Source organism: Ictidomys tridecemlineatus, chromosome 8, assembly GCF_052094955.1.
Source record: "Ictidomys tridecemlineatus isolate mIctTri1 chromosome 8, mIctTri1.hap1, whole genome shotgun sequence".
Classification (NCBI taxonomy): domain Eukaryota; kingdom Metazoa; phylum Chordata; class Mammalia; order Rodentia; family Sciuridae; genus Ictidomys; species Ictidomys tridecemlineatus.
The window spans coordinates 58,663,677-58,952,034 of NC_135484.1; positions in this window are offsets into that span (position 1 = coordinate 58,663,677).

Genomic DNA, 288,358 nt, shown 5'->3' on the forward strand with positions numbered 1-288,358 from the left:
CTCAGCAACTTAGTGAGGTGCTAAGCAATGCAGTGAGACCCTGTGTTTAAATAAAATACAAAAAAGGGCTTGGGATGTGGCTCAGTGGGTCAGTGCTCCTGAGTTCAATCCCTGATACTAAAATAAATAAATAATAAATCAAAAAGACAACTCATGTGTGAGACAAAGTAAGAAGATTTAGATTGGTTTATAGCCTCAACCTAATCAGTGAATTAATCCCTAATGGGATTAACTGAACGGTAACTGGAGGCAGGTGGGGTGTGGCCAGAGGAAGTGATTCACTGGGGGCATGGCTATGGGGTATATATTTTGTATTTGGAACATGGAGTCTCTCTCTCTGCTTAATGATCAACATGTGAACTGCTTCCCTCTGCCCCCCTCTCCCGCTGTGATATTCAGCCTTACCTGGAGCCCTGAGAAATTGAGCTGGCCACCTATGGACTAAGACTTCCAAAACCTTAAGCCCCAAATAAACCTTTCCTCCTTTAGAGTTGTTCTGGTTGGGTCCTTTTAGTCACAACAGTGAAGAAAGCTAACTAAAACAGAAATTGGTACTGAGAAGTGGGGTCGTTCCTGTGACTAACCTGACCATGTGGTTTAGAAGCTTTTTGAGGTTTTGGGAATTAGTGGGAGAAATTTTGAGATGCTTAGCAGTGCAAGCTGGAAATGCTTTAGGTTGTTGTAAGTAGAGTTTAAAGGCTGATTCTGGTGGGAGCTCAGAAAACCTGAATGCCAATAGGATTGTGGATGGTGAAAATGGGGCTCAAGAGGGTTTAGTAAAAAAGGAGGACACTATTGGTATTTGGATTAAAGGCCATTTGTGCTGTGTTCTGGCTGAGAAGTTGTCTGCATTTTGCCCATGTCCTAAGACTTTCTGTGAGGCTGATTTTTAAAAGCAATGGATTCCTTAATCTGGTAGAAGAAATTTCTAGGCAGCATAGCATTCAGGCAGTGACATGGATATTGCTGGCAGCTTCTAGCCAAGTAATTGTGATAATAAGGAGTAGATAGCAGAGAAGAAAGATTTGGGAAACATGGGCTTAAAAGGCCTGAATAGAACTTGTGCAGGGGCTGTACTTGCCCAGCACATGTAAGGCCCTAGGTTCCATCCTCAACATCACATAAAAATAAATAAATAAAATAAAAGTATTGTGTCCATCTACAACTAAAAGATATTTAAAACAAAACTTGGGCTAAGGAAGTTGCAGTTAAAACATTACCATCATGAAAGGAATGCTAAAGGTTTTGTCTAGAGACAATAAGAGAAATGGCTTGAGAGCATCTCAGAAGCTGACAAGACCACACCCTTCTCAAGCTCAAGGGAATAAAAGTGAAAATTCTCTTTGAGAAGAAACCAGTGGGGCACCCTTCTTGCACAAGGGGGCCTAAGAAGTTTTCACCATGCTCAGCCACCCAGACACTCAGAGGCTGCTGCAGCAAGCATCCCTGGAGGCTCTGCTATGACTCATGATGGCAACAGACCTTTGAGTGAACCAAGATGCTGGAGTTAGGGTTCATGGAAGCTTTGACCAAGATTTCCAAGGAAGGCTTTGGCAGCCAGGCAATCCAGGTTGGAAAGCAAAGTGAGGAGATTTGAGGAGGAAGCCAAAGCTGTTGTGGAGACCCTCGAGATTAAGAAGTGCCATAATGTTGGATGTCATCCTAGGAAAGCTGCAGGAAAGGAGCAGAGACAAGCCAACAAAAAGGCTACTTGGGCTGCAACCCACAAAGCCACAGAGGTGGAGCTACAAATGCCATTTAGAGAGAACATCATGATGCCATATACCCCAGATGACAGATATGGAGCTATAGGACTTATTTGCCCAGCTAGATTTCCATCTTGCTTTGGTCCCATCCCTTATTTCTATGACCCTAATTTTGTGAATGGAAATATTTACTCTGTACCATCATATATTGGATTCTTATACATTGCTTTTAATTTTACAGGAGTTCATAATGCAAAATTGTCTGAAGCCTCAGAGAAGACTTTGGACTTGAACTTTGGGCAATCTTGGAATTCTTTAGACTATAAAGATTCTTGAGGATGGACTAAATGTATTTTAGTCAGATGAGTGTGAGATATTTGGAGGCCAGGGATGGAATGTTATAGTTTGGATGTGAGGTTTCCACCAAAAGCTCACATGTGAGACAATGCAAGAAGCTTTGAAGGAGAAATGATCCAGTTACAAACTTAACCTAATCATCGAAGTTTTTAACATGTTCCTGATGGGATTAACCTAGTGTACCTGGAGGCAGGTAGGGTGTGGCCAGAGAAAATAGTTCATTTGGGGATGTGGCTATGGGGTATATATTTTGTATTTGGAGCATTTAGTCTCTCTCTCTATGTTCCATGATCAACATATGAGCTGTTTCCCTCTGTCACAATCTTCTGCCATAATGTTCTGCCTCATCTCAACCCCCTCCCCCAGAAATGGAGCTGGCTTTCTATGGACTAAGACCTCTAAAACTGTGAGCCCCAAATAAACCTTTCCTCCTTTACAGTTGTGCTGCTTTGGTCCTTTAGTCACAACAGCCTAAAAACTGCTAAAATGCTTGTTAAGTGTTTCAGTCTCTGGCAACCTCTGTTTTTCATCAATATTGCCCATTACTTTCTGTATTTGATTTTTAATTAGCAGTTTAATATGACATAATATATTGATTTCTCAACTATTTCTTGGCATCTATACATAAACTTTAATTTTTTTACATTTGACTTAGAACTTCACAAAAATGACAAGTGCAGAAATTTAAGATAAATATCCTGTAAGATATAAATGAAGCAGGAAATTTTGAAAATTATAAAATTGTTAGATAAAACTATACTCAATACATGCAAGATATCAGAAAGCATACTAGTTCTCCTCCATACACAGCTTGAAATTCAGAATACCTCTCACCTATAAGCAAAATTATTTCCTGCTACTTTCAGGTTTTGAATCTTTGTTTTCTTAAAATTAACAACCAGAAGAGAAGAAAGGATGATTAAAAAAAAGCAAACAAGAAAAATTTCAATTCAAGAAATATAACATGGAGATGTGAAATTTTGTCACTGAAATATTAAATCTAAAAATACAATGGGATGATACACAGATACATTGGTGGGCATGAATGAACTAAGGTTAACTCAACGTTTAGGACCTTAGACTCAAGTTTTCTCTGGGGGAGAAAAAAGAAAAACTTTAAAGTCAAGGAATGGTAATTCCTTACCAAAAACTCAATTCTCGCATAAAATGATAATGAGTACCAGTCATGAAATACAATATAGAAGCATCTCAACCACCTTAGCTGGTGCTGGAATATTAGAAAGTATGGAGTAAATATGTTCAATATATAAATAAATGAAAATTTATAGTAATAATTAGTGAACAAGAGACTATACGGGTGAAAAAAGATTTAAGTAAAAAAGAAAAATAATATTGAGAACTTATTAGAAATTTAGTATGCTGGATAAACTAATTAAATATAAAAGCGGATTAATAAATTGTAGACATACAGAACTTAAAGTAAAAAAGATAGAACCCATGAAAAATAAGAACATGAAATTAGAATGGTCAGTATATCTTTAATCAGAGTTTTAGAAGGAGAGAATCATGTAAAAGTGAAAACTACATATATAGATATATACATAAATACACACAAGTTGGGTTTATCACAAAATGAAAAATTATTAGAAAACCTTTAAGGTGTTTCTTCATAGTAATAGATTAAAGTAGGAAAAAAAAGAAACTCCACATGATTATTACAGAGAGGCAGGTAAGGTATTCTAATAGCTTTAAGAGTACATAAAAGTAACAAAAAAATGTAACTTAACTGTGGGTAAAGTAGACAGGGGCTGCTACTATAGTCATCTGACATCTAGAGGCTGAAGCTGCTGGCTTTGGCTTGGCTATTCAAAAATACTGAGATGAGATCCTGGCAATTCCCTGTAACCTTTCTGGGAGTCGAGAGAAGCTAAGAAGGTGCCACACCCTTTATTTTGGATGACTGCAAACTCATTTTTTTTTGTATAAAGATAGAATGATAAAGAGTAGAAGTCTAAAATTTTAAATCAAATTTGGACTCTGATGATCACACATGGCTAGACATTATTATTAATTATTATTATTATTATTATTATTACTACTACTACTATTACTATTATGCTGAGGATTGGTCTCAGGGCCTCCCATATGCTGGGCAAGCATTCTATCACTGAGCTACATCTCTACTCTGATGACTAGACCTTTTTAATTGTTAATTGAGACTGGATTATGACTTAAAGTTCTCAGAGTACCCTTTAAATCATGGGCTCCATTTGCATTTTTCATTTTTTGTTTATGGAAGTAGTAGAACCACATAAAAGATTTAAAGCAACATTAAAAGGCAAAAGTGAAATAGTTTTATGTTTACTACTTGTAGTTGTTCGTGTACTAACATAATGGTTATGCGATAGAATAGTGAAAGTCAGTGAATTACAATTATGTTTGTCTACATAAATGGACCTCATGAACATGAAAATATCAAGTGAAAAAGTAGGAAGAATTTGAATAGCAAGATGGCATTACTAAGATGTTTAAATTATCCGAAACCATAATATATTTTGCTTTGGTGTATTTTATATAGATAGATGATAGATAGATAGATAGATAGATAGATAGATAGATAGATAGATAGATAATAACAATAAAGAGGAAGCATAAATATTAAATTTTGAGTAAAATTTTTGTAGGATTGTGGGGACATATCAGGCAAATGAACATGAGGGCTTTTACATATGACATAATCCTTTGTTCTTTAAACTAAGGAGTGGGTACATGGGTACTAATAATTTTATTTTTACCTTTTGAAATATTTTGTAAGTTTTCTATAGGAGCAGGAAATAAGTTTCCAGATCGAAAAAAACTGAGCTGTTACTTCATTTTTAATAAATTGAGGAAAGATTTACATTAAGGAAGTAAATTAATAAGAGCTGAAAAATCAAACAATTGGGAAAACAGGTTAATTTGAGTCCCAGGGTGAATAAAACATCGTTCAAGACAGGAAATGCAATTCTGCAGCACATCATAGCTCATCTGTATTGTGTAAACAGTAATAATAGTAATAAAATAAATGCTGAATATTGATTTAACCAAAGTTAGAATGTAATTACATTTGAAAGATGGATGGAGAAGTGGGTGAGAGCTAAGTGTGGGAGGACTGCAACTTCAATAAGAGGAGGTCAAAGAAAATGCAGAAAATGCAAAATCATGACACAGCAATGTAACCATCTTCCTTTAAAATTATGGGGCAAAGATACAAATATATGACTAACTAGCTAAGAGAGGAAAACTTTTCTTGATATGGAATAGGATGCAGAGAAAAGAAGAAAGGTGTTAGTTTTTGTTGGAGACTTTAGGATAGTTTGACATCTTAAGTTACATATGCATGTAACTAAAAACATTACAAAATATTAAATACATGCAAATTTCATAATTTGCTTAAATTTTAAAAACTTCCCTATTTCTCAACTCCATATTATGTAACTATTCAAGAGTCCACTCAAATGGTGCTTTAGACATAGAACATTGGCTTCTGCATTTCTGCCTTATGAATAATTACTGATGCTATTCCCCAGATCAAGAATCAGAATAACATTACAAAATATACCTAGGTTTAGAACCAGTAGGTTTGATTCCATCATCACTGATGCTACATTGTATCATGCTGCCTCAATTCAAGGAGAATATTAAAGCCACAGAGGCAATCTCCAGGAAAATGTATCCACTCAGGACATTGACTGCTAGTTTTGCGAAATACTGATTAAAATGACTGCAGACTCTTTCTGTTAGTGATGGCTTCTGATTGCAGAGACTTGCCAACAGCTGTACCCATGAGCTTGAGACCTAGTGGCCAGCTCCACAGGAGCTCTGAACCCACTGATGAGTCCTCTCCTCTAAACTCAGCACTTCCTTCATTTTCCTACCTCATCATCTAGAAGTTGCTGGAATGTGGATATAACATCCAACTGTTAATATACACTACATGAATCATTTGCTGAAAATTATTTGGTATCCTAGGGCCGTAGGGCTCCACTTTCATAACACATTTGAAGGAAAAAAAGAAAAAAAGTAAAAAAAGATTCTTTTGTATTTTAACACTTGCAGGTCAAATTTTACAACATTTAATCTTAATTGAAGAACACTAGATGCCTGAAAATGAAAAAGGAAGCCTAAGAAATTAAATAAGGAGAGGTCAACAAAGCATTAATCTTTAAGACTGGACCAATTCTACAAGGTAAGTGAGTAGAGTAGGCAGGCTTTTACAATTCACACAAGCCTTTTTTATGTGTTATTCAGGGTTTCTGAGGGTAGCAAAAACACTAGATCTTCCTTTCCTCCAAAGTGGAAAAGGAAATGTATTGTACCCACTGGCCACTGGTGGGGCATGGTGAGGAAAGAGAAAGGGATGGGGTCACAGACACCACAGAACAATATCTGCTAGAGAGAACCAGGCAATGGCTTAATTTCAGAAATCAAATGATCCTCTGTGTAAAAGAGTTGATGAGGGGTGGGGTTGTGGCTCAGTGGTAGAGTGCTTGCCTACCATGTGTGAGGCTCTGGGTTCGATCCTCAGCACCACATATACATAAATAATGTCCATTGACAACTAAAACAAAACTTTTTTAAAAAAGTGGATGACTCTCTACCTTGTTTATGTTCATATCATGTCTTTGTACATGTGCATGAGATGAAGCATTACTAATCTACAGGTGTGTTAAGATAAAAACTAAATGATACTAATAGGTAGCAGACTACTTTCATTCCATTTTTTTTTAAAGTCTAAGATAGTAATGCCATGAAATTTGGCATATCTCAGTACTAGTTTCAATGCATCAGAGGTCTAAACTTTACCATATTCTATTAGGGAAATGGATACTTGAAACTGAAGTATCTCTCTGGAAGGCAAGTCTATATTCAGTCAGCTTGCAGAGAAGAGTCATCACAACATACACTGCATTGTTCACTGTAGTTTATATGCCCCTTTGGTAAGCATTAAGCTAGAGCTACTATCACTTCTTTATGATTAAGTTCAAATTTTCCATGATGATAAGTGTTGCACTAGACTGGTATTTAATATTTAATAATCAGATTCAAGAACAGTACATTTGCTTAATGGTAATGATACATAAATTTAAACAGTTTGCTTAAAAATACATTCAAACTCTAACAAAATGCAAATGACAAATATTCATGCTTAAAAATTAGTAGTGTTCTATATTTATACAAAATTATGACATTATCCAAGGAAAAAGCTACCTGTAGTAACAGAATAACTTCTTCTGATTAATACCTCATAGGTACTTTCCAATTTTAATCTTCAGTTTAGCAAATTGTGGTATAACCTAGGTGCCAAGAAGCTTCCCAAATCTCCACTCAACTCTTTCACCTTAAGACTGGAATATTTTACACCAAACTATAACATCTGAATTAAATTATTTTATAGATTTGCCATTTTCTGTGCATCACATGGTATAAGCCCATACAAATATCTCCATTTTTTATATTCCTAGTAGGTAGAAATAACTTTCATTTAATGAACTGTTTTAATTTTATAGGGTTCTAAAATACACAACTTATAGTGAGATCCTACGTGGATCCCTTACTGAAAACAGTTTTTATGAATCTTTTATGTGAATACAATTCCCATGAATAGCTTAGTCCTATGATCTTTGAACATGATAAAATATACCCATATCTTTTAAAAAATAAATTATATTGCATATAATTAAGGTATGCAACATGATGTTATGGGATGCATATAGATAGTAAAAAGGTTACTATTGTGAAATAAACTCATACATTTCTCATGTCATAGTTACACAATTTTCTGCTTTTATATTAGGAGATTCTAATTTTCTTGGAAGCCCCAGGAACATAGGCATGCATGGGCACCCCCAAGCACACACATAGAAGAAACAGTGCTGCACAATTTAGTTAAACATTGGCAGCTCTCTGTAACATCATACTCTGGGGAAGGCAACCATAGGTACATTCCTTCACTCATTTTTTTCAGAAACTACTACTAGGTGACATACCATGTAAATATTTTTTAAAAAATCATAGGATGCTTTAATTAAGTACAAGGCCTCCAACGAATGGACAATTTAGCATATTTAGTCTACCAGGGATCCCCTAATTTCTCATGAAAAAGATGTGCATTTTTCCTCAAGGGAAGGTGAAAAAGAGAATAGCTGGCACACTCCATTGGCATGCTATATATTTGAATGGCTTCAGAGAGTTCCTATGGAAGTTCATGTCCTGGAGATGTTTCTGGTGGGGGTTTTTAATCAAGGTTCTCTTTAGAGAGAAGTTCAGGTTATTGCTGCTGCCCAGCAACCAACTACAGTCATGTATCAATGATGGAGTTACATTCTGGGAAATTCACTGTTAGGTGATTTCTTCATTTCACGAACACTATTTCTCAGACAAAAATGGCTACAACATTACTAAGCAATATAGTTTTATGGGAGTACTATCATATATGAGGTCCATTATTGACCAAAATTTTGTCATACTGTGCATGACTATAATCTTAACTGCAATGGAAGTGGACTGTTTTATAGTATTGAAAAATCATTTACATTTATATTTTTTTGTATTTTATAAAAATTCTTCATCTACAGTACTTGAGACTATAGCAGTCTTCCTTCAGTGCTATTTATTTTCATTTCCTTTCTCACCCATTTAATAATGTATCTTTAGCACACAGAGGCCATGTTTTGCCTATACAGGCAGCTCAGGCATGTTGTGTACTGCTTAACCCTTGCTTTATGTTACCTTGTTATTTCCATATATACTGGATCCTATTTGGTCACATGATCTTGACTTATAGCCAGGTATGACTTTTGATAACTATAAGGTTATTCAAAGCCTTGCCCCATATATATATATATCAGAGTTCCAAAGTGCCTTTATATAAAAGAGCACTATTGTAGTCCTATACCAAAAAATTTCTTTTGCCCAACAGAAGTGAGGGTAGTGAAAGCAGTATCCTCTTGCTAGGCAGCTGCTGCCAACCTTTCCCTAGAGCATTATGGATGGAACATTATAATGGCTCTCTTCTTCTTGATCATAGGCTTTAAGGTCTGCTTTTCCTGAAATAGAGCTAAATTGGCCAAGCTGGCCCTCTAAAGTAAGGTAAGTTCTTTACTTGGCAGTGTGCCTCAAACCCAGGAGAGCAACCCGAGTGATGTCTAGATAGGTCATTAGCCAAGCTGTTTCACCAAAATGCATTTTGGAAAGAGGCTCAGACATGTATGCTCTGTAGAGCAATTCTGCTTTTATTAAGGTAAAGATTTTATTTAAAACAGTTTAATTACAAATGAGCTACAGAAACTATTCAAAGTTAGTCAACTTTTGGGATTACCCCAAAAAGTATAAATGAAATACAAATGATAAAAATGATTTGCAACAGAGAAATAACAAAGGATACCAACTGAAGGAAATTATTACTTTTATGAGGCAATAATAATGTGAAATAATATATTACCTTTCACTTTAGATTCTGAGAACAAGGTAAAAACATGAGAATTCTTTTTTTTTTAAAGAGAGAGTGAGAGAGGAGAGAGAGATAGAGAGAGAGAATTTTTAATATTTATTTTTTAGTTCTCGGCGGACACAACATCTTTGTTGGTATGTGGTGCTGAGGATCGAACCCGGGCCGCACGCATGCCAGGCGAGCGCGCTACCGCTTGAGCCACATCCCCAGCCCAAAACATGAGAATTCATTGATGGGGCACTATTCTTTTGTAAATGTAGCTTCTCACATAAGGATGCAGTATAATAAAACTGTCCCCTCAAGTTAATATTCTTTAAACACTTCCTTCTTAACTTGAGGATTTGCCAAATATTTGACTTTTTCCTAGTTACTTTTTCCTAAGCACAACATTTGGTATTTTTTAGGAGGGTTTTTGCTTCTTTGAGGAGTTTCTAGATGTGGTATTATACATTCCAGATTACCACTACATGCTTTAAGGTATGTGCAGAGCTCAATTTTACTGATTTCTCAGGGACTTTTGCATCTTAGGAGTAGATGGCTGAATTACTTGGAATTCTAATCACACCTTTAGGTTGTGCCTATGTCCTTTAAGGGAGAATTGAGCTCCAATTTTGGAGGAAATAAATTACCTTTAAAATTTTACATAAGTTTATTTTACTTATGACAGTATCTCTCAGGAGAATCTCACTAAATGTGATAAATGAACTTCAAGCCTACTAGAAATCACATGTAGACAAACTTTCCACTCTGGCAACACTAATGAGTATCAAAACAATCTTCAACTCTCCTGATATTTGAGCTCTCTTTCTTACCAAATTATGACATTTGATTTGCAATGTATAGATGACAAAATGCAAATAAACAATCAGATTTTTATCAGATGTGGATCTTAATAAATTTAATTTTGAAGATAAATTAAATTTCAAATTGAGTGTGACAAAACATACTATCCTAAATTCTACGTATATGTTCTGACTACAGTAGGAAAGGGGCATTCACTCCCTAGTCTTTCTAGAATCAAAGAACTCCTGGGATAAGGTAGGATTCTTCAATTTGATCTCTGCTGCCACAAAGTGAATTTATTATGTTTCATACAAAGGAATATCTGTCTTACTGCAAGGATTAGCAAGTAGGAGATTCTCAACTGTACTTCAATGTTAATCCATTTGAGGGCTTCTGGTTATTATTTTTTATTTGTCCCCATCTTAAAGCAGGCTTAAGTCATTTTAAGGCAAGTCATGCATAAGTCATTTTTATCACTTTTATAATATGTACTACCGTATATCATCATGCCTAGTTGCCCTTTTAAGGTAGAAATAAGCCTAAAATACAATTCAGTTAAGAAAGGATAGTATTTCCAACACATGTGCTGAATCAATTGAATATTCATATGCAAAACAATGAGCTTCTATCACATCTTTTGCCATATATAATGATTTATTTTAAATGAATCATAGACCTAACTGTGTCACCTAAAATTGTCTATAGATGAGAAAACCTTTGTGTACTGGGATTAGAAGAGTATTTTTTTTATAAGCAACCCTGAAGCATAATGCATCAAAGAAAACTTTGGAATTGGTTTTCAGCAAAATTAAAAATTTCTGCTCTTCAAGACATTGGTAAGAGAAGACAGGCTACATTTGCTAATCACATATTTGACAAAAAATGTATATAGAAACACAGAGAACAGTGAACCAAATAAATTTCTGAAAAATATCTTACAGACACTTAAAAAAGTAGATGGAAATTGGCAAATAAACTCATGATATTATTTGTTTTTGTAGAACTGCAAGTTAAACGTATGATAAAAATGCAAGTTAGAACAATAAAATATTTTAAAAGACCAAACCATACCAATTATTGGTTCAGATGCAAAACAACTGGAATTCTTATACTTTTATGTTTGTAACGTGGTATCAACATTTAGGGAAACAGGAAATTTTTTTATAAAAAAAATTAAACATATTCCTACAAAAATGAATCAGCTGTTGCATTCTTTCTCCCATGAGAAATGAAGCTGTAAGTTGTACAAAGACTTGTGTAGTAATGTTTATACAGGCTTTACATGTGGTAGACAAAAACTGAAAGCAAGTCAGATAAATCCAGGTAGATGGGTAAACACATTGTGGCATATCCATACAGTAGAATACTATTCAGCAATACAAAGAGATCATTAACACACCCAACAGGATGCATGAATCTCAGTGTAATTTTGCTTAGTTAAAGAAGAAGAAATATCTTTCTAGAAAACATAGAAAACCTCTAATTTTGGAAGAAATATTACTGGTTGCCTAGGTATACAGGTGTGAGGTGTTTGTGTGTGTGTGTGTGTGTGTGTGTGTGTGTGTGTGTGTGTTTGTGAAATAGCCTTTTCAAAGAACATAAGAAATCTTGGAGGGCCGGTAATAAACATGTTCCTGTTCTTAATTGTGGTGAGGGTTTCATGGTAAAAACATTTGTCAAAACTTATAGAATTAGATGGTTGAAATATGTGCTATTCATTCTATGTCAAATATTCTATGACATTCTATGTCAAAATTATATCAGCTTGCTTATCTGGTGTTATGGGCCACTAGGCTCTTTCAATGGCCTTCTACTTGGGTAAACATCCCTTAGCTTATTTCTGATACAATTAGAGAATATTAATGGTTTAATGAAAACTAAGTATCTTGGGGCAAAGACTGAGGCTGGGGTAATCTAGCACTTTCTTTATTCCTGACACTTAAGGTCTACCAAATTTTACTGAAGTCACTACCTGACTATTACAGATAAGCTCAGCATTTACCACAATCTTTCTTCCTTTAAAATTTGTTCTTCCATACTATCCCCCCTCCCCTCCCCTCCCCTCCCATCTTCCCTCTCTACCTCCTCTGCTGTTGTTCAATTCTCTCCCCTTTTTTCCCCCCACCCCCTTGCCCCTCATAACCTCTTATAATTTTGTGTATCACTGAAGGTCTCCTACCATTTCCATATGTTTTCCCTTCTCTCTTCCTTTCTCTCCCCCCATTCGTCTTAGTTTACTGTTAGTCTTTTCCTCATGCTCTTCCTTCCTGTTCTATTCTTAGTCTGTATTATGTATTTGGGGAGTTCAAAACCCAATTGAGTCGAATGTATGAAAGATGATATGTCTTGAGCTCTGTAATGTTTTGAACAATCAATAAAAAAAAAAAGAAATTAAAAAAAAATTTGTTCTTCCTCTTGTTTTTCTTGAACACCTTTCTTAATTCTTTCCTGAACACATTTTCTACATCCTTTTACTACCTGGACCTGAAGATATTATCACCTACTTATTGTTTTTATCACTAAGAACCTTACTTTTTCAGCTATAATTATAGAAGTAGCTTTGCATATTTTTCTTTTTTGTTGAACAAACAGCACATTATTTTTGCAGAAAAATTGGAAATACAACGGAGATTATGGAACATAATTTATATTTCATAATTCTATATCCAATTCCTTGAATTTTTCCACTCTTATTGCTGAGTTGTATTAGGGATAGATAATGTATTCTGTGAAGTAGAATTCCTAGAAGTAAAATTCCAATATACTACAACCTATCTCAAATCAAAGTAGCTGTTTATAGATTTTGATGCATTTTGTTCAAAGTCACTGGCCACATTCTTTATGTGTACTCTTAGGACATTTACAAAAATTGACCATGTACCAGGCATGCCTGTAATCCCAACAACTAGGGAGGCAGAGACAGGAGGATCATAAGTTCAAAGCCAGCTTCAGCAATAGCAAAGAGGTGCTAAGCAACTCAGCAAGATCTTGTCTCTAAATAAAATATATAAAAGGGCTGGGGGTGACTCAATGGCCAAGTGCCCCTGGGTTCAATTCCCAGTATCCCCTTTCCAAAAAGAAAAACAACAACAACAACAAAAAAACTGTCATATATTTGGTTTAATATAGATGCAATGTCAGACTATAATGTGATAAATTTAGAGATCAGTTTTAGAAGAAGAAGAATCAAACATGTTCTAAATAATATATTCATCAAATAAACCATAAAGAAGCATATTTAGGATTTAATGAATAGAGGTTTAGATAGAAAATTTAAGGTATGCTTCTAAAGTAATGAGGTGAAAATGTGCTGTTTTAAAACATTTTATAATGAAAGAAAAAAGGATGAAAGTTCATGAGTCAAGCATTCCCCATGCAAACATAGAAAAAGAGACAGGATGTGTCAAAGCAGAAAGAAAAGGTAATAACTCTAAAATATTTGTATATATCGAAGAAATTCATATTAATTGTATTGGTTAACCTGTGTTTAAAAAAGAAGAAAATACATTTGGTAAGTTGTGCATCATACATCGATTATATTGATGAGATCCTCTTTCTTAAGATTTATGTACTTTTATTATTTTATGCTTTTTATATGTCAATGAAAATTTAAAATGTTACATAAAAATATTCCTAAAAAATTTATTACTCATTTACTTTCAGCAAATATTTGAATTTCAGGATGTCATCTGTCCAGGTTAGTGTCCTAGATATTTTGTCCTTTGTTACAATTGTTTTTCACATGGCATTGAAAAATTCTGTTCTTTAGCATTAAATATAGGCTACTATGAGAGGGATTGCTATAATTTTAAAAAATAAGTATTTAATATATCCAGATCAAGGTCTTATAACTGGCTTTATTTGCACTTTTAATCTGTTTTTATTTTTATTATATCTGCTCCAGATCACTTTGGTTAACTATGAAAAAATAATGAAATGTGCTTTTTAAAGAGACTAATTTGTAATACCTACAAAGACAAATCAAATACAATTAAGTTCATATAAATGACACTAAATTATTATAATAAATGGTTCCATGAAATTTATTTTACTATACATTTTGAACAATGTGTCACAAGCTATTCTTTGCTTCTTTTCTTTTTTGGGCCTTAATTTTCAGTTAGTCATTGGCTTACATCTTATCTCCCACCATAATGGCAGAAATTAATGGGATAAAGTGCTCTATTCAAAGACAAATTATCATTTCACTGATCTACTTCAGCAAGTGCAAATTCCCTCAGCACCCATTAAAAAGGTTTAGAACAGTAGAAAAGTGCTAGTTAACTTAAATTGTTTCTTCTTTCTTAGGCTATAAAACATTCATTTACTTCATCTGTTAAACCCTTTTGTAAATACAGTAATTTTGAAGTCTTTTGGTATTGTGAGATACATATTTTGGCATTGTAGCTATTCTGGATTTCTTCCATGGTACTTTAATTTTGTGGCTCAGTGAGCAAAACTAAGAGTTCTCCAGGAGGATTTGTACTTAAAACAGTCAGGGGTGTGCTGCCTGATGAGACAGTCAATCTTTTCCCTTGACGAGGGTGTCCAGTCAGAAAAGACAGTTTGTTTTTGCGTCGAGAAAAGGTTTTAAAGAAAATTACCACCCAAACAGTAAAAAGCAACTTGGGTTTCTGCAATGCCATACAGCATCACAATCTAATGATAAACAGTTTTAGAAGCCATTGACTGTGATGATATAAATAGATATTTATGTTTTCTATGATTAACCTCTCCAATTCAAACAGAGTGTTATGGAATTCCATGCTAGAGTATAAGTTAATAATGAAACATTTTATATTCTGAAAATTTCAAAGTACATTAATGAAGTAAATCTTAATTTTCATGTGCAGATAAGAAGCTGAAGTCTTAAGAAACGTAGCTAATATCCGCAGAGCCATATAAATGGTAAGGGGTATACTTTGGGTTAAAACCCATACCTATAAGATCCACAAACCTTACCAAAACAACAACAACAAATATAAATGGACAACATTTATAATTAAATTAATCAGAAATATTTGTTAGGTGATTACTCTTGTGGGGGTAGCATTTTGACACTGAAGTAAATCAACAGTAAACTGGCTGTGATGGTGGCTTACACCTCTGGCCACGGTGAATTCAGCTACCCATTACAATTTCTTCATTTTGCTCTTACTGTTGCTGTAAACTATTTGTCTCAGATATTCTGTGAGTTATGCTCAGGCTACCTCTTCATATAGGAACTTTTCATGAAGCACAAGATGTAAATTTTTTTAAATAAAAAATGAAATTGTATTAAGAAATAAAGTTATATTATTGAAACAAAAAAAGACACCTACAGCAGAATACAGGTAGCATAAGTAACATAATAATTTTGACTTTTAGGATTTTTAAATATCTGCATATATATTTTCATTTATTGAATTGATTATTTTAATATTTCCTTTATATTTTCGAGCTATTGCCTATAATTTTAGGTACTATGGCTACTGATCATTAGCACTTAGAGTTTGATTTTTATTAGACTCTGCTTCTTTCAGCTTGTAATCAACTGCCCATTTTGGAGGGATCAGTCTCTAGATAGCCAGGTAAAGCGGAGCATTGTCCCAGCACTGACTAACAGGTCTGGAAAAACGCAGCTAATTCCATTCCCAGTGTTCTAGTTTACAGTGTCATCTATCCTTCACAGTTTCTGGTCAATTGACTCTGCTAGCTTTTATTTCTCCCAGTTTCTTATAAAACTGATTTTTCTTTCTTTCCTTGAGTACTTGAAGCATACCCACCCGCATCTCTGGCACACTTGAGTTCTAATTGTGTCTCTCCCAGTTCCTATCAGTTTATTTCAATTGGGTGACTTCTCAAAGCTTTTACCTGACTTTAACGATCTTCCTATCCTAAATATCAGGGTAATCCTCTGCTGGATATTGCTGCCACCAAGAAGAAAAGAATGTGCCACCCAATATACTGTCCCCTTTATCCACTGGCAAAAACCTAACCTGTTTCCACGTCAGTCTTTTCCATTGAATTTGACCAAGACAGTTATAGCTTTTCTGAGGGATTACATTATTCTATCAATTAAAAAGCTAATTTGTAGATCTTTTAATTATTTCAAGAAAATAGCTAAAATTTTACAAAACTAATTTACTCACAGCTGAAAAGAGAGTAGGACTTTGTGATTCATCCGATTTACTTAATTATCCCCCACATCTCCTGATTGTCCATGAGAAAATTTAAAAAAAAAATGTTTAGTAAAGTTTAAAAGTAAAGAGGAGACAATTTTCTGTTTATCTGCCAATTAGAGAACATTCTAATTTGAGGAATATGTCTTAATTATCTAATTAGCAGGTCCTATCCTAAAAAGACTTAGGTATAGAACAAATGGAAATGCTTAACTGAGCAGAAATATAGAGAAGCAGATTGAAAAGTCCCTTAACGTTTCTGAGTATCTGTTTCTTCATCTATAAAAAAAAAATGGCTTGGACAAAATCATCTGTGAAAAATAAAGTTATTTCCATGAAAATAACTTAAAATCTGAAATGTAGGCTCTCTGAGGCAGGTCATTGTAAGACTTTATATTTATTGGAGACATTGTAGGAGAAAGTGCTTATAGAGATTAATATAAATTAACTGGAAAAATGGATATCTACATGTCTTTGACTTTCTCTGTGACTATTATCTATCTCTATACTATATCTGCATCTCTACTTCTATTGAGCAGCAGGTCTTATGCTTATTTAGTGTTCATTTGTTGGAAAATATTTACATCTACTCTGAAGGATACTAAATATATAAGTAATCCCTCTTGTAATATATTTATTTATATGTGGTAATGAGAGGTATAGATTATTCACTTTTAATCCTGTAGTGCTGTCTGAGTAGTTGGGTTGCAAAAGGGATAAATGGTATCAGTGTGTTCATCATGAAATAATATCATTTTCTGGCTAAAAAGAAGATGCTGCTAATATCAGAATGTGGCAGAGTTTTCACAAGTAGAATAGATGAGAAGACATTCCAGAGGGAAATGAATGCTAGAGAAAAGACCCAGAGGCTAAAATGCAAAGGATAAATCCAAAGGAGGGTAAATAATTCAATTTAGCTGCAGTAAAAAATTAATAGCAGAATATGAACCTGAATGTCATATCATATTAAAGGAATGATGAATTTTAGTTTAATTTGGCTACCACTGGGAAGCAATTGGAAGACTGTAATGAAGAGATTATATAATTAACAAAAAAGATAGCAATGGAGATGGGTTGGAAGAGAGGCTGATTAGAGGAGTGCAAAAAAAAAACTGTTTAGATTTTTTTTTTTTCTTAGTGAGTCAAAAGTCAGACTGTTTCTGAAAAGAGAAAGGGGAAATCATTTAGACCAAGTAACTAATTGTATAATAGTGGGCAGGGAAAATAGTATGCTTCTTAAATGACTATTAATAGCACACCTCTGAATGAAATTGCCAGGATGCAATTGTGCAGCAGCAACAACAGATTGTTGAACACGGGAGATTATATTAAAGAGATATTGGCTACAAATAATGTATTTGCAAACAGATTGATATTGAAGAGGTTATTCTTTCTGTTTTTAGTTTATAATTCTATGAACCATAAAAATAAATTCATGTTTAAAAGAGGGAAAACTCAGGTAGGTCACATGACTCAATTCAATCACATAGCTACTCAGGGCAGTCAAAACACACATCCTGTATTAAGTTTGAAGTACAGATTGTATGGACTTCTTTCTTGATGCTTTTGGGAGAAAGATATTGAGAGAATAATACTTTAAGGATTCTGTTGGTTGATATGTGTGTCTTATAATAAAAAAAAGAGAACATAATACTAAGCTAAAAAAGTTTTATTTGCTGATGGATGGCCTATGGTTTGGGAAGAGAGCAATAAGAAATGGCACAGCAGAATGCTGGATAAAGGAGGATATCAGGAAGATGAAGATCTTTCTTTTAGAGACATGTATAAGATAATATTTTCAGAGATATGTCAGGAAGCAGGCAGAATTCTAAAAACAAACAACAACAAAAGGGTCACATAAGTCAAGGGATTTTTTTTGACAAATCCAAAATTCAAATTAGCCTAAGAAAGTAGGGGCATCCTTATTCCTTTGAAAGAGGACAGAAGTGAGGGGGATGAATTTATTGCTATATGAGCTAAGAAAACAAGGGTGCTTTGGCGATAAATGGAGAATGTAGGGATTTTATGAAATAATGAGTAGGATATATGCATTTTTAAGAAGAAAAAAAAAGCCCCAGAAGATTAGATGAGAATTAATAGCATGACTACATAATGATACCAAGCATTGAGTTTCATGATTTTCTAAAATAATAATTAAAATCCAAGAGGCTACCTTTACTCAAAGAATATTCCATATTAAAAAAAAAAAAAGCAATGCTGCCAGATGCAGTGGGCACATGCTTGTAATCCCAGGGCTGAGTAGGCTAAGACTGGAGGATTACAAGTTCAAAACCAGTTTCAGCTACAGAGCAAGACCCTGAGTATATTAGCGAGACTCTGTCTCAAAATGAACAAATAAAAAGGATTGGGAACTAATCTGACATGATGAAGATTTGGGCCTACTTTTTCATCTATTAGGTATAGAATCTCTGGACTAATTCCTAGGTTCTTGATCCACTTTGAGTTGAGTTTTGTGCATAGCGAGAGATAGGAGTTTACTTTCATTTTGCTGCATATGGATTTCCAGTTTTCCCAGCACCATTTGCTGAAGATAGTCATCTTTTCTCCAATATATGTTTTTAGAGTATTTGTCTAGTATGAGGTAACTGTATTTATATAGGATTGTCTCTGTGTCTTCTATTGTATACCATTGGTCTATCAGTCTATTTTGGTGCCAATATCATGTTCTAGTTGTTACTATGGTTTTATAGTATGGTTTAAGGTCTGGTATTGTGATGCCTCCTGTTTCACTCTTCTTGCTAAGAATTGCTTTGGCAATTCTGGATCTCTAATTTTTCAAAATGAATTTCATGATTGCTTTTACTATTTCTATAAGGAATGACATTGGGATTTTAATTGGAATTGCATTGAATCTGCATAGTGCTTTGGGTAGTATGGCCATTATGACAATATTGATTTTGCCTATACAAGAACATGGGAGATCTTTCCATCTTCTAAAATCTTCTTTGGCTTCTTTCCTTAGAGCTCTGGAATTTTTATTATATAGATCTTTCACCTCTTTTATTAAGTTGATTCTAAAGTATCTTATTTTTTTGAGGTTATTGTGAATGGGGTAGTTCCAACTTCATTAACAAGACCCTAAAGCACAAGAAATAAAATCAAGGATCAATAAATGAGTGGGATTCAAACTAAAAACTTCTTTTCAGCAAAAGAAATAATCAACGAGGTGAATAGAGTGCCTAAAGAATGGGAGCAAATTTTTGCCACACATGCGTCAGATAGAGCATTAATCTTCAGGATACATAAAGAACTCGTAAAACTTAACATCAAGAAACCAAACAGCCCAATCAATAAATGGGCTAAGGAGCTGAACAGACATGTCTCAGAAGATTATATGCAATCAATCAACAAACATGAAAAAAAGATCAACATCTCTAGTAATTAGAGAAAAGCAAATCAAGATTTTATCTTACACCAGTCATAATGGCAGTTATTAATAATACATGCATCAATAAATGTTGAGGATGTGGGGGAAAGGGTACACTTATACATTGCTGGTGGGAATGCAAATTGGTGCAACTAATCTGGAAAGAATTATGGATATTTCTTAGAAAACTTGGAATGGAATCACCATTTGACTTAGCTATTCCATTCCTTGTTCTATACACAAAGGACTTAAAAACAGCATACTATAGTAATGCAGCTAGTTCAATTGCAGCACAATTCACAATTGCTAACTGTGGAAGCAACCTTCAATAAATGAATGGATAAAGAAATTGTGGTACATTACTCAGCATTAAAGGAGAATAAAATTATGGCATTTGCAGGTAAATAGATGGAGTTGGAGAAAATCATGCTAAGCACAGTGAACCAATCCCAAAAAAACAGATGCTGAATGTTCTGACAGTGGATGCTAACCCACTGGGGGGTTATGGGGAGAATGGAGAAAATTTGAGCAAAGGGGAGGGAGGAAAGGGGAGTAGGGTTGTGGGGCATGGGAGTAGAAAAGATAGTGGAATGAACGAACATCTTTACCCTATGTACATGATTGACTGCACATGTGGTGAGACCCTACATTGTGTACAACCAGAGAAATGAAAAGTTGTGCTCCATTTGTGTACAATAAATCAAAATGTATTCTGCTATCATGGTATAACTAATTATAACAAATTTAAAAAAAAATTGAAAAGTGGCACTTTGGGAGTCAGCCCACCTCAAGGAAAAAAAAAAAAAGACTGGCGATATTGGTTAAGTGGTAAAGCACCCCTGGATTCAATCCTAGGGAAGGGACAGGGGAGAAAGAAAAGAAAAGAAAAGCAATTCTAAGTTACCTGTAAGTGAAAACTGTATTCAGGTTAAAATTAGTGTCACTTTGCAAAACATAACACATTATTTTCTTAGACACAATAAAAACTCATTTTTCTCTGCTCCTTCCATCAGAACTTTTATAGCTTGACTGAACCCTCAGGTGTTTCCTGTATAGTAGTGTTTTCCAAATTGCCAAGCTGACCTCCCTCAATATTTCATGCACATCTTTACTTCTCTTAGTTAATGATATAAAACAATAGAATGAAAATGATCCACTTATACCTAAAATAAACTATGCCTTTCATGAAATGTGGGCTTTATTCCCCATGAGATGGTAATTATGTATACAACACTGCACAAGAACAAAGAAATGTAAGTTTTACCAAATTGTGAATCACAAAGGAAAAATCACATTATGTTACAGTGGACAAGAAAGGATAGGAGATGAATAGAATTTTGAATCATCTTTAGGGTTTAGAAAGAGAAAACACATAGAATAAAGAATTGTGAGCAAAGTATAAATGGGATGGTTATGTTTCTAATCAATAAATAAACTAATTTGAATGAAAAGTTTTTAAAGTTTTTATAAAATGAATATTTCTGAAAAAATAGGTAGGCATTAGTTTGTATGAGATGAATTTATTTCTAAAGTGAAAACAATAAATCTTAAGCAATGTTTGATGTATTTGTATTAGGGTGTTTAAAAGATTATTACAGGCCCCTTTGGTGGCACACACCTGTAATCTCACAAGTTTGGGAGGTTGAAGTAGGACAATCTCAGGTTCAAAGCTAGCCTCAGCAACTTAGCAAGACCCTGTCTTTAAAAAAATGAAATGAAATAAAAATTAAACAAATAAATAATAAAATTGGGCACCTCAGTTAAGCACCCTTGAGTTTAATCTCTGGGCAGAGAGAAATAAGGGAAGGAAGGAAGGAAGGAAGAGAAAGAAAAAAATGAAAGAGGTAAGGAAGGAAAATACAGGCTGGGAAGAAAATAGTAAAGAGAATTGATGGAGGACATAATGATTCCGATACACATTAAATATCATGGCATGATCAAATAGAACTGAAAGAAAAATAAGATTTAAGAAAGGAAATAATAGTCTACCCACAAACAAAATAATAGATAACATCATGGGGATAATAAAAACAATTTGTATATCTGAATAAATATTCTGATATAAATAGAGTGTAAGGGAAGTTGGTGGAAATGAAGTTGGAAAAGGTAGCCAGATCCAACATGAAATTCATTTTCTTCTTTTAGATTTATGTCTTAATGGATACAAAAAATGATACATAGTAATGGAGTATTATGATATTTTGATACATGCATACATTTTATAATGTTTAAATGAGATTAAGTCTGTTTCCTCATGTATCATTTATTTATAGTAAAACATTCAAAATATTTTCTTATAGCTTTTTGAGATGTACAGCACATTAGTGCTATCTACAGGTACCCTACTGTGCCCATAATAACTTATTGCTCATATCTAACTATAACTTATTCCCCATGAATCAACCTTTTCTCATCCCTTTTCCTCTTCCATACTCTTCCCAGACTTGGTAAATACAGTTCTACTTCAATTTCTATGAGGTTATAAACATTTTTAAATTCCACATATGAGTGAGACCACGTGGCTTTTATATCACATGTCCAGCATTCCCAGGTTTACCATGTGGGGGGCGGGGGCATCCCCAGCCACAGCTTTCACAGCTATGCTGATTCCTACTGTCAACAGAATCTATAGGGTCTTTTATTTGGGTCATGGATTTTGAGACAAAACAAAACAAAACACTGAGGGTGATTGGGAGTTGTTCCTGGTGAGACTTCTTCTTGGCCTTGAGTTCATCTCTATGGGCTTCTGCCCCTGCTATATAGTCCTGGCCGGGCGGCCAAGTGCCTTTACAGGCTCCTGCCCCGATGATGCTTACCCAGTGTTGGTGATGACCCCCTGAGTGTAACTGCCTTCTCGACTAGGTGATACTAGAGATTGGGGGATGCCCCACCTCTAAACTCACCTACTCCATCTTACCATGGGTGGCTCCTTATCCAATCCCTCCCATAGTCCCCTAGGCTGCCTCCTGGCTAACCTAAGGTCTCTCTCACCCAAGACCTAAACCCTCAAAACTTATCCATTTGTACAATCAGATCTGGCCTCAATATCTTTTGGATAACAACTCTGAGTGGCTGGTTAACAGCACTCTAGATCCCAATATCATCAGGGATCTTTTCAATTATTGTGAGTGTTCGGAAAAATGGAAAGAGATATCATACGTTCAGGCCTTGTCCTCTCTACATTCTAAGAGCTCTCTCTGCAACTCTTGCTCTTCTGCACAAGTCCTCTTACCTCTCACTGCCCCTATGCCTGCTTCCAAAGAGACAGAAGATCCTACCCAGGACTTGTCCTCCTTTGATTCAGCAGATGAGCCCCTTGCCATACCACAATTCTATTTGTGATGAAGCCACAACAACAACTGTCCCCTTGGCCCCTCCTCCCTTCTCTCTTCCTGCCACACACTCACAGGCTGTGGCTATCCAATCCACATCTCTGTATCCTCTGTGCAAGGTAGCTGGGGGAGATGGTGTAATCCGAGATCATGTGTCTTTCTCTTTGTCAGATCTTTCGAAGATAGAAAAGCCGCTTGGGTCCTATACTTCAAATCCCACCACATAATCAAAGAGTTTCAATATCTGACCCAATCATATGATTTGACCTTCTACTATGTCCATATGATCTTGTCTAATACCCTCTTGCCAAGTAGCACAGGTGAGTTTGGGAGAAAGCTAAAAATTATGCTGATGAGGTACATCGGACTTCCCTTGCCCATCTGATTGTTACTGAAGCAATCCCTAATTGGGATGCCAATTGGGATTATAATTCACCTGGAAGAGTAAGTAGTAGAAACCAATTCATTACTTGCATCATGGCAGGATTTAGAAAGGGAGCCCATAAAGCTATCAATTATGAAAAGCTCCAGGAAGTTATCCAAGATAAAAATGAAAACCCTTGAGCATTTTTAGATCACCTGACTAAGGCTTTATCAAAAAATCCTAATCTGGACCCTGAGACTTCAGATGGGAGACAACTAGTAATCACAACTTTCTCCCAGAGTTTCTCTGATATTAGGCCAAACTAAGGCACCTCAAGAGGGGACCCCTAATTCTCCAAGCTGAGGTTCTGGGAGTAGACTGTAAGGTATATATTGGGAGGGACAAGAAGACCTGGAAGCAGAAATATCAGATTCTTGCTCAAGCCATCTGTCTAGCCTCAGCATCTGTCTCTGGTTCCACTGGCCTGTGGAAGGGTCCTTGGGACTACCAGGACTCTGTTTTAAATGTGATCAGAGGGGTCACTGGACTCATTCATGCCCCAAGTCTTGCAAGCCTCTGGGCCCTTGTCCTAAATGCCTTCAGGAAGGACACTGGGCCATTGACTGTCTCTGACCCATAGTGGTCCCTGACCATCCAACCTTTCTAGTACCCCTTTCAAACTCTTAGGACTGACTGCAGAAGACTGATGAGACCCAGGTCCCTATCACTTGACCACTAGTATCACTCTGTGGAAACCCAGGCTAACTGTATATTTCAGGTAGGCCTGTCTCCTTCCTCCTAGACACCATACTACATACTCAGTCTGGGAGTTCTGGGGGCCAACTACTCATTTTATGACCTCTATTGTCAGGGTAGAGGGTAAACCTTACCAACCCTTACAGACACCTAGCCTTGTTTACAATTTTGGCTCTTTAATTTTTACCCACTCCTTTTCGGTCATTCTACAGTGCCCTGTTCCCCTTATGGGAAGGTAAATCCTCACAAAATTCGGAGCCATGCTTTTCTTCTCCCCTCATATATGCTTCTGTCCAGACTCGCCTGCTGCTCCCCTGATACTCACCCTTACCTTAGGACCATCTTCTATTTCATCTCCCAGTGCCTTCCCATTACCCACTTCTGAGGTGGACCCTACTGTCCGGGATGTTTCAAGTTCTCCTGTTACCTCACACCAGGAGCCCATTCACATCCGTCTCAAAACCCCCCTCCATTTTCTGGCCCAATCACAATACCTGCTCTCTTGACAAAAACTCTTAGGCTTACAGTCTATCTTTCAAGACCTCTTGCAAAAGGGATTCCTTAGACCTACTCATTTCCCTTATAACACCCCTGTCTTGGCAGTAAGAAAACCTAATGGTTCCTATTGCTTGGTCCAAGACCTCCGTTCCATCAACTCTGTATTTGTTCTAATCCATCCCATGGTAACCAATCCTTATACCCTTCTCTCCACCATTCCTCTGGGACCTCTTACTTCTCAGTACTAGACCTGAAAGATGGCTTCTTCTCTATTCTCTATTCTGATTCTCAAGACATTTTTACCTTTACATGGACAGACCCTGAGTCATATAACTCCGCTCAGCTGACATGGACAGTTCTTCTCCAAGGGTTCTGAGACAGCCCTCATATCTTTGGACAGGCCTTGGCTAAGAACCTAACACTCATACATCCCACTCAGTCTATGGTGCTACAGTATGTTGATGACCTCCTTCTTTGCAGTCCCTCCTTTGAAATTAGTCATCAGGACACCTGTAAACTTCTTAACTTCATTTCTGCCCTTGGTGATAGGATTTCTCCAGCCCAGGTACAGCTTTCCTTGGCAATGGTAACATAGCTAGGCTTCCTCCTGACCCCTACACACAAAGCCATTATGGTTGATAGAAAAGGCCTTATCTCTAATATACAAATGCCCTCCACTAAGGAATAAATTCTCTCCTTTCCAGGTATGGCAGGATTCCTCAGAGCTTGTATCTGATACTTTTTAACACCCACCCCCAACAGGCCCCTGTACTCCTCTCAACTCTCTGCAAAATGGATTGGACCCTACTGGGTCTTTCTTACCCTCGGCAGCCTACCTTGAGGGCATTACATATTGGGTTTGTAACTCCCATTTAAAACAGTTTTCTCCTCCCTTTTATACAGTGACACCCACAGGCCCTCTAATGCTGTGTTTATCCAAGGCCAGAACCTCCAATCTTCCTTTCGTCTCTGAAAACCACAAGAACACTGCAAAACCATGAGTACCATCCTTCTCTTTTTTCATTTTTGCCCTCCTTCCTCATTCTGACAAACCACACAATCCCAGCTTAATTATTTTTTTAATATTTATTTTTTAGTTGTAGTTGGACACAACACCTTTATTTTATTTATTTATTTATCTTTTTATGTGGTGCTGAGAATTGAACCCAGGGCCTTCCACGTGCTAGGAGAACACTCTACCACTGAGCTACTAACCAAGCCTCGTCAGCTTGATTCTTTAGCTGCTGTGGTTCTGTAGAATTGAAGGAGCCTTGATCTTCTTATGGCCAAAAAAAGGTGGACTTTGTATGTACAGGAGGAATGCTATTTTAATGTCAATCAATCTGGTATAGTAAAGGACAGATAAAACAACTCCAACTGGTCTTTGAAAGTTGGAAACAACAGCTCTATTCTGCTGAAGGATGGCAACTATGTAACCCCATTCTCCAGTCAGAACTGACAAATAAAGGCCATCTCTCTATAGAGGAGAGAGGCAAAACAGGTTTGGATTCTGAATTTTATGGGGGCAGGCTCAGGGATCTGAGCCAGGTAGGTTGTAATGCAGGTGGTTAGGAGTTGCTTGGTATGAGAGAGCGGTGAGACTTTCTTAGAAATGCCCTTGGGCCGGAAAGTGAAACTTTTTCCTTAAAATAGTGGCTGTCACTGAAGATGGCCATCCAGATGCTAAGCAAGGACCTGATAGCCTGAAAATATTCAATGGGTCGATAAAAGCCAAATTAAAGACATGGTATCTCTGCCTCCATTTGATTTCCATCATCTTTCCTTAGGATCACCTTGCATATCAGGAACAAGCTGTGATCCAATAAACATCTTGTGATGAGTTGAATCTCTCTGCCAGGCAAGAGGAACTTTCTTATCCGGGATTAGGCCTGCCTGATTAATCCTGAGATAATGATGAACAGACCACACCAAATAAAAGCGTCCATCTATGCAAACCCCTGAACTCTTGTCCTCATCCCCCTTTTTAAAAAACCTTAAAGTCATTGTCAGCTCCTCAAAGAAAGGGCTAAGGACCTGGGACTTCCTATCTTTCTGTGTATCAATACCAATTAAAGTTATTTGATGCTTTTCACCATTACATTTTCTGTTTGATTTTTGCAGTAAGTGGCCAAACCTAATTTATTGGATCCCAAGAATCTGGCCTCTGGATTAGGCCTCTGTAACAATCTTGACTGAATTTCCTTTGGATATAGAGTTAAGAGTGGGATTGCTGGAATTTAAGGAAATTGTATTTTTAGGTTTGAACAAATTCAAGATTATTTTCCATAACAGTCATATTAATTTATATTCCCACAGTACGCAAGGTTTTCTTTTCTTTACACCTTTGCCAAGACTTCTTTAGTCTTTTTAATAATAGATATTCTTTCTGGGGTGAGGTGATGTAATGGGAACTTTGATTTGCATTTTGCCTGAAATGAGGATTCTTAAGTTGTTTTAAGCAGAATAATCAGAAGGTTAAAAATAATTGTTGCTTGTTTGAATGCTCTTAGGGAGTGACAAGAAAAATTTGGGTTTTGTTTGCATTAAAAATCCAGAGAAAAAGCCAGTAGAGCAGATAAACTAAAGCCACAAGGCTCAATCAATATTCTAGAGGATGAAGACAAGAGTATAGGAAGATAAAACATCTGGCAAAGGAAAATAAGAGATTGATGTATAACTTATATTTTTCAGAGATAGAAATCTAGATCCAGAGTTTGGCCATCTGAATAATTAGAGAAATGAAAAGAACTGAAAACCCTACATTCAGAAGATGTTAAGTGATTATGAAACCAGGCAATGAATCAGTATAGCTATTTTTTGTTACCCACCATTATGGCAGCTGAGTAAAAATGGATGTGAACAAAACTTTTAAAAACTGGTGGCATATTTGAGTGGATTTCATAGACCAGAGGCAGATTAATTATTAAAGGGAGTTTTTGGAATGATGGGCTGAAAACTGGAAACAATTATTTAGAAATGTTGGACCTGAAAAAATGGGGTATTGAGAAAACTAGGATCTTCCCAAATAGAAGGATATGAAGAAGGTAACATTATCAGAAATATGCTGGGAAAAGAATAGAGAATTCCAGCAGATGATTATATACACAGAGGAGTTTTCTGACCACACAAAATGAGAAAAGATTGAAAGCTGGGAATCCTTTACCCATTTAAGAACAGCATATTCAAACATTTTGGTAACAACAACACCAACAACAAAAAAATGTGAAGCTTGTGGATTCTCTCTTATCATGCAACTCAGGTAACACCAAACACTACAAAGAATTAATTATTGGGAGCTCTGCAGAGGGAGAGCTAGACTGATTTGGATATTATAGGAAAAGTTAGGCAAGCAGAAGGTGTAAGGATAATTACAAATTTAAATATAGAAGGTTTAATAAGATTTTCTTCTCCTACTTTATTTGAGGGCATTTACTTTAAAACACTTGTAAGTAGTTTATCTTCTCTTTGAAAATGCATGCACATCCTTTTGAAGAGTACAGGAGACTTTTGTCAGCTTCATGACCTGGTAATGTCTTTCTCCTGCACCTGGGAGCTATCTGTTTGAAATGTAAACATCATGGAAATAGCCCTGCTATCTCTCACTTTCTCTGGGTGACTTGCTCCAAGTTGCTCCAAGACTTATTCTTCCCTCTGGATAAACCCAATTAGCCAACACAGATGGTCACTCCCTCAACCAGGTAAGGTCAGATAAACTATGTTTGACAATGTTGCAATCAGGTCTTCTTACTTAAGGACGAGTTATTATTTATTTCAAGATCTTGTATGTGCTGGGTCGTATCTGCTTGGTTACATAAAAGGACAGAATTTCTTTCTGTCTTTACAATCTTTTAGTGAATTGCCTGTGAGGCACATCACATTTTGGTTTAATGCTTATTCAATAATAAAAAGTGTTTTCTCTCTTCACTGTCTTTGTGGAGAGGATTTCTGAGTTAGAAAAAGATTTTTGTTTTAATTATATTTTTCCAATAAAGTTGGGAAAGGGATTGTGTATCTAAGGGACTTTAATATAACTAATGAAAGTCAAATTTCTAATTATAATTTTGGGCCAAGTGTAGGAATCCGGCAAAATTGTCATCTTGGTTTCTTGTCAGCAGTCAGTGATCATGACCCCTGGAGCTTGAGTAAAGCATTAAGTATGGGTGGCTGAAGGAGATGATTCCAAAGTTCATTTTATCCTGGAGAGTCCATCAGGAAAGCCTGATTGAATTCCTTATCCCATTCATTCAACACATTATATACAAAATATTCATAGTTACTTTTGTTGTAATAATATTACCTGGTATACTAACATTTTAGGTGTAATTTATACCAAGGATCTTACTGCTGATATTTTCTGGGTGTTCCAGTAATAAAAAATAGTAGGTACACATTTCAATTTTTATATTTTGTGTATTGATTAAAATCTCTTCCAAATATTCCTCATTCTCACTGACTGTTTGGTCTCTCCTTACAGTTTTTCACCTTTTAGTGTGTGTGTGTGTGGGGGGAATATTTCTTCAAGTCTTTTCATTTCCCACTAATTTGTTGGCTACCAAAAGAGTGATCACATATTTTTTTATATACATAATTCCTTGGAAATTCACACTAGTGATTTTTTTTTTCATTCTGATTAGGGTTTTAGTTTTATTTCTATCATGGTAGTCTCTTTGCCATCATTTACTTTTCTTCAGAGTCTGGCAATGTGCATATTGAGTTTTGATTTGTGTGTGTGTGTGTGTGTGTGTGTGTGTGTGTGTGTGTGCTGGGATTGAACCCAGGGCCTTTTACATGAATGGCAAGCACTCTACCAACTCAGCTATATCCCCAGCCCCTGTGCATGTCAAATTTGAGGCAAATACTTTCTCAGTCTCCAATAAAATACATACAATTTATTAGCTCTTTGCCTTTTGTCCAGAAGCATAGTTTATTTTTATCCTCCATCCTGAATTCTGGTAGTCTGCTCTACAATTCCTGACCAGCTAGGTACTCCAGAAAGCCTGCTTGTTAAAATGAAGATTTCCAACTCTCAGCATCATCTTGCCCAGATAAACCACTATGTAATCTTCATTTGTTATTGGGCTGACTGCAGTAAACAAAGAACCCCTGCTGCACTAGCAACTTTTAAAAATCATCTTAATTGACTCCTTTTGATACTGTACAGCAGCTACATTTCCCAAACTGCTGGAGATACTATAATTACAATGAAAGTAGGATAGCAAACATTGGCCACCAGCACAATGAACACAGTGAATGAAATGTGGGAGGGGCCTTGAATAGCTTTTAGGTTAAGATCTCTTCTCTTAAAGATTTCTTATTCCATTTTCAACCTCGGGTTTAAGAAGGCAAAGAAACAATGGCCTCTTAGTGATTTTAAGATGACCTTTTCTCTCTTCAGTGTGAGAACAGAAAAATTCAGTTCCCTGGAGCTAGAATCAAAGAAACCTGTGGGGGAAAAAAAGCGGTAAAGCCCCCAGGCAGATCAGGCTTTGGACCATTATTTCCAGAAAGAATATAAACAGAAGCCCAGAAATAACATAAAGTCCGATTTCATGAACTATTCATCGCATCTGATTTAATGGGATCATTATAATTAGCATTTGGCATGTGTTAATAACATCTAACACATATAGATGCTTTTAAAAAAATGTTGAGTGAATAATGGTCTATGATTGAGGCTTTGTTAATATTAACTCTTTATCAAGAAAAGCTGGGAAAACACATGGCATTTTTTTATATTAGCAACATGGAAAATGCATGTTTGTAATTCAGGTAGAATTTTACATAGAAGCTCTAATGATTTCTCATGGAAAGCGAATGTTACAAGGAATGCATTTCCAGCATTAGTGTAACAGCGGTCCACTTTATGCTTTGAATATAGCCCTTGCTGCTCTGCCACTATAACTGATGTTTAAAATGGACATGTTTCTTTCTTTTCCTCTCTCCATGCTCCTCTGTAATCTCTTCCTCTCCTTAATCTCAGGGGAAACAGGATTACCTTTCTTCTCCATTTTAGGGAGATTTATATGTCCTTCAGAATACACCCACCGTAGGAATGAAGTAATCCAGACTTGGGGTTGCTACTGGAAGATCTCAGAAATGACTGTCTCCCAAATTAACAGGTGAATTACAACTCCAACAGAGATCGCATGGAATATAGCCTTTGAATCCCCTCTTTAAATGCTCCCTGTTCCTGCTGATGGGCAGAGTTACAGCCCCTAGGACAGGAGTCCCCTGTGTTTCTCCTATGCTAGCAAAGTGATAAGCCTTCTTTTCTTTTTTTCTCAAAACTGTATCCTTGTTATTGGATTTGCACTGGGGACAAGTGAAGCCAAAGACAGGCAGGCAGTATAGATAGATAACCAAAAGAAATGGAGGCCAATTTGGGTCTGGGAAGTTGGAGACTTTCCCTGAGGAATTGAAAAGTTAATGCCTTCAAAGCCCTACCTCCACCCTTATCAAGATAACCTGCCCCTGCTTTAACACTGTTGCTAAGGTAACCTGAACCAGGGATCCTCCTTTCCTACAGGAGTTATAAAAGTTGTTAATTAATGCCCCCTGGGGGCCCCCTTCCTGTGGGGATCACACCACCTTGGCCCCTCCAGCCCTTTTGGCCAAGCACCAAAAGGTGCTTCTCACCTTTTGGCCAGGAGCATCTCCTGGGCCTAGTCACATACACAGGAAGGAGAGAAATAAGGGGAAAGAGAGCAGAACAAAGCGAATCTAGGATGTTTAACAGGCAAAATGCTCTCACTTCTTGGGATACCAGGATACCAGCTACAGCCTCTGTCAGCCTCCTGGCCCCGGAGAAGTCTATATTACCCCTTTTTAAAATAAATCCTGCTTTATATGCTTGATTTGGCATGCTTCACAAGGACTGAACGTTTGGTAACATAAACATCAAATGGCAGCATATGGTCATTAATGAGAAGAAAAGAACAGACACTGGGATACTTTTCCTGATTTATAAAACAAGCAAAATCTTACACTTCTCAGAATTCATTACATCATGGAAACATTTACAGTCTAAAAAGTGGTGGGATAGTATTTTCCTTTGGTGCACAAGAAATTATATTCTGCAGAAAGATTAGAGAGAGGCCATGCTTTTGCCCTACTCTTACCTGTGACTCTCCCTGAAGGTGTGTTCTCTGCACTTTCTTGTAAAGAAATGGGGCATAGTGTTTCCTTTAGGATGGAATCTAAGATTTCTAGATGAGCAATTCTGTTCTTATGTCCCAACTTCCTCAAATTCTTGAAACCTCTGATCTGGAGTCCTATTAATTATAAAATTGTGATTTGTTACTGACATCAAAGAGAACTGCCTTTGCAGGAAGGCTCAGATTGAGAAGGATCAACCAACCAACAATACCAAGAGGAGGTCTGGATGGCAGTTTTTGGACATAGTGTGTATTGTCATATGTGGGCTTTAACATGACAATATAGAATAATGAAATCTATGTAACTGGAAAGGAGTTGATTTAAACATTGTGTTCTACTTCCCTGCCCAGATTATAAAATATGTCATATTTGTTTTTTAATGCTTCAGTTAAATGCTCTAGACCTCTCTATTACCTCTGGTGAGAATACCCCCTCGTCTTTCCTCTTATTATTCCTCTTGTTATTGAAAGCTTAATCCTTGTCCCTAATGCCAATCCAATAATGAGGACACTGTTTTGAGAAAAAGGAAAAGGAAGTTTTATTGCTTTGCTAGCAAAGGGAAGCACAGAGGACTCCTGTCCCAGGGGCTGTGATTCTGCCCCTCAGCAGTAACAGGGGGCATTTAAAGAGGGGATTCAAAGTCTATATTCCACCTGTTCTTTGTCCTTTACTTCTAATTCACTTGTTAATTTGGGAAAAAATTATTTGTAAAATTTTCTGATACCAAAGTCTGAATTACTTTGTTCATGTGGTGGGTGTGAGCTCAAGGACAGATAAATCTGACTAGGATGCAGAAGAAAGGTAATCAGCTTTCCTTAGATTAGGTACTGGGAGAGATTAGGGAAGAGAAGGGAGAGAGGAAGAGAAACGTGTTCTTTTAAAAATAACTCCCTGGCTGAGCAGCAAGGTCTATATTCAAAGCATAAAATGGGCCAAACTGTTACACTCTTAGGATAACCTCAGGTTTTCCACTGTTTTTACAATTATCTTTTGGATGTATTATTCATACTTTTATGCTCTTGCTTTCCAATACTTCCAGTCCCCTGTTTTAATAGCTTCTTTCAGAGAATAAAAAAAAAAATGCATTACCATTTCCATGTTGGAATGAACCAGCTTATTTTCCCCATTTCTTCTTTTCTGTCAAAGTTTTCTGTATGTTTCTTGCTGTTATATTTTCCAACTCTCACTTTTTCCTAAGCAGCAATGAAGATGCACATACTCTTCAAAAATAACCCAGTTCCACAGTAAAACTAATCCCATGATTAATAAGCCATTGACATCCTGCCCACCTGCAATGCTTGTACTAATACAGACCTAGTGATCTGTGCATCTGTTGAGTATGACAGTTATGATCATTATTATTTATAATCTCTTGATTTCTTTCTATTGCCTCCAATATTTTTATTAATATTTATTCCCTTGATTGCTTTATAGGTAAGTAAATGGGGGGAAGAAATATTGAAATTTGTTCAGTGGTACTCAGTACTAGGCAAGTATGATAATCACTGATGAAGAACTTTGAGCAGTACATGAGTTCTGTTTTAATAGGGAGAGGCAACTAATTGCATTTTAAAAAAATGCTTCAGGTGGCTCAGGTGTAGTTATAAAACCTTACATTTGGGAACCTCTGTCAACACACAATTGGTTGTAACCATGGAGACTATGTTATCCATATTTGTTTTTCTATTTCAGTTTAGTAATTACTCTTACAATTAAAAATTAGCTTCCCATCATGAAGAATGGTGTTATTTTCAGAAATGTTAAAAAGAGAACATATACATTTTTTGTTTCTTAAGGCATTTTCTTTCATGTAAGGAAAATTAGTGAATTGGTGTCTCTGTCGTTATGCTCTAGTTTTTAAATTTTTGAATTGTTTCTTTTATGACTGGGTTTCTTTTTATTTTTCAATTTCATTTTAATTTGGATTTTGAAAAATGTTTCAACTGTTGATTTACCAAAAATATTCAGTTTTTGATGAGTCATTTATCATATTAATCCAGATTCTATCCATTACTGAATTATCTTGCTGCATTTACTTCAGAGGAATCAATCGATGTTATCAAGATTCACGCTCATTCACATCCAAGTGGTCATGCACATCAGTCATACAGTGAGGAGGTTAATTATATTTAAGATTTTTAGTTAATATTTACTAATACTAAAAATTAATATAATTGAAATCTAATTTTTACGTAATCTATTTCTTTTTTAGAGCCTATGAATAGGACTGTTTGTAAAAATATCAATCTATTTTAACATATGTTTCTTTGAACTAGAAATAACTATATGGAGTCTATGAAGAAACAGAAATGCATTTTCTCTTTTTATAGGTTTAATTATTTTTTACTTTGGTTGATAAGAAAATTTTTAGATGTGATTACTCATTTTTTTTCTCTGTTTTCTTTAGCATTAAGTCAATTCCCAGGAAGTAACACAAAACATCCTTGTGTTTGTGTGAGCCATTTTATTACCTGGGTAAGACATTATTAAAAAATGGACAAGTTAGAAGAACATTTTTCTTAAAAGCTGAATATAAATGCTCCACAGAGATTAAATGTCCAAAAATATAGAGATCAGTATAAATAGAATTGGATAAAAAACTTGATGTTTAAAAATCTATATGAAAAAATCATATTTCATAAGAAAATATACTGAACTGTATACTTCAGAGTGAATATTAAATTCAATCAATGACTTAAGAAAGTGTTTATTTTGTGATTTTAAACTGGATTATATTATCCCCAGGCAAATCAGCATGTCTATTTAATGCCATTAGTATGTTGTAGCCACAAGTTAAATAGAAGCCTAGCCCATTAGCAGGGCATGAACAGTTCTGATTGAATAGTGCTGGTCTTGATGAATGCCTTGAAGATATTAACCAAGTAGACAAGGTTGTAGAGTGAATTTTGCAAAATTTGTTTTTTCTTTTTGTTTTCTAAAAGATAGTAGAAGAGATGATTCATATTTTTGGTAAACTTCTAAACACATCACCTCATTAATTTATCATAAAAGTGAATTTTTTTTTGGTGTGTGGGATTATAATTTAAGGTTGCTGAATAATACTTCAACAGATATTATTGTCAGGAAGTGAGAATCAAGCCAAAATATGTGTGTGTGTGTGTGTGTGTGTGTGTGTGTGTTTGTGTGTATACACATGCATGTGTGCATGTATGTGTGCAATCATGTGTGTTTATAAAGTACTTGACAAAGGTTCTGATCAAATGTTTAATTAACAGGAACTAGTGAGAACAACTATTATTACCGGGTGCTACCCAGTAGCAAATGTCCTTAATGTTTTGGAGAAAGGTAAGTAATGAGCAAAAAGAGAAATGCTATACTAATAGTGATACTGGTGTTGAGAATTAGGTTTGAGTCCCATTCCTGCCATGTTGAAGATTCAACACTATAGAAACACCAAGGCAAGAGCAAAATGTTTACTTTAAAGTATAGAACACAGAGAGAGGGACAGAGGCTCCTCTGCAGGAGAGGGCCCAAGTTAAGTGCCCCAGGGAGTGGGGGTGTCCTGCCCCTTTTATAGATTTCAAATCTCCTTGTTCTCATCCCCCCTTTTCCCCTTATCTTGCCTACCTTGTTAATGGATGGGAAGGGAGACTTCAAGGGCACAAGAAGAAAGGAAGAGACCAGGGAGCATTCATTAACAACTCCCAGGCAAGTAACCTTGGCAACAGGTTAGTGGAGAGGGAAGTACTCTGGAGGTATTAGCATTTTATTTCCTTTGAGTCACCCCATCTTACTGACCTAATCATTCATTAACTACTGACTATCCTCCCCCCAACCCCCACCTTAGGAGCCAGTATCTTCACACCTAGGAAAGGCCTCAAGCCTAAGAGTTCCTGCATGCTGTGGAATTACCATATTTCAGTTTGTTTTCTATCTTTGCATAACAAACATTTTTATTTGTTGTATAGTTCACAGACAATTGACTGAGCTTGGTGGATTTTTCCACACTGACCTAACTCTTCTTATTTACTCTCATTTAATCATTTATAATTATAAAAGGTAACTTGAGGGGAACAGCATGAAATCATAGGGAGGATATGTATTCTTGAAGTCACATTGAGCTCTGATGTCTACCACATCCATCTACATTTTAGAGCTGCCTGCCCAGGAAACCTGGTTGGGTTTGTTATCTCTTCCCCTAAGACTTAGGACCAACCAGAAAGTATTACTCTTTGTAAGGTCCTTGTTTAGCATCTGGATGGAGATCTTAAGTGACAGCTTCCATTTTAAGAAAAATTTCGCTTTCCAGTCCAAAGGCATTTCTGAGAAAGGCTCACCACTCCCTCATACCAACCCAACCCCTAACCACTGCATTAGGACCCTCCTAGCTCTAATCCCTGAGCCTGCCCCATAAAAGTCCTGAACCCCAAGCCTGTTTGCCTCTCTCTGTCTATGGAGAGATGGGCCTTTATTTGTCAGCTCTGACAAATAAACTCTCCTGTGTATCTCTACTTGGTCTCTGTCTTCATTTGTCGCTCACCTGTCTCTTGGTTTCTCGCTTTCCTTTCACTCTTGAGTTTACCCTCTTCTAGTTTAATTGTGTATCCATCCTGCTTTGTTAAGTTTAGTTCCATATCATTCATGCTCTTTGTCTGGACTGAATATTGTGCAACTGATAAGTTAGTTGATTACATATCTATAACCAATGGGTTTATCATTTGTATTTGTTTTATCCTAGGGGAGAAGAAAAACATGCATAATCCTCTGCTGGAGCTCTGGCACTTTCTATAGCATTTGGCACACCAGATTAGCTTCATGAGGTTAGGGTGTGGTAAATAAATCTGTTAACTCTACAGACTGAAATGTGATTGCCAGGGTTTCAATCTGGGTGCTCCTTTTTTGTGTACTTTGGAGAAATTGCATTCCTAAGCCTCATTTTTTCTCATCTGTAGAGTAATATTGCTAACAGCATCTACTTCATAGGATTATTTATGAAGAATTTTGTAAACTTCCTGATGTAGAAAAAAGTACTCAATATGTTTTAGTTACTAATATCATTTAAAGTGAATTATTTTGTAAGTGGTGAATCTTATTCATTATATGTTGATTTTCCCCTCATTTATTTTAGTTCTCAATGAATGATTTTAATCTCAAATTTTCTGGATATTTTTCTCTCTTTCCATACTCCTGCTACTACAAAGAACTACTTATAGGAATCAAATTGTAAATCAACTAACTTGTTTGGAGATATTAGTTAAAATGAATTGGTTGTAAATCTTAAACAAAAGCTACCTGAAATCAAGAGGGGTTTGTAGTATGTGGCAAAATGCTGATATATAATTCATCTTAACAAATACCAATTAAGAACTAACTAGATGCTCACCAGTGTGGTAGAAAAAGAAGGAAATAATTACATTTATTGATTGCCTACTCTAAAACCCCTCTGTGGACACAACATACATCATCTTATTTAAATGTGCACAATTATGCAGTGAAGTAGGTGTTCTTCTTGTGACAGTCTGAAGTTAATGCATTCTTTTGCACTGAACCTCATAGCTAGGCACCGTGGAGAAGATTTAATTAATGAAAGGAGGGCTTTAAACAAGCCTGTCTAATATACAAAGAATGACAGCATTACGTATGTGGCTTCAAACATTTGATTCTAACACTGGGACTCTCAAGTATAATGAAATCTAATATATAAATTGACCTGTGAATACTCCTCTGGTTGAAGTAGAGGTAGTGACTTCAAAACCATGTCTTCCTTCCTTCCTTCCTTCCTTCCTTCCTTCCTTCCTTCCTTCCTTCTTCCTTTCTTTCTTTTTTTCTTTCTTTCTTTCTTTCTTTCTCTCCCCACTTCCCTAGAGAACAAACCCTTATTCCTTTTAACACTAACTCATAGAAATTCAGAGACAAGTTTGTATATACTACTTTCCAACTTACAGATAGAGTAACTGGAGCTTAAGAGATGCTAAAAAGTGGTCATCTCACTTCCTGGTTAATCATAGTTTTCTAGATTTATGGTCAAGCAATTTTAATTCTATTCTATGTCTAAGGCTTGTTTCATAGTGGAAAGTAATTGCATTGGCCAAAGTTTCTTAAATAAGATAGGTATAAAATTTATATATCAAAGACTTATTTAGAGATTTTAAATTAATGAATCTTGCAAACTATTATATTTCTTGGAGAGAGGGCAGGATTTCCATGGCCTGTACAACCTCAACGAGATGAAAGAATTAGGCCCTAGAAGGAGACTTATCACACTGACAGATTCCTTAGGAAGTACTGGACCAAGGTGTTGGCTGCCTGGTAAAGCTTTTGGGTACTGAGCAAATAAGTTGATATGTTGAGTATAATAGGAGCTGGCTTTCTCAGGAATTTCCATATAGGTAGAGGAAAGGAAAGGATAGAATAAGTATTTAAAAATTGGAGGTAGAAGTATGAACCCATATTATACACACACACACCATACACAAATCTATAATACATATTTGGTATTATATTATTGATGTGCTTCTTTATATATGTGGATGGGTATAAATTTGATTCTGTGTCTGGTGGAAGACTTACAAACAATAGATTGAACAATAATAAAAACATCCCTAGGAAAGACAGTGGAATAAATCTGACTTAATGTTCCCATGTACATATATGAAAACAGCACAATGAATTCTACCATCATACACATCAATCAGAACAAGATTCTAACTAGAATAAGATGTATTCCATGTTTCTATAATTATATCAGAATGGATTCAGATGTCATGTATAACTAAAAAACCTAATAAAAAAACAAACAAACAAACAAACAAATAAATAATGTGCTTGACACATAGCACTCAATTCTAAGTACAGGTTATCTACTAATAGGAAATGTAGCTTTGAAGAAATGACTAATTTCTGGCCTGGTGCACACAGGATTCTGAAAAATTCTTGTCAGACCAAAAATTTGGGAAGTTCTCAGAAAATGATGAGGGCATGTCAAAACACCACAGGATTAATGTTCCTACTAGTCATCTTTGGGAATTTTTTATATAAATGATTAGAATTTATTGTATACAATAGGAAGAACTGAGTATAAACTGATGTGAGTCAATATATAAATAGGAAAGAAAGGAAAGTCCTACCTTCAAGTATTAACGAATAAATACAGAAAAGTTGTTAAAGTAATAAAATCACCATTTGACAATTATAGTGAGAATTGTTTGAGGCACAAATAATTTATTAATACTATCCGTTAAAAGAATTCTATGAGAAGCCGGGTGTGGTGGTACAGGACTGGAATGCCAAACAACTCGGGATGCTGAGGAAAGAGCATCACAAGTTTGAGGGTAGCCACCTTGGCAATTTAGTAAGACCTTGTTTTAAAATAAAACAATAAAAAGGAAAGGGAATGTAGCTCTGTGGTAGAGTGGTACCTGGGTTTAATTCCCAGTACAAAAAAAAAAAAAAAAAAAAAGAAGAAGAAGAAATCAATAAAAAGAGAATATATAGTCTCAAAGTAACTCCATTAAATATTTACAAATGTTATCTCTTATCCATTAGTAGATAATAAGAAAAAACTTATAAGTGGAAATAACTATGAATTAATATTATAGTGGAGACTCATGAGAGATACCATCCTAACCCAGTGACAAAAGTTAGCCTTGCTAGCAGTGAGACAATAAGCACCTTGTGTCTGCAGATATTGAGGCCAGAGGTGGAGGCAAAAGAACAGGCAGCATAGGTAATGGATGATTGGGTTGGACTGGGAAAATGGGGGCTGGTCAGAAAAGAAAGGAAATGAAATGTTAATACCTTTAGGACACTTTTTCCCCTCTCTCTTGACCTGTTTCCAAGATTCCTTGCCTCCAGGGAATTGTTTCTCTCTGAGAGCAGCTGTAAATGAATGCCCTCTGGATTGCTCCCTTCCTGCTGGGACCTCTGAGTGGTTTCCTGCTCACCCTTGGATCACTCCACCTTTTGGGCCAACTTTTATAGGCAGCATAAGAGGTGAAGGGGGCATGAATCTGAAATGTACAAAAGAGGCAGGACACCCGAACTCTCTCGGGCACCAACTTACAACTTGCTCCCCCCCATTCTGCCTCTGTGAAGGAGTTGGTCTCTCTCTGCTCTTTCTTTTAAACTTTTTGCTCATACCTTGGCATTTCTTGGGTGTTCAATCTTCAGCATCAGGGAAACAGGACTCTAGGCCCTGATTCTCATCACTGTTATCAATGTGATGCTGTGAAAGGACAAAGCACCCTTCAATCTAGAATGGTTTCCTCCCAGTTCTATCAGATAATCACTCATCTATTTCCAAGGCCCACTTCTACAAAAACTTCTTGTCAAGCATACTCTAGAGATTTACCTCTTCTGTGTTTCTAAAATCCTTGCTTATAAATAATAATTTAAAAAATTATCACAATATTTTGCATTTTTCCTTTCTGATTGCTTGCATTCCAACAATAATCCAAGTTGTTAAGCGCAGAGTCCATGAGTTCACCTTCGTATCTTACATAGCAACTAATACCCTTTAGATTGAAAGGATAAACCTCATCGAGCTACTTTAATTTGACTAGAATTTACTGAATCATGGTAGTAACTTGCTTTCTGTGAAGGTCACTATTGCTGTTAAGCTCCAAAGAAAAGACACTTAAAAAATATACCAGAATATGTAGGGCCTAGATGATGTGAGGATGAAAGTGTTCTACATGCTAATTTGGGTGGTGTTGCTTCCTAATACAAATATTACTCACTAGATATTCTGTGGCTAGCACTAAATTTATGTGAATGCCCCAAATTAGAAGTGCATAATAAGTAGTAAATGTTTGGTAAAAATATGTTAAATAGATGACTCAATTAAGGGCAGCTCATGGAAGTGCATAATAATGAACAATGCACACACACAAACACACACACACACACATCCTCAATGCTCTGAAATTGTTCCTATTAATAGACTTAACATGCTTTGCTTCATAGATTGGTGAGAAAGTAGCTATATTAATTAGTCCTCCAGGGTGAAGATAAGAAACCTGGACTAAAGAAATTATTTTCCCCTTTATTTTAGTTGATGATTTTCAGAATTACAAATAGCAATATGGGGAAAAATGTTCTTATAACTTAACCTGTGATAAGTAAACAGTTTATTTTTATTTCTCTATATACATGGGAAATATTTTAGTTTTTGGAAAGATTGAAATTTAAGGTTGAAGTGTTCTATTCTTTTATTCATACATTTCCCTAAATAGCTTAGAAGTGAAACATCAAGTCAACTCCATTAATTTCATATTTTCCCACAATTTGCCTCTTTGTTTTCATAAAGAAAGAATGAAGTTCAATTGCATTTTAACCTCATTTTTGCCTATAACTGAAATTTTCTATTTATTCAGATTTTTCTGTTGTGTAAATAAAACTTAAGTGTGTGATTTTGAAGCTGTGTTGGAAAAGAATGCATTTCTGTTGTGATATATTGTTGAGGAAAAAAAAGAAAAATTCATAGGTCATTGTGCACAGCACAATAGTAAACCATTTGATTTACTGCATAACTTTCTGGATTATTTTACACAGTGGAAAATATAGTGTGGTGTCTGTTTAGCTCTCTTGATTATTTCATGCAATAAAAGGGATATTTTTCTTCTGATACAAAACTGACAAGCTATGGGTAAAAGCCCAACAAGCAAAATAAGGTGCTATTTCTATTTACTCTGAAGAGGACAATATTGAAAAATACTTTGTTTTTGTAGTAGAGGTGCTGTGACAGCCTAGATTGTAGTGACTACTTACAATATCTTTTTTGGTGTTCAATAAAAGAAGAAACGAAGAAATAAAATGGTCATTTTCCTGGAGTTCTGTCTAAGCTTTCATTCCCCTGGCTAATATAAAGCTTGTTTGTGGGAACAATCTTTGATTGGAATGAGATGCTTGTTGCAGTCATAGAAATAAGGATGGCCTAAAAAGTTGTTACTTCACCATTTCTTCCATAGCATGTGCCTGTTTGCCCTTTGTTAAAACTTTGAAGAGATTTTCTTCTGGCAATCTATGCTATTATTCTGTTGAAAGTTTTAAAAAATATCATAGTAGGGTCAGCATGCACCAGACTTTACACCTAGAGTTCTTGTATCTTGTACAATTTTTACAGTTATGAAAAAAAACCTGTCAATGTGGAATATCAGGATGACTTGATAATCATAACTCAGAGATGGGATGCTGGCTACCCCATATGCAGTTCTATGGCATATCTGGGAATTTGTCCCACAACTTAGTCTTCTGTGGTTGAAAATTTCATCATCCATTTGTGGCAGCTCCTTCAACTTTTCAATTCTATCTTTTCTCCTCACCTCTTTCATGAGTTGCCATCCTGTTTGCAAAACCTTCAATATATTCCTCTTTCATCAGACAAAAGATGAATGACTATCCCTTCTGTCATATGGCCCTTTGTGTCTCATGACCCTTATGACTTAGTTTCTGTCTTCGTTTTTAACCCTCACCTTTTATCACAGGATGCTTAAAGTCAAGCCATAGCAAGCTGCTCAGAATTTCCAGGAGAGTTCTTTAATTTTTTTTTTCAGTACTTCTAATCCTTTTTACATACAAGTTTCTCTTGAAGAATTATCTTTCCTTAACATTACACATTTGGAAAATTACTGTTCATCCTTGAACACATAGTTGAGATGTCACCTTCCTTTTCCTACCTGAAACTTATTTCTCATGTATATATTTATTACTGTTATTATTAAATTATTTTGTGTACTCATATTTCTCCTTTTTTGTAGTTCCTGAGATCAGGGATATGTCTTATATATTTTTGCATTCTAGGCACAGTACCTAAATGTTGTTCCTGGCACATACTAGATGCTTCATAAATGCAAGTGGATTGAACGATACAGAGCATTTCAGAATGTGGCCATGTCTATCTTGGATGCCAGGCTATACTAAGGATATATTTATATGATTTAACTTTCTCTTATTTTCAATTTTTAAATGATTGGCCATTTCATTTATTTTCTTCTAAATTACATTAACTACATTACTTGTACAATAATGGTTCCCTAATAAGAAACTCAAATATTTTATCATGTGCTCAGCTGAAACAAATCCGAACACCAGGAAGTAATTTTAGAGGAGTCCTTGCTACTACAATGGCTGACCTAATGTCTATTTGCAACCCACTGTAAATACTGGATATTAAATCATTAACAAATAAAAGATATGAGCTGCTAAGTATGCTGTCTTATAAAGGAAATATTAGAGTATTCATTTTCCACATATTATTTTCAGCATTAATTAATATAACTTGAAAGTGTCTATTCTTCTTCCACAAATTAGTACAAAATACACTTTTCATTGGCAAAATGTGAACAGAACAGTGAGACAAGTAGTTAGAGAATACAGAATAGAGAGAAAAAGAACGCCATAGGCCACCAGAATATAAGGAGAAGCAATTTCCTGGTAAAAGGTAACCATCAGCTTCTAGAATTTGGCAGATTATAAAAGGCTGCTTCTCTTATTTGGAATTGACTAAACATATTTAAAGTAGACTTCATTCAGAATTATGAGTCAAAACTTAATATTTCCTCCAATAATAACAAGTACCTTTTTAAGTAATCAATATTCTATACTAGAAAAATTTAGCATACAGCATATAGCTAAAGATTATTGGAACAAACAAAAGGATAAAAAGCAAGGATCACAGATAATACATTTGGTTCAATTATTTTACCAATTATAAATTTGAAATTTATATCATAGTGACCCAGGTACAGAATTCATAGCCAGCAAAATAGTTGTATTCCAATGCTAACTATATTTAATGAGTTTAAGATACTCTCAGTTTATGTGTTTGTTTTCCTGATAAAAGATTTCCTTGGTTAACTCTTGTTAATTATATTCTACCAAGTTTTGTAGTTAGTTTACATACTCTCTATAAAAGGTAAAGAACAACTATATGGAAATGGAAAATAAAAGCAGATGGACCATCAAATTAATAGTGCAACAGACAAGCCCAAACATTCGATTTGAGAGTTTAGGTATAGAGGAAAGCATATTGACATGCTTCAGAAAGTATCATTGCAGATATCATGTGATTTTTTACTAATATGCATCCTACTAAACCTATTATGCTAGCAAAGGGTTAATGAGGTTCAGTAAACAGAACTTAAATAGGAAATTCAAAACATGATTTGGTGATATTTGTAAACAATGTGATAAAAGTAAAAGTATATTTTGTACTTGAATGGACAAACCACAGGTGTCTTTCAAAGGCAGCATTCTCTCTCTCTCTCTCTTTTTTTTTTTTCTTTTTTGGTGGTGTTGGGTATTGAACTCAGTGCCTTGTGCATGTGAGGCAGGCACTCTACCAACTAAGCTATATTCCTAGCCTCCAAAATGGCATTCTAAAAGCATATTTTGTAGAACTTTGATTCTGTGCTTAAAAAAAAAACAAAACTGATGTTCAAATATTTGGAAAATGATGCTGACATTGTCTGCGAATTGTTCTAATTTTGCTTGTGGAATCTAAGAAAATAAGCCTAATTTTTTATTCAGAAAGTCACTTCACATCTCACTTCAGTAAGGATGACTATTACCACAAAGAATAAAGATGATAAATGCTGACAAGAATGTGGAGAAAAGGCAACCCTTGCATACTGTTGGTGGCAATGTAAATTAGTACAGCCATTATGGAAAATATTATAGAGGATCCTAAAAAATTAAAACTAGAACTCCCACATGATCTATTCATCCCATCCCTGGATATATATGAAAAGGAAATAAAATCAATATATGGGAGAGACACCTGTATTCTCATAATCACAATTGCCAAGAAATTGGAGCAACCAAAGTGTCAATCAGCTGATGAATGGATAAAGAAAATACAATGCAATACTTTTCAGTCTTTTAAAAATATGAGATCCTGCATTTGTAAAAGCATGGATGGAACTTGAGATCATCACATTAAGTGATATAAATCAGATACAGAAAGACAAGTACTGCATGAACTCACTCATGTGGAATTTAAAAGTGGATCTAGGGGCTGTGGGTTGTAGTTCAGTGGTAGAGTGCTTGCCTCCATGTGTGAGGGACTGGATTCGATCCTCAGCAGTACAATTAATAAATAAATAATAAATAAACAAACAAGCAAATAAATAGATAAATAAATAAATAAAACAAAGGTATTGTGTCAATCTTCAACTGAAAGTTTTTTTAAAAAGTTGATCTAAAATAGAGAGTAGAATAGTGGTTATCAGAGTTTGGGGAGAGTAGAAGGAAGAGTAAATGGGAGAGGCTGATTAATAGGTACTAAGTTATAGTTAGGAACAAGTAGTTCTGGTGTATTATTGCATAGTAGGGTACTTATAGGTATTGAAACTGTACTGCATATTTCAGAAAAACATAAGAGAGAATTCTGAATGCTTTCACCATAAAGAAATGATAAATGGAGATAAATACGCTTACTTTGTTCAAACAATATACTACGTATACATGTATAGAAATATCATGTAGTACCTCATGAATAAAAAAAATTATCATGTATCAGTTAAAAAATAAATTTAAGTTTCAAAAATCACTCCACAGGGAGAATCATTGTTTTATTCCAAGTCTTCTATTTTTCAAAAAAAGAGATCTACTTTCTTGAATTCTCTTGTAATGTGGTATAAGAACTTTTAATTTTAACAAACCGTTCTGAAAATTTCCCCTAATCATCTTCTCTCTTAAGTATGGTGATTACTTACAGTGGTCTTAATTATCAATTTTTTTGTTAATAACTTCAATGTAAAATTTTAAAAAATAATTCCCACTTTTCAGAATTTTAACAATGTAAATTTATTTCAAGAAAAAAATGGAGCATTGGACAAGCTCTAATTTAACATCTCTGTCTTATGCCCTGATTCACTTCTGCTGTTGTCCTAGCCTTTGCATTGCTTTGGTTGTTTTACACTCTAAGCACAGAGGTTCACTTGGAGAAGCATTTGGATGAAACGTAGCAAGAAATAAGTTGTAATATATTGAGCAGCCCAATCCCAGGATACCCATATAAAACTCTGCAGTATAACCTTTGGAAAACTCTGATGAACTTGAGCATTGACCAGAAACATCAAAGAAGGAGGTTATACATTCAGAACCCAAAAGACAGAACCATCTTCCATTGTGAAACAATGGCCTTTATTCATTGGTGTCTATGTTATGGCAAATTCTTGAGTTTGATGAGGTGAGACTCTTTAATTTAATTCTGAGTACAGCACATTGGATCCTAATGAGCTGGATTTTCCCTATTGCCTAATTCACTTTGTCTATAGTTAGGTGCTTAGGAGGGCTACTAGAAATCCATTAGATTGAGAGAACTAAAAAACAGGTCCCATGTGACCTAAAAGGGATAATATACCTCACTTGTGGAGTTATAACTAAGTTCCTGGCTTAATGAAAAAGGGGATCAAGAAGCAATAGGTATTCATTTATTATTTAGTTTTTAGAAACTTAACATTGTTTTTAAAAAAAGCTGGAACATAATATCCACATGAATGATAGTTCTGTCTATTTGTTTATCATTGTACCAAATAAATAACTTTACGTGGATTTTAATAATACTTGGAAGTTAGTTTTGGAGTGGCCTAATTTAAAATATAAGCTGTATGCCACAGTCAATATTTACATGGGTCTCGTAGAACAGCACACTTTGCATAGCCCATGGCATATGATAAGCTTTTGGCTTCCACCCAGTAAGTGCTAACAATTCCCTCATTTCTTTCATAGTCATTGTTACAACATACCTATGAGTGAATGTATTCCTGGATCTTTACATTATAAACCATGCATTCTCACCTCTTGCACAGATTTTTCTTTTTCTTTCTTTCTCTCTTGTTTTATACTTTTCTATTTGGGTTAATATGTGAATAAAGCCTTAATCAAATTTCCTAAAATAATTGCAACTTTTATTTGTTTTCTGAGCAAGGGGTGGTCCAAGAGAAGGGTTAGTTTGAAAGGAAGTGGAAGGAACAATATTCTTTTAAATCTTACTGCTTGGTATTCTAGCATCCTCATAAACAAACATGCATGTGTTAAATACTTGTCAGAAACAAATATTCTGATTTTGATTTGTTTCTTCTTGTCATGTGAAAAAAGAAATCTATTGCTCAGATCTACAGTATGTTGCATAATTTTCACTTACATGTATTAACTTCCATCCCATAGTGAGTTCACAGCTCAGAGGCATGAAGCAACATGAATGTTGTTGATGAAAAAGTTATTTATAAGATTTATTAACATCTTTGGGATAGAATGTTACACCTATACTACTAAACTTTTACAGGTTCTCTCTTCCAGGGCATGAACTATACTTTCTTATGCTGTGTTAGAACATAAAAAAATAAATAAAAACTAGTAGGTTTTCTAACCTGGTTCTGTTAGCCTCTTTTATATTTCATAAATGTGCACTGTTACCTTTTCTGTCTCATCTTTCTTCTGTCACAATTTTACCAATACTCACATTGTTTATAAGACCTGATTTTGTAATTTATGAATGATAATAGAATCTGATTATCAAAAGTCACGCAAACACCCCTTTTCTATTCTTTTCTCTCCCGGCCCTTTTCTATCATTCTTGGAAATAAAACTAAGCCACTAATCATGTGCCTTAGTTGACTGGTATTTTTCTTGTTATAGAAATAATTTTTCAAAATAATTTTAAAAATATTTTAAAATGTCAATAATTTTCTCAGTTTCTAGAAGTTTGTCAGCAGAAAATCTACTGCCACTATTTCTAAAGATATCAAAGGATAACTGCTCAATATCATAAAATTGATTATGAGATGATAAAGTCCTTAGAACATAACTAAAGAGCAATTGAGAAAAAAGAAACTGATGGAATGAAAATTACATGCAAGAACCAGTTGCAATTAAGAGATACTTAAAAAACAGCCTATTAGGTGAGTGATCTTTCCATCTGAAAGTAGAAATTAAAGCATTTATGAACTTTCTCATCATCTAAAGTAGAAAGGCCATTATAGCAATGGGAAAGGAACACATTTATGGAAGCGATTAGAGATCAGATATATAGAAGACAGAATGATTAGGTTAATTGCATTGATAATGTCAAGTAGCTGGCCCAGAGAATTTTAACCCTATAATAAATACTTCCTCTGATTGCAGTATATTCATAAATAAATTTGATAAATACATTCATGTTTTATTTAGTTTATATTCTTCCTCTTTTTATTTCTTTCATAGTAAGCCCTTTTGTATTACTTTACTCTTTGGGCACATGATATTTTATTTCTGCAATTTGTTTTGTGGTATTATTTTCAGGCATATGTACAAGAAAACAACATACTAAACTTGGAATGTAAGAGCTATTCTTATCCATCTGTTTGCTTTAAAGTTGTAGAGTTTTAAGATAGTGCGACTAATTTCTTACATTTTGAAAATGAAATCTTCTAATTATACTACTAGTTACGTTAGTATGATGCATATGTTTGTATGGTGTATTACCAAGGTTTTCAAATTCATTGTCTCACTTGATCTTCACAAGATCCCTTTAGGTAAGCAAAACAGGTGTTGTTATCATTGTTTGACACAAAAATAAATTATAAAGAGAGAAAGTGTTTTGCCTGAGAATTCATAACAAATCACCCATTGGCAGGGATGTAATTAGAATCTATATCTTCTCTGTTTATTCATTATTCATAAAATACCATTGTTCTCTCATATTTTTTTCATCCTTTCTTCTTAGTTTCATACATTCATATTATTCAATATAGCTTAGAGAATCCTGAACACATGAACACATTCTATTATCAAAGCTTCATAATAAATTTTTGCATTATTTCTTATGAAATTTGTTTCCTGAAAATATTCCAGAACCTTAGTATTTATGTGTTAGGGGCATGGTGCTATGTTTAGTTTTATCAACTTATCTTTATACTGTGTGAACTTCAAAAGAGCAGGGCCTCTGAGGTTTTTAGTACCATGTATCTCATGCTGTTATTTTTGACCTTCAACCCATGGAGATATATCTTCTCGTATATATTTTATTTTATATTTATTTTATTTTGAACTCTTATGAAATGCCTGAAGAACATACAATAAAGAATCCATAGGATATGAGGAATAAAACCCAAGTCCAAACAGGCAATTCCATTTCTGTGAACAAAAAAATAATAATACCAACAGGGACACTTAGCAATTGCTCTGAGTACAGCACTATTCTAAGTACTCTGTGTTGGAGACTGCACAGCTGATGTGGAGTGAAACAGAGTGGGTGGGGAGAGAGAGGGGAGAGGGAGAGAAAGAGAAAGGGAGGGAAAGAAAGGTGTAAAATAAGGAAGGAGAGGGAGAAAGAGAAAAGAAAATGATGTTATCTATATGAGCTCACCAAGTGTCAATTTACATTGTGCCAGCTTACCATGTTTGAAGATTTACATGCATTATCTCATATTATTGTCACAATAATCCTGTCAGGTAAGATGTGTTGATGACAGTGATCTCATTTTAGACAAGAGGAAATAGGCATAGAATGAAGTAATTTTGGTCTAGGATACACCATCACAAATGCTCCCGATGGAATTCCTAACCATAAACCCTAATCAAGAAAGGGAAGAGTAACTATTTATTTAATTGTGATGTCTCTGCATTGCAAAAGTTTCTGTATTAGAAAATAGAAAACCAAACAATTAGTTAGGAACCAGGTTTTTCACCCTAGCACTAATAAAACATTTATTAAGAGGGTCCTTAGATGAAACAAGTAGGCAAGGTTCTCAGTAATAATTTGAAGAGAAAGAATATTTTCAGGACAGTTTATTAAAGTCATTTAAAAAATCTGAGGTCAAAATCAAATAAGTTAAAAAATTATAAGTTTCTCTGCCATTAATCAGAAACCATACATGTAAAAACAAAACAAAAACCACTTTGCTTCTCATGCCCCTAATTTTAGCTATTGATTTAGAAACCAAAGCAAAATATTTGTTGGAGGAAGTTTTGAGATGAACCAGAAACACTCTTGATTTCCATTATTTTGGATGCTTTATAGAGACTGCAGTTAAATTTGACTCATGACATTGATTCTTAATAAATTTGGAAAGCTTTAGGAAGAAGTTAGGGCCACTGTACAGCGCATGCCAACACATTTCACCTCTAACTCTATGCTTGTCTGTCTTCTGTGGATAATTTTTCCACCACAATAAAATGGCATGCTGAGTACTCATGTGTTGGAAAGTCACAAGACACAGATAACGAGGCAATTTAACCTTCCCCTCAACTTGACCAGACATTAGACAGTTTTTTTTTTCTTTTTCCTAATTCAAGACCTTTGAACTCCCTTTTGTACAGGTTAAATTTATAAAACCGATGATTACAAATTATTTGCTCCTTTGAGTTATAAATCTTCCATATCCCAACACTATCTTTCTCAAGGTCCTGTGAACCATCTCCATGATATTTCATCATGAAGAAAGATAGCACCCTTACTTTGCAATGTCTGTGGGGGTCTAAGAATATAAGTTTCATAAGCTCCAAGTAGCAAACATGGATGACCTAATCACCAAAATTGCCCCTGAAGTTCCTAAAACTTTTCCAATAGCTCATCCCAGCACTTAAAATCTGCCTTTTGTTCTAAGGAGTTGAATTCAATCTCTCTTTCCAATCACAATAGACCTGAATAAAGTTTTCCTTACCTGCTTAGCTTCATTCAGTGCAATTATCCTTTAGGCAACTCAGTTCCATTTGGAATGCACCAATCCCTTTTCTTCACCTTCTAGGAGAAATTATAAGGGTTGTACCTCAGACAAAGAATAAATCTAAGACTTGGTGAAAACTGCCCTTATTTCTACAGAAAACTCTATAAGTGAAGTTGGACTTCAAGAAATTTCACAAGTATTTTCATATTTTTTCACATTTTTTTTGTACCCTAGAAGAAAACACACTTTTTATTAATTACGTTTTTCTTTCCCTTCTAACATTATATTACGTCCATTTTATTCTGTGCCATGCTTTGTTTCCAAGAGCAACTTATGGTACTATCAGAAAATGTCAATCTTACATGAGAGAAGTTTTATTATATGCTTTATTGTAATCAGGTAAGAAGCAATAGAAAAATATACTAGGGATTTTAAAAAAAAATTTTATCTTCAAGACTCCTATGCTAAATAGAAAGCCATAATAATTAGTTACTAGGAATATCATTATAATGCATAACCTTCTCTCCTTAATTGATGGCAAATATTGTTTCATCCCTATATCTTCTACAACTTCTACTACTATAATACTTTTCTACTGACCAATTTTCCATGTCCATTTGTAAAAATGCAAATATTCAAATGTTTAAATATCCCTAGACTTGAAAAACTACAAATGTCTTTCTGAGGTAGAACACATTAGGCATAGACAGAAAAATACTGAATAAGTGAAATATTTCTAGGTAATTTTCTAAAGTAAGACAAAAATCATAAGTTAACAAACTATATTCACACAGCTAAGTAACATTTGGATAAAAATCCAGTGATGGCAGGTGGTTTCTGCCTTGGTCCCTACTTCCAAAGATTTATCCTTATGTTTACTCCCTCTGGAGCTCATCCTCTGGCTGGAGCCCAACTTCTTTATCAGCTGCAGCCTCGACTATGCCTGAGCTGCCTGGGGTTCCATAATGATGATATCACCCACTTCCTGAGCTGTGGGGATCAGAGTTGACCTACTCTACTTTCACAGAGTTTTTAAAGAAAACTTCCATTATTCTGTTATAATAGGAGCAATATTGGTAAGAGTATCACACAGAGGGAAGCAAGACGGCATTTGAGCAGGAATATCAACAAAGGGAAAATGTGGAGGATGGATTATTAAGGGATAAAATAAAAGGAAATATTCTATACCACCTTCCCAGCATCTCCTTGCGGTCTAGTATGACAAATTTTCTATCACTTCTGGCTACACAGAATTCTACCATAAAGATGTTCTATCATTTACCTAATTACTTTATCACTGTTGAATTTTTAGAATTTTGCAATGACTTGTTTATAAACACAACATGAATAGGGTCATTGAAATAAATAATAAGCTTTTCTTTATTTTTCTTATTACCTTACAATAAATAAAATAGAATAAATAATTCTGACTTCCTTACATCCTTACCAAAATTTTGACTATCCTCTCCTATTGATGTATTAAAATAAACCAGGTAAAATTCTGGAAAATCAAATTATATTTGACCATAAAATTTTCAGTTTTAGCCAGACATGGTGGTACACACCTGTTATCCCAGCCACTTGGGAGATTGAGGAAAGAAGATAACAAGTTTGAGGCCAGCCTCAGCAATTTATCGAAGCCCTAGGCAACGTAGTGAGACTCTGTCTAAAAATACAAAGTAAAAAGGGCGGGGAATGTAGTGCAATGGTTAAGCACTCCTTACTTTAATCTCCTGGGTTTGATTAAAAAAAATAAAACCCCCATATATTGTTTTTTTAAATTTATTTTATCCAAGTGGTTTATAATTTCATTATTTATTTGTGAAATCACTTTAGAAAGTCCATCTTCACACCAAATTAATATTTGTACTTTAAAAAAATAATTTATTATCTATGTTTGTAAGTGTAATTCTTTAAATTTTTCTTAATTGATTTAAATATTTCATCACAAATATTTAAAATATTTTATATTAGTAAAGCTTATTTATTTTATATGCCTTTGTTCATTATTTAATTTATACTTTTAATTTTTTTATTTTTCAAATTGGGAAATGATAACTAAATGTATTTATGGGGTTTGAGGTGATATTGTGATACATATATACATTCTATAATGATTAAATTAGTCTAGTTAACATATCCATCATCTTACACGCTTTTATTTCTTTGTAGTGAGAGCATTTAAAATCTATACTCTTAGCAAATTGAATCATATAATACATTGCTGTTAACTCTAATTGGTCAGGAATATAAAGGTCTGATAACTGCTTCTGAATTTTTCTCTTTTAACAATGATATTCATATAACTAGATTTATATTTGTTTTTTTAACAATGCAATTCACCTGGCAAATACATTGAAAAGTTTCTAGTTGATATTTGGCTTATGAGATTAGTAAACCAATTTGTTGATGATATTTCAGTGGTAGGTGTCTAATTATATATAATTTTATTTGTCAAAATATATTTAAATCAATTAAAATATAATACCTTTAAACTCTTGGCAGACTGTTGTGGGGAAAATCATTAGGCTAGAAACATGTCTCTATATTTGGTGGCTATAAAGAGCAAAATTGGTCAGGAAGAACAAATAATGTCATAATCGGAGAAAAAAATGCATGTTTAGAATTTTTTAAGTGCTGAGATACAAACACAGGAGACTCATTGTAATTTGGCAGAGCAATCTATCTTCTGACTTTTTTCTAAATAATTTAAGACCTTTATTTCAGTTTTTTTCCCTACATTTTTAAAAATTGGTGCATTATGGTTATAAATGATAATGGGATTTGTCATTATATATTTGTTTATGCACACAATATAAAAATATAATTTGACCAGTATCATTCCCTTCCCCTCCTTCCCACCCTTTAGTCTCTTTTCTATACTAATCTTCGGAGGCAAGGCAAAACATCATGGCAGAAGAGTGTGGCAGAGGGAACCAGCTTACATGATGATCAGAAAGCAGAGAGAGAGAGAGTCTCCACTTGCCAGATACAAATATATACCCCAAAGCCATGTCCCCTATTTCCACCTCCTCCAGCCAGACTCTACCACATTCAGTTAATCCCCATCAGGGAATTAATTCACTGATTAGGTTAAGACTCACAACCCAATCATTTCTCCTCTGAATCTTCTTGCATTGTCACTTGAGATTTTGGGGGACACCTCAGCATAACAACCATTAACATTCTGAGTTTGACTTACTTGCTTAATGGGATGGTATCAGTTCCATCCATTTCCCTACAAATGCCATAATTTTATTTTTCCTTATGGCCAAATAAGACTCCATTGTGTGTGTGTGTGTGTATTTCCTTTATTGTGTTGAAAATAAACAAGTGGGGGAGTGAACTACTCAGCCTCATGAATGATTTGTTGAAGTTAAGATAGGACAAGAACAATTTTACCTTTTATCAAGTGAATTAGAAATCAATACATGTGTTGCTGAAACTAAAACTGGCCACCTATATAAAGTCATATTGTTAAGTAACTTAATTATCTAGTTTATTCATGTAAATCTTTATTGGACTGAACTGAAGAATTCAGATCACGGGTTTTTTTTTTTTTCACCTTGACACCTCCATTTTACTTTGCACAATTTGAAAATTAATTACTGCATTTGCCTCTATATTGAAAAAAGTTAACACTAGAATTTCATTGTAACTATCTTTCAGAGAAGAGAAAGTAATTGCAACATATTGATTCAGTATATATTTATTGCCTATGCTGCTTGCTTTTCAAGTAGTGTGATTAGAATTATAAATGACCATCTCAAGCATTTTAATATCTGTCAAGAAAGCATTGATGAAAGTTGTAATAATATTTTGAACTTCAGAAAAAACTTGCATTAATGAAGAGTCCATTTGGACATTATTGTTTGTTAGATTAGTTAACGTGATGGATTTATTCTCAGTGGGAATCAAATGTACAACATATACTTATATGACGCTAATAAACTATTAATTAAATAGAAAAATAAAAATGATTCTATCTACCTTGAGAGTAAGAGAAATTTTTCCTATTGAGTTTTAAATAGAAAGGTATTCCACTAACATCCTTCTGGACAAATAAATGTTGTATTGCAGGAGCTGAAACTGGTTCCCATAAAAATGCATTAAAATTTCAGTGCCTGCTTGGGACATGTTTGAATCTGCCCTGCAATATTCCAGGAGGTCATAAAAAGAAGCTTTTTGAAATATGATATAGAAGAAAACATATAATCAAAAATAAGCTCAGGGCATTGGTCATTGAAATAAAGATAAGTAAGGAAGAGAATCAAAATTGAAAATTATCTTTTGACATTCTCTGGGAGGAATTTGGTTATATCATATTTATGTCAAAATACATGGTTAATTTTAAGAGAATTTTCAAGGGGCAGAGAAAAGTGATAGCATCTGAATTTCTAGTAAGCACTCTATGGTAAATAGTTTTAGTTCATTTTTGTGCACCTAATATTTGTACAAAGGTTTTTAAGAGATTCTGGGGGGGGAGGCCAAATATGTCTTTTTTTTTTTTTAATTGACAAGAACATTGTAATATGTCAAGTGCCCCTTGTGGAATGCTTTTCTTTTAAGTGAAATTTGAACATTTTTTAATATTTGGATTTTTAAATAAGCCTAAAGACTAAACTAGATAATATCAGCAGAATTAAATTTAATAAAACACATAGAAAATTTGTGACTTTATATTTGAACTTTGACATTTTACTTTCATTTCCTATTATTTCACTTAACTTCATTTACTCCAAGTATGACCATGACCAAAAGAGTACCTGGGAAAACAATTAACATATGAACAAGGACATGAGTGCTACTAACTTTATATTAGTGTTTTATTTTATTAAATTCACATAATTTGTAAAATGAGTGCTACTAACTTTATATTAGTGTTTTATTTTATTAAATTCACCTAATATTTGTACAAAGGTTTTTAAGAGATTCTGGGGGGGGAGGCCAAATATGTCTTTTTTTTTTTTTAATTGACAAGAACATTGTAATATGTCAAGTGCCCCTTGTGGAATGCTTTTCTTTTAAGTGAAATTTGAACATTTTTTAATATTTGGATTTTTAAATAAGCCTAAAGACTAAACTAGATAATATCAGCAGAATTAAATTTAATAAAACACATAGAAAATTTGTGACTTTATATTTGAACTTTGACATTTTACTTTCATTTCCTATTATTTCACTTAACTTCATTTACTCCAAGTATGACCATGACCAAAAGAGTACCTGGGAAAACAATTAACATATGAACAAGGACATGAGTGCTACTAACTTTATATTAGTGTTTTATTTTATTAAATTCACATAATTTGTAAAATGGTATTCTCAGAATTGTTTTTTTTGCAATATTCATTATGAATTTGTAAGTAGTCTTACTATCAAAACATTGCTAGTAATTGAGGTGACTCTTGTGCTCCATATAGCTTCTCAGATTGTGAGGTATAGTGAAGCAGTAAATATTTGCCTCATCAAAATCATTTAAAGCACAAATTTGACAAATATCATTTTTAGGTATTATGAAAAAAAGTATTTCTGTCTGCTTCATCCTCTTATTCAGACTTGCTTTTTCCTTCTCTCACTGCATTTATTTAGTATATAAGTTGGATGAAGAGTAGTCTATTTTCAATAATGCCTTTGTTGAATTTTTAGCTTTAGGAGGACCCTATTGAAAAATCTCTTAGGATTATTGTATTTGTTGACATTAAAGGTGGTTTGTACCAAATGATGAAAAGCAAAGACTTTCTTTTTAGAGATAAACCTGATAGCTCCATAACTTTCCATTTAAATCAATTAGCTCAGGAGATATGTGTGTGTGTGTGTGTGTGTGTGTGTGTGTGTGTGTGTGTGTGTGTATTACTTGAACCCAGTGGAGTTTTGTCATTGTGCTATGTCCTCAACTTTTTCATTTAGATTTCTTTAACCTATTAAGATAGGCTCTTGCTAAGTTGTTGAGACTGGCCTCAAACTTGAGATCCTTCTTCCTCATACTCTCCAGTAGCTAGGATAACAGACATGTACCCCTGCAACTCAGGAAGTTTTAAATACAGATGAACATTGGGTGAGAAGTAAAACTCACTACCCCCTCATATAGACACAAAATCCTCAAACTGTAAATCTTTTCCTGTTCACTTGATAACTCTCCCAATGCATGCACAAGTGTAAACTGAACAAAGGAGACGTTTAAAATACCAAAAAATTAATTTTATCTGACGTTAGCATTGCATAAATTATTGAATATTATGTTGTCCAGATTCTTCAGTGTGACTGATTGAAGAATCAAATAGATGTTAAGAATATTAAAAGTGTGTGTTCTTAGGTCTGAGCTCAGATCTGCTGATCAAAATATACATGTTTGAGACTTAAGCGGGGCCAGTGTAGTACGTCTGTAATCCTAGTGGCTCTGGAGGCTGAGTTAGGAAGATCATGAGTTCAAAGCCAGCCTCAACAATGGCAAGGTGCTAAGCAACTCAGTGAGACCCTGCCTCTAAATAAAAAACAAATAGAGCTGGGGATGTGTTTCAGAGGTTGAGTGCCCCTGAGTTTAATCCCCAATACCCCTCACCAAACCACCCCTCCCCCCAAAAAATTAAACTTGTGCTTCATAATACACTTCCCTGGCCACTAATGGGATTAGCAAGGTGAGGGAATCAATCCCACAGCAAAGCTATAAATAAGTCCTGCTGATTTACATAGATTGGATTGATTAGCTTGGACCTAAGGGACTTAGCCAACATAGGAGCAACTCTAAAGGAAAGCTATTCTATGAATGGGACTAGAAATCCAGGTTGGACTTCAATAGGTAGACCCAAGGACTATAATGACTACTAGGACTGACTGAACATCTAGAGGGTGCTAACAATTGTGCAGAGCAGAGGCAAACTTTACCTAAATGTCACCAAAATATGGAAATAAGTACGATTATTGTCCACATTGATGAATAGAGGATCAGTTACTCGGTCTAGGTCACAAAGCTTATTGTTGGAGGCATCATTAAACCCTAATCTTGGCTTGTTTAATTGAGGAATAAATTTGTTTGCTAATGGTAACTTCAGACTTTAGGAGCAAGGTTTCATTACCTTATTTTATTTCTTATACACCCAGGGGAAGGAAAAAGAACAAATAGTCCAATCCTGGCTACTAGAAGTGACAAAACAAACTTTAAACCTCTCATTCTCTACCCTGCTTTTTTATTTTTACATTTATCAGTTTATTATAAATAGTATTAACAAAAGATACAGATGACCATCTAGAAGAGATGTATAGGGCAAGGTATGGGGAAAAGGGTACAGCGCTTTCTTGCCTTCTCTGGGTATTTTACCTTCCTAGTACTTTCAGGTGTTTGGCAACACAGAAGCTCCCTTTTGCCCTCTCAATTGTCCTTTCCTTTATTCTTGTCCCCTTTGAGTTATTTTACTGTGCTGACTTCTCTTTTATTTGAAGCAGCACATGATTGATAAACAAAGTGCCTGATGGCCTTGCTTTGCCAGCAGTCCTCCTGCATTGTCCCAAGATGGCTCTATAGAGCAGGCAAAACCAGGGCAGATCCACACTGGAGGGCAGGCAGAAGAGAATTACTTATGGTTTCTGCTAATCCAATGGTCTTCTTGTGGAGTAGGTACACCTTTCTCACCCAAAAACTTTCATGGTGAAGGACACAGATGCATTTAAGAATGGCCATTTCCAGATCTCCAACTTCTTCATGTTTTCTTTCCCAACATAGTGCCTAAGGCAGAAGGAGGGCCTCATGCTGTTGTCCTTTTTTTCCCATTTTGCAAAAGAATGTCATACCTCTCTCCCATCCTGAAATATTCTGGATGGTGAGTAAAGAAAAAAATTTAAATACCAGTACCAGAGAAACTTCCCTTATAAAAGTATCAAAAAAAATGCTGTTGATCCCTTCCTTAAGGCATACATTTTCTAATAATACTTGACTTCTTAGACTTAGTATTATTGTATCAAACATGCAATATATTTATGTTGTTTTGAGTAATTGTGAGGAACTGTAGAATAGTGGAGCAGTGTAGTTTGCCAAGGTGGCCTGCCTCGGTTTGAATCCTGGTTTGGTTATTAAATTCAAACTATGCTGAAGTCTCTTCAACTATGTCAGAAAAAATTAGTATTGACTTCTAAGGGTTTTTGTGAGGGTAAATGAGTCAATATTTATGAAGTCCTTAGAACAGAGTGTGGCATTAGTAAGTGCTATATAGTGCTAGCTATTATTTTATTATATCATCACCATTATAAATTGTTGCAATAACTCAAAGCACAAGAAAATTGTTTAGAGCCTCTTAAGGTTATATGTTCTCACATATATATGAAAATCAATAAATACATCAATGAATAAGTGTAAATTTGGTCAAAATTCTTTGAGAGTAGCAGAATATTAGTCTAGTTGCAATAAGAAACAGGAGCAATACATTATTTCTTTTAAAATAAGTTGTTCATTCATTTTAAAAATGAATGATTATATTTACAAATAATTCATTGTATTATTTATGAATTATGTTAAGTTTTATATAGACAATATCAGTATTTAAACATAGTAGAAACTACATGAGTCAAACAATGAAAACAAATTCAATGTTAACTTAAAAGGGTAAGAAGGAGAGGTTGTACATGTGTTTCATACTTCTTTAATAGGGTTTTGTGGGCTGAATTGTGTTTCTCCAAAATCCATGCATTGAAGTCCTAATTGTGAGGGGCCCTAATTAAAAATGATTGTATCCTTATAAAAAGAGGAAATTTGGACACAGACACATGCAGAGGGAAAATGATGAGACAATTCTGATAAAGGACAGCCTTCTGCAAGCCAACGAGAGAGACATGGACTAGCTCTTCCTGACATAGTCCACAGAAGGACCCACCCCTGTCAATACCTTGTTCTCAGGCTTCCAGCCTCTAGAACTGTAAGAGAAAGAGATTCTATTATTTAAGACATCCAATCTGTCATATTTTGTTGGGGAAGTCCCAGAAAATTAATACATGGCTTCTAAAGCAAGAACATTTAAGACCATATCTATAAACAAGGCAGAAAGGGTTTTTGTGACTCATGGACAAACCACAGAGCAGCGGCTTGCAGGGGTTTAGAGGAAATCTGTGGAAATGGAAAGGAAACACTTGGCTTTGAATGTCTCCTCTATACACATTCTGGGTTTGTCTGAGACTGCAGCAGCCCTAAATCTAAAGCCCTTTATCTTTTTTTTTTTAATTTTTATAATTGGTTGTTCAAAACATTACATAGTTCCTGACATATCATATTTCACATATTTGATTAAAGTGGGTTATGAACTCCCATTTAAAGCCCTTTATCTTAACTAAAAGAGGGGAAAAATCCTGCTTAGTCTGAAAGGTTTTACTTTCATATTTAAGTCTAAAAATGGAGTAAGAAAACAATAAATTAATAGCTCAAGATAATAATTTATAAAATAATAAATGATATCTATTTAAAAACAAGACATCAGCCCAGATTAGCTACTTTATTAAAGCTAGTAAGACTATAGAGGTTTTCATATAAACAACTCTTTTTTTAAAATTTATGATAATTTCTTAGAATTAGATTTTCTTCTTTGGAAAGAGATTTTCTTTTTCAATAATAAGGCTTGATTAGTGTGCTTGTGGTGGGGGGAGAGTGAGGAGAATTTTTTCTTGAGGAAAGAACCCTAATTTAATGTTGTTTTCTGATTCCTTTGTTCATTTATTTTGATGTTCAAAACTAATTTCTTCCTCAACAGGCAATCTTCAGTTGGAAATATCCCTGTTGACCTCTGTCTTTGGTTTCGTGTTAAAATGTTTGTGTGCCATTTTTTTTAAGTTCACAAGTCTAATTTTCTCCCCAGAGGGTGTTCACAGTTTCTTCAAAGACTTTAGTGTTTATCTGTTGTTTGAGATTTTCTTTAGTGGCTCACACATTTTGCCTTGAAGGTCTCCCCTGGTCAGCTCAGAGAGGAAAAGGAGCCCCAGAATAAGGTTGTTTAGAACTGACTTTGTTAATTAGGGAGGTTAGAACACAGCACATTTCACTTTGCTGTTTTTGCTTCTGATAGTTTACCCAATATCTAAATTGGAAGCAGCAGGTGTCTGATCTGAAAACAAATATTCTTCCTCTTTTTGATCATAACCTTTTTAAGTTAGAGATGATAGCGTTAAAAATACAATTTATTTTTGAAAGCAGATTCTAAAATGTTATTGGCTAATAGGACTCTGCTGAATGAGATCACAGAAGCCCAGACGCTCATTAATAAGAGGCTTAATTTTAATATGTAATCCTGGAGTAGTTTTGGCTAATTCCCATATAGCTCAGACTCTAATATTCTTTCAATTGTGTGAATGATTAAAAATATCAGTTCATATGTAAGAGATAAATCTACTTCATGTAGTTTGATGTGCTTTTGTTTTGCCTCACCAGATTCTTGCAAGTGGGAGAAACTGGCACAGCCCAAGATACAGTGGGTGAGGGTTGAGGGTCCTCACTTCTGGTTGATAAGTAGTGTATATTTTGCATTTTTTCATTTCATATTGGTAATTAGTGTGTGCTCTGTTTTTTCCTGCTTAGCCTGTCTAGATACTTCTCTTATTAATCATTAAAACAAAAAACAAACAAACCAACCAAACAAACAAACAAAATAAACCTCAGTAGCAAACAACAAGCTTAGAATTTTGTTGATTTTCTCTAATGTTTTCCTACTTCACATTTTATTGATTTAAGCACTAATTTGTAAGATACCCTATTTTTGTTTCCTTTAAGCTTAAATTGCTTTTCTTGATTTAATAAACTAAGGTGAAACTTAGGTCTTTGATTTTGGATCTTCATTCTTTTCCAACATATGCATTTATTGCTATGGATTTCCATTTAAGCATTACATAAAAGAGAGCCATTTCAAAAATTATAAAAAGATGTATGTTCATTTTCTTTCATTTCAAAAATCATTTCCTCAAAAACTTTTCTTTGCCCATATATATAGAGGTATATTGTTTTGTTTCTAAATATTTTTTAGTAATTTTTCTGTTCATTTCTAGTTTAATTTATTTCAAGTTTAATTCCACATGGTCTCAGAAGATACTTTGTTTCATTATTATTCTTTGATATTTTATAAGGTCTGACTTGTGATCAGAATATGGGACATGAGGGGTAAAACGACTAAGATATGTGCATATGCTGATATTGTTGGAAGAAGTAGTCTATAGATGCCAATCAGACTAAGCTGATTGACAGTGTTCTTTTGAGGAATTGTATCCTTATTGATTTTCTGCCAGCTTAATCTACCATTTACTAAAGTCATCAATATAATACTATATTTGTATATTTCTCTTTTCTGTTCTATCATGTATTTGAATGTTCTGCTTTTAGGTGCATATAGTTTTTAAGGTTTATATTAGTTTATTATTGTTATACATAATAGTGGGGTTTATTTTGACATAGAAAATACTTTGCATAATTTCAGTTCCCAGTACTTCTTTCCCACTCCTCTTCCCTCCTCCTTCTATCAGTTTCCCTTCCTTTACTCACTGGTCTTCCTGCTATTTATTAATTGTTTTTTAATTGATTCTTTACAGATACACATGAAGATAAAATTCACTGTGATACACACATACATACACACACACACACATCATAATTTTGCAAACTTCTTCCCTTTTCCTGTCCCTCTCCTTCCTTCTCTATTCATTTCCTCAACTCCATTGATCTCCCTTATGAGTTTGTGACATTTCCCTTTCCTTTTTTTCCTCTTATTTTTCTCTAGATTCTGCATATGGGTAAAAACGTGAGACCATTGACTTTCTGAGTCTAGCTTATTTCACTTAAAAGGATGTTCTTTTAGTTCTTCTCATTTGCCAGAAAATGCCATCATTTCATCCTTCTTGATGGCTGAGTAAAACTCTATTGTTTATTCATGCAGCATTTTCTTTATCCATCATCTGTTGATGGGACCTGGGCTGGTTCTATAACTTTGTTATTTTGAATTACACTACTATAAATTTTGATATGCCATTATTATTGTAGTATGCTGATTTTAGTTCTTTGGGAGAAAAATTGATGAATGAGATTGCTGGGTATTATGGTGGCTTTATTCCCAGTTTGTTTTCGAGGAATCTCCATACTGTTTTCCAAAGTGGTTGTACTACTTTGCAGTCATACCAGTAATGTAGCGTATACCTTTCCTTTCCCCCACCATATCCTTGCCAGCATTTACTTTTATTTGTATTCTTAATGATTGCCTTTCTAAATGGGGTGAGATAAAATTTCAATGTAGTTTTTTTTTTTTTCATACCAGGAATTGAACTCAGAGGCACACAACCACTGAGACAACATCCCCAGCCCCATTTTGTATTTTATTTAGGGACAGGGTTTCACTGCATTAATTAGTGCCTCACCTTTGCTGAGGTTGGCTTTGAACTTATGATCCTCCTGTCTCAGCCTTCCTAGTTGCTGGAATTATAGGTGTGCACCACTGTGCCTGGCTTAATGTAGTTTTGATTTGCATTTCCCTGATTGCTAGGGATGTTGACATTTTTGCATATACTTGTTGTCCATTTGATTTTCTTCTTTTGAGAAATGTCTTTTTATTTCATTTGCCAATTTATTGATTGGGCTATTACTTTTTTAGAGTTAAAGTTTTTGAGGTCTTTATATATTTTGAATGTCAATCTCCTATTGAAGAATTAACTGGCAAAGATTTTTCTGTCATTCTATAGACTCTCTCTTAATGCTCTTAATTGTTTCCTTTGCTGAGTAGAAGCTTCTTAATATGTTGCCATTTCACTTATTGATTCTTGGTTTTATTTCTTAAACCTTTGAAGTCTTATTAATGAAGGTGCTGGTTGCCATTGTGTTGGAGTGCAGAGCCTATGTTTCCTTCTAGTAGTTGCAAAGATTCTGTTATAATCCTTAGGTCTTTGATTTGCTTCAGTTGACTTTTGTGCAGAATGAAAGTTAGGAATATAATTTAATTATTCTGCAAATGGATATCCAGTTTTCCCAGTATCATTTGTTTAAAAGGCTGTCTTTTCTCTAACATTCATTTTTGGTGCCTTTGTAAAGTGTCAAATGACTGTATCTCTGTAGATTTGTCTCAATGTCTTCTTTTCTATTCCATTGTTCTTCATTTCTTATTTTGATACCAATACTGTGCTGTTTTTGTTACTGTATCTCTGTAGCAGGGACCAGGTATTATGAGATCAGGTATTATTATGTCTCTAGTATACTCTTCTTGCTCAGGATTGCTTAGGTTATTCTAAGTCTTTTCTTTTCCAAATGAATTAGGACTGTTTTTTTTTATTATCATGAAGAATGTCATTGATATTTTGATGGAGACTGAATTTGATCTATATAATGTTTTTGGTAGTGTAATCATTTTGAAAATATGAATTCTGCCTATCCAAGAACACAAAAGATGTTTCCATCTTTAAAGATCTTCTTCAATTTTTTTTCAGTGTTTTATAGTTCCATTATAGAGGTCTTTCACCTCTTTGGTTAGATTTATCCCCAAGTTTTTATTTTATTTTATTTTTTTTAAGTTCTAGGATAGTTTTCCTGTTTTCGTTATCAGCAGATTCATCATTGGAGTATAGAAAAGCTATTGATTTTCATACATCTCATATCCTGCTACTTTGTTGAATTTATCAGCTTTAGAAATCTTCTGGAAGAGGTTTTTGTTCTTCTAGATATAGGCTCATGTTATCTATAAACAGAAATAATTTGACTTCTTTTCCTATTTTATTCCTTTCATTTACTTCTCTGGTTTGATTGCTCTCACTAGGGTTTCAATAGTAGCAGTGAGAATGGAAACCCTTGTTTTATTACTGATTTTATAGGAAATGCTTTAAGTTTTTCTCCATTCAGTATGATGTTGCCTTGGAGACTTGCCATACATAACCTTTATAATTTTGAGGTAAATTCTTCTATTCCTAGTTTCTCCATGTTTTTAATATGAATGGGTACCAGGTTTGTTGAATTCTTTCTCTTCATCTATTGAGATGATCATGTGATTTTTGTCCTTAATTCTATTCATGTGGTGAATTACACTTATTGATTTGCCTATGTTGAATCAACCTTGCATTCCTGGGATGAAATCCAGTTGATTATGTACTATCTTCTTAATATGTTTTGAATGTGGGTTGCTAATATTTTATTAAGGATTTCTCTATCTGCATCCATCAGGGATATATGTCTGAAAATTTCTTTCCTTGATGTGTCTTTGTCTAGTTTTGGTATCAGGGTGACTTGGACCTCATAGAGCGAATTTAAGAATGTACCCACCTTTCTGTTTCATGAGACAATTTGAGGAGGATTGATACTGATTCTCCTTTAAAGATCTGGTGGAACTTGTCTGAGAATTCATCTGTTCCTGGGCTTTTCTTTGTTTGAAGGCTTTTAATTACTTCTCCAATTTTATTCCTTAATATTGTTTTGTTTAGGTTTTATACATCCTCATGGTTCAATTTGGGTGTTCATTTGTATCTAGAAATTTGTCAAGATCTAGATTTTACAGATTATTGGAGTATAAATTTTCAAAACAATGTCTAATGATCTATAGTTCAGTAGTGTCAGTCCTCATATCACCTTTTAATCTTTTATTAGGTTGATTTGGGTGTTCTCTCTCTTGGTTAGTTTAGTTAATGGTTTATCATTTTTATTCATCTTTTCAAATAATTTATTTCTGAATAGGTCCTTTGGAGTGTTTTATTTATCCTCCATTTCTTATTTAGGAGGCTATAGATTCTTAGAAAAGAATCTATAGCCTCCTAAATAAGAAATTTAGGAGGCTATCATTATGCTAGGCCCAGATATATTCCTCATAATTTTTCTCATATTGAAGTCTTTATTTAAAGTTTATATAGCCTTTCTCTCTTTCTCTCTCTCTCTCTTTCTTTCTTTCTTTTTGATGAATATTAGCATGGTATATCTTCCTCCCTCCTTTATTTTAATTTATTTGAGACTTTTTGTTTAAAGTAGTTTACTTGTAATCAATATAAAATTGAGTCCTTTTTTGTTTTAACTCTGAAACTCTGTCTTTTAATTATAAATTTAAACATTTCATTTATATATTTAAACTATTTGAATTTAAATGATTGTTGATATATTTGGGTTGATATTCAACATACTTGTAATTGTTTTCTATTTCCTGTCAGTGCTCCTTTGGGTTGAGTTTGCTATATCTATGTGTTCTATGACTTCATGTACTTCCAGTGTTCTTGTTTTTATGTCCTGCTTTTTCTGAAACAATTGTGTTTTACACCTGTCTCAAATTTAACCCATTATTAATACTTTGGAGCCCTGTTGGTATCCTGGTGAAGTATGGCAGGGTAGAAACATTCTATAATCTACAAATTAAATTTTCTGATTTAATTTATTATTTTATATGTTCCTATATTATCTCCTTTTTTCTTTTTTTTAAATTGATTTTTTAAAAAATAAATGATAGCAGAATGCAGTACAATTCTTGTTACACATTTACAGCACAACTTTTCATATCTCTGGTTGTATATAAACTATGTTTACATTTGTTTTTTAGGGACTGGCTAGCTTCACTTAGCAAAATCTGCTCTAGTGCCATCCATTTCCCTGCAAATTCCATGATTTTGTTATTTTTTAGTGCAGAGTAATACTCCATTGTGTATAAATGACACATTTTTTAATCCATTCATCTATTGAAGGGCATCTAGTTTGGTTCAACAGTCTAGCTATTGTGAATTGTGCTGCTATGAACATCTTTGTAGCAGTATCCCTATAGTACGCTCTTTTAAGGTCTTTAGGGAATAGTCCAAAAAGGGGAATAACTGGGTCAAATGGTGGTTCCATTCCCAGCTTTCCAAGGAATCTCCATACTGCTTTCCAAATTGGCCGCACCAATTTGCAATAGGGAGGAAGAGCATGAGAAGAAGATCACCATTAAACAGGGACTAGAGCAGGGAGGGAAGGAGAGAGAGAAGGGAAATTTCATGGTAAAGGAAGGAGACCCTCATTTTATACAAAATTACATATAAGAGGAAGTGAGGGGAACGGGAAAAAAAACAAGAGAGAAATGAATTACAGTAGATGGGGTAGAGGGAGAAGATGGGAGGGGAAGGGAGGGGAGGAAAGGGAGGATAGTAGAGGATAGGAAGGGTAGCAGAATACAACAGACACTAGTATGGCAGTATGTTAAAAAGTGGATGTGTAACCGATGTTAATCTGCAATATGTATACGGGGTAAAAATGGGAGTTCATAATCTGCTTGAATCAAATGTATGAAATATATGTCAAGAACTTTGCAATGTTTTGAACAACTAATAATAATAATAATAAAAAACTATGTTGACACCAATTCGTGTCTTCATACATGTACTTTGGATAATGATGTCCATCACTTTCCACCATCCTTACTAATCCCCTACCCCTTCCCTTTCCCTCTCACCCCTCTGCCCCATATAGAATTCATCTATTCCTCCCATGCTCCCCCTCCCTACCCCACTATAAGTCAGCCTCCTTATATCAGAAAAATATTCGGCATTTTTTTGGGGGGGGATTGGCTAACTTCACTTAGCATTATCTTCTCCAATGCTATATATTTACCTGCAAATGCCATGATTTTATTCTCTTTTATTGCTGAGTAAAATTCCATTGTGTATATATGCCACATTTTTTAATATATTCATCCACTGAAGGGCATTCTAGGTTGGCTCCACAGTTTAGCTTTTGTGAATTATGCTGCTATAAACATTGATGTGGCTGTGTCCCTGTAGTATGCTGTTTTTAAGTCCTTTGGGTATAGTGCGAGGAGAGGGATAGCTGGGTCAAATGTGGTTCCATTCCCAGATTTGCAAGGAATCTCCATACTGCTTTCCATATTGGCCTCACCAATTTGTAGTTATACCACCAATGTATAAGTGTACCTTTTCCCTACATCCTTGCCAACACTTATTGTTATTTGTCTTCATAATAGTTTCCATTCTGACTGGAGTGAGATGATATCTTAGAGTAGTTTTGATTTGCATTTCTCTAATTGCTAGAGATGATGAACATTTTTTCATATATTTGTTGATTGATTGTGTATCCTCTTCTGAGAAGTGTCCCTTCAGGCCCTTGGTCCATTTGTTGATTGGGTTATTCATTGGGTTCTTAGCTTTTTGAATTCTGTTTATACCACAGAGATTAATGCTCTATCTGATGTGTGTGGTATAAAGATTTGCTCCCATGATGTAGGCTCTCTGTTCACCTCACAGATTGTTTCTTTTGCTGAGAAGAAACTTTTTAGTTTAATTCTATCCCATTTATTGATTCTTGGTTTTAATTCTTGTGCTATAGGAGTCTTATTAAGGAAGTTGGGGCCTAATCCCACATGATGAAGATTAGGGCCTACTTTTTCTTCTATTAGATGCAGAGTCTCTGTTTTAACTCCTAGGTCCTTGATCCGCTTTGAGATGAGTTTTGTGCATGGTGAGAGATAGAGGTTTAATCTTATTTTGTTGCATATGGATTTCCAGTTTTCCCAGCATCATTTGTTGAAAACGCTATCTTTTCTCCAATGCATGTTTTTGGCACTTTTGTCTAATATAAGATAATTGTAATTTTGTGGGTTAGTCTCTATGTCCTCTATTCTGTAGATGACATAGAGACTCTATTGGTCTACTATCTGTTTTGGTGCCAATAATTATCTACTTTTTTGAAGTAGCAATTAATAAAATGTTTTGGTTGTTTCCTTGAGTTTTTAATATAAAAATTTAACTATTCCAAGTTCATCTTTAAATCAAACTATTATGCTTTTTATACCCTCCATGTACCTTACAATATGTCCCTCCCATCCCTTGTGATACAGCCTTCATTCATTTCATGTATCCAAATATAATGTATTATTAATTTTATTATTTGAAATAAGCTTATCTTTGGGGTTAAATTAAGAATAAGAAAAAGAAATGTTTTTCTTTAATTTATTTCTTCTCTGACAGTCTTCCTTTATTATGCAGTTACAGGTTTCTGACCTTTATAATTTTATTTCTGTCTGAAAAAAAATTCCAACATTTCTTACAGGGCTAGTATGCTAATAGTATTTGCTGTATTCATTTTCAAGACAAAATCTTCAATTTACCTTTACTTGAAAAGCATAATTTCATTGGATGTATCTTATCATATTTTCACTTTCTTTGCTTTTGAATATTTAAATATTTTACTACCAGCTTATTATGGTATACTATTGATAATGAGAAGTCCACTGTAATTTTTATTTTTTTTCTTCTATTGACAAGAGGTTTTCTTCTTCAGACTTCTTTGAAGATTTTCTCCTTACTTTGCTTTTGTGGAGTTTGAGGTTGACATTCTTAGGTGTATTTTTTGGAATTCTGTTTGCAGTTCTCTGAACTTCATGGGTTTGTGGTTTGGTTTTTTGTTATTAATTTTTGGAGTGTTAGCTGATACTATTGCAAATATTTTTTCTGTGTCATTTTCTTTTTCTTTCTTTTTTTAAATTTGTTTTTCCAATTAATTATATGTCACATCTTTGAAATTTCCTTGCAGATACTGTGTTTAATTTTATTCTTTCTCTTTGTATTTCAATTTGGAAAGATCTAATAATTCCTCCTCAAGCTCCCTGCTTCTTTCTTGGTTTTGTCTAGTCTTCTAATGAGCTTGTCAAAGGCATTCTTCCTTCATGATGCAGAGTTTTTGATTTGTAGCACTTGCTTTTGATTCATTCTTAGAACTTCCATCTCTTTGCTAATATTAGTCATCCGTCACTACAAGTTTTCAATTAAAGCCATTAAAACATTTATCATGTTAATTTAAAATTCCCTCCATGTTAATTATAAAATCTGTATCATATCTGAGCCTGATTCTGATGCTCGCTTTGTCTCTTCAGACTGTTTTTCTTGCCTTTGGTATATCTCGTAAATTTTGTTGTTGGTGGTGGTGCTGTTGTGGAAAGATGGACATGTACTCTCAATTGGTATTATTCATTACAGATGAGAAGTTCTTGTGGGGATTTACATATATCAGAATAGAAGTTTGGGTTCGTTTGCTATAATTATAGGTCCTATGACCTCATGTACTTCTAATGTCTTTGATTTTTGTGTCCTATCTTCATCTTAGTCTTCCATAAATTCTTTTGCTAAATCAGTTGTATTTTAAACCTGTTTCAATGTAATGAACTATCAATATATTGGAGTCCTGTAGTGGTGGTGGTGAACTGTGGCAGCATAGCAGTGTTTTATAATCTTACAATTAAATCTTAATCTTTAAGTTGGCCTGTGTCTCTGAACCATACTGTAACTTTTTTTTTTTTTTTTTGTATAGGTTCTCTGATTACTACTGGATATAGGTGAAATAGAAAAGCTCAAAAGGACTGGTTTGGGAGGAATTCCCTTTCTCCAAGTTTAATAAGTCTTTGAAAAATTCTTTTCTCTGGTGAGTAGATGTTTTCTATAGAGAAAATTCTGGTAATCTTCACAAGGACTACTCTTCTAGTTCTCCTGCTAAATCCATTCATTGTTTTTTTTTTTTTTTTCCTAGGATTATATTGTGCCAATCTGGTGAGATTTCTGGAAAGTCTATGAAAATGCCAGCCCTCACTGAAAACTATGTCCCCTAGATGTTTCTTATTCTCATTCTGCTTTAATTCAGCCCTCGGCCATTCATCAAAGTTATTACCACGTAAACTTTTCTACAATTCTGTGGCTCAAGTGGACTCTGACATGACTAAGCACATCTCTCTTATTGTTTTCTAGATTTGCCTGTCTTTTCAGGAAAACTCAGTATTTTTGGCAAGCACACGAGATTTCATTTTCATTTTTCTCAGTGTATTTTTGAAGCAATGAAATTGATGACTTTCTTTCAAGATTTCTGTTTTTCTTTTCAGTCTTTTTGTAAACAAAGTTTACTACTATAGTCTTTGCCATCCTGTGTGGCATGTAAATCTATTTAGTGTTTATTGTCCTATAACTTATAGATGGGAGTTGGTTATAAGGTAAGAATGAGATAAGCTGGTTCTATAAGTCATTCAGAATATTAATTTTCATATTACTTGAGATTGGTGAGAATTTTATTATGATAAATTTCAAATAACATTTTAAAGCATGTTTAGACATTTTTATTTATATTACAAGATTTTAATATTTTCCATAAAATAGCCAACATTTCTCTAATAATTTACTGTGCAGCTTGCTCTATGCATGAGGTTTACCTTGACAATTTAATTCACTTTTTATAAAATTCCCTGCGAGATAGGTATTTTTATCATACTGTATTTACCATAAAAAGCATTCAGGAAAATTCTGTAACATATTGAAGGTTACAAAGCTAATAAATAGCAGGATTTGAATTTAGCCAGTATGATTTCAGTCTTCATTCTTAATGTCTACATGACATCAGCTCCAAGAAAAGCCTTTAGAATTAGCCATGTGAATTACTGTGATGGCGAAACACGGTATAAATGTTTGTTTACTTGCTGTGATCATAGGGGAACCGAAAGTTGCTTGTGGTACTTAATGTAACACCTACCCCTTAAAAAAGATGGATATTTCTTACACTAAAACTATGACATTTTGGCTAATTTAAATAGTAGGTTAGTTCTATTTAGTCTATTGTGTAATATTTTTTCAAAATTTCCTATAGTCATTGTGGAGCATGTTTAATTTATTAGTAGTGCAGTACATTACAAAAATAGTTGGTTGTTTCCTGTCTATATCCCCACACCTTTTGAATTATGGTCTTGCAGCTCTCCTTATTAAAAAATATATATTTACTATATATAAAAATACATATATTTTATATATATGTATATATATATATATATATATATATATATATATATATATATATATATTCTTTACTCTTTGAATTAGTTCAAGCTTATGACTTGGTTTGCCTAAGTATATATAATATATGTGGTATTATGCCAATTTCAAGCTTAGATCTGAAGAAAACTTGCAAGTTTTTGTTTTCTTCTTATGAACTTCTTGAGTCACTATATGAAAAACTACCTTTTTGGATGATGTGCTACATCTAGTCCAGGTAACCTTGGCTCAATGGATAATTAATTTTAATATGTGAGATATGCCAGTCTCAGCTAACTTGCTGATGACTTCAGAAACATGAATAAGTCTAGCCCAACTCAGCCAAGCCTGGCTCAGATGAGAAGGTCCATGTGGTTGACTTACAACCTTTGTGACAATAATAAGTGAGTATAGTTTTAAACTTTTAAAGTTGAAGTGATTTGGTATGTAGAAAATTCTCCTGTGTAAATTATATACTAGATGAAACATATTGCAGGTATGCTATATTATGTAGAATTTTTATTTTTTGATGAAAAGAAAATAAAGCTCTTTAAAAAAATGTGCTGGTGTTTTAATCAAAGGTTTTGTACATGCTAAGTACACACTTTACCACTGAATTATACACTTAGCCCCAAATAAAGGTATTTTAAAATGGAATATTTCGAAATTCTATGCATTCATTCAGCTTCTCCATAAAAATGTGGAATTCATAATAATAAGAGAAGTTTCACTAGTAATTAGAATGATAGTAATACATTTATACCACTTGCTACATGTTATAAGATTCACACTTATTATAGCTTTTTGACTCTTAACTGATGAGGTAGTAATATTATTTATTTTCCCCATTTATCTGTGTTCTCATCCACAAATAGTTTAAGAATTTAGACCTATCATCTCCCATTACAGTCCTACTATAGAGTTTGTAAGCAGTTCCTAAGGTGTATTTGATGTTATAACCTCTAAGAAACTGTCACAAGATACTGCATATTGTATAATATAGTTCATGCAAGCATTTCTTTGTAGTTTAAGACATTGTCTTTTTACTATTCCAATCTTCATGACTTTATTTTTCTTGGTGTTTTTTTTTTTGTACTATGGATTTAACCCAGGTGTGCTTAAGAAATGAGCCACATCCCCAACCCTGTTTTGTATTTATTTTGAGACAGGGTCTGGTTATTATATATTAGCTACAAGATAAATACCTCACCAAGATCATTATCTATATCAGTTGCAACTGAATATTTGGGATTTTTTTGAGAATAAGTGTTTTTTGAGAATATAGTGGAAGTTATGAATTATCCTACCCCCCCCCAAAAAATGTACAAACACACCAAATGTTCATTCAGCTTAGCAATTCATGGACCTCCCTCTTGAAGTCCATTTTCAGATCTCAAAATAAGAATTCCTATTTTAGATAAATATAAACCTTTATCATTATGTAGAACTAAAACAATTACAGAGTTTTAAAGCTATATAAAGAGAAGACATCATTTGTACACCATTATCATCTTCCATTACTGTCCCACTGTAGAATTTTTAATCTATTCCTAAGGTGAATTCTGATGTTATGGCCTGCAGGAAACTGTCACAAGATACTGGATGTTGTATAATGTAGTTTGTGTAAGAATTTTTTCCACATCATCAAGCATGGAATAGATTTAATAAAAAAGGGAAATCATTTTCAACCTCCATGTGAGGCACAAGTTATGCTTTTCTTAAACCAATACTATATGTGTATCTTATGAAATAAGTAATTTTACAGTTGTTTGTGATTTCCTTTCTACTTTTCCAACCATAGTTCTGGGGGCATTTTGCCATACACTGTTATGTATGTACTTCTACTTTACTTTAGTGTTTGACCACTGCAGTGATTTGGATTTGGATGTCTTCTAAGGTCTATGTGTTGGGAATTTGGTTCCAAGGATGGCAATATTGAAAGATAGTGTGGACCTTTAAGAGGTGGGGTCAAATGTGTAGTGTTTAAGTGATTAGAGATGTTCCCTTGAAAGGGAAGGGAAGTATTTTCTCATGTAAACTTGGTTTGTTCTCATGAGAAGATTATTATAAAAAGGGAAAATGTAGTCTCACCCAGATCTCTATGCTTTCTGGTTTGAGATGTGTTCACTTGCCCCTACATACACTCCTGCCATGAGGGGATGCTAACTTCTACTGTAATCATAGGCCAGTACAACAAGGCTGTCTCATATTGGTTTGAAATCCAAGACTATGGCTAAATAAACCTTTGTTTTTCATAAATACCCTGCCTCTGGTATTTTATGATAGTAATGAAAAGTTAGCTAATAAAATACCATTTTCATTTTAGTTAAATTTATTTGCTTTCTTCTCTCTTCACACCCTTTTTATTCTGTATAAAGCTTCAAATCCTTTGTGGAATAAGGTGGGATTTAAACTTACAAGTTTAAAAACAAATTAATATCTCTTTTAAAATATTCAAATCATCAATGTCTTCTTGTATTTCTAGAGAATATGAATTTCACAGAGGAATTGGCAACCTTTTCCAGGTTTTAAGTTTCTGAAAAATAAGCATCTTCATGCTGTGATTTTACAGTTAGATTGACATTTATTTGTGCAATATTGTTTTGGAATAATACAACATTTCTATTATATAATTTGGGTTTGATTTACTCCCCACTGTAATACTGGCCTGTTCTTGATAAGTTGCCAAATCTCTGTAGCTGTTTTGTGCTATGTCTGAAGGTGGAGTAATATAATTTGCTAACTCTGTGCCTTTTATATAAAAGTTTTATGATTCTTGAAGCAAAATCCTTTACTTCTAAAGGAATAACATGGGCTGTTGTGGCACTTCATGTTTCTATGAGTGTCCCCAGAGTGACAGGCATAAACATCCTGAGAAGGTACCAAGAGAAAGATAAGGTGTTCATTGTTCAATCAATGGACATGTTGTGCTTGTGACATTTTATAATCAGAATGCCTTAAAGTTACTGAGGAACAACTATGGGCTGTCAAGGGAGGCATGGTGATAGAGAAAACTTTTGTACCTTTAGGTTTGCTCTGTGAAGTGTTTTGAGATTGCTCTTAATCTTGGCCAGCTGTCTCCTGAATCTTCGTTGTTTATTTTCTGGAGGAGAAAATATTCAGTTCAACATCCCCAAAGGCACAAAGCTTCAAAGAACAGATGACTGTTGTTAACTCACTGACATTCAGAAGGAATTTGAGGCATGAAAAAAAAAAGAAGAAGAGATAAAGAAAAAAGAAATAAAGAAAAACAATGAAAGAAAAAAACAGAATATTTGAGAAATGAAAGTCTCTCTTATGCACTTCAATATTGCAATGTAACTGTTGGCAATATAGGAAAAATGGAGAATCTTTAGGATCAATGGATCAATACAAGGGATAAAGCACATGCATATGATCCAAAGATATACAAGAATAAAACTTTATGTTATGAAAGAGAAGGGAGAAAATTGGATATTTAGAATTTATTTTCCTTTTATAAATGATAAAATTAAGGCAAATTAGTTTTCTTAAACTCAGAATCAAATACTGAAAGGGCAAAAAATAGAACCTGTTTCTTGATGCCTAAATAAGTGCCCCCCTTTTTTATTTATATTTAATTCATTTACAAAAGTACTGTCATTATATTCCAAGACTTTTGATCTGACCTTGTTGAATATTCCAAAATCCTCTTCAAATCTTAGATTCTATGAAAATTCAATTTTACTAATGATGATGCCTTTTGTGATAGATGCTGGTTAGAAAAGAAATGTTACAGATTTCTTTTATAGTGCAAACCAGTTTTTTGTACCCTTGTTTTAATTAGCTAATTTATTGTGTCCTATATTCAGATTTAATTCATCAGTCATCAACACTACCAGAAAAATTTTATAGAGAATATTGTATTTTGCAATGTAGAGTTTTGTACATCTTGAACTGTCATAATTGTATTTTGAATGAGTGGACAGTTGAATGAAGAAAATGAGGGTAAAATTAGAAATTAGTTTTACTGGTTATTTTATATATATGATAATTGTTTAAATCTGAATTATAAATTAATTTAAAAATGTTACAAGGGATAATATTTGGATCACTTGATGGTTTTTATGTTTTACAGAAGCCTTATATAATTTTGGATAATGTTCATATCTGCAAGCAGAAATTATTTTCAAGTTACTTAGGACTTTAGAGAATGAACTTTTTGATGCAATTAATATACTGTCAAACTGTACATCTTTAGCTTTTGTTGTCTAGTGTTATAAATATACAACTTTATTCTGTATCTAAACATGTTATTTATCATAGTACTTAAGTTTTGGTTTTAGAAAATGCAAAATTATGAAAAGTGATTTTTCTTCTAGCTTAATTACTTTAGCAAGGGACCAATATTTTTCTTCTACTTAGTTTCTGATGTTTTCCTGAGTGTGGTCAGAAGGCAAAAAGTTTGGTGTTAAATATTTTATACTATCAACTTCATCTGTATTTATCCAAATTTAAACATTTTTCTCATGTTTAATAATATATCCTGGTAGTCTCTTGGTATTTTCTGATAATTTTCTGTGTGACATTATACTAATTGTGTTAGTTTTATATTTAGAAATCGTAAAGTAACTCCAAATTTTATTTTAAATTTTCACTAGTTGAGGTTTTATATTCAGTAGAAAATGTTTTACTACTGTAATAGCATCAAAAATTAGAGTGCTTTGAAAAAAATATGTTTATTTGTCTCTCAAATTATAAGCTGAAGATAAATAGTTCAACATGATATGATAAGCCCATGGTGCTAAAGACCTAAGATTTTATAAAAATGGTTGCTCTAACATGATCAATGTGATATTCACATCTAAACTAGTTAGTAGAGCAAAGAAAGAAAATGAAGAGCATTCCCCTTCTTCTTAAAAGGCTCACCTAAAATATCACGTATACAACATATTCTAAAATACCATTGACCCCACCTTGACTTCATGGCTGCTATTTTATGCAAAGTATGTTGGTAAGTTAATCTTTAGTCAAGTATCTGTATGTCACACCATCATAAGCACAAACATGTCAGCAAGAATCAAAAGATACTTAAGGAAATTTAGCACTCTATGTTCAGGGATTAGATTCTTTGCTATTCTTTTATTTTGTTCTTATTTTGCATTTGTTTTTTCTTTTTTTATTTAGATTTTTGAATACTTTCTATTGATCTTTAAGTTTATTGATTCTGACTTCCCTTGTGTCCTGTATTCCAATAAAGCCTTCATTTCTGATATCATAATTTTTAATTCTAGGTTTTCCATTTGGTTGCTTTTATGGCTTCCATCTCTCTGCTGAATTCTATGGTGATTTTTCAAATATGTGTTCTTTATTTCCACTGGCTTATTTAGTATATTAATGACAGCCAATTTAAGGTCTGCTCTTTCTAATGTTTAAATCATCTTGGTATCTGGTTCTATTGTCTATTACATTCCTTGACAAAGCAAAGGCTTGTTTTATTACCCTGCTGTGGTGTGGGTGGGTGTGTGTGTGTGTGTGTGTGTGTGTGTGTGTGTGTGTGTGTGCGTTATAAATTTTTATTGAATTCCAGCTTTATAGAAAAGAGAATAATAAAGGCTGAGATAAATTGTGCTCATTCCTAAGAAAGATGCATGCCTCTGGGGATGCATGTTACCCTGGGAAGCTGAGTCAAACTAAAGAATAGTGGAGCTGGGTTTGGTTTTATGGTGGATGCAGTTATCTTTAGTGAATTACAGGTTTCCCATTCCCCCACAGTGAGATGCTGCTACATTTTTTGCTCAGCGTAAGCCTACAGTGTTTGTGTGAACTTATTCTTGTTCCACATTCAGCTTTCAGCAGACCTCACATACTTGCACACAGAGGGCATCTTCATGCTGTTGTCTATCTTCCAGCACCATCTTGCTATTGCTTATATGAGACATATGGTAGGAACAAGAGGTGTCTCTAAGTTAGTATGTTCCAGCTACCATCTTAGAGAAGTCCTCTCTATGTGGATCATAATCATGGCTCTTTCTCAGCAGGCCTGCTCTCTTTTATGACAGTTAAACTGTATTTGTGAGATTTCTGATTTGGAGTTTCCTTCCCTTCCATCAACAGAAGCCAACCTCACTTACAGGGGCAAATTTGCCTCTATACTTCCACCAGGAGCAGGGTGCCCTTGCCTGGGGCTGGTAGGTCTACCCTGATCCGGCAGGAGACTCCTGTTACTTATTTTTAGAAGCAAAGCTTACAGTAAGAAAGGGGCAGTTTATTGCCCCTTCCTGAGAATCAGTTTCCACTTCTATCATTTATCTTTGCCTAGGAGTAGAAGCACGGGATTTTTGCCTGTCACCCAGTAGCTTATAGCTTTTGGTTCATAAAACAAAAAGTTCAATAAGTGACAGGGATTCATGCCTGAGTACTGCAAGTGGGGCACTCTCAGATTTCCTTCCCTCACCTCAATTTTTCTCACGAGCACACTGTGGACTCTCAAAATAAAGAATTATAGAATGATTACTGTCCCTTGTGCTTGAAGTTGCCCACTATTCTAAATTTTCACCCTAGCCCACTTTGGGTCTTCAAGAATGTGTTAATCTCTCAGCTGTTTTCTTTATTTTCTGAGCTGACCGCTTCTTATTGTTGTGTTCTATGAAGTTAAAATAGTTCACGTATCTCTTCTTTCCTTAGCTTTTGGAATTTATTTCACCCATCACCTCAGTTCTTCTTAAGAGGCTCACCTAAAATATCACATATACAACATATTCTAAAATACCATTGCCCCCACCTTGGCTTCATGGCTGTTATTTTATACAAAGTATGTTGATAATTTAATCTTTAGTGGAGTATCTGTGTGTCTCACCATTATAGGCACAAACATGTCAGAAAGAACCAAAAGATACTTCAGGAAATTTAGCACTCTATGTTCAGGGATTAGAATCTTTGAAATGTTAGGGTTTTGTAATTTTTTTCTGGCTTCTCTTTCTTTTTGATTAGTGAGGAAGTGATGCTCCTTTGTGGATTTATACATCCTATGTTGAATCAGAATCTATTCTGGGTTTTTAGTAGCTCATGGAGAATATTACCTACTAAATATTTCTTGACATTCAAAGACTCAAAATTTACAGTATCACATATAATAACCTATTACAAAAAATATTTAATTGAAATCTTAGTATTAAATTGTCTAACTTGTAAAGAGAACTCCGTCTATTATTACCAAGTGTGCAAACTGGCTGAATCCCTCAACATGTGCACTTGAAATCAATATTTACTGCTCTGTTTTTCATATATACAATTTATAGATAGGTTTCTGAGGATGTAAATTGTATGTAATAATGACATGAATAAATTTAGGTATTTGAAAAGATTATGAGTACTATTATCAACACATATCAAGGTTCTCTTCTGTTCTATTTAGGATATATAGGAGACTAAGGATACACCCTGATATCTTCTGAAAATATAAGTGCCAAATTTGAGAAGATAGATATATTTGGGCAAATTCATATTTATTTTTCATGATGTTTGGGGTGACAGCCATTTATTTTGTTTATATCCTGCATAAGTTAACTTGAGAACTATTTTACCTAATAGAATTATTTTTATCATTAGAAGAGAATTGTTTTGTGTAGAATGCTAAATATGAGTGTTGTATGGGGGTGAGTGCATAGCCTTGTTAAATGACTTCCTCAAATATTCATCTTTATTGAAATATCAGAAAAAATAATCCTAAAAGCAGAAGTACTTCCTGACTGGATTGCACTGTGTCACTCCTTGGGAGACCCTACTGAGTAGATCTAATGACTTCAATACCTTGAAATCATTTATAAATTATGTTTTGTTATTTGCAAGATGGGGTTATACTGGCACATGATTACATATGAGCATTGTATTCTTTTCTTCTCTTTTTATGCGTTTTATTCTTGCCCTATAGACATATTACAAATGGGCAATAATCATTCATGTATTGTTTTTCTTTTATATGCCTTGCAGCTTAGGGCATTGAAAGTTATCAACATGTAACTTGTTGTCTAGCTGAAATAACCATCTGAAAAGAGAGGATTTATTTTATCCCATCATACATGATTCAAACTTGCACTCCAAAAAATAATAGATTAATCTATGTCATCGACAATCACATGAATAATATATCATTGTAATAGTAAATATTAAATCTATAAAGGAAAAAGACTTACTGTGCCATAACAATGGCATTGCATAATCATTATTGAGTTTTAGACTAGGATTAATGTTTAAAAACAGGCCTTAGCTTAAGCTATTAACATCTTACAAGATTAATGCCAGCTTTTTCTTCCCCGCTATCCATTTTTAAAATTACTAAAATACATACTTTATTGGGAGCTTAATAAATATATTTAGTTGTAGTTTAATAAATAAATTACAGAAGAGATAAAATCAAGTTAATGATGTGTGCCCTGTAGAAATAGCCTTCTTATCCAACTATAAGAACTATATCTTCTCTACAAGGAACTATTCTTCATAAACTGTAAGAACTACCCATTTGACACACTCTATTGATTGTAATTAAAACATGAACTTCTACTTTGCTGTGCTGTTGTTTAATAGATTTTGATTAGTTTTCCTATTTGTTCCCTGGTGGTTTTTCTATTGTTATTAAGCCTCAATTCAAACCCCAATACTGGTTATTATTACTTGTAACAATGTTAAGAGTGAGATTGGTCATTTGTAATTTTTTTCATATGCAAATTTTAAAAATCTGTCAATATAATGATGTCTAAAGACGAAGATATATTTGAAAAAAAAATAACTGCTCAACTCCTCTAGTCATTTTGTATTCACTGTCATAATGTTAATCATGATAGTCTCATGTGATGTTATTTGAATGTAATTTCATTGTAAGATCACACAAAATCCTCTATTACTTGTCTAGATTTAGTCAAGTATTTCTGTCTCAGCATTTCTATATGGCAAGATTCCAGTTCCTCCGAAACTTGTTAGAGGGATATTTAAAAAGTGGAAACCAGTGTGTAGGGAGGAGCAAATTTATCCATCAGGCACTTTAGTCTAGATGCCCAGAATCTGGTTTAGGTTCAGTGGTTTGATTTTGAAATAGATTCCCTCCAGCTTTCCAAATTTTCTTCTCTATAACTGGGATAAGGTCAATTAGACCCAGAGAGGAAATGTCCACACTTAATGTGAAAATGTAAATGACTGCCTTGCTGTTCTTGTGAAAAGGCCAGAAATTGCATGTGTTAGTATTATCTTACACTGTAGAAAAAGCCAATTTGATAATTGTGAACTGTTTACTGCAGCTGTGAATGCCCCCTTTCAAACCAATAGAAAACAACAGGAGGCCCAACTGTGAACATTCTTTTGAAAATTCTATTTACAAAGTGTGTCCATTAACAAACTACTGTATGGCTTCTGTGGGAATTAAAGTCAGATCTGGTAAAGGCACAGTGCTACTCAATGGGGCTTGCTGTATTCAACTCCCAGCAAAACAGATCTGGTAGATTTTCTTAGAAGTTTTATAAAATTATTTTATTAATATACATAAACAGCTTAAAGTGCACAATCATCAAAAGTCCAAATGGGATTTATAATACATTTTTAAATGATACTGTGCTTTAAGGAAATACCTATGATTTGTTCAAATTTTTCATAGACCTGCTCCAAATCATTTGAAACATTATTTATTATCTTGGAGTAGTTAATTGTATTTGTGTGTGCGTGTGTGTTTATCCCCACCCACCTACTTCCAAAATTATAAGATTTATGAGGGCAGAAAAATTCTTTTCTTTTTCTTATCATTTTTCTTACTACTTTGTGAGCTTTCTGATCTCATATAGACATGTATGTGATATTTACTGTTACTAGACATGAAAAAAAACTTGGAAAGATATATTTGAAAAAACTTAACATTTAAAATAAAATGTTTATTTCTCCTTTAGACAGAAATTCCACTTATTTTTATAAATTTTAGACTATTTATATCTTCTTCACTTTAAATAAAATTTATGATTAAAATATGTACAATTCCACTATAATATTTACCCAAAATGTTTAGTTTTTAAAAAGTCTTATTCTCTTTAAAGAAAAGATCAACATTATCAGGCATGGAAACACAAAAAGGCTTTTAGCTCATCATAATGATACCAGTAAAGCTACAACTAAATAATCTTATGGGTGTTTTTGTGGACACTTAGTAATGAAGTTCAAATTTTCTCTCTTTATAGTCTGTTTTATTTCAGTAAGCCTGAAAATATACCTGAAAATATATTTAATGGTTCAATAAAATTTCTTTTACCAGTTTGGGATATGGATCCTATTTCTCAGTCTAAAACTTTCTATCAATATCCATAATTGTCCAAGTCCTATAAATTATCATCAGATTGTATGCACTATAGTAAGTGAAGGAAATTGCTAAGCAAATAAGAGAAGCATATACATCTTCAGGAAGGTGACAGGCAAATATTCCCATTCAAAGAAACAGAAGCTACTTAAATCTAGATATGAACTGTGGTGATTGTTTTGAATTTACTTCATGTCTCTCCCTCTGGCAGACTAAATATGCACAAATAATCAAAACACCACCACCATATTACAAGTCTCTCTGAAGATAAAAAAATATTAAAAAATTAATCCTTTTTAACAATAGAAAATATATATTGATTTTTTTTAATACAGCAGACTAATACTAGTTTTCTGGATATTGTCATTTAATGACTGCTGACAATGTGTTGTTATTTCCTTGGGAAAATATAAGCCTTGGTAGGGCCAGTCTGCACTGAGTAAAGGCTGCCTTCAGGAAGATGAGACTGAGATTGAAGTCAGTTTTATGTTAGATACTTACAACTGCTGAAGTTTTCATCATTTAATTCCTGGAGAAGAATTCTTTAGTTACAGAAAAAATTCGTCTAAATATTTATCAAGGAGGACCTATTGTCTTGCAGTGTTACACAGAACAGGTCCTTTAAGAAGGGGGTTCTGAGAAATTTAATTCATTTCATATAAACCCAGATGGAAAAGAGCTTTATTTAAGAAAATCCTCTAACGGTTCACCTGAATATGGACAACAGAATGTCTGTCCTCTCAAGATATCTCTATAAGTCAGAACTTTTATTAAACAAAGAAACCATTGGTTGAAAGTCACTGAACTTAAACTTTGAAGTAAGAACAATAATAATTGTCTGACGTTAACTTGATGGTCAACCCCTGTCATGTATAAGAATCTCTAATCTTCTTTCTGAAGTCACTTATGTTAAAAGTTCACCAAAACTTTCACTTAGTAGGACTAACTGGTAAGTAGCTCAGTTACAGATTGGAATTCCTGTGACTACTTAATCTCAGTTTTTGTTCCATATTGACTTTCCACAGCCATCATGTGTTTTAGTGATTATTTCCCTAATCAGTAGTTGGAGAAAGTGCTCAGTGTTTTTAGCTGAAAGTTTCTAAATTTACTTTCAGGATTGAGTATCTAATCTTGCTTTCTTTCACGATATGCTTCAAAATAAGAATATCTTTCTCTCTAATGTTCACCATAGACATTCTCTTACTTTGTTCAGCATACTATCTTTTTTGGTGGTCAAGGAAGAAATATTAAATAAAAGAAAATCTTTAAAAGGTAAGAGTGCTATTTGGTTGGATTCTATTATGTCACTTCCTGTTCAATACCATTAAACAGCCCCAGTGACTGATACCTCTGAGTGCTTATTTTAAAATTACGTTTCATTCTTTGCAAGCTGTGGCTACACTGGCATAAAATTTCATGTAAGTGTTGCATTGTTTCTGTTTCTTCTTTTTGTATGTATCACTCTTTCTTATTCTCATCCTACAGATTACAGGTGGGTGATAATTGTCCATGTATTGTTTTTCTTTTAGATATTCTGCAGGTTAGGGTATTTCGAGCTATCATAATGTGCCTTATTGTTTAGCTGAAATAACTATGGGTCTATTTGAAAAGAGAGGTTCTATTTTATCCAAGGAAATTGCTAATGGAAAAAGCAAATGGTGAATTGTGTGGAAAATGTCCTATCAACCTGCATAATTCATTTATGTAATGATGGCAGATTTGTCTCTTGAGGTACCTTCTGCTTCTATCATTCTATAATTATGTATATTCAAATTGAAACGCTGCAATAATGATTGCTTTGAGCACTCTGAGATATTTCAGTCTTAATGGCAGGGCACCTACCTCTCCAACTGCATTTCAGGCTAATCTTTCCCTAGATCAGAGATTAGAAATTTTTTCTGCAAATGTGCAGATAGCAAATATTTTCGACTTTACGAGTAACATAGTCTCTTGCAACTCATCTACTGAAATTTTTTTAATAGTGTGTGATATTTATTAAAAAAAGAAATGGACTTTTGTCTAAGTAGAGTTGAAGAGTTGAGCAGAGGGCATTAGTTGTTTTGTTGAGTAACAGGCATGCAACTGAAAAAATGGTGCAAGTTCAGAACTGATCTGGAATTCCAAAGTGAAATGACTTGATTTAGCTTCTAGGCAGCATTGGGATACCATCTGAAAGGAGCATAGAAGGTTTCTGGTATTAGGGAGGGAATGGGCCCCATTGAAAGTAGAAGGCAGTGCCTGCAAGAAGATGGCAAGCTGTCCAGGGGCTGTGGCCAGTACACATACCTCCTAGGTGAGTCCAGATGGATAAAAGTGTCTGTACCTTCATGGAATGTGCTGGACAGTGACAACTCAGGTCTTGTACAGATAGGTCTAGGCCTGGCAGTGTTTTCTACAAGTCTTTTGATTCTGCTGTTGTAGCATGAAAACGCAATAGATAGTAACAAACAAACCATTGGGGCTATGTTCTAATGAGACTATTTATAAAAGAATAGATGAGATTTGACCTGAGGGTCTCTCTCTCTCTCTCTCTCTCTCTCTCTCTCTCTCTCTCTCTCTCTCTCTCTCTCTCTTTCTCTCTCTCTCTCTCTCTCTCACTGGGGATTGAACCTAGGAACACTCAACCTCTGAGTCACATCCCCAGCCCTTTTTGTATTTTCTTTAGAGACAGGGTCTCATTGAGTTGTTTAGGGCTTTGCTAAGTTGCTGAGGCTGGCTTTGAACTCTCATCCTTCTGCCTCAGCCCCCCGAGCTGCTAGGATTACATTACAGGTGTGCACCACTGTACCTGGCTAACACTTAGAATATTCTTGCACTTGCTTTTGTTTTACTGACTTATTTTCTTCTTTTTGATTTCAGATTAACTGAAGCCAGACTTAGACTGTGACCATACATTCTAGTTTGTCTAGAACAGTCTCTATTTACAACTCTTATCTGACCTGACTATTGATGTATCACATGCCACTTTCATGTGTGTAATATTCAATATAACTCAACCTACTCTGAGGACACTATCAAATTTCCTATAATTTACATTAGAAACATGAAGATCTTCTTTTGTGTATTAATATTATTTGCCACACACTTGCCTGGTAGAATGTGAACTATGTGGGGTCAGGGTAAGTCTATTGTGTTCAGGGTGAATTTCTATTCTAAGCACACTCAAACATGTTGAATGAGTAGATGAACTTTTCTTAAAACAATTTCTCATTTGGACCTGGTAAAAATCATTATTAAAATGTATTATTTCCCATGAGAAAAAGCATTTTCCTTATATTGATTGCTTACTGTTACCTACTTTCATTCATCCTCAGTTAAAGGTGGATTGAAGGTTTCAGAACTGATTGGTCTTTGAATTTTTGTTTAAAGGCCCCTCTTCCTCCTTCAGTGACTTTCTGAGCAAAGATGATATGCATGCCACTGTGCTAAGAACTCATTGGACCATCAGAAGATGGAAATGTTTGAATAAATCCAGTTTAATCTCAGCCAGTTTCTTTTCTCCAAGAAAATAGGACCTATGGTTAGTTAAGAATCCTTTTAAAATCCTGAATATTTGTACCACAGCTTTCTTCTGGGATTTGCTACTTCTGCAGTGATAATTTTTGTCTTATTATAAAGAGAAATGATTTTTTGCTGTTTCCAGAAAGGTTGATGAAAATCCCATCTGCTCAGTCTTATTAAAGGAATGTAGTCAGGCTCACTGTGAATAAGGGAGTTTTGTATAACTATGCAAAATCCAAACAAGAAAATAAAGTTTTTATACAGTCTCAAATATGGGAATACATTTGTGTTTGTAGCTGAAAATGCATTAATGTATGTATTCTTGCTAATTAAAATGAATTTTTATTAGATTGCTGCCTATGAAAAGCTGCAAAAAAAGAAATAACAGTTTCTGTGGGTTTTTTTGCTGGGGATATAAGCAATGTGAAACAAAATTTAGTAGCAATCAGAGCTTTTATTTACTTTTAAATATGTGAATATATTAATATTTAATCTCAGCATCCTCATTTTACTTTTTGAATATGTTAATTTCTGCTTAAAAATCTTTATTTCCAAAAAGGAAATATTGCTTCCAACTTGGAAGTTAATCAAGTTGTTATGCTCTTTTTTGTAAAAAAAATTTTACTTTAAAATAATTATTGATTGTATAAAGCTTTAATAATATCTGATTAAACAATTGGAAAGATATGGTCATTTTGGTAATTCAGTAATGATTCAATATTGAATATTAAAAAGATTATTTTGATCATGTATAAAATTTAATATAAAATAGTATTTTTATTAATGATACTAAAATAGTATTAGTATTATTTATAATAATATTATATATTATATTATCATTTATAATATAATAATTTAATGTAGTAAATATATTAATAAAACAATAATGGATAATTTATAGTAACATTTATTATAATATAATACAGTAATAGTATTTTAATAGTTTTGTTGATACTAAAAATAGTATTAAGTAACAAAGTACAACTAACAACAACAAAAAGAAATTAAATGGTGTTATAGCTAAGTAATGCCACTCCCTATTTCATATGTTAAAGTTTTAATTCCCCTTCTCAGAATGTGACGACTGTATTTAGAGATAGGCTGTTCAGAAGTGAGTTAATATTAGGTTATTAGGATGGACCCTACCCCACTATGACGGGTGTCCTTATAAGAAGAGCAAATTTGGACACAGACACATACAGAGGGAAGACCCTGTGAGAACACAGGGAAAAGATTATGATCTATAAGGCAAGGAGAGGCCTCAGAAGAAACTAACTCTGCTGACACCCTAAGTTTGGACTTCGCTTCTACAAGTATGACAAAATGCATTTGCATTATTTAAGCTACAGAGTCTGTGGTACTTTGTTAATGTAACCCAAGAAGATCAATGGGAATGGGAAAAAAATATACTGCATCTCTTTGGGACACCATGGTCTCTGGCTTCTGTATCAGACTTGCATCTGTTTAAAGAAGCAGCCAGTTCTTGGGTCTTTCTCCTGGTTATTATAGAATAGCTTCTTCTTTTTTTAAAACACATTTATTGATTTTATTTTTTAAATCCATGACAGTGGAATGCATTGCAATTCTTATTACACATATATATCACAATTTTTCCTATCTGTTTATAAATAAAGTATTAACTCTTTATTTTATTTATTTATTTTTTATGTGCTGCTGAGGATGGAACCCAGTGCCTCACGCATGCTAGGTGAGCCCTCTACCTCTTGAGCCACAACCCCAGCCCCAGTATTAACTCTTAAGATAAACTGAAGAATTAAAACTGCTGTAAAATGTGAGTTGATTGCCATTTCTGTCTTGAGTGAATTTTTTTTCCCTAAGAAAGGATTATAATTTTTTAAATAATAGATTTAGTTGGTGTAGTGTATTTTTGGTTATCAAAAATACTCATATAGCTTTGGGTTTTTGAACTGGCATATATTCATGATGTTTGGAAAAGCATGATACGCACTATGATCTCAATCCCATATAACGGAACATTGTGTATGTATAGGCATGACCTGGACGGACATGTGCAACTAAGCTGCTTGAGACTATATGACTTTGTTCTTTGATTGTGTCTTTATTTTTCCTGTAATGCACATGTTAACTTTTAAAAATAAGCTATTTTGAAAACTTGGAAAAAATATGAGTTGAAATATAAAAATTTAGCATCATGTTCTGGTCTATTTCTAGTATTTAAATATTCAAATAAGTAGTAATTTTTGGTTATATTACAATTTACAAAAATGCTTTCATGTCTATTATCACTTTATTTTCATAAATGTCGTATTTGATAGAATAGGCAAATTTTATTTTCTAATTTTATAGGTGATAAACTTAGACTCCTCAGTTGAATAAGTTTTATATTAGCTCAAAGTCAGTGCACAGAACTCCATTATCAATCAAAATCTTTTGATTTTAAATTTTGTTATTTTTCTTGAATACTACATTGCCTAATCTTTTATCTAAAAATCTTTAGGTCCTTAATAATAGCTCTTACTGTTGTTCAAACTGCTAATGGCATTAAACGCAACATAAAATGGAAGAGAATAGATCAAAGTATATCTTAACAACTAAGAGTAAATAGTGTTTCTTAACATTTTGTTTCTGTTTTATGAGGGCCAATTGTGTGTCTGTGAATGTGAACTTGACTGTAAAGTAAAATGTATTTCTTCCTGTAGATTATAGGAAGAAAATATTTTAAACCATTACCATCATATATTTTCCTGAAAGCTCATTTTATAAAAGTTTCTTTCTAATGCCTTGGATCTTTGTGCATATTTTTCTTTACCTTGATCTGCTTTAATTAGAAGGTAAAGTCTTTGAGAGCAAAGATTACTTCTTTAATATTCTTTCCTCATAGAATCATTGCCCTTGGAATTCATGAAACCACCCTGAAACACTTGGAAAATGACATCCTGTAACAGGTCACTTTGGCATATGATTTATTTTAAGCTAAAGGCACTTCAAAAATAGCAGTTACAAGATCACTCTGACCTTCCTGTTGTTTCTTACAAGGAAGAGATGAAATTCCTATGTGGAAGATGCCTTTCCTTTACTAGAAGGTAAACAATAACATCATCAAAGTTAGGAAGTTGAAACAGAGAATATTCTGTACAGAACTTGTTAAAATAACTCCAATATTCTAGCCTCCTCACATCACTTAGTTACTTTTTGACATCTCACTATCCAAATCAGTGTATAATATTTAAGTCTGTGTCTTTGGCTCTTTTTTTCCAACAACAAAAAAGCTGACAAAAGTAGTTCTGAGCTGGGCAAAGTGGCACATGCTCATAATCCCAGTGGCTCAGGGGGTTGAGGCAAGAGGATTTTAAGTCCAAAGTCAGCGTCAGCAACTTAGCAAGGGCCTGAGAACCTGAGAAAGACCTTGTCTCAAAATAAATAATTAAGCAAGCAAGCAAACAAACAAACAAATTAGTAAGTGCTGGGATGTGGCTCAGTTGTTAAACACACTTGAGTTCAATCAATCCTGGTACTAATAAAATGAAACAGCTCTGGAGGCTGGAAGTTTGAGACCCAGGTATTTATGGGTTTGGTTATTTAGGGGGAATCTCAGTCCTTCACTTGCAAAACACATCTTCTCCCTTGTCTTCCAGTTGTCTTTCCTTTTATATTCTTCTTATAAGGATGAAAGTCATGTTGAATTTAAATCTATGCCAATCGCACATTATAAATTAAAACTGTTCACATTAAGAGATACTGTCACATTTTTAAGTACTGGGCATTAGAGCTCCCACATATGAATTTTGGAGGGAACATAATTCAGCTCTTAATAGATCCTGATAGTATAATAAAGCTTAGCTCCTCCAAAGAATAGACTTCAAGCAAAATTAAATTTATTTTAATTTTCAACTCACTTTAATAACATTTATATATTAATAAATATAGATACATATATGCAAATGTTCCTTAACTTAAAATGGACCAGATAAACCCAACATAAGTAAAAATATTTCAAGTAAATGTACATTTAATATTTATCAAACATCACACTTAAGCAGCACAGTTCACTGCAGAGTATTAGTTGCTAACCCTTCGGAATGTGTGGCTGACTGGGAGCGGTGGCTCACTGCTACTACACAGCATTAAAAAGAGTAATGCATCATATATCATTATCCCAGGACAAGATAAAAATTAAAAATTCAAACTATGGTTTCTACTGAATGTGTAAAGTTGGTAAAGTAGTCATAAGATAGGGACCGTTATTACACATTTCAAAACACAATCCTCTTTTACACTGCAGTAGTTAATTTATTTGTCAACTTGATCAGACCATGATATCTAAATGTTTGTAAACAATATCCTAGATACTTCTATGAATGCAACTTTTTTGATGAGATTAGGACTTGAATCATTTATAATGTTGGTGGGACACACCCAGTGGGTTGATGTCCTTAGTACAAAAGACTTAACCTTTCAGTGAAGAGGAAATGTTGCCAAACTACTGCTCTCAGACTCAGACTCTAACTCTTCTCTGGGTTTCCAATGTGATGGCTTACCCTGTAGATTTTGAATTTATATATCCACAATTAAATGAGACACTTCTTTAAAATATGTGTGTGTATGTTTGAGCATGTGTGTTTGCATGAAGTCATGTGTTGCTTAATGATGGTGATGTTTTCTGAGAAATACCTTGTTAGAAGATTTCATGTTGTGCAAACATCATAGTATATACACACAACAAAATCCTACATGGAGTAGGCCAATCTTTTGACACAGCCTCTTGATGCAATCAAGAGATATGATAAACACAAGATATCTGAGGCTGCTGCTAGCATAACACAGAGTACACTCAAATAGTGATTAAATATAGTATAGTAAATACACAATGCAGTAATGTAGTCATGTTTATAAAATCAAGTATATTATGTACTGTATATAATTGTATGTGCTATAATTTTACATGACTGGCAGTGTTGTATGTACCCTGACCACATACACACACTCACATACTCATACACCTCTTAGTCCATTCAGGACTCAGGCTTAATTCTAAGAACAAAAACCTCTATCCAGACAAATTAAGAATATTTACAATTAGGAAAATGCCCAACTGAAATGATTGACTTCAGATTATGATCCAAATATCAATGAAGCATAATTGTGCTAAAGTTGGGAGAGGGAGCTTTACCAATCAATACCTGTCAGTGGAAAGAGCTGGAACAAATATTTCATTATTTGAGTATTAAAGAATTAAACTGCATTACAAAAAGAATTAAAAGCATTACAAAAAGACAGACTTTAAAAACAACATACAAATACATACCTGGGTGGGTCCTAAATAATCTTGAGGTCAAAAGGATCAATTATTTGCATTTATTTGAAAATGTTAGAAAAACTAAACTGCAAAGAACCATTCAAATATAATTCCAAATTCTTAAAGACATTGTTGCCCCCTTATATTTGTTCTTACTTTCTTTTGTAATTTCTTTTGTAAGTGTATGAAAAAGGAGTCAGCATTTTTTCTTCTATAAAATATCTCCTAGTAAATACCTTAAGCTTTGCAGACTTTTTTAGTATCTGTTGCAAGTACTCAACTCTGCCTTTGTTTTGCAAAAATAGCCAAAGACAACGCAGGAATGAAAAGCATGGCTGTGTTACAAAAAAATATTATTTATTGAAACAGGAAGTAGGCCAAATTTAGCCCACTGGCCATGCTTTATCAATTCCAGGTGCTTAAGAAATTAAAGTGGTGTTCAAGCTGTAATGCTTGCCTGCTTTTTGTTTCTTTTACAAAAAGTTTTCTTCTATAGTTTAGGATGTAGTTTCATTTTTCCTATTCATAAATTATATAACCTTAAAACTCTCAAAGCCTCTTACTTTTTCTTTAGTTATAGAAATTGTCTCTGAAAGTGACACTGTAGTTCAATGATAAGTGAAACATAAGATGCATATCATGAAAGATAGCTTTCTTCTGAAATCGAGAGTCAGGTTTCTAGGTCACAAGGAAAACAGTTAAAATATTTTGGTTTTAAACCCAAGGATATGTTTTTTTCTTTAAAGCCTACTCTTGTAAATTTTAAGGTTTATCTGAAAATTTCTAGAAATATCAACATGGATGTGAAGTTTACTTAGTATTACATAAAGAAAGTGTCTCTACATCTTTTAATTATCACTCACTCATTTCTCTTGTCAAAATTCTTGAATCAATTTTTTAAATGCATGATGCATCACTTGAAATTTACACTTTAAAAAATATATAAGGACCTTTATGCTTTGTTTTCAGCAGGTGTCAATTTTCCCATCTTCTGTTTTCTATTACAGGGGATTATCAACTAGGAAGAGGCAGGTTAAAATGATGTCTTCTTTAGTCTGATGTTATCTCCTTTACCTTGACCATTAAAAACCTCCAAGGTTGTTATTACATTTTTCTTAGTAATCATTTAAATGGGCTTTCCAGTTGCTTGTTAGTCTTCAAAATTAATACATGATATGAATTCTCCCCATAGTAGCTTACATACAAAAGATCCCCCTAGTTACACTTGGAAGATTTAGAAGACAAGACTTCCTTCTTTTGTACATGTGGAATTAACTAGTGGGAGTTGAAGGGTTTGCTAGATACAAAGAACATGATAATCATGGTTAATGTAATTTTCCACTTCAAAACACAAAGGGTGTATAACTATGAAGGTGCATCTGTTTTAGTAAATAGGAAAACCTGACTTTATATATGTATCTATATACATTCTCACATAAATACCAAATACAAAACCATAACTAAGTGGTTTTATATTACAAATAATACTTTTCACATTTCTAGCTTAAATAAAAATGTAAGAGGACAGGCTATTCAAACATTTGGGATTGTCATACATGTTCTTTATCATGTAATAAACAATACATGTGCATGTATATATTTACATTCCAGTTTGTACAACTTGTGACAATACTAATAATAACTTTGTATATAGGCATTTATCTTTAGTTATTAAAATTAGGTTTGTAAAAATAGAATGAACTTGATGTGAAAATTTCTCCTGGTTACATAATAAGTAATTTACATATTGTGAATTAGTGTATACAAGGAACTAAATTAAGGTTTTAGATTAAACCTAACAATTATGCATTGGCAACATTTTATTTAATTATCATATATCCATATATGCATGCTTATGTGCAAAATTAGTTTGGGTATTTTTTATTGTATTAAAAATAGGATCACACTTTTCTATTCAACTAAACCATTTCATCAATTGTAAAGTAACACTGTTTTTACTTTTTCTTGAAAATCTATAAAATAAATTTCTTTTTGTTATCCTGAATTTCTAAGAAAATTATTTGAATAACTCCCTTATCCTTTACATTAACTTAGCTGTGAAGGATTTGCTCCCATGAAATATTTCCAGGAAATTATGAATTGCAGGTCTATATAGGACTATCTTGTGCAGTTAGCATTCACTAGGGATTTGGACCAGGGTAATGTCTTACTAATGACTTAATTCTTCCTGGGAAAAATGTGTCCAAAAATTACTTAATAGTGTAAAATCAAATATCTCATAATCCTTCAGATATTCCTGAATTAAGGACTATGTATTATTAAATATATCAATAAATTCCTCTCTCTACTCATCTTTTCTTTCTGCCTTAAATTGTTAACATTGATCCTTTGTATGACCCATGCTAGGAAAAATTTTTCAATTTAGTTCCTATAAGTAAACCAATAGCTTTGGGTTACAAAAAATTTTGACTTTGTAGGCATTTTAAAATCAACTGCAGATGTAGTAAGGACCTTGGATAATGGGGAGAAGCCATAGGAAATGAAGTACAGAAGTTCATACTCATTTTTCTCTGGTTTGGTTGTTTGCAATCTCTTAGCCAGGGAAAGTCAGAATCCTTGATCTAATACTGCAGGCCCATAAATGTGATTCTGGATATATAAGAAAAATGTGAAAATTTGAATATAAGTATTTTCCTGTGGCATTTATTAGAGCACAACATGAGTTACGAACATGGAATAGTAAGAGCACACATTTTAGAGTTCAGATCTTGATAAGGCATACCACTGAACAATCTTTGTAATAAAGCATTATAATTCCTGTTGCTCATTAAGACAAAAAAGTATACATTTATCCACATATTAAGTGGAGATATATATATATATATATTATATATATATATATATAATATATATATATATATATCCACTTATTAAGTTTTTGCCCTGGTCAATATAAACAATATTAGATCATAGGAATATTAAGTGGACAGACTTTAAAGTCACTTACATGATCCTTACCTCCTCATTTAATCCCCTCCCCTTATGAATGGATAAGAACTGTGACTTGCTTCTACCCAAAAAATAACGACAATAGTGATGAGATGTCACCACTTTGATTCCATTATAGACTAAAGGACTCCATATTGTTAGTAAACTGGACTTGCTCTAAAGACTTTTTTGTTTTGCTGATTTTAAAGAAGTGAGTTTCCTGTTAGCTGGCTCATATGGCAAGAACCTGTGAGCAGTCTCTTAGAGTTGAGGGCAGTCTCTAGCCAACAGCCAGCAAGCAACTGTGGCCCCCAATATTATAGTCACAAGGAAATAAATTCTGACAACTCTGTGAGTAATCTTAAAAAAGGATCTTCCCTAGGTGAGCCTCCAGATAAGAACTCAGCCTGGCAGTCACATTAATTGAAGCTTTACAGAGAACCCAATTGAACTATTCCTGTATTAGGGAGAAAATAAATATGTTTTGTTTTAAGTTACTAAATTTGTGGTATTTTTATGCAGAATAAAAAACTAAAATAATGTATTAGATAATTTTCAGGTTTTTAATTTTTTTTTTCTCTACCCAAGGTAGTAGCCAGAGTTCTACTTCAATCCAGACTTTAGAGATTTAGGACCAGTCAATTGCATTGATGAAACAAAAAAATGATGATAAAAATACCCAGAAGAAGTATTTTCTCCCACCCTTGAAAGGGAGTGAAACATACACTCATACTATCTTTCTCCCAAATACTTCCTTTGTCCTTACTCTCCTTTTCTAGAAATGAAATGCTAGAAACTTTGAGAAAGGGGAAGGGTGAATAAAATGTTCTATAGATGCATTTGACTCCAGGTCTCCTTTGACTTTATTATACATTTTGAGAATGAGTTTGAATTGATCTTTGACTATGTTACTGCTTCATTTACTTTCTGCAATATCCTGAACATAAGCAAGTCTGAGCAGATGCCTAGGTAAGAAAGCCCAAGTATGTGCAAATATATATAATCTTTTGATTTCACTTGAATATGTAGTAAAAACAAAATTTAATCCCAGTCTCATCTCAGATAACTAACAACAGCAACTAACAAAAGATTTCCTTACTTTGTTCAAGAAAAGCAGATTTCAGCAGCTGTTCTAAATTGGAAAACAAGAAAAAATAATTCTAGCCTATAGAACTAGGCTGAACTCTAAGCATTTCCGTATATGATAGTGGAACTTGCTAAAACATTTTTGAGGAAAAGTTTTAATGTTTTTGACTAGCATAGTGTCTTCAATGATTTCATGGCATTTGATTGACTATATTTTGCTACTATTTTATTTTTCTAAATCAACTCTATCAAAAATAAGTCATAAATAATAAGATGCACCCATATTCAGAGTGCAATTCTATTATTTTGTCAAATGTATATAGCTGTGTATTCATTTCACAATGAAAATATAGAATATTTCATCATCTCCAACAGTTTCCTCATGGTTCTTTGCAAATCTATCTAATGCCAGCCAAATTCAAATTTACCTATTTCCTGTGACTATAGATTAACTTTTCCTTTTTTAAAAAAAATAGAAATAAAATCATAATATTACATGGTCTTTTGTATCTGGTTTCTTTTGCTTTGAAATGTTTTAAGATTTATTTATGTTACTTCATTATTTTTACTATTAAAAGCAGCAACATAGTCAAAGATCTGGAAACCTGCCTCTTGATTTCAGAAGAAAGCTATCTTTCATGATATGCATCTCATGTTTCACTTATCATTGAACGACAGTGTCACTTTCAGAGGCAATTTCTATAACTAAAGAAAAAGGAAGAGATTTTGACAATTTTAAGGTTATATAATTTATGAAGAGGGAAAATGAAACTACATTCTACTTCCTTCTAAACTATAGATTCCCTTATTTCATTCTAAACTATATACGAAAACATTTTGTAATTATTTTTTACTATTTTTTGTATTAAAATAGTAATTTGCATTGTTCATTACTATTTAGTTATTTAATTGTGAAGGAATTTTGCTGTTTCCAGTTTTTATGCAGACAGGTTTTCATTCTATTCAGGAGATATATATATATATATATATATATATATATATATATATATATATATATATATGGAAATTCAGGGTTAAAGCCATGTTTATTTATGTCAGAAATTGACAAACTATTTTGTAAAATGTATCATTTTACAGCTCACCTGTAGTGTGAGAGTGGTCTAGTTGTTCTACATCTTTGCAACACTTGGTATTAGTCAGCCTTTAATTGTAACAATATCAGTGCCTATGTAGAGCATCTTATTGTAGTTTTTATTTGCATTCCAATGAAAATTGGTGGTCCTGAGCATTTCTCTATGTTCTTATTGTCCATTGATGTATTGTGAAGTGTAGCTTAAAGTATTTTTTCCATTTTAAGTTCTTTGTTTTCTTAAGATTTTTTTGTATAGTTTGTGAAGCAGTTGAGAATATTTTCTTAGTAATGTCTTCTGAAGAGAAAAAGTTCTTATTTTTGATGAATTGTCATTTACCAGTTTTCTTTAATATAGCTAATTCTTTTGTATCCCATCTAAGAGTATCTTTGAGTGTTCTAAAGTTATGAAGATTTTCTTATTTCCTTCTAGAAAATTTTATTCACCTTTTGTTCTCTGGTCCTTTTTAGTAATATAAATATTGAAAAACCTACAATAAACATTTATCATGATTCTTTGCAGCCAAATAATGGTGATTTAATGATAAACATAAATTATGGATAAATCCAGTCTTTCCTAGTCTAACTTATAATTGAATGTTATTGCAAAAAATTCTTAAATTTCACATTTGTTTTAAAATGGTGATTTCTATTGTAATTCATACTGTAACCATAGTCAAGTAATTTGAATCATAGAAGTTCATAGAAAAATAATCCTCAAGTACAGCTACATAATAATTAGATTTATTATTGGTGAATAAAACTAAGTTTGGTGAGAATCCTTTACCTAACTATATCTTAAAGTTCTGGAATCTCCTTAATGCCATACATATTGTACAACATTATAAAATCTATATTTTTTTAGAAAAGATCACAAATGTAAATTATAATACAATTATTTAGAAAATTATTTAGAAAATTAAAATTTTCTAAGCATTAATTAACCAATAATTATTGTATTATCACTTGTTTACAATTTTCATCCATTTTTTAGACATAAAGAGGTGAGTAGACATTTACAAAGCAAAAGATATAGTTCATTTCCAATCTTTCTGGAAATGTAGAATATATACGGTGCCAGTGATTAAAGAGTCATCTCGAAATTTTTGCCCAAGAAGTAAGCAGAGGTCTTGGAAATGATAATGATTTAATAAATACAATTTAAAATTCTTGCTAGTGTTTATATGGCATTTAATAGATGTTTTTTCATCTGATCCTGGAAATAGCACTGTGACATCAGTGCTCAATACATATTTATTAAATGAGGTAATTCTATAGAACAAATATAAGGCAACATTATTTAAGTGGCTCATATTTTCATCCTGGTATTTAATGATAGAATACAAATCAAAAAGCAGGTCTCTAGAGAATGACATTTAGGTTGAATAACTTGCATAATACATATCCCTAATTAAATCTATCAATAATTTCACTGGCCTGTTTAAATAAAGTCATACTTTAAAAACACATAATAATTAAATTTCACTGCTTCATTATTTACAATTAGATTTTACTTTTTGCCTTTGTGGGAATGACTTAGATCTTTAAATTATCATCACAGATTTAATTGATATATATTTACAATAATGTCCAGAAGTAAATAAAAATAGCAATTCTCAAAATAACCTCTTATTTTTCAGGTTTCCATTTGCCCTTATGTAAAAGCATGGGATCATAATGTTTATATTTGAGGAATATAAAATTATTAAACTTGGTTACATACAGCCGCTTTGTGAGTAGCACTAGCCCCTGGGTCTCATAACCTCTTGATCATCATTTGGATTTTATTCCACAGAATCCAGAAACTATTCATTTAGTCTCAGGGTGCTCTTATTAGGAAGGTAAATCTATAAATATTATTTTTCCCATATTACCCATGAAAAAGAAGTTGAGCAAAATGATATGACTTATTCAAAGGCATAGAACTCAGTCTGTATGAGAATTCATATGCAGAAGCCTTTATTTATTCCCTAGCTCATCCCTATCTCTTCTCTCATTCTCCGTGGTCAAATAAAATTACCATAGTATTAATAGCAGGTTTTCGATATATGTGGCAGGTCATATTTTTGTTAAATGAACACTTTTCACTCTAGTTAGATTTTATACTCCAGATCCTTCTTGTTCTTTTCCAAGGATGAGGACAAGCTAGAAATTTATGCACTGTCTTATTCACTAGTGTGTCCACAGCATCAAAATAAAACCGAGTGTACAGTAAACATCAAGTAAATATTTATTAAATAAATGAATTGTTTATCAAATATATACAAATTTATCCCTTTTCCCCTTCTATCAGTCTGAACAGCTCCCTTCTTCTAGCAGGGTTTGCTGGTTTACTTCTCTGTGATCATATACTTCTCTCCACTTCCATCAGAACCTTTTTCTCTCTAAAGATGTTGGAATGGGACTGGTGGCACAGCTAGATGTCAAAGAAAGGATTCTTCACACTAAACATAGAATTTAAATCAATTAATGATTTTACCACATTTGTAGGCTAGTTTTGTAATTAAAAGTGAATTCTTGCAACTCAGTAGGGGCTTAACAAAATTTAATACACTCTGATTCTTCCTACCTATATAATCAATGTTATGTACGTGTAACCTTTATGTATGTGAACATACTCCTTAAATATAATCCACAGGTTTTAATTTTAAAAACATCCTTCTAAATTTTAAATTTTCTTTAAAATTATATACATTTAAAATTGGAAGAAAATTTTCTTCTAAATTTAATTATATATATTATATATATGTATATATATATAATAGTTTAAGTTAAAGAGAAATATTGTTTCTGTATGTTAATAGCAAACAAATGATTAAAAGACAAAATCAAAAGCAACTTGGGAAATACACACTTAGGCCATTTCTTTTTCTCTTTTTAATACTGTGGTGTGTGAGTCAAAGGGTATAATATCTTGGAAAATATTCCTACTTCTAAATTCATCCCAATTTTAGTAAACGTGGGTATAAATAGATTTTTAGTCATCAGGATATTGAGTAAATGCATGCACGCACGCACACACACACACACACACACACACACAGACACACCAGCATTGGGAGGACTGACATCACAAAAGCTTTTATAATATTTTGTAACATTAAACTCTCATTTCCCCTTGAATTTCCTTGAGATGATGTCAATAATACTTAGAGCAATACTAGAAAAGAGAACTATGTTCTGCAAGCATCTGTCAAACATAATGTTGTGAAGACAAAATAGAAAATACAAGACCACAGGTTATATTCATTTATTTCTGCGCATAAATTCATTCATGAACTAGCTGAAAGACTAAATATCTACCAACACTGGGTTCAAGAATTAGTTTTCCTGCCCAAACATGATAATTCAGCTTATAAAATTCATGACATGTCATGAATATCATATGGTATCTCATCCACAGCTGAAAAGTGTCAGGACAGGGGAGTAGACAGGTCAAAGAAAGTGTCTGGAGATATGGGATATATAGGATTTATTGGGACAAGCTCCCAGGAGATCAGTGACTGTTCCAAGAAGATGGCAATGGTGACAGGCTGACAGCACCTCCATCCTTCATGGTGCTTTGTCACGCACTGCCTCCTTTCTCTCACATTGTTTGGTCCAGTGATGGCCAGCTGGACCAGTGACATGAATCCTTTCTACAGGGTTCTCAGTTCTGCAGCCATCTGCACTCATATAGGGGTTTTAAATGTTAGGCTGAAGAGACAGTGACATCATCAGCATAACTTGTTTAGTTTGCTTATACCATCAGCATTCCAAAGGGCAACTACACTGGCATACTTACAAAAAAAGTTGGTTTCTACAGATAACACCAACTTATTCTAGTTCCCAGGGTTCATAAATGAGCCAGAGTTTTCTGAGATGATGTGTGTCTGGACTTTTGGGCCCAGGCCTGCTCTCATTATTCCTTTAAGTTGGCAAGGATTTGGGAACAAAAAGGTGGCATATGGCACATGGTATTTTACTCTTTTCCTCTCAGGGGCTACAGTGTCACCAGAACTCAAGTTTGTAGATAGAAAAATTGAGAAGGAACTCAAAGACGTGTCTGGACCTTAATTTTTTTTCTCTTCCAACTTTCTTGTTCATATCTGTGTATTGTTACAGATGCATGCATTTTGTAATGGCCATACTTTCACTGACAAGAAAATAAACCTTCTAGCTCCACTAATTTTGGAGGTTGCACAGCTGAGCACCATATTATTAGCCTCCCACTAGTTTTGCTGTAGATGGCACCCCTGACTGAAGCCACCAAACAGCTTAAAACTATTCTCCTGTGAAGAACTGCATGTCACCGAGTTGCCTGGTGATAGCTGCTTACTGCAGTCTCCCCCTGTTCTCCAGGGGATAGTTACCTTGCTCCATCCTCCCTGCTTCCCAATGACAGATGCTTGTATATCCTAATGATTAACTGCAGCATTAACTATTCCTGGGAAAAGGAGTCAAAAAGACATGGAATATAAAACTTTTGAATCTGTAATGTTTCTTTAGATTAAAGAACCTGAAACATTTGATGACCTACAGATGACAGCAGCCCTTGTATCATGAAAGCAGAATCCCTGAAATTTGTAACCACCCTGGTGTCTGCTTATCTGCTATGTCTGCTTGCACTCCCTGGGCAAGCCTTGTGCCTGACACCCATATGGAACCTGAGTTTGGCTGGTGATAGCCTCCATATTCTCTGGTTTGCTAGCTTTTCAAATCATTTTCCTTGTCCCAACAAGTTGTCATCAAATTGTTGGCCTTCTCAAGTGGCAATCAACATAAATGGATTTATGGTTCCAGTAGCATGCTGAAAATACTTAAAAGGGAATAAATCAAAACCAGTATTAAATCAAACCCATAATGTAAAGAAACCAGGAAAATACAGGACTTCCTCAAAGAGAGATTGGAAAAACAGTTTCTAACAAAATGCCACCATTTATTAGTACCCTGAAATGTGAATAATAATATTCTAGTTTTCCCAGCTAGATTTTTATATTCTCCACTCCTGAGATTCTAGGATAAAAGCCCTTTATTTCCCAATATTCTAGAGATACAATACATGTAATATGTTGTCATATATATTTTGTTTCTTTAATGCTAAGTAGAATTTCTCAAGATTATATTTTTCAATCATTTTCTAAAGTTCATAACTTTTATGCGTGTTACATTTGTAATTTTCAACCTTATTAAATAATTTATTACTTCTAGTGGTAGGTTTGTATAGTCTTTTTTTAATGAATAAACGTGTTATCTAAAAATTGAGATAGTTTAACTTATTCCTCTCTTTTTTCTTTCCTTTCCCTTTTCTATATCCTTCCTCAATGCTCCCCCCTCACCCCCCCCCCCGCTCCTTTCTCTTTCCCCTTTATTGTATTCATTAGAGATACTTGTACAACATTGACCTACCTTGTTTCTGATTTTAGGAGATCTTTATTTCACCATTACATATGATGTTAGTTCTAAGATTTTTATAGATGTACTTTATCAGATTAAGAAAAAAATTTCTTTTACTACATGATTTTCTGAGAGGTTTTAATTGTGAATAAATTTTGAGTTGAAATTAAAATTCCTATTTTAATATGTTTTAATTTTGAGCAGGTGTTCAATTGAAAAGCTTTTCTGTATCTTCTGAAATGGCTTATTTTATTCTATTAATATGGTGTGTTAGGTAGAATTCTAATATGGCTCCCAAATTTCCTATTCTCTGGTCTGTACAACACCTTCTACCACTTATGCAATTAAACACTAATGTGGGTGTTGCTTTGAAGCATTTCTGCAGATGTAATTATGGTCCCAAATCAACTGACCTTAAAATGGAGATTATCTGTGTGAGCTTTGCCTAACCAAATAAGCCCTTCAAATCTGGGTCCGGAGGTTAGACACAGAGAAGCTAGAGCAATTTAAATTGTGAGCAGGATTTGATACCAAAAGCATTCCCAATCCTGGTGTCGAAGAAGGTGGAGATCACTTAGTAAGGCAGCTGGGAAGCCTCTAGCTATGGAGACAAGTAAGCAGAGAAGACCTCTGTCCCACACTGTAAGGAACTGTTTTATCTGCAACCTTAATCTTAAAAGACCACCTGTGGTCCCTTGCCCCAAACCTCCAGATAGCTCAATCTGGCATAAAACTTGGTTTCAGACTTCAAGGCCCTGAACAGAAAACCCAGATAAGCCATGTCTAGATCCCTGACATACAAAGCTCAGAACTAATAAGTGGGTAGCTTTAAGCTGCTAAGTTTGTTGTGGTTGTTTATAGAGCAATACAAAACTAGTACATGTGACAAACTGCACTGATTGATTTTTCTGAAGTTGAATCAATCTTTCACTCCCAGAATAAACCTTACTTAGTCATGATTTATTACCTTTTTTATGTGTTGTTGGTTGTGATTTGTTAAAATTTTGTAAGGTTTTTGTGGTCATATTTACAAGGACTATTAGCCTGCAGTTATTTTTCTTGTAATGAGTTGTTTGAATTTGACCTAAAAGATAATACTGGCTTTACAATAAATTGGAGAGTATTCCCCCTTTTCTGCTTTCTGAAGAAATTTTGTAGGTATCATGTTCTTTCTTTGTTAATAAAATTCACCAGTGAGTATATGTGTGGCAGAAATTTTCTAGTAGGCATGTTTGAATGAGAAATTTAGTGTTTTAAATAGACATTCTATTATTTAGGTTTTTGTTTTGTTTTATTTTATCTTGAACCGAGTTTTATAAATTACATATTCAATATTTTTCCACTTCATTTAAAATATCAAACTTCTTGGCATAAAATTATACATAATATTATCTTATATCATTTTTAATATCTTTAGGATTTGATATTGAGAAGAACTGTCTCTCTCTCAATTTTTATCTTGATTAGGAGTTAAAGAGCTTTGCATATATTTTCGGGGCTCCATCTCTCTCTACTGTTGCTTTCCTATTTTTTTGACTTTTGCTTTTATGTTTCTTATTTCCTCCTTCATTCCTCATCCTTTCACCTCTCCCTCCTCATTATTGTTATTAATAATATATAATTTTTACTAGTATGTATGTATGTGTGATATATATAAGTATAAATATTTGCTATTCTTTTACTATTTTGTTTTGATAGGGCACTTTAGATCATTAATTATAAGAATGATAGTTATAATGTTGTCTTTGAGAACTAATTCATCTTAAAATTTTTAAAATGTTTTATTTTCATTATTTTTTAGTTCTAAATAATTCTCAATTTTTCTTATAAACTATTTGTTGACTTCTTGATAGTAGAGAGTGTGTTTTAAATTTTCTAATAGTGGGTTACATAGTTATCTTATTATTATTGATTTTTAATTTAATTCTTTTCTGGTCAAAAGAATTTCAATCCATTAAAATATATTGACTTATTTAATGCTTTCTGCTTAAATGTAGTTTTCTTTGTCTAATTAGCATGCTTATGATAGTTAGCTTATCATTTTTCTCTGAATATTTTAATATCTACAGTTATTTTGAGATTCCCTCTGTTAATTTTATTTCTCTTAAAAATGAGTTAATATTCCTGGGTATTGAGAAATTTTGGATTTTCTCTTGCACATTATACACTTTTTTTTTTGGTAGAGAGTTTATATTGTGTTATTGTTCCCCAAGGGTTTTTTGTTTTGTTTTGTTTTGTTTCGTTTTGTTTTGTTTTGTTTTTGGTTTAGTAGGTAATTGTTGTTTAGACAAATTTTAAGTTCTTTCTCAGTTCAGGAAGCATCATGGTTGTCTTATCACTGCAGGTCACATGATTTCTGACCTCTGAATGTGTAGTTCAGAAATCAGATAGGCCAAAGGTCAACTACATACAGAATTCAGTGTTGCTCTCCTGGGGTCCCACTTTTCTGAGGCAGCTCTCCAACCCTCTTCCACTCTCTTACAGTCCTTTTTGCTTCAGGCTTCCTCCCCAAGTCCAGTGACCTAGAAAGATGGCTGACTGTTGAGCTCCTAGACATTCCACACTCCCCTGAACCTTTTTCTGCCTTCAGAACAAAGATACAAAGTGGAAAAATTATGCTTTGCTGGTTGCTTCTTCCAAGTTTTGACTTCTTCGAAAATCAGCCTGGTTTGTTTACAATATTAGTAGCTGTTAATATTAAGAATACACGATAATTTGTATGTGACAGAAAATAATTATGCTGATTTTTTAAAGAATATTTATGGTTATAGTATTTAAATTAGTACATGAAGTAACAAACAGAACAGTAATATCTACCTTGTTTGTTATAATGCATAAATAACAAAATTTTTATAATGCATAAATAATATGAAATTAATCTTAGTGGAATGTTGAAAGTAAAGTAGATATTCAACACATTTTAAGGCCTTAATTTTGACCACAAGTTGATGCCAGTATAGCTATTGTTGGTTCATCTTCATGTCCTAAGCTCAAGGAAGATAATGCTGGATTGACTGACATTGCAATATTAAAGGGTGACTAGATATTAGGGAAGATCTATTTGAATTTTGAAAGTGTTCACATTTTCTGGAATAATGGGCTCCTGGAGAGAGATTGGGATTAAAACTGTTCCACTAAAGAGTCTCAGTAGTTCTTCAGTTAACTATCAGAATATTCTTTGAACATCACTAGAATTCTGAGTGCAGATAAAGCAAGCCTATTCTTTGATTTTCTTCTCCTATTTCTAGTGTCTAACCTTCACTTTCGGCTTTAATTAATAAACATCATACACTTGGTTGAATTGTTTGCATGCCCAAAACTTTCATGATATTTTTCATTTGTTTTGCTCTTGGTCAGTAAAGGAAGATTGTTTTGATTACCTAACAAGGGAGCATTTAAAAATTTCTATATTTCTGATCCACTTAGAACTTGACAAGTGAATAATCTGGGTTGTATGTGTGCCTATGTGTATGTGCTTTCATGCTAGCTAGCCAACTGATACCTTTGTAAAGGATATTTGGACCTGAACATTCTAAGTCCTTGAATTTAGCTCTGAGTCTCAATCTCTAAAGGCAATATCTAATTGACTTGGGTTAATGAGAAATAAGATTACAACATTCCCTGTTATTCTAAAGAATATTTGTTATAAAGTTTTGCATAAATCAATATAGTTCAGACCTAATGCTTTATAATCAAAGCAGAACTATAAGTGGTAAAGATTATAGAAATACCTTTGTTTCATAAAGCCTGAAATGGTCTTGGGACACGAAACAGATTTGCTTCAGCAGAGTTCAGAAGCTGGCCAGGAAACGTAAATTGCTAAGAGGTTGTAAAAAGCACATTGGAGTTGGGCCAGATATTACCCCCTGAATTAAAAGAGTAATTTAAAAATCAGGACACTACTTTATTTTTTAACCAATAGCCAACACAGGGATTTCAGAAAGGGAGAAATATATTTTGATTAATTTTACCCTTTCCAGAGGGAACCTGGCAGCTTTGTCCTTCACCAGCTGGAGTTTATGTAAGGCCTTATGGAGCAAGTCAGCCAACAGGGAGTTACAATAATCTAATCTTCATGGCCTGGATACTGCCTTGTGTGAGCAGCTTGCATAAGTAAAGCACTTTTCAGTATCCCACCAGGGGACCGAGAACACAAAGGTATTGCAGTGGTTTCCCTTGTGTGGCCAGACTTCCCACAGAAAGCAAAGCTCCTCATTTTCTCCAATCTGCCAGATTCCTTGAATATTCTGGGTAGGGGAAAAGCAAGGGAAGCTATTATGATTAATGAAATCTCTTTAATTATACAATAAACAGTCATGACCTTCTAAATTTAGGAACATAAAGGTTAACATGAGGTTAGCAATTTTCTAGTGAGTGTGATTCTTCCTGATCTGCACACTTTTTAATAAAACATTGATAGCTAGGTTCATGCTGGGTGCAGCATTTGGGATTTTGCCTTAATTGTGTGAAGTTTTGTTCATCTACCTCCATTATCATCTTTAGTTCCTTATATGGCTAAGAATAATTTAATTATTGATTATGTCTAGTTTCCTCTGAGAATAACACATACATATATTGGTTCTTTCTTCTGTACTAGTGTTTAAAGTGTGCCAGTGCTAAGTTTACCCCTTTTGGCCATTTCTAGAAAACAACCCATTACCATGCATATTATCAAAACAAGGTGTTGATGAAATTGAAAAATATTTTTGTTGCAAGGTACACTATGCAGCAAAAAAATATATGTCCATTTTACTTCAGTACATGGCACACATCATTTGTTTCCTTGAAGAAATAAAATGACTTAGTCCTTGAGATATTCCATACCAAAATGCAGTTAGGCCAAAGGCATCTTGAAGTAAAATACTTTTATTTTTGCCCTTTTCTAGAAGAAGTTCTCATTTGCCTTCCCCCAATTTATTTTATTCCTAATTTAAATTTTATTCTAATTTTTATGTTTAATCTGTAATAAATGTGGGTAATGTTCACTTTAAGATATTTATACTCTATTATTTCAATTAGTCATTTGTGTTTGTCATGGAGACTTTTTCCTCATGAAAAGAAAAAAAAAAAAACGTTATGGTCCTGGGTTCGTATTTTACATATCACTCTCTTATACAGCAATCTAAGATGTATTTGGGTTGAACCAATTAGAAATTGTTCTGTAGTTATATTTTGCTACCTGCATACACATAGAATAAAACAGGGATGTTAAATGATGTAATTCAAATTTGAGACAACCTTTTTCTTTCGTAAAGCCTTCCATCCCTGTGACCTCAACTTCTTTGGTTATCTTTGACTCTGAAAAACACTTGTTTAACAAATGATTGATTTATGCCCCTTCTTTAGTGTTGTGGAGTGAGAAGTTTTTAAAATAAAGTGAAGGCAGAGGACCCAGGAAGACTGAAATTTTGCCTTCTGCAAGAGCATCTCCTATTCAAACTGGGAACAAGAGAAATTCATTAATAACTGGGATTATGGCTCCAAACTCCTACACAAGGCTCTGATAAGTGAGACAGACCACAAGCAAAGCTTATTTTGGTTAAGCTATATGGCTAAGTGCTTCAGATCTGAATTTCAGAACTTGCCAATGATAATGAAATAAAAACCAATCAGCCAATAAAAATAAAACATCTACATAAGAGAAATTGTACAACAAATTGCTCTAGCATCTCCTGACAACTTTATGCCTTTACAACTTTCCATCTTGATTCCATTCCTAGCTAAGACCCTCTCCACTCGTCTTCTACTTCTTGTTCCCATGGGCCATACTCCAGCTTCTCCCACCAATAGAAATACTTCTCCACCAAAGCACAGCTTTCATATAATTACTCTCTGAAGACGACCTCCTCCAGTCTTCACTGTTTCCGTCAGTTCCACTGTGTGCACTTGACTTTTTGCTGGTCAGACTCTCCAGTTCCTCAAATATTATGTTTCCCCCCAATGTTAAGTGTCTCCTCTCTTCTTTTTTTTTATAACTCACATACAATTCTACCATCTATCATCCCAATGACCCTTGTCAATTGTCTTAGTCTTCTTCAAACCTTCCTAAATATGATGATGTGACTTTCTTATTTGAAACAATTTTATGGTGTCCTCTTGCCTTTGAAGAGAAGTCCAACACCCCCACAAGTTCAAAAGTCTCTCTGATTCAACCCTCTCTACCTTCCACCCTTTTCTTGTTATTCCCTTGTTACACATAGTCTTCTAGCCAAAATGATATATTTTTATTTGTGCCTTGTCCTGTCTCACTGCCTAGATTGTAAAAGTTTTTTCTCTGCCAATATCATTGTTTCTTTCTGTCTCCCTTTCATTTAGCTAATTCCCACAGGGAGCATGTTTAGCTGTAGGAAGTAATTCTACCTCTCCAGTTCAGGTGAGGTGCTTTCCTTCAGCACCCATTCTTTAACATACATGTGTGTAGTGGAACTGCATCATAACAGACTCTCCAAATGACTGACTCACTCAACTACAGCTAGTGCTATGTTCTTTGAGACAAGCATAATGACCTTAATGAGCTGGGTCTGGTGGCCATGACTGTTATCCCAGAGACTCAAGAGGGTAAGGAAAGAGGACCACATGTTCAAGGTCAGCCTCAGCAATTTAGCAAGAATCTGTCTCAAAATAAAAAGGACTGGGAATGTAGCTCACTGGTAAGTCACCCCTGGGTTCAATCCCCAGTATTGCAAAAGAAAAAAAAAAAAGTAGAATTGATCATATGAATGAATTCAAAGTTCCAAAGATTATGTAATTGCCCAACATCGTGCATGGTTTCCAGTTACAAGGAACCTAGATATGAACTTAGGTTAAGTAATTTTAAAGTCTTTTTGCACTTAACAAACAGCCACAGTGACTTGTGATGGTACTTCGGCATTATGTCAATATTATGTGTACACTCTTATAGGATCTTAACTCTCATGTAGATAATTTTTGAGGGTATTCTCAACTCAGAATCACACTTGTCTTTGTCCCTTAGATGTTCCTATATTTACAGGTACCTAAATATCCTTTAACTTCATGTTCATAAGGAAAATATGTCCTTTTATTCCCATTTCTGACCTCAAGGATTTTCTAAAATCAAAAATTCTATATACAACCATTGCAGTGACAAACACTCATGGGTTGCCCATTCTTCCTAGGAAACTTGCCCATTTATTTTTCTACAAAACTGATAGCCTCTGAATTATGATCTAAAATGTTCTGATTTAAAAAGGACTTTGATGTGTTTATTCAGTTACTGTTGAAACAATTATAAGAAAAACACTGTTATACCTAAGTTATAAGTGATGTCCGCTGACAAGTTAAAAAAAAACAACTAAATAAGACATTATTATAACTAATTTTTTTGAATCCCAACTTTGGTTGTATATAGAATTTTTAATTTTAGAAAATTCTGAGATACATTGAGAAAATATATGGCTTTTTTCATAGAAATTTCAAAATAATGTTTTAGTGACCTGTGATGAATAAGTAATATATGCCTATTAAATTGCTTAGTAAAAAAGTCAAGCCTTTTTTCTTCTTCTTTTTCTTGCATTATTTCTTGAGATTCAAGTGTTCCAGGTAAAATAACTTCAACTTGTAAAATCTTCTACTTCTATTAGATAGTTGATATTTGCCCTACATATCACATACACATGATCACCAACTTCTGCATATAAATCTAGTTGTGGAGTGAATTGCTTAGGGCTTAGGTTAGATAGGTGTTTCTACAGTTGGTGCAAATCACTGGTGACCATCATTTTAAAAAATCTCCAGCATGTTATCAAGGATTATATAAGAACAACTATTGCTTTTCCTACTTTGTATCTATGCCTACTTGATACTTGAGAATGTACATCATTTCTCTATCTGTATGTGGATTTCTAGGTACATTTAAAAATATCATCCTGCTAAGAGTGGCAAATCTGCAAATATCACGCCTTCCTATGGGGAAATGTGGCCTGTTTTGTTCTGATGATAGCTGTGTGTGTATTTTTAAGTTCTCCTTCTCTATATTCCAATGTTTTTTTGGTCAGTGAATTTTGAAATTAAGTCACCATTTGAGCTTTCAAAATATTTCTTGATTTCATTTTTTTTTTTACCTTTTACCCTGAAACTTAGGTAAAACTCATCTACACAATAGTCTTTTAAATAAATTTCCTTGCTTTGAGCAGCGCACATATATAATCACATTTCACACTCTTCTGGCAGTTTTTCTTCCAAAACATAGGCGAATGGTCTTATTTTTCTCTTCAAATCTTTAAAGTCTTCTTGCCTTAAGGATGCTGAACCTCTATTTTGCCAGGAGACTTAACAAGTTGGCCTTGGTCCAACTCCTTAGCCTTAAGTGCAGCCAGGATTTTCTTAATGAGCATGCACTATCCATGATTTGTAACTGTATTCACACAATTACCTGCACTTTAAGCCCCAATACAAATCTAACCTCCTCTGTGATATCTTCCTCAATCTCCTGAGGTAGAATTTAGTGTTCCTTCTTCTGCTTTGTGGTAGCACCTTGTTAAAAGTTTATTTATAATATCCATCCCATTATAATATTCTTTGCTAGTTTGCCTATTTGTATCTACTTGTCCTCACAACAAGATTCCAATTTCCTTGAGCACATTGACTTTATGAAGTTCCTGGTAGTCTTCCCATTTTCTAGTGCAAGGCCCATTTTTTATATAGAAAGTAATTATTAAAAGCTAGCTGAATTGAACAGTATAAAACATGGTGTATTTTCCCTGCATTTTTCATTATGTTTAAAAGTATTACAATAGGAAAAATAAATCCTTTAAGACATGAAAACATTATTATAGCCTCTGCTTCCTATTAACAAGGAAAAAACCATACATTAAGAGCAATAAAGGGACAGTAATAGAAAGAGGCATCATAATCACATAATGGTACCATGTGACTAACGCACTGTGCTTAGAGAGGCTGGGAAGCCGGAGAAAGAGAAAGCATTTGAATGAGCAATCTCCTTGTTCAAAGTAAACTGTAGAGCTGTTTCATGGAAATCAAGAGTCTGGATGCATGGGATCTCATTAAACATCTTAGAAAAAGTTCTGGAATATCTTTCCATCTATCACCTTACACCCATCTTTATATGTCTACTTTATTCTTCTTTTGTGTTAAGGATCAGTATTTATGTGTTGTAATATGGTGACTGACAACTCCTATCAAAGATAATAACCAGATTAAGACTGAAATCACATCTAAATTTCAAACTTTTATGGGATGCCAACTTGGTTCAGCTGGAACAACATGCCAAACCCTGGCCTGATTATGTCCAGGAGTCTTATTCAACAATGGCTGCTCCTTCTCTAATATGTAGGATTGCCAGAAAAGAGGGGCTGTTGTGTGAGTACAAGTAGCTTTTGAGGGTATTGTCAAAGGATTAAAATAAAGTATTTTTTTTTTAAAGAAAAACAGTTAACTCTCATGACTATCTTTAGTGATAGGGACATAAGCAAAATACAATACTAACATTTAATGAGACCAATGGGACTAATTGCTAAGTAGGTTTAAAAATGTATAGATTCCTCCAATCTTTTGTATCCATTAAGAATCATTAGGATTCTTCTACTACTTCCTCTTCCATTTCTATGAAGGAATCTTCACTCATCTCCGTAGGAGAGGAGGAAATGTCATTGGAGAGATAATCTGACATCTTCACTCACTTTTCTCCTTCTCTACTGTAGGGCAAAGAAGAAACTTGCTTATTTGACTGATATTTGGGGGAAGGGACTGCTTTCCCTTTTAATAAATGTCCTGCTCTTGTTTTATTGGCTCCAGGGAGTGAGCCAGGAATGATCCAGGGCCATATGGATGCAGAGTTGTGCATGGTTGTTATTATTTCTGTTCTTGGGGTTCTACATACATGAGAATGGGGTTTGTGAAGAGGAGTGTGTATGTTAGAAATCCTATTTTTCCTGTAAGCCCATCTGGTGTGTGCTGTTCCAACTTTGTCATGTCAGTTTTAACATTTTCCCCCCTGTTAATCTTAGATGATATCTGAATAGAGGTCTGATTTATCCCAATCTATAAACCCTAAAACAATATGAATGAGCTAGATAATCTTTTGAAAAAGACCCAAATGTTTATTTGGGGTCTTTTAAACTAACAAGTTAATATATTAGATTTAGGTAGACTTTTCCAGTTACAGAAGTGGAAGCCATTGTTCACTGGTGACTCATTTATTTTTCATCTGGCACAGGCCTGAGTGCCAGGAATGAGGATTTGCTGTTGCTGACTTTGACCTACACAGCACACTGGGAGAGGAATCAGATCTTTAAGCAAGGAAAGGCTGTTAGTTCCAGTAAAAGATCACCTCAATAAAGGTACAGCTTCTGTCTTAAAAGAGGCTCTCAAGTGTTCTTAGGTAAACCATCTTGGCGTCCTGTAACATAGTGTTCATAGTGTGGTTTCCAGACCAGAGCAGCGACATTATCTGGGGACTTGTTCAAGATGCAAATTTTCTGGCCTAGTTCCCAGAGATTCTGATTCAGTATATCTAGAGTGGGCTCAAGAATTTGGAGGAAAATTTTTATCCATAGCATTAAAATTTGAATTTTACTTTGACTCTATCTTTGGATTTTACTTTCTACCTGAAAACTAAATGAAATACAATCATGGAGGGGACCTTTAATATTGTTGAAATCTGGAACATATTATTATTGCTATTATCATGCTTTTTGAATATTATTTCTCTGTTATTTTTACATTGGGCTTGATACATTGTGATTTGTATTTGAAAGCTGGCTGAGAATAACTTCAGATGAGAAAGAGATTGGAAAGTTGACTCTCAGCTTCAGGCACTGTTGGATTGATCAGACTCATGTACTGTTCTGGTCTATTGAATCATGTTGGGGCAAAAGCAAGTGCTCACTGGCAATCCCATGGCATATATAAGAACAGTGGTTGGTGGTAGAGTGGCAGGCTCCAGGTAGCAGCAGGGTTGTTCTGTTTCCGTCGGTCACCTCCCCGTAGAGACCAGCAACATTAATGAATTACTGGGCCCATAAACTGAGAGAACCATGTTGTCCTACACCTCATATTTCTAAAATCTGTTTCTACTCTCCAAGTTTTGGGAGGTGTTTTATTAGCTATTTTGTTGCTATGACCAAAAGACCTGACAAGACAATTTTAGAGAAGGAAAAGTTTATTTGGGGGCTCATGGTTTCAGAGATTCAGGTCTTTGATCACCAACTCCATTCCTCAGGGGCTGAGGGGAGGCAGAACATGGCAGAATTGTGTGGTAGAGGAAAGTGGCTCAGGACATCACACCAGGAAGCAGAGACAGAGAGAGAGAGCTCTGCTCAACAAGTGGAAAATATATACCCCAAAGGCTTGCACCCAGGGACCTACCCACTCCAGCCTCATTCTACCTGCCTACAATTACCATCTAGTCAATTCCTACCTGGGGATGAATGCACTGATTAGGTTAAGGCTGTCATAATGCAACCATTTCATCTCTAAATTTCCTTGCATTGTCTCACACTTGAGGTTTTGAGGGAAATCTCATGTCTAAACCATAATAGGAGGATAATATTTACCTCTCTTCTAAGTCCTTTTGACTACTACTCATCTACAAACAGGGGTGAAACACTTATTTGAAAGGTGATATTTTTCTGAGTGTGTGTATCTCTGCCTTGTCCCCCGTTCTCTTAGGATCTGCTTGCCTATAGTCTGTGAAAGATTTGCTGGCCCCCACAACTAAGGAGAAAGCACAACTTCTGTGGTCTTGCCCTGTAAAGTGTGGTTTATAGCACAGGAGCATTGCATTAATTTGGGTCGATTAAAACTGTTAAATTAAACTTGATTTGACCCAAGGATGCTTCTTTATAAGTCCTTACCTAATGAACTGCAACTTAGGAAGTGAACCAACTGAAAGCCTCAGATAGGAGTATGCTTTCATAACAAACAGTTGATTCTCAACCAACTACAGAACTGAATTTCAGTCAATTACAAAACCATTCAAATAAGGCAAACTCCCAGCTAAAACCAACCAGGTCTCTCTGTATTCCTATTCTCTGTACCTCATTTGAATTTTCTGATCATAAATGTTGTCTGACCATGTAGCAGAATGGAGTTCTTTGAACCTATTTTGGCTTGAGATCTATTTGATTCCAGAATGGAGGGGTGTGTGTGTATGTGTGTATGGGGGGAGTCAAATAAGATCTTTAAATTAGAGAGGTGATGGGAGGGGAAGGGAGGGGAGGGGGGAATAGGAAGGGTAGCAGAATACAATAGACACTAATATGGCTGTATGTATAAACGTGGCTGTAAAACCAATGTGATACTGCAATCTGTACACGTGGAAAAATAAGAATTTGTACCCCACTTGAATCAAATGTATGATATGGAATGTTTTGAGCAACTAATAAAAAAATTAAGAAAAAATCTTTAAATTTATTGTACTTTTGTGTTTTCACAGAAACTAGAATCTTTGGACTCACCCTAAATGTAATGAATGAGAACCTACATTTTAGCAAAATCTAATGTGACTCACATACCATTAACATTTCAGAAGCCCTGATTTATTTTCTCTAAGCTTTTTAAGTATTTAAAAATTATCTGGAGAGATCTCTGAAAATGTAGACAGTCAAGACTCATCCTGATGTTTCACAATCTCCAAGCAGGGTCCTGAGGAAGTATGGAAAACAGTGAAGTCCAACTCTCAGTATGGAACAGTCATTCTTAAAGTTTAATGTACATTGATGCTCCCTAGGAATTTCCCTTTTCCTGGAGGATCCAGTTCATTTTGGTTGGGACCTGAAATCCTACATCTCCAGCAAGCTTCCAGTTGATATTCTTGCTGCTAGATGACAGGCAGCGCTTAGTAGTAAGGTTAGAACTCCAGGGTTAGTGGGGATAAGGCAGTGAATAATTGCAAATGTGTCTGATGTGTGTCTTTTGATCCCTTGGATGTGATGTTCTAAGGTTTGGCTTACACACAACATGATAGTAAGTCTGTTTGGGGCACAGTTATAAACAACTGAGTTCTCCTACTCAGCTTTATAAATAATAAAGTGGCTCTTTTGATCTCCATATGTTTGATTCCTATCTCTACTCTTAGTAGATTTTTAAGTGTGGAATGCGTGTGTATATGTGTGTATATATTACTTTAAACCCAAGAAAGATTTAAAAGACACAAAGACTGTCTGAGACTAGTTTCCAAATCTCCTCTTCCTCATAAATCATAAGATTAATATTAAACTCTTATTTCATAATTGCTCCTCAATAAACAGTTTAAATAGTTTTGCCTTAAAGGCTCCTCTACATGCTCTAAGACTTTCTAAGATACTTCTAAAGGTCAGTTTAAATGTAGTCAATGTCTTTCTCAGCTTGAAGCAGAGGAGAAAAATAAACATTTGATAGCAGTTTGTAATTCCTTTTAGGGGTGAAAGAATCCATCAAGACAGATATTCTGGGAGTGCTTGGAAGAGGAGGTATGGGTTGTCACTAAGTCATGGGTCTCTAGGGCTCTAGTCTTCTGTGCTAGTGGCACAAATTTGCATAATCTTAAGTAGAAGGAAAAGCAGAACTTTGTTGAAATTTTTATATAGAACAATTTTGGGGTATGGACATGATCTCTATTTGATTACTCAGAGACAGCAGATACTTTAGAGAAAAGCAGACATTGTTGTGTACTTCTTATATTTTTTTTCCAGAGAGGAACATATTTGGAATAAGTATTCAAATTAAGGATAGCGCTTTCTTTTGTTTTTGTTTGTTTTTCTTTCTCTTCTCTTTTTGTGGTACTGGAATTGAAACCAGCACCTTGCATACACTAGCAAGAGTTCTATCACTGAAGCTACACCCCAACCTTGGATAGGGACCTATATGTTAATTCTACCTTTTAGAAAACCTACAAGGGGAATAAGTCTTCAGATAAATCAGAGATAAAGTAAATAATTACATTTTGAGATTTTTTTAAAAAGTATGGTTCACATTGTAAAGATATTCTTCAACTTTCTTTCAAAACAGGTGTTGTTTTATTTGAGTATTTTTGTCCTGACAGGAGAGATACAGAGACTGAAACTTGAAAAGAAAAAAACAATGAAGTTTGGCTGTTGCTGAGGAAAAAATCCTAATGAAACACAGAAAAGACAAATTTGAAACTAATAGACAGAAGGGCTAAGCAGTAGATTAGCAGCACACATTTGATTAAAAATAGATAATTAAGTGACTAAGAAAGCAAAAACAAGGCTAGAAAAATGTTGAGGAACTTACTTGGCTAGATACACATGTGGAATAAAGTCAGTATTTATACCCTTCGTCTTAGGTTGAGTGTCATTTTAACTTAATAGGAACTTAAGTATTAAGTATTATATCATTTATGTTAAAATTCAGTGTTGTTAATTTTTAAATAAAAGATTTCTCATGAAGTCATGAAAGGATGTATAAAGAAAAAATATTTATTGGGCACTGTCAAAGTAATTTGACATTTTTTATTTGCATAGAATCCATTATTCCTTCACAATTGTACCTCATTTCCTAGTGAACGAATAATTCTTCCTTACTGTGTACAGACTTTGTAGGATGATAAATCCATAGGCCGTCTTCCATAGCAGAAGATTAATCTGCAGTTCTCTCCTGGGTATTTGAGTCTCAAGCCATTGATACAAGTCTGAGGACAAATGGCTGTAAGTCATCCTCCTCCCTCTGGTCCTCTGAGGAGCCTTTCAGACAAAGGGACATTTGCTGTGACTCTTACTTCCTATGTATTTCTTAGGTCTGTAGAATGTCCATATTTTTCCCATTTTTTTTTACCCCAGTGTTGGATTCTTTCAGTTTTCTATTAATTCAGTATCTCTATATCACCTCCTCTGAGCCCCAAATATGCTTCAATCAATTCCTCTTTGAATTACTCAGTATGTATTGCTTGTCAACAAGAACTCACCAGACAAAATGGGCATCTCCATTTACCGTATCAAGTAAAACTTATTTTAGAGACCAAAAGAGTAAATTATGTTCTGTAGATATTCATAGAGTAATTTTGAAACATAAAATATTACATATTTATCTGCTATGCATTCATCATGCTTCACATTGTCTTCCAAAAAGAAAAAATACAAAGCTTATATTCAACTGACTTCTATGAAAGATGAATCACAAAATAATAACGATATTTAGCTCAGTACAATTGTGAGATATCCTTCCTTACATATTACCATTTTATTGGTTACTTATATGTCTATGTAATGTTTATATAACAAAAATAAGATATTTCTATTTAAAAAATGGAAGACAATCATCAGAAGCAATCTTATTAATATAATTAGATACTAGCTTCTTTATATTCATCCCATATATATCTAGTAAGATTTACTCTACCATCTTTACACAGGGACTAAAAGTTTTACTTCTATTTTCCACTAGTTTTTAATCTCTATTTCTTGTTTTCTTTGTTCAAAAAGGAGAAATCATCTTGGGGCAGTTGTCATGGCATATGCAGGAGGGACTACAGAAGCAAAGGCAGATTCCAAGTTCAAGGCGAGGATGGACAATTTAGGAAAACCCTGTTTCAAAACAAAAACTAAAAAGAACTTGGATTAAAAAAAAATCTCAGTGGTAAACCACCCCTGAGTTCAATCACAAGAAAAAAAATCATCTGGTTATTAAAATAATTTTAAAAAAGCAAATATTAGTAAAATCTTTAGTATTAGAAAAAAGGAAGTATATGGTGAGAAGTTAAAATAACCTGAGAGTTGCTAAGTTTTTAAGGATTTGTTATACTTAAGGTAAAATTACATGTATTAAGAGGAAAAATACAAATTATTAATAAAGGCTTAATTCTTATTGAAAATAAGAGAGGTACCCTTGCCCCAGCCTCTTCCTAATTTAAATTCTTCATCCATCTCTTTGAAATATTTCTAAAATGTGTTTGACTGTTTGAAATGCTGAGTATATGTGGTAGAGAGGTACTGGGGATTTAACCCAGGGGTGCTCTACCACTGGGTTACACCCTTAACTCATTTTTATTGTTATTTTGAGACAGGATTCCAAAGCTAGCTTCAAACTTAGAGATCCTCCTGAGTTTCTGGGATAACAAGTGTGTGCCACCACACCCAGCTAAAATGCTCTTTTTAAGCTACACTGTTGCAAGCTTTGGGACACAGGAATGTCTTACTCAAGCACCTGGGAGCAATGTCTGAAATATCATCAAGGAAAACAGTGCTCTTTCCTAGCTCAGTGTTTTCATGGGAGAGTGAGATCCTAACTTCTGTGGGTGCCTTGCTCAAAGTTGCAAAGTTACTTTTGATTACAAAGATAGCAGAAGCTTAGTTTTCTTGTGAATAGAGCTAGTTATCTGATACAGATGATTACCCTAACTACCCAGTGAATTGGAGATGAACCCTGTAAGACTAATGGTACTGTCCGGTCCTCTTACTAAAGGACTATTTATTGCTTTTCTTGCAAAGATGTATATTATGAATACCTACTTGACTATATGAAAAAATGATTTTTTTCTGTCTTTGCAAATCTCTAAGTAGATTGCCTGTGATGCATATCACATTCTGATTAATGCTTACTGAAAAACAGGTTTTTTCTTTTCTCTCTTTTCTTTCTTTCTTTCTTTTTTTTTAATGAATAGGCTTTTTATTAATGGGTTGGGAGGAGATTTTATGTTTAATTGTACTTCACCAATTATCTATATATCAAATAGATAATCATTTTTCTAGGGTTTTGGAACATTATAAATAGTAATTATGTGGCTTATATTAAGAAAAAAAGAAAAAAATCTGAGATGTCAAGATCAACTAATTTGTTACTTTGCTAAAATAATTTCCTTGATATGTTTCTTTAATAAATTCACTTTAAAATTAAATAATTTTAATGCAAAGTTGTTAATTTGTTTGTGTGTGCTTGATTAATTGCATACTTTCTAAAAAGAGGATTGCTGCTTAGACTTTAAATAAGTAGCTGAAGGACCTACAGACTTGTTGATTTCTGCAGTACCCTGAAACCTTCATTTGTTCTATTAGGTCATTTATTATCTAATAAAGTCCAAGATATATTTTTAGAATAGTATAAATATTGTCTGCTTACCTACATTGTTTTATTCTAAAAATATTTGTGCAGTAAATACTATAACAGGATTTCTACATTTGAGATGCAGAATTCCTCTAGATGTTCTTCCTAGCCTGAGTTCTTTGAGATTTCAGTAGTAGCAATAATCACAGTTCATTTGATTCTGATAGCTTTTGTGTTTTTATATAGTCCCTGATGTTCTTTATATTACCCATTTGACTGCAGGTGTGTTTTGCTCTTACTGCTATGGATCTAAATGGACAATGACAAAAAAAAAAAAAAAGCCAAAAACAACAGTAGTTAATGTCCACAGTGGGAAGAAAAATTAAATAGGAGATAAACTCATTGACTGGGCTGTTTATTTATCCTTCTTCTGAAAGAATACAACATTTCCATCCTGAAATATAAATTAGTCTTTGATTTGCTATTGTGAGTATGTGAAAATGTTAAGTATTCCTGAATTAAATGGAAACAAATTTCTGGAATCTTTCTACAGTGACAACAATGGCCAATGAATGAAAAATTATATACAAACACACACACACACACACACACACACACACACACACAGGATTCAAATTAAAGGGATAACTGTTCTCTAATAATAATAAATGATGATGAATACTTACAAAATGGAAGAAGATAAAAATAAATTAAGAAATTTTTAAAAATTAAAGAAAGCAACACATTTTAAAGCAAGAGATAGTGAAATCTCTGGTTATACTAATCTAAATAATTTCTGAAGTTTCAGTGTTCTGTGTGCTCTGTATATGGGAATTTCAGGTTTGCTTCCTCAGGCAAAATTTCATGACAACAAAGACATCTCTAAACAGCTGCTTGGTTTGGACTACTGCTGACCAATATTAGGAAAGAGCTGTTGTTCCTAATCGGAACAGACACTGGTCTCTTTCTCATGCAAATGATTCTTCTAACAGCATTTTGAGTCATAATTCAGCCAAGGATTGGTTCTGATTGTATGGGGTTGCTAGGAAACACCCTTCTCTGCATGTGGATGAAAAGATACTTCTCCTTCACAGTGCAAAATTTTTAGAATGATGGGTATTAAATTTAAGATTATGTGTGAATTAAACATTTTCATAAAATTGAAGATAAAAGGTTTTGTCTCCTCAGAAGACATAGTTACATAAAGACTTGCTGGCTTAACTTTTAATCTAAAATTTCTGCATTTCAAAATTGAAGAATTCAAATTTCCTCTGCATGGCAGTGTTTTTGCTGTGCATCCACAAACCTGAGAGCATATTAATTAGCATGTTGTTAGAGTGTAAGGGATTTTAATAGCCTATCTGGAAGGGCGCCCACATGTCCCTGGAAAATTACAAGCAGCAATTCACCAGCTATAACTGATAACCAGATGGATAAGTATGGAGTTAATGTTATTTCTTCTGGGACCAGAATGTCAAAATGAATATCTAATTAGGCTACTGAACAACTTTCAGGAGCACAAAGCAAGCTGAATCACATAAATCAAGGATCAGTTTTAAGAACAGTAAGAATAGACTAAAGTCATTTTAATATTAAAATTAAGAAGTCAAAAGAGTAAAAGCTTTGGCATTGTTGAATAGGAGGCAGACAAAATATGTGACTATTATACCTATTTAATTAGATTAAAAGGTATTTTAAGCTGACTTATAAATTGGTAAAATAGCATGGCTGCAAATTATATACAGATAAAAATATTTTTATGAAGGTAGAACAATTGTTTAAGACTCAATTTGAGAAAAAAATTCTTAATGTTGTTTTGAATCCAATAAAATACAAGTGTTTATTTTAAATTTATGCCAGTACTTATTACTTGCTGTAGGAATTGATGCATGTGAAACCTCTTTAGGCTCAAAAATTAGAAACTATAATGTAGATGAATGAAGTAACTTATTTCTAATATTTACAATAACTTGGAGAATTTAAAGAACTTGTGTGCCTGTACAAAACAATCATATTATTATTTTTCAAGAAACTTATTCTTGATTCCTCTCTTAATTGTTTTCAAGGCTAAAGATAAAATAAATCAATAGCAGAAATGTGTGTCACTAGTTTTATCTTATCTATTGAAGTATCTTGAGATAATAAGCAAGAATATTTTATCATTTCAATGCTCGTTATAGCATTATGGGTTTGTTGTTGTTGTTGTTCCACGGAGAGCCTGAAGTACATGTGAACACATTAAGATTGGTTGTTATTTCTTAAATGGACAATGATCTAAAAAAAGGAATTTCCAAGATGAGAAAGAGAATTTCTTTTGAGCCTTCCAAAAGAGATCGTCAGAATTTTTGGTTGAAAATCAGTATAGTATGTGGCTAAACGCTTGTGCTACAAAGTCACTCAAAACTGCCATTTAATTTATGATCTACCAATTAATGTTCTTATATCTTTGGGAAAATGTTTATCTCTTAAATAGTTTCATCATTTGCAAACTTGGTAAATAATATCCCTGCCATAGAGATCCCATAGCAGTCAGATGACAATGTACATAAAGCATTTAGGAAATTGCTTATCTCATGGTAAGCATGAAACGACTCTGCTTATTATCATGGTATGATTCATATAAGTGTCTGCAAACATGAAAATATCTATACAGTACAGTCAGCTGAATTTCTGTCATGTCATACTCTCTTCAAAGCATCATTATTCTTTTCTTAATTTTTGTTTTATCTATAACTTAGATGTTTTTAGGTCTGTTACTTTTTGAATCGTCAGTTTTTTACTCATATCCTCACATATTAAGTTTTCTTTCTTATGAAAACAAAATAGCTGTAAAAAATGAGCACTGGTCTTTTAAATCCATGCTAGAGGCAAGCCAGAATCTTTGGCAGTATTATGAATGCAGCCAACAAATAGCTGAAACTCCCTCTGATACCAGTGTACCCAGTTCAACACTATTTTCCTCTTAAACATGCGGTCAGTGAGGTCCATTTCTGCTTTTGAGAAACCAGCGTCCATATTAGAAATAACCTAACTATTTAATATATGAATTTCAATTATTTGAAACTAGACTTATAGATTTCTTTGACTGTCAGTCACTAGCAACACAGACCTTGGAAAATAAATGTAATTAGCTGAATTAAAAAATATGAACTAGCTGGGCACGATGGTGCACACCTATTATCCCAGTGGCTGGGGAGCCTGAGACAGGAGGATCATGAATTCAAAGCCAGCCTTCAGACCACGGTACAGAACTGATCCCTGTGAGAGGAGAGCAAGGAGGAAGAGGCACTGGGCAAGAAAAACTTCAGAGGACCAGTTCTCGGAAAACTCAGCCAGGCGGAAGAGAAATTCCAAGAAAATTTTACTGTTAGAGATGGCCCACATCGGGCAAGGACGGTCTGGCTCTACAGGTCTGTCATGCTCAGTAATTGGTTGGGGGCTTATAAAATGTGACAGAGGCCATCTGCAATAGGTCACTTGAAGGACGATCTCAGTGCTTGGGAAGCCCCCATAGCAAGCCTCCTATTTAGTCAGACTTTCCTGGGTTTTCCTCACAGAATATCAATAACAAACCTGAAATATAACTACAGAGAGCTTGGTTTTTACAGGGAGGCATAACCACAGGTTATTTTTATATCAGCATCCCAGGTAATAGGAATTTTACATATTTATTGTGCATCTATTTTTCTAGATCAACACTTCAAAAAGTAAATTATTTTATGTCTATACTCCCTTTTCCTGTCTAATATCCTAAACAATTATTTAATTTTCTTTTTGCTAAACCCAGATGTGACCTTAAAGAATTCCTCTCAATATGGGAAATCAGTTAGATAATAACAATTAGATTTTCAGTATGAAAAGAAATGCATTGATAGTTGTGAGGCACTATAAACTATTTCTTAATTAAGTCAGAAAAGGGGAGAGCACTATACATGACCTTATACTTTCTTTCTCTCTTGATTGATTGATTGATGTGTGCATGTTTTGGAGGATGGATGGAGAGATGACTAACTTATTGATTGATGGATACAGACTGCTAAAGCTATAGTAATTAGAAGATAACAAGGCACTTTAGAGAACTCACAATCCAGCAGAGAATAAAGACTGGCAAACTGTTCACAACAATACAGAGTGGTAGGTACTATACTATAGAAGTACAAGTAAGTCTATAAATATATAAAAGAGGCAAGTAACTCAAATTAAGGCATCTGGAAAGATTTCCAGGAGAAAGTGACATCTTCAATAAATATTAAAGCAAATTTCAGTAGAAAGAGTTAGTTGAGGTCAGGATTATTTCAAGCAGAAGAAACTGCAAGTGCTATTGATAAAAGGAGAATGAGTAAGGCATACTACTGCTTTCTTATTGAAAAGAATGTTTTAAAGCTGATCTATATGCTGCTTAAACAGATATCCAGTACATAATTCAATGATTTCCATGAGGAAAACACCATGGAGCAAAAAGTACAGGAATTTTTCTATTCCAATATTTTAAAATTCATAGAACAACTGTGATTAAATGACCAAGTTGATAGTACAATGGGAGTCCTCTAAAGAACTCCATTTCAATATCAAAGAACAAGAGTGGAGGTTAAAAACCTGAGTTACCTCTCAGCTCTGCAGCTTGTTGAGTAGGAGATCACCTACTCCTCCTGAGCATCAGTGTCCTGCTTGGTAGCATGTATATCTCACTGAAGATTGGGAAAGTTGATGTGAAGTGTCTCATGAGCTAGTAGCTTTATACAAATACCATTCTTTATTTGTGTTATCATTTTGGCAAATGTTCACTATTGCATAAATTTCAGAATATATAAAAGTATAAGATGCTAGAAGTAGGCTTGCCATAATTAACAAATTAATATAGGATGTCATGCAATATTTAGAATATACTTACATTAAGAATTTAATAATTCTTTATCTGAAGTTTAAATTTAACTGAGCATCTTGTATTGTATATGAAAATCCTATTTAAAGGGAAAGTAGTAGGGAGAAGGGAAAATGATACAATAAAATGATAAAGATGGGTAAAAGTTGGGCAGTGGTAGCTACATTACTCTATGTACTTTTTCCCATTTTTTTTCTCCTTAAAAATGAATACATGTCTAGCCAATCCCTAAAAAACAAATACCAAATGTCTTCTTTGATATAATGAGAGCAACTATGAACAGAGCAGGGAGGAAGAGCAGGAAGAAAAGATTAACATTAAACAGAGACATGAGATGGGAGGGAAAGGGAGAGAAAAGGGAAATTGCATGGAAATGAAGGGAGACCCTCATTGCTATACAAAATTACATATAAGAGGTTGTGAGGGGAATGGGAAAATAAACAAGGAGAGAAATGAATTACAGTAGATGGGGTAGAGAGAGAAGATGTGAGGGAAGGGGAGGGGGGATAGTAGGGGATAGGAAAGGTAGCAGAATACAACAATTACTAATAGGGCATTATGTAAAATTGTGGATGTGTAACCGACATGATTCTGCAATCTGCATTTGGGGTAAAATTGGGCGTTCATAACCCACTTCAATCTAATGTATGAAATATGATATGTCAAGAGCTTTGTAATGTTGTGAACAACCAATAAAAAATAAAAAAATGAATACATGTTGATTAAAAATACATATAAGCAAAAGTAAGTATTTAAGAGAATCATTGAATATCAGATAATCCTTATTGTCAATTTAATGAATCATCTAAGCACACATAAGTATATGTGTGTATCTATATAAATGCATAATAAGTAGAATCCTACCATACATACTTTTTATATAAACTGAAATTTTTATGTGATTACATATCTTAAATGTCTCTCTATGTCAACAAACCTGGGTGTGCATCATGTATTTTTTAACTTGTAATTCATTTCATTATCATTTAACTTATTTTATTATATATATATAAAACAAGGGATTTAAATAACTCATTAAAGTTTTATATTTAGTTGGATAAAACTAAATACTTTGATAGAATTATTAAAAACTTCATGTCTAATCTCTGAGGGTTTTTTGTTTGCTTGATTTTCTTGGCTGATTTTGTGAATTAAATTGATATAAGACAGATCAACAGGGTAAAACTATACATGTTTATTTACCCCAATTTTTATATTGCATGGGATCATTCACACAGGTATGAAGGCCCAAAGTCTCAATTAAATTATAATATACTGAACTGGACAGAATAATAAATTTTGAAAATATTCCAAGGCAAAGGTGTTCTTGTTAAGATCGTTAACTAGTTAGATAAGTAACTGGGAGCTGTTTGTGCAGATATCCCTAGGCCTCAGATTCCTGTTTTCCTAATAATGTAGTTTTCATTTGTTATAGGGAAGGTATCTTTCAAATGGGAATTTCATCTGATTTTTAAGAAATAGCAAGAAGGCCAGAGTGACCTTCTTGCATTTATGGTTTTTATAAGTGCCTTTAACTCAAAATAATTTTGTGACAACATGTCACATTTTAGGGTGCTGTGCTCTGAACTCCTTCACTTATACTTTTATTTTTTCCCTTAAAAAATCTTTAAAAAAAATTATTTGAGTCAAGAACAAGTTATTTAGGTAGATTTTCATACAAATGAATACTTCCAAAAATATCTTACCATTTAAATTTTCAGAAATAGTATATGAAAAATCTTCCCCTATTTTGACAACCCTCAGTATTTTGTTACTTTTGAAAATTCTATAAAGAAAAATGGTGTTTTATTTTTAATCATAAACATTTTTTATTACTATTAAATTTAAGTGATATATTTTGTCCACTTATCTAGGAATTGTCCATGCTGATAGACATTGCAAATTTTCTGATATTCCTCTCTTCTATTACTTGTGTTCCATCAAATCCTTACCTTCAGTTTGAAATTGGTTAGACTAAAATCTGACTTTAGAAGATAGACAATAAAGTCTATCATTTTCTGCTCAGAGGGATTTTGGTGGGAAGGGGCAGGATGAGAAAAGTATAGAAGTATAGAGTAAAATTTATAAGTCTCAGAGAAAGTGTGTTAGATGCCTAGAAAAGCATATTGAAGCCAAAAATCTTTAAAACCTATTAACAATATTGAGACTTTGCTTCCGAAGGCTCTTTTTTATTTCCCTGTTTCCATCTAGGATATGCCCCAGTCAAGTAACCTTGTAGGTACAGCAAATAGGTACTGCATTGATAGCAACATTTCTTAACATTCTTTAGATGAGTTCCGCTTGGATTCAGAGACACCTTCCCTAGCCTTTCCAGTCTAACTCTATAACTCATGAATTAAATTGCTTAATTTTAGTTTTCCTGAAGCCTCTCAAAACTCATTGATATGAAAATGCTTAGAAACTGTTTGCTCTCTTTTCCATACTGTGGTGAAGACTGAGAGGAAGATCAGAGTCGCTTTGGTGAATAAATAAAATATATTTGTTTCCGTTATGTTTGAATGCCATGTGAATTATTTCACATTCTTGTCACAGTAATTTAAAAAAAAAAAACTTTACTATTGTGGACTAAAAATGAAGTACTGAATACCAGCTTTTAAAACCCAATGATCATAAGATCTGAGTCTATTTAAGTCTAGGCTTATATCATAGTTTAGGAAATCATCATGTGAGCAGCAGAGCATAAAACCCATTATCTTTCCTTCTCTCCTATTTAATGGATTCACTATCTTTTGTTTATTTTGAATATATTAATTGTAATGTTTTAAAATTTTATTTTTGTCAAATAACTGAAGTTATATATGTGAGTAAATATATAGATAATAGATATAGATATTTCTATGTCATTTTTAAAATGGTGTTTATCAAATGTCCCTAAAAGAGATTAAAAATGTACATTAGCATTTAGCATTCAGGGGTTATATAGAAAACATGAAATATAGCAAAAACTGTAAAAATATTAGAAACAGAAAACAAAATGTAAGTGTATAAGATTTTTTTATCTCTCATATGTGAAAAAAATTCATTATCAATAAAAGAAGAAAAAAATGGTTAGGTCAGAATTTAGCTAAAATATTACAAAGTAAAATATTTAAGTACTAAATGATTGGCAAAAATAGATTAAAAATGCAAATAATCATAAAGTTTAATTTACAATTAGGAAGAAAAGAATTAATATAGCAGGCCCAACTACTATCTTTGAAGATCCTATTTACAAAGTTGGCCCTTGGTTGGCATTTGGAATTTGGATTTCAAGAGGTACCTATTATTGCATGATAAATTGTGTCATATGACACAACTGTTTGTATAAGCAATGTGATTCATGTGAATATCTGCTTTCTATACAGTAGTCTAAATTTTAGGACATGCCAGGAACAGGATGCTTATGTGCCAGCCTTCTAGAACAGCCCTGGACTCTGAATCTTTCCTGAGCTTCCCTGGTGGGCAACAATTCATGTTGGGGAAATTCAGTGTGTCTTATGTGACTCCACTCAGAGGGAATTCCATAAGTTTGGGTCTGATTTCTCCCAGACTTTGTTCCAGGGTACCTTTTGCATTTGCTGATCTTTGCTTTGTACCCTTTCACTGTAGTAAAGGATGGCTGCAAATACAACCATGAGTTCTTCCAGCATTGTCAGACCTGGGGCTGCCACTGGGGACTGCTTAAACAAACATGTCAGACAGTGCTAGATTCAACACATTGGCTTACATAAGGAAAGACAAGAGCACATAATGAAAAAGATGAAAACTAGAATAAAAATATTCTTTATTAAATAGCATAACATCAAAATATAAAGTGGAAACAGAAGGACATACAAAAATATACTGATAAAAACAGTAAGAGATTTTAATTAATGTCTTTCAGGTGATAAGATCGAACAGATTAAAAGTAAATACATAGGAGATTTAATCAACAAGAATAATATAAAGCAGCCAGGCACACACCTGTAATTCTAGTGGCTCAGGAGGCTGAGGCAGGAGGATTGAGAGTTCAAAACCAGCCTCAGCAATTAAGCAAGGACCTAAGCAAATCAGTGAGACTCTGTCTCTAAAGAAAGTATAAAAATGGGCTGAGGACATGGTTTAGTGGTTAAGCACCCCTGGGTTCAATACCCTCCCCTCCAAAAAAAGAATATAAAACATGCATGTTGTCTACAATAATGTAAAAACAAAGAATATATCTGCACATACAACTGCATGGAGGAATATTTTAGCTTTCATTGCTTCTGTGACTAAAGGACCCAACCAAAACAATTGTAGAGGAGAAAGTTTATTTGGAGGCTTACAGTTTCAGAGGTCTCAATCCATAGACAGCAGGCTCCGTTCCTCCGGGATCCAGGTGAGGCAGGACATCATGACAAAAGAGTGTGGAAGATGGAAACAGCTTACATGGTGATCAGGAGAGAGAGAGAGAGAGAGAGAGAGAGAGAGAGAGAGAGAGAGAGAGAGAGAGAGAGATATTCTCCAGATATAAAATATATACCCCGAAGCCACACCATCCCAATGAACCACTTCTACAACCCATCTATCTCCAGTTACCACTCAGTTCATAACAGGGATTAACTTACTGATTAGGTTAAAGCTATAACCCAACAATTTCCCCTCCAAACCTTCTTGTATTGCCTTGCAAGTGAGCTTTTGGGGGACACCACATCTAAACCACACAAGGAATTTCATATTTCACAATTTTGCCTTATTACTAATTGTTTTAAAGACTGTTCCCTTGACTTGTCTATCCTGGGCTATTATCATACTTTTAAAAATTATTATGAACTTTCAAGGTTTTTCATACTATGTACTTCCTTAAAAATCATCATATATTTTTGATTATGTGTTATTTTGTGTTAATGGGAGATTACTTTTCCATTTTCTGAGAAAATTTTGATTGGTTATGTTCTTATAACAAAGTAGCATAGGAATTAGAGATTCAGTTGATACACCAAATCTTCCTGTGTACAGACAAGGATTACCTCTGCAGATACTACATTAATAATAATTTTTCAAAAACAATATTATATTATATACTATTTTAAAAAATTAATTTAGAAATATACTACACAAGCGGAAAATTGATAAAAATTAACATTACAGCTAAATGATTTATTTTAAACTGAGCACCCATGTAATCTTAAACTATGACAAGAAATGGAACATTACCAGTACTCCACCAATCCTATTACACCACTTTTCAATTTCTCCCCGAATGACACTAATCTCCTTACTTAAATGGCAATAATTTCCTTCCTTTATTTTGTAAAATAGCAATTAAAATGTACATGATTAATCAGTGTAGTTCAATCTTGCCTGGTTTTAATATTTTTGTAAATGGAGTCATAAAGTATATTATTATTGTAATAACAAATACTATTTTATTTATTAAGAGGAATTCTTCATAAATTTGGATTTAGGCATTTTGTGATTTTATTTCTACTTTGCAAATATTTTATCTTGATCTGTCATTTATATTTTCCTTCTTGTAACAGAATCATTGATAAATCCATAGTATTAATTTTAGTGTAATCCTATTTATTAAAGCACTTTTGTATTTCAATAATTTTTACCTACACAGAGCTCATGGAGCTATACTCTCTCTTAAATGCTTTACTGTTGTGATTTATCCATCCAGCTTATCTCTTTCTTTAAAGGGAACATTAGTCCAGTACACTTGATATGTATTGCTGAAATATTTGAGTTTGGTTTGTCAAAGCTAAAAGGAGACACCAAAGACAAATACCTCTAAATTTGAAGGATTTATTCAGGAGCAAATTTAAAAGATTATAATCCAGGATCCATGTTACAACAAGCCACAGGTGCACCTGAAAGAAAAGGGTAAGGGAAACTTTTATTAGAAAAAGGGAGAAATTCATGTAAACTGCTGTTAAGCAGAGTTCATTGGTTTTGGAGACCCGAGGCAGCTCACTGGCATCAGCTCATTGATACATGTGCCAGTTGCTAGAAGAAAGTCTTGTCTGAATTGTTGCCGCTTTAAAGGATATTAAAGATAAACTTTGTTACAGAAATAAATGCATACATGCAAGCCATGCAAAGTATGGAGTGCATGCAAAATGAGCAGGGATTTCTTATGCGGCTTTTACAGAGTCCTTGAGACAGTACTTATCTCACACAGACAGGCCTGAGTTTCCTCTTTCACAACTTCCTGGCTCTAATTTTGTCTGCCTCTGATAAGAATGATTTCATCTTGGTATCAGCAACTTTCACAAAATCTACTATTTTCCAAATGTTTATTATTATTTTTTAAATTTAGCTTCCTTTTTCTATGATTCTTTATTCCTTTTTGCTTATTTTGTATTAATTCTTCACATATTAGCTTAGACATTTTACTACTTTTAGAGTTGTTACCCTTGATCAAAGAATGATTAAACATTTATTTTCAACATAGAGAAATATAATAAATTGGTATTTTTATTCTTTTTCAGACAATGGGAAGATATTGATATCGCTCATAGTACAATGCACAGGTTACAGATATTTTCAGTCTCTGCTAATAGAGAAATTGCCCTGTTGAAGCTGTTTCACTCAGTAAGCCATGCTGTTCAGACCTTGATATGCAAGGTGTTGAATTCCATGTTATCATTGTAACTTGCTATTTTAAATAATTAAAATCACCATGTCTCAAGTGAAGTAATGATAGGGAGTGGCTATAGAAATTCTGTTTGAATTAATCTATTACCCAGTAAAATCTCAGTATATTTATTCTTGATTTCTGTCATCTGAACTGCTTCTTTAAAATACCTATTATATCAAAACACACTATACAGTCTTCTGAAAATAATTATTTGAATACAGTATATGATGTTTAATTATTTCAGAAAATGACTGATATGTAGAGTTACATCTTTCAAAACTTAGCCTACTACTAAAGAAAACAAGAAAATGCCAATAAGAAAAGGCAAAAAAACGGATTTTATAAGACAGGTAATATTTAAAACTGCTGCAGACACATGGAATTATGCCTTTGATGATGACTATTTCTGGTGGTCATGTATTTTACTTATATAAAATGTAACAATACTTGCACAGAAATCATTAAGTGCTATTCTGGATTCTGAGTGGAACAAAATTATCTAGTATTTATATCTAGTATTTATAACTTTGTTTCAAACTGCAATTAAAATATTTTTATGCTTTTTCTTCAAAATTATAGACATGAACTTTAACAATGAAATTTTACTATATTTTCTTTAAGAACTAGCTAAGGTATTTTATTTTTTTACCTTTAATTTCTCCTTAAGTGACCATTTCTTGAAAGAAAGCAAATTGCTATTTAAGTAAATGTTTATTCAATTATTAAGAAGAAAATGATGCTTTTTAAAATAGAGTTGTTTTATTTATCATAATTTTTAAAAAATCAAGTAATGCATCAACCATTTGTCAAAACTCATCAAATCCAGCCTCGGTTATCTTTTATTTCATCTCTTTTACCCCTTTTGTTCTTTGGTATTTAAATCCACAAATTTCTTTTTGATTACATTAATTTAGTATTTTTTCCTAAGTTTATACTGTTGTAAACAAAAGGAGTGGCTGGTGTAAGTTTTAGTTCTTCTGACAACCTATTTTCAGAGATGCTGCTTTCTGGGAGCTGTTGATTTGGCTGTCAAAATTGTACACCAAAAAAGAACTGCCAGGATATGCATTTGATCCACTGTATTATGTTGCACGGTGATCAATTGCCTGTCCAACTTGGTTTTGCACTTATTATTTTCATGGAAATTTCTTTCTTGGCTATTCTTAGGTGTGCTCTACTTTCTTGTGCCACCACCCATCTATACTCTTTATGCATTTAGTAGTTTATTAAATTAAACTTCAACATACACATTAGCTGCTGAAAACATTAATGTACTAACAGTTGAAATCAAAACCATTCCTGTAAACCTGTATTAGAAATTGCTGATTGCGGGGAACTTAATGGAAGTGTCCTACTTTCTGGAGTCATTTGTTTTGATGAGAGCTTGAGTGTAAATTCTGTGCAAAACACAGACAGCTATTACGCAGTTAATTATGCACAAAGTAAACATGTACAACTGCAAACAGCAAAATGCCACCTAATAATGGATAACTCCAGATTTATGGTATGCATGCCCAATCTGTAAAGGCTTCTACTCATGAATCTAAAACGAATGGAACATTACCTAAATGATCCAGAATGAAGGATTTAATACATTGCTCTACCCTTATTGCTACTTATTTCTTGTCAGCAGATTTTTCATTTTGCCTTAATTTATTGTACATAAACACTATGCAAATGTTTGGGTCATATTTAAAAACATATGGCTTGTTCTTATGATTACTGGTGAGGCATTTTGTTACAAATTACTTGTTAAGCAAATCACTTTCTTAATTATGCAGGTCAACACATAATCACCAGTGTTCACATGCACTTGTTAGACAAAGCTCCACTAGGTAAACATGCTGTGCAGAATTTAGGGATTATGCTGATATATTTTCCCCAAAATGTGTAGCACTGTTGCTTTCTGCTTATTCTCATCAATGTAAATTCATTTCTTTTACAACAAGCATTTCAAATTTTATATTTTCTGTTAATAGGGTTTTTTTCTGAAATTTTATATCAAATAAAATATAAAACTTCATAGATTTTTATCTACTCCCCAGATAAAAATAATTCAAGAGCTACTAAGTAAATTCAAATAAGATTACATTGTATCAGTTCACATAATTAAATTTTATGCCTCTTTGTTCCAAGAAGTTAATATGACTTACAAAATAATGCCCTAAAGGCAAGCACCTAAGGATGTCTGTAAGAATTATCTCAGGGTAAGGAGAGAAATGAAAAATGGGAGGAAGAAGATGTAGCTGGAATAGAATTAATTCACAAAATACATCCTGAGAGATTTTTGAGATCTGGAAACAATTTGGTGGCAAACATTTTATTAGTCAAAACAGACAAAGAAAGAAAGAAAATGCTTTATGATAGATTGTGTTAAACCAATCTTCTTCAGAGAAGCACATTTATTCTTGATTTTAAAACTACAGAAACATATCCTGTGCATTCCAGTAGATAAAATGGTCTTTAAGAAAAGAAATCAGAGATATGTCAATGTAGGTTGATTGATTATAACAAATGTACCACTCTGATGCAGGATGCTGATGGTGGAGAAGGTTGTGTATGGGGGAGGGCATCAATGAAAACTCTGTACTTTCTGTTTAATTTGGCTGTGAAACTTAAACTGCTGTAATTGATGAAATTTATTAATTTAAAATCTCAAACAGTAGTATCATTAATTCTCATGACAGATTATAGAGTGTTCCACATTCAAACCTTCAATGTTAAAGAATAACAGAAAAATAAGCAGAAAATTGAGTCAAAGCTGTCTCTTGTCAGTGAGAGCATATATAAAGTAAAAATATTGCTGTTTTGTTATGCAACATTAGGGAATGTTCCTTTTGAATATTTCAGTAGTGTACACACACAGACACACGCACATTATGTATACACATATTTGGCATAAGTACCTTATAAAGTATTTTTTAATATTTTTTTTAGTTTTTTAGGTGGACACAATATCTTTATTTTACATTTATGTGGTGTTGAGAATTGAACCTAGTGCCTCACGCATGCTAGGTGAGCGTACTACCACTTGAGCCACATCCCCAGCCTCCTTATAAAGTATTTTGATGTAATACCTATATATTACATTCGTATATAAGAATGATTTCAGAATAGAAAAGGAAGAAAAGTTGGTTTGAATCTGTTTTCCTTGTGAGTAATTTATAGATAATACATGTGCATACAGAAGGCATAAAAATTAATACAATAAGAATATTTGGAGAGGGAACCATTTGATGACGGGGAGTTGACTGCTTTACTTGGATTATGTACATGCTTTTGTTACAGGGCATTTGTGAAATTGCAGTTAAACCGAGGGCTAAGTACTTTCATTTACCTTGAGAAAAAATGTTTAGGTTATTGGAAAGTTTTGCTCACTGTGTCTTAGAACATATTCTTTCAGCTGTACTTATGTATCATCTTTTCTTCTCTTTTCTAAAGTACTATATGATCATTTAACAAGAAGCAAAGAGTGTGATGGTGTATCCAAATTCTTTTTTAAAATTAGTATCATCATTTTTGTTATTTTGTGTTATGGAGCTGGAATAGAATGCCACTGCATGGGAGGTCAAAATATGAAATCAATTACCTTATTTGTGCAGTTCCATTTACTATGCAAAGCATATGGCTTTTCTTTCTTTTTCTTTCCGTTTTTTTTTTTTTGGGGGGGGGGCTGGATAATTACTCCCTTGCTGTTTTCCATCGCTATTATCAGCTTTCTCTTTATATCATGTTCTTTTGTTGGGTGAGAGGGATGCGATATGATTACATTCTCTTAAAATATTCTCCTGGCATGAATGCACTGAGTATCTGTTTATTTTAAAAATCAATAACTATTTTCAAAAAGTGCGTATAATCAGAGACAGAGAAAAGCATAATAAGAATGCAAGTCTTAACACAAAGATGACTACAAAGTCTATTTACTATATGCAATATTTTTTAAATGATCTCACTATTGGTGAGAATTGTGCAATTTTGGATATGAAAATAAAACAAAAAAAGAAATTAGTAACAATTAGAATTAAAATTATGAAATCTTAATGGCTATGAAATTCAAGAAATTGTGTAAGTTAGATCACCTCTTCAGATTACTTACATTTTAGACAAAAATGTACCATGTAATCACTTTAAATTTTCTGTGGTAATTCTTTGTCTTTTGGAAAGTGTTAAGCCTAATTTTTACCCTGGACACCAATTAACAATTTAAATATTGAGCTAAAATGCAATTTACTTTTGTATTCTCAGGTGCTTCACCACATTGATCATTATTAGAATAGAAATTTATATTTTTTTGCTATTCTCTTAGTCTGCAGCTTACTGCTATTATTTTAAAACTTCAGTTTATTGATTAACACTATTACATATACACATTAATTTTCCTTTTTTGTGATTATTTTATGCTTCATCTCAAATTTTGTAAAGCTTTGAGTATTTATTAAATTCTTGAAGTGCTATCATTGATGTTGGTTTGATTCTTATAATAATTTGTAATTCATGGAGTGTCCTTTAATATAACCTTGGCATATGACCTCATGAGGTCAATCTAAGATAGATAGTGGTCACTCATAAAAAGAACACAGACATGTTTTGTATAGAATATTTTAGTAGCATATAGGAAACATATATCAGAATTCTTCCTTTTCTTACTGAAAATCACTGGAAAACAGCTTTATGAAAAATTATTGAAACTTATAGGAATAGAAGACAATATAATAGTAAACCAGACTATTAGTGGCAGAATAAACTTGTCAAGGCCTTAGGAACAGATTAAAAAACAAATAAGGAAAGCAAGAAAAAATTGAGAGAGTTATTCAAAAACAATATCTAGAAACTGAATGAAGAGATTAAATAAGAAAAGTAATTTAAATAATATGAAAATTTGATACACCAACCCATGTATATGCCAATTACTAATAAACACCATAAAATTCTATGCAAATTCCATTTCTAGTGCTGAGCACTTCTTTCTGTACTATAAACACTATATTTCCATCTGATATTTTCTGATGTTTGAAGAACTTCCTGTAGCAATTCTTTAGTGTGTATCTGATGGTGATGAAATCTTTCAGCTCTTTTACGACTGAAAAACTTATAATTAAATTTTGGCTTTTCCAAAATAGTTTCTCTTGTAGAATTCTATGTTGAATTTTTAAAAATACTTTGAATTCTATTGGGTGTAACTGTCCCCAGGTATTTTTTTTTCTTTTAAATTTTAAGTTGTAGATGGACACGTTACCTTTATTTATTTTTATGTGGTATTGAGGCTCAAACCCAGGACCTCACACACGTTAGGTGAGCGCTCTACCCACTGAGCCACAAACCCAGCCCACTCCCACATATTTTAATATTTTTTCATTTTTATTAGTTCTGATGTGTCTAGGTATATTTTTTTCATATTATTTGTGCTTGGAAATATTTGAGATTAAATTCAAGTTCATTATTTTCTTAATATCTAAATTGCTACCTATCCCATGAAAAAAATTTTCTTTTCTGACATTATGATTTTTACTTCTAGTAGATTATTTCAGTCTTTTCTGTATTTTCAATGTCTCCACTTAACTTTGGAACATATGGAGTAGTACAGCTGCAGTTACTGTTTTATCATCCTTGTCTGCTCATTCCAACATCTGTGTCAATTCTTGGCCAGCTTTGATTGATTGATTTTTCTCCTCATTCTTGGCCATTTGGTGCTTTTCTTTCCTTATCTGGTAATTTTTGATCTAATGTCACACCATAAAATGATTTTATCTTGCCAGGTGCCATTTTCTTCTGTATCCTATAAATATTTGTAAGCTTGTATATTGGACATAGGCAAGTCACTTAAAAGTGACTTAAAGTGTTTGATCTTTTCATGTCTTGCTTTTAAAGATTTGTTAGATGAGCAAGACCCTTGTGAGTTCTGCACCCTATGCTCCATGAATTTTAAAACACCCAGTCCTGCTTGATTGATTAGATACTATCCCATGCCATATCTGGGTGTCAAAGTACGACTCCCTTTAATTCTTTAAATGGTACTTTCCTTGCTGTTGGGTATTTTCTTAACACTTGAGCAGATCAGAACTCTACTGAAGTTTTGATTATATTGTTAAAAAATAACAGAAAAAAAAGAATCCCTTCAAATATCTGGAGTTCTGTGCACAGAGAACTCTCTCTCCTCTATGGTACTTAGTGCCACAAAATTTAAGTTTGTTGATTTCCCGGGACACTTATCTCCTCCATTCAGGGATTGTGTTTACAGTCCAGCTCCTTGTACTATGTCCTGGGCATTTTCTCAAGACAGTAAGATGGTGAAATCATTTGGCATTTGGTTTGTTTTAATTATTGTCTTTTTTCCCTCAGGAAATATTGTCCTTTATTGTGCTATATCTAATGTCTTACACAGAGTTGTTTTGTTTTGTTTTTGTTTTTTTGGGTGGTTAGGAGAAGGGGCTTGTTAGTGTATCTGGTAGTGAAGAATGAAATGAAGATATTTGCTCTATTTTGCTCCAATATTTCAGAGCAAAGATAAGTATATGCAATTTTACTTTTATTCACTTATTTGTTTACTTTGGTGCTGAGTGACATACTGTGGGCCTTGAACATGCATTAACAATTAGTTACACCCTTAGTCCCTGTTTTTTAATATGATAAGTAGTTAATATGATTTGAAAGATGAATATTTTTTTTTATAGCTTCTGGCAGATTTTTTTCAAACTGCAACAAAACACAGTTTTAAAAACAATATATGAAAGCATATTTTCTGTATCACTTCAAAATATTTTTATATGGTTTTAGCTGGTGAAAAGTTGCCATTAATTTTAATTTAATAATTTGCATTTCCTATTGTTGAGTTTAAGCATAATTTTATGTCTTTTAATCATCTAAACTTGCTCCTTTGTGATTGATTGATTATTATTATTATTATTTATACCAGGGATTGAAACTGGAGCATTTAATCCCTGACCCAAATCCCAATGCCACTTCTGTTTTGAGAGGATCTTCCTGAGTTGTTTAGGACCTCACTAAGTTGCTGAGGCTGGCTTTGAATTTGCCATCCTCCTGCCTCAACACCCAGAGCCACTAGAAATAGAGGCATGAGCCACCATGGTGCTTAGTGCTACAAAATTTAAGTTCAATTATTCCCAGGGATACTTATCTCCTCCCTTCAGAAACTGTGTCTAGAGTCTAGCTCCTTGTATTATGTCCTGGGCATTTTCTCAAGACAGTAAGATGGTGAAATCATTTGGTTTGTCTAAATTATTTTCTTTTATTTGTCTTTATTATTTTTCTTTATGCCCCACCTTGAATTCGTAACCATATATTTTCCTGACTTTTTTTCTCTTGTGTTGTAGTCTATTTCCTTACCAATTTGTAAAAATTCATTGTGTTTTTTAGAAAGTAAAACCTTCGAATATTTCTCCTTATTGTTAGTTTTTAACTAACATTTGCTTATTGTTTTTTACTTTAATCTTTTTTTTTTTAATTTAAAATTTTAAGATTTTTATTTCAATTAGGTCATTTAAAATAGTGCATTGTTTCTTTCACAACATCAATGTTTCATAGTGTCTTGGTTAGGAAAGACTATTTTTAAATACAGATAAAGTTCAAGTATTTCTTACAAGTTTATTGTAACTTAGTCAACAGGAAAACTGAAACAGAGCATTTTACCATATTTCTGTTACTTAAATAATCATAAACTAGTAATTAAAATAGACTTTCTTTTTTATGTATCTATGATATGCTTCTTCATTTAGTTTTCAGTATGTTCCAATAATATTTTACATCTTTCTATATATAAAATTCTTGTACATTTAAAAAAATTATTTACCTAGTATATTATTTTTTTAAATGCTTTTGTAAATTTTCTTTTATACTAATGATATTTTCTAAGTCACTCTTTTAGACAGCTTTACACTTTTGTACTTTTATAGATTGTACTTTTTATTATTGTATAACTTAAAACATTCTAAAAATTCCAATAATTTGTCTATAATAGCTCATGGAATTTCTTTGTAGGAAATCATAATATTTACAAATAGTTTACAACCTAATTTCTTTTTATGTTGTATCACTCAGAATAAGACAGATTATGATAACTTAAGCAAAATAGAAACTTTAATGAACAAATGGAAAAGTAAAAATATTGATTAAAATTATAATCTCCCAAATTGGAAAAAACAGAACCATGGGAAAAAGAAAGTTATTTTTCTTGTATATATGATTGGATTTATTAATAGCTATTATTCACTCTCAAATTTTTCTCTACTAATTGAGAAGTATATATCATAATTGCATTAAATTAAAAATTTTAATATGCATATAATTTTAACAAAACATAAATTAATAAAAATCTTCTTCCTTTCCCTAATAATATAATTTAAAATGATTTTCTCATTGCCTAGTTCCTAATATGCTGATTCAAATGTATTATATGTCAAGATCATTGTACTGCTATGAGTAACTAATTAAAACAAATTATATATATGTATATATATATATAGAGAGAGAGAGAGAGAGAGAGTCAGACACTCTCTTCAAAAAGATGGAACCCTAAAAAATATAAGACTCTCTATAAATGACCAAAGAAACCATCTAAAATATACTTTCAATTGTTAAAGGAGGAAGTAAAAGAGAAAGCAGAGTGATAAAAAATAGTGAATTTTAAATAAAATTTTAACTTTTTAAAAAAATTCACAACATATATGTCTCTTATAATTAGATTATCTTCAGAAAAAAGTCATGTTGTTAACTGTCTTCAGCAGTTCAAACAAATGCGAATCAACATATTATTTCAGGAAGGCTTGCTTTATCAATTAAGCTTTTCAGACCAGCTGGTAATAGCTCCTGAAAATGGAATTTGAGTGTGTGTTTTAATGTAACCAGAAGCCATGAAAGAAAATATAAAAGTACATGGTATCACATAGCATAAGTGGTTTTAATGACATCCTCTGAAAGGTTTCATGGATGATACAAGATGGCAAAGGATTGAACCAAAGTAAGATCTGAGAACAGGTTGTCTACTGTGGGCTAATTCACTTTTAATATGGGTTACCACACTTCCAAAATGAATAGCATGCACTTTATGGCTGAATTTTATAATCATATATTTTTGCATATCTAATTGAACAATCATACATTGGTTCATGATAAGAAGACCTTGTCTTTTATTATAGTCATAATACCAAATGAGTTTGAAATTTTAAATGGTTCACTTTCCTTTATTGTACCTTTGTAGCTGTCTGTACTTCACTCACTGTTATTCTTTTCTTTCCATCATAAAGAATCCAATGAAAAGAGTAGACATCCAATTAACGGCTCACCTGACATCAAGGATTTCTCTTCAGAATGATATTTTAGCTTTGAGATACACTGAAGCTTGACTGTCTCATGACGTTTTGCTATCAAATTTTCAAGTGGATTGCATTAGGACATTAATTTCCCTGCCAATCTCTTTAAACAGTGCTTCAGGAATGTCTAATAATACTGCAAATACTGTAAGAGAATCTGAAACTATTGTCAAAACATACACATTTTGTTAATTCATTTACTTATACTCTCAAATTCTGCAACCCTATATAGTCATGACAGTTATATGCGATATCTCTTTGTAAAGTCATCACAATATATTATATCAAAAACGGAAAAAGAAATATATACATGCAATTAAATCTTCATGAAGCAATTTGTGTTTTCAGATTTTGTAAGGCAAAATATTTTATCTAGGATAATTATTATAGTATTTGGTGTGTTTTTCACAAAAATAGGCATACATCTTTCATAAATTTGCTCATCATTCCATAGAACCATGCAACGTCTGTCCTTTTAATCTCAACTTCATTAATAATCAGAACAATTTTGTAAGCTAAATATTATTTCTTCAAACACATTGTAAGTTCCTCAGTACTTACTTTGTTATTTATATATCTCTTGCATCACCTATGACTTATGCATAGCTGCATATGTAACAGACACTTAAAAACACTGATTTTTAAAAACAATTTTGAAATATATATTTGCTGGCTTCTGAGTGACATAAATATTAAAATAAATTAATACCTCCCCCAAAGAAAATATATTCAATAAGGAAGATAGATAGAAGTATACAACCTACCCACAGTCATTTACACACAAACAGAATAGAAATTAGAAGAAACTACAAAAAGTTAAAAAACAAAGTCTCATGAGAATAAAAGAAACATCTTGAAAATGATTGAAATCAAGAAAGTTTCCATGAGGAAGTGTGACTTAACATTTATGGAGGAGTTTTACAAATGAGCACAATAAGGAAAAACACATTTGAAAGTTTGAAGGTACAAGTTATTTCTTGGGAAAAGTTATTCAATTTGGATCAGAATATAGCAACAATTCAGAGGAATAAAATAATATATAATATCAGAGAAACAACTACAAAGTTAGATGCAATAGGAAGCTGAGAAATTTGTGCTTAAAAGTTGTTTTTAAGTATATAGATAGAGTAGTAAGTTCAACAACCATAAAAAACACCAAGAAGTTTATTCTTAGTAAAATGAGAAAGTCTGAGAGAACCATAAAACCCAATAATGTGAATACTTCTAGAGGAAGTATCTGGCTAGAGGGGTATAATGTTAAAAGATCTCAGAAGTCTGTAGGAATTATTCATTACCTTAAAGAACAACTCCAAGGGGAACTCTCACAGTTAGCACAGAGAGCAGTAAAAAAAAGAAAATATGAGTATGTTGTATAAAATGCTATAAACTCTGAATTACATTCTCAGGACTGTCAAATGTGGCTAAAATGGACAAGGTTTGAATGTCGAGGTTCAAACAGAGACAATATAGAAAGATCTGTGTGACCCAGAATGGAAATTCAGAAAATAAAAGAAACATCTCTTGTAATTATGTCTAGACTAGACATTCCAGTCTACAGTTGTTATGGAATCTAAAATTCACAGATTGTGTTTAAAACCCTCTAGGCACAAGTTAGTGTATGAGAGGTAGAGACGCCATAGCTAGCCATTAGCTATAGCCACATAAGAAGAAACTCATGAGTAAGAGAGTCTGAAAAGCCATTCGGCCTACCACTTCTTCAAGAAAAGATTCTCACTATATATATTTTAGTTGTAGATGGACACAATATCTTTATTTTGTTTATTTTATGTTTATGTGGTGCTGAGGATCAACATGCAAGGCAAGTGCTCTACCACTGAGGCACAACTCAAGCCCTCACAATATTTTTTAAAGAAAATGCAGCCATTTAAATAATAAAGGGAAAAAAATTAAAAATAAATACAATATTCATATAAAATAAAGTTCAAGAGAAAATTAGTTATACTTTTTAATCATTTATTTATTTTTTCAGATTAGCAAAACTTACAAGAAAGATGTTGCCACAAAATAAAGACATTCCAATATTAATTTAAAATTTGGGGAGAGAAGTAATTACTTCTATGGGGGAAAAATAGGTAGTGCATACACAAGACTTCTGACACAATGTGTCCAAACCTTAGAATGTTAAATTAAAACATGCATAACTCAGAAATATAAAGAAGAGACAAAGTCATTTGAGAGGATATTACATGGAGAACAAAAGAGAATAGATTTTTACATTAAGACAGTAACATATATAGATGATAAAATTGAAAAAAACCTGAATAAAAACATTCTTTAAGGAAGTAGAGAAAGAATGTTAGATACAGAAGTTAGTTAAATGGTGTTTCAAATATGATCATTTGTATTTTAATAAAAAGAGCAAAAAAAGAGGACAATAAAGAAAATGTTATCCCCCAAGTGAAAATATATATTAGTTTAAATGCCATCACATTTAGATTACCTGTTTTAATTTAACTTTAGTCATGAGCATGAATTCACTATCTTCTCCATGGTTTTACATATGTCAACTCTGGTCACATTCATTTGTCAAAAGTGTTTGATTACTCAAGAAGATATTGCATTTCTCTGTAATTTATAGCATCTCCAGTAATCATAGGTCCAGTAACATGCAACCACTTGCTCGTTTATATTTGGGAGAAACTTGATTCTTCTGACTGATTTTTAAGATTGGATTTGCCTTTATTTTGATTTTATTCCCTACACTTTATTTCATTTTATTATATCATTAATAATTAATTTTATTAATCTGTAAATACAATGATAAATAAATCTTCTGGATTTATTTATCATTTAACATACAGATTTTACATGCTCTACTGAGGTGGCAGAGTTATGAGTCACATATATTTATTTAATAGTCAATATTTGCATATGCTGTTGAATATGATAAATGGCCACTAAATGTTTTCTTATTCAATTGATAATGTAGAAGTATTGATGACTTGGTTAAACAGTTTTTTTTTTTATGGACTGACTTTGATTTATTGTGTTTGCCATGTACCTGTGCACTGCATTCATCTGCAAACTTTTGTAATTTGAGCCACAGTAAAGTGTGTCTCTATATATTTCTGATTATATATATATATATTTCTAAAACATTTACTTCAGTTGGAATTTACCTTTTCAGCATCTCTATATTGAATTTCTATAGAAATTCAAACTGCTAATGATAACCTATTTCAGAGACTCTTTTGTTCCACATCACTGTCATCAGTTTTTATCCTCTCCAATGATTGTTCACCAACAGATTCTGATCAGAATCTTGCACTCTTCTGGATTTATTTATCATTTAATATACCATAATGAATAAAAGAAGGTAGCACTTGTAGGTTTTGCATTAATATAAGTACATTATTTTCTTCCTCTAGAATGTCATGTATAGAACGTGTTAAGTAAAATTTTAAATTGTTTTGCATTTTGCTTATTGTTAGCATCACCTTCCACAGCTTCCTTATTTGAGGGTAAATCTTGAGTGTTTATGAAATATTTTTATTTCTTTGAATATGCTTTCTCTCTTCCCAGCACCCCTTTACACAATGTTCTTTCTCTTTGGAAGGCCTTCATTCTCAAAGGTACTAAGTTGTCTCTATATATCTGACTTTTGGTGCTTGCTTTTTTTATACTCACCCATCAGTGACCCATTTCTGTAGATGCCCCTTTCCCACTACATGTTAAACCCTTAGGGAAGTGCGTGAGGTCTTATTATCTTCTTAAGTTGATTATTTTACACAGTGCTTAGAACTTTGCTGTTATTTAGTAATGGTATTTGTTTATTTTAATGACTTTAAACCTTTTTTATGTTTTCTCATCAATGAAATCCCAATAAACCTGTGATTTAAAAATATTCAAATCTTCAAAATGAACCCTACTATTATGTATAATTATAATGCACCATTAAAAATTGTTCAAATATTTGAAGTATGTTGTTTTATAATCTAGATTCCTCTAAGAAACCTTATGTCTGTGGCCTTCCATTATAATGAATTTCCAGACAGTGTTCTTTATTTCACTTTTGTGATTTCATACATTTCCTTCTGGATAGCATAAACAAGCTCCTTTATCTCTGTGCTTCAGTTTGCCTCCTATAAAATAATGATAACAATATCTACCTTATAGGGTTCTTATAAGATATTTTTGAGGATTAAATAAAATTTTCTGCTAAAATACTTAAAACAGGACCTACATATATATATATAAATGCCCATAAAATGGTTTCTACAGGTTTTAATTTTTCCTAGTTGAATCTATTTTCCTTTAATCACTTCTGGCTTGTACTGTACAGTGTGCCATAGTGTCCAAAGAGGAAAATCCCTTTGCAACATATTCTTGGAATAGCAGTCTTTTTTTTTTTTTTGTGTGTGTGTGTGTAGAATTAGTAATACCATTATTAGTCCTTTAGTATCTCTGATTTTGATGAGAAATATCTGTTTCCAGAGAGTGGAGCCAAAATGAAGAGAGATGATTTGCTTCTTTTATATTATATGTATGATCATACTTGCCTGTTAGAATTAAATTTGATTGACAAGTATCTAATATAACATTTGACTAAAAACCTATTGCAAGTGCATGTAACATGTAACATATATTGATTGCATTCTGAAACATGTATATGAAACTAGAAAATTTAGCGTTAGCCTGACTTTAGTGAGTGATTTTTATGTTTTAGGTCTATATATAGAAACTGAATTTATTATCTAGTATATAGGCCAGCTTTTTGTTAACGTAACAAAATATCTTAGGCAATTAATGTCTAAAAAGAAAATGTCGATTGAGTTCATGGTTAAGTTCATGGTTCTGGAAGTTCCATTCCAAGATTGGGTGGTCCTTTTGTTTGGGCCTTTGGTGGGGGTGCTATATGGCAGTGGTGGGGAGTATGTGGTAGATAAAACCATTTCAACACAAGCCCCACAATTTAAAGTCCCTCTTTAATGTCATGTCTAAGGGCCTCCTACTAAACTCCAACTTTTAAAGATTTACAGCACCTCCCAGGTACCATCATGGGGGCCAAGACTTTAATGCATGGACCTATGGAGTCTATTATACATCTTCAAACTATAGCATTTGGCATGTTTAGATATATTTCCCCATTGAGTCATTACAAATCTTGAAAATTATGCTGTATCATTTGATTATACTTTTCCTCTTTTTAAACTTCAATTACAAATAGATCTTAATGAGAATCTTTACTACCTTCAGTCTCTTTTCATACAATGTCTTTTCCTTAAATTACTTTTCCTTAAATTATTTTCAGTATGCACAATGGGCAGCATTTCCAGGTACTTCTGACTGGTGTAATTGTTAGTTGGAGCCCAAGAAGCCTAGGACACATTCTGTGAAAACCTGACAGTTTATTTGTAATGGTCTTTTTCAGTTTTATATAATGCATTCCTTCTAGGGAGGTGAAATAATTTTCTTTAAATTTCACACTTTCCTTTTTAAAAATATTTATTTTTTAGTTGTAGTTGAGCACAATATCTCTATTTTATTTATTTATTTATTTTTATGTGGTGCTGAGGATTGAACCCAGGGTTTTGCACGTGCTAGGTGAGTGTTCTTCCACTAAGCCACAACCCCAGCCCCTCACACTTTTCTTAAATAACAATTCATAAAGATAGTGCATCTTACCAGAGAAATTATATAAGAAACACAGTTTCACTGAAAGGCCAATTAATTGTTTTCACAATGTGAAATTGTGAAATTTTATCTCTGTGCTTCAGTTTGCCTCCTATAAAATAATGATAACGATAACTACCTTATAGGGTTCTTATAAGTTTATTGTGAGGATTAAATAAATTTATCTGCTAAAGTACTTAATACAGGATCTGCATATATATAAATGCTCCTAAAATTTTAATTTTTCCCACTTCAACAAAGCAAAAAGAGTAGAAGCAACAACAGTTACTTGTTGAGAACTGAAAGATTAGACATGGAAGTTCTATGTGAGATGGAGTTCTTCTGCATGAGCATGGTTGGTATTTTGTTTGTTGATTTCAGCCTGGTTCATTGCACCTCATGGTTATTCAATAATTCTTTTTTAATGAGAAAAATAGTTCTTAATTGGTATATTAAAATAACATATTAAGTTTAGATGGAATTCAAATCTTAAAGATTTCTAGAAAAGAAGATGTGCTTTAATATCTGTTTTTAGAATCAAACCATTGAATCTGTATGAAAGCTCTTATACTATGGTCTAAGCAGAGAGCTGAAACCAATTATTGTACAGTTGATAAGTCATATGTTGAACAAGACTAGTTAAACAGACAAGCAATTAAACAGAACAAAAATATGTGCTGTAGAGTATTGTTAGACATTGTACATATCTCTTCTTTACTAAGTTTATATTTTGTGAAGAAATAAAGTTTTATCTGAATACTGAAATAGTTTTAAGCTAAGTCTCAACAAACCACTAAATTATTTTCAACACATTTTCAAGAGGCATCAACATTAAAGCACAAAAATTTAATTGCTGTAAAGAGAATGATCTGAATCACATAGATTCCACTGTGACTCAAACTTAATAGCTCCTTTAAGCTACAGTTTGCCAAGATAATTGTCTCTACTTTGCTATTCTTTCTCAAACATCTCTTCCCCTTTTCAAATTTAGTGCCTGAATTTCTAAATATAGACCTATTGATAATATCAGATTTTTAATATTTATAATCAAGCCCCATGGCGCTTGCCTATGTACCATTTCCAGTAGTGCAGAATTCTTTCCTCTCATATTAAATCCTTACAAAAAATGATCCACAACGAAGTGAATGCTGATTCAGTGGACATGAAATGCCAGTCCCAGAGTGACACATCTGTCACATTAGCACAGCATCGGCTAATGGAAGGTTAGGGAGTGGTTTTTAGAAAGAATTGTTTCAAGGTTATCTAATTACTTTGTGCTGTCAATTTATTTTTGCTAGACAAAAATTAACAGGGATTGCTCAGTTAACTAAAATGCTATAAAGAGACAAAATAGAAGAGAAAAAAATCAAATTTTAATTGGTTTCCAGAGCAAGATTTTTTTTTGAAAGAAAACTGTCAAATAAAAAAATTGCACACTGACAGTTTTTATTATAGTACATGACTATGCCAATCACATGTAATGGAGAATAACATTATGTATCTGCTAAAATATGATGGCTAGCACTTTATATCCTTGGAAACCTCGGTGAAATAGAAACGCATTTCCCTAAAGATCATGCTGAAAATCAATATTTTTATTTGAAATTTTATGTTTGTAAACAATCATTGAGATTCTATCACAAGAATGGACTTGAAATGTTTCAAATGTGCTTCAAAATGTATATGAGTTTGGAGTTGGTAATTACTCAAGAGAAGGAAAACATTCCTTTTGATTTTATGCATGTGATAAAGATTATCCTTAAAAGTTGTCCAATTAATTCAAGGGAGTCATTAATATCTTTGGCTTAAAGAATAATCGAAGTGAGGTGTTGAAAACAATTGTAGCTTGGAAATAGATTGGTTTTAATATTTCTTCTACGTGCTTACGAGGAAATAACTTACTTGAGCATTAAAAGGGGAGTTAGACTACATGACTTGCTCAAATGCTTTGTGTTTTTAAAATTCCATGATTCATAAAACATTGCAACTTAAATAGAATTGCCTGCAAAATCAATTGTTTCCTCAAATTAATCCATTCCTGCTATATCAAATTATTCTTTGAGATTGATCAGTTTACATGGTGATATCAGAAAGTTCATCTAAGCTTCTATCTTTCACTTAACTGGTTTAAAATGATAACTCGACTTCTGGTAAGAATGATAAAATACTATTTCCTCTTCCTTTTCATTAACAAAACACAAATTTTCATAAGCTGCAGTGTTTGTCTTCCTTTATAGCTCCTTACCTTCTACTCTCTGATCCTAAACAGACTTCATTCATTTATTCTGTTTTCCCGTCCCTCTTTCCTTCTCTTTCGTCTTTCCTTCTCATCTTTTCTTCTCTCCTTTTTCCTTCTTTTTTTCTCTTTTATTCTACTTTTCCTTTGTCCTATGTATTCTCTGGTCTGCCTTGCTTTTCCCTCTGGTCTGTTTCCCTAGAGGAATCCCAGGGTGGAAGAAGTCCAAGGAGACAGAAGGTCACTCCTTCAGTGAGGTAAGTGGTGATTAAAAGCTCCCACTCTGGGGTAAGAAATTGTCCTTTTGTATAAATCAAACTAAATTTAATCCTATACAGTCTCATAACATTTCTTTAAGAATAAAATAACAATGCATTTAGGACACTTAGAATATTTCCTGACATGAATAAATGTTCAGGAAATACTATTTTTTGGTGTTGGTGGTAGCAGTAATAGAAGTAATAAAGTGTGATTTAATTAAGAGACTCAATTTCTGGGCATATAGGCTCTCCTCAAACATTTTGCTCTAATAAAGAATTTTGTAATAAATTTCTTGAAGCTAAATCTTTTGTACATACTTTATTGCATTCTTATTATAATTGTAATTTGTAAAAGAGAATTGTTCATTCAAAAGTTATAAACTCTAAAGGATTTTAATATATGTGTCATCAACTTGATGGCCAAAAACATATTTTTTATATTCCTTTCACAGAATCTGAAGACTTTTGACATATATTGGTAAATGAGTTTTCTGTGACAATTTATTCTCAAAGTTTCTTCATGTACAGACTTATCTAGTTTACTATTTTAATAGCTTCTTCAAATAAGCTCAAATTTAGCCATTCAAATACTATCATGTTTGTATTGTATTTGTGATGTATTTGATTACTTCTGAAACTAAATACCTTTTCTGTTGTTTGGAATTTTTGGTGTCTTCTTTCATAAAATAAAATGCTATTGTTTTCATACATATTTCTGGCTTCTCTTCCCTTGTCATCGCCATTGTTTCCATTCCATTTATACTATTAATTTATATCATGCATTTATTTATTTATTTAAATACATTTTTTTCTGTCATTTCTAGGAAATGTAAGTGCTGTCAGGGAGAGATTTCCCCATGTGTTCAGCATTACTTCTAATTAATTGGAACTCATGCATTTTTCAGCCATTTGTTTCAATAACTAGAACTTTGGAGAAAAAATAATAATAGTGATGAGTAGTATCCCAGATGTGTTCTTGACTTAGATACGAAAAACTCTGTTGTTTTAACCTTCAGTATGAGATACTGAGCTACAGCCACAGCTTTTTTATTGTTTAATTTTGGCTTAGGGTCTCGCTAAGTTGTCCAGGCTTGGGTCACACTGTGATCCTTGTTCTTTAGTCTCCCATGTAACTGGAATTACAGATGTGTTCCACTGCCCCCCAGTTTTGCACAGTTTTGAGATACATGTTGATTATAGTATAAAACAGGTTGATATTCTCAATGAAGTTAATATTTTTTTCCAAGAGAAAATATGTGACAGGTAAATTTTTCCCCAGTGACTTTTAAAAGGTTATTCAAAAGACTCATATTTTAAAACTCATTTTTTACATGATATATTCTTATGCTATCAAACTTCTGTAGTTTATTAATAGGTTTCTTACACCATTATTAATAATTATTTTTTCATGGGAACAACACTATATTATACTCTTATGTAATAATTATACTATTATAATTAGAATAACATATTCTTACTTAATAACAGTTATCTATTAAAGTAGCACTATTCAGAAAAAATGCATGCATTTATTAAGAGAATTTCATTTCACAGTCATAAGCATATAATTACCCAGCATCATTCTGTGATACAGTATGTTAATAAAAAAATGCAATGAAACAAAATATTGTGTAGAATGATAAAATATTCAACCATGTATGTTAGTGATGCACAAATATTAATAAACTAATTTATTTGGAAGAAGAAAGAACTATTTGTAAAAGAGTATTTAATTCAAAGTGGCATTGTTGAAGAAAAAGGCTAGTTCAACATCAATAGTCAATGTGAATTTAACAGTGATTATGTTAATCATTGAGAATTCTTGGTTGATAAAAATATGTTTATATTTTCTTTGTCATAAGATATTAGATGCTTTTGTTTAAAATACATCTTTATGCACATATGAATATTTATACATATATACCTGAAAAATGCATTTTATATAAATAAGTATCTGAAGAAATAATGTTCATATTTTAGATCCATTGTAGAAAGCTCAGTGCTTTCAGAAGACAGAAACTTCTCTCTATCTCAGGATTCCAGTTGTGTTCCCATTGAAGTAGTGAAGGAGGCATTGGAGAGCCTGGTTCTAGATTGTGCAGATATAGGTTCTGGTCTTAACCTCACCACTCAGTGCCAAGTTATGTTGTCCCTTACCCTCTCTGAGTCTCCTTAGCTGTCAAAGATGATAACTCCTTCCTACTGTTGTGTATCCAAAGGAACTGAAATTGGCATTTGAAAAAATGCCTGCACTCCCAGATTCATGTAAGAATTATTCACAATAGACAAGATGTGGAAACAACCCAAATATCTATCAAGGGATGAATGGGTAAAAAAATGCAGTGTTTGTGCACAATGAAAAACTATACCACCTTAAAGGAAGAAGGAAGTCATGACATTCATGACAACATGGATGAAGGATATTACGCTAAATAAAAGAAGCCAGCACAGAGAGAGAAATACTATAGGCAATTACTTACATGTGGAACTTGAAGGATTAGATCTCACAGACACAGAATAGAAGGGTGGTTATCAGACACTACAGGGTGGTGAGGTGAGTGGAGACTGGGAAAGGAGAGATGTTGATCAGAGGGTACAATGATTCAGTCAGACCACAGGAATAAATTTCAGTGATATATTGAAATTCATGGTGACTACACTTAAAAATGATAATGTATCATGTATTCCAAAAGTGTAAAAGAACAGATTTTGAACATTTTCTCAATGAAAAAAAAAGTTATGAGGTGATAGACATGTTAATTAGTTTTATTTAATCTTTCTACAATATGTACATGGATCAAAACATCACATTTTTACCCTAAAAATACGCAAATTATTATTTATCCATTTAGGTAAATAATTAATTTCTAAAAATTAATTTATAAAAAAAAAATTCCTTTTTCCCTTTTCTGGTGGTTTTTACTGTGCAGTTTTGCAGGGAGGAACTTTGCCTGAGAACAACCTCTGTGTTTCTCCTGCAATGGGCAGCTTTGGGGCCTGACCTGCCAAACAGTGGACAGCTTCCCTCTGAATGGCTTCTCCTGGAACTCCAGAGGGAAGTTTCCCACAGCCGTCCTGGCCCAACACGCAGAGCCTCCCCGACCATCCAGCCAGCCACAGCTGCTCACTTTCCAGCAGAAATCCAACTTTAGTTCTGGAACATCCCTATTTGATATTTCTATATTATCTCTATATTCTTATGAGCCAGTACTTTGTCACCCAATTCCTTGTTATAATTAGAAATTCTTTAAAGCAGCCAGCTCTGTCTTTTGCCGGAACGCTGACTGAGGTAGGCCTTGTTAGTTAAAGATGATTAATGCGGGACAGAACACTTTAACATTCTCTGCAAAAGGCATATATGTTTATAATGCATATATCTATTCTCTTTTATTACTTTCTCTTTCCTCAACCCTCTTGGGAGAAGAGTCTAAAAAAGTAATTGCCACTTGCCCGTTACAATAGTTATTCTAGTTCACTTCTTACTAAGAGAACCTTGGTTTTTAAAGTATGAACATTGTCTTCTATAATTAAAAGTTATGTTTGTTTCATTCTCCTTCTTACAGAGACCAACTACAAATAAAGTCTGGCGAGTGACATATATAGGACAGAATGTTGACTGAAGAAAGCTAATCCAACTTCCAACTGCAAGAGGATTTTTTTTAACCTGTCTGCTTTTCCTTTGTTTTCTGGTCTACATCTTGATGTGATAGCTGGAGACAGAGCTGTCATACTGCATCATAAGATAGACTAGTAGAACAGTGGAACAGATTAGATAGAAGCCTGGTTCCTGATGATAAGAGTAATCAAAGCAATTCTTCTATTCAAATTTTAACTTTTATTTTTTTAAATGTTTCCTGTTATATGCATTGGACTCTAATCTTAAGTAATATCTACTGACTCTGTTTGACATTTATCCCAGCCTTTCTCATTTGTCTGGCCTAATATAATAGTAAGCTAGTGTTGTGATAAACTAAACAGAAGAAAACTCTTCATCCACACCAGACTTCAATTTCTGTATTCATTGTAGTAGACAGTCATTTTGTGAGGATAGTTAAACACTCTGTAGAGCCCTGTTTCTTGCAGGACAGCCACAGTGAAGGTAGCACTCAGGTGCCTTAGGAAGGAGACATTGTTAAAATTCACATTTCCACCACTTCCATTCTACTGGCTGTGTTCTTTTATGCTTTATGTCTAGCCATTTTCTTTCCATCTGCTGAGCATATAATGCATTTATATTGGGACTTATTCTATTTTGTACTTAAAGAAATGATTTCTTACATTTGAAGAGCCACCAAAACAATATATCTGAAGCATCAAATTAACATACCACTCACTTGTGTAAAATTTTAGACGACAGTCCTTATGGATTAGAAAGTTATAATGTCAACCTTTCCTAATATTTACCACTGAGATGCACTTTGCCCAATGTGCAAATTTCACTTTAGTTAGGATATACAAAGAGTGTGAGAGACCTCTGTTCTTGTAGTAACAATATAAAAGGAAATAGATAATGTGAAAATCATACATTTCTATGAAGCTGTCAAAGTCCTGTGTTGAACTAACTTCTTCAGACAGACAAATATTTTCAGATAACCTATCAGATCTTCCATACCTGAAGGCTATTGTCTGTTCATGGTGCAGGTAGGTGGAGCAGCACACTTTCCATATGAAAAAAGACTTTGCAGTCTCTTTTACAAAGAAACCAGAATAATTTTTAATAACAGTATAAATTGGAGGATACTCAAATGTGAAAACAAATCACTCAGTTTAATAATTAATAACCTCTTGTTTCTAATCCCAGAATTTTGAACATCCACAACAGTGATCGAGGGACTAAAAAGCACATAAGATTTATGAAGTCCTGAAAAGTCTCATACTGTTTAGAGTTTGGGGCCATGCCAGAGATGACTTGTAGGCAGAATGAAAACCACTGGCAACTGTAAGCCAACTCTTACTCAATTCCAATGTTGAAATTGACTATTAGAGTAACCAGAGTTTATCAAGATCCAGCCTGCTGAGGGCCATTGCCAAGTAGGAATGATGCATCGAAATCTCCTTGCCAGCGTACCCCATGCTGCTTAGAGGACATTCAATGGGACATTGCATGTATGCTTTAGTAAGGTGACCTTGCTCAAAGACCAGGGCGGATCCGGGTTTAGAGCTGATCAGGTTTGAGGAAGTTTCCCGCTCCTTGAGTTTAAGGCGTTCCTGGTTTAAGACAAGTTTAGGGCATTCCCAGTTTAAGACAATAGGGGTTTTAGGGAAGTTGGAGGTTGAAGATTATTGCTGCTGGGATTAGGGTGTTCCTGCTGCTTGTTCCCGTTGAGTGCTCGTGAGATTCAAATGGGATTTAAAAAAAGCCTCGTGGAGTAGGTGAGTTGGGCAGGCAGATTTTGGATTTGCCCAGAACCTGTTTGTGTAGAGGCCGGTGTGAGTTCGGGAATAAAAGATTGCTGTTTGAATCTACAAGGTGTGTGGTGGCTTGTGATTCTGTGCCAAGCCAAGACTTTGGCACCAGCCTAGTTTCAGCTCAGCGTGAATCTTCCAGAGATCAGAATGCAGACCCTTACACCAACTGCCTGGTTGTTGGAAAAGTCAGTCTACTCTTGCATGCAGTCTTTTCATGCCAACTTGGTTGCATAACAACAGACCTTGGGCCTGCAAACACTTCCTTGCCAGGTGACAGAGTTCTTATAGACTCTGCTAGATTGGGCACCTTGTGTGGGCTTATCTTTTGGTTTCTGACTCAGTATGTACTCCTTTGTTCTGCTTAATATGAATTATAGGGTTCCTGATTATTGCTGCATCTGTCACCTGAGGAATCTGATGGGACCATTCTCCTGTGGCTATAGGATATGAAAGATGACATTTAAAATCAAATAGTCATTTAATGACTTTAAGTACAAATGAATTAGCCAAAATAAGTCAAAAAAATAGATCTAAAATAGCAAACATCACTATAACTCAATGGGAAAGATAACTAATAAACTGACTTAAAAATGGACAAATACACAAATAGACATTCATTCAAAGAAGAAATACAGATAATCAACAGGTATGTTTAAAGTTGTTGAACATAACTAATCATTAGGAAAATGACAGACAAAACTACAGTGAGACATCACATCATGGAATGTCTAATATATATGTGCGTGTGTATGTGCACATGTGCGTGTGCATATATATATATATATATATATGTGTGTGTGTGTGTGCACACACGTGTGTGTGCATATATATATGCATATATATGAATATCAAGTATTGGCAAAGATGTGAAGAAATTAGAATCCTTGTACACTATTGGTAGGAATGCAAAATGGTGCAGCTGATATGAAAAATGGTATGGAGATTCTTCAGAATGTTAAAAATAGAACCACCATATGATTGAGCATTTCTGCTTCTGGTTATTTGTACCAAATGTATGAAATCAGGATTTCCAAGAGATATTAGTACTCTCATTGTAGCACTCTTCACAATAACCAAGATATAGAAACAACTTAAGTTCTTTGACAGATGACTGGATAATGAAAATGAAATATATATTCATACAATAGAATATTATTCAGCCTTTAAATAAAAGGAAATTGTACGGAACTGGTCGACATGAAAGGCCATTATGCTAAGTGAAATAAGTCACATAGAAAGATAAATACTACATTGACTTCCCTTACATGAAGTATCTAAAATAGCCAAATTCATAGAATCAAATAGTGGGATATTTGATTCCACTCATATGTGAAATCTAAAGAAGCTGATCTCATAGAATTTTTGAGTAGAAGAGCTGTTACCAGAGATTGGGAAGAATAGGAGGGAGGTGTGAGGGGGAGAGTTGGGTCAGAGGTTATGGTGTTATTGCTTATTCCGGTGTTCTATGCAACAGTAGAATGTTCATTCAAAAGCACAGTAGAGTATTTATGTTTAACAGTAGTCCATTCTATACTTCAAATAGCTAAAAGGGAGGAACTTGTACTCACCATAAAGGAATGATAAAAGTTTAAGTTAATGGATACCCATTCAATTACTCAGCTGATCACCAGCAAATGTGTATATGAATCAAAACATCACACTTTGCTTCGTAACTACATGATAATATTATGTCAGTCAAAATAAATTTAAAAATTAGGAGAATATTTTTATCAGAATAAATGGAAGCTAGAAAACAATGGAATGAATCTTATCAGTAATGAAAGGAAAGGAAAAGAAAGAAAAAAGAAAAGTCACTCTAGATTTCTATACCTAGCAAATAAGTGTCAATTTACAATTTAACTGATGGTTACATTGAGGTTATTATTTGTTAAGATATTTAAAACATTATATTGTATTCCACATGTAGTTTTAACTTTATTTTTATATTCATGTTAGTGAAAAGAAAATCTCTGTCTTTTAGTTCTTAGAGAAATAAAACTAATTTAGTTAAGACTGTTGAGAGCCACAGCCAAAGGGGACCCAGGAAACTTCCAGCTGCTGGCTGATGATTGGCTCACAGTGGCCCCAGCAACATCTAGCTGATTGGATCCTCTGCGGTGATGTTCATTGGGCTGTTTCCCTGCCCTTTCAGACCACGGAGCTGCTCATTGGGGGACTTCTTTGGCTCTGCCCATGCGACCCAGCCAATCGGCCTCAAGAGCAGGAGGATTGTGGGAGGTGGAGAGGCTGGTGTTGAGGTGAGAGGCTTGTGGGAAGCCGGTGGTGGCAGTTGGGCTCTGAGGGGTTTTTCCTGAGGAGCTGTTTTGTTTGGCGTTTGTAGTTCTAAAAATAAAGTTCGTTTCTTTTGACAAGTGGCTCCTGAATCGTGCCCAGCCAGACTGCAGCATAAGACTGATTCTGATTAAAAATCAGTCCATAGTTAGGGCCAGCTGGGTTGATTTTTTTTGCCAAGTCTATCCATTCATGAGATTAGAATGGTATTAAGGCCAGGCACCAACCATATTTGCCAACTCTTACTTTTTTCTCACTTGTGTCAGGTCAAGGTAAGATTTATGTCTATATGCTTACTTGTTTCCTTCCTTTTTTCCTTCCTTTCTTTCCTCCTCCTCCTCCTCCTCCTCCTCCTCCTCCTTCTCCTCCTCCTCCTCCTCCTCCTTCTTCCTCTTCTTTTTTTATTGTCTTGAGGATTCAACCCAGGGGTGCTTTACCATTGAGTTATATCCTGAGTCATCTTTATTTTATTTTTTAGTTTGGGATCAGGAGACAGGGTTTCACTAAATTACTTAGGGCATCCCTAAGTACCTGAGGCTGGTCTTGAACAGAATTCTCGAGACCCTCCTGCCTCAGCATCCCGAACTGCTGGGATTATAGGAGTGCCCCACATGCCTGGCCCATGCTATTCATGTACACACACACACACACACACACACACACACACATTTGAAAACAGATCCATGTGTCTTAATCAGGTTAAACCATAGTTAAAATGTGCAAAAGAATTTTTAATTTATTGGCTTTTGTATTTTTAATGGACTATGTGAAAAATAACAAATATGTAATAGGCAACAGAAAGCCTTTCTTTGCAACCATTGGGAGGTCTTGGACCTAGGGAATTCTTACCTTATGCAGTTGTTTCCTTTTTGAATAGTAGAACCAATGGAATAAATAAATACAGTAGGAAAGGCTACTGTTTTTTTGTGTGTGCATGCATGTACATCTCTACATGCTAAATTTAGTAAATTCCTGAATTATATTATAAAGGAATGACCACCCTATGCAAATCAACACATTTAGCTTTTCACATATTTGTAAGAAAGAATATATAACATCTTTTAGTGTGAAATCATAAAAAAAATTGTTGTGGTAAGTATTTTAAAAATTATTGTGGTATTAGATGGTCTATGAGTGAATGAAGATGCTTTTTGAGGTTTATTGACATCTATCATCATGTTTTTAGCTTCTTTAGTTAGTATTCCTTCCTATGAAGTTCTAGGTAACAGAGTGCTATATTCTGTTTTATGCCTCTTCTCAGAGGGTGAGTTATGGGCTAAATGAAAATTTGTAAATCATCTAAGAAAAGTATTATGATTCCCTTATAGGGAGATAGTATTTAAAAACTTTTTCAAGAAATTTTATCCTTTTAAGAATAGCATGTGCCAGGCACAATGGGGCACTCCTGTAATACCAGCAGCTCAGGATGCTGAGACAGGAGGATCTCTAGTTCAAAGCCAGCTGCAGTAAAATCGAGGTGCTAAGCAACTCAGTGAGACCCTGTCTTTAAATAAAATATAAAAAGGGCTGGGAATGTGGCTCAGTGGTTGAGTGCCCCTGATTTCAATTCCGGTACACCCCCCTCCCAAAAAATATAATAGCATGGAAGTTAAGAATTGTTTCACATTTTAATTTTTGTTACGTAAACATCTTCAACAACAAGTGAGTATGATTTTGTTATTTCTTTGGGGATACTGATGACTCACCTGGTCCTCTAGTTGATGTCACCAGTGCAGATGCAATTGGTTTATGTAATCCTGACTAGGGAATGTCACATGCAATGTAGAGGAATCCGGAAGCAGTGATTTTGCTGTGGGTCCTGAACTGCACAGGAAACTCCCATTTGCAAGCCTTGTGCTTGCACAACTACAATGCAGACATTGAAGCCCCATTAGCAGCATTCAGAGACTCAGAGATTTTCCTAATGTAGGACAAAGACAGCTGACAGTCTCATATTTATAGGTTCTACTTCATTTCTCCTCCCTGGAAACCCATTCCTGAGGGCCTAGCCAACACTATGCAAACAGGATTCCCAACTTGCCAGTAAAACTTCATCATAAAGCACTTTATCTTTAGTGTCTAATAGGGACAAAGAGAAACAACTGCCAAGACTTCAAGTGGAAAATAAGAATTCACTAGAGGTAGGAATCTGTAGTTGAAAATGACCTGGAAAAATCCTCCCAGGAATTTGTAGATGCTTGTGAGTGTCGATATGGTTTATCACAGGCCACAGGGTGGGATGGAAAGCCCAACTTCTCTATCTCTTGAGATGCCATTCTACTCTGGCTGACATCTAGAATTAAAATGAGCAATTACTTCCAAAAATAGAAAATTTTCCTTTTTCAGTCATTAGAGTTCATTTACTGAAATTTAAATTTCATGTCATTTGAAAAATGGATTTGACAGTGGAGAGAAACAAGTATCTGTAGGAAAGAAATGTCTGACTATAAAGTATATAAAATACCTTATGAAGACAGAGACCCCTCAGGATACTTTCTCCTCTACTTCACATTAGGATTTCTAGAAATGTTGGGTGAAAGACTTTAACACGTAACATAAGTAACTAATGAGGAAGATGTTAGAAAATAGGACACTTTCTAGAAAATCCCAGACTCTTATTAAAGTTCAAGCTAAGGGATGTCACTAACACCATTTCCTTCAGTTATTCTGGGAGACTGGCAGTTTGTGATAAATATGTGACATGCTCTTCTTCCCAACAATGTGTAATCATAATAATCTTGCCAGGATGAACCAAGATGCTTTTCCAGTTGCTGTTCTATTCATCAGTGGCCTCGTTCCTTTCAGTCTCTATCAGTGAGGAGCACCAAGATCAGAATCAACTATGAAGGGAATGTGATTGTGAATTTTGAGTTGACTTATCAATAATATATGAGCAAGATAGGTACTCTGTCTGAAGCATCTGGGCACAAATGTTCCATTAGTCTCTCTCTGGGTTAAAGCAGAGCTAATAAATTTATTAAATATTTTTGAGTTTCATGAATTGCTCCTAAAGAAGTTCTATATAAACGATACCCTGAATGTGTACTATGTTTACTTACCCCAGGTTTGTTTATGCTTTAGATTTCAATATGGCATATTTTTGGAAATTAATCAACAATAGATGAATACAGGAGCCAGAATGTGTCCTGTGGAAATTTCTTTATTTTTTCTTTTTTATTGAGAACTGCCTAACAGTTTTCTCTTTGATAACTAGGTCCAGCATTCTATATTTTTGCTTAGCTAGCAGGAATATTCAGAACTTGCCCACTTTCTCTCTAAAATGCTGATTTAGGAGAACTCAAGGTAGTACTCCAGGGCATGCATTCTTCACAAACCACCAGAGACACTAAAAGTACAGATCTATAAGCAAAGTTTCTCCTAAAGTTTTTTAAAATATTTTTTTGTGTCAATGGACCTTTATTTTATTTTTATGCAGTGATGAGAATTGAACGCATTGCCTCACACATGCTAGGCAAGTGCCCTACCACTGAACCACAACAGCAGCCCCTCTCCTAAAATTTATATAGTATTTTAATCTTCATTTTTATGGCCCAATGATAAATTTGAGCAAGAATTGAGGGCCTCTTGAACTTTTAGAAAAACATATTTTTTTCTAAAAGTTTTCAAGTTACATTTAGAGAAATGGAAAGGCAACTATAGATGTTTGATGATTGTATCTCGGGAGGAATGATTGGTGCTAACAGTTTTCTAATAATGTAAATGTGAAATTACCTCTCAAGGAGAAGGACTTAGTCATGCTCAATCTATATAGTAAGTAGGAATCAGCATCTTAGAATTTGAATAAATCTGGAAAATATGTATATACCATAGCTTGGGATTCTCCTTGCAGGGTTCAGAATCGTTGGCTACACCATGGGAGAAACTCAGCTTTATATGTGAATATCCAAGAGGTCTAGAGAAAGGTGTCACATGTGGCAGAGGGTAGAGTGCCTCCGTACTCTGATTCTTAGCTTTTTACAGTGTGAAAGACATTTGTTAACATGGAATGAAAAAGAGAATCCTCTTTATTTTTTTATTTATTGAAAGAATTGTATCATGAATTCAATTATGATTTTAAGTAAATTTGTTTTATGATTCATCACAATGGTATTCATACATATCCTCAAATTAGGTTTGTAACTTCACAGCCTGATTACCCCAAGTCTCAAGAGTTTGTAGTTAAAATTAAGGTCTATTAACAGTACAGAGTTGAGCTTTGACTTATTTCCTCTGACTCATTTGGCTGACTTCAGAGTCTCATTTCTTTCTCTCTCTCTCAATCACTCTATTTCTAGTCTAGGCATATCAAAGAATTTCTATGATTCTCTCACACTGAGTCACAAAGAATGCTCCCATGTTCTCCCATTCTAGGTCCCATCACTCATGTCTGTAACTGCTAAAGAAGCCACTCGGCAGTGACTCTGCCTGATGCAATTTCTGCAATAGCTTCTAGTCTTAAAGGGACCAGTAGCTCATTAACTGGGGCGGGCCAGAAGAACCTGCTAAATGTGTGTACTGCCATGTAGCTGAGTAGATTAGTGGCTACCAGCTACCTTTCAGAAAGGGCACCTCCTGGAGTTGGCAGCTTTTTTAGTAAACAATGATTATTCTCTTAAACCTCAAGGATCATATCCTCTTCAATTTGTGGTAGCACTGCCCAGATGAAAAATCAAATTGTTGACCTCCTCTTCAGAAGCACTGTGTGTATGTATGTGTGCATTATATGGTTTAAACTGACATAATGATTGCTTTATAAGTTTTTATTTGTTTGTATTCATGGTTTTGCATGTGATAATTCTGATGATCCAGCTATATAATTTAGTCAGATTTTAGTTTCAATACATGGCTTTCTGCTTTCTCTGATTTCCAATATTGTCAAATTTTATATGCTATAAATATATAGTCTGGGAAAATATATGTTGAAAGTTTTTTACAAGATAAAATTATCAGAAATTCAAAAGATGAAAATAATACATATGTCAATCAGTAAAAGAATGAACAAAATGTTATATTTCCAAAAATCAAACATTACTCAGTCATAAAAGGGAATGAAGTTCTAATGCAGGCAGTAGATTCATAGATGAATCTCAAAAATGCTGAACTGGGGGTGCACCTCATTCATTGGTAGAGCAATTGCCTACCTTGTATGAGGATTTGGATTTGATCTCCAGAACTGAAAGAGAAAAATGATATGTAAAGTTAAGTGAAACATTAAATCACTAAAGGCAATACATTATATAATTCAATTAATATAAATCATCCAGAATCAATCAATCAATCAATCCATAGAGACTGAAAGTGTATTGAAAGTTATAAGGAACTAGTTAAAGAAAGGCAGGGGAAGATGGCTGCTTAAGAGATATGGACTTTTCTTTTCGTAGGTGATTTGAAACTTGATAGTGGAAATGGCAGTACAGTATTGTGAATATACTAAGTTGTGTTGGAGGTATACTACAACATGATTAATTTTATGTTATATACATTTCACCTAAATAAAACACATCAGAAAAAATTGATTCCTTTCTGTAATAATAGGTTAGTGTTTCTAAAAATAGTAATCTTTTAACAATTTTCAATGACATTGTTTAGGTTATATCAGCTCTATTTGTCTCATTTAGTTAATACATGAATATAGCACATAAGATGTTCTAATGGAAGCCAAATGTCTTCCCCCTGTACATCCAACATGTCAGACTACTTTTGGTCAGTATAAAAAAGATTGATCAGAAGAAGTTAAGTAAGCTTCAGTGTCAGCACTGGGGTTATGGCTCAGCGGTAGAGTGCTTGCCTCACACGTGCAAGGCCCTGGGTTTGATCCTCAGCACCACATAAAAATAAATAAATAAAATAAAGTTATTGTGTACAACTACAAAAAAAATTAAGACAAAAAAGCTTCAGTGTCACAGTACTTTTTGCTTCAGATTCATATCTCTTAATGAATTCTATGATTTTTAGCAGTATCTCTTTGTCATAGATCCATGTGTTAATTAAGACATATGTCAGGAAATATTAGGTTATTCTGGGAAACAATCAATCCCCAGATTTTACTGGCTTGATATAGCAAAGTTAATTTCTCACTCACAGTCCATGTTTGTTGTGACTGTTCAGTTGGACTCCCATCATTGCTAATGATGATGTCGGCCGTCCTAGAGGGAAAAAGATCCCCAATGGCAATCAAAGGTGTCAACCATAATGGCACACACCGGTACTTTTTAAAATCATCAATCACAGCTACTCCTATAATTTCACCCAACCTCATGGGATACAGAAAGCAGAATACTGTTTTGTGACCAGAAGTGATAAAACTGGAAATAATATCGAATAGCCCAAATGACCACCATAATTTGTAAGTGTCAGGGGCAGAGAATGAACTGTGGGCTTTTAAAGGCATCTCTAACCTGAGATGTTCCCCTTGGAGAACTCTCAGTGTTATCTCACCAATCTGACACTGCTCTGTTGCCTGGGTAACCTCTTGCTCAAGGTGAATTCTGTGACACCATGGAATTTATTGGTTCAAACAGCCTTAGGTTCAAATGCAGCCGCTGGAGGAAGCAAGAGGTACCAGTGTATGCAAATAGCTTTGAGGTGCCAGCTGCCTGGAGGAGGAAGAGTTACAGAGCAAGTGATAATGTCCAAATCAGGCCATCTTCCCCAGCCTCTCACCAGGCCCCTGCTTTTAAAACTACTTTTCGTGTCATTTGTTTTATTCCTTATTATTATTACTTCAGACCTTTAATTTCCCAGCAGGCTCACAGTCTCTGTGCAGTTTACCGCTCCTTCACTGTGCAGGAACAGTGAGAAATAAGCATAATCCTATAGGCTGTGAATTGAACCAAACTTCCAAAAAACCTGTCACATACTTTTAAGATCATTTGTTGCTTATTTATTTATTTATTTTGTTAAAAGCCCTGTATTCTTTAGATTCCTACTTTAACTCTCAACTGGGTTATTTTTCAAGCTTTATTCAAATCATAACTTTGACCACACATGCGAAAAGATATGTTAACAACAGTTAAAAGGAAAGATTGAGATTTGGAATATGGAACAATTACAAAAATTACCTCCCATATTTGGATGGTCACTCTATTAATCATGGTCACTTTTTATTAGGATTGTATACTGTCCTGACCTCTCTGTGAGAACTTCAAGAAATAACTAATTTCTATAGTGTTTGGTTAAATACAAATCATACCTTTATATTTTAACTCTAATATCTGCTCAATAGTATGTCTGACTTCAGAAATTCACTTAAGTACATGTGTTTTCAATTGAAGTATGAGTAAAATTCATTCCTTAATCAAAATTTGATGGCACACCAAGAAAGCGTACACTCATCTTTATTTTATATGGCCCAGTCCTGCCCATTAATTGATAGGATTTGATACACAGTATTGGCCCACATCAAAGTTGCTGTACTGTTCATGTTAAAGACCTACACTGCTGCTTAGACTGACATTCTCTTCCTTTACAAATTACTTTATTTCACTTTCTCTTACTCACAACCACAACTTCTAAACCAGACCCCATTACCTTTCAGTTTGAAGCACTTATAAGTCTCCTATCTGGTTTCTTGTTCTAACCATCTTGCTTCTTTACAAAACATTTCTTATATTGCCTTTTAGTAATCTATTAAAATTGCAAATCTGATAATGTTAGTCTAGTCTTTAAATACCTCAGCTATCAGTTGAAATACATTCCAATCTCCTTAGCATTTCCCATAAGAATGTTCCCAATTTTCCCTCTCATTTTAAACTTCATCCCTTCCACTGTCATATACCTATTTGGCATCAGGCCATTTTCTTCAGTCCCAGGAATATTTTGTCTGCATGCTGTCTTACCTCTTGGTCTTAGTTGCTCCCTCTGCTTAGATCCACCTCTCCCTAGTTTCAGCCCCTTATTCCTTTGTATCTCTTACTTCTCCATTCTTTCCAAAATCCTTTTTCTGATACAGCAATAATTCTCATTCAGGTGTGCATAATTTTGGGGGCTTATCAGAATCCTTTGAGATTTCCTGTCATCTTTGTAAGAGTAAATAAATATAGATGCTTACCTTTATTTTCTTCACACATTGAGTATTTTTTAGAAGAATAGTCACATCCTAAGTGTTCACTGCAGCTGACTGAGGGAGTAGACTGTGGAGATTTCTCAAATGAAAAGGTACTGAAACAGATCTGAGATGACATGTTAGAGGAAGGGTCATCTATAAAAGCAGTTTATGTACAACTAAACTTATAGAGAAACATTTATTTCTGTGTATAAAATATTTCCCTTAATGATAAGCATGGGCTTTAGCATAATGTCTTGGCACTGAATTTGGTTCTAAGTCTAGCTGAGTCTAGCAGAGAAGTTTCTTTAAAGCTTAAAAAAAGTATTAAAGCACCAAAGAATTTGTTTTTTCCTTTGTTACATGTATCTCTGGTATGATGGAAATACTAGAACGAGGTCAATACAGTATGGTAAAAACAACTCAATTGAGAGTGAAAAAAACTGTACTCCATTATTAAGTTTCCCATTTTTCACCTTGGTAACTTGTGTAATCCTTCAGGTTTTTTGAAATTTTAGGGTCATGTCTTCCTAAAATGGTGATGATGAACTGCATTACTGTAGCTCAAAAATATTATTACAACCCAATTGGACAAAATAATTGGAAGAACGTAGGACAGCATAAAGGAATACAGAGATAGAAAATAACATAAATCATATAGGGATTTCCTATACATAAAGTAAGGAGATGAGTTAATGAGAAATGTGTCTTTAAGAAAGGGAAAGTGAAATAATAACCAATTCATTTGATGAAATGACAAAAAAACAGGACAATGCTTAATATCAAATTGTGAGCAATACTTCACTAAGCCATATATTATTGGATATTTGTGAGTGTGTTTGTGTCAGAGTGTGTTTGTGTGTCTGTGTGTGCATGCATGTGAGTGTGTCTGTAATCATGCAGATTAATTTGACTTATGATGAGCCTCATAATTAACTTGAAAATGGAAATCAGCTTATTATCTTCAACATAACTTCACTAATCTCTTTCCTTCTGTGCTTATTTTTTTTTATCTTCAAATTCTCACAAGCTTTTCGTTTACTGAAACATCAGATTTTCCCCCAAAACTTCAACCAGCAGTGCCTTTATGCTCTCTATCCATTATTAGCCTGTTGGGTTTATCGAATGTCCTTGGTCAAATCTACTCCTACCTTGCTTCTGAATATAAGTAATTCCAATTTCCCCTCACAAGTTCCTGGATTATTGATGGTAGGAGGAGGAGTGAGAAACTGAAGAGGAGAAGAACCTGTTAACCAAGTGTATTGCAGTCATATTTAAAATATAGTAAAAAGTAATAATTATGAAGAAAATCCAACACACTAAAAGATGAGAAATTAGGGGTCTTAGTTAAAAGACAAATAACCCAGAAAATCAGTTCCATCTTCCTTTGGCAAAATGAGGAAATAATGGAATAGATACTAAGGTTATCTTATTTAAAAACAGGAAGGGTGAAATCATGTGGACAGCCAAGAATCAACCAAATTCCAATGAAAATTTGATTTCTCATAATCTCTTTCCATTCCTTCCTGCCAAACCAACCCTGGCTAACCATGTATGTTTTTTCTTGTCTGTATGTTTGTTGTATTTTCTTGCTGAAAACTGTATCTTGTTATCTACTAAAGACTGTGGTTGTCAACCTCTTTTTTTTCAACTTTTGCAATTTCTAATAGCAAATAAGAGGAATTTATTGGTGTTTGTTTTCAGTTTCTAAAAAAAAAAAAAAAACAAAAAAAAACAAAGCCCTCTGACTTGCCAAGCTTGAATCAAATCGACATCCCATGGTATTGCAACAGTGGTAAGAGGAGAAGAAGTCTAGAAAATTAGGCACTCTTGTGCAAACTCAGGAATGGGATAAAGAGAGACAGATGTAGGGAGAGTATTTATGCCATTATATTCCCCGTCAAAACAAAATAAAAAACAATTGAAATATTAAAATTGATTTTTAAGTTGCCATTTTGTATTTTCATGAATGTCATTTATATGAACACCTTGTTCTATTCTTAAGGTGTAATTAGTATTCGGAATTCTTATTCCTTCAAGGTACTGAAAGAAGTCAAGTCAGATTAAAGAAATGCATAATGGCCAATTATTTGTTTTCTAATTGTTCTTTAGGGCATAAATTGCACTAGAGGGTCAATATGATGATTCTTTCTCAGGAAACAAAAGCACACTAATTCTTTGGAAAAATTGTTGCTGTGTTTTATTCTGTCTTTCTTTTGTTTAAATAAATTAATAAGGGATTTTTCCAATGAAATGATAGTTTTATGTTGGTACATAAAACAACAACAAAGTCTGTTTCTTTGCATTGTTTCCATTTTATAACAATTACTGCTAAGTTTGTATAGAAATGTTGAACATTTCTTATAAGTTAAGCTTATCATAATGAATATATTTCCCCATTAGATTTCTTCTAAAATTTTATAGATTACAGTGGGAAAAATTTTGCTAAATAATAAAAATGTCCTTGAAGTTAGGACAAATCAAGTAATGTTATGGAGAAAAGATTTACTGATATACTTTGATAGTGCATGGAATTTTAATTGCTTTCCAGTGAGTATGTAATGATTATTTTTAGCTGATTATGCCTTTTACATAGGTCAATATAGTAACAATGAATTTGCAATTTTGACTATCCCAAATAATCTTTCATACATCAGTTTCTTCTTTTAACTTAGTGGGATTTTATATCTCAGGGGAAAACTCTATTTGTAATTAATGAGCCTGATTCTTTTCAAGACAATCATTGGAAAAGTCTCATTGGTATCCTAATGTCATCATCAATATGTTATGTTTTACAATATTAGTCAGAGAATCTGAAAAAAATAGCCTAAATTTAGTTGAATAAGATCTGGACTGATTATAATTTTGCCTATTGTATTAGCCAATATTCATGAAAATCTACAGCACGAAGCTGATGTTCAAAATTATACTCATGCATTACAGGAATCAGAAGTGCAATGTAGGTTATGATGAATCAAGTATATTTAGTGTTGTTAGTCAGATTTTTATAATTATGACTAAAATACTTGATAAAAATACATTAAGGGAGGAAAAGTTTATTTTGGCTCAGGGTTTCAAAAGTTAAGTTCATGTTGGACCAACTCCATTGCTCTGGGCCCACGGTGAGGCAGAACATCATGGCAGAGGAAAGCTGCTCAGCTCCTGGCAGCCTAGGAACAAAAGAGGGAGAGAGAGGGAAAGTAAGTGAAAAAGACTGAAAGAAGAGGATGGGAAGGGAGGGTAAAATCCCCAAGGGCATACACACCAGTGACCAATATCCTCCAGCCACGTCCCACCTGCATACAGTTACAACCTAGTAGTGTCTTCAAATTATTTATCAATCTAATGTATTAATACACTGGTGAGGTTTCAAGCTCTCATAGTCCATAACTTAACCTCTGAACATTCTTGTCCTGGGAATCATGCTTCTAAAATGTCAGAGAACATTAAAGATTGAAACATAATGAGTATGGAAGTTGAAGTTGAATTAAATATGTTTTGTTGATTTTCTGGTTTCCCTCTATTTCTCCTTCTCTCCCTCTTTCTTTTTATTTCTTTTCCCTATTAATTCATGCATGTGCAAGACTTTAGTAATAGGAACATTAAACTAGAGATCATTTTCTGAATTAGACCTTTACCTCACACTATATACAAAACAACTCACATGAATTAAAGACTTAAATAAGACATGAAACTGTAAAACTCCTAAAGAAAAAATAGGGACATTTGTTCAGGAAAAGTACAAGAAACAAAAGTAAAAGTTGGCAAATGAGACTAAATCAAATTAAAAGTTTCTGCCCAGTAAGGAAAACAATTGACAGAATGAAGAGGCAACCTACAGAATTGGAGATAATATTTGCAAATGATACACCATAATGAATTAATATCCAAAATAAATAATGGACTTGTACAACTCAATATTAAGAAAACAATTAAAAATTGGGCAAAAATCTTCAAAGACATTTCTTAAAAGAAGATGTACACATTGCTAACAATTAGAGTAAAATGTACTCAAAATAGTGAATCATAGCTGGAAGCAGTGGTGCATGCCTATAATCCTAAAGACTCAGAAGGCTGAGGCAGGAGGATTATAAATTAATGACCAGCCTTGGCAAATCAGTGAGATCAAAAGTAACTTAGTGAAAACCTGTCTCAAAATAAATGGATGACTGAATAAATAAATAAATAAATAAAAGGTTTGCAGGCTGGTGATGTACCTCATTGGTAAAGCACCCCTGGGTTCAATCCTTAGCAGACACACACACACAAAAAATGATTGGATAAATATAAATTAAAGCCACAATGAAATATCACCTCACATCTGTTAGAATGATCGTTATCAAAAAGATGAGAACTTACCATGTGTTGGTGAGGATATGAAAGAAAAGGAACTTTTGCACACTATTTGGAAATATAAACTAGTACAGCCATTATGAAAAACAATATGAAAGTTCCTAAAAAAATAAAATACAAAAAATAACTATGATCCAGAAATACTAGGTATATATCCAAAGAAAATAAACCAGTATGTGGAAGATATTCACACTACCATATTGTTTGCAACACGATTCACAATAGCAAATATATGGAATAAATCTAAGTGTCTATCAACTATGAATGATAAAGAAAATGTGCTAAAATGGATCTTTACATTACCTGATTAATAGACAATTTTTTGGTATTAGTAAAAAAAAACTTTAAAAATAAATTAATTATTTTATAAAGAGACTATGCTATATATATACACAATGGAATATTAATGAACTTTTAAAAAGGAGATATTAATAAGGGCATAATTGGGCTGGGGATGTGGCTCATGCGGTAGCGCGCTCGCCTAGCGTGCGTGCGGCCCGGGTTCGATCCTCAGCACCACATACAAACGAAGATGTTGTGTCCGCCGAGAACTAATAAAAAATAAATAAATATTAAAATTCTCTCTCTCTCTCTCTCTTCTCTCTCTCTCTCTCTCTCTCTCTCTCTCTCTCTCTCTCTCTCTCTCTCTCTCTCTCTGTCGCCCTCTCTCTCACTCTCTCTTTAAAAAAAAATAAGGGCATAATGACGTATGCTTACTTTTATAATATCATACAGAATGGTCTCACTGCCTAAAAATCCTATATACATTGCCTATTTATCCCTTCTTCTTCCCCATTCCTGACAATCACTGGTCTTTTTTATTTTCTCTAAAATGTTGCCTTTTCCAGAATGTCATTTAATTAGAATCATGCAATATATATAGCCTTTTCAGATTGACTCCTTTCACTAAGTAATATACATGTAAGATTTCTCCATGTCTTCTCATTTTTGGCATAGAATAATATTCTACTGCCTGTATATAAAACACTTGTTTTTTCCATTTCCTTACTTAGGGACATTTTGGTTGCTCCCACATTTTGGCAATTGTGAATAAAGTTTCCATAAGCATCCATGTACAGGTTTTTGAATGGATATCATTTTTAACTCATTTGGGTAAATACCAAGGAGTAAGATTGCTGGAGTGCATGGTAAGAATGTATTAAATTTTATAAAAAACTGACAACACACTTTCCAAAGTGTCTGTGCCATTTTGCATTCCCACCAGTAATAAATTAGAGTTCCTGTTAGTCCATATTCATGCTGGCATTTGCTCTTACCAATAATTCAGATTTTGACTGTTGTAATAGGTGTAGTGGTATCTTCTGTTATTTTTAGTATTGTTATTACTAAGCCCAGAGAATTAAACAACTTTTGGTAGCATTTCTTTAAGAAGTTCCAAATGAATGCTGATTCACAAAACATAATAGAAACTCAGGCAACTGAAAGAAGGGCATTAAAATAAGCTGATTTTCTTTCCATATGCCTAAAGTATTTCTAAGCATTTAAGAATATTTGGTAAAGTAGTGTAACTACTTAAAACCTTAATATCTTCCTCAAATACTTTGTTAAATAAACAAAACTCATTAACACAATATCAATGACAACAACAAAAAGTAGAGGAATTTATGACACTGTACTTATCTAGGGAAGGAAACCATGAACATAAGAAAATTAATGCTTATATATTCACATGTATTCACATGTTTTAAAATACTTAATCCATTACATTTACAAACACCTGATTGTCATATATTATTTTATTTTTATTTTTTAAAATTTTCTGGGTGGGGGCACTGGAGACTAACTCAGGGGCACTCGGCCACTGAGCCACATCCCCAGCCCTATTTTGTATTTTATTAGAGACAGAGTCTCACTGAGTTGCTTAGTGCCTCGCCTTTGCTGAGGCTGACTTGAACTTTAAATTCTGCTGTCTCAGCCTCCCCAGGTACTGGGATCTCAGGTATGTGCCAGTGTGTCTGGCCATCCTATATTCTTTTAAAGCTCCTTTTTGCATAACCTACATGTGATTAACCCTATATAGGTCTTCCTAAGAGCTCATATATGAATTTTGTGTCTCTACAACCTTGTTCTCATTACTCCATCTTTGCATGGTTCATGTTGTTATCTCCATTCATGTTTATTTTTTACTTCTACATTCCTTTAGCTTATTGCCATTTACAAACAAATTTGGTATAAAAAATTACTGATTTTTTACTACTAATTTGACAAACATCCTGAGAAAGCAGTCTCAAACTTTCTGGTAACAACTCAGTTTAATTTGTAAATAAATTCAAAATGATGCAAAGTATATGGATTATGAAACTTTTAGATTAATATAGCTCATGGGAGATTATATTTAGCCATTTTCATTTTATATATTATGGTTGTATTCAAAGAATATAACAAAAATGTATAAATACGTAAGTCATAAAGAGTATACTTATATTTTAGGAAGTTAATGATATATAGTATAAAACAATTTATATTTAATAGAATTTTAATAATTCAATATTAATAATAACTTTTAGAAGAAAGTATTATTTTTCTTTTTCTAACGAACTATACAAATTATGAAACTCAGTGCAAATAATCATGAATTTAGTGAATATGAACTAACAAATACTTAGCAATTACATCCTTTCATGTCTTATTAAAAAGAAATGATGGTTATAAGTTTCACATTTTTGAATTAAATTATAATAATAACAAAACAAATAATAATAATTAAGGCTTTCATATACCAATGTTTTAGGATCACTGAGTGTTATCTGATAATTTCAAATTACTTTCATTAAACCAAAGTTCTCTTGATGGGAACACTTTCTATTTATACATAGTTGAAGATTCCTTTCCAGAAGGAGAGTTTCCAAAATACTTCTCAATGTCCTCTATTATAATATATACCCTTTAAAACAGACAAATCAAGCTTTTCTCAATTTGTCAGCCGTAGGGGAGTTACATTGTTCAAAGGAAATAAGATGGATATTCTAAATAGAATGTTTTTGGATGCTTTTCATGAGACATCAGTGGCTCTTTAAAGAGAGTTTATTGATTCTTCAGGCAGCACCTGAGGCTGCCCAAGATCTATTGCTCTGTCACTTTAAAAGCGGCAACAGACGTGCCACTTTTCCTTGGAGATCTTTCTCTTAAGACGTTAAAATTTCTACAAACCAATTGCATCTGTCATCTCCTGCTTGATCCACTGAGTCCCAGAGGCCATGTCTGAATGGTTAAAAGCCATATTTTTGCTCAAAATGCTTGTTGGAACAAATTCATTTTCAGGACAGCATCTCTGTAAATGAAAACCAAGCATTCAAACCTGTAAATATCAATGAGAGGAGTTATGACCAGGAAGGAGGCGGGTTTAGGGGGATTCTATAAAAGACAACCTGGACTCATGGCCCCAGGTGACCTGGTACAGCACCTCAGAGAGAAAACCAGACTTTATGGATACTTCTAGGGAAGGGACACTCATATCTTAAGAAAATAAACTTTATTTGGTATAGAAAAACTTACAATGGATAATCTTTATGTTATTCCAGAACCCGGCTTCCTCAAAAATTTAATTTCTGTGACTAATTCAATATTTAAAGAGTGTTATAAGGATATACAGACTAAATATATTCATCTTGTTTGGATGTCAAACACACTCATTAATATCCTTATCCATCTTTTTGGGAAGCACCTAGCTTTTCAGTATTCCTCAAATCTCCAATTAAAACAAGTTATAAAGCTTTAAGTAAAAGAAAAGGTGGTTAAATAGAGGAAGATGATCAAGACAAACAGAGGAGAGGAGGGAAAGGGGAGATAATAGGGAAGGAATTTCATCCAATTTTGCTATGTCTATGCCCAAGTGTACCGTAGCGAATCCCACTTTCATGTAGAATTATAGTGCAGTATTTTTTTTTTTAAATGGAGGAAGGAGAAAGGGGAAGGTAGGAGGGGAAAGAAAGTGGAGGTATTAAAAATGAGACAGATTAAATTATTTTATGGGCATATATGAACATGTCACAATGAAACCCACTAATATGTGTAATTATAATGCACTAAGTAAAACCATAAAACACTGCTAAATATAATAAATTGTTACTTTGGTATATATGAAACTTGAGCATGTCCTATGGAGAAGTCAGATAAGACAGAAAAAAATCAGATAAAATATTTATGGAATGAAGACCTTGTTTGAATTGCCCCATATCCAACAGAATCAGAATGATCAACCTTTTGAATATTTTAGAATTAATTAATAAAAATCAAAAACTAAAAGAAACCTATTGTCAGGTACAAGCTGGAATGTATAATCTGAGCTTTGAGTGTGAAAATTAAGTTCAGTTTTTTAAATTGATTTTTCTAGGCAAATTCAATAAAATGATCAAATGCAATTTTAAAAAGGGAAGATTAAAAAAAAGGGTAGATAAAATGTAAACAGTCCAAAATAAACAAGAATAACTCAAATCCACTTACACAGACATTGTTTTGAATTATTTTTCTTCATTTTATTAAGGCTTTCTGGATAAAACATAGATTTGTGATATCCAGTTCTTAAGAGAAAAGCATCTTAAATATATTTAGGTATAGATAACTATAGTACAGTATTCTTTTTTTGAGTATTTATTTGTAATAAACTTTTGTTAATTATCAGATGCTAATCTAAAAAAATTATTTCATATTAGAATTATTTTTACAGTTAGTTTTACTATTTTTTTTTTTGTTTCAGTTAAATTATGACATTCTGCAAGAGAAGGCAAGATAGCAGCAGAGAAGCAAGCCACATGTCCCAGCTTCTCCACAGGCTAAAATCAAAACAGATGGGGAACAGTTATTCAGTGAAGTATCTGAGGGAAAGTACTGAGGTTTAATAGTGGACAAAGTCTTGGAGAGACTCAGAGACTCCTATTAATGGAACACAGAGAAAGAAAGAGTGTATTGAATCTAAACCTTCACCCATAACACTGGGGCAATAGGTCACAAAAAGGGAAAGATAGAGAGGTATATCTAACAAAATTATTTCAGAAACCATGACAGAAGAGAAAGGCAATCCAAATTAAGAAGAACTGGACACTGCATAGGGGACTGTTGCATAAGAAGTGCTCCAATTTTCTCAATTCATAAGTGGAGAACCATGTTATGGTGATATCTAAGTTTGCACCTGAGGTAAACATAATATCCTTAATCTTCATCTCCCCCCAAGATCACAGTAAATAGTGCCACAGAGAAATGGTGTGGAAACAATTTATTTGTCTGAATAATTTATACACTGAGCTTGCTGTGAACCTAAAGCTAGTGTAACTGGCCAGTTGGCAGAGAAAATGGATTCAGGCCTATTTAAACACCTGGTACATGGTACTCCTCCCTGTGCAACAAAGACTCCTGAGCATACCTGAAATATTTTGCCCACACTGGAGAACATTTGACAGTCCACTAGACAGAGATGCCCAGGTTCAGGTCCAGGTGGCCTATAGGTTCCCAGGCCAGTCAAAGAATTTCCAGAATTGGGAATGTTATACTAGAAGAGAGCAGGTGAAGTCTTTAAGATTAACTCCAGACACACAGTGATTATCCCTGCATACCAAGAAATCTCAATGGGCATACAAAACTGCTGCCCATGCCAGGAAAAATCCAGCTACCAGGCTGAGTATGGCACAATCCCTAAAGGAATCACTGGCTCACAGGACTGCAGCATATTGCATGGAGCTGCCTAAATTCATACCTGAGCAGAAGGAGGGCAGGGTGAAGACTGGATAGATTGGTCACTGTGGCTGCACTCAACACACTTTTCTGAAACAAGAGCCTGATCTAGCCATAGGGAAAAACCAATACACAGCTCCTCACACCAAGGGAGAACCAAGGACTTTGGCTGCTGCTTCCATGCACAGAGCCAGTTAGAGGATATTTAGCCAAAGCCTGCCTCTCATACCTGGCAAATTTCAGAACTGGAAGCACTTGAAAGAAGTCTGTTTATGTTAAACACCTCAGCAAGAAGAACTTTTATTCTTTTGCATATTTGTGTTTAATTTCACTTCTATTGTCTTCTGTGTTGGTTTGTTTGACTCTCCATCACTACTTTTTATTTCATACTTTTCTATAATTTTAAGTATTTTTAATTCATTAATTAGTTTTTTCCTCCTTTTCTACTCTCTTGTTTGTACTTTCTTCTTTTCTTTTTTATTTCTTTTCTTTTCATTTTTCTTCTTTCTTTCTTCCTTCCTAAACTTCTTTCTTTTATTCTTTTTCAGTTTACATTCTATACAGTTTAAAAGTAATTTTACTTTCTTTATTAACTAATTTTTAGTTCATTCTTTATAATTTATCCACTTATTTCATTTTGGTTAATGTTGTGGTAGAGAATATTTTCAATAAATATTTATTGCATATTGATAAATAGTTTGTTTCAGAGCTGTAGATATTACTGGTGGCTATACTCTGCTGTCACAGTGGAGCGGAAAACTGAACAAAGCAGTTTAAAAAGATTATGTGGGTGAACTGATGCTGAGATAAACCCCAAGTGAAGGGCACATTAGAAAGAGAAATCAGCTCACTACAAAAACCTTTATGTAATAGTGGTAGATATAACCATCCCAAGATAAAGGCAAATTTCAACACAGGAACACAGATAGCACAAGAAAACAAGGCAAAAAGATAACTCCAAAATTCAAAACTCCCCAACATCTGAATCCACAGAAACTGAAGTGAAGATAATTCCAGACAATGAATTAAAAAAACACCTGATGGTTAAAATGATCAAACGAATAAAAAGAAATTAGGAAGACAACACAGGATATGAAAGAACATTTCAATAAAAAGATATTCTAGAAAAGAACCAAACAAAAATCTGGGAAATGAAAAGAACAAACAAACAAAAAAATAAAATAAGAAGTTCAGTGGAAATTCTCTCCAATAGATTAGATGAAGCACAAGAAAAAAATATCAGGGCTTGGTGACAAAGTGGATGACCTAGAACATTCAAATTGTATTAAAGAAAAAACAAAAGAAACTTTTAACAGAGTATACAGAGGAGCACATTTAAGATTCAGATATCAAAGTTAGAGTGCAGACACAGGTTAATGGCCTAGGAAAGTGATTCCGTGAAATAATAGCAGAAAATTTCCATAACCCTGGGAATGAGACGGACATGCAGGTAATGGAGGCATTTAGAACACCCAATAGACATGACCAAGGAAGAAGTTCTCTATGATATAATATAGTTGTTATGCCAAAAATTCAGAACATAGAGGGTTTTAAAAGCTGCAAGAGAAATGAGGAATCATTTATAAAGATAAATGCATCAAAATAACAGCAGATTTCTCAGAAGTATTTCTAAAGGCCAGTAGGGCATGGATAGTATATTTCAAGCCATGAAAAAAAACACTATCAATCTAAATTATTATATCCAGCCAAGCTAACTTTTAGAATCAAAAAGAGATATAAAAACCAACCAAGATAATGACAAGGTAATTCATGACCACTAAGCCAGCATTTCAAAAGACAGTTTAAAAAGCCACATACAGAAGAAAATTAAACGGGAATCACAAGAGTATGGGAAAAATAAATCTCATTAGAATAATAGATAAACAAATGAAAATTTACAATAATTTATTTATTTTTTATTTATTTATTTTTTATTATTGTAGTCATGTCTGACACTTTATTGACTTTGCATAAAGTAGCTTAATTTAATGAGATGAGTACAATTTAAAAGTAACATACATAGATTACCCTTGTTTATTTACATTGCAGTGCACTATGTAACACATAGATTTTCCTAAGTTTTATTTTAAAATTTTTTTTTTTTAGTGTTTGTAATTTCCATATATATTTTTTTTTTTATTGGTTGTTCAAAACATTACAGAGCTCAAGACATATCATCTTTCTACATTCGACTCAATTGGGTTTTGAACTCCCCAAATACATAATACAGACTCACTTCTGTTACATACTCACATTTTTACATAATGGCATATTAGTGACTGTTGTATTCTGCTACCTTTCCTATCCCCTACTATCCCCCCTCCCCTCCCCTCCCCTCCCAACATCCCTCTCTACCTCCTCTGCTGTTGTTCAATTCTCTCCCCTTTTTTTCCCCCCACCCCCTTGCCCCTCATAACCTCTTATTATTTTGTGTATCACTGAAGGTCTCCTACCATTTCCATATGTTTTCCCTTCTCTCTTCCTTTCTCTCCCCCCATTCGTCTTAGTTTACTGTTAGTCTTTTCCTCATGCTCTTCCTTCCTGTTCTATTCTTAGTGGCTCTCTTTATATCAAAGAAGACATTTGACATTTGTTTTTTAGGGCTTGGCTAGCTTCACTTAGCATAATCTGCTCTAATGCCATCCATTTCCCTGCAAATTCTATGATTTTGTCCTTTCTTAGTGCTGCATAATACTCCATTGTGTATAGCTGCCACAATTTTTTTATCCACTCATCTATTGAAGGGCATCTAGGTTGGTTCCACAGTCTAGCTATTGTGAATTGTGCTGCTATAATCATTGATGTGGCCGTATCCGTATAGTGTGCTCTTTTAAGGTCCTCAGGGAATAGTCCAAGAAGGGCAATAGCTGGGTCAAATGGTGGATCCATTCCCAGCTTTCCCAGGAATCTCCATACTGCTTTCCAAATTGGCCTCACCATTTTGCAGTCCCATCAGCAGTGAACAAGTGTGCCCTTTTCCCCACATCCTCGCCAACACTTATTGTTGTTTGACTTCATAATGGCTGCCAATCTTACAGGAGTGAAATGGTATCTTAGGGTGGTTTTGATTTGCATTTCTCTGATTGCTAGAGATGTTGAGCATTTTCTCATGTGCTTGTGGATTGATTGTATGTCCTCCTCTGAGAAGTGTCTGTTCAGGTCCTTGGCCCATTTGTTGATTGGATTATTTGTTATTGTTTAATTTTTTGAGTTCTTTGTACATTCTGGATATTAGGGCTCTGTCTGAGGTGTGAGGGGTAAAAATTTGTTCCCAGGATGTAGGCTCTCTATTTACCTCTTTTACTGTTTCTCTTGCTGAGAAAAAACTTTTTAGTTTAAGTAGGTCCCATTTGTTTATTCTTGTCATTAACTCTTGGGCTACGGGCGTTCTATTAAGGAATTTGGAGCCCGACCCCACAATATGTAGATCGTAGCCAACTTTTCCTTCTATCAGACGCAGTGTCTCTGTTTTTATATCTAGCTCCTTGATCCATTTTGAGTTAACTTTTGTGGATGGCGAGAGAAAGGGATTCAATTTCATTTTGTTGCATATGGATTTCCAATTTTCCCAGCACCATTTGTTGAAGATGCTATCCTTCCTCCATTGCATGTTTTTAGCCCCTTTATCAAATATAAGATAGTTGTAACTTTGTGGATTAGTCTCTGTGTCCTCTATTCTGTACCATTGGTCCACCTGCCTGTTTTGGTACCAGTACCATGCTGTTTTTGTTACTATTGCTTTGTAGTACAGTTTGAGCTCTGGTATCGCTATACCTCCAGATTCACACTTCCTGCTTAGAATTGCTTTTGCTATTCTGGGTCTTTTGTTTTTCCATATGAATTTCATGATTGCTTTATCTATTTCTACAAGAAATGTCTTTGGTATTCTGATTGGCATCGCATTAAACCTGTAGAGAACTTTGGGTAATATCGCCATTTTGATGATGTTAGTTCTGCCTATCCATGAACAGGGTACATTTTTCCATCTTCTGAGATCTTCTTCTATCTCTCTCTTTAAGGTTCTGTAGTTTTCATTGTATAAATCTTTCACCTCTTTTGTTAGGTTGATTCCCAAGTATCTTATTTTCTTTGAGGATATTGTGAATGGAGTGGTTTTCCTTATTTCCATTTCAGAGGTTTTGTTGCTGATATACAGGAATGCCTTTGATTTGTGCGTGTTGATTTTATATCCTGCCACTTTGCTGAATTCATTTATTAACTCTAGCAGCTTCTTTGTAGATCCTTTTGGGTCTGTTAAGTAAATTATCATGTCATCTGCAAATAGCGATAATTTAATTTCTTCTTTTCCTATTTTTATGCCTTTAATTTCTTTTGTCTGTCTAATTGCTCTGGCTAGTACTTCGAGAACTAAATTGAATAGAAGTGGTGATAGAGGACATCCCTGTCTTGTTCCAGATTTTAGAGGGAATGCCTTCAGTTTTTCTCCGTTTAGGATGATGCTAGCCTGAGGTTTAGCATATATAGCTTTTACAAAGTTGAGGTAAGTTCCTGATATCCCTAGTTTTTCTAATGTTTTGAACATAAAGGGATGTTGTATTTTGTCAAATGCTTTTTTTTCTGCATCTATCGAGATGATCATATGGTTCTTGTCTTTAAGCCTATTGATGTGGTGAATAGCATGTATTGATTTCCGTATATTGAACCAGCCTTGCATCCCAGGGATGAATCCTACTTGATCATGGTGCACAAGTTTTCTGATATGTTTTTGTATTCGATTCGCCAGAATTTTATTGAGAATTTTTGCATCCAAGTTCATTAGAGATATTGGTCTGTAGTTTTCTTTCTTTGAAGTGTCTTTGTCTGGTTTTGGGATCAGGGTGATGTTGGCCTCATAGAATGAATTTGGAAGAGCTCCTTCTTTTTCTATTTCTTGAAATAGTTTGAAAAGTATTGGTATTAGTTCTTCTTTGAAGGTTTTGTAGAACTCCGCTGTATACCCATCAGGTCCAGGGCTTTTCTTGGTTGGTAGACTTTGGATGGCTTCTTCTATTTCTTCCTTTGTTATTGGTCTGTTTAAATTGTGTGTGTCTTCCTGTCTCAATCTGGGCAAATCATATGCCTTAAGAAATTTATCGATATCCTCGCTATCTTCTATTTTATTAGAATATAGGGTTTCAAAATACTTTCTAATTATCTTCTGTATTTCTGTAGTGTCTGTTGTGATATTGCCTTTTTCATCCCGTATATTAGTAATTTGAGTTCTCTCTCTTCTTCTTTTTGTTAGCATAGCTAAGGGCTTGTCTATCTTATTTATTTTTTCAAAGAACCAACTTTTAGTTTTATCAATTTTTTCAATGGTTTTTTTTGTTTCAATTTCGTTTATTTCTGCTCTAATTTTAATTATTTCTTGTCTTCTACTACAATTGCTGTTGTTTTGTTCTTCCTTTTCTAGGTTTTTGAGGTGTAGTGTGAGTTCATTTATTTGTTGGTTTTTTCTTTTTTTGATGAAAGAACTCCAGGATATGAATTTCCCTCTTAAAACTGCTTTCATTGTGTCCCATAGATTCCGGTATGTTGTGTCTGTATTATCATTTGACTCTAAGAATTTTTTTATCTCTTCCTTTATGTCTTCTGTAACCCATTGATCATTCAATAACATATTGTTCATTTTCCATGTGGTGTAGGATTTTTCCTTCCTTTTTTTATCATTGATTTCCAATTTCATTCCATTATGGTCAGATATGGTGCATGGTATTATCTCCACACTTTTATATTTACTAAGATTTGCCTTATGGCATAATATATGGTCTATTTTTGAGTAGGATCCATGTGCTGCTGAGAAGAACGTGTATCCACTTGATGATGGTTGGTATATTCTATATATGTCAGTTAGGTCTAGGTTATTGATTGTGCTGTTGAGTTCTATAGTTTCTTTATTCAGCTTTTGTCTAGAGGATCTGTCTAATGGCGAGAGCGGTGTGTTGAAGTCACCCGTAATTATTGTGTTATGGTCTATTTGACTCTTGAACTTGAGGAGCGTTTGTTTTATGTAGATTGCAGCTCCATTGTTTGGTGCATACAAATTGATAATTGTTATGTCTTGTTGGTGGATGGTCCCTTTTAACAGTATATAGTGTCCTTCTTTATCCTTCTTAATTAACTTAGGTTTGAAGTTGATTTTATTTGATATGAGTATGGCCACTCCTGCTTGCTTCCGAGGGCCATGTGAGTGGTATGATTTTTCCCAACCTTTTACCTTCAGCCTGTGTATGTCTTTTCCTATCATATGAGTCTCCTGAAGGCAGCATATTGTTGGATTTGTTTTTTTGATCCAGGTTGCTAGCCTATGTCTCTTGATTGGTGAGTTTAGGCCATTAACATTTAAAGTTACAATTGAGATATGATTTGTACTTCCAGTCATGCTTCTTTATTTATTTATTTTAGTTTGGCTAGTTTTACTTTTTTGGTTATTTTCCTCCTCCTTTACTGAGATACCTCTTGTTGTTAGTTTTGGGCACTATTTTTCAATTCCTCTTCTTGTAGTATATTGCTCAGAATGCTTTGCAGTGCTGGTTTTCTTGCTGCAAATTCTTTTAGCTTTTGTTTATCGTGAAAGATTTTAATTTCGTTGTCAAATCTGAAGCTCAATTTTGCTGGATACAGTATTCTTGGTTGAAATCCATTATTTTTCAGCGTTTGAAATACATTGTTCCAGGATCTTCTGGCTTTCAAAGTCTGTGCTGAGAAATCAGTCGTTAACCTAATTGGTTTACCCCTGAATGTAATCTGTCTCTTTTCTCTGGTAGCTTTTAATATTCTCTCCTTGTCCTGTATGTTGGCTATCTTCATAATTATGTGTCTTGGAGTTGGTCTATTATAGTTTTGAATGTTTGGGGTCCTGTAGGCTTCCAGGATTTGGCAATCCATTCCATCTTTCATCTCTGGGAAGTTTTCTACAATTATTTCATTTAATATGCTGTCCATTCCTTTGGTTTGAATCTCTGTGCCTTCTTCTATCCCGATGACTCTCAAATTTGGTTTTTTAATGACATCCCATATCTCTTGAATAGATTGCTCATGGGATTTAAGCATCTTTTCTGTGTTGACTATACTCTTTTCAAGTTGATAAACCTTGTCTTCATTATCTGATGTTCTGACTTCTACTTGATCAAGTCTATTTGTAATATTCTCGTTTGAGTTTTTAATTTGGTTTATAGTCTCCTGCAATTCTAGGATTATATTTTGATTCTTTTTTAAGATCTCTATCTCCTGGTAGAGCTCGTTCTTTGCCATTTGAATTTGTTTGTTTAATTCATTTTCAAAATATATTTTTATTGCTTGGACTTGCTGTCTCATGTCTTCTCTAATATTCCTTTCCATTTGAGTTAGGTATGCCTTGAGTTCTTTCCCTATCCCTGCTTCTGATGTTTCTATGTCCTCTTGTAGAATTAAGTTGTCTTGCATTGTTTGTACTCCTTTTTTCCCTTGTTTTCTCATGTTGTCCCCGTTGCTTTCCAGCTCTATTTGATTGTCGTGTTTCTACTCTCTTCTATAGATTTGTTTTGGTTCTGTATTACTCTGATGCCTCTCCTTAGTGTTGTTAAACTATGCCTGCTGACGTGGATTCCACTGTGAAGGAAGATCCGACGTCCGAGCTCCAGTGACGACACTACTTTGCTATGACCGGCCCCAGTTCCTTGCCTGGGTATCCTGATGAGGTGGTGTGACTGGACTGTCTCTGTTTGATTTCAGCTCCCAGTCGCGGCAGGCAGGCAGTCTCTAGCCGCCCAGTATCACAGGCCGAGGGCGGGTGATCGGTCACCTGCGGCCGGGTGTTCTCCTACCGCCCAGCTATGCGGGCAGTGGGTGATCTGTTGCCGGCGGGCCTGCAATTTCCAGCTGCCCAGTCTCTAGGGCCTTGCCTCTAGCCTCCTGGTTTCTCCTGCTAGCCTTCTGTAGCCGCAGGGCAGGCCGCACGAATCAGTGGGCCTGGATCTCCGGGGTCCCACAGTTGGCGATTGGGATCCCAGGCACTCTGTCCTTTGGATTTTCCTGCTTGCCCCTCCCCCAGCTCTAGCTAGACAGGTTTCGTTTTGGCTGCAGATGGGTAGGGGGGGTTGCAGGTCAGGTGCCTCTAGTTCCCCCCTAGTCTTTATGCAGGCTCACTCTGATTCTCCCTCCCCCAGCAAGCCTAGGAGAGAATTTATGCGAGTTCCCGATGTATGGGGGATGGGCTGAGTGCCACACACCTGTTTTGTTGTTGAGATCTGTCGGAGAATGGCGGTGGATATATCAGCTGTTCAAGATGCTGACTGCTGATTCCCTTGGTGGAGTGTCTGCTGTGGGGGATGGGACTGTACCACTTCCTTCCCCGTCTAAACTCCCGTACTCAGCCCGGGGGTCAGTGCGGGCTTGGCTGGTGGGATTCCACCTGATCGCAGCCGAGCCTCTCCCTGCTTGCTAATTAATGGCTTCCCTGGGGCGCCACGCCTTCTGTAGCCGCAGGGCAGGCCGCACGAATCAGTGGGCCTGGATCTCCGGGGTCCCTCAGTTGGCAATTCTACAATAATTTAAACATTAAAAATTAGAGAAAATGGCAGAAAATAGTACATATCTCCCTACAATAGCACCAAATGTAAATGATCTAATTCTCAACTAAAAGGCATAAACTGACAGATTGAATTATAAATCAAGTTCAACTATGTGGTGTCTGCCAGAAACTCAACTCACAGGAAAATTCATTCTCAGACTAAAAGTGAACAATGGAAAATTATATTTCATGAAATGGTATCTGAAAGCAAACAGGAATAGCTACTTTCACAACTAACAAAGCAGATATGAAGCTCCAATTAGAACATGTAAATAATGTTTCTACATACTGGCAAAGGAAATACTCTACCAAGAAGATAAATAATTGTAAATATTTATGAATATTTTTGCACCCAATTTTATGAAACAAACATTGCTTAATATAAAGGAATGGATAGTCCCTGATACAATAATAGTAGATAATTTTAACATATTCAATAATAGATTATCCAGACATAAAAATCAATAGTTATGAAGAGTTAAACTATCCTTTAGAACAAATTGACTTAAGAGATATGTACAGAATATTTCATCCAACAGTAGCCAAGTACACTTTCTTTTCATCTGCTCATGGAACTATCTCCAAAGAATTATATATAAGCCTGTAGAGCAAGTCTTAGCAAAACAGTGAGATAATTTCTTGCACCTTAACAAATCATAATGGAATAAAACTGGGAATCAACAGCACAAAAATGTATAGAAATCATACAAACTTATGAATATTAAATAATACATGTTTGAATGATGAATGGGTCATCAAAGAGATCAGGGGAGGAATTTATAACTTCTTAAAATGAAAACAGAAGAGAAACACAACATATGAGAATCATTTGGTTAAAACAAAGGCAGTTCACAGAAAGGGAAGTTTATGAATATAAATGTCTATATTTATTAAAAACAGAAATATACCAATAAAAGGAAAAAATTAACAAATATTAGGCCACTAATTAATAAAATAGAGAATCAAATACAATGTAATAATGAATCAGAGTTCACTTATTGACTCTTCATAAAAAAGACTGATAAATCTTTAGTGAAACTAATGAGAGAGAGAGAGAAAGGATCCAAATTAATAAAATTAGAGATGAAAAGAGGATATAAAAACAGACAACCCTAAAATGTAAAGGATCATTAGGAACTGTTTTGAAAATTTATGATTCAATAAATTGGAAAATCTAGAAGAAATGGATAAATTTCTAGATACATATAAGTGAGCAAATTTAAACCAAGAAGAAATAGAAAATATAAACAGACCAATAACAACCAATGAAATTAAAACAGTAATACAAAGTTTCCCAACAAAGAAAAGATAAGCAGAGCTGAATTTACCAAGTATTTAAAGGGAAATTAACATCATGTTCCTCATCTTACACCATGAAATCGAAAGGGCAGAGGCACTTCTAAACTTTAAATTCTGTGTACCACTCTGATACACAAATCAAGTAGAAATACGTCAAGGACAGAAAATTACAAGGCAATGTCCTCTATGATTAATAGAAGCAATAACAAATTCTATTCAATCCTCATCAAAATATCAATAATATTTTTCAAAGATCTAGAAAAAACAATCTTAAAATTCATATGGAAAAACAAAGACCCAGAATAACCAAACCATCCCAAGAAAAAGGAGTAAAGCTGGCATCATTATAACACCCAATTTCAACTTATATCATATGGCCAAAATAAAAAAAAATAGCACCATACTGGCAACAAAAGAGATATGCAGAATAAAGGAATAGAACAGGTGGACCTGGAGACAAACCACATAGCTAGAGTTATCAGATTCCTGACAAAGGTGTCAAAAATATAAGTTGTAAAAAATATAACCTCTTTAAAAAATGTTTCTGGGAAAACTGGACATCTACATGTTAAGAATCAGCTAGATTCCTATCTCTCACTCTGTATAATGGTCAACACAATATAGATCAATCACCTACATATAATACCAGAAACTTTGCCACAGTTAGAAAAAAAAAAACCCACAGAGGACACACTTTAACATATAGGCACCTATAGCTCAGGAAATAATGACAATGATCAATAAATGGGATGGCATCCAATTAAAAAGCTTCTCCTCAGCAAAGGAAGCAACATCTTGAAGAAACAGCTGATTAATTATTAATATCAATAATATTTTGATATTAAGATTGATATTGTCAGTCTCTCAACAGCAATATTTACAGAATATGAGAAAAATTCTTCCAATAGAGAATTGATATCCAAAATGTATAAAGGATGCAGAAATTTCAACACACACATACACCCATCCACAAAACAAAGCTAACATTAGAAAACAACAAAATGACTGACCCAATTAATAAATGCACCAATGAACTTGAACAGACACTTATCAAAAGAAGAAGGTACATATTACCAAAAAGTATGAGAAAAAAATGTTCAGCGTATTTAGCCAGCAGGAAAACACAAATCAAAACTACACTGAGATTTCATCTTATTACAGTCAGAATGGGAACCATTAGAAACACAAATAGCAATAAATGCTGTTGGTGTGAATGTTAATTAGTACAACCACCATGAAAATCAGTATAGAGGTTTCTCAAAAAACTAAAAATAGTACAACCACATGACCCAGTTACATTACTGCTCAACATTTACCTCAAAGAAATCAAGCCTGCAGGAGCTGGAGTTGTGGCTCAATGGGAGAGTGTTCGCCTCACACACATGAAACACTGGGTTCAGTCTTCAGTATAGCATATAAATAAACAAATAAAATAAAGGTATTGTGTCCATCCACAACTAAAAAAAAATTAAAAAAGAATTCAAGTATGCATACTTTAGTGATATATATATATATATATATATATATACACACACACACACACACATACACACACACACACACACACACACACACACACACTGTTTATTGCAGCTTAGTTCATAAGTGCCAAGTTATAAAATTTGTCTACATGTCCTCCAACAGATGATTGGAAATGGGAAATGCAGCACATATACAATGGAGTTTTATTCAGCAATAAAGAATAAAAAAATTATGTGATTTACAGGAAAATGAACAGATCTGGAGAGTATCATATTAAGTGAAATAAGCCAGATTTATAAAGACAAGTATTAAAAGATTTTTCATATGTGGAAGCTAAAAGGGGAAAAAGAAAAGAAAAAGTTTCGTAAAAGTACAAAGAAGATTTAGGGGTGATGGAGTAAAATGTATGGAATGAGGGAGTATACAGAGGTATTGTGGAGTGACTGACACTGGTCCAGTTGTTACATGTAGGTATGATTATGTCATAATAAATCCCACTATTATATGCAATAATTATGCCCAAATAAAAATATGAGCTTGCACCAATTTGGCACCAAGAGAGAATTTTGTAGAATTGTAATGCAGTGCAATGAACATTAGCTATAGTGTTGAATTATTTAATTGGTTTCTTTCTTTATCAGTTCATCTTAAATGAACATGTTTCTAAAAGTCTGATTATCATGACTTCTTAAATTTACTTGTTTATTTGTCTGGATTAATGAATATAGATAACTACATTGCTTCCATTGTTGAGACATTGGGACATATCTGTAAACCTGGTGCAAGAAGTAATCATCATTAATGTGTTGCCCAAAGCGGATAGATAGATAGATAGATAGATAGATAGATAGATAGATAGATAGATAAGACTCCAATGATACCCAGTACTCAATATTGATACCTAAGATTGGTTCCTAAATTGGGACCAAATCTTAGAACTGTGGCAAGAAAAATGATGTCATGTGCACCTACTATGTTGTGACCACAGTTTGAGTAGATGTACCTAATGAGTAGATGTACCAAATGCTGTTTCCACTTTATGTCTACCATATTAAGCACTGCTACATCTCTTAGTTTTCTAGATAAATGATTCTACTTACAGCACAAACACAGTGTGATATTCTCCCAAGTCTTCCTTGTACAAAACCCCCTAAAGTTTTGGAAAATATTAAAGACAGCCTCTCAAACAGCAAGAAATGAAGGAATTCTTAGGAAGCTGTAACCAAAACATTTACATCTATTGGAGCCAGCCTGCATTTTCGATTAACAGATGTTAATCTCAGGGTTCTACCAATTGACAGAGATTCAATTTTAAAGTCTCTATGGGAATGACAAATGTTAGAGCAGATATAGTGCAGAAGTGGATTAGAGATTCAGAATTAAGACAGAACCCTTAAAAAATGATACACTGTGGTAAAGTGTGAGGAAAAAAAAACCCTGTCATTTGGCTGAGAAATATTAAGAATCTTTGCTTCTGGGTAGCTTGAGAAAAAAATCAAAACAAAATTGCAAATAAAACAAACAAACAAAAAACTCTCCTGAGAATTTATAACCACTCCTCTTGGATTAGGGAGTAGAAATAATGCTAATTGTTCCTGAAATCCATAACCATAAAATTTATTTTAAACTGATTCTCAAGAGCTAGTAGAAACATATACAAATCTCTGGAGGAAAAAAAAAAGATACGTACAACACAAGCCTCAAGGTAACCACACAATAAAATCCCAAGCAAAGTGATTTTCTCAGGAACAAAACAAAAACACTAACATGACAAATGGGAGGAAAAGTAAGCTTCTACAAGAGTTAAGAAAATGAGAAACCACTGTCTTCTTAGAAGACAAATATCAGAGTTGTCATCACAGAGAACTGTGTGCTGAACATGTTTAAAGAAATGAAGAAAAGTGTCATAATTATGACTAAGGGATAAAATTCTCTCAAAGTGATCAGTAGAACTGAAAGAAAAACAGAATTTCTAAAACAAATATAAAATACAAAAGGCAATCAAACTAAAGATCAGAAGCACTGAAAAGAAAATTAATGCAATAAAAAGCAAATCAAAAGAGACATACATATCCGGAAGGCAGCACAGAAAAAGTGGAGATAAAATACCATTGAAGGACCAGTTCAAAATACTGTAACTTATCAAGTTGAAATACTTTGTCTTCATTGTCCGATGTTCTATCTTCTAAGTGTTCTACTCTGCTGGTAGTATTCTCAATTGAGTTTTTAAGTTGGTTTATTGCTTCCTGCATTTCTAGGATTTCTATTTGTTTGTTTTTTATTACCTCGATCTCCCTGTGTAATTGATCTTTTGCTTCTTGGATTTGTTTATGTAATTCATTGTCAAAGTGATCTTTCATTGTCTGATTTTGCTGTCTCATGTCTTCCTTGAGACTCCAGATCATCTGAAGCATGTATATCCTGAATTCTTTATCTGACATTCCATCTGTGCAGCTATTACCTCTTCTAGAGTTGAGTTGACCTGCATTGCTTGTGGTTTTTTCTTTCCTTGTCTTTTCATACTGCTTGCGTTTCTTTCTGCTTGGTGAAACTGTTGTGTTTTTGAAATTTTCCCTCTATTTATTTATATTGCTTTTGTATAGTTGAAAAATCTCCCTTGCAGGGCAGGTAGTGGCTGTGATCCTCCTCCAATTGGGGTGATCTGTCTACCATGCTGGCGGGCCGCTAGGTCTGCCTACCCTGCAGGAGTGTGGGGCAGCTCTGTCACTCTGCAGGTTGCTGGGCCTGACCTGCCGGTGGGTCGCAGGTCCGCCTACTTTGCAGGGGCGGGGGGAGGGAGTGGCTCCACCCCTCAGCAGGCTGCTGGGCCTGATCTGCCGGTGGTCACAGTCCCGCCTACCTTGAAGGCACTGGGGGAGAGGGCGGGCCTGCCCCTCAGCAGGCTGATGGACCTGTTCTGCTGGTGGGTTGAAGGTCCGCCTACCCTGAAGGCGCGTGGGGCAGCTCTGGTATGCAAGGTTGGTTCAATACACGGAAATTAATAAATGTTATTCACCACATCAATAGACTTAAAAATAAGCACCATATGATCATCTCGATAGATGCGGAAAAAGCATTCGACAAAGTACAGCATCCCTTTATGTTCAAAACTCTCGAAAAACTAGGTATAACAGGAACATACCTCAACATTGTAAAAGGAATCTATGCTAAGCCTCAGGCTAACATCATTCTGAATGGAGAAAAATTGAAGGAATTCCCTCTAAAATCTGGAACAAGACAGGGATGCCCTCTCTCACTACTTCTGTTCAACATAGTTCTCGAAACACTGGCCAGAGCAATTAGACAGACAAAAGAAATTAAAGGCATAAAAATAGGAAAAGAAGAACTTAAATTATCACTATTTGTAGATGACATGATTCTATACCTAGCAGACACAAAGGGTCTACAAAGAAAGTATTAGAGCTAATAAATGAATTCAGCAAAGTGGCAGGATATAAAATCAACACGCATAAATCAAAGGCATTCCTGTATATCAGCGACAAATCCTCTGAAATGGAAATGAGGACAACCACTCCGTTCACAATATCCTCAAAAATAATAAAGTACTTGGGAATCAACCTAACAAAAGAGGTGAAAGACTTATACAATGAAAACTACAGAACCCTAAAGAGAGAAATTGAAGAAGATCTTAGAAGATGGAAAAATATACCCTGTTCATGGATAGGCAGAACTAACATCATCAAAATGGTAATATTACCAAAAGTTCTCTATAGGTTTAATGCAATGCCAATCAAAATCCCAATGGCATTTCTTGTAGAAATAGAGAAAGCAATCATGAAATTCATATGGAAGAATAAAAGACCCAGAATAGCAAAACAATGCTAAGCAGGAAGTGTGAATCAGGCGGTATAGCGATACCAGACTTCAAACTATACTACAGAGCAATAGTAACAAAAACAGCATGGTACTGGTACCAAAACAGGCGGGTGGACCAATGGTACAGAATAGAGGACACAGAAACCAACCCACAAAACTACAACTTTCTTATATTTGATAAAGGGGCTAAAAGCATGCAATGGAGGAAGGATAGCATCTTCAACAAATGGTGCTGGGAAAACTGAAAATCCACATGCAACAAAATGAAACTGAATCCCTTTCTCTTGCCATGCACAAAAGTTAACTCAAAATGGATCAAGGAGCTTGATATCAAATCAGAGACACGGCATCTGATAGAAGAAAAAGTTGGCTACGACCTACATACTGTGGGGTCGAGCTCCAAATTCCTCAATAGGACACCCATAGCATAAGAGTTAACATCTAGAATCAACAAATGGGACTTGCTCAAACTAAAAAGTTTTTTCTCAGCAAAAGAAACAATAAGAGAGGTAAATAGGGAGCTTACATCATGGGAACAAATCTTTACTCCTCACACTAAAGATAGAGCCCTAATATCCAGAGTATATAAAGAACTCAAAAAATTAGACAATAAGATAACAAATAACCCAATCAACAAATAGGCCAAGGACCTGAATAGATACTTCTCAGAGGAGGACATACAATCAATCAACAAGTACATGGAAAAATGCTCCCCATCTCTAGCAGTCAGAGAAATGCAAATCAAAACCACCCTAAGATACCATCTCACTCCAGTAAGATTGGCAGCCATTATGAAGTCAAACAACAACAAGTGCTGGTGAGGATGTGGGGAAAGGGGTACACTTGTACATTGTTGGTGGGACTGCAAATTGGTGCAGCCAATTTGGAAAGCAGTATGGAGATTTCTTGGAAAGCTGGGAATGGAACCACCATTTGACCCAGCTATTCCCCTTTTCGGTCTATTCCCTAAAGACCTAAAAAGAGCATGCTACAGGGACACTGCTACATCAATGTTCATAGCAGCATAATTCACAATAGCTAGACTGTGGAACCAACCCAGATGCCCTTCAATAGATGAATGGATAAAAAAAATGTGGCATTTATACACAATGGATTTTCTGCATTAAAAAATGACAAAATCATAGAATTTGGAGGGAAATAGATGGCATTAGAGCAGATTATGCTAAGTGAAGCTAGCCAAGCCCTAAAAAACAAATGCCAAATGTCTTCTTTGATATAAGGAGAGTAACTAAGAACAGACTAGGGAAGAAGAGCACGAGAAGAAGACCAACATTAAACAAGGATGAGAGGTGGGAGGGAAAGGGAGAGAGAATGGAAATTGCATGGAAATGGAAGGAGACCCTCAGGGTTATATAAAATTACATACAAGAGGAAGTGAGGGGAAAGGGAAAAATAATACAAGGGGGAGGAATGAATTACAGTAGAGGGGGTAGAGAGAGAAGAGGGGAGGGGAGGGAAGATAGTAGAGGATAGGAAAGGCAGCAGAATACAACAGACATGAGTATGTCAATATGTAAATCAATGGAAGTGTAACTGATGTGATTCTGCAAGCTGTATACGGGTAAAAATGGGAGTTCATAACCCACTTGAATCAAAGTGTGAAATATGATATATCAAGAACTATGTAATGTTTTGAACAACCAACAATAAAAAAAATAAATAAAAAAATACTGTAACTTAGACCTAAAAGTTCCAACATTATCACATTCCTCAAATTGAAATACACATCTGCTCCAAAATAAAAACAATAGGACTAAGGGATAAGAGTAATAGCCTAAAAATTAGAATAATGGGAAATGAAAGTTCCAAAGGAGGATAAATGAATCATAAATATTCGAAAGTAAGGTTAAGTGTTTTTCCGCCACTGGGACTAAAGGACCTGATTAGCACAAATGTAGAGGAGAAAAAGTTTACTTGAGAGCTCAAGGTGTCAGAGGTCTTAGTCTACAGAAGGCCGCTCGGTTTCTCAGGGATAGAGATGAGGCTGAACATTAAGGAGGAGTGTGTGGCAGAGGGAAGCAGCTCACATCTGGGTATTAAAAAGCAGAGAGGGGCTGGGGTGCTGCTCAATGGTAGAGTGCTAGCCTAACACACATGAGGCACTGGGTTCAATCTTTAGCACCACGTAAAAAGAAATAAATAAAATAAAGATATTATGTTCATCTACAATGAAAAAACAAATTTAAAAAAAAGAGAGAGAAGCAGACTCCACTTGCCAGATACAAATGTATACCCTGAAGTCATGTCCCAATTCCCACCCCCTCTAGCCACACCCTACCACTTCAGTTACCACTCAGTTAACCCCTGTCAGAGTATTAATTCATTGATTGGGTTAAGATTCTTACAGCACAATCATTTCTCCTTTAAACCTTCTTGAATTGTCTCACACATGAGGTTTGGGGGACATCTCACATTCAACTATAACAGTAAACAAACAAAATTCCATACCTGATCCCATGAAACTGAAGAGTGCTAAAGAAAGATTATAAAAGCTACCTTTATTGGAAGAAAAACTAAACTAATAGCCTGTTAGAGTCTGTAAACAAGTCAAGATGGCGCCTGGCATTTTGCCAGAGGGAGTGGTTTGTGAAGTAACGCCAGCGAGCCATTAAGTGTGGAGATTCCTTATTGGGTGACTGCTGTATCTAGTTTATGTTAATTAAGATAAACTGTGTGTAATGTATATATACCCCTCCTGTTCTACATAAACGGCTCCCACTCCTGCTATATCAATGTACACAAGTTCCTCGTCACCCCCGGGTAGTTTGCCCAGCCAGCCGGGCTGCGGCAATAGCCTTCTAACTTTCAGTAATAAAAGTAAAGATATGGTGAAATGTATCTTCAAAGTACAGGAATACCCCGAAACATAGAATTGAACACACAATGGAACTATTTTCATGAATAAGGATGACATAAACACATTATTAGACTCATTATCACAAAAATCTATTTTTCCTTAAACTGGTATTTATTCTAATAACATCCTAACATTTTATTTTAATGTTAAACATTGCTTTGAAAAGCATATGGAACAAAAGTTTTAAAAAATCAAGTGACTTGGCACTAAAGAAATGAAATAAAATGTGGTATCTTAAATAACAGAAGTTTTTTTTTAGGGGAAGGGATACCCGGGATTGAACTCAGGGGCACTCAACTACTGAGCCCAATCCCCAGCCCTATTTTGTATTTTATTTAGAGACAGATTTTCACAGAGTTGCTTAGTGCCTCACTTTTGTTGAGGTTGGTTGGTCCTTCATGATCTTCCTGCCTCAACCTCTGGAGCCACTGGGATTATAAGTGTGCTTCCAGCACAACAAAAGTGTTTAAAATGTAACTAAGACTAGTTAAGGAGGCAAATGGTTGGAAAATAAGTTACCTCTGTGGAAAATAACTGATTTTTACTTCGCGCCATACATAAAATAAATTCAAATGGATTTAAAAATTAATTATATGAGGCAATATTTATGACTTTTTGAAAAAGTATAGAATTCCTTTAGTATCATATTAGGTATATATGTTTTCAACAAGACACATAGAAGATAATAAAAAAGTAAAGGAAACAGCAAAAATTCTATTGTATTGAAATGAACTTCTGTTTTCCTAAGTATAGCATGAAGTACCAAAACAAACTGTAACTAGAGAGAAAATATTTGCCTCATGCATATTATATGTTACTGAAAAATAGGTTTGTACCTGAAAAAAGAAAACTACCCACACATACTCACAATATTTAAACAGGTTGAATGTGCCTAACCTGAAAATTTGAAATCTGAAATGCTTCATAATCAGAATCAATCTTCTGACAAGTAGAAGATTGGGTGACAAACAGAGTCAAAACACAGACATAAAAAAATATTGTATAATATTACCATCAGGTAATGTGTACAAAATGAATATGAAACAAATGAATTTCATGTTTGAGTCCCAACACCGAGATATCACATTATATTTCTGCAAGTATTCTACAAATCTGAAATCTAAAACACTTCTAGTCCCACACATTTCGGATAAGATTTTCTCAGTGTGTATGCTAATAAGTAATAGAAAACAATGCAACAAATAGGAAAGAGAATTATGAAATTAATGAATATATGTATATTTACCTAATGGCTGAATATATCTATAGACCAATTTCAAGCATAGTACCAGGGAATTTAGACTAGCAAATTGTTTGTTGCTTGTAGAATAGCAGTCTTATTGGAAGAAAATGCAGAGGATCTCAAAGATTTTATTTTTGACTCCTGCGGTGTGTGGTAAGTACATGTATTATGTATACTCTTATTAATATTATTACTTTCAGGACCATAAAACATATTATATACACTTTTTGTGTTTATGATGTATTTTACAATATGAGAATTCCCAAATAACAGCAAGCTATTTCCAATATCCATCTTTAGATAATTACCAAGTAATCTTTACATCATCATAATTGGTTCTTCAACACATGGAGTAAATAAAAGGAATATGTCCAAATCAGTTCCTATTTTTTTCTGTTCAACTAAATGCAGGGTTCAAAGAAAAATCTCATCAAATAAGTGAAACATTTATGGTGATGGAATGCCTTTTATCATTTTATGGATAGTAGTGCAATCCTGTTTTAGTTGACTTTTAACAACATGTTAATTTTATGCTTGAAAAATAGACAAATTCAGGCTAAAAATTTAGCATTTCTCAATTAATTTCAAACTTCTTCCATTTAGTAGTGGAAGTAACAAGATTGAAGAATGAACCATGTTAAAATGGTTACGACTTGTTTGCAGAGGTCCTGAGAAAGGCCAGAAAATGTGTGACATGAGTTTCAGGGACCTGGATTTTTAGACATGGTCCTGCACACAGGAAATACTACGTATGGTTCTTAGAGAAGAACAAGTAAGGTTTAAAAATGAAATTTAGTTACAAAAAATAACACACATGATGATTAACATCTAATGAATAAAATATGATAAACTCGTACTACTGGTGTTAGTTATACCATTAAATATTCAAAATAAGTTTAATATCAGCAAATTATAAATGTGGAAACATAATCAGATATTACATTATCAACTGATAAATGTAAGAGATATGCAGAAATTATAGTTTGCAGCAGAGATTCCTATTGTTTAATTTTGTATAATATCCCAGGAAGCATAAAAATTTAGTATTATAAATTTATTTAAATATATACTTTCCCCTATATTCCACAAATATTTGAGGTGCCTTATCAATGTACATAAATTAAAATGAAATTGAAAGCATATGTAAATATATCAAGGTCAGATAAAATAAAAATAGAAAAAGAGGATGGGGTGCGAAAAGATAAGGAGGACATATAGAATTATTTTTGGAAAAATATTGTGGAATGAATTTTATTCTTCTCATTTGTTAGCTTGTTTTAAACCAAAATGGGAACATAGATATCGAGGGAGATCAAATGTGAAACCTATTCTCAGTAAACATTATCATGGGAATTGTGATTCTACATATGACCTGTGGGTCAGCATTATAATTAAGATCTGAATTTCACTATTCCTCTATAGATGGATTTGTCTTATGAATATAGAAGTAACAATGTACAGAAAGTGTATGTATATATATTACATATGCACTGGAATTTGGGAGAAGGTCTTTAGAACCTCCAATTGCTAGACCACTATATTCATTCTGAGCAAAGTTCACTGTGTAGTAACCTGGTTGTTATATTTAGTGATGAATAGGTAGGACATGATAATGGTCATGATCATTTATGATCAGCTGTGTTTTGATATGCAGACATCTAACTTGGTGTGTGTTATACACTATGCCTATGGATTCTCTTTTTTTTTTTTTTTGATACTGGGGATTGAACTCAGAGGCTCAACCACTGAGCCACATCTCGAGGCCTATTTCATATTTAATTTACTGATAGAGACTCACCGAGGGGCTTAGCACCTTGCTTTTGCCTAGGCTGGCTTTGAGCTTGCAATCCTCGTGCCTCAGCCTCTCGAACCACTAGGATTACAGGCATGTGCCACTGTGCCCAGCATGAATTCTATTCTTTAGTCAATACTAAGATATTGTCCTTTAAGTAAAAATTTTTATGATGAATTTTGAGGACCTAAGTTTTTGTCTAACAATGAGTGGACCTAATGAATGTCATTAGGCAATAAGGATTGATTAATGGGTCTCTGGACTATGTAGGAGATATGTCGCCCTATTTTATTGACAAGAAAAATAATAAAGTTTTATAAGATCAGGTATTAGGGAGAAAACGCGGAGAGGGGAAAAAGAGAGATTCTGCCTAGAATACATTTTCTCTAGGAAACATGTTTCCCCTGTAGAAAATGAGGACTGTATGACCAATGTGATTCTGCAACCTGTACACTCAGAAAATAAGAAATTATACCCCATCTGATTCAAATGTATGATATGTCAAGATCATTGTACTGTCATGTGTAACTAATTAAAACAAATAAAAAAGAAAATGAGGATGATTCCAGATTATACTTCTGAAAAGACAATTGTTTTAGAAGTATAACAGATATTACACAGCATATACAAAAGTTTAATTGCTTTAGAAGTAAAACTTTTTGATGAAATATGAATTGCAGAAAAAATAAAAATGGATAACATAAACCATTAGTTCCACAAGTACTGTCACTACATAGGGGAGGAGAAATATGGAACCAATTATGGATGTATGTTGAAGTGTTAAAATATAAGCTTAACTCATCTGAGAGGTGTAGGGAGTACCTTAGGGAAGTGGAATAGTGAGAATGAGGAAATCAAGTTTGATTTTACAGCTACAGAAAAAGAGACAGGTAACTGGAAAACTTTAGACTTTGAAAAATCACCTGAAGCCTTAAAAATTAAAAACAAAATACATATACAGAAATGTTAGATTTTGAGTATTAAGGAAAAATACAGAGAGAAAATGTGGGTTTTAGTAGGCCTTTAGGTGCCAATTCTGGGAGGCAGCCCCAATTAGTTATTATTACATCTTATTTCCTCTTTCTATTGGAAGTTTGAAGAAATTATTTGATCAGGAAAAGTCCTAGAATTAAAGAGAAATAGTTTACAAGAGTAACAGAAGTCTAATAAATTGAAAACACAGACCCTGGGAATTATCACTGAGCCACAGAAGGGAAAAATAAAACTAATATGAGACAAACGCAAAAATCAGAAACCTTGGAATGTTATTGAATTTGGTGAAATATGGAGAAAAGAACTGGTGATTATGGGGAGGACACAATCATACAATTTATGGATAAATTTAAATGTTACAAACATGTAAGAACCACAATTCTACAAGAAAATACCTTTAGTCTGATTAGTGCTCCTCTCAAGACTTGCAACAATTACAAGGGTAAGAGAAGTGTCACAAAATAGGATTAAGAGAATTAAGGGATATTTGGAAGGCATTAAAGATAAAGAGGAAGCCTTTGGGAAACCTGGAAGAAAGTGAGGTATTTGGAATTCCAGATACCACTTGTGGAAGGCGGGTGGGACTCTTCATAGGTGATGAGTTTTCATCCTCTACCCCATTCAAAGGCTATACAGATTCGGTTATGACAAGTCATACTACTTCTTTCAGGATTTTTGCCTGTCTTTTTTATTTCTTTGAATTAATGTCTGGTATGTAGTAGACACTCAATGAATCTTGAATGAATTACAGAAAATAATAGTGCTCTTACCAGTTTCCACTACAGTCTTTGATAACTACAGAAAATTCATTCATAAAATAATGTGCCTTTTAGGGTACACTTGTGCATTGCTGGTGGGACTGCAAATTGGTGCGGCCAATTTGGAAAGCAGTTTGGAGATTCCCGGGAAAGCTGGGAATGGAACCACCATTTGACCCAGCTATTGCCCTTCTTGGACTATTCCCTGAAGACCTTAAAAGAGCATGCTACAGGGATACTGCCACATCGATGTTCTTAGCAGCACAATTCACAATAGCTAGACTGTGGAACCAACCCAGATGCCCTTCAATAGATGAATGGATAAAAAAATGTGGCATTTATACACTATGGAATATTACGCAGCACTAAAAAAATGACAAAATCATGGAATTTGCAGGGAAATGGATGGCACTAGAGCAGATTATGCTTAGTGAAGCTAGCCAATCCCTAAAAAACAAATACCAAATGTCTTCTTTGATATAATGAGAGCAACTATGAACAGAGTAGGGAGGAAGAGCAGGAAAAAAAAAAGATTAACTTTAAACAGAGACATGAGATGGGAGGGAAAGGGAGAGATAAGGGAAATTGCATGGAAATGAAGGGAGACCCTCATTGCTATACAAAATTACATATAAGAGGTTGTGAGGGGAATGGGAAAATAAACAAGGAGAGAAATGAATTATAGTAGATGGGGTAGAGAGAGCAGATGGGAGGGGAGAGGAGGGGGGATAGTAGGGGATAGGAAAGGTAGCAGAATACAACAGTTACTAATAGGGCATTATGTAAAAATGTGGATGTGTAACCGATGTGACTCTGCAATCTGCATTTGGGGTAAAAATTGGGAGTTCATAACCCACTTCAATCTAATGTATGAAATATGATATGTCAAGAGCTTTGTAATGTTGTGAACAATCAATAAAAAAAATAATGTGCCTTTTATTTGGACAAATTTCCAAAATTAAAGTAAATGTGTTTCAAAATATTCAAAAATCTAGGTAGAGATACAAATCAATAACTTTGGTGGGAGGGGAGTTTGTAGCAAGATGTAACCAAATATATTAAAAATTTTTAACTATTTTTATGAAAATGTATAACATTTATTCACAGTTTGTAAAATTTAAACTGAGTTCATGAAAATATAGCATTTTATCAAAATAGAGGAGGATATCCCCTTTCCTAAGTCACAATGCCATGTGGCATATAGACATGTCATCCAGTGAGTTTCAAGTTATATTGATAGATGATAAAAATGAAGGAGGCAAGAGGAAGCATTCCTTGAAATTATATTTTTTTAATTCTAAGAGATGCTTTGGTTTTCATTTTGTAGGTTATGTAAAATACAATCATTGCTTTAACCACAGAGAGACTGAGAGATAATTCATAAAATATTAATCTAATTTTTTTTCTTTTTTTTCCCCACAAATTTTTATGATGTGTAAAGTTAGACTGCAGTGGAAGGACTGAGGCTACATGATGAGCTCACTTAACTAAAAAATTAGTTATACTGAAATATCAAATAAGAATCAGATCACCTTTCAGAATAGATCTTGGATAGATTATGGTGATATATTAAATTGAAATAAACAAGACATGCTTCAATTAAAATAATTCTAATGTTTAATCCAAAGTATAAGTCCCAATGTAAGAAATAGATCTCCACTATATACAGTTAACAGTTATAATTAAGGTCCAATAATCTCTTAACAGCAACCTAGGCTGAACAGGCATTCACAGCATTGGAGATGCTAATGGCAGAGTCTGAAAAGCACATAGGGGAACTAAATGGTCCTTGAACATCTCTCTGGGTGTTTTCTTGCAGGAGACAATGCAATGTTTCAACCACTTGGATTAAATTATATAAAGCTTGTTTCTGTTTTTTGTTCTTTATTTAAATAAACAACATAAATATATCTTTCAAGTATAAAGGATAGAAGTGGAAAGGTGAAGGAAGTATTAAAATTTCAGAGAAAATACAGAATTGGAGGGGGGAAATGCCAGTAAACACATGCATAGTTTATTTTTATTTTTTTGAGTGTGGTGCTAAGGATTAAACCCAGGTCCTTTTACCTACTTAGCATATGCTTTACCACTGGGCTACATCCTTAGTTCCTATCTGTATTTTTTTAAGGCTGAATAATATTCTATTTTATATTGTCTTGATTCATTTATTGTTCATGGACCCTTGGGTTGTTTCCACCCTTGTGCTGTTGTCAGTTATGGTGCAGCGAACATGAATGAACCCGGAAGACAAGTGAAATGAGTCAGTCACAGAAGAATAAACATTGCATGATTCCACTAATAGAAGGTGTCTGTAGTAGTCAAATTCACAGAATCAGAAAACGAAAATGTGGTTTCTAAGGGCTGAAAATGGGGAAACAAAGTTGTTGTTTAATGGGTTTAAACTTTTAGCTAAGCAGAAGAATGAGCTATGTCTCTCAACAGCATGGTAAAAACCCCATGGTATCCTAATACTATCAAACTGAAAATTAGGATTAGATGAATTTCTCGGGGAAACACAAACATTTAACTCATAACATAGTTCTTTATTTAACAATACAGAATTGTGCAGGTTAAAATGTATTTATAGGGTAGATGTAGTGTTAAGTTTTCTTACAAAAAAGACAATTACATGCAAAAATAAAGGAACACAAGGAAACTTCAAGAGGGTAAGTTATGTCTATCAATTTAATTGTGTTTATGATATCACACACTATTGAATATGTCCAAAACTCATCAGATTGTACATATTAAATCTGTACTTTTTTTTTTGTACTGAGGATTAAACCAAGGAAGCTTAACCACTGAACCACATCCCCAGTACTTTTTAATATTTTATTTAGAGACAGGGTCTTGCTAAGCCTGGCTTTGAACTTCCTGTCCTCCTGCCTTAGCCTCCCAAGCCATAGGGATTACAGGTGTGTGCCACTGTACCTGGCAAATTCTTTATGTATCAAGTATACTTTAATAAAGTTAAAAATATAAAAAAACCCCACAGCTTTAGAATTCATCAATTTCCACAGCATAATGTGATCATCAATATTACAAACCTGCTATAGTTCCTTATTCTTTTCTTGAATCACTTTCTTTGCTATCATCCCAAATACTTATACTGGATTTGGACAGTATTTCCAGCCAGTTTTATGCAGCTACTACTTCTTTAAATGTTTTTGGAACTAATCTTTGCTAGTTGATATATATATATATATATATATATATATATATTTGTTTGTTTTTGTTTTTATATATGTATTATCATTAAGAGCTACAGGAAAGTGCTCATGCAGTTGCTGACCCTTTTTATATCTTACTGCACTACCATATCATGAGTCATTAAAATTTAACTCTGTTTTGTATATAAGTGATTAGCTGCAAACCATCTTGAGGAAAAAGAGCACAGCAGGAAGAATTTGCCATTTGACTTGAAAATATACTACAAAGCTGTGATAATCGAAATAACATGGCATTGGCACAAAAACAGTCATGAACATCAATGGAACAGATAGAGAGCCTAAAGACAATCTCATGCATCTACAGCTAACAGATTAACTGATTTTGACAGTGGTTCTAGGAATAGATATAGATAGGAGAAAAGACAGTCTTGTATTAAATGGTCTTTGGAAAATTGGATATCTGCATGCAGAAGACAAAAGAGTGAACCTTATCTTTCAACAGTCACAAAAAAGCCATTCAAGATGAATTAAACACTTTAATGTAAAACCTGAACAATGAAATTACTAGAAAAAATCTTAGGGGAAATATTTAAGAATATTGGAATAAACTAAGAGTTTTGGGATGAGATTCAAAGTCCCAGGAAACAAAAGCAAAACTACACAAATTGAATTACAACATACTACAAAGCTTCTGCACAGCAAAGGAAATGATGTAATAGAAAAACTGCAGAATGAAAGAAAATATTCACACATTATACATCTGACATGGGTGTGATATCCAGGGTATATAAGAAATTTCAAAAACTTGACACCAAAAATAAATAGCCCAACTAAAAACTGGGTAAGATCTATATAGACATTGCTCAAACAACAACAACAACAACAAAAATAGACATACAAATAGGCAACAGGTACATGAAAAACTGCTAAAAACATCACTAATCATCAGACAAATGCAAATCAAATCCACAATGTGATGTCAACTCAATAAGAATGGATATTATCAAAAAGATGAGAGAGCAAATTTTGACAAGGATGAAGAGAAAGGAAACACTTGCATACTTTGGTATGAATGTAAGCTAGTACATCCACTATGGAAAATACTGTGGAGGTTTCTGCAAACATAGAAAACAGAATGGCCTTTTGATCCAGCAATCCCTCTACTGGCTATATATCAAAGGAAATGAAATAAGAGCATCAAAGACACATCTGTACTACTACATTCATTTTAGCACTGTTCACAATAGCCAAGACGTGAAATCAACTGAAGTGTTCAGGTGCTGATGAACAGAAAAAGAAAATGTGGTGTTTATACACTGTGGAATACTATTTATACATAAATAAACAATGAAATCCTTATTGTCCATTGATGACAACATGGATGGAAATCATCATGCCAAGTGAAACAGGCCAGAAACAGAAAGGCATGTACTCCACGACCTAACTTATATGTGGAACTAAAAATATTTATCTTGTAGAAATTGAGAATCAAATGGGGCATTTAGGAGACAGAAAGGGAGGAGAAAGACAGGCAATGGAGACTAAGTTACAGTTAGATAGGAATGAGAAGTTCTCGTGGGCTATTATTACACAGGAGGGTGATAACGATAGTGTACTGTACATTTCAAAAAGCTAGAAAAAAAGGTTTTCAATGTTTTAACAAAGAAGTGATGAAAATTTGAGAAGACAGATACATTTAATCTGATTTAAACATCACACAATGTATACATGTATTAAAACATTAAATGGAACCCCTCTGATATGTACATTTTTTTGGATTTATTTATCAGTTAAACAAAAGTCTACTGCTCATTTCACTGAAACCTTGGTTTGTAGGTAGCCTGCAGAGAGAGAGAGAGAGCAAATGTGATAAAAGTGTGTTAGTAGTGTGTTGGGTATAATTTGTTCATACTGCAAATATATAATTTAATATCAATTAAATACATTTTGGTGGGTTAGAAGTTAGATATGCTGCTTAGATACAATGTGATTTACTGAAGGAAAAAAAATACAACTTTTCAGATATTCATTAATATAAAAAATAGGTGTAGAACTTACAAACCACCAGAAATTAGTAGGACAGAGGAACGTGAAGCACATGTATTATCCTTTAAACTCTGCCAGGAATAAGATAAAGTGAGTGATTATAAAACTGTGAAATGACAGCCAGGCTCGGTGGAACATTTCAATGCTCCAGTGACTTGGAAGGCTGAGGCAGGAGGATATTGAGTTCAAAGCCAGCTTCAGCAAAAGTGAGGCGCTAAGCAACCCAGTGAGATTCTGTCTCTAAATAAAATACAAAATAGGGCTGGGAATGTGGCTCAGTGGTTGTTCATTCAATACTATCCACATATCTTATAAAAATACATTCAAATAATGATAAGCTTATGGATATAATGCCACAAATTTGATGGTTCTTTAAGATAGCATGATGATCTCGTCATATGCAAAGCTTTTGTTATTGTTTGTTTTTTATAAGGTAATCCTTTTATTCCTCAAAAGATGGATCCATTGAGTATAGCTATTTTTGGTGAAATATAAATATAACACACATTTAGTCCAAACATTGATGTAGTATTCAAAAGGCAGCAACAAGTAAGTCAGATGTTTTTGGGAATAAATACTTATCTGAAGTAATGCTGTACTATTAGAATTGTGGTTTTTTTTCTCTGAAAGACTAGTATAATTGATTCTTTGAAAGTCATCTTTTAGTCACTATCACTTGATTTGCTTGAGCAGAGAATTGAGAGGGCATGCATGAGTTAATAGAATGTAATTATCCTTCTTTTTTTGTGAAACACATGCACAGATTTATAATGCTTTTAATATTTCAATACTTATTGTCATTATTCTGCTAAAATTAAAAGCATCATGTATACTTCCTTCTTTTAATAGTGTGTTTAAGTATTTTCATAGTTCAAAAAACTTAAAGAGATACCATTAACATACCCTAAATGTCTATAAATTTAAACATTACTCCATAAAATGTATATGACAGATGTATCAATTAAAAAAAAGACATTCTAAGATCCCATGAGACATGTGAGTTTTGTTCTTAAGTTTCAAGTCATTCTTTTATATGTATTGATTTGGGCAATTTTCCTTTTTTAAATGTGTGATTAATTTGTTTTACAGCTTTTTAAATTTTCCTTTTATTTTAATTGATACATAAAACATGGAAATTGTACATTTTAATTGGATGCCATGTAATGGTTTAATACATGTATATATTACATGATGTTTAAATCAGATTAAACATGTCTCCCCACTTGTCATTTCTTAGGTGAAGACATCAAAATCTTTTTTGCTAGCTTTTTGAAATGTTCAGTACACTATTGCAACTTTAGCAATAAGTTCAATCAACCTTTCCCATGCCTCTTCACACCATTCTACTCTTAACTTCTATGAGGTCAACTTCTTTAGATTTAATATATGAGTGAGATCATCTAGTACTTCATTTTCTGCTCCTGGCTTTTTTCACTTAGCATAACCACATCATCCATATTGTTACAAAGGACTGTATTTATTTTATTGTCTGAATTGTATTTCATTGAGTATATATACATTTTCTTTATTCATTATCAGTTGATGGATACTTATGTTGCTTTCATTTATTTGCTGATGAGACTAGTGTTCCATAAACATAAGAGATGAGATGTCTCTTCAACATACTGATTTTATTTCCTTTGGCTACATTCCCAGTTTAAATTTTTGAGGAACCTCTATACTGTTTTCTAAAATGGCTAAACTTGTTTGTCTTCCCACCAATAGTTTGAAAGGGTTCCCTTCTCTCCATATTCTTGTTTGCAACTGTAATATTTAGTCTTCTGAATAATAGCAATGCTTAGTGACTTAAGATGATGTCGTGGTTTCAGTTTGCACATTCCTAATAATTAATGATGTTGGGCATTATTTTTATGGTAGGTCTGCTATTGCTTTTTAATAGGCTACAGTTATAAAACTGTACCATGGACTTTCTTTGGAAACTTGACTTTTTTCTAACTATTTTTACTTTGTCAATATCTTAAGAGACTCTAGAATTCCATTATTTTTTCCCACCAGAATAACTTGAAAAAAAATCAATAATCTAAAATTAGTTTCCAACTATATTTTTTTCTAAATTATATTTTTATACATTGACATCATTTAAAATTTTAATTATGTATTAGCTATATAAGAATATTCAAAGTTTAAGTAAAACAAATAATTGTTACATTTTATAATGCTATAAAATGCATGATTTGTGTGGATAAGAGGTAAGAAGAAGTATGAAATTTAGATAAATTGTTCCTTCCCTTTTATTCTCCCAGAAGAGGTGTCTCTTGTAGAATTTATGGAGCCTGGAGTGGATTTATATAATTAGCTTGGTTGCAAGCCATTCGTCCCATAGGTCAAGCCAATTAAAGGATAACTAAGGGGAGACATGGCTCTGAACAGTGGCATATGGCACGGTGGCACTAATGCTCACCAGAGAGGGAAAACAAAGTCACATGAATTATAACTTTGAAATGAAACAAAATTAGATGTTGAACACTTTGAACTCAAAATCTCCCTCCCTTTTTGTTTTCAGTTTATGTGCCTTTTTTTTTTTTGTACTGTCATGTTCATTGTGTCCTTTGATAGGTGAGAAGGAGGAGTGGAAAGTCTGAGCTCTGTGATTGTAGTCACTGTGTCATACGTCACATTGTGACTGTTTCCTCACTCTCTGAGTTTGATGTTGTTACTCACAAAAGACCAAGCTTTGAGGGTACTACATATACCTAGTTGACTACAAAATCTGCTTCCTACCTAGTAACCTGAGAATGAGCTTCAGAACACAGACATTCGAAGAAAATTATGAATTAAGAATAAAAATAATAAACTAGAAAAACAATATGAATTAATAATATTAGGCAGCATTCAGTAGTGAAAATAAATAAAATGAGCAACCTCCAACCTCACAAATTTCCTCCACAGAGTTAGGGTAAAAAAGAGAGAACTTTAACAATATGAAACAAATGGAAGTGTGGAGTTACTCATAATTTAACCAAGTCCCTTGGTTGTGTCAATTACTGCTTTTTCAAATTAGGATGTTGAGAGTCTACATTGATAGACTCACAAATGTATAGATGTTTGTTTCTTAATTAAAAGTCCATCAAGTGCTTTAGAATGCGAAACAATTTGCTATCACTGTGATGGGATTCCAATCCACTCCACAGTTTATTCCCTTGGCTCTGTTTCTTTCCACATTTTAAGAATTAAATTGTTGAAACTTAAGCTAAAAATGGTAGAAAATGAAGACTTTTAAAAGGCCTTTATAAAGAACTTTATATTGCACCAAAAATAGCTGCTATACTAGAGATTTCTTTTACTTCTGCCTTTTTTACAAACTTGCTGCAAGATTTCCAACATATTTGATTTTACATTTCTGTGCCTCAGTTCCCTTAATTGCTAAATGATGGGGCCCTGGTATGGGTTGACTACATTATTTCTGAGGTTCCCTTCTACCCTGAAAATTCAGTCAATATTATTAATCATTTTTTATCTCTGGAAAAAAAAAGAAAATAAAGACAAAAGATTGAGAGGAGGAGAAATTAATATGGTACAAATATATGGAAAAGATCAATGAATTTGTTGAAACTACAAATAGCTACTGTTTTGACCAAACAAAGCAGATGGCTGTAAATAATGACATGTGGTTTGTTGTCCCTTTACCTCAATCTTCTTTGATAATTTCGTTGGAAATATTCAAATCCTATTATAACCATTCCATCTCTCTCAGATGCCTTTATTTTCTCATTTGCCCTTGAATTATTTACATCATATGGCCATTGTTCTTTAAGACTGCTCTGTGTGGAATCACTAGGCCTTTATTAATGCCTAATAGTATTAGTTTCTACTAGACAAAATATTTTATTTTAGTACTGCTTTTCTATGCTGACAGGCAGTCTTATTAAGAAATATATCAATTTTTGCCATGAAAGAAACATAGAAATGTGAAAACAATTTTTGTTTTTCTAATATGCTATAGTTGAATTGTTAAATACTTAGATTATAACATACCTTTTATATTCTAATTAATTGTCATCTTGCAAATTTTTGATAGTTCATAATCTGGCCATTTTATTCCTTTCCAAAAATGCATAAGTAAACATGTTCTTCATGGGTCTGAACTGACTGCCTATGGACAAAAAGTTTATTTTGTCCATCAGTGCTATATTCAGAGACTCAATAATATTCTTAATGTTTATTTTCTTTAAAAGACTACTAGCTAAACTAGTACAAGTAACTGAAATCTTGTAGCAGAATTACTTCAGTTTTTAAAAAATAAAGGTAGGTGGAGGAAGCTTCTGTCATGTCTATTTACAGTGAAAAGTCAATTGTACGCAGTTTGTGTTGAAAATGACAGCATTTCTATCAAGCTCTACATCAGCTGCTGCTAGCTGGAGTCAGAATTATCATCCTTCACTGGGCTGTCTTGCTTTATGATATCAATTAGCAAACAATCTGTTTTGTTGGCACATGATACAATTAGGATGCAAAACAGAGTGACTGTGAAGCAAAACATTTTTCAGGGAGAAGACTGTTTTGCCCAAGCATGGGGAGGGGAGGACAGTATCATTTTTCTGTCAGTCTTCCTTTAATTTCTCATCAATGTCAGATTATTGACATATAATAATATTATTGCATTAGCTGTTGTTTTTAGTTTTCAGAATAATATGAATAGTTGACTTAAAATATGTAGCTTTTCTTTCTTTTTATTTTACTTTTTCTTTTTTCAGTTGCTCTACAATTTATTTATGTTTAAGCCCTTACTTATATTCTAGAAAATATTTTTGAAGATTCACATTCCACATAAAGCAAGAGAGAAGGTACACTAGAGGGCACTAGTAAGCTGTACTTTTTATTTTTATTTTTATTTTTCATTTCCCAATATAATTTACATGTTCTTAGGAATGCTTTTGCTGCTTAATCTGATCTATTTGAGGCTACTTATTTTTCTTTTTTTTTTTTTGTTGCCTTTCTTTTTTTTATTAAGACAAACAAGCTCATTTGGTATTTTTCATTGATCAAGAAAGTTCCAGACCTTTAGGTTCATTATTTTGATAAGCTTTGTCCCACATGGATTGCTGGGTGGCCTTTATATCTTTATTGGAATCCCTTGATCTTGTCCTATGACATTTCTGATGTTTTTTTGAAAGAGCATCTCCACAGCTGCAAGTGATTGCTACTTAAGCCCAATTGTGAGGGCTCCGATATGTACACATGTCACTCCTGGGCATTTCTTTTAAGTCACATTTAAACTCTAGTCTCCAGAGGTGAAATGCAAAATATTAAGTAATCTGCCACCTGGCTCATTCTAACATGATTGGTAGAAAAGCCAAATTCATCTTCTGAAGAATATACAAGAACAATTTTACCTAAAAGGTCAAATGAAATTTATGCTTCATGCTCAAAACTTTGGCATTTCAATTAACTTTTAAAAGTCAAAAACAATATATGCGGCTGCAAAATTTGCTTAATGAGAACACACATTTTATTTATTAAACAAAATAAGTTTAATGACTTTCTCTGAATGTTTTTCTTCTAACAAGATTTTTTAAAAATTCTAATTTCTATAATATTTTTTTCCTTCCTCTCATCACTGTTGCTATTCTTTTAGTTTCCTTCTCTATTAAAATATTAGCTGTTAAAATTATAAATAAAAGAAGAAAACGTTAATTTATCAGTGCATATGATGTAAATAGTGGTGAGAATTTGTAGTACCAGTACTTACCACGTTAATGAAAATATGGTAATATCCAGTAAGGTATAGTTAAAACCTTGATCATAGTCCAAATCAAATATGTTGAAATCTAATATTTCCAGTAAAATACTTGGTGGGTATACTTCTCTAAAAGACTCAATCGCATTTTCAACTATAAAAAGATTTCCATTGCATATCTTTATATGTAATGTGAGTTTTACCTTAATATACACTTGCTACCTTTCTCAAATAAGACTGGTGGGGACCACCTAAAAATAAGACTAAAGAAATTCACCTTCATATATCATCCTCCTGATATCTATATAACGTTGTAATCTAAAATATTGACTTGATCCCATCTTTTCACCTCACTTCCTGCATTCTATTACTGCTGCCATCTTGTCTATTATAAAAATTTATTTGATTTGGATAGTTTCCCCAGGTTGAGCATGGGATGGGGGATCCTCACAGAAGTCAGGCATCAGCTCAGCAGAAAGGCCTTGCTTTTCACCAGTACTATGCTAGAAATTATCTTCTTTTCTGTTTTCTATACAGTCATCCAGTTTAAAAATCACTAAAAACAGACTCCTCATCTATTAGATCAGATAGGATTAACATGGATAACTAATTTGATCAACTTTGCTCTGTTAAGCAAATGGAGGGGCAAATCTAGGATTCAAAACCATAGCTGCTGTGGGTTCCTGTCCAAGATTCTTTCAGTTTCAAAAACTTCTTATTGTATAAGAGAAGTTGGAATTCCCATCTAGTTATAAACCTGTGGATGTTTTTTCATTTCACCATGTGTCATTTTAATCATAATTATAATGGTTTATTAAGGGAAGTTAGTTTTTATTTGATAAAATATAAGACAAAAATTTCTTTTGTTTTCAATTTTTTAAGACCTAATTAACAAATAAAATTGAGTGTATTCAGATGTACAATAGAATGTTTTGGTACATGTGTATGTTGTAAAATTACCATGATCAAGCTAGTGAACGTACCTACCACTACTCCTGTAGCTACTTTTGTTTTGTGATGGGAAAAACTTAAGCCTATGTTATTGGCATATTTCAAGTATACAATAATTATTAACTATAGCCACCAAGATGTGCATTAAGTCTCCCGAACTTATTCATCTTATAACTGCAAATTTATGTCTTTTGACTAATATCTCCTCCACGTCACCACTTCTTCTATAGCTTTAGAGGTGTATGATTTTTAGACTCCATATATAAGTAAGATCATGCACTTTTTTTTTTCTTTCTATGTCGTCACCACTTCTTCTATAGCTTTAGAGGTGTATGATTTTTAGACTCCATATATAAGTAAGATCATGCACTTTTTTCTTTCTTTCTATGTCTGACTTTTATCACTTAACATTCAAGTTAAACATTTAAGTTGATTTAGGAAGCAAATTGGCTTGGATGGAGGATTTATCCATTGCAGGATGCTCATATATGGGTTTACACTACAAAAGCCTCTTAACCTTAACCAAAATGTTTACAACCACAATTGCTAATCAATTATTATATTAGTATTTTAGGGTTATTCTTTTGCAATTGCCAGAATAAATACAAGGCTAATTAATGTTTAGGATTTCCTTGTTGAAAATGGAATTAGATTACTGGATAGAAAACAGTAGGATTCTATCAAAAAGCTAACATGAAAGGTGATAAAGCATTTTTATCCAACAACAAAATTTATCTCTTAAATGTTTGAAATCATTTTGAACGTATGTGATTCTGTTTAAAAATGCTAATACCATTGATTCAGCAATGACTCATTTCAGACACATAATTATTCCATGCTCATCTTTAATACTCTTTAAAATTGTGAAGTGCATTCAATAAAACTGAAAAAAAAACATTTTAAAAGGTGATTGGGATTCAAGACACCCTTGGAGTTTCTGATATGGATACAATTGTTGACTCCCCCATAAATGTTACTCTGTGTAGTGTGAAGGGAGAATGCTTCAATATCAAACTTGTATACTTGCTTTCAGAGTGGAAGTAGAGAAAAAAATCTTCTCAAGTGTATGGAAAGGGAATTGTGATTAATTTATGGAGAGAAATATTTCCTCCTCTCTCCTCTGATTTCTGTGAAGAGATTTTCTGTTCATCAGTAATCTGATCACTTTGAGTTCCAAATATTTCTCTTCAATACTCTAAGGATGCTAGTGAGACACTGTCTCCTCATAACTCCCTAAGAGAGACATTTAGTTATCACATCAGGAATCATCACATGATGTGGAAAATTCATCTCTTGTGAAAAACTGGATGTGATGCTAGGTATTTTATTGAAATCGTTTCCATGATTTTTTTTTCCTTTGAGTGCATCACTAAGTCAGAAATGAAGGGATATTTTTAGTAGCAATTCACTCTACTCAAAGCTGTATTTTAACTCTAAGTTTTGAAATACAGTATAACAAAAATGATGTTGCTCTTGGTCCTTGAAGTTTTAGATTCATTGTATTCAGAGTTTTAACTATACCTGCCAAATATGCTAAGCTTCTCTGAAATATATAGTTTTAAAAGTCTGAAGCTGTTCGTCTTTTTCTTGGTGTTCCAAAAATACTGCAACAGCAACTTTCAGCTCATAGATCTGTGGATATGCATTTCTCTCTGACAATGAACTGTAATGTGTAATAAAATAATTTTGTAGTCAACATTACAGTATTCACAAAGTAAGGAAAATAATCTGATTTTGATTAGTTGATTTTTTTTTACATAATTGACCATCTTACTGTTGAAGTTGAAAATCACTATGAAATACCAGTGCAGTGATGTATAAGCCATTGCTTAAGCTGTCCATGATATAATCACAGTATCCCAAGAAAAGCATAGCTTTTCTTTGTTTTTATAATCAACATTTAGGTTTTAAACTCAGACTCATGAGAGTATAAAATTATTTATTCTAATATATTTATGCACATAAATATATTAGAATAAATAATTTTATAAATAAGTGTATAAATAAGTGTGGATATGACACAGTTTCAAATAACAATCAACATCAGTGTTTGTCTCCAAACTTCGACCAGTAACATTTCTTCCACTTAAGAACCATGTATACATTATTGAAAATAGATTTCTTTATTATCAGAAAACTAATTAAAAAAACATGATTATTGTGATTTTGATGATAATTTCACAAGTATATGAAGATATCCACTTATCAGATTGTATGCATTTGATATGTGCAGATTTTTATCTATCAATTATATCTTAATGAAGATATTGAAAAATAATTAGATACTTAAAAAATAGTTTTCAGAGGACAATAATTACTCTTTTTGAAAGACAATGATTCTTTTTCCTAATTTATTAATTCAGTGTTTCATAGTAAATTAAGAGAATAAAATTGTGGGAATTCATCATCTTTTGACAATATTCAGGAGAAATGGTTTCATCAAGATTTTTTTCCTCAACACTATGAAGTTTGCTTTGTTATTGCTGTTGTTCATAATTAAAACGGCAGTTTCACATAAAACTTTAATAACATTTGAGATTCTTGGTAACATTTTTCAATAATGTCAAGTTGTTTTTACTATACAATATTGTATTCAGCAAAAAAATATATGATTTTTAAAAATTCCAAAAAAAGTTTGTATGAAGTTTAACTCAAGTGCTCAGATGAGAAGTTTTCATTATAATAACATTCCTTAACTTTTCTTTTTAATATATTTTTTATTTGTAGTTGAACACAATACATTTATTTTATTTATTATGTTATGTGGTGCTGAGTATTGAACCCTGTGCCTTACATGTGCTAGGCCAGCACTGTTCCACTGAGCCACAACCCCAGCCCCCTTAATCTTTTAAACAAATCAAGATACATGGGTATCATTTGAAAGTGTTAGCTGACGATCAATTCCATTTCATTTTCAGGAAACAGCTAAATTTCCCAGAATCCCTTGCAGTCTTTGCAGCTGACTTCTAGTTCATGATGGACTCACTTCTAGGTTTGACCTAAATAAATTTCCCATATGTGAGATTTTGAAATTTATGATCTTTTCTGACTAACTAGAATGGAGAGAGCTTCATAGTAAACTTGAGGGCCAAGTGCCACAAAATGAAGAGACCCTAGTTCCCTAAATTCCTTCTTGGAATAGAGTTACCTGAAAGAGCTGTTAGACCAAGAATAGTCAACTCAATTGACTATTAACATTAGTGGTGATGGAATTGTGGGAGTGCGCAGGGTTAAAGTCTTGGAAATTTTGATTGATTTTCTCCATCAGGAAGCATTCCATAACCAATGTAGATACTTCCCTTTGCCATTATTCTACTTCATAGTTGAAAAAAAAATTTGTTCTTTATTGAATTTTCACTTCATCTTTTCCCAGGCAAAAACAACTACCAAAAAAAAAAAAAAGAAAAGAAAAGAAAAGAAAGAAAGAAAAAATAAAGACAAGAGAAATAATGATGACAAAGCCTGCTTATTCTAAAGAAAAATAAGTATTGTGGAAATCTGTTAAAGTGTGGTGGCATTTCTCCCTTTGGGTCATGCTTCTGTCTCAAGTAAAATATGTATTCATTTTCCATAAACTTAATTATATCACTATCTTATAACCGTCTCTGTACAGTAGCAACAAAAGCAAATTTACTTTATCAATATTCTGATTTCTAGATTGTGATGTCAGAATGAACTCTCAGAATGAAAAAGAGGGAAATTATAAAAATGAATAAATAAATTTCATGACTGGGGTCTCTTTTCCTGCATTCTAATATTAGCAAAAGCATAAGTTTTTTTTTAAAATTTATTTTTATTATTATTATTTTTTAGTACATATTTGCCTTAACTTTAAAATTAGACTCATATTAGGACATGAAAGACATAATAAAAATTTGTGATTTGCATGAAAAACATCCTATAAAATAGATCATATATCATCTATCTAATAATCAGACTTAACATTTTATTTATCTAGTAAATCTTCAATCTGTAATAAATACATTTTTAAAAATACTTCTACTGAAATTACGGGTAATCTCAATGTGAGAGGCAAATTCATTATGTAATGGCTGAAGAATGATTCAAAATCAGTCTATTCTACTTCCATAACCCTCTCATCTTGACCTCAAATACTCAGGCATTAGTAAGCAAAGTCTAGAATCTTGAGGTATGCACAATAGGATGATATGTTCAGGGACATGGTTTGTGATACAGTGTTCAATTTGATCATGAGGTAGTTGATTGTGAGATGTGCAGTAAGCTACCATGAATTCAAGTTAGTCCTGTGAGAGCACACCTGATATGGCAGAGTACAGTTTTTATCTGTCTACCTGCGTGCTTAAAACTCCCCTTTGCGATGAAGAGATAATATAATGCTTCCCAGATTAAGTTGGCACTGTCCATTTCAAAGGAAAAGAGGATACAAAAAATTCTCTGGCAATATCGAATGAATGAAGAATCATAGTTTGATCATTTTCACTACCAAATACCTTTTCATATATGTATATTAATTTGCCATGTTGAAAGCAACTGTTCTTTATAGTTTATAAGCACCAATAAAACAATAGAAAATAGAACAGAATTGAAGGATCAGAACTTTGTCTTTTTGCATCTTGTTAAGCATCTCTAGGATCACAATATGATGACTCTGATTTTACTTTCCATAACAACAATGTCCTAATTGTTTAAAGATAGACTATCTAATAACTCTGAAAAAGTCTCCTATATTCAATGGATGAGTTAGGGCAAATCTACTCTCTTACTCTTTAAAAAAAAAAAAAAAAAAAAAAAAAAAAAAAAAAAAAAAAACAACTTACTATCCAAATCCTGAGGGATGCATTTATCTTGACTTTCAGATTTGGAGGGGAAAAAAAGTTTTTGTAACAGATACGGCAAAATGTGTAAAGCTTTGTGTATCAGCCTGGGAAAAGCAAATTCCTGCTAACTTGCAGATGCAGGATGTGTTGTGTTTGCCTTGGATGCATTTTTTAAAGGCTTTCTTCTTTTCAAGTGTTAATTCCTCCAGTAGAGATAATCTGTTCTCTTTCATGTCTCCTCCTTGGGCAATGCATTTTGAAGATTAATATAATATGGATAATATGCCTGTGTGTCTTGCCTAATACAAAATGCTGAGAATATTATTTCTGGTTTAGGGAGTTGGGAGAAATTTATATCTAGGAGGTTTTGAATGCTCGGTTATCAGAGAAGTATTGTTGTGTGTCTGGTCCTGGCAGCTTGCCCATGTGCCTAGCAGGTCATTAATAAAAGCTACGGATTGCACCTCACTTAGAGATGCTCCCATACTGACTCAGCACTTGTTGCTGCCATCATACACTGTCATGGATCATTAGGAAGTTTCACCTGTCATACATCTAAAAGACTCTATTCCTCTTTGGGTTAGAGCTGTTTTTCTACCCTAACTTACCTTTCAAAAAGTGGATTAAAAAAAAAAACAGATATCCAGGGGAAAATGTTTTAATAAACAGTTCAGATTTCAGTAACTAATGGTTTCAATTTCAGTTCCTTTGTGACTCAAAAATCAAGTGTTTATTTAGAAATTGCCTTCAGCAAGAGTACAGTTTGGGATTTATTTCATGTCACAGATTAAATTATTGCTTGCTTACTTCCTTCACTCGAAATGCATAATTAATATTTCACAGCAAGTTTAGATTAGTAGTTACATTTTCTTCTTTACTTAATTTTCAAAGTCACTTAAAGCCATCTGAGCCCTAGTATTTTTACATAACAAACTATAAATCAAGTTAAATGTTGGAGTCAGGGAGTTCTAATGCTACATTTAAATCCAAAGCAGTGGTAAAGCTACAGTTTATCTAGCTCTGTTAAAGGCTCTTACTTCACATGGAATAACTTCAAGAGTTTACAGTTTTTTTTGATAGAACAGCCATGATTCAAGTATTAGTATGTACTAGAAAAAATTAATGATAAAATTATAACGAATACAAAAACTCTATTTCTATTTCTTGTATTACAACTTCTTATAATTTAGGGATTTATAATAAAAATATAAGACCAAAGTTTCTTCAGAAAATCATCTTACAAGCATAATCCTGAAGATATATACATTTAAAGTTAAAAATAGTATGATGATGTCTATTTAGGAGGAAGAAAAGTTATAATACTTCTATTTGAGACTAGGGAAAGCACATGATTTAAAAAACATAAGTCTATCTAGTGATAGACTTATATATCATTGCTGTGGGGAAAAGAATACAACCTAATATTGAAATATAGTCCTTTTCAAGATAATCTGCTTCATTGAAATAATAACAGAACAATAAATAATAATATAAAATTGCATTTAAAGGAATTTCTGTTTTCTCTCTCTCCTTTTTTAAAATTTTTAACATTTTGGTTTCATGGAAAGGTAAAAGAAGAAAAAAATAAGCGTAATAATAACATTAATAGAACTGATATCTGAGCCATAATTGGGTGGTGTGCTGGGCTTACATTTTTAGAAGGAGTGTAGTGGGCATTTGAATACTTGCTTGTTCTTGAGTTCTGCGGGTGAGTTGACCTTTAACTCAGCCACTTAACTGCGCTGTTACCACAGGCAACTTCTTTAACCTCCCTAAGCCTCAATTTCCTCAGTGTTGAATGGAAATAATACTGAGGTTAATGAGACCCACTTCTTACTATGTAAGAATTATCTTGGAGTAATGTGTCTTAGTAATAATAATAATTTAGGATGATATGAAAGGACCTATGTACAGCACCTTCCCAGGCTGTGGCTACATGGCAGATTTTTATCTATGTTTTGTGTCTATCATATAAAACACCTTCTAGTAAATGGTAAACAAGTTGTTTCTCTTATTCACAACTATATTATCACTTAGAGTATGCATGATGCGTAGAATATATTCATAAAAGGGAATATTCATAGATATGCTATAGAAACATTTTGAAGATGTGCTCAATTGATGAGGTCCCAGGTTATTGCACTGAGTACCAACTAAGAGAAAATTAAGGAAAGACTCCCATGTTGATTTGCCAGATTTAGCAAATAAAAAATGTGGGACACTTAGTCCAATTTGAATTCCAGATAAACAATTTTTGTTACCATGATTGTGTCCAATTATATGCTAAAAGTTATTTGTGGCTTATCTAAAATTTCAGTTTAACCAGATGTTCTATATTTTATCTGACAATCCTAGAACATACGTCAAGAATATGAAAACTCTTATTAAATAGTAAATAAAATAATAACAAAAATAGCACCTGACTTTGCACAGTTCTACCTCCCAACCCCTAGGTTTTGCAGGATAGCCAAAGAGCTCTAGTATAAGTTTCTGGAAAGTTTCATTTTTCTTCTTTATGATAGACAAATGGAATTTCATTTATCTAGAAGAAAACACCCTCTCATCTCCAAAGACGTTATGCTTAGATTCTCAGTTCAGACATCTCAGGCTCCCCTATGTTCCCACTCCCTGTTCTCACTCTACACCATTTTTTTTTCTTTTTCTTTTTTGGCAGGAGGTGATGGTGCTGGGGATTGTTGAACCCAGTTTCTCTACCAATGTGTTACATCTTCAGCAGTATGATTAGAGTCTGGTTGGTTTTGTTTGGAAATAGGGCCTTACTATATTGCCCAGGCTGGTCTGGAACTCTGGGCTTTAAGTGGTTCTCCTGCTTTAGCCTCCTGAATAGCTGCATGCAACAGTGTTTCATACTCTTATATTCCCTTAAACATTGTTTTTTTTCTTTTGAAACACTTATTTTTCAATTATAAATTAATGTAACTGTATGATCAATAGCCTTACTCTACCAGGTTGCAAACTCTATGACTCCTTGACTCACAGTTTTAATTGTAGCATTCAGCATATGGTGTAATATTTTTAATTTTTAATATGAAAATATACTTAATATCAAATGAAGAATGCTCACTGTTAGGATTAAGGGTGTGGTTCTTGTTTCCAGACATTTCTAGCTGATATTCTTCATCACAGTCTTGTTTAGTGTTTCTAGGATCCCTGGGATGGCAAATACAAAAAGGAGACATTTAGATGCCTGAGCTGAGAATCCAAGGATCATTTCTTTGAAGATAAGAAGATGGTTCCTTCTAGATAATTAAAGTCACAAATATGCTCCCTATGGGAAAATATATCTAGCACTTTCCAGAAACTTAAATAAGGAGTATCTTTTTTCTTTTTCTATTTTAAATTGCAACTAACAACACTTTATCTTAGTGTTGTTCTGAAGATTATATAAAATATTTGCCAAGTATTTGGTGTAGTTCCTGAATCTGGTAAATGCTCAAGAAAGCCATGCAAGAGTAATAAAATACCAATAATAACTGAGGAGCAAAGTCAGTAATAGTCACAGCTTAAAAAAAATTATTTTGGACTTTGTTACTCATGGAAGAATTTATACAAGAGATTAAGCTTCAGTTAGATCTAGAAAGATAGGTGAGGTTTTGAAAACATTGGTGGACAGGTGGTGATGTTATTCCAAACACTATCCTATCAGTGTGAATGTACACCTGAGCTTTCAAAGGTTTTCTAACTTTGCAACTCAAAATATAGTCCATTTACATCATGTAGGTTCTGGTTAAAAATGGAAAATGTTGGGCCTGATCCTCAAACTATGCTATCAAAATCTGGACTTTAACAAGATCCCTATGTGCTTTGTTTTTACATTAAAGTTTGATATAACACTTTGTATACAGTGGTTGCAGAGTGATTTTCAGACCAGCAGCATCAATATCACTTGATAACTTGTAAGAAATGCAAATATATAAACTATGGCAGACCTATTGAATCAGAAAGTATGGGACATGGCCCAGCAATCTGTGTTTTAACAATCACCTTCAGGTGACATTGATGCACACTGAAAATTGAAGTACTGCTTCCAGATAAGGAATCATCTTCATTCTTCCTCTGTGGTAATGCCAGGGTCTTTTTAAAACCCAGTGATTTTAGAGTGAAGTCAAGTTTGAGAATCATTACTAAAATATTTTATTTTCTGCCAATATATAAAAGTTTCCCTTAACTATTCCACAGATCTGTCTTGAGGCAATAGTAGAGAATTTTTTTAGATAGCAACAGTGGGTAGACAATCATCAAGTATTGATTGAATAGATACTATGCATCTTGTGTAGTAATAGCTGTAGGAGCCATGTCACAATACCATTTGCTGGAAGGAGACATTTCAAATATTTAGAATTTTCTATATATTTAGCATTCATTGCATGATTAGTTTTTATGTTTGATTTCGAAATTCTATCATACTTGTATTTGAGAGACTTGTTTTGACCTGTAGAGTAATTGATTCCTTTCAAAAGCTATGCATTTTATAAATGAGTCCTGCTGAGTTTAAAGAAAAATGCAGGTGGTATCACACTTGCCTGAGGTAATTTCTACCTTACATAGTTTCACTCAGTGTTTTAGGATATAAAAACAAAAGCATCAAAACCTGACTCCTTACTCTTTTTTAATTGAATATAAATAAGTTTCCAGTGGCCACCTTTCTATTTGGCTAGGCTGCCTGATGACATTCAATTTTCTGATCTCAGCATATAACATCATAGGATCATGTAGATGTCCTTGATATAGAAACAGGAAAGGAGTATACATTCTAAAAGCAAAGGAGATGGAGTCTACAGTCTATATTCATGTCTGCATATATTTTCCTTCTTTTTGACATCCCAGAAAGCAAGAAGAAATGATGAACGCCTTTCCTGATAATAGAGAAAGCAATGAAAGTTATGATTAACATGGCAGAAACCTCATTAGGAAGACAACATCCACTTAAGGACCAGAGACTTTATAAGGTTCCGTTTCATAAATAGCTTTCTTCTCCCTTCTATTCCTTCTCTTGGTCTGAGCTATTTCCATGTGCGATAGATAGCTGGAGTGTAAAATGTTTTCAGGAACTCTGCTTGATATAGACTGATGTCATATAACCAATATGAATCCTGCTGTGAGTGAATTGTTTGTCTGCAGAGACCTCTTACTTTTGTGTCTCCAATTTCACTTTGGATTTCTGCTTGTGTTTGTTTAAAGCTTCTGCCATCTCTGTGGTTGTGTGTATGTTTCACTGAGTCAGCTGTGGGCATGATGAAAGATAGTGCCATCCCAGTGCTTAAGTAAGGACATGTGTTCTTACAAGAAGGACTAAGATTTATAGCCACAAAATAGACATGTTTGGAAGCTATGATAATGCAGAAACCACAAGGAAATCTCAGTTTATATACATTCTATTTAAATCCACACACTTTAATTGAACACTCACTAGACACAATAATTGATCTAACAATTGCTAGGATAAACAGAAAACTTATATCAAAATACTGACCCTAGGAGACCAATAGGGTTGAACAGGATAAGCTCACTCCAGTGGACACAAAAGTGAGTCCAGTATAAGAACCAGAAGCCTGAGCATGAGAAAGATGGGCAGATGAATGGGCTGGATTATAAGTCAAGGACTGGCCTTAGAAGCTGAGATTTTTAAGCACTTCAAGAAGTATAACCCTGCTCATGCTGTTAAAATTGCTGATCGCCAGCTCCTAACTCCTAAGGTAAGATTTGTGAAAGCCATTAGCCAGGGTCATCTTCTTCCATAGGACTGATGCTCTGCTGCCTTCATAGATCCTGGGTCTTACTTTAGGTCACAGTCCCCAAAATAATAATAAAAAATGAATCACTCAGCATCCCAAGACACATGCAAGCAGATGCCCCATTTAGTAAAATTATTAGTAATAACCTCATAAATAGTGTACTATTAGATGTTATTAAATATATCATAATTAACATTAGCGTACAGTGATCAGGGTTATCAGAAACACTTTATGATATAGTATTAGTGGGAAGTTGACAAAATTTTGATATTTGCAAGAACAAAAAGTGATATTTTATTCATATTTGTGATTTTAGGGACAGAATATCTGTGGGGGTTGGGGAGGAAGCTTTTGATATCTCGCCAAGCCTCTTTTTATGACCTCTTTTCTCCCCCTTGTAAAGAGGGAGATTTAATCTGAATATGGTTCTGGTCATCCTTATGCTGTAGAGGTCGGGGTGGATTGGGATGAGTCACTGTGTTGAAAGCCCCTGCCTTTGGCCATGGCCAGTCTCCTTGGGCTGTTTTCCTTGGTGTGCTGAGCAGGTCCTGGGCTGCTGGAACTGCCCTCCTCCTTCTGGGGTTCCTCCTCTCTTCTTTTGTTTCCAAGCTGATTGTCAGCAACTTCACTGGGTGGATTTCCGATGGTGTTATCAAATCCAAGGTAGTGTCATTTTCTCAGTTTTATCTACAACTGCTTCAAGTATACATTTTTAGATGTAGAATTACTGGGTCAAAGACATGACTAGCTAACCTTGTTAGAAGCTGACAATTCCTTCTGTACAAATTCACTCTAATTTGTAATTCTATATATCAGAGTGCCGATTTTCCTACATCTCCACCAACAAAAAGTTGTGTCAAGCTTCTGAAAGTTTGCCAATATGAAAATAGTCAAAGTAGTATTAATTTGTTTCTGTATTTTTATTTGAGAATCTGTTTTTATGCTTAAGGGTCACTTGTAAGTCATTCTCTAGAGAGCCCTTTTCAATTTCTTTCTTTTAGTAAGTTTTTTTTTAATGTTAGGTTTTTAGTAGTGGACTTTAAAATAAACTTAATTACACAAAATAATAATAATAATGTTCTTTGTTTCTTACTAGAATCAAATTATCTTGTGTAAATTGACAATTTTCATCATTTATTTATCTATTTATTTTTTGTGGTATGGGTCATTGAATGCAGGGCCTCAGACATGCTAAGAAAGCACTGAGGTACGTTACCCGTCTTCATCATTTTCTCTCTCTCTCTCTCTCTCTTTTTTTTTTTTTTTTTTTTTTTTTTGAGACAGGATATCACTTAGTTGCCCAGGCTGTTCTCAAATTTGTGATTTTTCCTGACTCAGCCTCCTAGATATCTGAGATTATAGGCCTGAGTCACTTTACTCACAAAATTAAATTATTATCAAAGCACTGAATAAACACAGAGTGAAAATATTTTTAAAGATTTTTACCTCACTAACCTCAATATTTGATTGTATCTGTGCATTTTTCTGGGGCATAATTATGATTTTCAATTTTGTTAAATTATTACCTTCTACTGTGCATATAGATGGAGCCATTTCCCCCACATGTATTTTTATTTAATGAGGAATTTAAGTAACTCTCCAAATAATTTAACAATGATACTGATGAATATACAAATGACAAATATAATAAGACACAATGAATAAAGTGCTGAGTTCCTTTTAATATTTAAAATGAATGGGCTGTATTGTTTGCTCTTTTACTACCTTCATGCTCCTGAAAAGAATGCATTGCGTTGAGAACTAAGGAGCTTAGTTACTGTAGAAAAAATGTTTAACCTCATTAATATGTAGAAAACTAAGGCACAAATACATTTACATATATATGTGTATTTACATACATAAATATATTTGTATTTACATATGTGTAAATACATATATGCATATAAATCTACATATATGTGTGTGTGTGTGTATATATATATATATATATATATATATATATATATTGGAATGGTAAATTGGTGTCAAAAGAAACAACATTCTTGGGGGCTGAGGTTGTGGCTCAGTGGTAGAGTGCTTGCCTAGCATATGCGAGGCCCTGAGTTCCATCCTCAGCATCACATAAAAATAAATAAAATAAAGGTACTGTGTCCAACTATAACTAAAAAATAATCAAAAGGGTTGGGAATATAGTTTTAAATAAAAAAGAAACAACATTCTCAAGATAGAAGAATAAGATAATTTATAATGTAGTTTTTAATACTTACATTTGTGAAAATTAAGCCAATGCTTTAATTTTACCTTGACATTGCACCTCCTGGATAACACTAAATAGGTCCAGACAGAGTGTGCATTATGAAAACAGTGTTGTTCTGTTGTTATGAATAATTGCAGAATACTGAAAGCAAAACAGGCCTCAGAGTGGGTAAAAGGCTTATTTCCCAATCGTAATTATGATTCTCCAGGAGATCATAATTATACTTCTTTACAGAGATTATCATCCTTTCATGGAAAAATTATGCCCTTTGAGTTATTTATTTTTTTAAAGGATCATATATTCAGTGTGATCTTGGATTCAAGAAAATATGCTACATTAATTCACAAAAATATTTACAGAGCATTTTTAAAATTTCAGAATTTGATGGAACTACCATTCCAACAGGCTTTGTCGATACATGTAGTGAGAAGTCAGAATATGACAAAATCGAAATGTATAATTATGCTGAAGAAAAAATAAACAGACACAATGAAATATCTAGGTAAGAGAGGCGAAGAAGTTTTAAAACTATTCAATTTATGTGTTCATCAATCTTTAAAAATTAATCATGTTCACAAAAGATAATCAAGAAAACAATGTAATTTGTAAAACTACTGTGGATTTAAAAATAACCTGAATTAGAAATTTATTCTTCTCCAACGTTAACTCTTAGCAGCAGGTTGGATTTATTGCCATGTGACATGCTGGGAGTAAAGGGTGCTTTTTGTAAGGCGAGGACGAATTGGAGGGAGTAACAGAACCATCAGCAAAAACCAGGACAGGAATGGCAGTCCTGGAGAGGGGTTAATGAGAAAGCATCCTGTGCTGGGCTTTCAGAACTAAATACGGTCAGTAGAAGGAAATGGGGCAGAGGTCCAGTTTTGACAGCACTGATTGAAAATCATAGCAGTGTCAGACACAGTCAGTTATTTCCAAAATTCCATTTAAAATATAATAGGAACGGGGCTCAACCAAAAAATAGTGCACCTTAGAGGATAAAAGAACTCTCTGAATTACCTGGGGAGTATGGAGAACCTAACAGCATAGAAGGTTTGAACAAAAGTGAGCCAAGCTGATTTGCTGCCTCTCAGGATTTAGGGGGTACCTGTCTTTGGACCATGTCTCAGGGGCCAGGCACTTCCAGAGTTATTCCTACAGCAGTAAAGACTACTTCAAATCCCTGTTGGTAAATATAATTCCTGAAGTATCTTTCAGTGAAACCTGGATGAAAGATATGTTCCAGGGTAGAGGGAGAGAGAAGAAATAAAGGATAAATATGATGAATGTGGGTGGCTTTGAAGCAAATACACATGGAGATAAAATAATATGCTATTTAACAAGAAGTAGTAATATTTCATATAGCAGAACTAGTGTTTTTAGTTATATCTTAATTTGCATTTTCTAAAGCACACCAGGTTGTAAACACTGTGTAATAATTATAAGGAGAAGATGGATGAAACAAAATATCACACCATTTGGCATTTTTATTTCACAGGATTTATGTTATAGAAAATTGAGCATATTTAAGAATATTTGAAGGGCAGATCTAGTTCCTTACATGTGTTGATATTGAAGAATACCTTAATCATATTCAATATTATATTTTTGGAACATTTTTATATAAGAATACTTTTAAAAAAATGTTCAGAAATGACTTTCATTTTCATCAGGAAAAACAGACATCTGTTCTTTCTGGACCTTTCTGCTACTAGGGTGTAAAAGAAAAAAGATATTCTACATAAAGTTCAGTTATTATACTTTACAGTTCACTAAATTAAAAAAAAAGATTCTGACCATCTGTCACCAGATATATTTAAATTAGGAAGCCATATTCTTTTTTAATACTGTAATAGTACTATTACCGATGAAAATTCTATCCATTTGCTAAAGAATAAAATCAAGTATTTAAAAAAGATGATTATTATTTCAAACATTTCTGAAGAAACATTATTTGTTCTCATTTCTGTTTACAATTTTAAAACATAAGTTTGATCTACTTTGAATCAATTTATTAAGATCTTTTATTACAGCAGGGAGATACTCCTATAGTTTATACATATGTTAAAAAAAACAAAAACGTATGTATGACTTGATGTCCAGCACAAGTGATGGTATTACCAATTATTTATGGACTACATTAATTCATAGAATAAGAAAATCCCAACACTTTATAACTTATATTCTTCCTTTATGTATTAGCCAGATTTGGGCCATTACAATGAAATATTTGATGCTCATAACTTTATAAAGATAAAAGACTTATTTAGCTTACCATATGAAGTTTCAGTATGGCACCTACATCAGCTCAGTTGTAGTGATGGCCCTCTTCACTGCAGTCATATTGTGGGAGTGTGTGTGTGTATGTGTGTGTGTGTGTAAGAGCTTATATCACCACGCAGGAAGTCAAAGAGAGAAAACGCGTCCCACAATCTTGACATGATCTGACAGTACTCCTCCTTTGATCCAAGGAACCACCATCAGGATTCACTTCTTAAAGATTTCATCACCTACCAATAAGAACAATATAGAGGCCCTCAATCATAATGGACCCTTGGGGCGGGGGGACATAATTAAACAACTACATTCAAATCGTAAGACTCATTGATCTCATGTTGATGGGAACAATCCTTTAAATCAAATTGAATGATATTCAATCATTCAATTAATTCAACTCAAGAGGCACATTGTATACTTATTCTGTGAAAACTAATATGTTGAAAATCAAATAGCTTTGTATCCAAACAACCAATTACAATAATATCAGAACACGGGTTTATTTTTTGAAAAATATATGTCAATGAACCAGTAAAATGATTACCTATTTCTATAATTAGGATCTGGGTCTGAAATATCAAAGGCCCATATGCTAAATAAAGGCCAAATCCCCAGCTTGGCACTGCAAGGAGGCAGGGACTTTAAGAAATGGAACTAGTGAGAGATCTCCCAGTGAGTATGGGCATGCTCTTGAAGGGAATACGAAAACCCTAGTCCCCTCTGTTCTCTCTTTCTCTTTCATTCCTGAGTATAAGCTGAATGGCTTTGCTCTGCTGTGTGCTTTTACTACCATGTGCCACCATGGGACCAGATTAATGGGGGCAATCAATCATGGCCTGAAACCTCCTAAACCATGAGACAAGACGAACCTTTTCCCTTTATAAGTCAATTTATCTCAAATATTTGTTAAAGTAATGGGAACTAATGCACCTATCTATTCTATAGATGGATGTGTATTTAAATTTATTTCTAAAGCAAGAAACAATTAAAATTTGAAAGATGGCAGATTAGAAGCAGATGGAACACCCCGGTGCCTTCACAGTTCCAAATTTAAACAGTGAGAGAATAACTACTCAGTGAGGTGGGTGACAGAGGTAGTTTGTTAAGGCTTAATACTAGACTGCCAGAGACTTGGAAAGATTCAGATTCTAGTTACTGAAATAGAATGCCAAAAAAAAAAAAACTGAGTCCATCAGAACTGAACCTGCACCTGCTGTGTCAGAGAGGGCTGAGAGAAAGGCAACAGAAGAGAGAGGCGAGAGAGACAAGATCCCCTCAGAAACATTGGTAGAAGAGTAAGTCAGACTAAACTTAGTTGAGGCAGGCCCTGCATAGTAAGTGGGTACAAGGGAAGTGTTCTGCTTTTCTCAATTCATTAATAAGAAATGTGGGAGAAAATCATGCCTCGGCTTGAAGCTCTGGAAAGATGAAATTTCTATGGTTCCAACTATCCTAGAAATAGTAGTAAATATTGTCAAGGAGAAGCATCATAATGTATATAGGGAGATGACTGCAAGCCAAAAGACTACAGTGGGCAGAGTTGATGTCACTGTCCAGGTATTTAGTGTTTTTGCTGCAGAAGGAAAATTACTTAGATGCACACACACCCATCATAGCCTGCACAATCTACACTATTACTAGCAGAGAGCTCCCAATTGCGAGGGTTCATTGAGGAACTCCAGAGCCTCCTCAGTCAAGTGTAGAAGGCTGGGACAGATTGTGACATCTCCAAACACTGTAATTCTCCCTAGAGGAAAAAAAAATCTGCCCTGTGAAGTCAATGCTCGAAACATTCCATCTGATCCACAAGAGAACACATTGCCACTAGGACCTGCCTGCGAAGGACTTGTCAGAGTTGCCTGGATGCAAAAGAAGTAGGTGAGGTAAACTCTATATGGATAGGCAGCAGAGCCTGAGGAATATAATCATCCTCATATTAGTTTTTATTTCATTGGTATTGTCTTCTTTGGTGGTTGGTTTGGTCCCACACCATTATTTTGTATTGCATAATTTAATTCAATTTTATTATTTTAATGGGTATATTGGGTTGGTTCTACCTTTTTGCTTCTTTTTTTTGTACTCACTCCTCTTTTTTCTTTCTTTTCTCATTTTCTTCTGTTTCTATCCCCTTGTTTTTTTGCTGTTCTCTCTTTCCCATTCCTTTCATGCTCTATGCAGTGTAACATTAATTTTACTCATTAATACCCAATTTTTGTCCTATTCTAGAGTATCACTTCCTTTTTCCATTTATGAATTAGTGGAGTTGTAGAGAACATTTTCAATAAATTCTTATATGATTTGCTTTCAATTAGTTGAAGTGACTGGTGATTTTTATTTCCACTCAGAACTGTACTGGAGATTGATCCTAGCACTTTCAACACAATGAGTTTGTGCTTTGGTGCTGTTATGTATCCTCAGACTGAGGGACATAGCAAAAAGAAAACAGCTTATTAAACCACCCCAACATAACAGTTGAAGAAGTATCCATCCCAGAGATGAGCAAACCTCAACATAAAAACACAGAAAACATGAGAAAACACAGTAATAAGACACATACAAATGTTATTAACTGTCTCATAACTGAACCCATAGATATCAAAATGGAGGAAAAAGACAAACAATATTTTAAATGATGGTTAAAATTATCAATGAATTAAAGAACTAAGAAATGAATTAAATGAAAAATGCAGAATAAGAGTAATAATTTTAATACTAATAGAAATTCTGAAACATGAACAAATAGAAATCTTACAAATAAAAAATTTAATAAATTGAATTTTAAAAATCAGTCATGGATCTCACCAGTAGGCCAGATAAAGTAGAATGAATATGAGGGCTCACAGAAAATGTGGATGAACTTAAACATTCATGCAGAAATAAAGAAAAAAAATAAGAAACTACAAATATAATATGCAAGAGATCTGAGACAACATGAGGCCAGACATGAGACTCACAGGTCTTACAGAAGCAAAAGAGATATAGATTAATGGCATAGAAATATTATTCACTGAAATAACAGCAGAGAGTTTTCTTAATCTTGGGAAGAGATGGACATATAGGTACTTAAGGCATTTAGAAATCCAACTAGACATGACTAAAAATAATAATCTTTTCATGACATATTATAGTTATAATGCCCAAAACTCAAAAAAGTTAAAAACCCATAATAGAGAAATGCCTAAATAAAGTTATTGGCAGAAATTCTAAAGACCAAGATGGCATTGAATAACTTATTTCAAGCCCTGATAGAAAATAACTGCCAGCCTGTCTTATATATGCAGCAAAACTATACTTGAGAGTAGAAAGGAGAAACAACACCTTCTAAGATAAGCATAGACTAAAGGAACCAATAACTACTAATCCAGCCTGGCAAAAGACACTTAAGGGAATCTTACACAGAGAAGAGGAAGACTGAAATAATCAAGAGAACATGGAAAGAATAAACGTCACTAGTAGAACTGATAAACAAATAAGAATGAGCAATAACTCAAATATTAGAAATAAAAATTATAGGAAGTAATATATACTTTTTTAAACTAAGACTGAACACAAATGATCTTATCAATTTAAGGGCATAGACTGAAAGATTAGATTAATAAACAAGACAAACTATATGGTGTTTATGAGAAACACACCTCAAAGACATTCACAGACAGAAAGTGAAAGGATGGATAATGATAGTGTATATAAATGGAATCTGCAAGGAAGCAGGACTAGCTACTATCATTTCTGAAAAACCTGACTTCAAGTAAAAAAAAAATTCAGAAGAAACAAAAGAGGTCAATGAATAATAAGTAAAGGGAAAAATCCAACAAAAAGATATAGAGATTGTAAATATGTATGCCCTGAACCTTGGGCCACTCAATTTTGTGAAACGAATATTACTTCGCATAAAGGGATAGATATGATGAAACACAATAATAGGGAGACTTCAATATTCTACTCTCACAAAACAGGTTATCAAGACAGAAAATCAGAACAAATACACAACAGATTTAGACTATACTCTAGATCAGCAAACTGAACAGACATCTACAACATATTTCATCCAATGGCAATTAAATACATTTTCTTTTCAGTTGCTCATAGAACTTTCTCCAAAATTGAACATATCTTAGTCCTTAAAGCATGTCTTTGCAAATACAAAATTTGACATAAATTCTTGCATCTTTTCAGATCACAAGTTAATGAAATTAGAAATAAACAGAGATAAAAACTACAGAAACCAATATATTGAATTAGAACAATACACTTCTGAATGATAACTGGGGAGAATTAAACAAATTTCATAAACAAATGAGAATGAAAACAAAGTATACCAGAATCATTTGGATGAAGCACAGATTGTTCTAAGAGGGAAGTTTATAGTAATTAAAAAATCAGAGATATCTCTGATATAAAATACATTTATAATGTATCTTGAGGTCTTAGAACAACAATAACAAACCAATCTCCAAACCAATAGAAGGAAAAAATAAATATTAGAGCTGAAATTAATGAAACAGAGAATAAAAACACAATACAAGGATCAATGAAATGAAGATTTGGAGTTTTGAAAAGATAAACTTAGTTGATAAATCCTCATTCAAACTAACCAAAAGACAAGGGGAAAAGACCAAAATTAACAAAGTTAGAGATGAAAATGGGTATGTCACAATAGTCATTATTGAAATCCAGAGGATGATTAGGTATTGTTTTTCAAAACTTATATTCCAATAAATTAGAAAATGTGGAAAATGGATTAATTTCTAGACAATATTACCCACAAAAATTAAACTAAAAGGAAATAGAAAACATAAATAGATCAGCAATAAGAAGTGAGATTGATAATAATACTTAGTAATAGTATTAGTAATAGTAATACAAATCCTCCAAATAAACACAAGCCCAGGTTAAAGATAAATTCATATCATTCTGAATTTTACCAAGTTTTAAAAATTACCATCAATTCTTCCCAATTTATTCCAAAGCTAAGATATGCTTCTAAATCATTCTATGAAACCAGTATCATACTGATAGCAAAACTATGTAAGGGTATATTGAGTAAAAAAAAAATTATAAACCAATATCCTGGATGAACATAGAGAAAAAGACCTTATTAGAACACTTGCAAACTAAATTCAACATACATTAAGAAGATCATAGAACATGATTACATTGGTTTCATTTCAAGGACAAAAGTGTGTTTCAACATATTCAATCTATTGTAAATACAGTGCACCACATAAATAGAACCAAGGATAATAATAATATAATTATCTTAGCAGATATAGAAAAATCTTTGGATGAATGTTAATACTCCTTCATAAAAACAATTTCAAAGAAACTAGAGAGAAAAGGCTCTTATTCCAACATAATAAAGGGTATATGTGACAGATTCAAAGTCAAATTCATACTGAATAGAGAAAATCTGAATACATTTCCTCTAAAAGCAGGAACAAGACAAAGATGTTTTTACTCTTACCACTCTTGATCCAACATTGTACTCAAAATTTTAGCCAGAGCACCTAGGCAAGAGAAAGAAATAAAAGGAATACATACAGGAAAAGAAGATGTCAAATTATGTCTATTTAAAGATGATATGATCTGTATTTAGAAGACCAAAAAAGTTCCCCATAAAGACTTCTGAATAACATTAACAAATTCAGCTAAATAGTAGGATGTAAAATCAACATTCAAATGTCAATAGCTTTTCTATAGACTAATAAAGACCTGGTGAGAAAAATATCAGGAAGATAATTGCATTTACAATCATTTCATTGATCCTGTGTATTGTGTTTTTATTCTCTGTTTCATTAATTTCAGTTCTAATATTTATTCTTTCCTTTTATTGGTTTGGAGATTGGTTTGTTATTGTTTTTTTTCTAAGGATTAAGTCTAAACAAGGAGGTAAAAGATATTTATAAGTAAAATGCTCAATGTTGCAAGAATGAAGACACTGGAAGATGAAAAGAGCTCCTGTGTTAATAGATAGGGAGATATGACACTGTTAAAATGGCCATATTACCAAAAAAATATATAAACTAGTTATGGTTTAGATATTAGGTGTCTCCCAAAAGCTCATGTGTGAGGCAATGCAAAATGTTTAGAAGTAAAATAATTGGCTTATGAGAGCATTAACCCAATCAGTGTGCTACTCCCCTATTAGGGATTAACTGAGTGGTGACTGTAGGCAGGTGGGGTGTGGCTGGAGGAGGTAGGTCATTGGGGTGTGCCCTTGGGGTTTATATGTTGTCCATGAGGGGAACTCCCTACCTGCTTTGCTTCTTGGAGCCATGTCTGAACTGCTTTCTTCTGCTATGATGTTCTGCCTCACTTTGAGCCCCAAGAAACGGAGCTAGAGAAAGGAAGCCAGCTGTCTATGGTCTGAGACTTTTGAAACTGTGAGCACCCACATGAATTTTTGCCCCTTTAACATTGTTTTTGTCACACAGCAAAAATTCTAAGTGAAACACCTTATCACAATCCCCATCAAAATACCAATGAAATTCTTCACAGAACAAGGAAAAAAAAATCCTAAATTTCATACGGAAGAACAAAAGACCAAGAATAGACTAAATGTAATCTTGAATAAAAGAGCAAAGCTGGCAGTATCAAAACACTCTATTTCAAATTCTACTATAGAGCCATCCATAGTCACAAAAACTGCATGGTACTTCCCTAAAAACAGATGCATAGGCCTAGGAACTAAGATAGGATTGACAGAGACAAACCAAAACATTTACAATCACTTGCTTATTGATAAAAGTGCCAAAAACATATACCAGAGATGAGACAGCTTCTTTAATAAATTATATTAGGAAAACTGGTATCCAGAAGTTAAAAAAAAAAAAGAACTAGTTTCTTATCTCGTATCCTTTACAAAACTCAACTAAAAATGGGTCAAAGACATAGGTGTAAGGCCAGAAATTTTGCAATTGTTAGGAAAAAGCATAGGGGAAACACATCAACATATAGGTACAGGCAACAATTTCCTAAAGAGGTTTCTTGTGGCTTAAGAAAAATGACAAGAAGCAATTAACGGAATGGCATTCTATTAAAAAGCTTCTGCACAGTAAAGGAAACCACAGCATGAAAAGTCAAGAGAAAATCTTTTCCAATTATTCTGAGAGAGAATTATTATCCAGAAGGAATAAACAGCTAAAAAAATCTCACCCCCCTCAATAAAAAACTCAAAATAAGCCATTCAATAAATGAGCCAAAGAACTAAACAGACACTACTCAAAAGTATAAATATGAAAAAAAATGTTACACATCTTTAGTCATCAGGGAATGCAAATTGAAATTACACTGAAATTTCCATCTCATTTCAATCATAATGGCAATCATCAAGACTACAAATAACAATAAATGCTGGTGAGTATGCAGAGAAAAAGAAACTCTTACATACTGTTGGTGGGGATGTAAATTAGTACAGCTATTTTGGGATCAGTATGGTGTTTCCTTGAAAAACTAAAAATAGAACTAACATATGGTGTGGTTCTACCAGGCTTGATATTTACCCAAAAGAATTAAAGTCAGCATATTTTAGTGGTACATGCATACCTACTTTTCACAATAGTCAAATTGTTGATTCATCCTAGGTGTCCATTGACAGAGGAAAGGAAATATGGTATATATGCACAATGGAATTTTATCCTGCTGTAAAGAAAAATAAAGTCATATCCTTTTCTGGAAATGGATGAAGAATATCATATTAACCAAAATAAGCCAAAATCACAAAGGCAAGTAGCTCATGTTTCCTCTCATATGTGGAAGCTAGAGAATGGGAAAAAAGGTGATTTAAAGGGAGACTATTGATGTAGAGAAAGGGGAAAGGGACAGTGGAAGGTAAGGGTAAAAGAAAGCAATGAGGAATAAATTTGATTAAAGTATGTTATAAGAACATATGAATGTGCCACAATGAAACCCACAATTCTGTATAATTAGTATGATTCAATAAACAAGAATCTGGAAAACTATATATTTGTTGAAATGTCTTTAAATTTTCATATTATTTGCTTTTAAAATTTATTTTTCCATTTGTGCTATTATTTATTTCTCCATCCAACATTTAACATGGTTTCATGAAACATCTATTATTATGCAGAAATAGTAGGAGATACTGAGAATACAAGTTTTTAATCCATTCTCTTAAACCACTCATGATCTAGAAGAAAACACAAACACATAAAATGTTTAATGAGAGCTACCCACCCATAGTTTTGGCATGGTGATCAAAAAATTTTTCTTACAAGAATGAACTCATAGGTGGAAGCATATTTAACTGACTAAGCATATTTAGCAGACTAAGTGAGGTACCTGTCCATTATATTGTCATATTAAAAAGCTTCTAACTAAATATGAGAAGCATCTAGGTCTATAATATGTGTCTACTGAATCCCTGAGCATAATTTTCTTGCTTAAACCACATGATTCCTTTACTCTGGACACAAATGGTTAGACTAGAAAGGGATGGCTGAACCAAAATAAGTTACCTATCAACTAGGCTTCAGTCCAAATAGACAGTCTGCTGAACCATACTTTACCAAACAATCAGAATGTGTCCCTGGAGTATTTAATTAATTCATCCACTTATTCATTTTTACTTTCAACAAGTAATAGTTTAGCATATGTGCTAATTGCTGGCATATGGAGATGAATTCAACAGACGGATACAAACTTTGCCTTTCAGGATCTTACAATCATATCAGCTGATTCAGATAAAGAAGCAACAACACAGGAAATGCATTCTAGTAAATTCAAGGCTAAGAAGGAAGCAATCAGGAAATATATCAGACATTGAATTTCAGTAATCTTTCTTGGATCCAAAAGGAAGAAACTGTGCTATATTCTGAGGAAAAGTCATTCATCTTTGAAAAGCAATAGAGTTTTGGAGGGGGAATTAAGTAATAATTCTGAAGATAGAAGAAGTGTTAGAAGTGCTAGTTAATGATGGGCACTGAGTGGTGTTATTGAGTTTGAGAGAGTAATAGGGAGCCGTTAAGCATTTTCAGAAAGACAGTCATAGAATCATATTTTTCTTTCTGAAAGTAGTATTTGGGTTCCAGCTCAGAATATAAATTAAAAGCACATCAGTAAGAGCATAGCATCTGTCACTAATCTTGGGAAACAATGGTGGACTGAAGTAGGCTATTAAAAAATACTAATTTCAATGATATTTAGGAGATAGAACAAATGGTAATTGATTAGATGTGGGTTAAGGATTATAAGGAACGACTAATGACCATGACTGACTAGCTTTTAAAATTGGGAAATTCAGTAAACAGAATTAGAGAAGATGAAATAGAAATGGAAAAAGGTGTTCAGTTTGGGACCTACTGATTTGATGTGTTTAAAGATTGTTAAGTGATCCTTTTTGATAGAAAGTTGTACATAAAGTTAAGGAGCGCTTTACAGAGATCAGGTCTCACAATTTATTTCTGTGCGTGTGTGTGTGTGTGTGTGTGTGTGTGTGTGTGTGTGTGTGTAAGTTAACAGGATATAGTTAGTTAAAGATGTGGCTCTGGATGAAATCATGCCAGAATTTTTTTTTTAAGTTACACTGTAAGAATCAGAAATAGAACAAAGACCTGGAGATCATAAAAATATGAACAGAACAAGAAAAGGCTAATATGCACAAAGCAAAAGCAAAAAATTGGAGGTTAATTCAAGGAGGGAGTATATTGTCCTGGAAGGAGAAGAAATGAGCAAATCAGAACACACGAACTGCTGCTAAGAGATCACATAAGAATTAGAGGGTCTGGTTCTTTTGGTGTTAAGGAACATTTCCTGGCAACTATTTCACATTCAGTGGCATGCATATGTTTGTGTTTGAAAACTAGATAAGGAATAAAACATGAAGCACTGAAGTATTTATTATTTTCCTGAGATGTTTTGCATTGAAAAATCTTTCAAAGCATTATAAAGGTGTAGTTATGTATAGAAAATACTCTTCTTCTTTATTGAGAAGTCTTTATTGAGTAGTTTTAACTAGGTGTTAATGCTATAAGCAGGAGATTTTGGAGAGAGAGAAACTGAAGATATACAGGAAGAGACTAATTTTTAAATTGGGAAATGTACAGTTCTTACATGTAAGTATGGAAAACAAAGGAGGAATACTGTGGAGATTTTGTTTCTGTGGAGTGGAATATGAGGACAAATGCTGAAACCATGAAGGACAATGATCAGAACTTTAGTTTTCAGTTCTGAAAAAAAAAAAAAACAAGAAAAGTATGGACAGTAAATAGGAGGGGGTACTGATGTGTGTGTGTGTGTGTGTGTGTGTGTGTGTGTGTGTGTGTGAGAGAGAGAGAGGGGGGGGGAGAGAGAGAGAGAGGGAGAGAGAGAGAGAGAGAGAGAGAGAGAGAGAGAGAGAGAAACTACTGTTAAAGGTGGAAACAAAGAATCAGTGAATCAGTGCCTTTAATCTGTATGCTTTGGGGGTTTTCTGGTAGGAGGAGCAGGTAGGAACAGATACTTGATTGACTGTAGTTTTGGTTGTTTCTGCCCTAGAGGAAAGGAAGGTTAAGGGGAAGGAAGTTGGTATTTTGGAAGAGTATTCGGAGAAAATGGGTCGTACAGTTCAAATTGTGTGGATAAGGAAGGAAAGGAAACAGGCAAGATAATGGTGGATTAAAGAAGGAATAATGTCTGGATAATCAGAAAGAACAGAAGTAGGGGCAACACTGTGCAAGAGTTATACTATCTTGAAAAGTGGGATTTTGGGATTCAATATTTCAGAGGCAAGGCAGTTCTGAATTTTAGGTAGGTTTTCCTGGGGCAATATGAGGGATGACAAAAGTGAACTCAAGATTAAGTCAACAGAGGTAAAGAGATCAAAGATGGAAGAAGGAAGATGATGAGATGATTTTTTCCTGTGCTTTGGAGTCTTTCTGATTGTTGGTAGTGTTGTGTGAAGAGATGATTTTGTTGGTCTGGAAACCTTCATTCAGGGAGAGACCAGACAATGTGATGTAGCTGAAAGGAAAGAAATTGGTGTTTTAATGAACAGGTGGATGAGTATCATTGGGCATAGCACTGGAAAAGCAAAGAGATGCTGATCTTAATTCATAATCATAAAACAAGTGGTCTCTAGGAGTTTTGGTTCTGAGACTGAGGGAAAACTGAGTTCACTCACAGTGCAGTAGTGAAACGTATACTTAGTGAAGACTGTGAAGCAAGAATGTTGATGTCATGAAAACACTTGAAGAGGATTTAAAACAATTGAAATTAAATAGTTCTTTGGGAGATGAGGAAGAAAACAATGGTATGCCTATAATAATGACATAAAAGAGAGCATCTGAGCTGCTGGTCAATGGTAAGAATATATGTGGGCAGCATGTCAGGTTAAGCTGTACAGAAGGTTGCCAGGAGAATCACTGCAGCTATTACTAAGGAGCATTAGGGACCCTCCAACTTAGGAGTTGCCCATGGCTTTGAGGATCGACTTATGAAGGGATTGCCATTTTTAGGTGGGATAACCAATTTCTGTAATTAGAATTCCTCACTAGATCCTGGTCCATGTGTGTTGAGCCCAGGAGGCAGAGCTGGTGTTTTAAAGCATATGCCAGAGTGGGATGATGGTGTGCTGCCAGGGGACAGAAGGAGAGTGTTCACAGATGAGACCTTCTGGTGAGAGAGGTTGCTGAACTGTGAGCTGAGAGTTGCTTAACTGGTTTCTTGTGATTCCAATGTTGTCTTTTCTACCCATAAAATGAAGAGCCTAGGTAAAACCCAAATTTTATTTTCTGTCTCAGCAATCCTAATTTTCCCCATGATGCTTTCATAAGGATTTGAGCCATGCAGAGTGGGTCAATTCATTCAGCCCCATGTGCTGCTGAAAGGAACTTCTTGTAGCAGAACCCCTGGATAAAATTTAGATGATCAATATTCGAATAAGCCTGTTTAGTGCCATTCAAGGGAACTAGATGTGTCATCGAAGATGATTGGAAGAAGAAGAGATTCCATGCTTTTTGTGGGTTCCTGGGCAAGTCTTTTTTTTAGTGTGCCTTCACCCCAGTTACCATATTTTATTTAGGACTTTCTCTTGTGTGTGTGTGTGTGTGAGAGAGAGAGAGAGTGTGTGTGTGTGTGTGTGTGTGTTCCCAGCCTCATTAGAAGTCTAAACTTTGTTTGTACTCAAGAATAACAAAGCTATTGAGGTAGCTTGAGAATCTGTTTTTGCAAAATAATTGGTATTCAAATAGTACCTCTCTAAAATACTAGTCCCTTTGCTTATGTGTCTGCTGTATATTCTATCAGAGCTTTCTTCTTATACTTTTAAATGAATTTTGCTTAGCAAAAATCAACCTGGAAATACATATGATTAATTATGAATTTTTATTATCTTAATATATCTATAAAGTTTAAATTCTGAAACATTTGCTCTTACTTTAGATGTTTTCACTACCTAGAAGTAGGTTATGTCTGCCATGTGACCTAAGTTATATTAGTTTATCATGTTAGAAAGTAGATAGAAAAATTTATCATTATTCATTCTAATTTGCCTTTGACAAAAATGTCAAATCATAACCAGAAGCCAGCTTTGGATTTGAGAAGGGATCAGAACAATGTCCATCTATCCCCATCCTCGTCTCTCATTTTTTTAGTGTCCAGAGTAGGATACTTACTATCATTCTTTTAACTATTGAAACCACTGGACTAAAGTGATGATTCACCTTTTTTGTCTCTTGTTTTTGCTATTCTCCTTTTTTTTAAACATCTAGGTTTTAATAATCAAATATAATGATTATAGGAACTAAATAATATGTAAGAACATAAAAATTTACTCATGTAGGATTTAATTCTTCTCAATGATATTTATAAACGAAATATAATTAGTTATTATAATAATATTAGCTATTATAAATGTTAATAAGAAAAAATTGTTCCATAAAATAACTTGGTATTTGGAAAGAACAATGAGTGCAGTTTTCTTAAGAATATGGTAATTATCTTCTAATATTTAGAACTTTGTTTTCAGAATAAGAAAAAGATATTTTGTGTTATATATAACCTTCCTTTTACTTAAAATTTAATTTCCTTCTCAATATTGAGTTTTGGTATAATCCACCATTAAACATTACATTTTGACTAAATGAAAGAAGATTGATGTTTTCTGCAGCAATTATTCAAGTAAAACAAGTTGTCATTTGACTGTAGTTGTAGTTAACCATGTGAAGATCTTGGTTCAAAGTCAATTTACAATGTGTATTTGTCTGATTGGTAATTATATCACTGGAATAGCCAAAAAACATACAAACAAACAAACTAACAAAAAACCCAAAAAAAGGCAAACAAACAAACAAACAACAATGAACTATATATTGAGAAAAGAGTCTTTGTGGTAGTTCAGTCAGTTCCAGGAGGAATCTCTCATGCTACCAAAGTAAACACAGTTAAAAGTTAAGAGAAGATCATAGACTACAACTTTTTTGGAACCCAATACCTTCTGTGGTTTGAAATAATAATTGAGGTCCAAAGAGTCTTAGAAGTGGCAGCTGCTGGGATCACACTGCCATGAGTATAGTCCATAGATAATCTAATTTTGAATTAGAGAGTTTGGCACTCTCTGCACTGAATATATTAAAAGTCTATAATTTATAGATAAGAGAAATAAGCAGATGGAGCCCAGAGTTGGGAGCATCATACCAATTAGCCCTTAACCTGTGGTGTTTATTTCCATTTTTATTCCCCCATTTCACTGCAGTTTTTTTTTTCATTTGAACCTTGTTTTTGTTGTTGTTGTTTTGTTTGTTTGTTTTTTAAACTCAAAACTCCCTTCTATTTGATCCTACAGCTCCTTCTTGGTGATATAATCTTTTATGGGATGCCCTGCCTGTCAGCTCCATTTTCCTCTCACTGAGTAATCTTTTCTAAGTGTTTGCCCACCCAGGTTTACTAGACAGAATGCTTGCCGCCATTGAATGTCATCCTTTATTACCTAATGTTTCCCACCCAGAATCCTCTTTAACTAATTTGAACCATGTAACCAAACTCACACTTCTGACTCCTACTATTGGATCAAGGACCTGGCACCTGTCCACAGTCATCTTATCTACTTGGTAGTACCCAAGGATTGTTTAAGGCACTGCCTAAAGTGGAATGGTGTGAATTCACCAAACAGAAACTTTTTCTTATGAAGTTGAACTGGAGAAATAAGATGTTAGTGTTAAGAAAGTGGAAGAAGAAAAATCACACATTGTGAAGAGCTGGGATGTATGAAGACAAGATTTTGGAAGTGAAGTTTATCAGCTGCTGAAGATAGCTAAGTAATCTAGATATCAGATTTCTGAGTTTCAGGTGCTGTTAGACCACCCTGGCAGTACCCTGGTTTGTAGTCCTTCAATTTCAACTTGATTTTTCAGGTTATCTAGGTTTCTTGAAAGAAGTTTTTGAGATATTTCTGCCTGTAATTTTATACCATCCTACCTTACTTTATAAAACCCAAGTATATATATAAAAAAAGAATATTGCCCTTGTAATTTCCACTAGATCCTTTCCACTAGATCTCTGTATATTTTGCATGAAGAGGAGACCATGTAAAAATAAACCCTACATTTGATATTCTGTGACCTGTACTTATCCTACTTGTATCTTCTTTAGTATATAATTAAGAAAGAAGGTTTTTGGTAATAGATATATTAAAGTTACATTATATTTTATCAACAAACACATGGTATGAGATTTAAAATCCATATTCTGCATTCTAAAATTCTCTCTATTACATAGAATGTTTTCAAGATGTACAAGAAAACGTTGACACATGCTTCTTTCTACAGTATTTAGATTTGTGATTTATTATCATTATTATTGTTATTAATATTATTATTATTATTACTATCACAATACAGGGGATTGAACTCAAAGATGTTTTACCTCTGAGCTATATCCCCAACAATTTTTATGTTTCTCAGAAAGAGCCTCACTAAATTTCCTAAACTGACCTTGTGCTTGAGACTTTCCCCAGTCTCAGGAGTCACTGGGATTATAAGAGTGTGCCACCATGCCTGGTATCAGTATTATTATTTTTGAATTTTAATTTTATCTTAAAAGTTAAGTGTGAGGGTAAAGAGGTTAATGACATAAAGTTCTCTGCTTAATAGAAAATGTGAAATAAAATTTGGCTGTCAGATGAGTAATCTAAAATCTTTAGCTACAGAGGGGCATCAGATTCTGAGTAATCTGTCTAGACATGTATAATTATAGTAAGAGAATATTACTTTTCTAGTGTTAAGTTTGAAGTCTGATAAGTAAAAATGAATATTATTTATTCATATACAAATAACTGCACTATTTTCAGTAATAGATTCCACTAAGGAGTATGAATTTACAACCACATATCCACTTAGTGGACATTTCTTTCTTTCTGTTTTTATTTTGCAGAATTTTCAAAACCTTGAAGTTTTTTTTCCCTTGTTAAGTATTCTACGCATGATATACAAAGGAAAAATAGTGAATTTCTACTTGTTTATTTGTTGAAAATATTTAAGTGTCTACCTTCTTAATAAATATTTAAATGTATGATTTTTTTTACTTATTATTTTAACATTATATGCAGAATGTCTCAATACATTTTTCAACTTGACTGATTAAAGATCTGTATCTGTTGACAATTCCCCATTATTCCATTCTCATAGTCCCTGGAAATTACTATTCCAATCTCTGCTTCTAAGATTTTCACTATTAGAGACCTCATATAAGTGGAATCATGCATTATTTATGACTGTCTCACAGCATAATATCCTCAACCTTCACCCATTTTTGTCACATATGGATTCCTTCTTTTTTAAAGCTAACTAATATGCATTTGTACACAGTTACATGTTGTTGAATCCATTTTATTTGTTGATGGGCCTTTAGGTTGTTTGCACTTATTGCCTATTGTGAATATTGCCATAATGACACCAGAGTGCAAGTATCTCTTTGAGATTTTTAATTCAATTCTTTTGGATATACACCTAAAAAGTAGGGTTGCTGAATCATTTGGAAGATCTGTAGAGTAGAGGAAGGGATGGGTAGGGGAAATGAATTAAAATCAAACTCCATGAATGTATGATTTTTGTCAAAATGAATCCAACTTACTATGTATAATTATAATGCTCCAATAAGAATAAATTGAAAAATTTTTTTAAAATAGTTCTATTTTGAAGCCTTTGAGGAAACTCCATACTGCTTTACAAAGTCAATGAACCATTTTGCATTCCCACCAATAGTGCACAAGAATTCCAATTACTTCACATTCTCATGGTAACTTACCTCCTATCTTTTTGTAAATAGCCAGTCTTACTGGAATCTAATAATATAGATCTCATGGAAGTTCAAAGTATAATGGTGGTATACTGAGGCTAGTAGATAATGGGAGGAAAGGACGAATGGGAAAAGGCTGACCAGTGTGTTCTAAGTCATGGTAGATAGGAGCAAGAAGCTCTGTGTTCTGTTGCAAAGAAAGGTGTTGACAAAAGATGATAATATACTATACATATTATCATTTTATACTTCTTAAAAGTTAGAAAAACTAATTTTGAATGTTTTCACAATAAAGAACTTATACACTTTGGGGTAATAGATAGATTTACCCTGATTTGAACACTATGCATGGTGTATATATGTATCAAAACATCACACAGTAGCCCATGAGTATGTATAATTTTGTGCATGAGTTACAAAATGAGATAAGTTATTAAAAATGTCTTGTATAATCATAGAGATTCAGTACTACCTCAAACAACAGGAAATGAGCTCAAGGAACAAATACCTGATAAAATTTTGTTGAGGCTCTTATATTAAGGGTGATTAAAATAAAGAAGATGTGTGAAATAATTGTCTTTAAACTGAGCCAGAAGAATGATTAAAAACTGAGACCATTACGAAGATTCTTCCAAACATGAACTGTATCAAGTGAAGTTTGTTAATAATTATGATGAAGGTTCAGTTGCATTAAGGCAATATTAAATTAAGAAGATAAATAGTCTTTGTCTTTTGTCTTTCCAGATTGCTGGGCAGTTTCTAAGGGTATTCTACTCAAAGATTCAAAGAATGAAGACAAGATGTAAGTTAAAGTGCTACTCTTCTTTTAGAGTAGATTGGTCCCTAGCTTTTATGAGTCTATCTGGCAAGCACTCTCTAGCTTCTCTGGATCTAAGTCCAGCAAGTGGTACATTTGACCAAGCAGTGTAGGAGAAAGTTTCTGGGTTCTGGTTTTATAAGCACTATGTAAATTTTCTGTTTCTCTTGTAACTTGCCCTGCCTCTGATTCATTGTCTATACTGCAATCTAAAGAATGTTTATTAAAATACAAATCTTATTTATCATTGCTTTGCTTAAACATAGTCAAGGATATCATTAGTCCTCATGATAAAGCACAAACCATTATCAAAGATCACTTGGATTTTGATTCCCAATACTGAACTAGAGAACTTCTCCCTTTGTTGTGAGTTTACGTCTTCATATAAATACTCCAATTTTCACACTTCTTACATTCAATTTTGCTTGTGTAGTAATTGTCTATAACCCTAATGGAACAGAAATCTTTTAAATCTGGGACTTGGTTTTTCATTACTGAATTTGCTGTTTATCCAGAACAGTGCCCTAAACATTCTACACACACACATACACACACACACACACACACACACACACACACACATCCACACACGCTCACACTCACACTTAAATAAAAATTTTAAATCACTTTTTAAGTTAAATATAAAATGTGTGGTTAGACTAAAAAATGGAATATCCTAGTTTTTCTTTGTTTTTCAAGACAAAAAGATTTTTGGTTAATATAACTCTCCTACATTTTATAAGAAATTGGTCATTGGTAAAAACTATCAGAAAACCAGTCTGGAAACTTAAATTTCTCCAAGAATCTTGTTTCAATGCTAATATATTCTGACATGAATATTACATATTCATATGTAACTACTATGTTGTCAGTGAAAGAGACAGAGAGAGAGAGACAGAGAGAGAGAGAGAGAGAGAGAGAGAGAGAGAGAGAGAGAGAGAGAGAAACATTGTGTAATCTTAGGTTTCAGCCTATGCATAAAGTTACTTTTTACTTCCTTAGGTGAGGGTAAAATGATTTGATTACATTTCATCTGAAATCTAAAATTAGCTCAATTCAACATTTCTTCTTTAAAAGGGTAAAAGGGAAATGATGTAATGTTTTGAATGTCACATTTAATTTTGCCAGTAGTTTTTGTAATGACATACTTTATGATTTTTGTGTTTGAACTTTTACAGAAGGAAAGGGAGCACTGAATGACCTATATCTAGTTAATCTTGCTAATCAAACGACTACAAAATATACTTTAAACTAAGAAAAAAATATTTTTTTATATTTCACTGTGAAATGGGGTAATAAAACTCTCAAAAATATGCATGATTATTGTTGATGATTTGAAATGATGTGTGAAATAACCTGATTTTCTGCTGTGCTGTTGTGCCCAAAATAATAAATACAAACAAATGTGAATAAGAAGATAACTGCCTATACCCAGTTTGAAAAATTGATATCTACTCACAACAATAATATTTCAAATGAAATAGAGTAAGGATACACCAGAAATATAATCTTCAAAAAGTAAAAATATAGGACTCAGGTAGAAATTTTTTGTTTTTTATTTTAAGCATTAACAAATCAAATTAAGAATGATATAGTCCTTAATATTATTATTCAATTTGATATACTAAATACTACAACTCAAATTCATTTATTTAGCAATTTTTGATTTGTAAAACTTATTTATTGATATTAATGATTTGTTACTCTGCTAAGATATGCAATATAAAATATAAAAAGAGGAATGTTTTTTAAAATGATCTGAGCTGAGACAGCTAATATTAGCTAAATATATATGGAAGTGAAGAGTTGTTTGGTAAATTATCCTGGGTAACTTGTTAGAATTTTTTAAAAAATGCATTTAACTTTACTTTTGGTAGGTGGGCAGGCAAACAAAGAGGGAATAGTTTAGTTTGAAATATGAAAAAGATTCAGGGGTGAGTGAAAGCATCTCTGGGAACCAAAGGTTCATTGTCTCTTGCTTATTATCTTTGATTGAGATATAGTTGATTTTCATGCAAGACATAATAGAGATAGAGTTCCTTTATACAGGTTGCTCAGTTTCCCCAGATGGGAACATTTTGCAAAACTACAGTGTGGTATCACAATAAACAAACTGACATATTCATAACCCCTCAAATCTTTATAAAAGCTTGAAATATGATTGTTCTAACTGGCAATCATTTTAAAAATAGTTCCCAGTTACAGGACTATGATTATACCTGGAAATTATCAATGTTTATAAAAATCAGTGTAATTTGAAATAATTTATTCATTTGCATATAAACCACAAAAAGCCAAAATGTTCTCTCTCTGTGTATGTATGTGTATATATAACTACATATATATGGAAAATATGTGTGTATATATGTAACTATATATATATCTGTATATTTAGCTAGTTAAGAAGATTTCTATTCTATATCATGACTAATCATCTAGAGTGGAGGGATGGTATTTATATTCAAGATGATATGTAACATACACAGTATGGTTTTCAAAATAAAAAGAAGAAATGTTTGACTGATGTGATGGTTTAGATATTAGGTATCTCCAAAAAACTCAGATGTGAGACAATGCAAAAACATTCAGAAGTGAAATTATTAGATTATGAGAGCCTTGACCCAATCAGCAAATTAATCCCCTCACAGATTAACTGAGTGGTAACTGAAGGCAGATAGGGTGTGGCTGAATGTCCCTGGGTGCATTCCTTTGGAGTATATATTTTGCATCTGGCAAGTGCAATCTGTCTTTTTGCTTTCTAATCATCATGTGAGCTGCTTCTGTCTGCCACACTCCTCCACCATGATATTCAGCCTTACCTTGAGCCCTGAGCAATGACTGTCTATGGACTGGAACTTCTGAAACCATGAGTTCCCAAATAAACCTTTCCTCCTCTAAAACTGTTCTTGTCAGGTCCTTTATTCACAGCAGCAAAAAAGCTGTCAGAAACAACTGAGATCCTAACCCTCCACCACTATCTAGCAGGAGTCAGTTGTAACCCCAGTATAGATAGACTCAAAATACTTCACTTAAGAGTTGTGCTGTTTGGGCTATTTCTTTACATTTATGAAGACCATAAAGACTTTGGGATTCCAGACAAAAAGTCCAAAATACTTTTATATATGTCAAGTTAAGAATCTGTTTTATTCTTCTTAAGAGTTTTCCTTGCCTAATTGTGCAGTGCTGGTCTTGTTTTTATTTTAAATCTACCAAATTATGTTATGTCTATGAATGTATGCACTATAATAAGTAGAGTTTGGATATATAATTATATCAAACTAAAATGATGAAGAAGAAGAAGAAGGAGGAGGAGGAGGAAGAGGAGAAGAAGAAAGATACTAGATCAGTAGAGTATAGCAAGTGGATCGGGGAAGGAGGAGGGGAGGAAAATGAGAGGTACTGGGCAAAGAGGTTGATTAAATTATGTTGTGTGCATGTATGAATATGGCATAATGAATTCAACTATTATGTATAATTATAATGCACCATAAAAAAGGTTACATAAGGACAACCAAGATGGTGGGCCAGAGGGAAGCAGCATTCTGTGTTGCTCACTGACCTGGGATTCAAGTTGTAAGAATACAGCTTCTTTGGGAGTGATATTCCTGTTCCCATTCAGGAAGAACCATGCCTGTCCAGGGCTCCAGGACTCAGTGTCAGAGTAGGTCTCCCATCTACTCACCCACGCAGGACTACTGGATACCCCAGTGAGACCATTGGTGGTGGCAGCAGCATCTGCAGAGAATTTTAGGCTACCCACCTGAGAAGAAATTACAGTGCCACTCCCACAGAGGACACCTGGCAGTTTCTTACAAATAGAAACTCTGGCCATCACCCCTGTGTGGACCACATCTACCAAAGTGGGGCTCTCCCCAAGTTGCTGCCATCTTGGGACTCTGCAGCAGCAGACATAGTCCCCTACGCACGGTAGCCTGCCTGACCAGGGAACTTGACACAGGCTCTGAAGTCAACCAACACTGCAAGTCACAGAGCTCACTGCTGAACTCATCCTTTAACACCATCGCCTGGATCCCTACCCCCACAATCTGACAGCCCACCACTGACAGCAGGAGCCTCCATCTTGGGTCACCTTCGTCACCATCTTCCAGGTACCCAAGTTTTAATTCCCCAGCAGCTGCTAACCCAGCACAATGACACTCTGATTACCTTCACCATCTTGAGGGCAGAGATACCAGTTAACAACAGAGTACTCCACCTATTGGATGAGAAGGGAAGCAGGAAAGATATGGATATCCAACCAAAAATGCCCAATGTCTTCCTTCAAATTTTTTTTGTTCTTTTCTCTCTTTTTTTCTTTTCCCTCTCTTTCTCCTGCCCTCACATCCCCAACATATGTGAAACCAAGTACTTTGCATGAATTAGGATTTTGAGGACTGGGACATCTGAATTGTATATTAAGTTTCATTGTATATTCTTGTTATCCTTTTTAAATTTTTTCTTTTTCTTTTTTTCCACCAATTTTTGCTATTTTGGCATTTTATATATATATATATATATATATGTATATATACATATATATATATGTGTGTGTGTGTGTGTGTGTGTGTATGTGTTTTATGTACTCTATTGTCTTCCCACTTACTTGTCTACCCAAATTTACTTCCTCTCTTTTCTCCTGCTACTAATCTTCCTCTTTAGATTTCTCTTTCATACTTCCTAAGGCATAACAACTCTATATCCTTACCTCCTGGTTTGTTGTTTACCATCAGAAACTGTAAACCTTTTTACAAGCTTATATTGAGTATATTGTAGATAATAATTGAACTCACCATTTCTATACATTGTGACCAAATTGTAAACCTATTAATAGAAAACATTTGTTTTAGGGTATATATTGTCTGTATTGGGATCTGATAACATTGTCCTTCACCTCAAAGTAGAAGTATTGGATTCCTATAGGGTCACACTATAAGCCTATAAGGGTAAAAAATGATAATGCCTCAGATCCACAGTGCTAGAAGGGAAGACAAACAAGCAATATGAAGTGACAAGGGAAGAAAGTGCCCCAAACAAATTAAGATACCATATTATTAGAATCTATGGCCAACACAGCAGAACATATGATATTGAATGAGTTCAGGATGTACATATTAAAATGTTATGTGTATTAAAAGATGATATAAGAGAGCAAATACAGGCAGTAAAGGATCATTTTGACAAAGAGCTACATAAACTAATACAGGAAGCAAAATATTACTTCAATAGGAGATAGAGGTTCTAAAAAACAAAAATAAAAACAAACCCAGAAATCCTTAAAATGAAAGAAACAATAAAACAAATTAAAAGTTCAATTAAAAGCATCACCAAGAAATTAGACCACTTGGTAGGCAGAGCTTCAGACAATGATAAATAATATATATAATCTTGAAAAGAATGTAGACCACCCAGTGAAAATGGTAAGAAACTATGAGCAGAATATCAAGAAATATGGGTTATCATAAAGAGACCAAATTTAAGAGTTATTGGGATAGAGGAAGGAATACAGTTCCAAACCAAAGAAATGAGCAATCTATTCAATGAAATAATATCATAAAATTTTCTAAACATGAAGAAAGAATTGGAAAACCACATTCAAGAGGCTTAGAAGATGCCAAGTGTACAAAATCACAACAAATTCACACCAAAGTACATTATAATGAAAAGGCTTAACATCCAAAATAAAGAAAAAATATTAAAAGCCATGAGAGAAAAGAATCAGATTACATATAGGGGGAACCCCGATTAAAGTATGTGCAGATGTTTCAACCTAGACCCTGAAAACTAGAAGGTCATAGAACAACATATATCAAGCTCTGAATGGAAATGGATGCCAACCAATAATCTTATATCCAGAAAAATTAAACTTTGTATTTGATGATGAAATTAAAACTTTCCATGATAAACAGAAGTTAAAAGATTTTACAACTTGAATGTCTGCCCTACAGAACATCCTTGGCAAAATATTCCATGAATAGGAATTAAAAACAACAATGAAAATCAGCAAAGCAAGGTATTACACTAAAGGAAAAAACAAATCAAAGTAGAAACCAAGTCAATTTAAATACCAAAAATAAACAAAAATGGATAGATATCCAAATCATGTCTCAATAATAACCTTGAATGTTAATGACCTAAAATTGCCAATCATAAGACATAGAGAGGCAGATTGGATTAAAAAAGACCCCAAAATATGCTACCTCCAAGAGACTCATCTCATAGGAAAAGAAATCCACAGACTGACTATGAAAGGTCGGGAAAAATCATACCACTGACATGGACTGCGGAGGCTAGCAGAGGTTTCCATTCTCTTATCAAATAAAGTAGACTTCAAGCCAAAGTTAATCAAAAGGCATAAAGAAGGACACTATATACTGCTTAAGGGAACAATTCATCAACAAGACTTAACAATAATAAATTATATGCCCCAAACAACAGAGCATCTACGTTCATCAAACATATTCTTCTCAGGTTCAAGAGTCAAATAGACCACAACACAATAATTCTGGATGCCTTTAACACACCACTTTCACCATTGGATAGATCATACAAACAAAAGCTGAACAAGGAAACTATGGATCTCATTAATATAATCTTAACTGACATATGTAGAATATTTTATCCTTCAGTGAACAAATACACTTTCTTCTCAGCAGAACATGGATCATTCTCTAAAATAGACCATATATTATGTCACAAAGCTATTCTTAGCAAATACAAAAGCGTAGAGATACTACCCTGCATTCTATAAGATCATAATGGAATTTAATTAGAAATCAATGATAAAATAAAAAATCAAAGCTACTCCAACACCTGGAGATGAAATAATATGTTACTGAATGAACAATGGGTTGCAAGAGACATCAAAGAGGAGATTAAAAGATTCTTAGAGGTGAATGAAAACACAGATACAACATATAGAAATCTCTGGGACACAATGAAGGCAGTATTAAGAGGAAAGTTCATTGCAATGGAGTTCATTCCTTAAAAGAAGAAAAAGTCAACAAATAAATGAAATAACATTACACCTTAAAGCACTAGAAAAAGAAGAACAAATCATACCAAAAGCAGTAAAAGACAGAAAATAATCAAAATCAGAGCTAAAATCAATGAAATTGAAACAAAAAAACAATTGAATAAATTGACAAAACAAAAAGTTGGTTCTTTGAAGAAATAAATAAAATTGACAGACTGTTAGCCATGCTAACGAGGAGGAAAGAGAAAACTCACTAACATATGTGATGAAAAAGGAAATACCACAACAGACACTACAGAAATACAGAAGATAATTGTAAATTAGTTTGAAAACTTATACTCCAATAAAACATAAAAATATAGAAGGTGACAAATTTCTAGAGTTGTATGATTTGCCCAAATTGAATCAGGATGACATACACAATTTAAATAGATCAATTGCAAGCAATGAAATAGAAGATATCATCAGAGGACTATCAACAAAGAAAAGCCCAGGATCAGATGGATATAGAGCCAAGTTCTACAAGACCTTAAAAAAAGAATTAATACCAATACTTTTCAATTTATTTCAGGAAATAGAAAAAGAGGCACCAATTCCAAACTCATTCTAATATGAGACCAATATCACTCTGATCCCCAAATCATCAAAGACACATCAAAGAAATAAAACTTCAGACCAATATCTCTAATGAATATAGATGCAAAAATTATCAATAAAATTCTGGCAAATCGAATACAAAAACATATTAAAAAGATAGTGTACCATGATCAAGTGGGGTTAATTCCAGGGATGCAAAGTTAGTTCAATATATGAAAATCAATAATGTAACTCATCATGTCAGTATACTTAAAGATAAGAACCATATGTTCATCTCAATAGATGCAGAAAAAAGCATTCAACAAAATACAGCACCTCTTCATGTTCAAAACACTAAAAACATTACAGATAACAGGAACATATCTCAACATTTTAAAAGCTATCTATGCTAAGCCCCAGGCCAACATCATTCTAAATGGAGACAAATTGAAAGCATTCCCTCGTAAAACTAAAACAAGTCAGGGTTGCTGTCTTTCACCACTTCTGTTTAACATAATTCTTGAAACACTGGCCAGAGTAATTAGATGAGAGGAATAAAAGTGATACAGATAGGAAAAAAAAAAGAACTCAAATTAGCACTATTTGCTGACAATATGATTCTATACCTAGAAGACCCAAAAAATTACACTAGAAGACTTATAGAACTTTTAAATAAATGCAGCAAAGTAGCAGGATACAAAATCAACACCTATAAATCAAAAGCATTTCTGTATATCAGTGACAAATCCTCTGAAAGGGCAACCAGGAAAGCTACCCCATTTACAACAGCCTCAACAAAAACATACTTGGGAATCAACCTAATAAAAGAGGTGAAAGAAAACTACAGAAAACTAAACAAAGAAATTAAAGAAGACCTTAGAAGATGGAAAGATCTCACTTGTTCTTGGGTAAACAGAATTAACATTGTCATATTGACCATACTACCAAAAGCACTATACAGATTCAATGCAATTTCAATCAATATCCCAAAGACATTCCTCACAAAAATAAAAAAGCAGTCATGGAATTAATCTGGAAAAATAAGAGAACCAGAATAGCTAAAACAATCCTTACCAAGAAGAGTGAAGCAGGTGGCATCACTATACAGAACTTAAACTATTCTACAGAGCAATAGTAAAAAGTGAGCATGGTACTGGCACCAAAATAGACCAGTGGTACAGAATAGAGGACACAGAGACTAACCAATGTAATTACAGTTATCTTGTATTAGACAAAAGCACCAAAAACATACATTGAAGAAAAGATAGCCTCTTCAACAAATGGTGCTGGAAGAACTGGAAATCCATATGCAACAAAATGAAATTAAAGCCCTACCTCTCCTCATGCACAAAACCAACTCAAAATGGATCAAGAACCTAGGAATTAAACCAGAGACATGCATTTAATAGAAGATAAAGTAGGCCACAATCTCCATCATATCAAATTAGGCTCCTATTTACTTAATAAGATGCCTATAGTGCAAGAATTAAAACCAAAGATTAATAAGTGTGATGATTCAAACTAGAAAGCTTCTTCTCAACAAAAGGGGAATAGAGAGCCTACAGCTTGGGAACAAATTTTTACCAATTGCACATCAGAACACTAATCTCTAAGATATATAAAGAACTCAAAAAGCTAAACACCAAAATAACAAATACCCCAATTAATAAATGGTCCAAGGAACTGAACAGACACTTTTAAGAAGGTGATATACAATCAATCAACAAATATATGAAAAAGTTTTCAATATCTCTAGCAATTAGAGAAATGCAAATCAAAACTACTCTAAGTTTCATCTCACTCCAGTGAGAATGGCAGCTATTAAGAATACAAACATCAATAAGTGTTGGTGAGGATGTGGGGGAAAATCACACTCATGCATTGCTGGTGGGATTGTAAATTGGTGCAGTTAATATGAAAAGCAATATGAAGAATCCTTGGGAAACTGGGAATGGAACCACAATTTGACCCAGATATCCCATTCCTCAGTCATACTCAAAGGACTTAAAAACAACATACTGCAGGGACACAGCCACATCAATGTTTACTGCAGCACAATTTACAATAGTAAACTGTGGAACCAAAGTAGATGACTGTCAATAGATGAATGGATAAAAATAAATGTAGCATATATACACAATGGCATATTACTCAGAAATAAGAGAATAAAATCATGACATTTGTAGGTAAATGGATGAGTTAGAATGCTAAGTAAAGCCAGCCAATCCCAAAAAACCAAATAATGAATATTTTCTCTGATCTAAGGAAGTTGATTCATGGTGGGGTTGAGAGGGGGAGCATGGGACAATTAGATGAACTATAGATAGGGCAAAGAGAAGAGAGGGAGGGGAAGTGAGGGGGTACGGGGTGTAAAAAAGATGGTGGAATGAGATGGACATCATTACCCTAAGTACATGTATAAAGACACAAATGGTGTGAATATACTTTGTACACAACCAGAGATATGAAAAAATGTACTCTATATGTGTAATATGAATTGTAATACATTCTACTGTCATATACAAAAAATTAGAATAAAAAATTTTTGAAAATTACATAATAAGCATCTATTAAATATGAAAAATTTGAGCCACTTTTGTGTTTTAAGTTCAATTATGTAAAATATGCATAAAATAATTATATTTCTTTTATAATTTTATTGCAATCATTGAGTGCCATTTATTCCAATGATAATTACATTTTCATGTTTGATAATTCATTATATGTGAATTTTCATTTATAATTGTTATAGTTAAAGCTTGGTCCCAGGGTTTCATAAACTGACTTCCAGACCACTCACATATAATTGAATCAAGCCTTTATTGAAGCACACCGGTGGCGGCTGACCAGAACATAAAGCTGTTCCCCTGATCTGCCCCGAACAATTGCAAAGGCACTCCTTATAAGCCTGAAAACTACAAAAGGGATGTTCAGGGGGTCTAGCCAATGTAAGCAAGCCAGGTTACAGAAGTGGGACAGTGCAGTCAAATGGAGGGAAGCCTAACCAATCACAGTTAGTCCAGTCACCCCAGTTACAGAAACAGAGCCCCGTTACCCTATTTACAGAAACAATACCCCATTAGGTAGTTCTGTGTTCTTAAAGGTTTCTATAACAAAAGGAAAAGAACATCTTGCTCTAGTCATGACTCTTCTACTTGGCATGGTTGTTTTACAGGATGAAGTCATAAAACAAAATGGAGTCACATTTGCTCTTACTATCACAATAATGAATTAGAGAACTCATTCAGGACCATTCTTGACAGGAATAAAAAGGTCCAAAAATAGTCTCAGGATATTTCTTGCAATAATATTGTCAGTGGATCTGGATAGCTTTTCCAGTAGAATTTCCTCATAAGTCTAATAACCAATTAATAATTTATCTCTTGTTTTTTCTTAGTATTATTTCTACACTGTGACCCCTGTATTTTTCTAGATTAATAAGGAGGAAACCAGAAACATTAAGACACGGTAACTACTGAACACAGAGTGGCCATAGTTCCTAGCATTCTCTCAAACTTTGTTATATTTTCTATAAATAAATCAAGAAAAAATAATGAATAATTATTATGTATAATTATAGGTTTATATTTTTCCAATGGAGAGTTGAATCCATGAAAACTATCAAAACATGTTTTCTGCTTCACTTCTTATGCATAAAATGATGCCAATGTGCAAACTGTTACAGAGATATTTTTGAGATATTAATTTACAATGTAATATTAACATTCTGTAAGTAATTATAAAAGAATAGAGAATTAGAATATTTAAGATTCTATAGCAGAATATCCTCTAATACCTAAATTCCTAGGAATCCTTGAAAAATGGAAATTAGGCAGAAATAGAAAATAGAAAACAAGCCATCAACCAACTGTAGAATAGTGATATTGCTAACTCAGATTTTGTGGTTCCGGGGAGGAGTTAGGAGTTCTGAAAACACTCAAGCAAGTGGGGGAAGGAAACACCTCAGAAAATGGTGGAGGCTTCCACACTGAGGATCCTTCTGTCCTCCCTTGTACTAGGTGGAGGCAACTGGTTTTCTGTTTCTAGAATTAAGTAGTGAGTTTGAGAATTTAGGCACAGAGAAAAGTAAACTCTCAATAACTAGAATTACCCTAACAAATATTAACCTCAAACCATGAAGTATAGTGACGTCCAACAAAATATAATAAATACAAAGGTGAACATGGGCCACAAATACAGCAACTATTTGCAGAAATCCAATACTCTGAAAGTACACAGAAATTTGAACACCCAACATAAAATTAAGGGGAACATAGGTAATCAATTAAAAAAAAAAGAAGAATGTAGAATGAGTGTTGTCAGTTCCATCTTACACATATGATTATATTGTACTCACATTTATACATGAGATTGTATTATACCACTAATAATGTCAATGAGATTAAACAAGCAACAAACAAAAGAGCCCAAAATATGAGATGGGAATAAGTGGAGACATGAATTAGTGAGAATGCATTTTGATACTGAAGACTTTGTCAGAATGCATAAGGTATGTCTTAAAGTATGTAAGGAAGAAACATCAAGAATAAATATTGAAATTGTAAAATTTTTCTAATGGAGCAGAAAAAGAATAAGATGATAAAACACACATGTTCACACGTGCACCAATACTATAATACAGCAAAATTTTAAGACACCAGAAACAATGTGAAAATTCAAAGTGCTCTTTCAACATATTCTCTATAAAAGAACAAAAATTACTATAATAACCTCAAAAATTTTTGACAATACCATCTCAATGGAGGTAGTAGAAAAATTGTTATTTCTTACTATTTGGAACACAGGATTCTTTATGTAGTCAAATCATACCCTCTGCGAGAGAAAATATATAAGAAAGTTCATATGTCTATAGAATCAGGTAATTAATTATGTATAGAGACACTGAAATAACTTCTAAAGAGTATGTATTATACCAGGAATAATTATACCGGGAATAAATACAAATTTAAAAGGAATAATTGACAGTCAAAATTACTTGAGAAAAATGTAAGTAAACTTACGATGAGCATAGAATATTACCAAGTACTTAGGCACAGTGGTAAAATATATGGATACTAAGCGTGACTGAAGATTGGAATTCCAGCTTTGTCATTAATTAGTTGCGTGACCTTGGATGTGCTTCTTAACTATTTTCTAGTTCAGTCTCTTTCTCTGTAAAATAGAAAAATGAATGGATCAAGCTCATTAGAGTATTCTAAGTAGTAAATAAGTTAGGACTTGTGAAGTGGGAAGAGCAATGCCTGGCAAATAATAAGCATTCGAAAATACTAAATGCGATCACATTAAATGTAAAATTAATAAAAATTTTGGAGTAAAATTGCATGCATTATAAAATAGCATTTATTTGGGATATAGACAGAAGAAGTTTAAGCAGCATTTTCTAATATTTTATCATGATATGATATTGCTATGGACATAAATGTGTGTTTAAAAAACAGTCTGAGTCAGTTTCTGGATATTTTTAGAACTATTTTGTGTAGTTTCCTCCTTGCCTATAGAATTATCCTTGACTTTATTATCCGTTTTTTAAATAAAATGTTTCTAAGACTCAGTTGATGGAAATAAATGATATATCAGATTTGTGTGTGTGTGTGTGTGTGTGTGTGTGCATGCACACGTGTGTGTAAAAATGTGTTCATTTGGGAAAGTTTCTTTTCTGAATCACAATATTCAATTTACTAAAATAAAATTAAATGGCATGATTCATAAGAAATCATGATGTGAAAAAAACTGAGATTACTTGAATATTATTTTACAAGTCTTTAAAACTTATTTTCCTATAATTTAAAATGTAAAGTCCTTAGCATAGCACAGAAAATCTTTTATTTTATCCTCTTTTAATTCTTAGCATCACCTACTATTACTCCTACAAACTTCAGTTAAAAAAAAATCACATTAACCTGCCATGCCATCTTGCCTTTGTGCCTTTGATTAAGACATTCATTCTATAGTTCCATTCCCTTCCCAAAACAAAAGGTGCATGCATATTTGTATACGTATGCCTACATATTAAATAGTTAAAGAAAGTTAATGGTGCATGAATGAGCTCAACTATTATCTTCTTAAGAAGGTTTAGCAGATTTCTTTGATAGCAGAAGTAAAAAAAAAATCTTTGGAATTTTTTTGTGTGGGGTTAGCGGTGCAGGGAAGAGAGAGATCAGGATTTATAAATTGGACATTTCATATTACCTGTAACTAACTTGTCCCAAGATAATCTTCAAGACCTCACTCACTCACTCAGTGGGGAGTCTTTCATAAAGATGCTGCCTTAGAAGCTGGTGAGCATATGGAAGAAGCATTCTTATCTTACATGTAACTCTCACCCTCCCTTTTCACAGTGCTTTAGTCCTTCATCTTTTTCTCTTTCCTGACCTACCCAGTCTCCAGTTCTGTACTGGAAATAAGGGACATTTCTCCGGCAATCAATAGTTTCCCAGTATATTATTGGTACTTGAAAGTGTCTATGGACTCAGGTCTGTTCTGTGAGTATGCCTATTCTTTCCTTTTTTAATTTCTAGGTTCTGTTTAATCCCCAGGGTGTTCAAAATTAAACATTAAGCACTATATGAGTTACTTTCTAATCATTCTTTTCAGGAGCACATATGAGCTTGGGGTCTTTCAAATGTTAAGAGTGTGTTTCCCATTTCTGATTTTGAGTTCCCTTATAAATTTCTTTTGAATTATTATACTCTTGAGAATGTCTTCCTCATTTCTTTTCCATATTTCATGCCACATCAGATTTTGCTTCAGGCAATGATTATTTTGTACTCTTTATTTTTCCACTTAGAGTTATTGATTTCTTTTGTTTTCACCTTTACTTTTTTCTTTAACATATTTATTTCCATTCAATGCAATTGTATTATATATTTAAGTTCTGGTTTTTATTTCTGCACATTGAAGTTACTTATCAAAAATAAGATAAGCCAATCAGCTATATTCACTTGTAAAGCTGTGCAGCAAATTTTTAATGTATTTGAAATATTTCTTCTTTTCCAACATGAAGAAAGAAAAAAAATAGATTTTATATTTTTCTATAACTTCAGAAGGGAAAACAATTTGCATTTTTAATTCTGTACACCAGTAGTATGTGTAAAGATTTGGAGGGAAGAAGATCTCCTTTTCAATGGTGTCTGAGATCTCATACATTCTCACAATATCACGAGGCTACCGGTACAGTTTTTCTTCAGTCTACATAGCAGTTGAGAAAGAATGTTTTATGGACTTACGTTGTACATTAGGAAAACATCAGTTCCAGATTGAGTGGTGTGAGTGGAGATCAGATGAAGCACCATGTTGCCCAGCTCTATCTCTCCTGGCTGAGCTACATTTCCAAAATGCATGCTATGGAGACACCGCCTCATGCTAGAGGTAAAATATATTGCTGAAGACAGAAAAATATGTCAGAGAAGTTTAACTTTACCAGAATGAACACTAACATTGAATAACTGATTTAAGAAAGTGATTCCTACTTAATCCAAGAAAAAATTTCAAGGGGTGTTTCTTCTTCAATAAAAATAAAAGCTGAACTCAGAAGAGAAGCCCATAATTGCAAATCTATTGCATCAATTAAAACTGGAAACACTAGCTGACTCATGAAGTGATTATTTTATGCTGGCAGTGGATCTGAAGTCTTTGTATGCATTTCAAACATTTGTCATGCTCTTCAGTTATTATCCTGTCAATGTACTCAGCACATTATAAACAAATGGGCGACAGGAATGCAATTAGAAATTTAGTGTGTATAACTCTGTACTGTGCTTTATTTTCATTTTTCTTTTATTTGTTTATATGGTAAAATAATTACGTATCCTCTCTAATGTCGATCTACTCCATAAATGATGGTGAGTGACAGAGTTTTCTTTGAGGTAGTACTAATGGTATTGCTGTTTTTATTCTAACACATATTTCCCCATTCTCTTGGACTTGTGTGCTGATGAACGTGTCTTTCATGCAGACACTCACTCACACTTCCTGACTCATTGTCAGGACTCAATGAGATGGAGATTAGCATCAGAATATTAAATAGGGAAAACAGCATTAATTAAAGAGAAAAATAGGCACATATAAGAAGTTTTAAAAATAGTGAAACCTTCTGTCCCCATGTCTTTATTTCTTAACCCTCACTGCATGACAGAACAATTGGGTACACATATTGTTCTACAAGTTGATTTAGTTAGGGTCTTAACCATTCCTACTGGCATCCTAGGCACATGTCCTGAGTTTAAGTTTGGCTTGTGGGCACTGTGTAGACTGATCTCCAAGCAGCACTAACCAAGTCAGGGGTCTACTGTGGCAGCCCTTGTCCCTCTCCCTCTCATTGTGCCTTTCTCCCTGTTCATGCTGCAATACGTAATTCTTATGTTTCCAATACCCTCAAGGCTGGTTAAGCAAACCAAGAGGCTTATTTCTCATAAGAATGAGAAAATAAGAAGTCTTATTTTCCTCCAAGAAACTTTGAGAGAAATTGGTTTTAATTGTGTTATTATGCTTAGGAGGATTACATATTTTTAATGCCAAAGACCCAAATAATCTGATAGTCTGGTTGTCATGATCAATTCAATATAATTATTCAAATAAAAATAATAATAAATGAAAGAAGAACAAACATTAATCAACAGGGGACTGTAGCTGATTTTTTTTCTTTTGGTTTTCCTTTCTATTATATGGTCGTATTGCATGTATATTATAGAGCAGATTAATAAATGTAAGCAATTAAACAGCATTCTTTCCTCCTTCAACCAACTGTCAACCACCCATACTTGAGCCATCATTAACTGAGGGAAAAACTAACATATCATTGTTGGAGAATGATAATGCAAAAGCCCTTTTTTCCAAGATGAAAAGCCTAGGCTTTAGGTCAAGGCCCTCAATTTTTATTGCATGGCCTCAGAACCAGTTATTTTTTAAATTCCCATGTTTTTTAAGCTCCCATTTCCTTTCCCCATGAGAACTATGCAATTGTATAAAAAGAAGGAGAGTTACTAGGAGAAATGGGAGCATAAACAAAGCAAATGGGATGTAATCAACTTGTCTCTCCCTCATCTCTCACAGAGCACCTGGCCAGCAAACAATCTCAGGGCAGGTGATCCACTATAAATTTCTGTCTCCCAGATTATGCCTTTGAGGAAGCTCATCATCCATGAGATAGAGATAAAGATGGAGATGGAGATGGAGATGGAGATGGAGATGGAGATGGAGACAGAGATGGAGATGATAGGAGTTGGAGGCGATTCCTGAGATATGAGTGTGAGGCCAATTAGCAATGGCAGAGTGGGCTGCTTAACCCTTGAGGTCTGAGATTGTGGAACCACAAGAGATCCTGAGTGAACTGGAAGGCCACTTAAATTTGCCTCTATCTACCAGCAGGACGTGTGTAATCTAAGATAGCAGCCCATGAGTCTTCAAGTAGAATAAGAGATCATTTTGAATGCTACAACACTCACAAACGTGTCTCCAAAGATTCCAGGAGTACATTATATTTGCTCGAATTGCATGGTTTTCTCTGTGTGTTTCAGACAACTTTCTATCTATTATCTATCTATCTATCTATCTATCTATCTATCTATCTATCTATCTATCTATCTATCTATTTATCTATCTATCTATCTATCTGTCTCTCTATCTCTCTATCTATCTATCTATCTTTAGTTTTGGCACCAGAAATAGATGTGCAGAGATTATAGTAAGGGCACAAACACTTACTGAATTTAGTGGTTTTGTTTCACAATTGAACATCTTTCTTACTTAGATTACAAATGGTCATGATGATGCTTACCATAGGTTGCATATTTTAATTTCTCATATGAAGTTTCATATTTATATGGGACTGAGAACATACAGAAAGACAAAAGACAGTTGGAGAGAAAGAGTGGGAGAAATTAGCTTGTGAACTCTAGAAACTTGGTTATCATCTTGACAAAATGAAGAACTGTGTGAGAAGCGTCATAGAGATCATAAGCACTGGCTATAATGTCAGGCTGACTGGAGTGGCACGTGGTATAATCATGCCAAAATCTACTCATCAGTTAAAATGGTGATAATAACACTATCAGACTCATATGATTGGTCTGAGAAATAAATGAGATACTATTTCTTGCAGCAAACAGCTCTATGTGTACTAAAAGCTAAGCACATAGAGAATATTTGTTGAATAAACAAATTAGTGGCAATTTGGATAGCCAGCTTTAATTTGAAGGACATAGAGATCTGGGTAGATGATTATAAATTGAAGTCCAAAGGAAGTAATCATCATATTTCCTATTTTAGTAGCTAACTCACAGATGGGAGAAGTTCTCATTTGTGAACAAATATATTTGCTGTCTCTGATTTAAAGTGAAATCATGGTGAAGATGTTATAGAGTTCAATTGGTTTCAATTCTTTAAAAAATGGTAAATGAAATTATAGTGATGCACACATCACTTGAAGCAAAATCCATCTAGTTTTATTTAGGGTTTTTTGGTGGGGAGAGAAGAGGCTGGGGATCAAATCCAAGGCTTTGTTCATGCAAAACAGGTCCTCTCCCCTGAGCTATACCCCAGCCCCTGTTTTTAGTTATATTTATCCTCCCTTCTTTTCTTCTCACTCCCTTCCTTTCTTTTCTGTTTCTTTCCTTCTGTGATGCATGTGCTTCTTTTTTTTTAATGCAAAATTCCCTAATAGATATCTGCACGCCACATGATGGTACATTGAGTACATTTAAAATCTAGCAGAGACACTGAAGTGTAGTATAAGTATGTTTGATAAAGTGATGCCATAGGGAAATGATAAGAAGTACAAATCTTAGTACAGGTATCAAATTCAGTCTGTGAAGGTCATGAAAGATCTTTGGGACAGAAACAACATTTATAGTGAGACCTATGAAATAAATAGGGGCTGGCCAGGAAACGACATTAATTAAGATTGTTCCACTATGAGAATACATGTGAAGCCCTGAAGGTAAGAGAATCAGCCAATAGCATTGAAAGATTTAGACCTACCCTAAAGGGAAGATGGTTAAATAACTAGATGATTTATATACCCTGGACAGCAAGGATGCATGGGTATTCTTGGCAAGGCAACAAGAAGGTAGAAACAAGTGTGTTTAGAACGCTGCTGGGCATTCAAAAGGTTTCCCACATCAGTTTCTGGTCCAGAAAGAAGTTGTTATTCAGATAGTTTGGCACCATTGATATTGAGTTACATGGAAGCTAAACAGATATTTAAGGAATTTTGCAACAGCCAATTTCTTGTAAACAAATGAAGGAAAGTCTATTAATCTTAAAGTGATGAAAACTGAAAATCATCACTTGAAACAATCCTTTATATTATTTTTATTTCAACACTGACCTGTGTTCTCTTTTTAATTCCTTAGGTAGAAATCACTCCTTGTCCATTCATCTCTGTTAGGGTCAAGAAGAATACTTCAATATATCAAATTTTCACTAGCCTGGTAAGCAAACATGCTGTTAGGTGAATATGCTAATATTATACTTCATAAAAGAATTGTCTGACTAAAGAGTTGCTTAATTAAAAAGCATGTAAATATATAAATTTTACTATGCTTCATTCTCCTATTTTTTTCACATTGATTGCATATTCCCTTACAAGTAAGAAAATAAAAAATTGTATTAGTATCTTAGCATGATAAAGAGCTCTTAAAAAGCATATTTAATTATTTTTCTTTTCTGAAAATTAGTACCTCATTTTTTTGTTATTGGTTTTCTGTCTGCTGTACTTCATATTTTTATTGATATAAAAAGACAACTTCCTTGTTCATTTAGACCCTAGGATTTCTTGAACAGTCTAATTGGAGAATGGAGTAAAAGACATGATTAATAATTTAAATATTAGAAATTATATCATTTCACAATTTATGTGACTATTTCCTTTCCATTGCTGTTTTTTTCCCCAATTTTGTGACCTCTACATTCTCATCTTCATCTTTTAGACAAGAACATTTTTGTGTTTTTTTTTTTTTGTGTGTGTGTGTGTGTATAGGTTGTTTGTTTTGGCTGTTCCTGTGTCAAGAAGGAAGGCTTAAATAAACCCTATACTAAAACTCAATTAGGGATTTTTCTCATCCATTTTATCTCTACATCTCTTATAATTATTGATAATGCATTAGAGACTTCATCATTATGAAAGTCTAACTACGACATTCCAGTTATAGTTTAGGATGTTGGTTTTGATTATTTGCTGTTTTCCTGGGCATTTTCAAGAGAGGTTATGAATGACTAGCTGAAAGTGCTTCTGTTGGGGGAAAAATGATTTTCTCTCTCTCTCTCTCTCTCTCTCTCTCTCTCTCTCTCTCTCTATCTATCTATCTATCTATCTATGTATCTATCTATCTATCTATCTATATATATATATATATCCTTTCAGAGTATTAGATTTTCAGTGATAAATTTTTCACCAGAATTTGTTCTTTCTCTTTATTCTCAATACATTAGCTCTTGATTTTGTTTTCCAGAATTTGTTCAAGGACCCCGTGCTATTTTTCTCTCTTCACTCAGTGTTTAATGAGAAGAGGTCAATCCAGGCCTCCGGCTTCCTGGGGCAGCTCTGCTGTGTTCTGCTGCTCCTCACTCAGCACCTGCATCCTCTTTTCAGTCCTTTCCTCAGATCTTATGCTGAGGCCCACTGATGTGCACAGAGCAAATCTACAAGGATGAGGACAGTGTTTCTGTTCTTGCTGCCCAGTTCTCTGATTATGCTGAGGTGAATATGTCTCTGGAAAATTTGATGCAAGCTGTGCCATTTCTGTTGACAGACAGTGTGCAAAAAACCTGAAAGGGCCCAGCCCCTAATGCCCTTCTATTCTCTAGTCCTGAATAATTATTTAGCTCACCCTTAAGTAGGCAACGTACATTATTCTGTCTGATGCAGCTTCTTTATCTGTGACACGACCGAGAAATAAAATCTACAGTAGTCAGAGATAAAAAGGTAACTAATTAGAGAGAGGATACTGAAGCAGCTCTGATCACCCCACAGAGGAGCTTCTCAGAACAGTAAATCTAATACAAAGCAGAGTTAGGGCAGACAGCAGGGAAGATAGAAATCACTTAAAGTTTTTACCGTGTCTGCGGGCCCTATTTCTTTCTCATTCATGTACCATGTTATCCACAGAAAAACATTTCTAGTTCAAAAGATTTGAAACTTTTACATTTGCTTAAATATTTTAAAGTTTCTAATAAGAACACAGGGATAGAGTAAAGAAACAAGTTATACTGATTATTAATTTCACCTAAAAATTAAGTCAACAACTGTCAGTGCATTTTTTGATTAAGAAAAGATAAAAATGACTTTCCAATTCAGCTACTAGTAACCTCAACCATTCTTGTGATTGAGATATTTACTTGGAATTAACACCCAAAAGAAAATATTCATGGTTTTGTACATGAGATTCTCGAGGTGGAGACTATCTCTAAGATTTCCAAGCAGTGAAGCAGTGTTCACGAGTGACTAGATTCATACATCTAGTGCGAAAATTCTCCTACTACCTATCTTAGAGTGACTGGATGATTTCATCTCTCTATATAAGTTTGGACACCTTACCTAAACTTTCTGTTCCAGGGGGTTTTATTTACTTATTTGTTTGATTGTTTACTTTTTCCACATTTGTACCAGGAAAATGATGGTACCTCTTGATAAGCTTGGTACACAGTAAACGTGATAACTTTGGGACATGTATAACTTTTCAGTACATTCCAGATTCTATTATTCATTACACTGTCCAAATATCTATTCTGTTAAGTTATATATCATATTGGTTTTTTTGGGAGGGGGAGTACCAATGATTAATGCAGGGACTAAAAATCTGAGACACTTAATCCCCAGCTCTATTTTTTATTTTATTTAGAAACAAGGTCTCACTGAGTTGTTTAGTGACTTTGGTTGAGGCTGGTTTTGCACTCGCAATCTCCTACACCTCCAAATCAGCTGGGATTATAGGTGTCCACCACTGTACCTGGCTCATATTGTTTTTTGTTGAGATTATACAATATATCTATTTTGATTGCCTTTTTTATTGGGTAAACATTTGTTGGATGGCTTGAAAATATATACACAACTATGTGTATGTCACTACCTAAGAGATAATCAGCTAGATCTGTCAGTAGTAGAGACAAATTTCTTCATGACCACTCTCACAGTCATATGCATGTTTCATAATTTTAATATTAAAACATTTCCTTGTAGTACTTATAAGATCTCTAAAAATTATATTCTTGCATTATAGAAACTGTGTTAAATACAGAAACATGGGTAATGGAAGTTTACTTATAGCACTCCCCAACAAACCAATGACCCCTGAATACCTGAACTCTATAAACCAAGACATTTACCTCATTCAGGTTCACCAACATAGTAAGTGACGAGGCCAGGATCTGGACATGATATCCTTACCCCTATGCTAATATGCTCTCTATGCCATGATGGCTTTCCTCCAATTTGAAGACTTTCAGTGCTAGATGATACCTGAAAACACTGACAATGAGTAAATGTCATAGCTCTTTCCTGGTTGTGATATACTTCAGAATGACATAGAATGACAAATATACTTGTTGGTTGTTAATTTGGAAGTGAATTCTACAATATGAACATACACTCTACCTGTTCCTTGAAAGGTATTGGACACTTCCTATTTATCTCATGATGGTCATGTGTTTGCATGTATATGTGGAGGGAAGAAAGCACACTTGTATATGTTAATGGTCAATTTATGTAATGCAACTCATAGAAATTGGCTGGATATTACTTTCAACTGAATGGATAACCAAGAAAAGACACATGATGTGGTTCTTTGGTTAAAGGCATATCACCTTCCTGCAGTGACATTGGGAGGGTCAGGAAGCACAGAAAGTGCATAGGAAACTCTAAATGATGAAATAATTAATGACTGTTACTCCCTGTTCACTGTCATCTCAGAATAAAATATGGAAGTAAAAATTCCATCCCTTGCCCTATAATCAGCATTTTATGTGAAAAATAATGCATTGTGTATTTTGAATTTGTTGATATCAGCAGCCATATTTAATTGGTCATCTTTGATTCATGCCTTTTAAAAAGAAGTCCTCTTGTAGTAGCTCCCTAAAGATATGGAGTAACACCCAAAAGATCCTTGCCATAATTAAGCTTCCTGTCAGAAATATTTTTACAAAGAGTGTCAACAGGATTTCACAGGAGTGCTGCAAAGACCTCAATGTGGTTTGAAGCTTCCACTTTCTTGTAAATGACAAGTTTGCAGACAAAACTTGTGAAACCTCTATTTGATCTAAAATATGGGACAAAGAGTTACACTTATGTACTTACCCACTGTCATGTAACCACCCCATTGAGTATAAATCTAAAATAATTTCAAGACTCAGGGTCCAGGAATAAGCCCCTCTGGACCTATACAGCTTAAATAAATCTGCTTCCTGATAATTTCTCTGATGTCCAGCCTCATTTATCCTACATCACTCTAATTTACCATTTGATAATATCATTGTCATAAAGAGTTAACATTTGAAAGAAAAGCAAGGAACTTGAGGTCTTCTCTTACAATACCACTGTGTTGGAAAGTAGGAATTGAAGGTTTCTGGTATATGTGCCTCCTCTAGATAGGATGTGTGTGAAAGAAGGCAAGCAGTGAGGGAAGGGCAGTCTGTCTGCTGCTTGTATCTCCCCTACTCCTGTAGCCAGAGCAATCATTTGTTGAGCTTGTGTTGTGTTCCTCCCAATGATAAAAATGCTCCGTGGACATTATCTTTAATATTCTCCTCAAAACCAATCCAATAAGCAAATTTATTGTCTCTCATTTTTTTTTCTTTATAAAAGGCTTGACAGGTAAGTTAAGTTTCATGGAACTAAATAGACAACAACACAAAATAAAACAAAATAGAGAAGTTATTTTTATTAACAATTTAAAAATACAAAGTTGACATTATTTCACACACCTCCACTCCACTTCAAACATGATTCACTGGGATGTCAAATAAACTTACAATACAATGTCTAAGAAATAAGTGAAATGGCCCATTCTAATTCAGACATCTAAAACACATTTGCTGTATGCCTGCTCTTACTGAACACGTACAAATGCCAAAATTTAACTTCTGAATTTCATTCCCTTTTTATTAAAATTTTTGAGTACTCCTGAAAATGTTAATATACAATTTATAACTTCATATAAGATCAGGGTTATTTACTTCTATGCTTAGAGTAATTCAATAATGTCAATTCTAAACAATATCAACATGCAATATTTATGAAAATTAGTTATATGCCAGATATAAAAATAAGTTCTTCACATTCTTATTTTATTTACTGTTCATAATGAAACTATGAAATAGAGTTTATAGCGTTGAGAAACTTTCTAAAGCCATAAAGCTAAGAAGTATTTGTTTACACTTAACATCCAACATCATTATTTACAGTATTGAAATTCTGTACTTCATAATAAATATATTTAAAAAAATGAATTCTGAGATCCCATCATAAATAGGATGTCACTTTCTAAATGGTAACTTATGTAAACTTAATACATTATTTATGTTTTCTAATTTTAATACACATTCCTATTTATGTTTTCCCCTGCTCAAGTACAATTCTCTTATTTTATTCTCTAATCTCCTTTATTGGACCTCTCTTTCATGGAGATATTCATGTGAGTTCAGTCCTTGTCTTTTGTTTCTCTCAGTTTCACAGGCTTGGAGAGCTCAGTTGTGATTACATTTTTATCTGTTAAACCTAGAAGACTTCCATTTGTATTCCTGAATTTACATCTTATTTTGGAGCTTCTTTGACTTCTAGGCATAGTCTTATGTAGTTTCAATATTTTCCTGTTCATTTTGGCACAACCACATATTTAGAAACCCCTACATAAAAAAATAATATTCATCAAAATAAGATTCTATCCTTGTCTTCATTTCTAAATTATATTCAGTAATTTTTAGCAAGACCTTTCAGAGAGTACTTAACTTACTCTTTCATGTGAAGGCATTTTATTTCACAAAAAGCGATGTAAAACATTTGTATTTTATATTCAAATCTTGTGCTTTTGTTGAAACTTCATAAGTGTGGGTTTGGCCATCCACATATGTAACCTAATTTGAAATACCAGTCTGTATTGTCAAACTGGTAAACCAAATTAAGTTACTTGCTTTTAAGACAAACATCTAAGCAGATACACACACACATAGATAAAAGCTAATATTTTAATGACTTTATTGAGTTACATTTTATATCTGAGAATATTCATCCGTTTCCATGTACAATTTAATGACTTTCAGCGTCTTTATCAAGTAATGTGACCATCATTCTAAATCAGATTTAGGATTTTTGATGACTTTTCCTATAAATTTATCATGCCTATTTACAGTTCTTGCCCCAGAACTAGCCCCAAGAAATCACTAATTTACTTTCTATTTTTACAAGTTTGCCTTTTCTGGTAATTTTATATAAATATAAATGTTATGTAACTAGTAATAGGTTTCTTTCACTTAGCAAATACAAGCTACATCGTTCAGGACGTAGCACATGTCCATTGTCTGAACCTTTGTTGTTGCTGAATAGTACTCCTGCATATGAATACACTGCATTTTGTATCCATTGATGAGTTAGTTGACATTTAGGTTGCTCTGTTTTGAGATTGTTATGAATAAGGCTTCTAGGAACCTTGAATATTATCTAACTTTCATGCAAATTTTTGTGCATAAGTATGGTTTCATGGTCCATAAATGCATGTAGGAATGGCATTGCAAGGGTTATATATATGACAGTTGTATGTTTAACTTTTGGAGAGATTATCAAAATATTTTTCTCTCTGGCTGTACCACATTACATTCCCACTGACAATTTATGAGTAACTATTGTTCCATGTGCTTTCCATCATTTGTTGTTTTCTGTCTTATCTGTAGTAGTGATACTAGTAAGTTTGCTGTGCTATCTCATTTTTATTTTAACTTGCATTTCAGTAATGGCTTGTTAGCCAGCCATATATCATCTTTTGTAAATGCTCACATATTTTGCCCATTTTTAATGGGTTAATTGTATTTTAACTGCTTTATTGGAGTAGTTCCTTGTAAAATATTGATATGAGACTTTCATACGATATGTGTTCTGCAAACATTTTCTCCTTGTGTTTATAATTGCCTCTTTCATTGTAAACTATGAAGCATATGATAATATACACTGTATAATTGAAAACCATCTTAAAAAAAAACAAACCTTCTATCCATTCATATTGAACAAGTATCACAACTGTCAAAGAGTCTGAGAGGGCAAATATGAACATTGGTCTCCTGTCTTGCTTACCTATTATATTTTAGCCTAAATATGAAATATGCAATTACAAAGTGAGCGTTTCACAGGGAAGTGCTTGACATTTAGAGCCTCAACACCTATTATTTAAATGTACATGGGCTTGTTTTCTTCTTAATTTGTTAGTGTGAGAGATGCAATTATGGCTTAGAAAACAAAATTTGAAAAGTTGCTTTCTTGTTTCATGTTGTTTTATAGGAACACACGTGAATGTTTTCCCAGCTGTTTGCTATACTTCTCTCTTTTTAAGAGTACCCCAAACAAGCAATATGGAGGAGTTAGACGTTGGTTGGAACTGCCATTAAGTTAACTGCTTACTCATTTTTCCCTAAAATTATATGTGTGTAATATTATGGTAATTTCCTCCTAATAGGAAATATATTAGCTTTTTTGTGTGTACTTCATTTAGAATTTTTATAGTGCTCAGTATGCATGAATTTTAATTTTGTTTTTTGTCAAGGTAATATAAAACATACAGCACCAAACGTGACTTATTTGTAAAATAGCTTAAATGTGTTAAATATAACCTAATTAAAATTGTCCTTAGAATGGAATATTAGATACAGATAATTTGGTATTGAATGAGATGTCAAAAGATATACTTAGGCTGGTACAATGTTACCTTTGATTTAGAGTTTTCTTTTTTCTATTAGGAAAAATATATGCATGCAATTAAAGTAAAATAGAGAGCATAATATTAGAGCCTTTGGAAACATCAAGAAAATAACTTTCAGGGCAGAAACTTGTTATGCTATAAACAATGTGTTTTTACTATAGTTACCTAGTAAAAGAATCTGTCCGTGAAAATGGAAAATTAAAATTCAGCTTTTTTAAGTTGACAAAGACTCTCCTTGATCAATTAGCCAGTCTTCATGGAGCCTTCTTGATTAGGTCTCAAACTTTGCCTACAAGACTATAAACTCTCCGAACAAATGATTTTATACACCACTCAAACATCCCTAGGAGGACAGTTCCAAACTTTTTAAATGCCTACCTGAATAAACTCAATGCTGCCAAAAGAATTTATTGTTTGTTTTAGCCAGTACCTGACTATGGGCCCCTGACCTCCCTATTCTTGGAAAAGTTATTTTTGAAAATGTGCAAATAGAAATCCTTTCTCTGTCCTTTTAGATATATCTTCTTCAACCCAGCAATGTCTTTCTCATGAACCTTGGAACTGTTCCTTTGAAATGTACTCATTTCTCAATAAACAGTGCCAACAATAAAGGGAAGGCACTTATATACAGTCTATGGTTGAATTCTTATTTATCTTGGATCCAGTAGGATGTGTTACTTTATCTAATATTGCAAGGAAAATTAATTGTTAAAGCCTGAGCATTCCCAAGGCCATAAAAACATAGAAAAGGCTACAGAAACAGTACCTAAACCTCTCCTTCCATTTTACATAGGTTTCTTTTTTTTTTCCTCAAAGCAGCAGTGTATGACACTGTAGGATATTAGCACTATCAGACATTTATACAAGCCCTACTAACATAAAGAATTTGAGCCAAAACATGCATTTAAAAGTTAAACTGAAATTTGAGTTTAATATTATAAATATATACAGTAGTTAGGTGTTAATTGTAAATATAGGGTCTAAATTCTGTTTTCTTGTTTGTTCACTTTTTCTGGTATGAGAGATATGCCATTTTTTATATTCCCTTCATCTTCCTCCTGCATATCATAAGGCTCATAACTACTCTTGGAACTTAGAGAAAAGCACAGGTGAGTCCTTATGGTAAGCAGGTTTTATTAAATCTTTCCTGTGATATTGATTGTCTTATAGCAACTAAGAAACACACTAGTGTTTTTCATCTTAAATTATTTCAGATTGCCAATACATAAATATGACATAAAATGAAAAGAAAAAAGATTTATGGATTTGATTTTTTTAAATACCAATGTAAATTTACTGTCAAGCAGGCATCTACTTGATTAGAAGTTTTTAAAGACATCGATAGCAACAAAAGCCTTTGCGTTGTATTATGTGTTTTAAATATGTATGTCAGCATAAATATTTAAAATAACACTGAATCCTATGTATTTAAATGTTTGAATAGTTGAAAGGGATCAGTCCTTTTGACAAAATATTATAAACAAGATGGGCTTAGGAAATAGTGACAAGCAATTAAGGACAAGTTATTGTAGATTTTATAGGAAAGGTGAAATATTTAATAGGGATCTATTCTATATTCTGCGTTAATACTAGGTAAAGTAAACATTTTAGTGCTAGAGGATGGTCATATTATTGTTATTAATTCCTTCCTTCCTTCAACAGTAATCATAATGCAGAAAGAACTGGACAGGATCAGGTATGAAATATAATGAATATCTCATTGCTTAGAATTAATGAGAGGGACTTGCGACAAATCCCAAACTAGAAGCAATGTAAAGTCAGTTTCCCTATACCTTGGAAGGTTTGGATGATGCATTTTAAGGTGATTTTAGTGTCTTTGAACACATTTTTCAAAAGAATTTGAAGGCAGAGTAGACCATGTTTAATAGTGGAGAAAAAGAGAGCTGAGGTTCAATTTGCAGTAGATTCACTGGGCACATATTTGTTTGTAGATAATCTAGATATGACTGCAATTGGCAGTTTCTATTATTGAATTCATTATGAACTTGAAATATCAAGCTGAAACTAAAATTGTCTGGCACTTCTCCTGAGAAACTTTAGGTAAATGGGATTATTTCAAATAAATATGAATAAGAATATTCTAAAGCAAAAGAGACAGAAGACAGAGCCAATACTTTTCATTTGTAATGTTAAAACTTTATTTCTGATTCACTAATATGCACTCATTAAAATAAATAATTGCAATCCTGTAGGAAATGTCCTCAATCAGTTTCACTTATAATCATCTAGGTAAATTTGTAAAGGTTGCCAGAACATTAGCTAAATCCCAGAGATACCGTATTTGTACTGGAGGCTTCAGGAAAAAGAAGAAAAAAAAGAGTGATAAAGGAGAAATGTTTTCATCATCCTAATTAAACATAAAAGCAAAGGGGTTAGTTACAGAGCTTGATCAGAGACAATGAGAAAGTCAGAGTCTCTGTCTGCTTTCATATAATTAATATTTGTCAGGCATTAGAAAGGATTGGAAGAAAAAAGTTCAGATTTAAGTTAAACAATTTGGTCTCGCCATCATTAAAAATAAGCTTCCACCTGCTTCTAATTTTCTTGTTGATTATAAAGGTCATTGGCTGTTTGAACAGGGAGAAAAAGAGGAGCTTTTAGAGGAGCATGCAAATGAAAGCTCCAGCAAGGAGTCCTGTATGTTAATGAGCGAGGGCCATTGATCAGTATGCAGTTGCAGCCTCTGACTATAATAAACATGCTTGAATATCTCTCAATTCACAAGGGCACTCATTTGTGTGTGCACGGCAGCAGCATAAATCCATTATTTGAAATTGTACTAAGACCTTCAATTACCTTTGTGAAAATAGGTGATTTTTTAATATTTTATAGGACTTGGTCTAATGATCGATCCTAAGAGTAGTGTTAAAATTCTACCAAAATTACAGATCTCATTATAATATGATATTAAATTGCATTATCTAAGATCTCTTACAAATACTCCATTTCCTCTTTTTGTGTATTTCTCAGTTTTCGGCGGGAACATAAAATGATAAGAGTCATCACTCATTGAGTACTAACAATGAACTAGGTATCCTCTACATATTATCCCATTAATCATCAAAATGATCCTACTTCTAAGGCATCATTAGCTTGTTTTTTAAAGAAGAGAAACTGAGTCTTAATTCTCTGTGTGGAAGGACTTAGAATCATTTCCATTCAGATATAATACTCTTTCAATATTCCTATCACCAAGGTTCTTAACAAGGACAGCTTGAACTTACATAAACCTGGACTTGATAATTTATGAATTCTGTTCAGTGGGATTTTGGTGATGCTTAGCTCTTTGTTATTGTTGATTTCAACTTCTTGCCCTCAGTGAGAATCACTGTTATGTGCATTAAAGTTGTGAAAATATCAGTTAGTCATTACTTACAAACAGATACTAATGAATAGTCCTAAATTCAGGGCCCTAGAAAAGTGACTTCTGGATATTGTTACTGATACATATTGATCTCTTATATGCATCATATTTTTCTAAATTATTTTTAATAACTATTTAATCCTCATAATGACAGAACTGGTTAGATACTTGCAAAACATTTCATAAATTAGTGAGGACTACAATGAAATTTATATAAGAGCAGAATTGGAATGTATACTATGTGACTCTTAACCCATACTTAAAATACTCACTAAATATTTGTAAATCTTTCTATGAAGTGCAAAGAATCTCTTTTATATATTATAAAATATTGCACAATTCTAAATTAAAATGCATATAATAATGATAAATTTATGAAATATTAATAGCAAATATCTATTAACTATGAACTTAAGATATAGAATGTAATGAAAATCATGTTCTTAATTTCTTTAGTTTTGCAATATATTTGAAATAAAGTTGGATTCATTTGTATCCATTTGCATTACATCACAGATTTGTCAATATCATGTTTATTTTTATTTATTTTGTAACAATATATATATAGTAGTGTATGTATACAACTTCCCCTTTTATACTTAAATCAGTACTTTTTGCATTAATTTTGAAATTAACAATATATGCTGTAAATAACTTCATAACTGTTCAAAATGACTTTTTTCTACTCTTACAATTTTATAGTACTCCATTCCATTATATAAAATATAATTTATTTAACGAATAGTATCTCAATATGTGTTCTAAATATTTCTACTATTCTGTAATTGCAAGTAATGCCATAATGAATAACTTTTTGCCTATGTGCTTCTAATTATTAAGGTGTAAGATAAGAGTAAATTCACTCAAAGTGAGATTGCTGGGCTAAAGGTAAGTGAATATATGGTTTTATATTACCATCTTGTCCTCCTTAGGCCTGCACTGATATTCCTTTTTATCAGCTATATCTAAGAATTCCTATTTCTCTATAGCATTATCTACATATAGCTTTTAAATTTTTGGCAGCCTGATAGGTGATAAATATCTCATTGTAATTTTAATTTACACTTTTTTAAAAATTTTGAGTCAAATTCAACATGTTTTGATATATTTAAGAACAATTTTTATTATAATTGGGATAACTCTGTTTTTTGCCTTTTTCCCCTAATGTCTTAGCCTTTTTACTTTTTAAAGAAGTAATCACAATTTATGGAAATTTGCCTTCCATATTTAACATGCGTTTGTTTCCATATGGCATTTTCTTCTGAGCACTTTAGGAAAGCATATAATTGAAATTCATATTTTTGTTGCCTCTGCATTTTTGAGTCACACATAGTTTCTAATTGTTTTTAGTTTTAGGGCATTTCAGAGGAGAATACCACTCCCACCTCTACCCACCATGGAAAAGAGGGGCTAGCTAGAAGTGGATCACTCCTCACTCATTTTCAATCTGGGTTGTTCATCAGCAGTGAAGGACAGTTTTGTGTGAGACTTCCTGAATTAAACCCCTACCACATAGCTTCTAAACTGAAACTAGAACTCATGGATTTCTGCAGTATTTATTGCCAAAAGAGATAATTACCTCTTCATTTTACTACCACATTTTTCTCTTCTCTTTGAGAAATTCCTCTAAATTTCTTAACATTTCTATGAATCTTTCAGAACAACTTTATATTAGTTTGTATGACTTTACCAAACTTGTTTTGGACTTATTTGTTTGTTGTATTTTTAGGATATCTAAGCTGACATATTGCTATCACACACACACACACACAAAAAAAAAAAAAAAAAAAAAACAGAAGAATTAGACTTAAATTTTCAATCGTATGGAAGGTTTGGGGGGATAACTGGTACATCCGAGTGCAACTTCTATCTATCTGAAGCACTCCTTTAACCTTCTTTTGCATTTTCCATATATGGTGATGATGATGGATAACAGAGAAATTCAGACAAACATTACCTTGTGCACTAAATATTTGTCCTTAAAGAACAATAAAAAATAGGCATTATTAAAAATAACAAAGAAAAGAAACTATATGTATGAAGAGAAAATAGAGAAAATCATAGAGGAATTAATTTTTATAGATAAATGATGCCCCTAAAGCAGATTATAATGATTTATTCTTGGGAGATCAGTATTATTTTGCATTTACCTCCATGTTAATTTTAAAATAACATTCAATATTTAGTTTTATAGTCAATAGATATACTTTCTAAAAATGTGATCTGATGAAACAGGATTGGTTTGGGGCAATAGATTCTAGCACCCATTTGTATATCAAAGGCAGGATAGCTATATAAGAAATATCCAAAATGTTACTAAAAATACAGATTCCTAAGGCACATCTTTGATTAACACAGAGAAGTATATCATGTTATAATTATATCACCCTTACCAAAAAGCAAATGGAGGGTTAAATAAATAAATTGCCTAGGATGTACAGCAACTATCTGACAAACAAATCAGTTGACAAAGTTTATGTTTAAATATACCAATGTTGAACATATTCTGTATGACATTTGTGACAGCTCTCTGGGTTTTTCTAATTATCTATTTGTCCATCATGAAGACATTATAGCCAAATATTGTGTGCTATTTGGAAATTGCCTGAATTTATTACAAGTAATATCATATCTGTGGCTGTTAGTTAGAATTCTCCAAACTAAATAGAAAAAGAAACTCTAAGAAAATTTGGTCAGGATCAACAGTTTAATGTGAAAGTATATTTATTCCTGAAATTGGTGGTGTCATAGTATATTTTGTGGTAGAGAAAATAAATTATATGAGATGAAATAAATATAAATTGTGAATGCAAATTTATTTATTTATAAAACAAAAGCATATAAACAATTTACTATTGATTGGTGTTAGACAATTCTGTTGATAACAAATTTACTTGGGTGAATACAAAACAAGGTAGAGGATATTTCTTTCTCTCTCTCTCTCTCTCTCTCTCTCTCTCTCTCTCTCTCTCTCTCTCTTTCTTTCCTGAAGGTCACTCTTTAGATCAAGCAAAGTAGAACTTCATGCAACTTAAACAGGCACACCAACACACTTTAGGTATGTAAAACATAGAAAAGCTTTGTGTCATATTTATTTTTAATTTTGAAATGGCAACCTGTATAAATATATTGTTTGGTTTCTTAGCTTCTCTTGCCCAAAATTGACCCTGCCTTTTTACTTTATCCACATATTTCCTTAAACATACTTGGGTAATTAGGAATATTAAGGAAAAAATATAAATATTCTGTTGACTCTGCCTCAATATTGGATCTCTTAGTATCTATTATTCCATCAAATCTTCCAGATTGAAGATCCAAATTTATTACTAGCAAATGTTTGTTTATGTAGCATCATTAGAGATCAAATATATTCCCCTTTGATTTTTTTTGGGGGGGAGGGGAGGGAGTAGGGAGAAGGAGGATGGAAGGGAAAGGGGAAATACTGGATACTGAATTTGAGTAAATTATAAGCCAAGCCTTTTTAATTCTTTAAAAATAAATCTTAAATATGTTATATGTATAACTAAAAAGAAGCAATAAAAGAAGCAAAAAAAATATTTTTCTTTGAAAACACTACTTGTTCAGTTGAACAAATGCTAGGGATCATGTGCTAGTAGAAACAGCCAAATATAAAAGACTGAGAGAATATAATAGAGGAAAAGATGATGAGCATACATTCAAGAGAAAAGAAATGAGAAAATAGGAGCCAAAAAACAAAACAAAACAAAAACCAAAAAGCAAGGAGTTAGCCTAAAACTGCTGACAACCTCTTTAGCCTGAAATGCAGCCAAACTAATATTGAACTGTTGTAACTAGGATCTCAAGCAAACCTGAGCTTTTTAAAGTGTTAGAGTCAAGAGATATTGTACAGTAATATACCAGGAAATGCAATGGATGTGTGGTCAATAATATATAGTGTTTTCAGCACAAGTTGGAGCATATGTTTGGGGACCCTATCAGTCTCTGGCAAAACTCCTCAAAATTTTCTTCAAAAGACCCAGAAGATATTGGAACATTGATTAAAATAAATTAATTGCAACTAATTTAAATTTCTTAGTTTTCCAGGAACAGGTGAAATAAATGAGTTGGGGAGAGATAAAAGACACATTTGTAAAAAATATTTTAGCCAGAAATGTAAGGAGAATTTATTTATACTTGTATATACATTACCGCATTTAACGGAGGAGACAAGAAATCTTGACAATTATTGAAACTTAGAACTTCAGGACAAGTTAACCGTGCATCACATAGAAACCAGTAAGCTTCAAAGCAGCTGTTCAGGAATTACAAAGAACAAGCCAGAACTAGTTATAGTACTTCCCAAGGCTAATCACACATATATTTTGTTGGACATATAGTGCACAAGTATTTAAACAACAGAACTATTTTATGGCTAATAGTTGGCAGGTTGCATTAATTTTTGCCTGAGGTTGTCATTAATTATGTAGTTTTAAAGAGGATCCACTGCCCATACCCAAATGGAAGAGGATTGGGTATTCAAGAATAGAATAGGTTATTCAAGAAACAATTGGATCCATAATGACAAGCATATGTAGTTTGCATGCTTTCCAAAATATAAAGTAAAAATTACATTATACAAAGAAAAAAACATATTCTTTATTAGTTCCATCTTTGAGAAAATCCAAATGCAACTTTTATAGTTACTTTTTGGAACTGAACTGTTAAAAAATCCACATAAACAGAAACCTCAGGTTAAGTCAGGTATAAGATTCAGCCAAAGCTCTTTTTATTATTATACAAGTGATGACCCATCAGCTTGCTCCTTTGATAAGAGCTCTCTGATCTGATACACACACACACACACACACACACACACACACACACACACATTTTTTTTCCCTGGCAGCACCTCAGGGGAAATGGAGTGGCTAATAAATCTTGACAAATCATGTTGCATATAACAAACCCTTTGAAGGCTGCTTTAATTTGACTTTAGTGCTAAAGCAACTAAACTTTTTGGCCCCCACCTCAGATATTCAGGTACCTTCATTTTGAAGCCAGAAGCCTTGTCTCTAGAATAGGGTAGGCATGGTAAAACCTAGAAATAAATCCACCTTATAGCCTATATACTTTTCTTTATATATGGGGTTTTAAAATAAAGCCTGAGTTGATAGCCCTCTTCAATTATTCAAAGATATTGGATGGTCCTTTTTTTGTCTTCTTTGTAAGTCATAAACTTTGTAGTGTAACTATTCCTATTTCTTTCTTTCTATCCCACTTTAAAAATCATCCGGACTTTCTCAATTACTTTTTTGTCATGTTGCCCCAAAATAGCCTTTTATCTCATGCACTGTGACCAATGAGTGGAGAGAGTATTAAGAACTAGCCTCCATGGCATTTCTGTACTCAATAGAATGAGATGTTTCTAAAGATTAGATTTTGGATTCCTCTGGGGAAGTACACCCACTGTACTCACCAGGTGAGTAAGATGCTTGCTAGGAGGCTTGATGACAAAGGGGGAGAAGTGAAAATATAGGGAAAGAGTGTGATGTGGGAATCTATTAAAAATCTGGGCAGATTCATTTTATGAAATAGAAGACTTGTTAAATTTGATAGCTAAGAGCTCAAGTGTCTTTCTGTTAAAGGGGGAAAGGATTAGCTCGTTGGAATTTCAAATTATAGACACATAACAGCAAGATCAATGTTGCCGTTCAGAACAAAATGGTGATTCTCTAATTACTTACAAATGCACAGTGAGAGCATTGGAATTGAGGAAGAGTTCATCATTGAGATGACTCAGAGGTTCCCTTGAATCTCTGGATTTAAAGGTTAAGTTTCTTTTTTATTTGTGTTTAGTGGTCTCCAAATTCATCTCTCTGCAAATAAAATAATTATTTTGCTCCTCAAGAGTCAGGTCCACAATGACTCCAGACAAAGACTAATGTCTACATTTATTAAAATGTGTAGAGCATAAAAGAATTTGCTCAAAACGTGTGTAGATGCTAGGTGTTCCATCATCAAATCAATCTGGAAAATATTCTGTTAAAAAGGCTTGATTAGTACAAGTTTTGAGATTGAGAAATGTAGCTTGTTGATGTGAATTACGAGCTTTAAGAGTAAACTGTGAGATGACAAATTTCATAGTATGTTTAATATCAAAATAATTTTTACTGTCTTGTAGAAGTACTAAGTATTCTGAGAATACTTGAGAATCATCCTTGAACAAAACCGTTACCCTGTGCTAATTATCATCCAAATCACTTATTTTATCTTTAGTTACATGTCATCTTTAATTATTCAGCTTTTCTCCAGGTCATGTTTAATTATTCAACTTTTCTCCTTGTTGGTTTGTCCGCACCTTTGCCAGATTGTCAATAGCTATATTTTTGTAGTCAAGAGTGTTCTCATACAGCATATATATATATATATATCTTATTTTACTAAACATATATAATACCTATGTGAATCTACCAGACATGTAAATTTTTATAAATATATTAATTATGGCAAGTGATACAATTTTTAGGAAGAAGAAAGAATCAAAATTAAAAATTTTCTATCTCTATAATTGCATGTTTCTTTTCTTAGTTAACCAAATTGCCCCGAAGCCAAATTTTTTCCATTTGAATTATTTTTTATTTGTGAATTACTTTGGAGAATTAGGCTGCTTTAATAACAACAAAAAAGGTCTTATATTAAGCTCACCTGAAAAATGTCATGATTTAGTGTGATAATCAGTACTAGATTTTTCTTTGCATTGAAGGGCACGTAGATATAAAGCAAGTGACTACAATCCTTATATAACTACCTTTTCCAGAAGTCCTTTTTTGAATAGTATCACAATTCTTCTCCTCTTCTTTTTATATTTATTTGTTTTGCTTTTGGAGTCTGATGTTTTATATGTTTTTCTAGTTTATTTTATATTTGATTAACATGTTGGTGGTATATATTATAGGGTTCAGTGAAATTTTTCAAAACATACTTATAGAATACCCTTTCTTTCTTTGTCTGGATTGATATCATTTCCTCTGACTTCCCTAGGTCTTACTGGTTAATCCTATTCTCACTGACAATTAGCCTGTATGAATTAGCTCCTTTTAACTTAAGTCGAATATTATTTTTATGACTATCAATAATTTTGAAATTGTTACATGTACCTCCTGATCACTTCATAATTATATGTCATTTGATCTACAATGCATATCAACTGCAAATTAAAAATCAGTGGGAACTTGTATTGAATCTATGGCTTTCTTTTTGCTACCCTTTTTCACTTTCTAAACTAGGAAAATGATATCAAATTAGATGATGTATTTAAATACTTAATACAGCAACAAAATGGAAGCTTCTGAGTGACTTTTTCATTCGGAGTGGACAGATTTTAGCAGCAGAATATGCAGTGCCATTGGTGAGTTAGGGAAAATTGCAGCTTTAGGTATCTTTCTTCCTGAAAACTGGTTTAATGTACAATTAAGCATTTCTTACGCGTGATTTCAGCAAAATAAACAAAATTGACTATAGTAGGTAGGAAACATCATATTTTATCAAAAATATTTCATTGAAATAAATCATTAATATTTTTAAATTCAAATAATGTTTTTTAAACTCTTACAAGAATTGTAAACTGAGATTTTAAAAGTTAACATATTTTCTAAAGATGTGAAAAAAATCACAATGTCATAGACTTAGATAATAATAGCTCACCAATACTTATGTAATAAAATTTCTGATAGAAACTGTAACTTTATGAATATTAAATATCCTGTCTGGGTGCTTAAAATGTAAAGATAATGTAATTTTAAAATATCTTATTTTCTAAAGCTTAATGAAAAAAATCACAAAATTCGGTTTATTTTTTGAAGGGACTCATAAGGTTTACATGTAAAACTATCAAATATTTTAATGAGAAAACTCATGAGGAAACACAATATTGTTTATTTCGCTGTTGCAAAGAAAATGTTACATATTTTGCCATACAGGGTATAAGTAGTTTTTGAACTGAACTCAGCCTTGAGCCAGGTGTGTGACCTTGTGTTGAATCTATGGCTTTCTTTCTGCTACCTTTTCTCATTTTCTAAACTAGGAAAAAGATATCAAATTAGATGACGTATTTAAACAACATAACAACAAAATGGAAGCTTCTGAGTGGCATTTTCATTTGGAATGGACAGATTTGGAGGCAGAATATGAGTGGTTTTGGTGAGTTAGGGGAATTGCAGCTTTAGGTATCTTTCTTCCTGAAATTGGTTTAATGTGCAATTAAGGATTTTCTCAACTTAGAATCCCACTGATTATTCAGATTAGCTTCTTCTAGACATACTGTAGAAAGGCATCTTGGAACATTTTTCTTTATTGTTTTCAGATTTCTGGTGTTCTAGTCTTCATGTTGTTCTGTAGTGAGTTCAAAGTGTCCAGCTGTGGTGTAGCCTGGGTTATATCTTCATCTGTTTGGAGAGTGCACCCTGGTTTAGCTCTGGGCTGCTATGGTTAGTTCCCTTGGTTGTGCTTCTACCAGTTATTTCCTCTTTCTACTAATAGAATCTGTTTTCTTTTTTTAGGTAATTGATGAAGATGTACAAAGAGATGGTGAACCCTACCACCAACTTCAAATTTTTGTATATTTTTGCCTTTAAATCAACTATGCAATCATTTTCTCCTGCATTAGATCTAATTCAGTCTAATGAGAAGTCAGGGAATTTTGCCTGGGAATTGATCGAAGAGAGATGTAAAGGAATCCTTGCAACTTTTTCTTTCTACCTTGGCTAAATAATACCTAGAGTCCTGACATTCACCTTGCAAACATGGGGACACTAAGGGAAATACAAAGTAGCTGGTCCAGATCTCTGACCCTGATGCACATTGGAATTAACCAACCCTGGATTTACATCTTTCTGGAGTTTTCTCATGTATAAGAATAAATGTACATAACTTAACACAATTTTAGTTTTAAATTACTGCTTATAGTTTTGTGATGTGTCTGGGTAAAGGACTTAAACCTACAAGAATAATATAAAGTACATCCCTGATATCACTGGGTGGGTGAGTTGGGCTTTCAGATAAGTTAGGTAGAGACAAATAGGTTCCATGATACTTGCATTCAGACCCTCCTCAGTTTAAGTCTCTATTTTTGGTTTGAGGGTCTTCAAATAATTCCCAGCCTTTCGTTATTTTGGGCTACATCCCTGTTGCTATTCCCATTTTAGATATTATAATGATCTAATTGGTTGCTGTAGTTATATGACTTGAGATTTCTAGTTAATAAAGATCCATGAATTAATCTTTTAAAACATTTAAGCAAACAACTTAAGGTATTGGAAAGGAATATTTGAGATATTCTGAAACATTTTCTGCTTTAATTCCACTACTAAAACTCTATTATAAGGAAACAAATGTGTTATAGATTTAAGTACAGATATAAATATATCATTTATTATAAAAATGTTAGTTGTAAAAATAAATTCATGAAAAAGCTCCACCAATAAAATAGTGAAATTTTGAATTAAAATATGCTATACTCATTCATGAAAAATGTTTTTTTTTCTCATTTTCCCCATTTGATTTATTATGGTAAACTAAAAAAAAAACTGTGAATAATAACCAATTTAGCCTCTAGGGAGGAATATTTATGAACTGCATAAAGCAATTTTATATAGATATAAGGCAGATAGTTTATAGTTTTGACAAACATCCATAATGCCTGTTATGGGCATATTAGATACAAAATTAACACTCAATTTCAGTTTTGATTGTGCTTGTAGATCTATATGGAAATCTGCATATTTAAATTACAAACCGAATAATGGAAGAACTACATTGACATGACTAAGGATGGCAAAGGAACTTCTGAGCAGCCCAAAAGTGTGCACTAATTTGAGGAACTATCTATCACTGACATATCTATTTTTCTTTGGGAGTTAGGATAGCATAGTCTCCACTCTTGATCTGCCACATTGAAGTACTACATAGATGATACAATTTCTTTAAGTTACTTTTTAATGGTGATTATATCTTTCTCTCCTTGCCTTTAAGCATATGAATGTAAATGATAAGAAGAATCTATATGAACGGGCTTTGAGGAAAATGTAATGTTTGATAAAAATTCCTTAAAATATTTTTGAAAATATGTGATTTGATAAAAGACTATTGACATTTAAGGTATTTGTTGATACCATAAAATATATAAATAACTGAAAGTCTCTTGAAATGTAGGTATGAAATAAATTGTCTTAAAATCTGTGCTTTTATATTAGCTGTTGCATTTATCACTAACCTCAGCTGAGTGTACATTCCTAATATTTATAGCAAGTGAATGTCTGTGAATTTCATTTTTTGAATTACATTTTTTACAACATTCTAATGAAGGAATAACTACTGATTTTAGGCAGAAGATAAAGGACTGTCTGAGCCTGTTGTTCATGATTCCTTAAATAATACCCAAGTCTTCCAGTAGGCAGGTTAACAGGAACTCATTGGACATTTTAAGCTTTTCAATATAAAACAGTGAAATATACAAAATATTAGGCAATAAGCTTCCCCATCCATACCAACAAAATGTGCAACAAAAACAGCTATGTCCTATCCTGGATAGTTTCATACATATTTTCAGGTTTGTACTATTATTTTCTGAATGTGAGGATTGTTCGATGCTGTTGACTATTGGATGCCTTGAAGAGAGAATGAAGATATGTCATGAAATTTGAAATTGTGAATGAAGGAAAATGAAGAAATAAAAGCTTACATTGGCTAAGTGAAGAGTTTTATAATTCTGACCTAGAAATGAGATCATAATGCAAGAACAATGAAATCCATTTTATATGTTCTGGCTATAGGATTTTTATCAACACAGAAGGTATAATTCCCTGCTAATTTTTTCTTGTAAAGAAAATGGGGTTGAATTGACTGTTCAAATAGGTTTAAGATTTAGGATATGAATTACAGAAGACAATACAATTTAGAACAAAGAGTTTATTCTTCATAGGAAGGGTTGCACGTGTCAAAGCAGCATAGAAAGATTTTCTACTATGCCTTTTGGCTGACATGGATTTAAATACTATCTCTACAAAATGTCTTAAGGACAAATTAATTGACTTTCTGGGTTTTAGTTCCCAATATCTAACATGGACAGAAAAATAACAATATCTACCAAATGACAGAAAATATATGAAGTGCTTTGGCAGTCCTGTGAAGAGCAACTGAAAGATAATTAGGAGGCTGAATCAGTAATCAAAGTGTGGAGAAGAGGGGAGCTGAGGCGGAAGAAAAGGGAAAAGAATTTGCACACAGCAGGCACAGAAATGGGAAGGAAGAATGTGAGGCAGGTAAGTGCAATTATTATTTTGATGTCCATGCACTGTTGGGATTAGGGAGCCATTCGTATGCCCACACAAAAAGTAGAGAGAAGCAGAGTGTGGTGGCACATGCCTATAATCCCTGAAACAGGAGGATGTTGAGTTCAAAACCAGCCTCAGCAAAGGTGAGGTGCTAAACAACTCAGTGAGACCCTGTCTCTAAATAAAATACAAAATAGGGCTGGGTATGTGGCTCAGTGGTTGAGTGCCCCTGAGTTCAATCCCTGGTACCCACCCCCCACCCCCCAAAAAGTAGAGAGATGTTGGAGAAATGCAAAGTATTTAATGTAGAAAAATTATAGTACTACTGATAAAAAGGAAGCATGCGTATTGACAAGAATAGTCAAATTGGCAAACCTAAACTCCATATCTAGTGACAAGAAAAGAATACCAAGTATGAGAGATGGTTTCTCATAGAGACCTTGATCAGGCTGCACACTACCACTTCCACTATTGCCTCAATACTTGCACTGGTAACAGGTAAGAGATGTGGAGGGACTATCAGTAGTGGGGTCAGAGGAGCACACCATTTGAAGTTAAACGCATGGCATCAAGGACTACCCGCCAAAAATCCATCGTTTCACTTTTCAGGAATAATACCATGCCAACTGGTCTCTGTAATGCTACAGTCACTTCCCAAATGGTGTGCCTCACACCAAAGGAATTTTGCAATTTATTTATAAGATTAACAGTATGGATTAAAATTTATGCAATAGGATTCTTTCAGATGATTCTTATGAGAAAAAAATAAACTGAATGTTAGCTAGATGGCAAGATCCCAATGAAAAACACTACAGTGTCCACAATCAAGGGTCAAATTAAAATAAACCTCCAAAAAGAGAGAATCTCAGTATCTATTCCTAGATTTAGACAGACAATGCTAAATTCTATTTGCTTGCAAGTTAAATGTGATAAGATTGTGATATTACTCATTAAAATTTTTAAAATAGGCTTTAAGATTGCCTTAAAGGCAAAATTTACAGTTTTTTTTCAGAGTCAGTTACTGAACAAAAACTCTGTGTGTATAATTTTTTTACAGTATTGCTTTTTTAACATTTATTTATTTAGTTGTATTGGACACAATACCTTTATTTGTTTTTATGTGGTGCTGAGGATCTAGCCCAGAGCCTTGCTCATGCTAAGTGAGTGCTGTACCACTGAGCCACAACCACAGCCCTGTAATTTTTTTTTTTTTTAATATTTGACTGATGAAGATCAGCTCTCAGGAGCTATGCTTAAATTGATTTGTTTGATGTGGTAACAAGACCCCAAATCATATACTTAAAAAAGTCTATGACTAGAATATATATTATTTTCTTCTACTGTAAAATAAACCTTAAATTTAATTCCATAGCTTGTTTTAAAAGAAAACATTAACAGTTGTTGCTTATTTACACTGGAATTATAAAATATTAATAGGTAAAGCATCATTAAAATCTTGTAGTAAGTACTTCATTTCAGGTGATTTACATAGTTAGCCAGTTTTCAAACTGCAAAACATCTATGTTCTTCAAGTTTGGTTATTATGTGAGTTTTCTAAGTGCATGAAGAGACATATATAGACAATATTTTACAGTGGATTTTTAAAGCAAGAACTATATTTTATTAACCATTAAATTCTTTAATGGTAAGAAATTAAGTTTCAAATATTTTACTTCTTATGTAGAAAACAGAATACTGCTAGTTAAGTTTAACCTAAACTGATTTATCTAAAAATAAATTAAAGAACTTACTCCATAATTTTTTCTAAAGATTTATAATATCATGACCCACAGACTCAGCTAAATCATTTTGTTCCAATGAATGAGAGAACATTTCCAGAAATTTCAGGCTTGTCAAAAATATTAGTCACCTATTTAAAAATCCATTACCATGAAATGTAACTTTTGAAGAAGAAATACATTTGGCAGCATAACTCATAAACATTAAATGTTTACCTTTTAAAAAAAAGGCCATATTCTTGTTTTATAGCATAAGTTAGGAATAATACCACGGTTTTATTTTTACAATTTTGGGTAGTTTATGAGAAATTAAAACAAATTCATTTGGAAATAAATAATTTAAACAGAAAATAAACATGTATTTTGAGTCATAATTTAAACTGTGAAATAAAGGGCTTTGTCTTTTGAAACATCTTTCTGACATCAAAGGCAAGTATTGCAGTATCCAGGGATGAAGGATATACTTTAGATGGCTGTAACTCAAGGACCCTGATTATATTTCCTGTAGGTAAAGGCTTTGGTTCTGAAGAGGAATCCTGACTTGACTGGTGATTTGTTAACTAAACAATCAAATGGATAAAGCAGGCATGTTGTCACCTCTCTCTGTTCTCCTTAAATGGCAATCATTTGTCTTTACTCTGTGAGTTTTCATGGGTAATTCTGTACTCTATCATAAATATGAGTTCTAAAATGCACTGACTTAATGGATTTATTCTACTATATGCTGTGTGCTTAAGGAATCTTTTCTATACCTCCAACATTACAGAGTTTCAATTAGCATAGTAAATAGCATAATGAAAAGGTGTAATGAAATAGGTCATAATAGCTTTTCACAGACATGCCAAATAGATGGATAATGATTGCATTTTCTTTCTCATCTTAGTTTTAAATCACATGTCTATCTCAATAAATATTGAGTAATAGGTCTCAGACCTGCAGTTCAAATCTAATTTCTGTGTGAGATTTGAAAAGCTTGTGTATTTTTATGTGTGGAATATTTTAAAAGTTCTGCAATGCCAAGAATTTGGTTTATATAATAGCATAGACTGTTGAATTTACTAAAGACCTGGGAGTGGGAAGTGGAGGATAGAATAAAGCTAGGATTCACCTGCAGGGTGATTTGCATTTGTGTTGAATGTTACCATATTGCCAGAAGATGGCAATCCACTATTTTTTTATTTATATTATTAGTAATTTGAAATTCGTTATTTCTTAAACACCTTACAGTTGATAAAGCTTTCTCTCTCAAGTGTTCTCTGGTAATTGTCACAGTGATCTTCAAAAAATACAGAATACATTCCTCAATTCCATGCGAGGAAATTAAACAAGAGAGTTGGCCAAGAGACTGATCCTTACCCCTTACAAGAGTGGAACAAAGTCTTCCACCTTTAGTTCATTACTTTCCCCATTGCACTTGATTTATATGATCCATAACAAATGAATGTTTGCTCATGCAATATATTTCTCTGTGTACTGATTTGAAACTGAGACTGAAAAAGAATAGAAGGTAAAGAAGAAACAATAAATGTAAATTCCAAAAATAAATGTTCATTTATTTATCTCTCTATCATGTAAGGCTATGTTCATGCCTATCATTTCTAAAATAATTCAGATAAGGAAGAGGAGATCCCACTGGAACCTCTGCAGCTCCCCTAGAAGTGTTTAGTAGGGACAAGAGGACAAAAATTGATATTGTGAAAAATTCTGTTTGGTCTTGGAATCTACATAGTCTTGAAAACTAGTGAATACTTCTCTCTAGGTCAATGGAGTCAGTAACATTATACTCTAGCAAGAATGCATGCTTTAATAACAGCTATTAAAAAGCTTTATATGAGACAAAAGACAGACAGAAAATAAATAATGTAGCAAATAAATTCAAGTATTTTTAATAGATTCAGTTTCTATAAAATAAACTGCTTATCTTCTCTCTCTTCCTCCTTTCTTCTCCTTTGCCCTCTTTCTCCTTCCAACTCCCCAGATACCTAGTTTCCCATCTATGATCCAAACGGCTATTATTTACAGACATTTTATCATGCTATATTTTAGTGTAATTTTGCAATCAGCTTTATGGTACAACCTGTGTTAAAATTTGAGCTTGCTACAGATGTTTAGTTTCACTTTTAGTCAGGAAAATGCTAATGCCTTAATTTGGGGAGTATGGGCACTAGACAGGGAGGAGAGAATGTGGCTGGATAGAAAAATAGGAAATAATTCAAGCTTAGAAAATAGGAAGGAAATGACAAGTCATTGGTTTTCCAGTGCTCTTGAGCCAAATCTCTGGATTGGGCCAATGATATATCCTCTGATGCAGTAAGAGAACTTCCAATTAGCTATTTGACCCAGAATTACCACCATTTGGAAACTGGAGAAGACAATGACCAACAAAAGCTGCTACCCCCAAGAAATTTAATCATGCAGCAGGATTCTGGATATCTGATGTAGTGTACTGTAGGCTCTTCCTGGTCATTTCAGTATCAGGAAATAATGAAACACAATATTGTGTATAATTAAATATATGAATTTCTCCTATTTTGTTATAAGAGGACTTTGTCACATTATATGACATGTGTCCATGCCAATAATACAGCTCTTATTTTATAATAATTATTTGAATTCAATAGACATTTATATTCATAAACACAATCAGTTGCCATGTTAATGTATATGTGTGTGTGTGTGTGTGTGTGTGCGCGCGCGCGTGTCTATGTGTGTGTGTCTATGTGTAACTGTTATTCTTTTCTGTTTGGCAGTTAAGTTATAGGAGTCTTTATAACTGTTGAAAATTTCCATCCTCTTCAGAGCTTCAGGTGGAAGTAAAGAAATTAATATGCTTCCTTGCGGGAACATTTTCTTCCATATTTTTGTTTGTTTGTTGTTTTCTACAGTGCTGAGAAATGAACCTAGGCAGGACCTCATACAGATTAGGCCCTTCCATATTTAATGCTACCTAAATCAAATTCCACTCATAAATGTATTCATTTAATGTATGGTTTCTTTGTCTTTCAAGAAAATTTAAACATATCAATAATATGTCCTAAAACTATTCACTTCTTAAATAAAAGGAGATAGTATAATGTTTTTGGTTGGATACTTAAATGGATCTTTAATCACCTTTTACATTTCTTTGTCATATTAGTTCATTAATTTTTCTACTCCAGATTAGTATTGTTCATTTTTATATTCTTAGATTTTGACACATTGTGTCATGGTTTTCAAAATTTATTGGAATAATTTGTCTATAATATTATATTTAAATTTTTTTGTTACTGTCTCATTTTTTTGTAGCTGTCTTGATCTGTCATTTGATTTTTTAAAGTTTATCTATCTTTTTAATCTTCTTAAAAAGCCAAAGTAATGGCTCTCTAAGATAAATTATTTTAATTAAATCTATGGTATCTGCATGCATACATGCCTAGTCAACTAAATAATGATTTGATTGAATAAAATTTCTGTTTAATAACATCTATTTTGAAATCTAAAAAAATATTATATAGTTTTCTAATGTTTATAACTGAAATTCTATGGTTGCTTTATGATATATGAGGGTTTTTTCTCCCTCTGGAAGCTTTTAAAGGTTTTTTATACTTTTATTTCAAAAGATGAATATTTGTTTTTTTCTTTCAATATTCTTGTTTAGCAAGTTAGTGAGCCATGCTGATGTGGAAAAATTGTTCTTTCACATCTGTATTTAGCAGGTTTGTTACCAGGACCATGCTTTTTCTGAGTTTCTTCCACTTCTTAGTAATACCTGTTCACTCAACTATGTTATAATTTTCTCCATTGCCCCTGAGGTAACAGGTTTCTACATTCTTCCTAATTATGCCTTCTTTTGGAAATTATTTGCTCTGTGTATTTTCTAGACAGCTGCTTTTGTTTGGACAGTTGAACTGTTTCCAGTTATGATAATGATTTGGTTTAAATATTGTTTTCTTTCTTTTCAGTGAAATTTGTGAAGGAGAATAATTGGTATCATAAGTGATATCCTTAAGATTGATATGCAAATGAGTTCTCATTGATTTGTAAGATTTAAAAAAAAATATTATGGATATTGATTCTTTACTCACTTTTAAATTTCTTATTTAAATTTTGATAGTATTTTTGTTATCAACAAATATTGCTTAAGTAATTATGCTTATTATTTTTAAGTAAATATTAGCTTATTATTTATATAAAAAATCAGTAGCTTGGGATTTACTAAATTTGTGCATTTTTATTTATGAATAAAGTTTTTCAGCAGTTTTAACCAATTCTGTAAAAGCAGTAGCTATTATCTCGATAATTTGATAAAGGAAACTAAAAATTTTTACATATAATTCTTTTGTTTTCAAGCTGACAGAGACCATTAATATAATGTGATAAACTCAGGGTTTTTATTTGTTTCATTTTAAAGAATTCTACCTTTTTCATATTATATAGACAGTTTATATACCAGTTTTATAAATATTATAAAGTGTTTCAAAATTTGGCAGGAGATTTAAAGTTTCATTGTATATGTGTACATGTGCATGCTCATGCACACACACACACATCATCATCTGCTGAGCTATTATCATTTTCTTCACTTACAAAAAAGAAAATGCTTTTTAATAACATGGAATATACTTTGTTTATATTTCTAATAATGAATTTTTTTCCTTAAGAATTTATTCAATATAAATTTTATTACCTATTATTGTATACCTCTCCTACTGAATGCCACAAATTACTCTAGGCTCTAAGGTTAATGGAAAGATTAAAGACTCATTTCTAAAAGGAACTTAACAGACAGAATGGTACATCAGGCAAATGTGAAAGAGGCATGTGTAGTCTGGAAGATTATAGTGAATTATCAACAGTTGTGTATTCCTAATATCTAGATGTTGTGCTGAATTTATTGTACCTGAGTATGCCGCACTATGGCTTTCTCAAAAGAACTTGGACATATGAGACTATAAGAGGAAAGTTCACTGCATGGAGTTCATTCATAAAAAGAAGAAAAAGTCAACAAATAAACCACTAACATTATAGTTCAAAGCCCTAGAAAAAGAGGAACAAAACAACACCAAAAGAAGTAGAAGAGAGGAAATAATTAAAGTCAGGGGAGAAATCACTGAAAATGAAACAAAAGAAACAATTAAAAAAAGTGACAAAACAAAAAGTTGGTTCTTTAAATACATAAATAAAATTGACAAACTCTTAGCCACCCCAATGAAAAGAAGGAGAGAGAAAACTCAAATTACTAAAATTCATGATGAAAAAGGAAACATCACAACATACACTATTGAAATACAGAAGGCAATTAGATACTATTTTGAAAATTTATACTCCAGTAAAATAGAAAATTTCAAAGACACTAACAAATTTCTAGAGGCATATTATCAACCCAAATTGAGTCAAGAGGATATACACAATTTAAATAGATCAATTTCAAGCACGGAAATAAAAGACTACCGACCAAGAAAAGCCCGGGACCAGATAGATTCACAACTGAGTTCTACAAGGAAGAATTAATATCAATACTTCTCAAATTATACCATGAAATAGAAAAGGGTGGAACCCTTCCAAACTCATTCTATCAAGCTAGTATCATCTTGATAAAAAAAAAAAAAACAGGCTGAGACACATCAAAGAAAGAAAAGTTTAGACAAATATACCTGATGAACATTGATGCAAAACTTCTCAATAAAATTCTGGCAAATCTCATACAGAAAAATATTTAAAAATAGTGCACCATGATCAAGTGGGGTTTATCCTAGGGATGCAAGGTTGGTTCAGCATATGGAAATCAACATAATTCATCACTTCAATAGACTTAAAGATAAGAATTATATAATTATATCAAGTGATGCAGAGAAAGCATTTGACAAAATACAGCACCGTTTCATGTTCAAAACACTAGGAAAACTAGGGATAGTAGGAATATGCCTCAACATTGTAAAAGCTACCTATGCTAAAACCAAGGCCAACATTTTTTTAAATGGAGAAAAATTGAAAGCATTCCCACTAAAAACTGGAACAAGGCAGGAATGCCCTCTTTCACCACTTTATGCAACATAGTCCTTGAAATTCTAGCCATAGAAGTTAGAGAGGTGAAAGAAATTAAAGGGTTATAAATAGGAAAAGAAGAATTCAAACTATGATT